The sequence below is a fragment of the Ostrinia nubilalis genome, chromosome 30 (genome assembly GCF_963855985.1).
Source record: "Ostrinia nubilalis chromosome 30, ilOstNubi1.1, whole genome shotgun sequence".
Classification (NCBI taxonomy): Eukaryota; Metazoa; Arthropoda; class Insecta; order Lepidoptera; family Crambidae; genus Ostrinia; species Ostrinia nubilalis.
In genome coordinates, this window is record NC_087117.1 from 5423787 (window position 1) to 5649157 (window position 225371).

Here is a 225371-nt window from a genome sequence, read left to right on the forward strand (position 1 = left end):
TTTGTTTGTTTTTTACTTGGAAAACGGAATTAATGTTGTTTTTTATAACAAAATGGCCGTCACGTCCGTCCGTGAGTTAGTCGCGCTCAGACTGGTTCGGATTACGAGATGTAAATAGAAACTGGACGAATGCTTTTGGTCGGCTTATTGGGGGTCTTTGGATGACTCACTATAGGGGTGAATGAGACAATAGGGGTATTAGTCATCGTTAGGGGGAAACCTTAGGAAAAGTTAGTAATTTTAGACAGTTTGCGAACTTTACGAAAGTATTGTAGTCAAAATATTGACTGCGAAAATTAACTTTATGAATAGAACATGCGACACCTCATAGTAATGTTTGTGAATACAGGCGTAAGCAATGATATTATATAAAAACAAGGCGTAAGTCATTATTTTGTTTGAACCAAATAATTTTTTTTCTTCTTTCTTATTTCCACCATTACAAATTGTCAGTACGCAATAAATATTTGAATTTAATTATTTATTAGCACAGCAATTCCTAGTGCAATGTGATCGCGTGCATCATAACGCGTAAACATAAATATGAAAGTGATACTTTCCCACTTCAGTACGTCTGTGCAGTCAGCCATCTTTAATTTATGATTCCTGATACTTTATGTAATAAATAATTGTATTTATAATTAAGTAGCGGCCGCCCGCGACTTCGTACGTATGGATCCCGTTTTACCCACTTAGGGGTGGAGTTTCGTTTAAAATATGTTTTCGTTTAAAATATGTTCTTAGTGAGCACCTACGTTCTAAAAGGAACCCCCATGCAAAATTTGAGACTCCTAGCACTTGTAGTTTCTGGGATTTCGTGATGAGTGAGTGAGTCAGTCAGTGACTTTTCGCTTTTATATAGATGGGTAGGTTTACTACATAGATATCAACGGCTGGTAGACCTGGTGGTTCGGGTAGCGGATTCGATTCCCGCACAATACAAATATTTGTGTGCATGACATTTAAATGATAGAGCACACTTTAAAAAATACAGTTTAATTGGATTAAATCGATTAGCGTGCGCTTAATCGAGTTATCTACATAAAATCGATTTGTCATGGCGTTGATTTAAATTGAATGGTTGATTAATGAGATTATATCACTAACTCTACACATTAACATGTTTTGAATGGTCATTTATTATGGAGATTTTTAAACGTTACATAATAGTTATCATTTCCGATTAATTTGGATACGCAATGAATGGTAACTTTCCCCCGGGACAATCTTGGCCTTCGCTGGTTGGGTTTTTATTGGCGGTCAAGCTGTAGATCCTGGCTTCACAGGAGTTGCAGCGGTGGGAATAGTCCCGTGCTTATAATTTTTAATATCATTGAAAGAAAAGTTGCTGAAATATCCGTAGCGTCCGTATCTTGTACTTTCGTAACTAATATTTTAAATGCCAAAGTACTCTGTCTGTCTGTTAATTTAATTTTTCACGCTTACACCACTTCTTCTTCTTATCGTGTCGACATCAAACCTACACAATGTCAGCCCAAAACTGCGCTACAAGAGTGGCGTTGTCAGCAGCATTAATTAAATCCTCCTGCGTGCAGTTGCTCGGGCACTCAGGGCACGACATGTCATATTGTGCTTAGGTATAAATGAAATTTGTTATAGAGATAAGTAGTTAGTTTGAGGGGAAAACATCTAAGAATAGTTTTTTATCCCGGTTTTCAATGACAGACCGTTATAATGGGTGTATCTAAGTACGCGGGTGCAGCCGCGGGCAAAAGTTAGTAAATTAAACATAATTAATTATCAATACGGTACTACGTTGTAATATAAAAACAGAGGTGTCTAAAAAGATAATTAATTATCAATTAAATACCATTTCTAATAAATAGACAAGTTCTAAAAACCATGGCAATCCTTACTTTATGCTGATAACACTATAGATAAGATATCAACTTTTCGATAAAACATCGACAAATACTTATAAACGCTTTAGTGTCGGTCAACTGCTGTGCTAATTTGTTAAAAATAACTTTAGTTTAATAAAAAAATCGTATAATGTCTGGTATAAATATTGTTGACGGCGGTGGTGGTGTGCACGTAAGTATTTTACTTGATTTATTTATTAAAAGTAGGTAATTCGGCCTAGAATTAATTAGGCTTTACTTAATTATGGCGCAGGTGCACAATGCCGCAATGCGCGAAAATCCGTATTTCCATAATATCATCATCATCATTTCAGCCATAGGACGTCCACTGCTGAACATAGGCCTCCCCTAACGATTTCCACAATAGCCGGTTGGTGGCGGCCTGCATCCAGCGCCTTCCTGTTACCTTTATAAGGTCGGTCCACCTTGTGGTCTTAGCGCTTCGTCTCGGTCAAATTCCACCTTGCTTTTGCCTCCCCAACCTTCTGGCCAGCGTGGGGAGAGTATGCCAACTCTTCGATTTGCCTCTGATTACCAGTAGGACCACGCAGTGGAGCACGGACCACAGATGAGACAGGCACGGACCAAAAATGAAATTAGCGAGGGTCGTTGCATGACGTCCACTAGTGGACAAAGGCTTCCCCCAAGGATTTCTAAAACGACCGGTCCTGCGCTGCCCGCATCCAGGCACCTCCTCGTCTGTCCACCTAGTGGGAGGCCTGCTCACATAAGTACGTCTTCCGGCCCGTAATCGCCACTCGAGAACTTCTGCCCCAACGGCCATCAGCTATAAGAGCTATGTGCCCCCGCCCCCGTACCACTTGATTTTATCAATTCTGCAGGCTGTGTCAGTCACTTTGGTTCTCCTGCGGATCTCATTTCTGATTCGATCACGCAGGGAAACTCCGAGCATAGCCCGCTCCATCACCTTTTGAGTGACCTTGAGCCTTCTTATGAGACCCATAGTAAGCGACCACGTCTCAGATCCATACCTATTACCATCACTGGCAACAACTGGTCAAGACTTTTGTCTTGAGACACTGCGGTATTTCGGACGTGAGAATATCGCGAAGCTTCCCGAACGCTGCCCAGTCGAGTTGGATTCGACGATTGACCTCTTTCTTTCTGATGTACCTCTATTATTTTACAGGTAGTCGAAGGAGATGGTTTCGGAGGAGGAGTTAACGTGGTCGGTGGAGACTACGGCGGCGGCGTGAATGTGGTTGACGGGGGCTCTGGTGGCGTACAAGTGGTGGACGGGGACTCTGGTGGCGTAAATGTGGTCGACGGGGACTCTGGTGGCGTACACGTGGTTGACGGGGATGGCAGTGGCGTTAATGTTGTAGAATAAATAAATAAGAAATCTCATTGGCAGTTGTTTTTATGACACCTTTTGTTTGATCTCCTTAAACGTTTACAGTTTACCTCCAGGAACAAACTTCAGTGTTGTTCTTGGTACTGAATAAGTAATAATTTTGCCTTTCTTTCTTTAAAATTTCTATATTTTTTTGAAAAAGAGGCTGACAATACAATAGTAGCTAACTGCGTTTCTTCTCAGCACTATTATCACATCAGCACATTTATTGTCCTGAAGCAGTGATAAGGTTAATACTGGGACGTGTAAAAGTGTTTTTTAAAAGCCTGCTTGCATAAATAAATTAGTTTTATTAGATTTTTTTAAGCGTCTCTCAAACTCAAAATCGACGAAACATATTTACAAGCAAATTACAAATTTAAAAATAATAAATATTTACCTAAGTACTTATTACGTCATAATTACACAACAAGTCATTAATTTTCTGCTACTTAATTGGCTATTAAAAACGCTTTTTCAGTAGGTTAAATTTATTTGTAGGTGTCAGTGAAGTAAAGGACTGCAGTTTATCAATCATTAAATGTTTAATTAATTACTCTATACCTGTTAATTGGAAACAATGTGTCATACAGTAATATTGGTAGGTATATATTTATGTCAATATCTTTGGAATCAGATTACTTCCTTTTAGATTACGGATACAAAAAATAACACGCAATTAGTGCAGAAGCTTAGTCTCTGATTATAAATGTTTTTAGAACTGATAACTCACTAATTTTACCTAGACTAGATACCTACTAATTTATTTCTATCGTCTTTAGCCGACTAGGTAGATAAAAAGAATACTTAAACAGATAATTTTCTGTGATCCAAAATACAAAACTACGATGAATTTGTTTTAATGTCACTTAAATTAATAATCAATAGGCATTCTCTGCCAGTAAACCTTTGATCCTGGCTACTTTACGAGGTCGAATCAGAAATGAGGAAATCCATAAACGAACTAAAGTCGCTGACATAGCCCGACGGATTAGCAAGCTGAAGTGGCAATGGGAACTGACGGCCGATGGGGCAGCAAGGTTCTGGAGTGGAGGCTGCGTACCAGAAAACGCAGCGTGGGACGTCCACCCACAAGGTGGACCGACGATATCATAAAGGTAGCAGGAGCAAGGAAAGCTTTGGGGGAGGCTAAGTTCAGCAGTGGACGTCCTATAGCTGAGATGATGATGATGATGATGAGGCATTCTCTACCAGTAAACCTTTGATATTTGCTACTTTAAGAGCCTGTATACACAGGGCGAAAAAGAAAGTGTATCAAGATGGGGTACCTACAGAATATGAAGAAAGAAAGGATAAATATTCATGTGACAACTAATACGAGTTGTAAAACAATGGAGAGAAAATAAAAAAAATGTTGTCAAAGGGGTCACCCACTCAGTATCATCTTGACAGTTACATGTTACTGCCAAGTGCCAAGACACTGGTTTTCAGTGGGTACCTTATACGCAGGGGCAAAAAAAAATCTATGAGGGATTTTTTTTAAATAGGCGATACCACATGCATTACTGTGTTGATCCCTTTCCGAGTTGATAAGTCTGCTTTGACCTTTCGGCCTAACTGTAGATTGTTTCATCCACGAAGACGCGCCTCACCTATTTTTGGTCGAGGGAAGCGCGGGGTGCGGGGAGTTTGATCCGAGCAATCCGAACGTCATAATTGTAGTGTGCGTGTGCATTCATAGATAATTTTAGCGTGTACCGATAACACTCAAACATTAGCAGAAGAATGGTGGGGCGCGTCTTCGTGGATGAAACGATCTAGATACTTATCTAATAAAATAAAAGCACTTACCAGTATCCAAAGAACTCTGACAGATCCATGCAGTCGACGTCCTTCTTCTCCGTGGGGTCCTCCGCTATGCCGGAGTCCAAATCCTCCTCAGAACTCGAGTCTGTGTCTGTATCAGATCTCAACTCACTCATAATATGGTAGAGGTTTTATTTGTTGATTTTTTTATCTGTATTTTTAACAGTACCTATAGAAAATGCGATGTCTTTTTTTATTTTCCTTTTTTATCTGTACAAAAATTAAGAAGTTTTTCGTTTTTTTCTCTGTGGATAAGTGAAGGAATTTAAAAAAGTTCGTGTGTGAATAAAGCAGAGATTTTTCAAAAGTTCGATATTAAGAATTAGGAACAGAAAATTACTGGCTTAATAATTTCAATTCAATTTATAAAAAGTTTAAAACAATGTTGCCACTTTAGGGTGAAGTTTTCCTATTTATTTGAACCTTTAAATATAATTATTAAAAATTAAGATTAAAGAATATTAAGAAGTTTTTTTTATGGAACAGGAGGCAAACGAGTAGACGTATCGTCTGATAGGTTTTTTTTTAATTTTTAAAAACTATTCCCTATGACTTTTATGCCCAAAATAAGGACCTACTTCAGCCATCTCAGTCCCCGTTACGTCATGCCCTGGGTTCACGGCCCAGGTTTCTTCCACACAAACAATTGGGCAACTTGCGCGTGAGTGGAGCGCGTGACATTTGCGCGCGCGCCAGACTCGCGCTTATTTTTATTGACCCACATGGGCTGGGCTTCCGGATTGGAATCCTATTACTTGAATCGAAATTTGTAGCTCAATTGACTCGCTTGATCGCTTATTTAGTTCATGATTTTAAATAAGTACTTACTAACATATCGAAAATTAGGCAGGAACGTGAGCCACGTCTAGGCCTAAATAAAAATGGTCGCGGGTTCGATTCTCGCACAAAACAAATATTGCATTTTGTGCAATAAAATATGATGAGTATTGGAATGGATGTTATTTATGTAAAGAAGGGTTCCTTGTCAGTACTACGGAACCCTAAAAAGAAGTTAAGCCGCCCCGAGTGCCAACCCATGCTACGCCGCCACTGGTCCACTGCTAGACAATGGCCTCCCCCAAGGATTTCCACAAAGACCGGTCCTGCGCGGTTCGCATCCAGACATCTCCCGCGACCTTCACCAGATCGTCGGTCCACCTAGTGGGAGGCCTGCCCACGCTTCGGCTTCCGGCTCGTGGTCGCCACTCAAGAACTTTCCTGCCCCAGCGGCCTGCCCAGGCTCCTTATTAGGTTATAGACAGACGACAGCTCACAAAAAGTAAGTACCTATCGCAATTGACTAAAATGGTGTCTTGACCATCGGTTCATGATACGAGTGTCAATAGTGTCATACCTAAATAAACATAAACCTCCTCGCCAGCTGTGCGCAGCTCACAGCTGACTAATCCTAATTGTAATATTAAATGCTATAAATTATTTAGACAATGCGCTTGCGACACACCGGGCACGATGCGCTGTGACGTCACGAGCACGTCAGAATGGCGCCGGTTATGAAAAGGGATGGCGATTGAATCGTACCCTATTGTACCCCTGTACATCTAAATCCTACTAAGATGTGTTGACACCACCAATCAATTGACATACTTTTTAAAACTGAGAAAACGAGACTCTCTCATAGATTTTGTATGGCAATACAAACAAGTGTGACGTCACTATTTTGTCAACTCAATTAAACTACTTTTTTGGAAAACCACTGGTTACTTTACGTCAATAGATTATTATTGACGTGAATTTCCCAAAACCATTGTTATGTTAAAAGCATTTTGTGTTCCGGCAGTTAGGGGTAAGATAGCTAGTTCCTCCGTGGTTGAGGATTCCGGGTGAAGCTCGCTTCCACCTTCGGCCTGATCATCACTTAACATCAGGTGAGATACAAAGTATTATACAAAACAAATACATACACATCTACTAAGTACTCTACTTTTTTAACCACAACGGGGAAACTCTTGACCTGCATCTTACCTGATTGAATGTGATGATCAAGCCGAAGGTGGAAGCGAGCTTCACCCGGAATCCTCAACCACAGAGGAACTGGCTATCTTACCTCTAACTCCCGGAACACAACAATGCTGCTAACATTGTTGTTATGGCGACAGACTTTGTTAAGATGGCGGTAGCTAGCCTAAATTCTAAAAACTTACTAACTATGATAAAAAATATTATTGGCAGGTAGGTAGCTAATAGCTCATTTGATAGGTCCCCTTAATTGATATTTATTGTCCGTAATGCATATCTTTTCTTAAAGATTACTTAAGTAAACCTATGTTTTGTCACCTGTCATCCGCTTTGCAATGGAGGGAAGTCGAACCTTATCTTCGAACTCCTCCTATGTTCTTCTGAATTTCGTTGCGGGTCCAATGACAGTTTTTAACTTTCCCCGGGAAAAACTTAACCTTCACTGGCTGGGTTTTTATTGGCGGTCAAGCTGTAGATCCTGGCTACACAGGAGTTGCAGCGGTGGGAACTAGAGGTGGGAATAGTCCCGTTACTACGACAAGTCTCTATCAGCGTTATTTTTATAAGGATTGGATGCTAATCACATTCTTTAAGAAGCCATAATAAAATAACTAAGTAACTAGGTACGTCATGTTCGTTTTAATTTATAGATTCAATACCGCCCAAATTGATCATTAATGGTTCTTGAATTAATATTAATTAGTGATTGTTGAGTTTATTATTATCTTGCAAGTACCTACATCTTTAGAAATGTCATTAATAAGTACAGTAAATACAAATAAATCTGTAAGATTTTTTAAAAGAAATTCTGTTGTAAAAATAAATAATATATAAAAGAAAATGTATTATTTTATTCGATGCAAGTGCAAAATAAAATAACTACTAAAACTATTTTAATGTTGATTGTAGATGACGTTTGTGTACATCATGAGAAAGTACATTTAATCTTTTCCTATGATTTTTATGACAAGGGGGTAATTTTTTTTAGGGAAGTTTACCTTAGCTGTTAGTTTATTAAAGTTAGTTAATTAGTTAAATTTCAAAATTCCTGAATACCAACTTTAAGTACCTACTGCCTACTATGATACCTAGGACATTTATAAATAAGACTTACAGGTAAGAAGTCATCCTGAAAGAGAAAGTATTTCCAAATGCAAGTGGAGTTTCAATAAAGTGGCAACATTGTTATTATTTTTAAACATAGAACGCATTTCACTGCAACCAAAGTGCGTTACCCACACACGTGCACTGTAAGTAGATAGATGGAAATTCAAATTTAGAACTGGTGTCACTTCTTTTGATTGATTTTTAAATTTCAAACAAAACCGGCCAGTGTTTTTCACTTTTTTATTTTGCGTTTCGTTCACTTGTTTATTATCACTGCACTAATTGTTTTATTATTTTTATTGGATTTTTTATTAGTTTTTTAAATAGCGCGGGGCGTTGGTTTTGTTTGCTGGCGATCACAAACTGGATGCGTTTTGTTCGCTCTACTTTGACTAGGAGTAACAGAGGGTGAATAGAGTCGTAGTAGACGTAAATAATTTCTAATGTTACTTAAACTTATCATCGAGCAAGACTACTAGACCATAAATTTAACTTTATGAACAATTAATTAGTGCAGTAGGTACAGTCTAGTTGTAGTCTACCCACATAATTCCTACCCGATGTTTTTTAAAGTCATCTTGACTACAGTCCAAACAGAGAGTAGTTTCGATTGAAACTTTGGCACGCGGCTTTGCCTCATAACCTCCTGTTACCGAAAAAAATTATAGAGCACGTGTCCCCCGGTTTAAAAAAAACCTAATAAAAGCTGTATCTAATAGGTAGAGCTATCAGATGCAGATCTCGGAGGCAAACTGTAAATGTAACATAGCGGCGATCACAATAGATCGTGGTGATACCATTGGGTGATACTAGGACTCCATTTAATAATTTTTGTTCACTAAAGTTCTAACTCCCCCTATGATCTTCTGATTAATTTCTTTGAGGGTCCAATAACAGTTTAAAACTTCCCGGTACAAACTTGACCTTCACTGGTTGAGTTATGGCGGTCAAGCTGTAGATCCTGGCTACACACGAGTTGCAGTGGGAAAGAGAGGTGGGAATAGTCCCGTTGTAAAGATATGGATTTGTAAAAGTCCTCTTGAAAACAAGAAGGGCGTCTCCACATCTTTTTTGTCCTTAGTGCAGCCAAGTGCGCGCTCAGTCTATAATTACAACGCCCGCGTTCAACTGATTTGGTTAACTTTTATTGCATCGTATCATAGGTACGGTTACTCGGTTAGTTTAGTAAAGACCGTTCGATTTAACCATTATGTTGACCACTGCTGGACAAAAGGTCTATTCCAATTTGATCATCTGGATTTGATCACCCGGGTGATCAAAGTGGACTCTAAGCCAATGTGCACCCCATAGATATTTCGTCAGCCCATAATTAAGTCGGGCAGTTGATCAGTATGGACATGTATTGGAAGTGCGCACATTACACCGATTTGATTTGGCCGATTCTTCATAAAAAATTAAAATAGGCCAATTTATCAGCCAACTAAAAATCGGTGGTCTGCGCCTAGTCTAAGCGACACTTTAGTGTCCTTTGATCACTCATGGATGAGAAGTCCACTTTGTTCACGTAGATGATCTTATCCATGTGTGATCAAAGGACACTAAAGTGTCGTCCACTTGGATCTCCTGGGTGACCAGTGGAAGGCCTCAATTTTTTCCACATTTCCACAACGTTCTGTCCTACGCTGCATACAGGCGTCGATCTTCGACCGACGTCGTACTGAGTTTGAGACTTGCCTACACTTCGTTTTCCGGTCATGCTTTTGGTAAGAAGTAAAGTAAACGACTTATCTTTCTAGGGCAGACCAAAATAGTGGCTGAATTTCTTCCGCCACTTCTCACCACCAGCCCATAATGTTGTCCCGAAGTAGTCCCTGATAGGGCAAGTTATAATATTTAGGACGTGTACCTAATAGCGCTTTTTAAAAGCTTAATTACTTGCAAAAAATAAATGAGTTTTAATGAGTATTTTATTAGTTATTTATTTACGCAGGCTACTAAAAGTAATAAAGTTCAAATAGGTGATTACCAAGAGGAAATAAAGTAGGGAATTAAATCGAAATTACATTTTAATTATCTGTTGTTCACCTGTAGCTTAACACTGCTGCAAATAAAATGCCAACTGAAAATAGGTTTTAGGGCACGTAAAATCAGTAAAATGAGGTTTATTGTACTAAAAAGTCATAAAACTCGTTTTTTTTCTATAAGTAGTCTTTCAAAAAGCGCTTTTACACGTCCCTTCCACTGCTTCGGAATTAATGGGCCAGTGCTGAGAAGTAGCAGCGCAAGAAACTCAGTCACTATAATTTTGCGCTCGTCACTTTGCCAATCTAGCAAATATCATAATAAAATTAGCAAGACTATACCTTTCTTTCCTACTACTTACTGCAACTCCTGTTCAGCCAGGATGTACAATGTGGACAACAAACCTACACAGTATCAGCCCAAAACTCTGCAAAAAGAGTGGCGTTGTCAGCAGCATTAATTAAATCTTCCTGCGTGCAGTTGTTTGGGCACGCAGGGCACGACATCATGTGCTTCATCGACTGGGGAACACAACCACACTTGCACTCCAAGTTTGAACCATCTGAGAATCCCCACCTGAAAAGATTGTCCTTGCTACAGCTGACCTGCGTCTGTTCAATAATATTGAGTAGAGTTTAGTTAGCAGTTGCCAATCCTACTATAAATAAATACCTGTGACAATTGACAGTCCGATGACAAGATGTTGGCTGGTGAAAGATCTTGGCTTTGAAAAGGCGATAAACTTCTTTTCACACCACCTGGCTAGTTCATCTTTACCCAGTTATTCCACGGGCCGGAAGACGTATTGTGGGCAGGCCCCGCTCTAGGTGGACCGACGATCTATGTAGTAAAGTTCGAGGGATGTGCCAGGATGCGGGCGGCGCAGAACCGGTCTTTTTGGAATTCCTTGGAGGCTTTTTTTCAGCAGTGGACGTCATTTGGCTGAAACGAGTTATTTAGACTAGCAATCAGAAACGCAATCTAGGTTAGGTTTACGAGTTGAATTAGGTTAGGTTAGGTTTTGTAGTTAGGTTAGATTTTGTATTTAGTTAGGTTAGGTTAGGTTTTAAAGTTAGGTTAGGTTTTCGAAATAGGTTAGGTTTTCAAGTTAGGTTAGGTTTTCGAGTTAGGTTTGGTTTTAAAGTTTGGTTAGGTTTTCGAATTACTTTAGGTTTTGTTTATGTTCATTAATGTAATAACTGTTTCTACTTGTCAAAACTCCCAAGAGAATATACGGAAAAAAAAGCGTCTCACTACGCCGCCACGCTGTTTTCCTGCGTCGTTTATTATTCTTGTTGACAAAAATAGCTGAGTAGGTATTTTCTAAATATAGACGATAAACTTTGCCAAAGCTGGCCAAAGACCTGTCTTTATTCTTAAATCAATCGTGAATTTCGAGCCAAATATGGGTACAGTCGTGTGCAGGAATATATTTTCTATTGTTTTAACCGACTTTAACAAAAGGAGGAGGTTCTCAATCCGGTTGGCATAAATTTTCACACATTATTGAAGCAAACGCACTTACCAACAAGTTTGCTAAGTTTGACAATAGATGGCGCTGTATGTATGCTAGGTAACGCCATCTTTTGATTTTTTTCGGAAACTATTAGCGGGGGTTTTGCGTAAGTTCTAGAAGCGACCCAACTTGTTAATACTTTTCCTTTGGACAACTTATTACAGAATTTGAATAAAAAATACGTAATTAATTTCATGCCTCAGTACTAATAAATAAAGTTAAAACGATTTCACAAATTCGCTCCATTTTTTCTAACGTCTTCAATATTCTAGCGGCAACAAAACTTCTATCTTTAACGTTGCTTGAAGAAGTGTTAAGAACATGAGTTATTATTATGTACTTAAAGGAAGGAAGACTCACGCATTTTCCAACGTGCTTTTATTAGTACTAAATACATCGGTCAGACACATGCGCTTATTTGTAGACACAAATAGTAAATAACAATAAAGGACATTATGTTCAAACAAGTGCCAAATCAGTCATAAATAATACGTACAACAGCTTATATTATGTACCTACCTACAGTACAGTTTACCTAAAGGTAATTTATTCTGGTCGCCATCGCTGCACGCTGGCTGATCACGACCCTCTGGACACGTGGTCCGACTGCTTTGTCCGACTAATCGAACCACGTGAACTTTTTTTTCCTGTTGGTTCGATTATGGAGTCGGACTATCAAGACTTTCCGTTCTTAAGGTTACATGGTCCGACATTTAACCGCCCAACCTATTTGAAAGAAAGAAAGATACATTTATTATTTCACTAACTCAACACTTTTTAATTGCATTTTCTTAATTGAAAAACTATAACAGATCTATTCCTTTTAGTTCAAATCAAAGTTTATCTGAGTTGAACTTTCAGGAAAAAAAACCATAGTTTTCATAATTTTTCTAGAAATTTGAAATAAACGGAATATATTTTCCTAAAAATTCAACTACTTATAATAAATTTATTGAATATTTTTGATTGATATTTTAGGCTAGTTTCCTAAAAAAAATTTTTTAGTCCGTCAATTTTAATATAAAAAAATATTGGACCCGTATATTTTTAATTGTCAATCAAACAAATAATTACAAAGTTATAGTGCGTTGAAGTTCCGCGCGACGTCACAAAGTGCATCACTTTTACGCACTCACTGACGTCACGGGCCTTTTCTTTAGAACTTTGGCACGCTTTATCTCTTTACATTTTCATTAGTTTTAAAAAGTGAAAAATAGGTGTCGAGTATTTTTTGATAAGCTAACTGACGGACTAATTAAAACTCTTGCTTTTTACCCAGGAAACATCCCTATTGAAAATGTGGAAAGCAAATGAATACCTACATAACCTATCTATAATAATATAAATATTTAGGAAATGTTTATAAAAAAAAATCCGTTTATTTCAACTTCCTTGAAAGATTTTTTTCCTGTGGGTCTAGTCAAAACGCACTTTAAAATCGCAAACCCATCGCAAACCAGTCGCAAACAAATAAACAAATCGCAAAAGAGGTCGATAACAAAAAAGGCTTAGTCAAACGGCAAAAAATCGAATCGCAAAGCCCTACCTATCGATAATCGAAAGACTGGATTGAAATTTCCCATACAAAGGCTTAGCCAACATGCATTTAAGACTCAATCAAAATCGAATCGAATCGCAACACCCGCCATTTTCATTGCGATTACTAAAACCCCGGTGATAAGCTTGGATTCGATCGAAAACCAATAGGGTGAGTTGCACCACCTAACTTTAAACGTAACTATGACGTTAACCGGTGTTTTTTGTATGGAGTTTGACAGATTTTAGACGTTTGTCAAAGTTAAACTAAGATGGATGGTGCAACCCACCCTAAGGCTGTTTTGACAAATCCGTATCGCGATGTCGTTTTGACAGCTAGTTTGACAGCGAAGCATAGACGTAAACAGAGGGCAGAAAGAAGGAAGAAACTAATTTAAAAAAAAAAAAGCTAGAAAAAGTAAAAACAATCGCAAAGTCATAGACATTTTTTAACTTTTATTCGATTTTGAATGAACTTTTATATCGCCGCGTCGTTGGTGGTTCAATGTGCATTTTGGCTGCCATTTTCCGATCGAATCGAATCACTGGTGACGCGGCGACTGACATTAGTGAAAACTTCCCATTGGTTTGCGATGGCATTTTGACTAGACCCACTGAAAGTTCAATTCAGTTGAACTTTGAATTGAACTAAAAGGAGGTCGTTTTACATTGAATGAAACAATCTTTAATTAAAATTATTTATACCTTTACATATTTGTATTAATTTATTAAAATCAATATTATTTTTTTATTATTATAAATTTATTTAATAGTGAACCTTTCCATGCCAAGCGTTCACGAGGAAGCTCTTGTTATTATTATGACCAAAGAGCATCGCATTGGTAGTGTGTAATTGGTAGTAATATGAAATTGTCACGAGAAATAGTTTCCATGGATCGATTTTGTTGCATACCACCCTTAATTTATTTCAAGTCCGATTAGTCGGACGAAGTGGCATTGCGATTCCTTGTAGTCCGATTAATCGAACCAACAGGAAAAAAAAGTTCACGTGGTCCGATTAGTCGGACAAAGCAGTCGGACCACGTGTCCAGAGGGGATCACGACGGGACGCGTGCCTCTTCTCTTTTAAACTACAAAAACTACTCAACGAATTTTAATTTGGTTTTCAGCAATAGATAATAGTGATTCAAGAAGAAAGTTTTTAACTAGGTATAATACCTACATTGTACTATCGGCAACAGTGTTAACTGCCCATTGCCTGTCATGTCATCTCGTTCTATCGCAAAGAATCACCATTTGATGAGAGCGAGAGCAAAAACGGAAATGGATAGTTAACACTGTGGCCGTGTGTACCTGTGCGAAGCAATGGCAGGTCGCTAGTTAACACAAATAAAACACAACAACGAAACGCGAAATCAAAATTTATTTAATGTTTTCAACATCTTTAGCCGCTGTTGCACATTCTTCAACCTATCTGAGTTGTTCATAGGTTTCTTTTTCTTAGACTCGTACGTCAACTGTTCTCTCATGGGGTTCCTTCGTTTCCTCCATCGGATCCTCACAATCCTCAATTGAAAGCAGTATTTCTCACATCGCTCACACTGTAACCGTTCACCCAACCTAAAATAGTCTTTTATATGCTTATATTTCAAATTCACTTTATCCTTAAACCAGCCGAAGCAAAAATCACACACTTTCACTGTTTTTATCGACCAATTAAACTCGTGATCGCCTTTAACATGTTCTAACTTATGACTATCCAAATCACTTTGACACGTGAACACGTCCCGGCAAAATTTGCAAGCGAATTCGTTGTGGTAGTTCTGCCTGTGTCTCATATTGCTGATGTAACGGAGACCACATTCGAAGCACTTGGTGAATTCCTTGTGAGTTTTCAATTCTTTGTCGGGGTGCTTCCGTCTTTTGTGGTACTGTAGGGCTGCTAAGTTGTTCCCTACTGCCCAATCGCAGATTCGGCACATGAAGGGCACACGGCGTTTGAATCTGATATGGTCTGTCTCGTGGATGATGGCGTCGAATCTGGAATGAAAATTAATTAAATTAAAAATAGTTTACAACAATATTTATAAAGCCTGGTCTCCGAGCAAGTAGAATTTTGTCCAATGACCCCAAGCTACCCATCCTTATCGCTCGCGCGTAATTATATGTTACGGTTAATGTGATAAATTGAAAATTATTAATAATAACCGGTTATTATGAATAATTAGCGACAGTCGCGGTAAAAGTGATAAATTAATCACATTTAACAGTGATTATTTTGTAATTCAACCTTAGTACTAACAAATTTCATAAAAGAGAACATCTTGTGTACATGCTCGTGTACAGCCAAAATTTTGAACGTTTTGATATCATATATTAATATAATTTGGCATAATGAGTTTGGAATGTTTCTTGCATAATATTACTTTTCCATGATGCCTATAACATAATGTTTTGATTTAAAGTGAAAAATAGGTTAAGTTGCGGCGGGGGTGGCCCTTGGGTCATTTATACACACATAAAGGACCTCATATTAATCACATTTACCAAATCATGTGGTTATTATTCATAATAACCGGCGATTATTCATAATTTTCACATTTATCACTTTGACCGTAACATATAGGTACACTGCGGGCGCCCGTCGCACAGTCGCTCGATTCTTTCATTCACGAAGACTAGGGTTGTATTAGTAAGTAGTAACCAAAATACTAACTTGCTAGGGAAAACCATGGTGCATTTTTTGCAACGATACACTCCTGGTCTGATCAGCTCATCGTAATGCACACTATGGAATTCCTCTTCATGCACACTTTCATCCCCATTACATTTCACGTTCGGCTTGTTCCCTAATATTATTGTGTTTCTTTTACAGTTATTTAAAGCTTCTTTTTCATTAACAAATAGATTAGGATCATGAAATACTTCATCATCATCATCTTCGAACAACAATCTGTCTTTAATCTTCTTTTCAGTATCAATGTTGATGTATTCAAACTCTATCTTGCTTTTAATTTCAATTATTTCATCATCGCTATTCAATACTTCGTTTTCATCACCATCATCACTGTCCGATGGCATATCTCTATCTGAATCCGAGTAAGCTTCATCTTTGTGGAGATTGCTGTTCAGAAAGCTTTCGTTGTTCAACAACATGATCGGTTCTCTCTTCACTAAACTTTCTAGAATATTCTCAGTTCTTGACGGTGGATCAGGCAGTTTTGTGAGCATTGTCACGGGCTCTTTCTTCACGAAACTTTCTAATAAATCAGGTACATTACTTGTGATATCAGGACTTTCACCGTTTGCTCTGTGTAAACTTATATCTATTAGAGGTTCTTTAGTCAACATTGTGACTGGTTCCCTTTTGACGAAGCTCTGCAGTATTTTGGGCAAATAATCCTTATTGCTAGAGATGTAAGAGTGACTATTGATCGAGTGCCATTCGAGAGATTCTACGGTGTTGAACAAGCGCTTGCATTGGGTGCATTCGTAGAGCTTCTGGTTTATTAAGGGTATTATTATGTGCTTCGCGTTGTGGACTAGCATGTTGTATCTAGAAATAATAAAGAAAGGTGCGTTAATAACAGTAAATAATTTAATTTCAATCAGTTGCAGCCTACTACCTAGCCTACAGAACAGTAGGCAAATTCTATTTTTTCTTTCCTTCTTTCTTTCAAATTCCGAAAACTTCAGAGTTTTTTGTATACCATTTTTCGCTCCGTAAATCTCGGAATAATGCTGTTAACATTGTTGTTATGGCGACAGACTTTAGGTAAGATGGTGGTAGCTAGCCAGGCGGACTTAGAACAAGCCCTACCACCAAACAAACCAAACAGAAAAATCTGCCACCTCTGGGAATCGATCCCGGGACCTCTGCGTCTGAAGCAGGTAGTCTTACCACTAAACCACAAAAGCGGTTAACTTGCGTGCTTTGATTTGAAGATTGCCTGCAGGTCAATTGTCGTTCGTGTTGACGTTCATCAATACGTTGTCTCAATTTGTAAATCTGTTTACGACATTAACATGTTTATTACACAAATCACAATTTCATTTAGTAATTGGTTCATTAAAAGCATCATTAAAAATATTTTGTAAATAGCTGAAGTTGATTCTTTTACTATTGGTACACAATTCACAGAGTAATTTCCTCTGTGAATTGTGTACCATAAATGATAATAGAAATTGAACAAATCAGATTTTTAAATACAGAATTTAAATAGGAAAGGACAGGTATGTTTCTTTTTCATAATCTGTACTAATATTATAAATGCAAAAGTAACTCTGTCTGTCTGTCTGTCTCGCTTTCACGCCTAAACCACTGAACCGATTTTGATGAAATTTGGCATAGAGATAGTTTGAGTCCCGGGAAAGGACATAGGATAGTTTTTATTCCGGTTTTTTAAACAGGGACGCGCGCGATAAAGTTTTTCTGTTACAGACAAAATTCCATGCGGGCGAAGCCGCGGTCGGAAAGCTAGTATTTAAATAAAACTTACTTGTTATAGAAGATCATATCACAAAAGTCGCATTTCTCCACAGAGTACGTATACAGGCTGCTCTTGGATCGACTCTGGAAGTCCACCAGCGGAACGTCGCTTTCGGAGTCCGAGTCATTGTGATGATACTTCTTCTTACTTTTATGCTTCATTTCTGGAAACGGTACAGTAGAAATAGCTCAAAAACAGTTCCATAGGTATTTAATTTCATTATAATAAATTATATGGAATAAACAAAATAAACTTTAAAGCATTGCCCTCCTATAATCCTTTTACCCTCTGCTCAAAACATCTTACAGAAGTTTATTTCATCAAAAGTCCCGTCAAAACAGTAGAATCAAGTTTGCACAATATAACCCAGGTGTTTAATGCCCGTTTTCACCATCAATCCCTAATTTTTAAGTGACCCCTATGTAAACAAAATTCCTGTTATTTATTACCATAGGGTAGGTCGGGTTTGATACCATAGGTAGGTAGGGTAGGGTATTAGTCTATTATTTTTATGAATTCTGTGGACACAAGTGCCTATTCTTGTATAATCAGGTTTTAAGCGTCTATCAGGCTGTGTGAGTTAAGTAAAAAATGACATTAAATGTATGACGGATTGTTCAGCACACCTAGTGGTAACTTTCAATAATTAAAATTTTCATACATTTTTTAAATACGCTCAGATGTAAACTCACACTAAGCCCTCAGGTTCCAAAGCTAGTTCACAGTACAACTGCTTGAATATTTTCATGAATTTATCACTTCACTACACTTTGGAACAGATTTGTAAAAGTCTAATGCATTAAAACAGATCGAACATGCTTTCTGTTTATTTATCCCCCAAGTTTTCCCAGAGAGTAAGTAGTAATAACATAAACAAGTCTTGCTATTGTATTCTCTTTGAGACAATCCAGGTTCTTTATGAAGTTAGGACTTTAATATTGAAGCAATTTACTTTTCCAATGGGGTATTATTTTTTCCTCTACTATTCTTTGGGGCTTTAATATTGGTCTCACAACATGGAATGACACAAAATTTGGGTAGAATTATAGTAGTAAAGCCAGTTTAATAATGTGAAATCTGTCCAGTACATTGATAGCACTGAAGTCCTAAGTGACTCACATTTAACTTAACAAAAAAGTGCAAACAAAATTATGGCAAAAACTGGTGTTGAGAAATAGGAAATTATTTTCAAATTAATTTTAAAAATACAGAAGATAATATTAAGCTTACTTACCTGGACTTTATTCATTAACATTTAGCCTTTTTAGATCCACTACGTCAGATGTCAGAGATTCACGAGTTCATTAAAATAGGAATAAATAATGGAATTCACTAACATGCAATGTATAAAATAACCTAACTAGAATTGAAGCTACTTATCTAATTACTTGAAATATCAGTATCACAAGAAATAGTATTGCATTTTTGTAATTAATTTAATTAAATGTTTTTCGTTTTTTTAAAACCATCCATTTCCTTCCCAACCAAATCGAAATTGGAAAAATGACGTTTTCTTTTTTTCTTGTTTTTTTTTATAATAACTGCGTGCTCTGTGATAACTGCCTTGCAACTTCACTAATCCAGTATGCAGGAGTCGAAGAATATGGCAGGAATATAGTGCATACAAGCAAAGTTTACGATTTTTTAGCCTGTTTATTGATTTTATGTAATGAAAAAATAATTTTTAGTTACAAACTGTATAGCTGTGTGGAACCAACAAAAAATAATTTAACTTCGAGGTGAATTGAAATTAGAGGAAAAACTAACTTTTTAGATGCGAAGGTTTTAAATATTAATTTTAAATATTAAGTTTTTAAACTTATTTTTATAAAAAGCGTACACGTGGTCAAATGCCAAATCTTGAATACAATAAAAAAATTAAAACACATCTTGTACACATTAGTTTAAGAGAAATACAAGAGATGGCGCTGTTTCAGGAGATGAGTTTGTTAATGTCAAGATCAGCTGTTTACGTCGTCTGTCAGTTGTCAGTTTCGTATGTCAACACGTCAGCTGTACAGAATTTGTGTGTTATTTTCATTTTTCCAATTTATTATAACTAATAATTAAACCATTTCCCGTTCGTATTTCTTGCGTATAAACTAACAACAAGTATTCGCCGCTATGGTAAGTTTAGAAGTCAGAAATAATACTTTATCTTCCAGCCTAAGTACTTATCCAATAAGAAATTCGCTTTTTATTTACGAATTTTTCTTGTTTTAGGACTTAAAAACGTTCGGCGAAGATGATTTTGACCCCAAAAAATGGATCAACAAGGCCTGGAGTTCTAGCGGCAACCAAGAAAAAGATGTAAGTGCTAATTTATCATTTAAATACAGAACTATGTTTTAATTTGTGTTTTTGGTTACATACATTTTGGCTAGGGTTGCCAGGTGTCCGGCTTTAGCCGGACATGTTTGGCTTTTTACCGTCTTGTCCGGCCTGTCCCTTTTTATGTGGCTGCCGCGCCAGGCGAAAATCGAGGTACAGAATAATATCAAGCGCACGCATCAGGATGTTGAGCAATCGATGATGATAGAACTCACTCGTGAGCTATGACACTAATTGCACCCCCCGCCCCCGTGACATGTCCGACTTTTAGAGTTAAATGTCCGGCCAAATGAAGCACAGAGTCCGGCTTTTGTGTTTTTGGACCTGGCAACCCTAATTTTGGCTAATCATGGGTAGGCCTAGAGGAGCGATTATTCGAGGCACACGAGATGACAAAAAAGCCGAAAAACTCATGTACAATCAATTTCTGTATGTTTTCATTGTAACCTCTAACTAAGCATCGTAACTAAATAAATAGAAACTTGAATTTTATTCATTTCAGATATTCGTCAACAACACAGTAACCAGACTACAGCTGTACATGAAGCAGCTTACAAATTCACTGGACGAGACAACTACTCAAGTAAGTTTGTTGTACAATCCCCAGGATCATCATCATCATTTCAGCCATAGGACGTCCACTGCTGAACATAGGCCTCCCCCAATGCTTTCCACATTGATCGATTGGTAGCGGCATGCGTCCAGCGCTTCCCTGCTACTTTTACGATGTCGTCGGTCCACTTTGTAGGTGGACGTCTCACGCTGCATTTTCCGGTACGCGGCCTCCATTCCAGAACCTTGCTGCCCCATCGGCCGCAGTTAAAAATCAAAAACTATTATTCCAGTATTGATAGTAGCTCCCTCATGACAATGTCATAGCTGGGACAGTACATCGTTGGACATCTTTAACTAAAGCCCAGTCTGTGAGCACGTAGAATTTTGTCCAATGACCCCAAGCTACCCATCTTTTATATTCCATAGCCCGCAGTGAGTGTGCGAGCGCGACAGCAAACATAATTACGCGCGAGCGATAAGGATGGGTAGCTTGGGGTCATTGGACAAAATTCGACGTGCTCGCAGACCAGACTATAGCAATCTGTACACATTTTTATTACCCTCTTCCAGATAGTGACCTCAATCCCTCGGGTGCTTCAAGACGCGTCTTCCCTCCAGTTAGAAGGCGCGCTGCTACAGCAGAGACTCCTGTCTCTGGAGCAGATGGTGCGAGACGTGCAGGAACAGACGGGGCACTCCATCGAGAGCCTGCAAAGGACCGACCAGCTCAAGAGCCGGCTGGAGGTCACTAATTTACAATATTAGCACTTACAGCGCTTTCACATTTAGGCGACTTAGCAGCGCGACAGACGCGCTGCCGATAATTTCATACAATATGACAGCGGATGTCTGCCTTCACATTATATTATAAAAACGCCGCTGCCGCGATGCAGTAGCGCTACTAACGCCGTAATGTGAAAGCGCTTTTACGACGCAAGCAAGTGTTATAATAGTCGTAAAAGGGCTTTTAGAAGCACCAAAAGTTTCAAATTACTATAGGACTAGTAAATAAGTGAGTCAGTGCCTGGGTTATGGGAGCGGCACGGGACGGTGACAGCGTGAAAATCTACTAAAGTCTGGTCCGTGAGCACGTAGAATTTTGTCCAATGACCCCAAGCTACCCATCCTTATCGCTCGCGCGTAATTATATTGCTGTCGCGACTGTGCGACGGGCGCCCGCAGTGAGTGTGCGAGCGCGACAGCAACATAATTACGCGCGAGCGATAAGGATGGGTAGCTTTGGGTCATTGGACAAAATTCTACGTGCTCACGGACCAGGCTTTAGTTCTTAAAAATCCTTAAAATCTTTCTTTCTTCACTAGTTCTTAAAAATCGAGGAAGCTCTTGGTGTGGTGATGATCAGTCTGAAGGTGGAAGCGAACTTCACTCGGAATGCTCAATCACAAAGGAACTGGCTATCTTAGGTCCCTTTCTCACGTCAATCCTGTTTTGCAGGATTCAGTAATGCAGAATTCCGTAAAACGACTGTAGTGTGAACACACAAGTTTGTGTTTTTTTAACGGACTTTTTGCTGATATTAAAACACGAAAGCTATTAAACGGGATCCTGCAAAAAGCGGGATATGCCCTATGAGTCCTCTAACCCCTCGCGTGCTCCAAGACGCCTTTCACTTAATAACATCTTGTAGTGACGTATTTCGTTTATGGTCCTTCGAGCCGGATTGGCTTAGCCGTAACTTCAATTTACGATACGATTTTTTTATTCCCCTATGGAATACCGCCCATACAACTATATTGTATTTTCCCAGAACGCAGCGTCGACTCTCCGTGAAGCCGACAAGTGGGCGGCGCTAGCGGCGTGGCTTGAAGACGTTTTGGAAGCAGGAGTGCCGACTGGAAGTAATGAGCTACAGGAGTTAGCTGGGAGAGTGGCAGCCATGACGGCTAGCTTGGAGGTGAGTCTTTTTCACATTTGCGTCCATTGCGTACGATACCGACAAGTGGACGCTTAGCTTTAGGCTGCCTTTTTAAAATCCCATTCCGTTCTGCTTCAGTGGATAGTGTTGCGAGCTAGTTTCATACAATACCGAGAAGCGGAGCGAAGAATTTAAGCGGAGTGGAGATCCAGACTGTAACTCCACGTGCTGATCCGCTAAAACACACCTTTTCTGTTTCCTTAATAAAGAAAAAAATAAAAATAAAAAAAACTCAAGAGAAACTTAACTCAGAACGATAAATTGTGGATTCGTCCCACTTAGAGTAGTCGACTTTTTATGATTTCACACAAAATTAAATGTTTGTGTAATTTTTTTTTTTTTTTTTTTGCGCTCATCTGCAATCAGCAGGATACTCCTCATTCACCATCTGTCACCAAGTATATCGTGGCGCTTCAGTCGTTTAATGTAGCTGATGGTTGCCAACGCAGTAGCCAACTGATTTGGGTGATTTTCCAGTCGCGTTTTATATTTATTCCCTGTCAGCTTTAGCTCCTCCCTAACAGTTCTCATGCTCAGAGCTTCGTGGATTTCAGTGTTGGTAATGAACCATGGTGCATTTGAGATGGTTCTTAGGATGCCATTCTGCAGTCTCTGCACTATGTTTATGTTAGAGTCACTAGCACTTCCCCACAGCTGTGCGCCGTACATCCATATTGGTTTCAGGATCACTTTGTATATCAACAGTTTGTTGTCGATCAACAGTTTGGAGTTACGTGCCATCAGCCAGTAGATATTCCTAAACCGCATATTCAGCTCGTCTCTTTTTGTTTTGATGTGTTTTTTCCAGGTCAGCCTTTTGTCCAGATGCATACCGAGGTATCGAACAGATTCACTCTGTGGCAATACATTGCCTCCCATTTTCACTGGAGCGCAGCTTCCCCTCCTTAATGTGAACGTGACATGCACGGATTTAGTTGTGCTGGCTTTTATTCTCCATTTCTGGATCCATTCGTCGACTTTGTCAAGGCTATTTTGCAAGACGGCGGATGCTGCAATTGGATCCTTGCTGCTTGCTAGGATTGCAGTGTCATCAGCAAATGTAGCCGTTGTTACATCTTGTGTTTCTGGGAGGTCAGCAGTGTAGATAGTATATAATACGGGGCCAAGCACAGATACTTGTGGAACTCCCGCCATTATATCTTTTATAACAGACAGTTCTCCGTCCTCTCTCACCTGGAAAATTCTGTTTGTGAGGTATGACTCCATCAATAGGTAAAAACTATGCGGTAGGTATGTTTTTATTTTGTAGAGGAGGCCTCTATGCCACACTTTATCAAAGGCTGCCTGGATATCCAAGAATACAGCGGAGCAGTATTCCTTTTTTTCGAAGGACTGTCTTATTCTATCACACACCCGATGCACCTGTTCTACCGTAGAGTGCTGCTGTCTAAAACCAAACTGGTGTTGAGGTATTGTTAGGTTTTCATTGAGTATGGGTGATATTCTGCTCAGGAGGATCCTCTCAAACACTTTAGACAGCACAGGCAAGAGGCTTATGGGTCTGTACGACGAGGGGTCCTCCGGGGGCTTTCCCGGTTTGTGTATCATTGTTAATGTTTGTGTAATAAAAAATAAATCTTATTTACAAAATTCGCAGTCTCTGTAGCCCTTGACTTACTTTACTTATGGTCCTATGTCCCCTAGATGGGGCAGAGGGCGTCCACAACAGTCCTCCATCGCGTTCGGTCTTGAGCTTCTCGCTTGATCTCGCTCCAGGTCTTGCCGATCTTCTTCGCCTCGTCCGCTACAGTGCGCCGCCAAGTTTGCCTGGGTCGACCACGTTTGCGTTTTCTTTGGGGATTCCAATCCAGAGCCTGCTTAGGGATGTGATCGGGGTCCCTTCGGAGAGTGTGGCCAATCCAGTTCCACTTGCGGCGCTTGATCTGCTGGTCGATCGGAATTTCGTTCCAATAGCTCGACGTTGGAGATTTTCTCGGGCCAGTATATGTCGAGAATTCGTCGAAGGCAGCGGTTGCCCTTAAATGAGACAAAAAGTATGGCAGCGGCACGGGAGGGGTGATTTTGACATAATATTATGACGTAACAGAGCATACAAATCTGAAGTCTTGCTGACATTTGACGTAACCTGATTCAGTTTAGCTCAGCATTATAGCATTAAAGATATCTCAATTTATTACATTTTATTTCTCCCCAGGTGCTAAGCGAAGCCCCGGATTATGAGAGCAAACGTCTGCAGCTGGAAACATTATACAACAGGCTGGAGGCAGCTATAACCCCGCCTTTTATTGAAGCACTCACACAGATGGACGCTGGTAAGTCTCATAAGAGATATAAAAGCGCTTTTAGAAGCACTAAAAGTCATATAAGAGCTGTTTAGAAGCCCCAGACTACGAAAGCAAGCGACTTACAGCTAGAGACTATACAACAGGCTGGAGGCAGCCATAACCACAGAATAAGTAATAGTACAGGTACAGAAGGATTACTCCGCAAGACGATTTAAATAAATGCGAGTCTTGCTACGACGCGATACAGTGGAATTCAGCTCGCACAGCACTACGTACCTACAATTTTATTCACCTACAAGTTTTGTCTCTTTCTATCGCGTGCCTCTGCTTCTTCTTACGCTGCTAGGGTTGCTATGCTGTCTAGTGAAAAAATAGAATTAATCTACTTAGGTATTTGTAATGAGGTACGTATGTAGGTAAGTATTAGTGTTATTTTACCTTTGTAAAAATAACATTTTAAATATACCTACTTAGGATAATAAAGTACTTATTTTAATACAATGTCTTCATTCATACCTATTTTAACATAAGACAAATAAATTAAACATACCTACTATCACAGAAGAAAGAATGACAAATCATACCTACCTACTTACTACGCAAACACGAAACGGCTACATCCTAGAACGAGAGGCATCACCCGAAAATCATATTTGTATTTGGCTTTGCACAAACTTAATCTAATGTTACTCGCTGTACTTTGGCAACAATTTATTTTTTACTGAATATTGTTGGGGTACCTATGCATTATGGTAAAAGAACTAGCTTGTCGTAATTTGGTGTATCGATGTTACTCTTCAGTTTCATTTACCTACACGGAAAGGTAATAGTTAATATTTTAACGATAAAATTCTTAAAACATCATAAATTGTATTCAAAAGAAATTATTTATTAAAGGCAAAACATCAAGTCCCGACGGGCGCGCGCGTGACACTCGACTGATATAATACCCGCCGGCGGGGCGCTTCGCTGTAGGTAATTATCCGATGTACCGCGCGGAGTGAGCTAGGCCTGCCATAACCCCGCCTTTCATAGAGGCACTCACACAAATGGACGCTGGTAAGTCTTATAAAAGTCATAAAAGGGTTTTAGATGCCCCAGAAGTTATACATATAAGAGTTTTTAAAAGAGCCAGACTACGAGAGCAAGCGACTACAACTAGAGACACTATACAATAGGCTGGAAGCAGCAATAACCCCGCCTTTCATAGAGGCACTTACACAAATGGATGCCGGTAAAGTCTTATAACAGTCAGGGTTTTTAGAAGCACCAGAAATCGTAATAGGGTTTTTAGAAGTACCAGATTACGAAAGCAAGAGTCTGCAGCTTTGAAAGCTGAGCTTTCTTTCAACTGTTAGAAACTCAGGCTGAGTTGCACGACCTTATTTAAACCGTTACAATAACAATAACCGGTGCTTTTTGTATGGAGTTTGAAAGATTTTTGACGTTTGTCAAAGTTAAAGTTAGATGGTGCAACTCGGCCTAAGAACTGTTAATAAAATACTATTTTCTTTACGGCCGTGTAAGTGCGCTCCGACGCACTGCGACGCGCGCCGACAATGGGCATCGTACCTTATAACAGTCATATATTTTACCTGACTATGAACATGTTGTGTAAACGTAGACATTTTTAACCTGGCTATCGAGGGGATAAGTCATTTCTGATGAGTGGCTATCATGGCTAAGAAGTGGCTATGTTAATTCTGTTGAGTAGCTTTCATAACTGGCTAGTGGCTATCATTACCGACGAGTGTCTATTGAGTGGCTATAACATTTCTGACGAGTGGCTATCATTGCTGACTAGTGGCTATGGTTACTAGAGAGTGTGTAATTACAGAAAATTAAAAAAAACATCGATCTACTCACGGACCGCACCGCCGTCTGCGTGTCCCTTCTAACCTGGCTATCTAGTGGCTATGTTATTTGTGAAAAATAAAAATATCGGAAAATGCATCCAACAAATCACTATTATTGCTGAATAGTGGCTGTGATAAAAAATATGTACTACTCTACTATTTACAGAAAATGCCTCACACTAGGTGGATCGACGATCTGGTGAAGGTCGCGGGAGGTGCCTGGATGCGACCGGTCTTTGTGGAAATCCTTGTGGGAGGCCTTTGTCCAGTAGTGGACCGACTTCTGTCCCTGGCCACACGAATCCAGTTCACTCCAGCCTGCTGCAGAACATTGATGGACTTTTTATAGATTTTTTTGGCTTAGTCATCAAAATGACAACTTCTCAAAATGACAACCGGGACGCAAAATGTCCACAAATAATCAAAATATCCGAAATAGACAATATTATTATAAGAAGTTGTCTTTTAGTGAAGTTGACATTTTAAGAAGTTGTAATTTCGAGAAGTGTACATTTTGCATCCCGGTTGTCATTTTGAGAAGTTGTCATTTTGATGACTAAGCCAAAAAAATCTATAAAAAGTCCATCAATGTTCTGCAGCAGGCTGGAGTGAACTGGATGCGTGTGGCCAGGGACAGAAGTCGGTGTAGGGTTGAAGAGGAGGCCTATGTTCGAAGGCGAACCCAAAAGCTGCTATAAATAGATAAGATAGAATGACTAAGCCATTTTTTTCTCCGTCTACCCGCAGACCGCACCTCCGTCTACGTGTCCCTTCTAACTGGCATGTCCCGCGGCGCCCCGGCTCGGCGCTGCTGGCGGAGAGCGGCGGCGGCGCGGCTGGTGGCGGGCTGGCGGCGGCTCGAGGCACACAGCTCACCGGCGCTCACACATTTGCTGGCCGCAGACGCTAACAAGCAGGCGAGTGTAGTCTGGTCGCCGAGCACGTAGAATTTTGTCCATTGACCCCAAGCTACCCATCCTTATCCCTCGCGCGTAATTATATTGCTGTCGCGACTGTGCGACGGGCGCCCGCAGTGAGTGTGCGAGCGCAACAGCAACATAATTACGCGCGAGCGCTATGGATGGGTAGCTTGGGGTCATTGGACAAAATTCTACGTGCTTGGAGACCGGGCTTTAGCCCTATAGAGTAGGTTAATAGTAGTAGTAAGAAACTCGTTTCTCTTTATCTCTCTTTGTCTCTTTCTCTAGTAGATACCACAGACAGGCGAGTGGTCACAGAGTGGCCACACCTTATAGACAGTGTCTTAGGTACTCTTATAGACACATAAGTAGTAAGACACTCATCTCTATCTCTCTCTCTCTTTCGTTCTCTCTTTCTCTCTCTCTCTCTTTCTCTCCCTCTCTCTCACCACAGGCAGGCGGGTGGCCTTATAGAGTACTTTAGAGACACTTCTATTAGTTGAATGCACACAGCTCGCTGGCGCTGACACATTTGCTGGCCGTGGACGCTAACAAGCAGGCGAGTAACTATTGTCATTGCTGTGGAGTGGCTGTCATGCCCCAGCCATGAAAGCCACTCTACAGCAAGTGTGCAAATAAGAGGCTACAAATAAGCGCTGGTAAGGCAAATTGATTATGAGATATTAAGGCTCCATAAGAGCAAAAGTAAAGTTTTTTAATGGGTCTTTTTTAATATTTAACTATTTGTTTGTTGACTAGTCCATGCATGTAGAATAGTCCATGCAAATTAATGAATTTTGTCTTTGACTTTGACACACCTGACAAGTGACAGTAACATTGATGGCGAGTGGCTGTGTCTAGCTGACGGGTGGCTACTGACGAGTGGCAATCTTTGCTGAGGAGTGGCTATGTCGTTGCTGACCTGTGACTTAAGGTTACTGACGAACATTTTAACATTTCACTGCTGACAAGTAATACCTACCGATAAAATTAGTAAAAACTAAAGATTTCCTTAACTTCAGTAATTTTTTTAGTATTTAATTATGTGAGTGATTTAATAGGCTATTTAAAAAAAAAAACTTAGTCCATCAAACAAAATAAAAATATTAGACACGTATTTTTTTATTAATCATTCAAACAAGTTATGATGCGTTGAAGTTCCGCGTGACGTCACAAAGTGCTTCACTAGCATTCTTTGACGTCACAGGTCTTTTCTTTTGCCCTTTCAATCTTCATTGGTTTGAAAAAGTGAAAATACTAACTATCGAGTATTTTTTGATAAGTTACCTGACGGACTAATTCAAACTCTTGCTTTTTTACCCAGGAAACATCCCTAAACCCACTGCATCTCTTCAATATCACTAAAGCCCGGTCCGTGAGCACGTAGAATTTTGTCCAATGACCCCTAGCTACCCATCCTTATCGCTCGCGCGTAATTATATTGCTGTATATTGCTGTCGCGACTGTGCGACTGGCACCCGCAGTGAGTGTGCGAGCGCGATAGCAACATAATTACGCGCGAGCGATAAGGATGTGTAGCTTGGGGTCATTGGACAAAATTCTACGTGCTCACGGACCAGACTATACATAGTATAAAACAAAGTCGCTTTCCGCCTATGTATGCTTAGATATTTAAAACTACGCAACGTTTTTGATACGGTTTTTTTAAATAGATAGAGTAAGTATAAAATGTCTGTTACATTTCCGAGGAAGATTTTTTACACTTAATTCTATTCTTATTCCCACTGTATAAGGTATAATTTCCTATGTATTCTACAGGTGGAATGGCTAACCAACGTACTGAAAGCTGACACGCCTTTGGGGGAACTAATACGCTTGTACACTGACCTGCTGCTGTCACTCGAACCACCTCCGACTAAAGTGAGTAATTTGAAAGTTATTCCCTTGGGGTAAAGTCGAAATTCAAAATAGCTTTTTCAAAGTTATGTTTACCTTGCCACCATATTTTGAACATCAGTTCCTTGTGATAAGGTCGAGATTAAAACTATAAATGTATTACATTTTTTTTAACTAAACTGTGTTTTATGAAGAACAAAACATTTTCTTTCTTCTTAATCTGCTGTTGTTTCTAGAACCGCCTTTCACTTTCACTAAAGTACGTTATGTTAAAATGTTTGCCACCAATTTGTACCTTATTCCCTAAGCTTAAGGTCGAAAATCAATTAATACCGGCTCCTGGTTTAAAACCGGAAAAAATCGATACTTCTTAATTTGAATTCTTTAGAAAAAAATCTGCCACAGTTGGGTGATGTTTACTTTGCCACCATAATTCAAACTTTAAACCATAAACATAAGGTCGAAAATCAATTAATCTTTTTAACACAATCATGAAAAGTCTGTATGACGTGGACATTTATTTATATACCTTCAGGTGGCCTCAGCGAGCTTCAAACTGTGCTCGACCCCGGAAGAAGGAATCAATCTGCTGACCGACTTGAGGAGGGACATAGATGAGTTCATCACCTTCATCAGGAATGTCATTGACGCGCCGAGGCCGAATAAAGGTGAATCATCATCATCCCGAACACTAAAGGTTTCGGCAGACCAAACGCGGGGCAGTAGCAGCGCAGTTTGAATGCGGGCCCGCGCAAGTTGTAATACAAGAAACTCTTTGAAGTGTGTCACACCAGAAGCGGCGCGAGCGTTGACCCGCGCTGTTGTATTAGGGGGCGTCCATTCAATGGCTATTTTTCAACCTCCCCGCCCCCCTTGGTGAGATTTCATGAGATTTTGCTCAACCCCCTCCCCGTCCCCCTAATCTCACGTGATATTTCTCAAAATGCGTAATTGAAATGTAAATGAGTTAATCTATGTTTTGATTAGTTAGTATTTAGTATATTACATTTCTACATGTAAAAAACTTTTCGTAACGAATCATAATGAGCTCGCAATGAGGGCTATCGTTTTTATACTTAACAGTTGGCACCCCTGGCGATTGACAGGACCTTACTCTACAGTGGCGCCATCTTGATGAGTGCAAATGCGATAGTCCTCCTACCACTTTAGCGCTCACCAGTTGGAGCCACTGTCTTCGCTACTAGCAAGTGACAGGACCTTACTCTACAGTGGCGCTAACTGGTGAGCGCTAAAACGATAGCCCTCATTGAGTGTTAAATCTTTTCAGTTTTGTTGTAATGTAAAACTTTTATATTTCTATTTTAATATTACACTGATTCTTGCTCAAAAATTTTTACGTGATATTTGTCGAGACCCCCCCTCTCCCCCACGTGAGATTTAGTGAGATTTTTTTAAACGTCTCACGTAATTAATGGACGCCCCCTTACTATGAAGCGGGTTTCGAATATTGAATTTTTTGGCTGTAAAGTTTCAACAAAATCCGTTCAGTACTTTTTGCGTGAAAGAGTAACAAACATCCAGACATCCAAACTTTCGCGTTTGTAATATTAGTAGGACTAAATAAAGATCTTCTTTCTTTATTCTTCTAGAAATACTCCTACCAGCGACTCTCAGGGAATTCGGACGCGCTGCGTACGCGCCTTTGAGGGAATTGCTACCTTCTTACACAGAGCTACAAGGGCGAATGTTGCTTGAGAAACTGTCTGACCCTCAGCTGCAGCAGGTAAGGGAAATTGGACCTTATGTATAGCTGTGTAAGGTTCAGAATAGGTTGTTCTGTATACCAGATTTAGGATGTTACTGGTAAGCGATTTTCACCTTTATGAAAAGTTGTTTTAAGGCACAGATTAGGTTATGAAATAGGTTATAGGAACTAAAGGAACTACTGCCTTCTGTATGAGCTACAAGGGCGAAATTTGTTAGAGAAACAGTCAGACCGTTCAGTTGCAGCAGTTAAGCAGACTTCAACCTTATGTCTCTCATGTTAAGATTGATTATAGTTTGTTCAGTATAGACTTAGCATATTACTGTTACGCGATTATCACCCTTATTTCAGCCACAGGACGTCCACTGCTGAACATAGGCGTCCCCCAATGATTTCCACATCGCCCGGTTGGTAGCGGCCTGCCAACTGTGAGACGTAGGACAAGGTGGACCGACGACCTCATACAGGTAGCGGGAAGGCGCTGGATGCAAGAACTACTCTATCTAAACCCCAATCATTCTATTCCAGGAGGACCTTCTAGAACAGTCCAGAGCGTTGCTGTCAATCGCTGAACGCTGCGACGACTGGCTGGCCACAGCGTATAGCAAGGCGAAGAAGATCGCTGGCATCGCTGTATACCCTTACTACTTGCCTGCTGTTGATGTGAGTTGGAATAAATAACAATTTTTCAGCATTTTTTTTATCTTATGTCAAAAAAGTCAGCTGTCGTGACAAGTCAAAAAAGTCAGCTGTCGTGACAAGTCAATCTGCCAGCGGTCGTGACAAGTCAATCGTCAGCGGCCGTTACAAGTCAATCTGTTAGTGACCGTGACGAATCAATCGTCATCCGCCGTGACAATTCAATCGTCAGCCGCCGTGACAAGTCAATCTGTCAACGGCCGTGACAAGTGAATCTGTTAGTGACCGTGACAAGTCAATCTGTCAGCGGCCGTGACAAGTCAATCGTCAGCGGCCGTGACAAGTCAATCTGTCAGCGGCCGTGACAATTCAATCGTCAGAGGCCTTGACAAGTGAATCTGTTAGTGACCGTGACAATTCAATCATCAGCCGCCGTGACAATTCAATCGTCAGCCGCCGTGACAAGTCAATCTGTCAAAGGCCGTGACAAGTAAATCTGTTAGTGACCGTGACAAGTCAATCGTCAGCCGCCGTGACAAGTCAATCTGCCAGCGGCCGTGAGACTTCAGGTGTGCTTTAGATTTGTAAAGCCCAGTCTGTGAGCACGTAGAATTTCGTCCAATGACCCCAAGCTACCCATCCTTATCGCTCGCGCGTAATTATATTGCTGTCGCGACTGTGCGACGGGCGGCCGCAGTGAGTGTGCGAGCATTAAACAAAATTCTACGTGCTCATAGACCTGACTATAGTCTAATGCCCGTTTTCACCATCAATCCCTATTTTTTAAGTGACCCCTATGAAAACAAAATACCTGTTATTTGTTACCATAGGGGTCACTTAAAAATTAGGGATGCGTTTCCACCAGATACCGTTATCTGGCCTCGGTAAATGAATCGATTCTATTGGTTTCTTACAAACTGTGCACGACGGACGGCCTCCGAATAGAAAACGTAGAATAGCTGTAAATAATTGTTTCGTTTTGTTTCATAGTTGTTTCATTTTTATTTCGTTTTATAAAGTTTGTATAGTTTAAATGTCGATAACTTCGTAATACAGTCCACTTTCTCTTTGTTGGTTCAATTAGTAATGTGTCGAGTCCTTAATTACTGATTAATAGGCGTATGTGGGACGTTGGAGATGTATAAATCATAGTTTATTTTAGAAAACCATAGAAATGTATAATTTGATAGCCCTTTGTTTTATGTATATCGATTAAACCTGTAATTTCGCATAGTTATGTATGTCGAGTCGTATTTATAGTATGTATATTAGATAGATAATTATGTGTAGATCTTTATAGTTATTTACTTTTAATTGGTGATAATCTTAATTAGCCATAAAGGCAATTAATGTAAAATCGTGTGGCCAAATGAGCCCTATTTCGTGTACAAATTCTTAATTTGTAATTAACCCTGTACCTGTGTACCTTTATTTACCTGTCTAATGATAAGGGATAGTTTACCTGAAAATAAATAACATAGATTCCAAAGAATAGTGGAAGAGCTAATTATAATCCGATAAGAATTAGGTCAAGGTCATAGTTAAAAAATAGGTCACCGAATAGATAAAAAACAGGCTCTCTATACGGTATTGCCGCCCAGGGGGGGTCTAAATTAGAAAGAGAGGGCAATAAATTTGCTGTTTCATTAGAGCGAGAGGCAACGAGGTTTTCTCACTCTAATGAAAGTAAATAAATATCGGGGTGCCATCCGGACCCAGTCAGTTCCGCGTTTTCTCCTCAACAAGCTACAACACCAAGCTCTCGCCACTGCTCCGAGGAACCGGTCACAGTCTCAACCACAACCGAGTTATTATTTCTGCGCTCCCCGCCCCCTTCGTCTCGCTCTCCCGCTCGCGCTGCACCCCGCATCGCGCCGTGTCGGCGTACGGTATCCAGGGTCCGCACAGGGTTGCTACCCCATACCGTCCGGCACACAAACACATCTCTCGCATCCGCAACCGCGCACATCTAATCTCAAACGCAGACTAAACCTCGCTTTAGATATAACTTTTTTAGTGAGTTATGATTTTTTTCTTCCAGAACTTCTTCACAGCTCTCTCCAACCTGATATCTTCACACAGTCGCACCATCGAGACCAGTTTCTTGGAATCGGCGGGCCGAGGGCGGGGATCCGGCGTGCTTTGCGCGGCTTTTCCGGCGGCGTTAGCGTTGGAGGCCGCCGCCGCCGCCGCTTTGAGTGCCGCCGCCGCCGGACACGCTAGAGAGAGTAAGGATGAAGGTAAGTATTGTGGTGACATCTATACTAATATTATAAAGCTGAAGAGTTTGTTTGTTTACTTGAACGCGCTAATCTCCGGTACTACTGGTCTGATTTGAAAAATTCTTTCAGTGTTAGATAGCCCATTTATCGAGGAAGGCTATAGGCTATACAACATCACGCTACGATCAATAGGAGCAGAGCAATAATGAAAAATGTTGCGAAAACGGGTTTTCACGCGTACGAAGTCGCGGGCACAGCTAGTCTATCATATAACTACAAACTAGTGACAGTCAATCACCAACAGATGGCGTTGATCCTACCTTACTATGGCACACGGCTCTGCGCGTACAATCCTGAATCGCGGTATCAAAGTTTTTTTCCCTGCCTAGTATAAATAGAAAAACCTTCCTTTCTTAATGTGGATGATTCTTGAATCACATTGGTGACCCCGATGCTGTGATTGGAACACAACCTACCCACAGTGTTAAAAAGGTAACCCAAGCGACTAACCGCCCGTATCCACAAACATTACTATGAGGTCTCACAGTGTGCGTGGACGTACAGGGTGACATACGAACCAATCGCAAAGCTCTATTCAACGCTGTGCGTTCGATTTGCTGTTTCACTTAAGCAAGCATCGTTTGTGAATACGGGCGTAGCTTACGTCCTAAAGCATCTGATGAACAATCTGCTAGATGGACAGACGACCAGGTTAGGTAACCACGTCCTGAATCTGTCTCTCTCTTTCTCGATGGATAAAACTCCCTAAGTGAATCAAAATAGTTTCCTCTCACCTAAAGACCTACTTGATGGATAGACGACCTAATCACAAACCCGGTAGAGTTAACTGCGCACTGGCAGCCGTGACGTCACATCGAAAGCAGTTTCCTAGAGTCGGCGTGCTATGCGCGGTTTTTCCGGCGGCGTTAGCGTTGGAGGCCGCCGCCGCCGCCGCTTTAAGCGCCGCCGCCGCCGGACACGCTAGAGAGAGTAAGGATGAAGGTAAGTATTGGAACGAACTAGTGACAGTCAATCACCAACAGATGGCGTTGATCCTACCTTACTATGGCACACGCCTCCGCGCGTACAATCCTGCATCGCGGTATCAAAGTTTTTTTCCCTGCCAAGTATAAATAGAAAAACCTTCCTTCCTAAATATGGATGATCCTTAATCCCACATTGGTGACCCCAAAGTAATTAGAACGCAACCTACCTACAGTGTTAAAGGTAACCCAAGCGACGAAGCGAGTCCTAAAGTATCTGGTGAATAATCTGCTTGATGGACAGACGACCAAATTAGGTTACCTTATCTATGTCTCTTTCTCGATGGATAAAACTCCCTAAGTGAATCAAAATAGTTTCCTCTCACCTAAAGACCTGCTTGATGGATGGACGACCTAATCACAAACCCGGTAGAGTTAACTGCGCTCTGGCAGCCGTGACGTCACATCGAGACCAGCCCCCCTAGACAAAACGCACTTTTTGATCGAATCGAAAATCGAATCCGTCAAAACTCCATACAAAAAAGGGGCTTTTCGACCACTTTTCGACTGGTTTGCGATTATAATTTGCACTTTGTCTAGACCCACAGCTTCCTAGAGTCAGCGTGCTATGCGTGGCGTTTCCGGCGGCGCTGGCTTTGGCACTGGCGTTGACACACTAGAGAGAGTAAGGATGAAGGTAAGTACTGTGGCGACATCTATCGACGCGCCACACAAACTAGTGGCAGTCAATCACCAACAGATGGCGTTGATCGTACCTTACTATGTCACAGTCACCGCGCGTACAATCCTGAATCGCGGTATCAAAGTTTTTTGCCCTGCTTAGTATAAATAGAAAAACCTTCTTTCCTTAATGTGGATGATTCTTGAATCCCACATTGGTGACCCCGATGCTGTGATTGGAACACAACCTACCCACAGTGTTAAAAAGGTATCTGGTGAATAATCTGCTTGATGGACAGACGACCAGGTTAGGTAACCACGTCCTGAATCTGTCTCTCTCTTTCTCGATGGATGAAACAGCTAAGTGAATTCAATATGTTATCTCTCACCTAAAATCCTACTTGATGGATGGACGACCTAATCACAAACCCGGTAGAGTTAACTGCGCACTGGTAGCCGGTGACGTCACATCAAGTCCAGCTTTCTAGAGTCGGCGGGCCGAGGGCGTGGATCCGGCGTGCTATGCGCGGCTTTTCCGGCGGCGTTAGCGTTGGAGGCCGCCGCCGCCGCCGCTTTGAGTGCTGCCGCCGCCGGACACGCTAGAGAGAGCAAGGATGAAGGTAAGTCATTCGTCCTTCGAGCAAGTGTTGTTAACGTAGCATAGGCGAAAGAGCGTTTCCGGCGGCGTTGGCCTTGGAGGAACATACTAGGGGAGTACAAGGATGAAGGAGGTTTAGGTCGTCCATTCATCAGGCAGGTTTTGTGAATACTTAATTGCGATTACGATTGGTATTCTATAGTATAGAGATTAGATATTCTAAATTCCCATTTGTAAGGTTTTCTGGGGCGGGCACTAGACTCCCTGTATAGGGTGACAAGGATACTCGACCTACTCCTTGAAGGGGTTTTGAACTTAATTTGTTACTAATGACATCTAGTATAACCTCTTTCAAGCAATAAGTAGGTACCACATTAGAAGATTCTCACATTTCAGTCAAAACCTTCTGTACAATAAATGATACCGCGAAGTTAAACGAAACAGTGCCATCTCTATGCCAAATCCGGAACTAATTCTAGCACCTTCAACTAATTTTAACACCTTCATTTCAGAACCATCGGAGCCCCATATACTCGAAGACCTGCCAGCTCTACTACTAGACAGCGGTCCCCGCGCGAAACTGTCTTCGTTGAGGGCGGAGGCCTATCCCTCCTTGGCCGCGCTCCGCAGGACCAAGGACCAGCTGCGCGCGCTCGCGAGGGCCGTGCTGAGGAGGCCGGTGGAGGCGCAGCTTGGTAAGTAATCCCAGGCTCGAATCCCAATGAGGGCTATCGTTTTTATACTTAACAGTTGGCACCCCTGGCGATTGACAGGACCTTACTCTACAGTGGCGCCATCTTGATGAGTGCAAATGCGATAGTCCTCCTACCACTTTAGCGCTCACCAGTTGGCGCCACTGTCTTCGCTACTAGCAAGTGACAGGACCTTACTCTACAGTGGCGCTAACTGGTGAGCGCTAAAACGATAGCCCTCATTGGAGCAAGATTTGAGAGGACACATACGCCCGTATTCACAAACGATGCTTGCTTAAGTGAAGCTACAAATCGAACGCACAGCGTTGAATGGAGCTCTGTGTACGGTTCGTGTGTCACACTGTGCGTCCACGCGCACTGGGAGATCTCATAGTATTGTTTGTGAATACGGGCGATAGAGTCACAGCTTGGTATGAGAGTGGCGACACCTAACTCGCCACTACAAAGTAGTTACAGGAATCAGTCAACAGATGGCGCTGATGCAAGCTTACTATGGCGCACGCGGCCGCGTACTAACCTGCATCGCGGTGACGGAGTTTTTTGCCCTGACTAATAGAAATAGAAAATCGAGATGGTAATTAATTAATTTATTAAGAAGAAGCAAGCAAGAGGAGGGAAATCTAGACACTAGACTTGATGACACTTGGTAAGTAATCCCAGGTTCGAATCCCAATGAGGGTTTTCGCGAATGAAAAATCCGCCAGATGGCAATACGTAGACGCGTGGTCCAAATGCTGCATGATTGGTTATTTTTGACATGACATTGAAAGATATGTCAAAATCCACCAATCATGCAGCAGTCAGACTCCACATCCACGTCCCGCCATCTAGCGGATCTTTCATTCGCGAAAACCCTCATTGGAGCAAGATTTGAAAGGACACATAGAGTCACAGCTTGGTATTAGAGTGGCGACACCTATCGACCAACTACAAAGTAGTTACAGGAATCAGTCAACAGATGGCGCTGATGCAGGCTTACTATAATTATATTGATGTGATAAATTATTATTAGATGACATTTGCAATTATGTATGTAATCGTTATTGAATTATGCTTGGTGAATCTTTGACATCGACAATTTTTGAATTTTTGACATTGAGTATCTACTATTGACATTTATATTGACATCTTACATTGATAATATTGGAATTTGTTGAAATGTTTAATAATTAATTAATTTAATATTTGCATGTCAGAAATGACTAATTGTGAGACCTAACCATTAACTGTATCCATCTCCTGTACCACATTTATAGCAAATAAATGATGATTCTGATTCTGATTCTGATTCTATGGCGCACGCGGCCGCGCGTACTAACCTGCATCGCGGTGACAGAGATTTTTGCCCTGATTAGTATAAATAGAAAAACTAGATGATAAATACTGAGGTGTGTGAGAGTGCTCGCTACTACAAAGTAGTTACAGGAATCAGTCAACAGATGGCGCTGATGCAAGCTCACTATGGCGCATGCGGCCGCGCGTACTAACCTGCATCGCAGTGACAGAATTTTATGCATTTGGAGTCGTTTATCTTTAGTCAAAAAGTTTTAGTTACATAGTTAAATAAAATTCAAATGTTTCACATTACCAAACCAACATCTTTTGCCACCAACTTTAAATTATTTCCCAATAAAGTTTGACACAATACTTTTTCTATCAACAGACAAAATACCCCAGCTTCCCGTTTGGAATAACAATGACGCGCTGTCCACCGATCTGCCCGACTTCGCCCTTTCTCCCCAGGAATACATTACTGAGGTAAGTGCTGGTTTTTCACTCTCTCTCCCTATATCTTATTACTAGCGGCCGCCCGCGACTTCGTACGCGTAAATCCCGTTTTACCCCCTTAGGGGTGGAGTTTCGTAAAATCCTTTCTTAGCGGATGCCTACGTCATAACATCTACCTGCATGCCAAATTTCAGCCCGATCCGTCCAGTGGTTTGGGCTGTGCGTTGATAGATCACTATGTCAATCAGTCACCTTTGACTTATATAATTTTAGACAGATTGTACAGCGCCCCTAGCGGATACTTTCAAGAACTGAAATCTTCATAGAATTTTTGACGAACTCGCTAGCGATGACATTCAATGCAAACTCGCACAGACGAAAGTTTCACTGGACTAGGTGTAGGTAAATAATAATATTTACTCGAATTTTTCTTATTTTACAGATTGGCCAGTACCTAATGACGTTACCGCAGCATCTAGAAATGCATTTATCGGAGAAACAAGCCCCCTGGCAGTTTTTATCTGAGGTAAGAATATTTATTATTAAGTTTACATAAGTAACCCATCTATCGATCTTAAAGGTTAGTTAAACTTTTGTTTAGTCACCTGTCATCCGCTTTAAGAACGAAGCACACTTAACAACCCGGAAACGGATCGTAACCGTATCAACTCGAGGCGGTCAGTATTCTTTGTATGAAACTCCATATTGCAACGCACACATATCCGCACCGTAATGTAAACGCCTCGCCTCGCAATGAGGGCTATCGTTTTAGCGCTCACCAGTTAGCGCCACTGTAGAGTAAGGTCCTGTCACTTGCTAGTCGCGAAGACAGTGGCACCAACTGGTGAGCGCTAAAGTGGTAGGAGGACTATCGCATTTGCACTCATCAAGATGGCGCCACTGTAGAGTAAGGTCCTGTCAATCGCCAGGGGTGCCAACTGTTAAGTATAAAAACGATAGCCCTCATTGACAGCGCGCGAATGGCTAAACGGTGTTGATGCCTTTCCGGGTTGATAAATTTGCTATGACCTTTACACTAGAAGGATGTCGAACCTTAACTTCGAACTCCTCCTAGAATTTCGTGTCGACAACATACCTACAATGTTTGTTGTTCCTCCTATGTTCTTCTGATTAATTTCGTTGCGGGTCCCATGACAGTTTAACTTTCCCCCGGGACAAACTTGGCCTTCACTGGTTGGGTTATTGGCTGTCAAGCTGTAGATCCTGGCTGCACAGGAGTTGCAGCGGTGGGAAAGAGAGAGAATAGTCCCGTTCGCGCGCTGTCGACCGCGAGACGAGCCGTTTACGTTACGGTGCGGATACGTGTGCGTTGCAGTATGGAGTTTCATACAATGAATACTGACCGCCTCGAGTTGATACGGTTACGATCCCTTTCAGGGTTGAGGTGTCTTACGTCCTTTAGAAATTTTAGAATCCTATATTTTATTTCTTACGAACATAGGTGTTTTAATAATATTTTTTTTACAGGTTTGCACACACACATGTGAAGTGTATGCTGAGAAGATACTGAACATTCGCAACATGGACGCTTTGGGAACCAAGAGGTGTCTCACTGATATTGGTACGTATAAATATACAGGGTGGAATCTTGGAATGCCAGTTGAAGCGAAAGTACTCTTAATACTGTAGATAGAAAATTTTACTCAAAGAAAACATTCCTTTATTTTTGAAAAGAAAGAGAACTGCATTCAAAGATTTTCCGAAAATCCACGACCATACCATAATAATTTAATATTTCATGGCTTTCCTTTCGAGTATAGATATTTCGCGAATAGAATATAAATCATTTCTTTGCGTTAAGGAGATTTCATCCTTATTAACTCTAATGATCCATGCAATAAAAATACAGGGTGTAAAATTCTTAACAGAATTTAGTCGGTTCGATATGGTATTTATTTTTATATGAAGTTTTTATTTTTATTCCAGCTTACCTCTCAAGCGTGGTGGAAGACCTCGGAAGCAGCATCACACCAGCTCTGAAGAATTTGGAGAAATCCCTAAGGGCAGCAGCTCCGAGCCAGGCCGAATAAATAAGAATAATAATAAATTATTAATAAAAAACATACTTATTATTTAAGTGAATAATTATTTTGACTTAATGAAAATTGATAAGTTTAATTAGTAATTTTGCCTGCCAAAAGGTGGAAGATGGAGATACTAATAACTGTTAAAAAAAATAAAACCGACTTCAAATGCGTGAACACAAAAAAAACTGAAAATTAAAAATATTGCGTATAAAAAAGTTCATCCCCAATTTTCCACCCTTGGGGGTGAAATATTTTCTTCAAATTCGCATGAAACCACCCTTTTGATAATACCTATTCAACAAAAAAACAATCGTTCAAATTGATTTATAATCGGCGGAGATATTGCGTATAAAAAAGTTCATCCCCAATTTTCCACCCTTGGGGGTTGTTTTTTTATTATAAAATTTAAATGGGACCACCCTTGAGGTATTACCTATACGCCGAAAAAAGATTTGTTCAAATCGGTTCGTAATTGGCGGAGTTATCGCGTAACAAACATAGAAAAAAAACATACGGGTCGAATTGAGAACCTCCTCCTTTTTTTGAAGTCGGTTGAAAACACTTGTAATACCCATGTTCGCAAATCAAAATTATTTGATTTAAAAAATATCTTTTATTCATAATATGATTAACCTTAATAATAAGACCTTAGGCCATTATTTATCTATGCTTATACATACAGGGTGACTGGAACTGAACCCGCCATAGCTAATAGGCGTATAGAGGAGGTCATTTGCTAATTATTGAACCTTACTTTCTATGGCTAAAGTTTTATAGTTTAGGAGATATGTCAATTTTTATACTTTTTTCAGATTTTTCCGAAATTTGACCTAAAAACTGCTTCAATTTTTTTTCTCGCGTGATTTCAACAGTTTTTTTTATTTGATATTAATATCGAATATGTCTTTATTCAAATAAAATAAATTTCTGATCCAGATAATGATTGAATAGCTAGTTACGAGCCGCCAAAGTTCAACAAAAGTACAAACCACGATAAAAAATTCTACTTCAAATTCGATTGAAACAAAAATTAAGGGTGATAATGGATTTCCAATAATCTTAAAAATATCTCCAGCTTCTCTTCTTTCCAATGATATATCATGTTCATGTATCACGTTGTAATTGGATATTGAAATTTATCAAAAATTCAAAGTTTATGGAAGAAAATGGAGTAATAATACAAAAATTATCCATACAAAGTTGATTTTGAATTTTTTTTTCTTTATAATGTGATTATTATTTTTAAATTCATTTGAAAAAAAACACGAAAATAGTTATGAAAAGGAGTATAGCAGAAAATATGAGTTGTTTGAAGAAACTTTGTATGGATAATTTTCGTAAATTACTCCATTTTCTTCCATAAACTTTGAATTTTTAATAAATTTCAATATCTAATTACTACGTGTGATATGTCATTGGAAAGGCCCAAAAGATAAGGAGACATGTAAAGTGCCCCATAAGGGCTACCTTTTTCTTTTTTTATTATTTTCTATTGACGTTCATAAGTGCCACTTGTGGTCTAAACTGAATAAATATTTTTGATTTTGATTTTGATTTTTTGAAAGAAGAGAAGGTAGAGATATTTTTAAGATCATTGGCAATCCATTATCACCATTAGTTTTTTCTTAAATCGAAATCGAATTTGAATTTTTTATCGTGGTTTGTACTTTTGTTGAACTTTGGCGGCTCGTAACTAGTTATTGAATCATTATCTAGATCTGAAATTTATTTTATTTGACTAAAGGTTTATTCGATATTAGTATCAAATAAAAAAATCGGTTAAAATCATGTGAGAAAAAAAATTTAAGCAGTTTTTAGGTCAAATTTCGGGATAATCTGAAACAAGTATCGGGGATGCAGAGAGATACCTAAACCTAACACGGACAGGCAACAGGAATTCTATAAATATAATATCACAAAATATACGCAGCATTGGCTGTAACTTACCTAATTTCATCACCCTACTGCACAGATCTGAAATAAGATGGGACGTCATAGTCTTATCTGAGTGTTGGTTGCCCAAAACAGGATCAATACCAGAGCTAGAGGGATACAACTATACCACCACATCAGGACACAAAACTCAAAATGAAGGGGTTGTCATTTATTACCAAGGACAATTACATGTAACATATGAGGAACCTCCGTTATCGGACGCCAATTGCTTAGTATTAAAATTAAACGCAGATACATGCATAGTAGGTATTTATCGACCGCCTAGCTACCAAAATACTTCCAATTTCATAAATTCTATAGACTCCTTATTAAATTCATTATCAAGCTTTAAGAATGTAATACTTTGCGGAGACATTAATATTGACATTATCCCAAATACTACCGATAAACGTTCCTATGAATACCTTAATGTATTAGCGAGCCATGGCATCCTACCTGGTCATACTTTTCCAACGCACAACAAAACTTGTCTGGACCACACAATGGTAAAGACCAACCTTAAAACTACTTGTCTGGTGCTAGAAACCTCAATCACAGACCACGATGCTGTTGCGGTGGGTATCCATCATGGAGTTAGACTAGATTACACAAACAATCAAACAACCCGAATAGACTACCAAGGACTAGACGCTACAATTCAAAACATTAATTTTCAACCGATATTAGACTGTGTTGACGTCGATGATGCTGCTAATCTACTAACTGACCTGCTTAGTTTGGCTATTAAGAAAAATACACGACTTTTCAAAACTTCAAAAAGGAAACGCACTTCGAAACCCTGGATAACGACAGGACTACTGAGATGTATGAAAAATAGAGATAACTTACACAAAAAACTTAAAAAAGACCCTAACAACGAAGTACTCAAAACCACATATAGACGCTACAGAAATTTTTGTAACAGTCTCCTCAAAAAAGTCAAACGAAATTACGAAAAGGAGGAAATAAAAGCTGCGGGAGGAAATAGTAAGAAATTATGGGACTCAATCAAAAAGATCACAGGATCGCATAACAAAAAAGATAAATCCCCGCAACTTTTATCGCCACAAAATCCTCAAGAGAGTATAAATAACATAAACGACTTCTTTGCCAATATTGGTAAAACTCTAGCAGAAAAAGCTGCATCAACGCAATCTTGTTTTCCATTAGACTTAAATATTACCAACTCCCCTTCCTTTTCATTTACTCTTTTGCCAACGGATGAAGAGGAGGTGTCTCAGCTCATAAGTGATATCAAGGACAACTGTGCAACTGGCGTTGATGGCATACCAGGAAAAATAATAAAAAGATGCAAACATATGATAATATCTCCTCTGACTCATATCTGTAATCTTGCCATTTCTACCGGCGTATTTCCAAAAGCTTTTAAGGTTGCCCTCCTGAAACCTATCCATAAGGCTGGAGACGGAGACTGTGTAAATAATTACAGACCTATTTTTATACTCCCATCAATGTCAAAAATCCTGGAAAAAATTATAAACAGGCAACTGAAACGTTTTTTAGAGACCAATAACCTCTTATCAGACCAACAATTCGGCTTTCGACATGGCAAATCGACCGATGACGCGGTGCTTGAATTAACAAATTCTGTAATAAAGGAACTAGACAAAAAAGGTAAATGCCTAACAATATTCCTTGACCTTGCGAAGGCCTTTGACACGGTCTCCGTCCCCAACTTACTAAAAAAGATGGAACGGATTGGGGTCAGAGGTTTGCCGCTGAAGCTACTGGAGGACTACCTTAGTGATAGGAAGCAACAGGTTAAAATAAATAACTGGTTGAGCCAAGTAACCAATGTCAACTTCGGCGTACCCCAGGGCAGCGTCCTCTCACCAACTCTCTTCCTGATCTACATCAATGATCTGACAAACCTTCGAATCACTGGTGGCAGGATCTACTCGTTTGCTGATGATACTGCTCTGTTGTTCAGCGGACGTGACTGGAAGGAGGTGTTCGGTCTCGCCCAGGAGGGATTCAATACGGTTAATAATTGGCTGCGTTATAATGCTTTGACACTCAATGTAGACAAAACAAAATACATACCTTTTGCTCTCAAAGCTAACTACCTTCCACCATCAACACTGGATATTATTTCTCATTCCTGCGGGGCGGGCTCGCGCACTTGTTCATGTCCGATGATCCAAGCCACAGATAACATAAAATACCTCGGTATAATTCTCGATCACTCGCTAAGTTTCAAACAACACATCAAAGCTCTCGTGCCTAGATTAAGAAAACTAATATTTATCTTTAAGAAACTGAGACATGTTGCACACCGCCAGGTCATCGGGATGGTTTTCCACGCACTATGCCAATCGCTTGTACAGTATTGTATTGTCTGCTGGGGAGGTGCAGCAAAAACCCATTTAATAGAGGTGGAAAGGGCGCAACGAGCCATTCTGAAAGTTGCCGCTGGCCTACCCTTCCGCTACCCTACTGCAGACCTCTATAAGGACTGGGGTGTTCTGACTGTACGACAGTCTTTCATCCTGCAAACAGTCCTAAAAATGCACTCCACTCTACAATACCAACCTGATTCCCTGAAGGATAAGCGTAGAATCGGAAAGGTTTGCACACCCCTTCGCTGCCACACCAGTCGCTCCCTTCATCTATTTCATTTCCTTGGTCCATACCTATATAATAAACTCAACACCAAATTAAATATATACCCACTATTGAGATTCCACTGCAAGCAATTAGTCACAGCTTTTTTAAAAACCTTAGAATACGAAGATACTGAAGGGTTACTAACTGTTGCAAATATCTAGCATCCAGTGGTCATTCAACATCATTTTAATTTTAATTTGACCGATCGGAATACATACTTCCCATATTTATACCCGTATTTTGTAATAATTATGTTATTCTGGTTATAAGCGGTAACTCTGAATAGATACGTCAGGATCCGTTCAGTGGTTTTTGCGTGAAAGAGTAACAAACATACATCCATCCGGACAGTGGCGGGGCAAGACCTAAATTTGATGTGGGCAAGACAGATTTCGCGAGGCCTTGTTCTGTGGCGAACTGAAGACGGATTTTATAAAAAAAAAAACGGGTCAACGGTCTATTCATTGACAGTTTCTGATTTCTTGATTCAGTGATTATTTTTAAAGGAATACTTATTGCGCCAAAGAATAATGTTCGTCATTTAAAACCGTGTTGTTGCTTAATTTTGTGTCTGGTTATGGCTGAATTTGTTTGGAAAAAAATATATTTTTTTAACTACATTGTTTAGCTATCAAGAATTTATATTTAATAGTCAATGTTTGCATTTATTGTGATACTAGCTTTCCGCCCGCGGCTTCGCCCGCGTGGAATTTTGTCTGTCACAGAAAAACTTTATCGCGCGCGTCCCTGTTTCAAAAACCGGGATAAAAACTATCCTATGTTCTTTCCCGGGACTCAAACTATCTCTATGCCAAATTTCATCAAAATCGGTTGCGAGGTTTAAGCGGGAAAGCGTAACAGACAGACAGACAGACAGACAGACAGACAGAGTTACTTTCGCATTTATAATATTAGTTGGGATTGTCATCTCCACCTTGTATACATTTTTTCAAAATTTTTGATGCGCGAGGCCCCTTGTTCCGCGAGGCCGTAGGCCGTGGCCCACGTCGCCTACGCCTTACGCCGCCACTGCATCCGGACATCCAAACTTTCGCATTTATAATATTAGTAGGATTTATATTTGCTTGTGGACGAAAATTGGTCTCCTCTCTTGACTCATTATTGTTACTGTCCTTTAGCCTAGTCACGTGGGTGTCTCCCTCTTACGCTCTCCCATAAAGGCGCTCTCTCACACTCAACTCACACACACACACGCACACACACACACACACACACACACACACCTAACACATCACTCTCACCCAACAAACACACATACACTTTAGCTTAACTCTGGAAATTGTTTACTTATAGACTAGTATTATAAAATTACCTTCCTACTTTTAGTGTAACAATGATATAAGTAGTATCCACTACAGGCCACAAATGTAATTATGCCGTGTGTGAGTCCCTGGTGACCTGTAATACAGGCTCTTTCAGAACCTACTTCAGGCACCAGTCTTCACAATACGGGTATATGATATGCCAGGCCAAAGCACCGATTAGCACACTACGGGACTATTCCCACCTCTCGTTCCCACCACTGCAACTCCTGTGTAGCCAGGATCTACAGCTTGACCGCCACAAAAACCCAACCAATGAAGGCCAAGTTTGTCCCGGGGGAAAGTTAAACTGTCATTGGACCCGCAACGAAATTAATCAGAAGAACATAGGAGGAGTTCGAAATTAAGGTTCGACTTCCCTCCATTGCAAAGCGGATGACAGGTGACAAACAAAGGTTTAAAACCTTTAAGAAAAGATTATGCACCACGGACAATAAATTAAATTAAGGGGGCCTATCTTATGAGCAATTAGCAACTACCTGCCAATAATATTTTTCACAAAATCGCTTAAAAGCACGGAAATTTTTCCTTGTCGCGACAAGATCGGTGTAATAAATTGCGGAAACAGATGTATGTTGTATTGAATTAAGCATTATATCACGTTCATGTTTCCAAAGATCACACTCCCACAAGATATGATGGGCAGACTGCTCATGACTGACATCATCAGTGGAACACTCGCAAAAAGGAGACGGAACTAGTTTGAATTCGTGAAGTTTATGTTTAAAGTTGCCATGTCCCGTGAGGAACTGCGACGAGCAATGGTCGATTTCTAACCATCGCCTAGTTAGACGTTCGCGTACATTCGGGAAGAATTTATATAAGTGACGTCCTTTGACTGACGTATCCCATCTTTTTTGCCATTCATTAAGTAAATCTTCTTCAAAGACTTCTCGGGAATCAAATAATCGACTTATTTTAGAACGATCGCGGCTATTTAAGAAATCGGAGGTTATATTTTCCCTTGATGCGAAGTACATAGCCGCACGCTTTTGTACCTCTAAGTCGACCGGCAGTACACCAGCCAGGACTGGCAGAGCCTCCGTGCTCACAGTTCTGTAAGCTTTGCAAAGAAAAATCAATGCAAGGCGTTGACTTTGGAGTAGTTTCCGTCGAGCGGCTCCTATAGTAGCTCTGTCAGCCCAAACTGGTGCACCATAGCAAATGGAGCTTAAATAAGTGGCCGAATATATTACTCGGAGGATTTTAAACGTTAGACCCCACGTCGAGGTTGAAATGTGACTTAAGGCATAAAAATTCTTTTTAGCTTTTTCACCGATCTGTTTAATGTGCTCGACAAAACTAAAGTTTTTCTCTAAAATAAGTCCGAGATAGCAAACAGATTCCCGTTTTTTAACAGTTATTTCATTGAATTTAATGCGAGGCAAAACCTTAAGATTAGCACCGATTAAGTAGCACACTAGCAAATAATATATCACAGAATGACAAACTATCGTATCTTTCCTATGTCGTGTGTACCTAATATCTTGTCAAATATTGTCTCAACAACAACAAATTGTAAGCCCATTGTGAAGAAAATAAATATTTTTATTATTATTATTTTTTTATTATTAGTATAAAAATTGTCATATCTCCTAAACTATAAAACTTTAGTCATAGAAAGTAAGGTTCAATAATTAGCAAATGACCTCCTCTATACGCGTATTAGCTATGGCGGGTTCAGTTCCAGTCACCCTGTATAAAATGTTTTTTTTTTTCTCTAAAACCTTTATCCTGCCTTTGATCCTTCTGGATTATCACAATTTTATTTAGTTTTACTAGTTTAAAAGTTACTGCTGCTTTTACACTATGCGGAAATTAGCCGAGTCAAGTAAAAAAAACAGAGGAGTGGGGATGACATTCATTCATAATTCATCCCCACTCCACTGTTTTTTTTACTTGACTTGGCTAATTTCCGCGCAGTGTAAACGCAGCATACCACTTTTAGAAACACCCACAAAAACAAAAAGTTATCACTTAAGCTTTTATGTTCGGATACACAATACAACGCCTCTGTGGTCTAGTGGTAAGACTACCTGCTTCAGACGCAGAGGTCCCGGGTTCGATTCCCAGTGGGTGAAGATTTTTCTGTTCGGTTTGGTTGGTGGTAGGGCTTGTTCTAAGTCCGCCTGGCTAGCTACCACCATCTTACCTAAGCCTGTCGCCATAACAACAATGTTTACAGCATTGTTGTGTTCCGGCAGTTAGAGGTAAGATAGCCAGTTCCTCCGTGGTGAGGATTCCGGATGAAGCTCGCATCCACCTTCGGCCTGATCATCGCTTACCATCAGGTGAGATACAGGCCAAGAGCTTCCTCGTTGTGTATAAAAAAAACAGCATCCACAACAGTCCAGTGTAGTGTAGCAGTGTAGCAGTGAAAATGCATGTAACGAGCGCGTACTGAGACGCGTGAAAATTATCTCAAAAAGTGAAGCTACATTATTACTACTTACTTTACACATAAAAAGTGAATAAAAAAGCTTTTTCTGAGATTATACAGAATAATAAAATACAAAAGGGGGAAATAAACCCTAATCATGTTGGTTACAGGCAGAAGTTTTGGACGTGTATCCAATCTCAATTCTTTGGTGGACTGAAATACGTTCAAAAATTGAACGAGACGAGAACAAAATATCCATGAAGTGATTTCTGAATTTGAAATAACTTAATGAGTAACTAATTGAATAGCAATTTGGTTTTATAAAAAAAGAAATAATTTATAATAATTTAAATTTATACAGGTAAGATTTTTGATAAACTTCAATGTTGTAAAAAAGTAGTAGTTATATACTTAGTTTTGGAACGTACATCCCAGATTTTTGACAGACCGTCAGTTTATGTCAAAAAAACTGTCAAACACGTTTCCTATCTCGTGGAAAATACGTAAACAACCGAATTTTAAAGTGAAATAACTCTATAAAATCAAGAAAATAAATCCTTTTTTCAATATGAGTGTGCCAAGTAAGCGTACAACTGCAAGAACCGGTAATAAATATTGATAATTCGTAAAGAATGTAAAGAGATTTTTGTAGAGAAATCAAAACGAGTATTACATATTTTTCTTTTTATATTTTAGAAAGAATATCACCTAAGAGACCGAAAAAAGAATGTAGCTACAAGGAGAACTGTTTCCGACGGAATCCTACCCATTTTATGGAATACTGTCACCCTCATTGTAAGTTACAATAAATTTTCAAAATCAACAACCTTTTCACTTGTTTTGTTATAAAAAAAACCGCTTTAACTTCAATATTACTGCTTTTTAAAGTTAAAAGTACCTTTAAAACTAATGCTCAGTTATGATTTAATAGTTCTTATTTGAAGATGTGGGTAGTTTATCAAAATTATTCCCTTGCCCAATAAATTGACTTCATTTTCAGTTATAATTTTTTCCATTTAAACCAGATAGTAATCTTAATTTCAACATTTTGTATCGCATTGTATCTCATGCTGATAGCCAATAAATAAATATAATTTAGAATCTATGATATAGGATTCTTATTGGAAAAGTACTATACTCTCTATTTGCTCTATTTTGCGCTCACAAGCTCATATGATTGTGATTTTTATTGTTAACTAGCTGTTCCAGCAAACTTTGTGCTGCCTATATTCATCAGAAATAATGTACAATTCTATTTAATTGTGAAAAATAATGTATGATTCCAATGGTGAAAGAATTATTCAAATCGGTCCAACAGTTTTGGAACTTATTCATAAAAACAAATAATCAAATCCTTTCTGTCTATAATAGTAGTGTACATAGACTATAGTATAGATTAGCACCTATTCCTACATTACTCCTAATGTTAACTATCCAAACAATAGTTTTACTTTATTTTATAGTAGAAGGCATGGGTGTATCCAGCTTCTGGCCTAGAGGGGGGCAAGTCAAGCTGAAAATCAGTTTCAAGACAAGCCCTGGCGGTCTTGATGTGCGCTGAGCAGGTGCCTTTTTGTCAGAGGGGCACAAGCAGTTAATTGTCCACTTGTTTATTTCTCTCTGTTTTAATCTATGTCTTGCCTGCTTGTATACCTTTCTTGCAAATAAAAAGTTTTCTAAATTTTTCTATCTTTTAGGTCAGATAGTTTGACTTGGCTCCTTCAAAACGACTTACAAAGGGGAGGGGCAGCTCTCCCCTGCCCTCCTGTGTACGCCCATGATAGACGGTCAGATCTAAGTAACACGGGACTATTCCCACCTCCCGTTCCCACCGCTGCAACTTCTGTGTAGCCAGGATCTACAGCTTGACCGCCAATAACCCAACAAGTGAAGGCCAAGTTTGTAAGGCGGGTTTTAGAGTGAAACCTAGCAAGGGTGGATGCGGAGGCTATTAAGAGGTATGCCGCTTCGCTTGACTGGCAACCCGTTCTGGTGGCAGCATCGATCGACGCCAAAGTATCACTATTTAACTCGCTCGTTTTGTCCCTCTACGATGTACACGCGCTACTCCGTCCGGTTAAACTTAAACGGCCACCTGCGCCTTGGATCACCGAAGGGGTACGTATGGCTATGACTCGCCGTGACCGTGCCTTTCGAAGATTTAAACAGGTCCGCAGTGACAGCAACTGGAATAGCTTCAAGGCTGCCAGAAACCGGTGCAATCAGATGGTAAGATCAGCCAAACGGAGGTACATACATAACAATATCCATAATTCTTCTTCGGCCGATGTATGGAAGTTCCTCAAAGGACTTGGCATTGGCAAAGCTGACATTAAACTCTCAAACTCTCAATTTTCACCAGATGAATTAAATATTCATTTCTCTTCTGCTTCAACTTTGGACCCTGATGTCAAAAATAAAACTATTGCCGAGGTAACTACCACGATCCCTCTCGTCTCGACAACCTTCTCTTTTTCTGCAGTGTCAGTCGATGTAGTCAAGAAAGTCATACTGTCGATCAAATCACAAGCGGTTGGCTTCGATGGCATAGGCCGGTACATTATATCGATTCTGCTCGACTGCACTCTCCCTTTAATAACCCACATTATTAACTTCTCTTTAAGCTCTGGCACTTTCCCTACTTTATGGGGTAAAGCTTTCGTCATCCCTCTTCCTAAAATATCGAATCCCACCTTGCTCAACAACTTCAGACCTATCTCCATCTTACCCTTCCTTTCCAAAACTTTGGAAGCTGTTGTACACTCCCAATTCTCTAAGTTCATCTTCGACAACAATGTCCTTAGTCAGTTTCAATCCGGCTTCCGCCCTGGCCACAGTACCAGCACTGCACTACTGAAAGTGACTGAGGATATCAGAATAGGCATGGAACACGGTGAAGTGACACTGCTGGTATTGATTGACTTTTCCAACGCCTTTAATACTGTGGACCATGACGTTCTTCTGGCTGTTTTAACCCAACTCAATCTTACACCTACTGCAATTAACTGGTTTGCTTCCTACCTTCGTGGCCGCCAGCAAGCGGTCCGTATCGATAACTCTATTTCCCACTGGCGTGACTTGCTTACTGGCGTTCCGCAGGGTGGCATACTCTCTCCTTTACTGTTTTCTCTCTTTATAAACTCTATCACCTCCGGTATTGGCTCCTCTTGCCATCTATATGCAGACGATCTGCAACTTTACCGTCAATGCCACTTCAAGGACATCAACAGGGCTGTGGAGTATATTAATGCTGATCTTGATTACATTGCTGAGTGGTCTGGTCGATTTGGTGTAGCCGTCAACCCTAACAAGTGCCAAGCCATAATTATTGGAAGTCAGCGTCAAATATGTCACCTCAACGGTGTGCCACCGGTTAACTTCAATGGAGTTGACATTCCTTACTGTGCGAGCGTCAAAAACCTTGGCTTGCACTTGGACACCACGCTCAGCTGGAATGTACAGGTTGCGGAGGTCAGTCGGAAGGTTACAGCCACAATGCGCTCCCTCTGGAGGCTCAAAAACTTCCTCCCAACAAAAACGAAAATTTCCCTCATTCAAGCTCTTGTCCTCCCGATAATCGACTATGCCGACGTCTGTTACCCCGACCTGAATCAAGATCTACTTACAAAGTTGGATCGCCTTGTCAACAATGCCATTCGCTTTATTTTCTGTCTCCGTAAATATGACCATATCTCCGCTTACCGTTCCCAGCTTCAATGGTTGCCTCTCCCACTTCGACGCAAAGTCAGAATTCTCTGTACCCTTTTTTCAATTCTAAATGATCCCAACTCTCCTTCATATCTTAAGTCTCAGTTTAATCTTCTCAGCTCTACGCACTCACGTCAGCTCCGTTCCTCCAACAAGTCCGTTCTTTCCACCCCTCTTCACCGAACTGGTTTTCTCTCCGACTCCTTCCGTCTCCAGGCCATTAGGCTCTGGAACTCTCTGCCTGAAGAGACCAGGCAAGCGTCTAGTAAGTTTTCTTTTAAAAAATCTGTCCATAATCACTTCCTCCAAATGATCTCATCTTCATGAATTGTAATTTCAGTTTAACTCATTCATCTATTTTATGTATGTATTTATTTATTATATATTTTATATATTATTTATGTATGTAGCATATTTGTCTTTGTTTTTCTTTCCTGCACTAGAAGTACCGCCAAACAAATTTCTTTTCTGCTCAACCCAAAGGTAAACTGGTCGAGAATGCTTTAGTGCATTAAGTTCGCCTTATGTTCAAATTTATTTTGGCATAAAAGTTTAAATAAATAAATAAATAGAGTCGCGCTGACCGCACGCTGATCGTCGGCGCTGACAGATCAATATGTAGTAATTGAAGGGAATGTTCCTGAGTGACGCGGATCGCTCGGCGCCGACGTTTCATACATTTCGGCTGTCAGCGCTGACGGTCAGCGTGCGTCAGCGTGACTCTAAAACCAGCCTAAGGGAAAGTCAAACAGATCTATGTAGCAGCTTACTGACATTATTTCTTATTCTTCTCAGCACTTGCCATATGTTTGTCTCGAAGCGCTGGTAGGGCCCAAAAGATAAGGAGACATGTAAAGTGCCCCATAAGGGCTACCTTTTCTTTTCAACCGACTTCAAAAAAAGGAGGAGGTTCTCAATTCGACCCGTATGTTTTTTTTTCTATGTTTGTTACGCGATAACTCCGTCAATTATGAACCGATTTGAACAAATCTTTTTTCGGCGTATAGGTAATACCTCAAGGGTGGTCCCATTTAAATTTAATAATAAAAAAAACAACCCCCAAGGGTGGAAAATTGGGGATGAACTTTTTTATACGCAATATCTCCGCCGATTATAAACCAATTTGAACGATAATTTTTTTGTTGAATAGGTATTATCAAAAGGGTGGTTTCATGCGAATTTGAAGAAAATATTTCACCCCCAAGGGTGGAAAATTGGGGATGAACTTTTTTATACGCAATATCTCCGCCGATTATGAACCAATTTGAACGATTATTTTTTTGTTGAATAGGTATTATCAAAATTTTTTAATTTTTAGTTTTTTTTGTGTTCACGCATTTGAAGTCGGTTATATTTTTTTTTTAAAGTTATTTATATTTGACTTTCATAAGTGCCACTTCCTGTCATTGGGGGAGGCCTATGTTCAGCAGTGGACGTCCTGTGGCTGAAATGATGATGATGATGATGAAGTGCCACTTGTGGTCTAAACTGAATAAAAAATTTTGATTTTGATTTTATTATTGCAGTAGAATCAATATTAGACGAGTACGATGGCTGCGGCAGATTCAACATACCAGACCATTACAGCAACCAGCGTGGAATGATGATGGAACAGCTGCAAATTATGCTGGACAAGAAAACGTATGAGCCTGGGAATAAAGCTGTTAGTAGGTGAATGTTTTTTTATTACACAAGCTTCTGGGTAATTTTATAAAGTTTTTAGCCTATTCTTCATCTTCCTCGGTCAATTAATGATGAGGATCGCGATCTTATATAGTGTTTGTAGTGTTTGTATGTATGTACAAGATACAATACGCTGTCTCACGTACACAAGTGATAGGTAGTCACGTGACGTCGTTACGAGTGGGACGAGTCAGTCGTACGGCAGACGCCGGCGAGTACGGACGTGCCTCAGTAAGACACTTGGTGTGACGGTGAGCCAGTGTGCACATTTACGTACACTATAGTGTTCCTCCATAGAGTGCGGTCATAAGCTGTGTGGACCGCATGATGCAACTTGTGCAAACTGCGTCTGTATCCAATTTGATATCAATGTAAATAATCTTGTTACTATCATAGGGAGGTGATACCAGTTAATGCTTAAATTTTCTTTTCCCTTTTTATATCTGCAATCGACTTAGGTCATAATCAGATGTTTTGTCTTGCTTTTTTGTTAATGCTTAAAATAAAAACAAGACTTTTATGCACAAAACTGTCTTTCTTTCAGCTCCAGCACCATGCTACCATCTCTACCCACACAAACAGCAGGGCCATCTACCTCAAGAGTAGCTTCTCCACAGCCTGGACCAAGTGCACAGCCCGGACCAAGCTCACAGCCCGGTCCAAGCTCACAGCCCGGACCAAGCTCACAACCTGGTCCAAGCAGCTTAAGCAACGGCCACCGTCAACCGATCCCAAGCAGCATGACCCAAAACATGAACCAAGCTGGCCCAATCATGCCGAGCCCTGCAAAATTCGACGCATCACCGTACTATCATCAATACATTGGACCGCAATACAATTATTCGCTCCCAGGCCCCAATAATAATAATAATTCACCCAGCGGCCTTGCTATGCCTGGACCAAGTGCGTATAATAGAGAACCGAGCCATACTAGTCAAATGGTTACAAGTTCTGCTACTACTACGTCGAATGTTAATGTTCAAATGAATGCGAACGCTACAGTGAGACCGGCAAAGAGGTTGACTGATGAAGAGTACGCGATGACTATTGACAGTAAGTTGCACAATTTTATTTATATGCGACATCGACTAGGGGGCGTAGTGTGAGTTTCGTCAAACGCATTCGATATCCGACTAGGGGGCGTAGTGTGAGTTTCGTCAAACGCATTCGATATCGACAGCGTTAAAAATATATGAAGATTTTAGTTCTTGAAAGTTTCCGCTATGGGCGCTGTACAATCGGTCAAACATTTAATGTCACTTTTTTACGCAGTCGATATTGAAAGATTACCGTTTGAAGTAAGTAAACTCACTACGCAAATGCAAACTTTATAGAAAACGGCCTAGAACCATCATCATCAGCGTAGGCCAGTTTTTCTTCTTTTATTTTTGGCAACAACGTTTAGGAAACATGATGGCGCTTACATGCCGCCATCTTGTTGTCGACCGTGTTTCGACAGATGGCGCTTGGGTGCCGCCATCTTGTCGCTCGCCTGCCGCCTCAAGTTGGCTACCAAAGTCTGATCCAAGTGCCCCCAACTTGCTGTTTGACCCAGGTGGGGGGCCAAATCAGATCTTTTTAGGGACCTCCGTTCTTAGACACTTGCAATTAGCCCAATCTGTATCGTGACACCGCCATTTTGCCGCTAGCGTCACACCGCCATCTTGTTGACGACCGTGTTTTGACAGATGGCGTTAGCATGCCGCCATCTTGTTTTTAAGACTGTGTTTGACTACTATCTCTCTATAGATGACCCACGCTGAACTGTCCCGTCAAACTCAATGACAGGGGGGCGCTACCATCGTTCAACTATATGGTTTCCAACATGGCAAAAATCTGAACCAGCGATCCGGCATTGACGGTGGCGCCCCACTGTCAATGTCATCGACAGGACAGTCCAGTATTTTGGAACTATATCTACCAGACTCCACCTACCGCCCCATGGTCGCGCCCGGGCGGTCCGCGGAAGAGTTCCTGAAGGTAGTCCGGCCGCGCGGCAAGATGGCCGACAAACACGCCGCGAGCGCGCCCTACCATGTCTTCTATACCGCCATCTCTTCTTCTTTTCCTCTACCCTTAAAGGCGGCGATAGAGACGGTAGACCGCAAACGTTTCTTGACTTTAGGCTAGCGAGAAAGAGACAGGAGACAGCTGTCTTTATGGTAATATATGTAAAGACGCGCGACAGTAATCAGAGTCGCGTCTCAGGTCGACAAATCGATAGTGAGTCCTCACTTTCTTGACGAGTTCTGTCTCGTAGATTCTGTATCGCGCCGCTAAATGGCGCTAGTGTGCCGCCGCCATCTTGTTGATGACCGTGTTTTGACTAATGGCGATTGCGTGCCGCCATATTGTTGTCTTTAGTATCTGTATCACACCGCCAGCTGGCGCTAGTGTGACTCTGCCATCTTGTAGACTGTGTTTTGACAGATGGCGTTGGCGTGCCGCTATATTGTTGGCTTGATTGATGGCGATTGCGTGCCGCCATCTTGTTGACGACGTGTTTTTACAAATGGCGCTGGTGTGCCACCATCTTCTTTTGACTTCCATCTATCTCTTTATTTACCAGACTCCACCTACCGCCCCATGGTGGCTCCCGCGCGGTCAGCGGATGAGTTTCTGAAGGTAGTCCGGCCGCGCGGCAAGATGGCCGACAAACACGCCGCCAGCGCGCCCTACCATATCTTCTATACTACTATCTCTTCTCCTCTACCATTAAAGGCGGCGGTTCTTGATGTGACAGAGACAAAAGACCGCAACGTAGTTTTGATTTTAGGCGAGCGAGAAAGAGACAAGAGACAGCCGTCGTGTTAAGACGCTCAAATAGTTTATTACAGGGTGTCTTCTCAGTCTCAGGTTGACGCATCGACTTCAAATCGGCGCTTTCTCGCTGAATTCTTCCTCGTAGTTTCTGTATTGTACCGTTAGATGGCGCTAGCAAGCTGCCACCATCTTGTCGACCGTGTTTTGACAGATGGTGCTGGCGTGCAGCCATATTGTTGTCTTGATAGATGGCGATTGCGTGCCGCCATCTTGTTGACGACGTGTTTTTACAAATTGCGTTGACGTGCCTCCCTCCCTCCACTATAGGTGGTGGAGGAGGCTTATAGTCCAGCAGTGGACTGTAAAGGGTTGTTGATGATAATGTTAACGTGCCGCCATTTTGTTTAAGACCGTGTTTTGACTTCCATCTGCGACATAATTATGTATTTATTTAAAACAGATTCCACCTACCGCCCCATGGTCGCGCCCGGGCGGTCCGCGGACGAGTTCCTGAAGGTAGTCCTGCCGCGCGGCAATATGGCCGACAAACACGCCGCGAGCGCGCCCTACCATATCTTCTATACCGCCATAACGGACTCGAAAGAGACGCACGATCAGCCTTACTCTATCACTTTCTTGGGTAAGTCAAATTATGTTTTATTTATAAAGATAAATAGGTTTTAACCAAGTTGACAGTAAAACAACCCAGGACCGAGCCGCCTGGAGACGCAAGACGCGGAGGGCCGACCCCAAATAAAATGGGAATGGGCCAGGCAAAGTAGTAGTAAAGACTAGCGGCCGCCCGCGACTTCGTACGCGTGGATCCCGTTTTACCCCCTTCATCTATCTTACGCGGTTTAGATTTTTTCATACAAATGTTTTTTCCCGCTAACTCCCGTACCCGTGGGAATTTTGCAATATCCTGTTGTAACTAAGCTTTAAGTTTACTAAGATACCTGCATGCCAAATTTCAGGCGTCTAACTTATGCAGTTTAGATTTTTCATACAAAAGGTTTTTCCCGCTAATTCCCGTTCCCGTGGGAATTCCTAAGTATTCTATAACCTGCCCAGGAGTACGAAGAATAATTTTACCAAATTTCGTTAAAATCCGTTGAGTAGTTTTTGTTTCTAAAAGGAACATACAGACGGACAGACAGACAGACAGACAGACAATAATTTTACTGATTGCATTTTTGGCATCAGTATCGATCACTAATCACCCCCTGATAGTTATTTTGAAAATATATTTCATGTACAGAATTGACCTCTCTACAGATTTATTATAAGTATAGATAAATAGGTTTTGTCTGCGTGAGTTTCGATAAAGCCAATAACGCGAGTGTTCCCGTTTCGAAAATCGGAAAAAAAATCTCATGTCCTTTCCTTGGACTGTAATTATTTCTATGTATATCAAAGTTCATCTAAATTGGTTCAGGGGTTTCCAGGATTCAGCACACTTATCAACCCGGATAGGGATCGTAACCGTATCAACTCGAGGCGGTCAGTATTCTTTGTGTAATAAATAATAAATAAATAATTTTTGCAATTGCGTTTCACCGTGTGTTCTGGGCCTTATCCGCACCGGTAAAGTAAACGCCTCGCAGTTGACAGCGCGAAAAGCGATACGGTGTTGATCCCTTTCCGAGTTTATAAGTCTGCTATGACCTTAGGCAAGCATGCCTTCGCAATACAATATGTTTTGATTTAAATCATGATTTAAATCACGATTTTTATTGCATGATATTTTTTATAAAATCACTGATTTAAATCAATATCCGAAAATGGAATTAATGCAACACTGGGAGTGCATATTAATCAACCAACTATAATGTTCGAAAACAATGTTGATTTAGGTGTTCATGTGTGAAATAGCCGTTTTGTATGAAAAATTGGTAAAAAAATATTTTTCCATAGATTTTCTTTTTGCGAAAAAAAAAAAAATTGATAATTGTATTAAGATATCATGATTTTGTAATGGAAACGGACACCACTTAAGACGAGCTGTTTTTGACGAAAGTTTTTTCTTGTTTCAGTAAAAATATGACATACCATCTTACACAATTTACTTTTTTTGGCTTGTTCCTAGTACTATACCTCAGTTGTACCTAAATAAACATGTTTTCCGCATGAAAAACCAAGGCAATGATTGATCAAATAAATCAATATAAATCAAAAAAATCACGATTTTTTCAAAAAACATCTGATTTTTTTGATTAAAATAAAAAAAAAACATGATTTTTTTCCACCCTGTTTGTAGCTCAAAAAATAAAGATGCATATTTAAAATTTTATGTTTATAACTGTCTTTCTCACAACTATAGCTGAGGTACGGAAGGGTCTTCTTTATTACGTCAAATGTCAGCGTGACTTCAGATTTGTATGCTTTGTCATGCCATAAATGTCAAATCACCCCTCCCGTGCCTCTTCCATACCTCAGACACTATCTCAGAAGAGCTAGACATACAGGGTAACTTTGAAATCCTTGGCATCCTTTTAAAATAAGACTTTTCTGAGACTCTAGTCTGACTCTACTATGAGACAAATTAAATGAGTTAAAGTTTCAATATTTAAAATCTTGTTCAGACGACAGACTTTTAAAATTGTCTGAAATAAAGAATTTTTATTTATTTTTTATTTATTAATACTGTGGCATCTTAATCCGATGTATTAAAAGTGTTATTTTGCTACGTGTTATAAAGGCTAATGTGCTGTTGACTGTACAATAGTTTTAAACTCTATAAGTATAGTACTAATACAAATACATAGTAAAAAAATTACAAAATATCTCATTGGATGCGTCTCATATTTGGGGAATGCACTATGTATCATGAGAAGAGTCTTAGGAATATTAAAATGATGCCAACAATTTCAAAGTCAAAGTCGAAGTATTTATTTGCAAGAATAGGTACAATGGTTTAGGTGTTTTTAGGTAAAGTGCTACTATTCTGCTTAACAATATCAGCATGCAAAATTTCAAAGTCACCCTGTATAAACAAAACATTTTTTCACCATTCCATTCCAGAACTCCTAGACTACAGTCTAGGCGAGCTAAAAGCCTCCCTCCAAATCAACTTCATGGTGGAACCGGGCTGGTTGCTAGCTCAATATTACTTCGCTGGGTTCAGTGCTAAGAGACTGACCATATTGTACGGCGACGAAAGCACTGGCAACGATATTCGCAGTTTGAGGGACAAGAAACCGCATATTGATACCCATTATGTGTCGATGCCGACCCCTTACGGGAAACACCACACGTGAGTAGAGAGATAAACGGTAGACAGTATACAGGTCGACAGATTGACAGTATACAGGTTGACAGATCGACAGTTTGACAGATTATCAGTAACCAGATGACAGTCGACAGATTGACTTCGACACAGAAGTTGACAGACTGACATTAGAAAAGTTGACAGATTGACTGTAGCCAGATCGATCGGCAGTAGACTGGTGGACAATAGACATACAACTATGAAAGACAGTAGCTGAGTGGAAAAGATAGTACCATCTAGGTTCAGCGCCAAGCGACTGACCATATTGTACGGTGACGAAAGCACTGGCAACGATATACGCACTCTGAGGGATAAGAAACCGCATATATATTGATACCCATTATGTGTCGATGCCTACGCCCTATGGGAAGCACCACACGTGAGTAGACAGCTAGACACTTGACAGATTCATAGTAGACTGATTGACAGTTGATAGGTTAACACTAGATAGAATGATAGTGGACAGATTGACAGTTGACCGATTGTCATTTGACAGATTTACAAATGTCAGATTGACAGTTGACAGTTTAACCATAGACATTGACAGTAGATAGATTGACAGTAGACAAGTTGACAGATTAACAGTAGCCAGATTGATGACAGATTGACAGTCGACAGAGACAGTAGATAGGTTTCCAGTTGACAGATTGACCGTTGTCAGATTGTAGTAGATAGAGACAGTAGACAGATTGAAAGTAGCCAGATTGACAGATTGATAGATGACAGATTGACAGCTGACAACTGACAGAGGATAGTTGACAGTGATGACAGTTGACAGTAGCCAGATTTATGACAGATTGACATGACACATCGACAGTAGACAGACAGTAGCCAGATTGGTAGAGAAAGACAGTACACAGACATAATTATAAAAGACAGTAGCTAGGTAGAAAGCAAAAGACAGTACTAGTTCGCGGGGTTCAGTGCCAAGCGACTGGCCATATTGTACGGGGACGAAAGCACTGGCAACGATAACACACTCTGAGGGATAAGAAACCGCACATCGATACCCATTATGTGTCGATGCCGACGCCCTATGGGAAGCACCACACGTAAGTTGAAGATGGCTACTTAGTTGACAGTTAACAGGTTGATATTTGACAGTTGACAGATTGACATTAGATAGATTGACAGGAGACAAGTTGACAGATTGACAGAAGACAGATTGACAGTTGACTTATTGACAGAAGACAGATTGACAGTAGCCAGATTGACAGTTGACCGATTGACATTTGACAGTAGACAGACAGTAGCCAGATTGACAGTTGACCGATTGATATTTGACATAATTGACAGTAGACAGACAGTAGCCAGATTGACAGTAGACTGTTTAACAGTAGACAAACAGTAGATAGATAAACAGTAGACAGACAGTCAATAAATAGATAGACAGTTGCTAGATAGATAGTAGACAAATAGACAGTACATAGAGAGACTGGAGACAAGGTATACATTAGTAAGGTAGAAAGACAATAGATCAGAATAATAGAGAGAGACCAGCCAGACTCATTTTATTAACCCGTTCGTTTCAGTAAGCTAATGCTGCTATGCTATGAGGACGGCTCGATACGGGTCGTGGTTTCCACAGCAAACCTATACATTGATGACTGGGAAAACAGAACGCAAGGGTGAGTAACTTTATCTTTAACTAGCAGTCGCCCGCGACTTCGTACGCGTGGATCCCGTTTTACCCCCTTAGGGGTGGAATTTCGTAAAATCCTTTCTTAGCGGATGCCTACGTCATAACATCTACCTGCATGCCAAATTTCAGCCTGATCCGTCCAGTGGTTTGGGCTGTGCGTTGATAGATCACTATGTCAGTCAGTCAGTCAGTCGTCAGTCCTTCAAGTCAAACCTTTGAGTTATACAGTGTGAGTCACGTTAAAGTGTACATATGAAAATAGATGAAACTAGACCTGTTTTTATCGACAAAAAAGAGGTCAAAAAATTTTTGAGATTTTTTTTTAATTTTTTATAGAATTTTTTTTCTTCCAATTACTTATTGTAAAGAAAACGTAATAACTTTTAAACTAAGCGGTAGATCCTGATAAAATAAAAACAGTAATAATGCTAAATAATAGGCGATACTAAAAAAATACATAAAATACACAAAAAAGGACAACAAATAATAAAAAATGATACTTTTTGAAAAAAATCTGCTTTAAAATTCGTGTTTTTTTGGTTATTTGATAAATTTCTCCAAAAAATGCCCCTATAACCGGTGGTTTTTATTATTTTTTATTGTTCTCAACCGTATTATCTTTGTAAAACCAAAAATCGCATGTCTCTATCCCTATCACAACATTTGCTATGATCGTTTGAACAAAGGCCTGCCACAAAATTATTCTCCGCTACAGGTAGAGACAATTTTAATTTTAACTAAAATGCTTATTTTACTTCGAAATCTTTTGTTTTTATTTGAAATCTAACTTGTCTTTATCAAGGAGGAAGGCGCGCCCGGAGAGGCTTAGTTCAAACGATCATTGCAAACGTTGTGATAGGGATAGAGACATGCGATTTTTGGTTTTACGAAGGTAATACTATAGAAAATAATACAAAGTAATAAAAACCACCGGTTATAGGGGCATTTTTTGGAGAAATTTATCAAATAACCAAAAAAACACGAATTTTAAAGCAGATTTTTTTCAAAAAGTATCATTTTTTATTTATTATGTGTATTTTATGTATTTTTTTAGTATTGCCTGTTATTTAGCATTATTACTGTTTTTATTTTATCAGGATATACCGCTTAGTTTAAAAGTTATTACGTTTTCTTTACAATAAGTAATTGCAAGAAAAAAAATCTATAAAAAATTTAAAAAAAAATCTCAAAAATTTTTTGACCTCTTTTTTGTCGATAAAAATAGGTCTAGTTTTATCCATTTTCATATGTACACTTTAACGTGACTCACACTGTATACTAGGTGGAATTTTGTAATGCCACCCGGAGAGAAAGTACTCTTAATACTGAAGATAGAAAATTTTACTCAAAGAAAACATTCCTTTATTTTTGAAAAGAAGAAGCATTCAAAGATTCCCAAATTTTTTCCAAAATTCACCACCACCATACCATTTAATTTTGGTGACATTACAAAATTCCACCCTGTATATTTAGAAGTTGAGTATAGACTAGGCAGGGGGGCCTCCAAACTACGGCCCGCGGGCCATAACAGGCCCGCCGCAACTGCCATCAATCCGGCCCGCGACAGCTTAAGTCTAAGCCTATGTTTGCATAGGTGGGCAGAAAAAATAAAATTGCTATGGCGCTTGCAACATACCGAAAAAAATATTATGGCCCCAAGGCTTCAAAGTTTGGAGACCGTTTGAAGTTGTTGTTAAAAAGTAACTACTTTCCCTCTGTCTCCTCAGCCTATGGTTCAGCCCGAGCTGCCCCGAACTCCCCAAAGAGGCGATGCCCCACGACGGGGAATCCCCGACGATGTTCAAGAAGGCCCTCCTTCGGTACCTGAACCATTACCACTTGGCAAGCTTAGCGTATTACGTGGACAGGGTGAAGCGATGCGACTTCAGTCATATCAAGTAAGTTTCATCATCATCATCATCAACATCAGGTTATGTAACCGCTTCTGTAGTCTGGTGGTCTTTTCTTTTCTTTTCTATTCTTTTGTTTTGTTTTTTTTTTACTTTATTTTTCTTTTCTTTTCTTTTCTTTTCTTTTCTTTTCTTTTCTTTTCTTTTCTTTTCTTTTCTTTTCTTTTCTTTTCTTTTCTTTTCTTATCTTTTCTTATCTTTACCCTTCTTTATTAGGCAGGCCTCCCACTAGGTGGACCGACGATCTGGTAAAGGTCGCGGGAAGAACCTGGATGCGGGCAGTGCAGGACCGTTCATTACGGAAAGCTTTGGGGGAGGCCTTTGTCCAGCAGTAGACGTAATTTTGCTGAAACGAACGAACGAGTGAACCCTTCTTTTTAATTTTCTTGTCCTTACTTTTCTTTTCTCATCTCATTCCAGCGTGTTCCTAGTCGCATCAGCTCCCGGCTCCCATTTCGACGTAGATTGGGGCATGACCCGCGTGGGGTCACTATTGAGGCAGCACTGTGCGGTGCCCGCCGCTGAGAATAATCAGTGGCCGCTTCTGGCTCAAGCTAGCAGTATAGGCAGCTTCGGGAAGGAGCCCAAGGTAAACTAGTCCTTAGTGTTTACTACATAAGGTCGAAAATTCTCTAGCAATGCCATGGATAATAAGGTCTAAAGTTCCGTAACAAATGACACGCGAAAAGCTAGCAGCTTCGGAAAGGAACCCATGGTATGTTGACCCTTATTCCAAACTGCATAAGGTGTAACATTCTGTAATAATTACACGTCGCCTCGCGTTGTAACTATGTATATGGTGAAGAATTTCGTCCAAAGTCATAGAGGTACTGGTGGCGCGTTCGGGAAAGACTCGCTCACCATCCGAGGGTGCCCAAGATCAAACCCAAGGTCAAAAAATACAAAAATGTTAGAATTTGTTGTAAATTGTGTAAAAGCGCCATCTGTTATTAAAAAACTAAAGATGCGCTTGCATTGAAAATTTAAGGATATATTTCCGCCCCTCTTGCTCAAAGCAAAATGGCGATAAGTGTGACAGAGATAGAGATAAATAGGCAAGGTCCCTCTCTAAATATGGAAGGGAAAAGAATCTTCTAGATTGAGGGGAACATTCTAGAAACTAGAACTACGAAGGGAGAGAAAGCTAACCAAGTTGTATAATGGTGTGACAGAGATATAGTCTGGTCCGGGAGCACGTAGAATTTTGTCCAATGACCCCAAGCTACCCATCCTTATCGCTCGCGCGTAATTATGTTGCTGTCGCACTCGCACACTCACTGCGGGCGCCCGTCCCACAGTCGCGACAGCAATATAATTACGCGCGAGCGATAAGGATGGGTAGCTTGGGTTCATTGGACAAAATTCACTATTGAGGCAGCACTGTGCGGTCCCCGCCGCTGAAAACGACAAGTGGCCACTACTGGCTCAAGCTAGCAGTATAGGCAGCTTCGGGAAGGAACCCAAGGTAAATAGTCTCTATTTGAATTGAGTAAGGTCGAAAATTCTGTAGCAAAATAATATTTCGTTGCGAATGCTAGTAGGCAGTTTTCTGGAAGGTGAGCTGATCTTTATTCAAACTGCATAAGGTCTACATTTCAGTAGCACACTCTTCGTGGCTCACCATGATATATCATAACCATATGATGGGCTTTTTCGAACGAAGCAGTTGAGGTACTAGTGGCGCGTTCGGAAAAAAGTCGCTCACCATCCGAGGGTGCCCAAGATCAAATCCCAAGAAAATTTCCAAATTGTATGAAAGCGCCATCTGTTATTAAAAAACTAAAGGCAGCTTCGGGAAGGAGCCCAAGGTAGAATAGTCTCTATTACTTACGGGATACGGCTTAAAATTCCATATCAAATGTATCAAGAACTTCGGAAGGGATCCTAAGGTAAAATAGTCCTTAATGGTCACGGAATAAGGTCGAAAATTCTGTAGCAATGCCATGGAGAATAACTTCTAAAGTTCTGTGACAAATGACACGCAAAAAACTAGCAATTTGGCGGCTTCAAGAAGGAGCTCAAGGTGTTTATTGTAATGGAATAAGGTCGTTATTTCAAATTCGAAGAGAATTTACAAAAATATGAAAATTAGTGATAGTGAAGAATTTCCTATACGTTTAGCACGTATGGGAGCGACACGTGGCCTCTACTCCAGAACCTTACTGCCCCATCGGCCGTCAGTTCTGCGTACTATGTGCCCTGCCCATTGCCACTTCAGCTTGCTAATCCGTCGGGCTTTGTCAGCGACTTTAGTTCGTTTACGAATCTCCTCATTTCTGATTCGATGATGATGACGTAGGCCGCTACCAATCGATCAACATGGAAAGCATTGGGGGAGGCCTATGATCAGCAGTGGACGTTCTATGGCTGAGATGATGATGATGATGATGTCATTTTATTGTTCACAGTTATGGCTGACTGGAGACTTTCTTCACCAGTTCACGAAAATAAAGAATCAGCCGCAAGCGCTGTCCCCGCAGCCGGAATTGAAGCTTATCTACCCGTCTTTAGGTAGGATTTTGGTTGGCAAATAATATTTGTATTTCAAAGCTAATTTGTAATGTCCCCAATTCATTCGCCTTTCATCTCTAGTCCACACTCCAGTTACGTTCCATTTTCATTCCAGCTGATGTGCAATTTGGTATCGCGGTAAAATTCACGCGCAAACAGACGAAACAACGGATTTAAGCACTTTCCATTAAAAGTCCGAACACCTTATTTATTAAACTAAAATTACTAAAACATAGCAAATGTTCGTGAAGCGTTTGAATTGCGTTTGAAATAAGTAGCATTCTGACAGGTTTTATGTTAAGGCGTAGTTGCGCTCCGCTCCGTTACAGCTTCATTTGAACTAGCTGTCAAAACGACACCGCGATACGGTTTTGTCAAAACAGCTGTTCGTTCGTCGTCCAGTTGCGTGGCAGTTACAGGGCAGATATGTACCATCCTAGACTGCATCTCACTTAACACCAGGTGCGATTGCGGTCAAATACCTGCCTTGTCTAGCATAAAAAAAATAGTTGAAAATTTTTAGCACTATTGGGGCCCTGTTCTGTTCAAAATGAAGTCCGTCAGTGCACTTTCCCGCATTGACCTTATTATATAAAATTGATGCGTCCTTTTGACAGAAAACGTGCGGCAATCGCACGACGACTTACTCGGCGGCGGTTGTCTGCCGTACGCCGCTAGCGCACACCAAAAGCAACTGTGGCTAAATAGTTTCCTATAGTGAGTATACTGCATCAAATTCTAATTCTTTATTACAGGTCTAAAGCCCGGTCTGTAAGCACGTAGAATTTTGTCCAATGACCCCAAGCTACCCATCCTTATCGCTCGCGCGTAATTATATTCCTGTCGCGACTGTGCGACGGGCGCCCGCAGTGAGTGTGCGAGCGCTACAGCAACATAATTACGCGCGAGCGATAAGGATGGGTAGCTTGGGGTCATTGGACAAAATTCTACGTGCTCGCGGGCCAGACTATAGCTGGAGGGGGGAGGTCGAACCTTAACTCCGAACTCCTATGTTCTTCTGATTAATTTCGTTGCGGGTCCAATGACAGTTTAACTTTCCCCCGGGAAAAACTTGGCCTTCGCTGTTTGGGTTTTGGCGGTCAAGCTGTAGATCCTGGCTACACAGGAGTTGCAGCGGTGGGAACGAGAGGTGGAAATAGACCTGTATGTATTGGTCTAGCTCTTCACCTGGGTGATATCAACTGTGTGAATAAAGTTCAATTTTTAATGTCCTCATATCACCTCGGAACCATATCACCCATATTAGATATAAGTCCATGTAGTGTATGTATATCGATATAGTATCAAGTCGAAAGTATTCGACCAATGTGTGTTGCCAGTGATGGTATACGGAGCTGAGACGTGGTCGCTTACTATAGGCCTCATAAGAAGGCTCAAGGTCACCCAAAGGGCGATGGAGCGGGCTGTGCTCGGAGTTTCCCTGCGTGATCGAATCAGACATGAGGAGATCCGCAGGAGAACCAAAGTAACCGACATAGCTCGCAGAATTGCTAAAATCAAGTGGCAGTGGGCGGGGCACATAGCTCGTAGAGACGATGGCCGTTGGGGCAGGAAAGTTCTCGAGTGGCGACCACGGGCTGGAAGACGTAGCGTGGGCAGGCCTCCTACTAGGTGGACCGACGATCTGGTGAAGGTCGCGGGAAGAGCCTGGATGCGGGCAGCGCAGGACCGTTCATTGTGGAAAACCTTGGGGGAGGCCTTTGTCCAGCAGTGGACGTCATTTGGCTGAAAACGAATACATCACAGTCCACAAGATATTTGGTGAATGAAATGAATTTGATTTGACATCCTTATTTCTTCTCCAGCCAATGGAAAGCAACGCACACACACCGTAACAAAGCGATGCCTCACATAAAAAGCTACACACGGACCTCTCCGGACAACAAGCGGGCCGCGTACTACATACTGACGTCTGGAAACGTGAGCAAAGCGGCTTGGGGGTCCATTAACAAAGGAAACGCTGCCTTAAGGGTCATGAGTTATGAAGCTGGAGTGTTATTCTTGCCTAAATTTGTTGTAAGTATTACATTTTTTGAAAATGAATAATAGTGGGCCTAATCCTTGAGGTGCTCCTGTCTGAGGTTATACAGCTCAGGGCCTAATATAGAGCCTTGCGTAACACCTAAAACTACACATGAACCTCTCCGGACAACAAGCGGGCAGCGTACTACATACTGACTTCTGGGAACATGAGCAAAGCCGCTTGCAAAGCAAAGAGCAAAGTTATGAGGCTGGAGTGCTTTTCTTGCTTAAATTTATTGTATTTCAATTTTTGATAGTATAATAGTGGGCCTAAAATAGTTCCTTGGGGTGCTCCTGATTGAAGCTAACCTAAGGATATAAATGGATTTTTCGATAAGGGTACGCTGGGAGTCATGAATTTTGGAGCTGGCGTGCTACGTGCTTTTCGTACTCTTATTCACAAGGTAGATAGAGTACTTCATAAAGGCAGCAGGAAGGCAGGAAGGGAAAGACACAGGCCATTACCAACCGGCTTATCTGGAAATCATTGGAGGAGGCCTATGTTCAGCAGTGGACGTCCTGTGGCTAAAATGATGATGAGAGTGATTTTCATTCCTACATTTGATTTGTTGTAGCGAGCCTAAAATAGCTCCTTGCGTAATACCAAACTTCCATTCGGGATATCAAAGTCCACAAGAGTAGTCCACATGCAGTGCCCGACAGGGTCCATAATTGTATCTTACCTTACCAATAACACCTTTTGTAAACATTATGGAAGCAATAAACTATTGAGTATTGAGTAACTTAATTTTAATGTATAGTTAAAAATAATACCGTGCCCAAAATAACTCCCTGCGATGTCCCTTAAGATTAAGGTTATAAAGTGGAGGGCTTAACATAGAACCTTGCGGAACATCTTAGGATATCAATGACACTAGGAATAAACATATAAACATCATTCCTTCCTAACCCGTCTGGGAGTGTAGACCAAATCCTTTATTTGCCTCTGGTCAATTATTTATAGCCACGATAGCCGAGCGGTGAAGGGGTCGGGCCGACTCGAGATCCGAGGAACGCGGGTTCGAAACCAACCGCCGCTCGACTATTGTGGTGAGCCCACTCGTACCACAAGCTTATTTAGCTTACCACGAGGGGCTAACGGGACTATTAGTAATTTGTGCAATACCAGGCCTGTTCATCTCCGCGAGTTTACATCGAAAACAAAACACGCACGATGGCCCCCTACAGGATACTATTCGACAAGGCCTCACATACGAGCGAACATTGACTCATGCACGCGTATTCTTGTGTATGATGGAAGAAAATAAAAAAAATGGTGTACTAAATACTGTGCAGTATTTAACTGCCTAAATAATAATAAAAACACAGAATGTACTTTTTTAAGTTGCCTCAAGACACTGAGAGGTAAATAAGTAGTTAATATTTATTCATGATAATTCCTGCCAAATCATGTATTTCCTCCGCCATTTTCCGCAGTTTGGCACCTCACGTCACATCATTTTACCGAAGTCAGCCCTATAGCTTCGGCGCAGTGCCGATCACTGACGTTTGTCAACAAAATGGTGCTTAACTCTTGAGACAGGCTAAATTACACCATATTGTTAATGACATTGAGCATACATTTTTTTAAATACCTTCGCGAAGTAAAACTTCTGTACGTAGTAGTTATTCTGTGATAATACTGACTGCCTCGAGTTGATACGGCTACGATCCCTTTCCGGGTTGATAAATGTGCTACGTCCTTAAATAGATGGTGATGATGATTATACCTTTTTTTTTCAGATAAATGAAGACTTCTTCCCCCTAGAGCCTGGTGCAAAAAACCGTCTCATCATCCCATACGACATCCCTCCCACTAAGTACACCAGCGATATGTCCCCATGGGTCTCTGATTACTTACGTTAAATGCTGAATATTGTCAGAGTAAATACAAATGAGTAGGTCATCTTCATAGAAACGCACCGAGCGCGGTTTGTATGTGAGCGCGCCAATACGTATGCGGCGCGCACACACACACTGACAAAATTCGGCGCAACTCCCCGCTCATATTATTATACTTATACATAATATACTGTGCCGCTAATCCCCGCTAAATTATGTCAGTGTGTGCGTGCGCACCGCATACGTATTGGCGCGCTCACATACAAACCGCGCTCGGACTCGCCTTCATAGAAACGCACCGCCGCACTCGGTGCGTTTCTATGAAGATGACCTACTCATTTGTATTTACTCTGATAATGTTGCCAAATGATCGATAGTGTGATTAAAAATCGATAGTGTATTGATTAGAAATCGATACTTCAAATGGGGCCAAAATTAATCGATATTATTGCTTTGAAAGGCCGTTTTAATCGATCATAAAGTTATTTGAGGGTAGGGGCATTAAATTGATAATCGATTTTTCGGCAACACTACGGCTGACGGCACATCAAGCTTGACACGTGCCTCGACACTTGTTCGATGGACCGACGACCTCAAAAAATTATTAACTGAACTGTATAGTTGTAAAATATAATGTTCATAATATGTGACTGTACTATCTTTTATTTTCTTGGTATTTTTTTTTTCTTTTGACTGACTTCAAAAAGGAGGAGGTTCGACTGTGTTTTTAATCTTTGGTTTTTTAACATTTTAATTGATTTTTCTCTTTCCCTTATTATAAGGAAAGTAAATCTCCAGTAGAATACCACGATTTCTCGCTTTTTTCGTCAACCTTTTCAAGTACTTTATTGAGGTCGTCGGTCCGTCGAGCAGGGTCCTACACTACGTTTGACTATTCGAGAATCTGTGACCCGTTTTTTTGTTTTAGGAATTTAAGTTAATTTAGCGCCAGTTTTCCCACAGCTTCCTTTCAAGTCCCTGATAAACTTATCTAGCAGATAAATTAGAACTTGGTTTCACTGGTTAATATTAAACTAATTGTTATTTATAGTAGATAGCTGACTGTAGTCTCTGACAAACTATCAGGGACTTATCTGTCAGATAAATTATATAATTTACTTTCACAAGTGTTATTGATAGAGACCGACAAGGTAATCAATCTAATGCAATCTTTATTTATAAGATAACTGTCTGAATGTTTATCAGGGACTGGGAAACTGGCAGTTAAAGTTATAAGCTACGCTTTATCTTGTAATATGACAGGGTATTAAATGCCGTATGTATTGTAAATAATTATTAATAATGTTATTATTATCGTTAATTTATGTTTGTAATTTTAAGCTTCAATAAAAACTTCAGAAGTTGCATTTATTTATAATTTTTATAAAGCCAAAAAAAAGTTTTTTCACTATAAAAAAATCCAATAATAATGCTTAAAAATTGAAAATCTCAACTTTTTTACTTCTTTTTAGCTCTGACGTAGAATGTGCACTTCGCAAAATGAGCATTTTTCTATACTAATAATTATTATAGAAACAAACTTTTCAGCTTCTTTATAAGTATAGAAATCACAAAGTGCAAATTTTTCGAAGTGCAGTTTGCAAAGTGCACAGTTTGCAAAGCGCTAATTTTGTGACGTGTGCACATTTTGCTAAGGGCAAAGTTTGCGAAGTGCACAGTTTGCAGTGCTCAGTTTACGAAGTGCACAGTTTGCAAAGCGCACAGTTTGCAAAGTGCCCAGTTTGCAAGTGCACAGTTGGCGAAGTGAACATTTTACGAAGTGCCCATTCTGCGTCAGACCCGTTTAGTGGTCAAAGTGGATCGGCAAGAAAAGTCTTAGATTCTATGTCCCATTAGTGTTATTTTCAGGTAAAAAATCATGATTTGTAAAAATCTGATTGTGATGTGATTGTTGTTAAGCATAAAAATAAATGATTTTGTTGCGATTTTTAGTTGTGTTCTTATTTTATTTCGTTGTCCAATGAAAATGAAAAATATTGAAGGTCTTATAGCACAAGTAAAGGAAAAATTCACTGAGGCTAACTACCTCTGTAGTCTAGTGGTAAGTAAGACCACCTATCTCAGACTCAGAGGTCCCGGGTTCGATTCCCAGTGGGGGCAAAATTTCCTGCTTGGTTTGGTAGCAGCTTGCTCTAAACCCGCCTGACTAGCTAGCACCAACATGTTCCTAAGTCTTTCATCATAACAACAATGCTTAACATGCCCAGTTCTGTGGTTTAGGATTCCGGGTAAAGCACGCTTCCACCTTCGGCCTGATCATCACTTTCCATCAGGTCAAATTCTCCGTTTTTGCAAAAAATTAGAAGAATGTTGTCTCGACTCGCGCTTGACCGGTTTCCTCAAGTCAATATCGAAATCAGAATCGGTTATTAATAAAAATACTAGATGAAAACCCGGCTTCGCTCGGGTGCAATTTGACTCATAATACACAATTCTAGGTGCAAAATGTAGATAGATGTTTCTGTAGTCATCGGTTTTCAAAGAATATTAAATATAGATTCATATAGCTTCGTTAGTTGTGTTTAATAAATATGGTAAATAAAAACTGCAAATGTTTTTTTTACACAAATTATTTTTATTTTAAATCAACATTCAAAATAAACTAAGACAAATTAACAAAACAATCAAATTCAATCGTTAATATAGGTTATGTAAATAACTCTTATTAATAGTCAGAAACGGGATCAGATAAGAAAATACTATTTTCATCAATATCTGGCTCCGGAAGTCCGAAATCTGTTAGTCTCTTCTTTTTAGAAATTTTTCCCAAAGAGCATTAGGATCAGTTACTTCACAAAACACGCAAATTAACGCAAACAGCTGTCGTAATTGCCGAGGAAGTTTGAAACCAATTGCTTCATCCAAACATCTTTCCCATTCTTGATCGTCAAAAAGTAGCCCCCTTGCTTGAGCAGCTTCTCGAAATGATGTGTAAATAATATTTTCATATTAATAAGTTCTAACATCTCTGAAGCAAGTCGGCCCGTTGACGTGAAGAAGTAATAGCCGGAGATAATATCGTTCCCGATCAGAAAAGGAATAATTATACATTCTTGCAATTACTTTATCAGCCGCTGACTGAGATATTCGTGGTTGCCACTGTCCATGGATAAATCTGAAATGTGTCGGAATTAATTCAGTGTAAAGATATTGTCGAACACTTTCATCTGTTCTGTTTGGTTCAAAAAATGCTAATAATATTTCTGGAATTGGCTTTAAGACTGTCTGGGTCTATGTATATTGTATACCTTCCCATTATGACAACAATTTTTAAAATGATTTTTAATTTTTTCACCTAAAAAATGAAGTGCTTGACATTGAACACATTCATAAATCATAGAACCAACTGAATGTACTGATACTTGAATGGTGTTATTTGAAAGTGCTAAATATAAATAGTTAGTCCTGGGGGGCTGATATTCTGTACTAAACCTGCTTGAATATTTACGTTTTTTCGGGGGTCTGCCCGCCATTTGATATGTTTTCTTTCTCTTCTTCTTCTAAAGAAATAAAATCACTGCTGACTGACAGCAGCTGTTTTTCCTTGTTGTCCGAAGAAGCATCATCACTGCTGACTGACAGTAGCTGTTTTTTCTTGTTGTCCGAAGAAGCATCATCAATCATCAATGAATCCTCGATTAGCGTCAACTCTTCGTTATCAACCTTAAAAGAGAAATATATTTATGAATACCTAATTTAAAGCTTTAATTTAAAGATTTAATTTAAATTTTTAATGCTATATTGTGTTACTCTTATTAAACAAATTTAATAAGATGTGATGAAAAAATACACCACATGCAGGAATTGAACCTACATCCTCGACTTCTCCGTTGTCGCGCTCCATCTGAGTTAACTGAGTTTAATAAGAGAAATGTATTTTATTTTTAGACAAATATTCAAATAATAATAAGTACCTATTGTGAATGTATGTAGGTGTAGGTATATCCTCCCACCTCTATATTTATTTATACCTCTGTGAAAGATAAATAAAGTTTATTTATTATTATTATTATTTTACTTTACTCAGTGACCTACACTATTAACTTACCTGAAAGTCATCAAATAAATCTTGTGAAGCAGCAGAAGCAGCTTTTTGCTTTTTAGGAAAAAGGTTTGATAGTGCCCGAGCCTTGTTTATTCTTAACTGCTTAATTGTTTCTAAGCCACAACACTCGCAATAATTGAAATTATCTGCAAAAATATATTACACAATTATTTATAATAAGAACCAGCCGAGCTCAAGTGGAACTTGCGCATTAAGGAGTATATTCGGTTATCAGAAAAAACGGTGCAAAAATTGTGTCTGTTTCTGTATTTATGTTGATAACAACTCAACACAGGCTATGCATGTGGTCATTTATTATTATTTTTCGGGTTAAATAAAAAAAAAATATTAAGCCGCTTACCGAGTATAATGTTGTCGCATTCCACACATCGACTGCACATTTGCATTTGTTTGCAGTTTCTTACAAATAATTTACCATTACAAAAATTGCATGTCACTGGAATTTATCACTGTGCGAAACTAAATGACATTGACATTTGAACTTCAACTTATAAGGTTATGGCTAATATTCTTTTTTGTGGTTGAATCGGCCAATACCAGGTTTAAAGAAAAAACACATAACAAAGAGTATATTATCATGAAAATCGCGAAACGCACTGATTTCCATTTATTTATGGATCGATGACAACCCAGCTTTAGGCGTTGATCGCATAGTGAGTGGATGGTGAACTACTAAAGATGGCGACAGCGGTTTGTTTGTCAATGCCATCGGAATTTAACGAAATTCTCCATTATCCGAATTTTGCGGATATATGTTGTCGACTCAAAATCGTTATTTTTTTATGCTTTGTTATTCATATAAGGTTTCGATCCAGTCTACCGTACCCCTTGACGAAATTATTAATATAGATTATAAACTAGCTGACCCGGCGAACTTTTTTCCGCCTTAATGGCAATAAATAAGCAGACTTTTTTTTTTAATTTCGAACGGGATAAAAAGTATCCTATGTCCTTCTCCTGGCTCTAAACTACCTCCCTGACAATTTTCAGCTAAATCGGTTCAGCCGTTCTTGAGTTATAAGTGGAGTAACTAACACGACTTTCTTTTATATATAGATATGATTTATTAATGAATTGAATTGAATTAATACTTTTATTTATGAACATTTAAGCAATTTTCCGTTCCACATCAGAATTGGGACACGTTCTGTCACGTCACATACTTACGCCCGTATTCACAAACATTACTATGAGGTCTCACAGTGCGCGTGGACGCACAGGGTGACACACGAACCAATCACAGAGCTCTATTCAACGCTGTGCGTTCGATTTGTGCAAGCATCGTTTGTGAATACGAGCGTTAGTTACGTATCAATTAAGTTCATCGTTATGAATCAATTAGGTTGATCGACAGACCGATTAGTATTACGAATAAAAACTGGTTGAATTTCTGAAAACTGCTGTAAGTAAATGACTTTAAAAAATCTTGTAGTTTAAAGTGGTTTTGACCGATGCTCATGGGGTTCCCACCTCTTGTTCCCACCGCTGCAACTCCTGTGTAGCCAGGGTCTACAGCTTGACCGCCATAACCCAACTAGTGAAGGTCAAGTTTGTCCCGGGGGATTAAACTGTCATTGGACCCGTAACGAATTTAATCAGAAGAACATGGTTCGATGGTCTTAGTCAAAAGTAACAGTGATAGATCCAGCACTGCAAGTGGTACTAGATCGGACAACACATTCTTAGGAAGCCCGAACACATCCCCAAGCAGGCTCTGGATTGGAACCCTCAAGAAAAACGCAAACGTGGAACCCCCAAGGAAAACTTGGCGGCGCTCTGTAGCAGACGAGGCAAAGATCGGCAAGACTTAGAGCGAGATCAAACGCGAAGCTCAAGACCGAACGCGATGGAGGACGGTTGTGGACGCCCTCTGCCCCATCTAGGGGACATAGGGGACATAGGACCTTAAGTCGGTCTTAGTCACAAACAGTTTTTACTGCAAAAATCTGTCACAAGTGGCTTTAACTAAGGGCAGTATTTAAAACCACTTCTGCCTGATTTTTGCAGTCAAAAATGGTTTTGATAGTTTTTTAGTTTTGACTACCTACTTTTGAAATTTTCCGGTAACACATATCAGTACTATCTGTGTAGTTCCATCAAAACAGAATGGAACCACCCCCACTTCCCATGGATGTCGTAACTAGTCGTAAGCGACTAAGGGACAAACATGCGAACATCGCCTCCCCAACCCGTCTGGCCAGCGTGGGGAGTGTAAGCCAAATCCATTTGCCTCTGGTCAATTAGAGGGTCGTGCTCCTGCAGTGGAGACTAAACGACCTGATGTCAATGTTTTGTTTAATGTTTTTTTTTTAATCTATATATATAAAAGAAAGTCGTGTTAGTTACTCCACTTATAACTCAAGAACGGCTGAACCGATTTAGCTGAAAATTGTCAGGGAGGTAGTTTAGAGCCAGGAGAAGGACATAGGATACTTTTTATCCCGTTCGAAATAAAAAAAAGTCTGCTTATTTATTGCCATTAAGGCGGAACAAAGTTCGCCGGGTCAGCTAGTTTAAAATGTTTGTTGGAGAGGCACCCGCTGAAAACTAGCGTCGGACACGTTGGCACAAAAATATGCGTGTTATAGTTTTAAGTCCCTTTTTTATTTTTTCTTTTTGTGTCAAATAAAGTTTTTCTTATTCTTATTCTTACCTGATGATGAATGTATTCTGCGTGCAAATTCCAATCATCTTGCATCAGCCAATATTTCAAGTGTTTTGTAAAATTACCTAACTCAAACATTGCGATCGCGGCTAATAGTCCAGAAATCCTGTCTTGTTTATGAATGTTAACGTTTAATTATTTAACAAAATGTGCCAATTAATTATGTGCAAGTTTAATTAATTCTTCACTTTGAATAATTTTGCTTTGTAGTTTGCGACTGTTTAGGAAATTTACGATCGCCCGTTTTCGCAAACAGTCTTTGAGATCTCACAGTACTAAGTAGGTACGCGTGGACGCACAGGGTGACACACGAACCAATCACAGAGCTCTATTCAACGCTGTGCGTTCGATTTCGGCATCGTTTGAGAATACGGGTGAATTATTCTCACTCACCAAAACGAAGTAGGTATGGGAATCACATAGATGCGGGCAGCGAAGGAGCGGTCGTTATGGAAATCCTTGGGGGAGGCCTTTGTCCAGCAGTGGATGACATTAGGTTAAAACGGGACTATTCCCACCTCTCGTTCCCACCACTGCAACTCCTGTGTAGCCAGGATCTACAGCTTGACCGCCACAAAAACCCAACCAATGAAGGTCAAGTTTGTCCCGCGGGAAAGTTAAACTGTCATTGGACCCGCAACGAAATTAATCAGAAGAACATAGGAGGAGTTCGAAATTAAGGTTCGACTTCCCTCCATTGCAAAGCGGATGACAGGTGACAAAGATTATGCACCACGGACAATAAATTAAATTAAGGGGGCCTATCTTATGAGCAATTAGCAACTACCTGCCAATAATATTTTAATGCCAATAACATTAGGTTAATAACATTAGTATGTAATTTATGTTGGAAAAGTCCAGTTCTAGACGTAAGAGCACAATCCTTGCAAGCTATTGTCTTAAGGTTGTCGGTCCATCCAGCTGGTCGCCCTCCTCCTCCATTCGACCTGAAGGTCTGAGAGTCCCGGATGCAATTAACTTTTCAGTAGAATACCGCAGGTATTAGCGTTGATGTATAAAGACGTGTATGAATGTAGAGAACAATTCAAATAATTGTTCCACAGTGGGAAGCCTTAGGGGAGGCTTTTGCCCAGCAGTGGGCTTGATTTTTTGATTGCGATCCACCATGACCTAGGTTAATAAATAAAAAAAACATACTAACCGAATTGAGAACCTCTTCCTTTTGTTGAAGTCGGTTAAAAAGTATGACAATTCTTTTTCTGACATACCAAACTACACGCGGTGTAAGCCGATCTAGTCCAGTAGAATTAGCTTTTAAATCGGAAATAATTCCTACAAAAGATTTTATTGTTTTAATGGCTTCATTGGTTGCCCATTAAGGCGATTAGTGTCCTCAATCCGCGCCAAATGGGCATTTTGTAAAGCCTACTCCTCTTTTACTGCTGGACAGAAATAGTTGAAAAAAATATATGTTATACAACAGTTCAAGGACTACATTTGTGACGTTTGAATTTTCGCTACGTCTCTTTGTTTTGGATTAAAAAAATAAATACGGGACATCGATTTTTTACTTAAATTCCCTACTCCTCCAAAACGGCTATGTTAATTTAAAAGATTTTTACACGAATAGATTGGGAATTCTTTAATCTTTAAATGACACGTTGCGTTTTTCAATCGAACATTACTTTCATTCATAAATTTTACTTTTGATAAATTCCGAACGTTTTGCTGTTGAGGGGGCCTTCGCGGGGTGCGGGCGGCAGTCGGCCGCTGGCCTTCAGACGGGGAGGTTGTGTCACTCGCTACAAACTGACATTAGCGATCAAAATGAATTTTTTCTTTGGCTAAGTTGCACCACGTGACGTGACCTAACTTTGACCGTAGCTTTGGCGATAACCGGTGTTTTTTGTATGGAGTTAGACAGACTTTTGACGCTTGTCAAAGTTGAAGTAAGATGGTGCAACCCAGCTTTTGTTCGACAATAGATTTTATGTCAGAATTGTTCATAGAGTACGTGCAGTCAGACAATACAATTGAATTATGACGCGCTCAGACGCTATTTTCTACCTGAATAGAATCTATTAGTGTAAAAAAACTATAATTGACTCCAAAATAAATACAAGTAGAAAAATTATTACGTTATTTATTTACTAGGCCTTTGCAATCAGTATCCAAATTAGGAGCTAGTCAGAATCTGTAACTTAATCGAAGAAAACAATTTATATTTTTCATACTTATTAGAATTAGATTTTAAATATGTTTCTTCGCGAAAATACCACAATTAAAAATAACACCTGTAACGCCCCTGGGTCTGCGGGTGTCTATGGGTGACGGTAATCATTTACCAACAGGTGATCCGTTTGCTCGTTTGCCTCCTGTCACATTAAAAAAAATTAAGATAAAGTGGTATTGAATTGTTCTATAGAGCTTATTAAAAATTTGGATACTGATTACAAAATTAGCCATTTTCGGAGTCGGTGTCGGTGTCCTACCTTTTGGTGATTCGTTTTGGAGTTGGTTTTAATTTTTAGTGAAATTAATCTATTGCATGCCTTTAGTAGACTATAGGTACCCAGTAGACCTTGTTGTTGCCACTGAAGGTGCATAGGTACTCAGTACATTGATACCATATTTTTCATGTTAAGTGCAAATAAACTTCCCTAAATTACCAAACCATGAAACGTACCTATATTATTAAAAAGTTTCGCAGATAAAAACTGAAATCCTCTTATAAGGTGATGAATTTTAGGAGCATGTCATGAAACCAAAATTATTAGCATAGGTACAAGAGCTTGTTTTAAAAAAAATCTTTTTATTTATGATGGGGAATTTACTGCGGCGTAGTAGCAGAGATTTTCCGTTTGTAGATCGTAATAATTTCGAAGAATAGGGATGTTTCGTGGATAAAGCAAGAAAGTAGCAAGAGTTTGAATAAGACCGTCGCACGGTGGATCGAGCCCATACAAGGTGTTGGACATGGTGCTTTAAATGCAACTACTTAAAACAAGATTGATTTGCATATAAATTGAAAGATGAGACTTCATTCTATCAAATATCACTAATATCAAGTCATGATCTACTATCATAGTTATGTGGTGCGACCGTAAAGTGAACAAAGTCAAAATCATGGATTTTCTGACTTCTGTTTGTATTGTCAATTTATCCAATTTCGTTCACTGGTTTTATGTTATTACTTATTAATGTATTAGCTTATACCTTTATCTTAATCTGTGTGTTAAAATGAGTGCCTAAAAAACTTCTAGCTTGGCTATTTTGACGTATTTTTAAAAGGTATTTTTTTAAATGAAAACTGCGTGTTTTAGTTGACATCTTGGGCGATCTTTAACAAACCATGAATGAGAGATGATAGATGACAACGTGGGCGATATTATTACTCAGTTTTTAGACCCTTATTCATCCCTATTTTCGAGAAAATCACAAAAAACTAAATAAAAGCGCCTCATTTTTCCGCATAGCAAAATTAACTTAGGTAAAATTCGTTACACTAAAATAATGTCAGGTAAACCAAAGATGTTTATTTTGGTTTATGAGTTGTTTATCATGTGCAATTCAGTAAAAATACTCATTAAAATGAAAAACCTCAAGTCAAATAGAGATTTGTATGCATTATTAAAAACCACGATGAAAGATCGCGCTAGTTCTTTAGCTAGGATACTAGAGCTGTTTTCGCATACACTCTCTTCAGATAAACACAGGTAAGTACTAACGTAGTTAATAGGTACTTTATGAACATAAAGAAATACTATAAAACAGATATAGTAAAAAAATCATATTGTCATCATCTCAAAAGATTGTCGTTGAATTTAGTACATACCATACATACATTTTGTATGTATTTTTTTCTTAATTTATGATTGTGTTAGGTAGGTATTGAGTTACACATTTTATTTATCAGATAACTATAAAAAAAAAACAATAATTTCATTGACACTGTTTGTCGCAAGAAGAAGTAGTGTCATTATAATGAGAACCAGTTTTTAGCTACAAACGTAGATTGGCTTAGGCAATCTGTTGATTGGAGTCAGTTTTGTAGTCCGCTAAGTCCCTATAAAATTGCATTAGTATGTATCTAACAGCTAACAGAATATAAAATCAAGCTCGACAAAATCGAACAAAGTGATTGTGTGCAATGAAAAATCAGGCGTTTGCAAAAACATTTCTTTCATAATTTTAACACTTAATGAGAATAAATTTAGAGTATTGTTAGATTATGTATCTAACAGTTAACAGAATATGAAATCAAGCTCGACAAAATCGAACAAAGTGATTGTGTGCAATGAAAAATCAGGCGTTTACAAAAATATTTCTTTAATAATTTTAACACTTAATGAGAATAAATTTAGAGTATTGTTAGACTATGTTACTCTTTAAATATGGAAACAGACCAAAATGAGTGAGTATTTGCTTTTAATTGAACAATAAATACAAGATTTTCATCACTATATTTTAAGAATTTTTTTCACTTATATTAATTGCCATCTAATAAGTAAAATCTATCACATTAGAAAGATAAACTTGTCAACCTTACACTGTAAAAATTTGAAGTTACTACGTTGACGCAATCTCATTTTATTTTAAAAACACTGAGTAAGGAAGCGATGTCCAACGCTTTGTATGGGCTCGATCCAGTGTGCGTCGGTGAACTTATAAAAAAAAAAACTCTAAATGTATTTTTCACTTTTTTAAACTTATGAAAATTTAAAGAGATGAAGCGCACCAAAGTTCAGAAGATGAGGCACATGACGTCAAGGCATGCTTAAAAATGTGGCGATTTGTGTCGTCACGCGGAATTTCATCGCATCATTATCTTCGTAATTACTTGTTTAATTGAAAAATAAAAATATCCTGTGTCCAATATTTTTTGATAATGTAAAATTGACGGACCAAAAGTCTTTTAAAGAAACTAGCCTGTTCCTATGGCCACATTCCAGCTCCATCATCAGACCCTGCAGTTTCCCTTAGAGAATTGAAGACTCATGATTTTCAAAGTAGCGTACCTACTTACATAACATTAGGTACTTGCTTATACAGGGTGTCCCAAAAACAATGGATAACCCTTCAACCATCGATAGGCCTCGCCATGGTCTCCCTAACGTCCAATTTTGACCCCAGTAAAAATATCACCGTTTTTAAGATTTTTAAGTTTTTGTGCATTTTTAGAAAATTGTAATGAAATTATTTAGGTATAATAATAAATAAATACAAATCAAACGAGCCTAAACTCGATGGAATCGTTTATTCCCGGAGTTGCTATGGGGCCACTGGCATTCCAGCTCTACCATCAGATCAGCTCCATGTCATCACAATATTGCATTGTCACCCGAATTACATGTATATCCGAAATTTGAACTCAATCAATTGATGAAGGATTTCTAATAAAAAGACAAATACATTTTCAGTTTATTCTTCATAAGTGATAGACAAAAGCAGAAACATTTGCTTTTTTAGGCCATAGACAATACTAGGTACTAATGCGTTCCAATAGGGATGATGACTGGGTAATGAAATCGGAATTCTATTTAGTCCGTCAGACAGATAATTAGAAAATATTAGACTCGCATTTTTTAATTTTTTCCATAATCGAATAATTACAGTATTATATTGAGTTGAAATGTCGCGTGACGTCACATTTGAGTAAAAATTCTACTCAAGCGTGGCGTATCGCGCCATTTCAACTCGATGTAGCACTGTTATTATTTAATTATGAAAGAAAATAAAAAATATGAGTCTAATATTTTCTAATTATCTGTCTGGCGGACAAATAATTGAAATTTTGTCATCTAGCCTAGTTGTCGTCAGGAAGTTGGTCTAACTAATTCAGCTTGCAAGATTCCACCCGAACAAACATTTATGTAATAAACCTACATACATCATAAATTGCAAGCTAAATAAAAGCTTGTAATAAAGTCGGGTTTGTTCAAATTTCGAGAACGACTGAACCGACAAAAGCATTAGAAAATTTACGAAAAATAAAATAAAATTTTATCCCGTACAAAATGTTCATGTTCATTTTTATTAAATACCTTTACGCCTGAGTTAAATGACACCGACATCAAGGTTCATCAATTTAAGTTTAAAATAATAGGCAGTAATGTATGAAGAAAGAACTTCTTTTCTGTATCTACCTATGCCCGTGTATTTTTGATCGGTGTCAAATCGGAGTTTTTGGTGCGGGGTACGCGGGTGTTGCTCGCGGCGTGAAGGTCAAACGCCCAAGGTCATTGAGGACTCTAATCGCCTTAAGACTCTCCTAAGTTTTCGACTTCGACGGAGTTGTGCTTAAGTGGTGGGGGCCCCCGAAAGAGGCATTTTTTCGGTTTTCCGGTTATACCGCGTAAAGGACTTACCCTATCAAAAAGTGGTCTTCATGACGGTTGAAGGGCACTTAATCCTGCATTGAATAAGACCAAATTCATATGTTTTGGACAAACCGTTCTCGCGCTAAAGTTCGGCAAAGTAGAAAATATACGTATAATTAATGACCCTCTCCACGTCCAATGGTTTGTTACCCACAGGCTTCCAAGTCTTGAAAAGGGCCACCTCAACCAGTGTAACCCTATCAAGGCTTACGAGCTTGATGCGCCTATCCTTGTTCGTCCCAGCCGTTCCTTAACTGCGGTTGCTGCACCTCTTCCTGGCACTCACCTGAACGACTCTGTGTTACCTACTGTGGCTGCCCCTCTTCCTTGTATCCTCCTGCATGACTACGTTGCCTAGCCGTATGCCTGGTCTAAGGTTCGACGCCAAAAATCAACAACAACAAGTTCATATTAAAACGCTGAAGAGTTTTTTGTTTGTTTGTTTGAACGCGCTAATCTTAAGAATTACTAGTTTGATTGAAATCATTATTTTTGTGTTGAATAGCTCATACATTGAGGAAGGCTATAGGATATATACAATCACTCTACGACTAATAGAGGCGAAGCAGTAAAGAAAAATGTTGCAAGCACGGGAAATAGTATTTAAACTATTTTCACTCGTACGAAGTTGATTTTGTGGCGTCGAACCTTGGACCAGGCATATGGCTAAGCAATGAAATCGTACAGGAGGGTACAAGGAAGAGGGGCAGCCACATTAGGTAACACAGAGTCGTTCAGGAGAGTGCCAGGAAGAGGTGCAGAAACCGCAGTTAAGGAACGGCTGGGACGAACAAGGATAAGCGAATCAAACTCGTGAGCCTTGTAAGGGTTACACTGGTTAAGGCGACCCTTTACAAGGCTTGGAAGCATGTGTGTAACAACTTAACAAGCCATTGGACGTGGAGAGGGTCATTAATTATACGTATATTTTCTACTTTGCCGAACTTTAGCGCGAGAACGGTTTGTCCAAAACATATGAATTTGGTCTTATTCAATGCAGGATTAAGTGCCCTTTAACCGTCATGAAGACCACTTTTCGATAGGGTAAGTCCTTTACGGGGTATAACCGGAAAACCGAAAAAACGCCCCTTTCGGGGGCCCCCACCACTTAAGCACAACTCCGTCGAAGTCGAAAACTTAGGAGAGTCTTAATGGGCAACCAATGAAGCCATTAAAGCAAAAAAATCTTTTGTAGGAATTATTTCCGATTTAATCAATTTTTGTGTTTAATTCTACTGGCCTAATCTGAAAAGCAAGTTAATTATTGAAACTAATTTAGATATACTTAACCAATTAATTTGTTCAGTATCCAAAAACATGACGCCTTTTGATTTAACTGACTCTTTAACTGAACCGCTGACCTCTATAGAGCACACTAGTTACCGCTTCATTGCTCCTTACCCAACTGCATATAAGGAGGTGCATGTTTCATAACTAGTCTCACTGTAGGACTGCTTGTTGGAGGTACAGGTGTTCTGGACAATTCATAATGCGGGTAAGTACACAATTTTTCGAAGCTTTCAAAATATACAGGGTGTCTCAAAAAGTAATGTCAAGCCGAAGTCCAGAGGTAGAGCATCACTAGGGCTACCCGAATTTCAATTAGGTACTGCGACTTTTGATAGTTTTCGAGTTATGATATTTTTTTACAACACACAGGACTTTTAACTTTTTTTAGTTTACATTCGTATTATGGATGTACTTCTGAATCAGCTAGGCCTAGTATTCACTAATTAAATAATAATAAAAAAAAACAGACATGCAACTTATCTATTCGCGCCACAGTGACCAAAAAAGTGCCAAAGCACAGAAATTTAAAACAATCATAACTCGAAAACTATCAAAAATTGCGGAACATACATGGGGGTGATTCGGATAGCCCTAGTGATGCTCTACCTCTGAGCTTCAGCTTGACACTATTATTTGAAACATCCTGTATAATCTTACCGTCGATTTACATAATCTTAAAATTACTTAAAAACTAAAATTTAAAAACTACTAATGATAAAAACTATTTACGAAATAAAAAATAATCTTTAAAAAAATCTAATTTATTTATTTATCTTTGTTCCAGTTGATTTGTTTCTGGTGTTTCTTGGTGGCGGCGAGCGTGAGGGCGCAGGATGGCTACTATGCCCCTCAGACCTTCAATCAAAATAATGTAAGTTCTATTTTATTTTATGGTAAACCCTACCACTGATTCGGGGCAATGATGAGGGCCAAAGCTGAGAAGAAGCAGTAATTTTACAAGATGTTGGTGGTACCTTAATTAAACTTATAATTAATTAGCTTTCCGCCTGCGGCTTCGCCCGCGTAGAATTTTGTGTGTCACAGAAAAACTATATCGCGCGCGTCCCTGTTTCAAAAACCGGGATAAAAACTATTACGTAGGCGTGAAAGCAAGATAGACAGACAGACTTTCGCATTTTTATAATATTAGTATAGAATAGAGTAATAGATTTATTAAAAATCAAAGCACGTCTGCGAGGCAAGAAGGTGCGGATGCTGGCTGCATTTCCTCCCTTCTTTCATTTTGCACTAAGTTCGATCTGAATCCATGAAAATGCGATACTATTTTATTAGCTACTAGCTTTCCGCCCGCGACTTCGCCCGCGTGGAATTTTGTCTATCACAGAAAAACTTTATCGCGCGCGTCCCTGTTTCAAAAACCGTAATAAAAACTATCCTATGGCCTTTCCCAGGACTCAAACTATCTCCCTGCCAAATTTCATCAAAACCGGTTCAGTGGTTAAGGCGTGAAAGTGAGACAGACAGACAGAGTTACTTTCGCATTTATAAATTAGTATAGATTATGCATTCTAGATTCGAATTTATAGGATTTCTTCAGGATTTCATCCTCTTAGAAAGCTAAAAATCCTGAAATTCTGGAATTTCGATTAACTTAGACGAAACAGTCCAATAGATTTATTAACTTTTACTCGTCATGACATGAAGGGTACAGGGGCAAAACAAGAAATGTTACAAAAACAAAAAGTTATGTAATGAACATTTAAATTTTTTATAGTTTAAAATATTCTTGTGTCACTTAAAATTATAAACTACTAAGTAATATAAATACATATGACTATTCCTTGTTTTTACGCTTTTTGTATAATTTCAAATAAAAATACGCGGGATATCGAAAATATTGCCATCAAAAATATACTTTTGAATTTTAGGGACATTCCTTGTTTTGCCCCTATACCCTTCAGTCATGTACTAATAATAATCTTCAGAATTCAGCAAAAATCAAAATCAAAAACATTTTATTCAATTTAGACCACTAGTGGCACTTATGAACGTCAAAATTACAAAAAAAAAGAGGTAGCTCTTAAGGGGCTTACATATCTCCTTATCTTTTGGGCCCTACCAGCGCTTCGAGACAAACATGGCAAGTGCTGAGAAGAAACGCCGGAACAAACTCAGTCACCACTAGTTGCCAAGCCTCTTCTTTTTAAGGAAAGAGAGCATAGGTACATAATATTTTCTGAAATTTTGATTAACTTAAGTAGGTATTTAAGTATGTTTACCTATATCCGTTGTCTAGTACCTATAGTACAAGCTTTGCTTAGTATGGGACTAGAAGCGCAGTGTAAAATGTCCAAGGAAGGATATTTATTTATTAACCGACTTCAAAAAAGGAGGAGGTTATATGTTCGACTGTATGTATTTTTTTTTTCTATGTATGTTCACCGATTACTCCGTCAATTGTGGACCGATTTTCAAAATTCTTTTTTTGTTCGATAGGGTACACTTCTGAGGTGGTCCCATTGTCACCAAGTCCGGATCTGATGATGGGATCCTAGGGAAATCGAGGGCAACCCTCAAATTTTATAGGCACGTATATCGTTTTTCAAACTTTTTCTTAAGTTATTCAAGTATTTGCTCCTGGAAATCATCATCTCATATTGATGAGCTGATGATAGAAGGTAAAACTCCTTAATGCTTAGGAGTTGGACGATAATTCTTTAAATATTATAAGTACAAATAGACCAACAGTTGTATTCTTTCATGTTTTTAAGGTGGGCTGACTGTTTAGGTCTTTTTAGGTTTCCTATATGGTAACCTGTTTTTTGTAGGGAATATTATTTTACACTAGACATGAAGAATATGGTCTCAATGTACTGCCTACCTTCAGTGGTGGTAACATCAAGGTAATAATTAGTTAACTAAAAAGCAAGAAATAAGTAAAATTTTATAAAAAAAAAAAAAACCGACTCCAAAAAACCTACACTAAAAAGTAGAAAAATAATTACTAATTATTTATTAGGACGAATTATTAATCTTTATGTAGGTATACCATGATTGATACTTTTGGAGTCGGTGCAGGCAAACTTTACATGTTTCATAATCTTGGCACCGACTCCAGAAGTATCAATCATGGTATACCTACATAAAGATTAATTCGTCCTAATAAATAATTAGTAATTATTTTTCTACTTTTTAGTGTAGGTTTTTTGGAGTCGGTTTTATTTTTATTTATGTGGAATCGTGTGAAACAGTATTTAAAACATTTACTCATGTTATGTCCACGTGATGCAATGTGAAATTATTTCCATGCCTTTCTTGTCGGGCGGTCAACTAGGGCATTGCTTAACTGTGCTGATTCATCAGTAATTGCTGATGGTCAGGCAGCGAACTGAAGCTGAACGGGGTATGAATTATGGCTATGAAGACATCCTTTGATGTTGTTTGTCGCATTAACCAATAATATTTATAAACTTCTCTAATTAAGGCCTCACACGAAGAGGCCTTACGCTCGTATTGACAAAGATTACTATGAGGTCACACAGTGCGCGTGGCGTGGACGCACAAGGTGACATATAACCAATCACAGAGCTCTATTCAACGCTGTGCGTTCGATTTGCTGCTTCACTTAGCCTAGGCGCAGACCACCGATTTTTAGTAGGTCGGGCTGTTAATCAGTATGGAGATGTATGAAAGTGCGCACATTAAGTACACCGATATGGTTCTAGGTATTAGCCGACTTTTCATACAAATTATAATCGGGTTCAACGATCAGCCAACTACTTAAACGTCGATGGTTTGCGTCTAGGCTTAAGCAAACATCGTTTGTGAATACGGGCGTCACTCTTCTCTCTCAAGAAGTGAGAGAATTTGAAGTTATATTAGCACCGTTTTGTTTCAAACCTATAGTTGTGTCATTTGGTTAATATGACATTTAAGAAAATAAACCAAAGCTTCTGAACGTGATAACTGTGATGAAAGTGAACTTTCCCTCCAAGAAGATTAGGTTGATATCATATAGTAAGTGCAATTCCCTAGTACTAAATGGAAATAAGTCCAAATATATGGTGCTGGGTTCTAGGGATCAGATAAGAAAAACCATAAACAGGGGAATTAGTGTGTTGATCGAGGGGGAGCCAATAGAGAGGGTAACAGAAGCTAAAAACTTAGGACTTCTAATGGACGAGGAAATGCGCTTTGAAAAACACATCAATAATATAGTAGGAAACTGTTTTTATAGACTGAAAGTATTATATCAAATACGTAAATATCTTTCTACTGATAATCGCATTAAATTATGCGACTCTCTGGTTCTATCTAAGTTCAACTATATGGACGTGGTCTATGGCCCCCGACTGCTGGCGCGTACCAAGAAAACTATCCAACGTGTGCAAAATGCATGCGCCCGTTTTTGTTTTTCAATCCCGCCGAGAACACACGTTACGCCTTATATAACTAATGCTAAAATATTAAAAATGAACTCACGCAGGGCGTTGCACTTCGCGGCACTGCTTTTTGGTATGATGAAAAACAACACTCCGACTTATCTACTAGATAAATTAGTTTGGACAAGGGAATTCCACTCGCACAAGACCCGTCGCTCCAGCAGCACTCTCGTTCTTCCGCCGCACCGAACCGTTGCCTTCCGGGGTAGCTTCAGGTTTGCCGCCTCCAAGTGCTGGAATGACTTGCCACCGCCATTACGTCGTCTGCAAACATTGTACACTTTTAAAAAGAAATACCGGGAACACATTTTTAACGAACAAATACTGGAGTAGGTTACTTGTATGCTTACCTAAAGGTTTCAGACGATCAAGCACGGAAGTGGGCAAGACGATCGAGACTGCTGTAGCCTGACATCACTAAGGTAAGTGCCCCCTACTTCGGTATATTAAGGCTCTTACGACTTTAACAATTTATTTAAAAATAACCAAGGATGATATCAGTATGAAAGCTTTTGTATGCTAAAGTTTGGTCTTTTGACAGTAACTTAATACATAAATTATAGTTATATTGTTTAAACTTTTTTTAATATTAATTGTTCTGCGGACCTCTTGTTTGGATCCTGTTTCGTGATAAAATTTTGCTCTGTTTCTAAGTTCGTGAACTCATGTCCCCTATTTCGGGATAAAGTTTTACGCATCGAGTTAGGATATTTTAATAATGATTAAGGGTTTAATAATTTTAAAAACGATAGTATAAATTTAGAATAAAATAATTTTGTGAAATTGACGATATTACTTACCTGAAACATTCATGAGAAATAATGTGAGTCTGTCTAGCTAGGTTAGGTAGGTACGTACCTTCGTATAAAGTTTTGATTTATTATTCTAACAATATGTGAAAATATTTATGTAACCATCAGAAATGTAGGGGGGCCTTACCCCCCCCCCCCCCCCTTCGTACCCATAAAATTTAGATTTTTTATTTCTAACGATATGTGAAAATATTCATACAAGTCTAAATTTAAAAATGTGGGGGGAGGGACTAACCCCCCACCTCTGGAGCTGCTTCAAGTGAGGGTAGTCCCCCCCCCCCCCTGAAAATAACCCCATATACGCCAATGACTCATAATAAAAATTAATTAATTTATTACTTAGGTAGGTAAGTATTAAAAACTAAAAAATATGTCGATTTCTTTGATGTTACGTGTCATACAAGTACCTAACACTATACATTTATATGTATATCACGAACTTGGGAAAAAGTAACAATAATTACGGTTCCTTGTTTCGTGATACTGATTATTCCAAATTCCCCAAGTAAAATTCATGGATTATTGTCAAATTGTGTCAATTAACTATTATCTATCCCATATAAAATACCAATAAACCAAGATAAATAAAACGAATCGAATTAAAACCAAAATTACGCTGGTAGTACTTATGCTAATTTATCTTAAAATTGGTCATTTATGTGAACTTCAAACTCGTGTCATATAAATTCTAGTGAACGAAACATATACCGAATTTAGATCATGAGAAACTTAAATAAATGTATTATTTGTTTCATAACTTACATTTCAATTATCATAAATAATTATTTAAAAACCAAGCATCAAAATATTATCCATAATATCCTTGATTCGGTAGTATCACGAAACAGGGGACACCCGAAAAATTATATGTACGCTATTTCGTGAGTCAATTAATCGCAATTTTAAAGGAATTCTACGTTTTCATATAACTTTTTTCTAAGCCAAATCAATTGTCAAGGAACACATGAAACCACTATTACAAGTTTTATGCAAATGGACGTTTCTTCGCCTTTTTATAAGCTTAAGAAGTTGGAGCGCTAACCTTACGGTGAGAGCATCATTTTCACGCCGCACGGCTGTTTTTGGCTCTCTGAGAGTTTGAAGCTTCGTATTGCTCTCATTTTTGGCGCCACAATGTTGGTACTTGGTTTTTTAGATAGCTTAAATAATAGAGTTTTTGTAGTAATAAAGAATTTTTATAAATAATATTCCATTTGCTTATTATTTGAGCTAGAAAAAAAACTTACGAACTTACGTACTATCCAAGTGCTGGAATGACTTGCCACCGCCATTACGTCGTCTGCAAACATTGTACACTTTTAAAAAGAAATACCGGGAACACATTTTTAACGAACAAATACTGGAGTAGGTTACTTGTATGCTTACCTAAAGGTTTCAGACGATCAAGCACGGAAGTGGGCAAGACGATCGAGACTGCTGTAGCCTGACATCACTACTTGAAAATTGAATTTTTTTCTCTCCGGACATACTATTTGTAACACCATTATAACACCATATTAAATACTTGTTTCATGATTATTATTTTATTTCTAATGACATCATAACTATATATTTGACACTAATTGAAATTGAATTATATGTTTAGACGACCAATACTGCTGGAATTAATTTACTTTTTATTTTTTTTATTTTTTGGTTGTAGGTGCGCGTGTAACGCTCGGAACAATATGGGATGAACTAAATTGTCGAATCGCGCGCAATCAATCATTCGATTGCACAAACCGGTTTTGCGGGCGTCGAGACACTCAACAACGCGTAACCGTAACAATGTCACTCTTTACGAATATTACACATTAACACAATTACTACACACACACCTATACAAACAGTTTTATCTTTTTATTAGTATTCTTTTCATTAGTATTCTTAATAAACGTAGTCATAATCATCCTTACCGATTTCCCGCCTTTTGTATTTATCTGTGCACTAATATTACTATTTATGTATGTTTATCTAGACAATTTTATGCAGCTTTTTTATTTTTTTATTTTACCAATGGTCCGTGACCCTCACTCGGCATGGGGCACACTGAAAACCAGCGCCGTGGCCTTCGTCACCGTGGGCCACGGCATATGCTGAGTGGGGTCCCGTTGCAGTGGGCATCTTGTTGGTGAATGGGTGGCACTGCTCAGTTTACTCTTGTTTTTATTTTTTCTTCTTTTATTATTATGTGCCACTGTCATGTCTATGTAATTGCCTGTATTTGTGTGATGTCCACTGTAATAAATGTATCTTTCTTTCTTTCTTTCTTTCTATATATCTTATTTCGTACTTAGGTGGGAAATGCCGGTTTCTTCCAACCAGCGCACAGGTCCTGGGAGCCCAGTGTGTCCGACACCAGATGGACTAAGTTATGTATTATGTGATGTCAGATATTCTATATACCTACTACATTGGTGTTTGGCAAAAGCACTTACTTACATACTTTGGTTCCATTTCTGTAGAATACATTTGTGTGCATGAACATAGGTTTTGTAGTGGTCTGGGTGTTTTCTATAATGTGTAGTTAGTAGGAACTAAATACTTTTATTCACATACCTATGAGTATAAATCCGTTGTTTGTACACCCGTAGTAGATAAAACTTTTGCTTAGTTTGGGCACAGATATGTACAGTGTTTGGGAGTACCTTACATGGTGAAAAATTACCAAGTACTTACTTATATTTATTTATTTGCATGAGTTATTTCAAGGATCTTCATGCATGAGAATAGAACACTTTTAACACACCGGTAGAGTAGAATAGAAGCCCCACTCTTCTTGTAGATGTCATAAACTAAGGAAAAAACACGTGAACATCAGGCCTCCCCAACCCGTCTGGCCAGCGTGGGGAATGTAACAAATCCTCCATTTGCCTCTGGTCAATTAGAGAAGGTCGTGCTCCTGCAGTGGAGACTAAATGACTTGACGATCAAATGGTTATTAAACCTTTGTTTTGTCACCTGTCATCCGCTTTGCACTGACTGGAGGAAAAATATTATTGGCAGTTAGAGTTGCTAATTGCTCATAAGATAGGCCCCCTTAATTGATATTTATTGTCCGTGGTGCATAATCTTTTCTTAAAGGTTTTAAACCTTTGTTTGTCACCTGTCATCCGCTTTGCAATGGAGGGAAGTCGAACCTTAATTTCGAACTCCTCCTATGTTCTTCTGATTAAAATCGTTGCGAGTCCAATAACGGTATAACATTCCCCCGGGACAAACTTGATCTTCACTGATTGGGTTATTGGCGGTCAAGTTGTAGATCCTGGCTACACAGGAGTTGCAGCGGTGGGAACGTGAATAGTCCCGTATGATGATAATGAAGCAACCAATCCGTTAATTGTATTTTGACAGTAAATTTTTATCTTTACAGGTGGACAAGGGTCTCTTCACCCCATCCCGTAACGACGTGTCTCCTCAGAGCACCATAGCAGAGCCATGGAGGCCGAAACCTGTGCAGGAAAACTGGAATGGTAGGTATCAGTATACATATACCGGTGAAGTAGTCAAATAAATACTTATCATCATCAAGCTTTTGCTTGACTTTTAGAAATTATTAGTCCTATGCGGAACATGATCTATGTATAAAACCTTATTTAAATACTACAGCCTTTATTTAATACTTACTATGTAGAGTCTATTTGCTTCGGACATGTTTAATTTGAGGGAAGAGCCTGGATGCGGGCGGCGCAGGACCGGTCGTTATGGAACCTTGGGGGAGGCCTTTGTCTAGCAGTGGACGTCATTCGGCTGAAACGAACAAGCGAACCAACGATGTTTAACTTGACAGCTCTGTTGCGTCTCATATCGTTACTCCAGCGCCTCTCCACTACTTACCTCAGGAAACTACTTTTACTTTGATTCGCATAGTCACCCCAAATCAGTCAAGGCAAATCCTCCATTTGCCTCTAGTAAGTACGAGTATGTACCTACTTAAATTAGAGAGGGTCGTGCTCCTGCAGTGGAGAGTGTGACAAGTTTAAATAATCTATTTAATCATGATCCCCAGCCGGCCCCTCCTACAGCGCCCCAGCTCCAGTAGAACCCTGGAGACCACCTTTCCAGCTCACGAAGGAGCAGCAGGCCGCCATAATCCACCACAAGCAGGCCCTGACTTCAGGTTAGTAGTGATAAAGCCCGGTCTGTGAGCACGTAGAATTTTGTCCAATGACCCCAAGCTACCCATCCTTATCGCTCGCACGTAATTATATTGCTGTCGCGACGGGCGCCTGTAGTGAGTGTGCGAGCGCGACAGCAGCAGCTTCTCCCGGAATCCTCAACCACAGAGGAACTGGCTATCTTACCTCGGACGGAACACAACAATGCTGTTAACATTGTTGTTATGGCGACAGACTTAGGTAAGATGGTGGTAGCTAGCCAGGCGGACTTAGAACAAGCCCTACCACCGACCAAACCGAACAGAAAAATCTGCCACCACTGGGAATCGAACCCGGGACCTCTGCGTCTGAAGCAAGTGGTCTTACCACTAGACCACAGAGGCGGTCTGGTGAACCCAGGATGTTGGGCTACTAATTTGAAGACGATAGTAGGGGGAGTCCGGGAGAGTTTACCCGCCTTCCACTAAAATGCTCATAAATATTTCTATACTTACAAATCGCTATTTTTTATTAATTGTATGTTAAGCTACATTATTTAGCTATATTTTCTTCTAAGAAAGTTTAATACATCATTATTAGTTTAAGAGTAATTAACAATTTTAACCAAAGTGATATTTGGCTAATATCTCCCGCCTGGGTGGGAGACTTGACCCCCCAAGTAGGGAGCCTTTACCCGGGTTTAAAAATAAGCAAAATAATCACTAAAAATTATAATACTATAAAGAAATTTAATCTTCTTGAATGAAAATGTGTAACAATTTAATTCTTTTGAGGTTTTGAAAAAAATCAGCAACGTTTTTTCTATTAAAACTGGTTGATCTCGATAAACTGGTTTCTACTGGGGCAACGCCTCTAATTTTCCTTTATCAATGTAACATACCCATAGCATTTCTTATTACTGATAGATCTAAATTGCTCCTATTTCTAGATGTTCCTTTTTATATTGGAAAGGCATTTTGGATGATTATCTGCAATAAAAGTACCAGATTACCCTGGGTAAAGTCTCCTCCCGATGCCAGGGTAATGTCTCCCACCCCAGGCCAAGCTGTCCATTATTACATTTTTATAAAAAACTATAACACTTAAGTAAAAACTGTCTACCGTAAATGGAACTAGGATAATTACATTTCCGGTGTATATAAATGACATGCTGGAATCTATTCATAGTAAACAACTGAAATCAAATATCTAAAATTGAAAAAGGTTACTTTTTGGGCTCGAAAATGTGTTATCACTTGTCACTCCTAAACCGAACTAAGTACCAATCGCAACGGCAATGCGTGAGCGAGGTGGGACGCACCTAAGGAGTCTAAGAAGTGTGGCTACGTCGCAATATTTAGTTCCATAAAAATTCTATGAGCAGTGGCTATTGTCTCCCACCTGCTAAACTGTCCCGGACTCCCCCTACTACTAACTCATGAGTTTATCGCACGATAGTTTTTATCCCAGTTTTGAAATAGATCCGTGCGATGAAGTCTCAAAATTCACGTAAGCGAAGACGCGAGCAAAACCTAGCTAAATAAGTTACATTATCTGCTATCTGTATCCTATAGTAGCTTCTAAAGTTACTTCTTTATTAACCGAACCCAAAAAAGGTGAAAAATATCAGTGGTCGTGATATGCGCCCTCTGCCGTCATGGCTTATACTGAGCAGATGCCATAATTGGTGCTTGTACCCGTTCTATTGTCAGTTTTAGTTATTTTATTTTGTTCTTGCATCAAATAAATACTTTTTCATTCAAATTATTTGTAACTAAACTCAACTCTTCCAGAGGGCAGCTTCCAATTCGAGTACGCATCAGACAACGGGCTGGCTGCTGGTGAAACCATCCAGCCCGATGGCTCCAGGATCGGCGGTTACCAGTACAAGGATCCAAGTGGGCAGATCGTCAAACTGAAGTACAAGGCTGGCAAGGAAGGGTTCCAGGTATGTCCATCTTCAGGGCCCCAATATTATTAACTGCTACGCGACTGGACCACGAACGAACATCAGCTGTTTTGACCCGTATCGCGGTATCGTTTTGACAGTTAGTTCAAACAAAGTTGGAACGTAAACGGAGCGCAACTGCACCTACGTACCTATAAGCTGAAAGAAAGTTACTTTTTCTCACACGCAATTCAAACGCTTCACGAACATGCATGCGCGTGCATGGTGTCAAATACCTAATTGTTTGACTTTTACCTATTAGTTTGCATTTTGTTAATATTTAATCATTGTTACTTTAACTACGAATCAAAAAACTGTTCAAAGAAAGCCAAAAGATGCTAATAACTATTTTAAAGCTGTCATATCAAGAATTTTTTTTTTTTTCTTGGCTTTCGCTCAAGAATTTTATTTTATTTAAATAATTTGATTTTTATTCTTTTCAGATTCTTGAAGGAAGCCACATACCAAAGAGTCCTGAACCAGTTCCACCTCTAAACCAGGGTAATTATCTTTCATTTTTTTTTAACTTAAATTCCTCCTTCTATAACGACCGGTCCAGATCCTTCCCGCGACCTTCACCAGATCGTCGATCCACCTAGTGGGAGGCTTGCTTTCACCGCGTCTTTCGATCCGTGAGTCCGTGAGTGATCCGTTTCGACTCGAGAACTTTTCTGCCCCAATCAGCCCAACAGCCATCTCGCACCCTTAATAATGAATGGGCACAACTCCAAAATTCCGTTTTTTGAGAAACGGCGGATCGCGGTTTTTTACATAATTGGCTCTAAAATCTTTATTTTATCAGCTACAACTTTCAAATTAAGCATACTTCATCACTGGTATCTGTTATATAATTTGACATAAGACATTTTTGAAAATATTGATTAAGAGTATTAAAAAAAATTGTTTAAAAAAATATTTCAAAGTTAGGCCTTTATTTTACTATTTCTGTTGTTGTGATTTTGGGTATTACTTGTACTTGTGCCCATTTAATCCTTAGGCTGAATTGTTTTATATAGCATATTACCTAATATTGCTCTTTAATATTTAAAAATAAGTGATTTATTCGATTTCTATATTGATTTACGCCCAATAACATTGAGGACAGTCATTGTGCGGTATAGTAGCTTAAAGCCAATTCAGTATAAGAGTAGGGTGCTGAATACTAGAAAATTATTAGATGTGTCAAATTAGATTAAAATAAAGACTATTAGCTATTTCTCTGAGAAAACAGAAATGAAAATACCAATTTTATGCATTCAAAATATTTTTACTTAGATAGATAGGGACTCTTACCCTATAAAAATATGATTTTCATCAAATATAGAAAAAATCTACAAAAAAACTTTTTCTGTAAGGTTTTCTGTTATGGATTTGTTCAGGGTAGTCACTTATTAAAGTCCAACAGCCAGTACCTTGGTATCTTTTTTCCTCTATCCTGCTATCCTGGTGGAAGGAACCGTTCTCCTTGTCACTTACTATAATCACCCACATTATGTGGAAATGAGTTCAAATGGCTTTTGTAAAAAATACAATTTAATGCTCAAATTGGCGTGTGTAATTTTTGAAGGATTTTAGCAACCAATTTTGAACACCAGAATATCCATTCAGGTATTCTAACATTCCCCAAAAAATGTTTTACTACTAAAACAACTTAGCCATGCTTCAGATTCAATTTGTGTTATATGGTTTACAAATACAGTCTTTTATATATGAGCACGGATTTGCAATCCATCGAAGATAACTGCTTTTAATTTTTCCGTACTCATCATCATTTCGCTTTTGATAATTTTAGTGATTAGAAAGCTCAATTCATATCTTTGGCCCTCCATATTGAAGCCCTTTACGTCCTGCTTGACTTCAGTATCGCAAAGAATCTAGGTACACAAGGTTTACGACGATTGGGCACCCAATATTTATTAATTTGTACAATTTTTATCCCAAAGTATGCTTGGTTTGTTATCATAAACTCCGTGATCTTTTTTCTTTGCTTTTGTGTACAATATTTGCCACATATTAATAAAAACTGTTAGTGGTGTTAACACAAGATTTCATTACGAACTAATTTTTTTTAAGACAAAAAGCACTTTATAACTTAAATTTAGACAAACTGAAAATTTCAAGGTGTAATAGCTGATCAGTAAAATTGTAGTAACTAAATACGTTAAAAGATAATTTTAAAATAAATTCGATGCATCCTCAGTCAGAATCTGAGTGATTAATCAGCATCAATTTATGTGACCGTAATAAATTAATGAATAATATAATTAAACATTATAACACTATCATATTAAAGTAATTTACCTTTTGGCTGACTAGTGCGTTTATTCATAGAATAAACAAAGAAAAAAGCCAACCCGAGCCCCGAGCGAACGTTAATAGCCTAAACACGTAGGTATGTCTCTTATTTTATTACTCATTGGTTTATTTATCAGGAAGTATTTCATAACCACCGCTTTATTTCTTAGCATCGCGATAAAACATTCTATATATGCTCCTAATCAACCAATAGGTATGAAAATTAATACCAATAGGCAAATTACTTTTATAGGAGAGTTATAAATTTAACTACAAACACCCATCCATGGTACGCCTAACTAAAGTTAAAGTTTTATTTTATAATTTTCTATGATTTACGGGACTTTATCAATGTAATAAAAATAAATATGTAACATATTATTAGAAATATATGGAATTAATTAGTCTTAGCTCACTAACACTTACTTAAAAGTTTGTCACACAAAGGCACAACTCCAAATTGGACCACAGTCGCGCGGGCCGGATTCGACAAATATCGGCATGTCACTGATTCAGCCCTTCTAGCGGGAAGATAGACGAAAGTATGGAAGGGGCACAAAATGTAGAACTCTTTTATCTGATCATTGTTTTCAATTTCTGTGAAAGCCATCTTGTAGAACTGACGAAAATGTGCCTCTCTAGTACAAAAAGTAAAAAACCAAAAATTTTGAGTTGTGCCCATATATTATTAAGGGTGCGATCTGTTCTGGGAGGTATGCGCCCCGCACATCATCCACCCACAGGACATCCACTGCTGAACATAGGCCTCCCCCAATGACTTTCACATCGCACGGTTGGTAACGGCATGCATCCAGCGCCTTCCTGCTAACTTTATCAGGTCGTCGGTCCACCTTGTGGGTGGACGTTTCATGCTGCGTTTTCCGGTTTGCCTCCACTCCACACACTACAACTTATATTTGGCGATTCTGCGGAGTACTTATGCCGGTCACTTCCCTCCACAATTTTTCAGTAAGAAAAAATCGAAAACAGCCTAAGTTCAAGTTCGAAGCTTTTGTATATTCCTTATTTTTGACTTATTATTTCCAGAGGCCCACCACCAGCAGGCTTATGAGCAGCAGAGACAGGCGTATGAGCTCCAACAGCAGTATAACCAGCAGAGGCCGGAACCTAACAGATGGAACAACCCACAGGTATCGATACAATAGATAAATATTTAGTTCACGAGACTATCTCTACCATCTTTTGTGAGTCCACCTCTGGCACAGTAGCTTATAAGCTGTAAATGGTCCCCCTTTTATGTGAATGTCTTAAGGGGGCGTCCATTATTTACGTGAGACGTTTAGGGGGTCAAGAAAAACCTCACTAAATCTCACGTAGGGGAGAGGGGGGGTCTCGACAAATATCACGTAATTTTTTTCAGCAAGAAAAAGGGTCAAATTGCGAGAAAACTGGGTTATCTTAAATTAAAAAAAAATATATAATATTTTAAAAGATGATAATGATAAATATTTTATTCATTTTTTTATTCTAAACCGTCTAAACAATAAATAAATTAGAAGAAATAAGTTTTTTTTATATTAAATCCTAATCGAAGCATAGATATTACCCATTTACATTGCAAATATGTATTTTAAGAAATCTCACGTGAGATTGTGGGGAGGGGGAGGGGGTCTGGAACAATATCACTAAATCTCACCAAGAGGGGCGGGGGGGTTGACAAATTGCCAAAATTGTCTCACGTAATTAATGGACGCCCCCTAAGGCCCGGTTTTTTGATTCTTAGTTAATATAACCAATGGTCAAATTTGACAGATGTCAAATGACAAGTGGTTAAATATCAGAAAAAAATGTTTTTCGAACAGTGGTTAGCTTGACTTTTGTAACTATTAGATAACATTTTGTTAATATTTAATTACAGTACATTTTTTAACTATTAGATAACATTTTGTTAATATTTAACCATTAGTAGCAAAATTTAACAATTTCTTATTTTAACTATGAATCAAAAAACTGGGCCTAAGTGGGTCTATGCTAGACAAGCCGGGCTTGAGCTGTGCGCAAACCGTCCTGCACTCCCGCGATATACTTAAGTGTGGAAGTACAACGAGCCTACAATAAATCACTTTCCTCGAACCTCAGATCATAGTTCTATGATCTGAGCCTCGAACATAGTAACTTACAGCGCGATTCGTCGGCCGTTTGGTGTAGTGGTTCAGAGAGTTCAGAACGGACTACTATGCCGAGAGGTCCCGGGTTCGATTCCCGGCCGGGCAGAAATTAAAATGATGAATTTTAATTTCTGTGACGGGTCTGGGTGTTACTATGTATAAATGTATGTATTAAAAAAAAGTATATAAGTAGTATATCCGTTAAGCTAGCACCCATAACACAAGCATATTATTTGCTTACTTTGGGGCTAGATGGCGCTGTGTGAGATTGTCCAAAGATATTTATTATTATTTATTCAAATCCCTTTCTGTTCGTTAAAAAAGAGATAATAGGCGGATTATGTCCAGCAAACTCGAAGCGTTCGTGGCTGGAAAGTCTCATCTAGCGTAGACCACTATACATATATTTTAGTAAAATATTTTATAATTTGTATTAATTTATCAGCAGTACCAAGAGGGCCCTCGCCCGGCGGCGCCCAGCAACCAGTATTACGCGCCGAGCTGGCAACGAGGCAACGAAGACGATGGACAGGTAAGAAGACTTATTAAAAGTGACTTATCCATCTCTCTTTCCCACCGCTGTATCTCCTGAATAGTACAGCCCAATCGAGGAACTGCTCACCTCGCTGGAATGCGACTCTTCTTCCCACTTACCAGCCCCCTAGACAAGTTGCAAAATGTGACAGTTAAAAGATGATCGAAAAGCCTTTTTTTGTAAGGAGTTACAACGGATTCCATTTTCGATTCGATCAGAAAGTGCCACTTGTCTAGACCCACTGCACAGTGCACACCTCCCCGAGTTCGTTCCATCGTCCGTACAGCGTCGATGAGACGTCACGGCTGCCAGGTGCGCAGTTAACTCAACTGTGTTGTAATAGAACTGCTATAAAATAATGGTGATCATACTCGATGGTGTGTCTATAGTTGATGCGGAGATATAAACTTCGTGGAATGGCGCCAGCGGGAGTGTGAATCATCTGATAACTTTTATATGATTGTAAAATATTTTTCATCCTCCAACAGTAAGGGTTGAGTATTCCTGAAGTTAGCCGACTGTCTTAGAACCAACTGCCTTGCCAATGAAGCCCTTTCAGGGTTCTATAGCTTATGCTGGGTTGCACCATCTTACTTTAACTTTAACAAATGTCAAAGGTCTATCAAACTGCATACAAAAACACCGGTAAAGATTATAGTCACGGTTAAAATAAGATGGCGCAACTCAGCTTTAATAAGCAACCTAAAACCATTCAACAATTAAATTATTCTAAATCACGTAGGCGAGAGCAACACGAAAATCGATTGCGCCGCGCTCTCTCTGAAGTTCAAAATGCCCAAATTAAAAAAAGAAAAGTCTTAAAATAGCTTTCTTTTTTCAGTATCGTGAGAACGGAGTGGAAGACAGAGGACCCCACAACTTCGGTGAAGGATACTCCTTCGCCTTCAAAGGCTAAAATTATGATGAACAAACTATAATAGATGACCGACAAATACTGTAAATATTATAACCAAATATTCCAACCAGTGATTTTATAAAAGCTTTTTTATGTTTCAATAATCAGTAGTTGACACCAGCAATATTGAACATTATATTACGATGTTCTTAAAACTGGATGTAATTATAAAATGGTGTCAACTATCTATTTAAACTTATAATTTCTGGAACCTGACAACAAAAATGACGGCTGAAATGTAAACTGAACAAAGCTTAATATTAACCAATTTCAAGTATTACCTTAAAAAGTCAAAAATTATTCTAGGTAGGTACCTTTGTTAAAATAGTAATTATAAATGCTATTCTTTGCTAGTTAATTAACATAAACGATACAATCAAAATCTTAAACATTTTATTACTTGAGTTTGTACCAAGACTTCTTCAGTACCTATTTAACTAAAACTTTAACATTTTTAATAATTAAAAGTATAATTATTATGTTTGTTATACAGATTTGGCCAAGTATCATTCTTAGAAAATATTTATAATACCTAGTGAATATGTCGTAGAATATTATTGTATTTAGATGTGTTTACAGCTAAGTTTAATTTGGGTAAATTAATACGTAGTTGTATAATATAGTTACTTATGTGCGTGATATAATATAATATATAAAATGTCTATGCCTTATATTGAGTTTTTACTATGAAAAATGTTGTGATGTACTGATGTATTTTTGTATATCTAATAAAGAGACTATGAGACTTTGATAAGCTTTTTAATCTTAAAATAATGGTAGTTTGGTATTTCTACTATGGTTCGTATGAATTCATGTTTCCCTTATCTAAGTTAAATGCGCTAAAATTAGTCGATTTCCGAAAACTTTAGTTTAGTAGTAGTTTATTTTATTTAGACTTTGTATTTAGTAGACAATGACAGGACTTTTTCTAATATTTTACGCGTGCTATGTCGTTGGTAGTTATTTTATAGAAAGGAAACGCTTATTTAGTTCATATACCCACATTTTATTAAAACAACACTCCGAAAATTTTCGTAATAAGTTACACATATTCATAAACTTGTATATCTACCAAACGACATACATTACAATACATAGTTCCATTAATGTATATTTATTCAAACACATGATTAACAGGGCAGGACTAGATGTTGAATATAAAACTTATACAAATATTCAACAATACAACAAAATATAATATAACAGCAAAGTTATTGTTAAAAATATGTTTTTAACTTATTAAACATACCTTTAAAATTATTAGTCATTCAAGATTAAATATATAAAATATCAAAATATGTAAAAAAATACCAATCGAATATTTAAATTATGTCAAACCTCATGTAAATACATCAACAAAGTTAAATAATTGTAAACAACAATCATATTAATAAATGTTTACCTAATTCATTTATTTAATTTCTACTCTTACATTAAAAGCATCAAAATATCACTAATAACTATCACAATGAATATTTATTATAATATTATTATTTAAATACTAAATATTGATATTTGCAATGAGAAAAACTTTTTTACCTAAAAATATATGCCTTTATATACCAAGAGAGGGATAGAATAAGTATAAATTTATATATTACAAAGATTCTCGTTTATTACTACAATACACTTTCAGCTCTTGGCTTTTGTTCTTACTTTACTATTTAAACTAACATTTAGTAATCATAATAATGCATTTAATAATGTACATATTCTGAAAATCTGAATGAGTCTGTTAAAATGTTAACGTATTTTTTCTTAATAGTCAAATAATGATTTATAATTAAATATTATTACATATTTTTTATGTATTTATATAAATCATACAAAAGGAAATAAAGAATTTGTTGGAAATAATAATAGAAAGCTCACTGATGTCAGTAGGTACTTATAAACTAAGATTATTCTGTATTATTTTTGTCAATATCAGGGAAATATAACAAAATTTGTTAAAGAGATAATTATTATGTATTCCAACTGTAATCATTATTATTCTAGATAGATAGATCTCTTAAACGCTGACAATCTAAGATCAGAGTTATAAAATTACTTATCATTCAGACACTCAAAATAATATTTTAATATAAAAATATACGAGAGACTAAAAGGACCCGAACCCAGCTATGGCGTATCATTAGACATTACACTTAAAATAATAATCATCACCAAATATAAACGAATGATCTAACACAAGTGCTTGTTATTATAACTAACTTATCAATATTATTTCATAGTTTTTACTACACATAAAAAGCATTTTTGACTTGCCACTATTTCTACATGAATAAAACTGCGTAAGTATGATACCAATTTAAATAATATAACTTGATTGAGATGAATAATGGATCTAGAATGTTGATTATCATTATTATAAATAATATTGTGATGTTTAATAATGACAATAATGAGTAGTGTTATCGTAGTTGTCTACTCAAATGTTTATTTTCTTCATCTAACACTGGAAGATTATGTGATTATATATTTGATACTCTTATTTATACAATATTATATTAAAATAATGAATGTGTAAACATTTAAGAAAATAATTTTAGCAGTAAATAGAAAACAACATAAGATTACATACTTAAAACTGAATTAGAATCATAAGATTATATTAAAATAAATATCTTGTCACGTAAATAAAATAAAATATCACTAACTAATAATAAAATGGACGCAATTTCGTCATGTTGAATAAAAACCATTTACGCAGCCATACGTAAATATATTCCTCAATACTTCTTACAAGAGTGAAAAATAATGCAAGTAGTTTGTAATATTTTTTGCCATATTAATTTACCAATTACTAAGGTTGAGCCTAGAGATGACAGAATTAATTCTATTTCAGAATGTCTATTTTTTATTATAGTTTGAGATATGTAAATTATTAGCTGTGATTAAGTACTTTTACGTCTTTTAAATGTTTATTTTGTAAGAAATACACATGAGAAACTGCTTCCATCTTATTAATCGAGATAAAGAATGAATACTTACTCATTTTCTTAAGAATATACACACAATATTCACTAGAGTCAAGTATAATAAATGTATAAGCATATTTGAAATTCTACACACACATTTCATACTACTTCCTTAGTAGGTACTTTTTGGGGTAAATCATGGAATATTAGATTAGATACATTATTATATTATTATTATACTATCAAGCACAAAAACCTTAGGTGTATACTCCTACTAAGTATACCTTATTAGGTATATGTATATTCCAGAAATTTTGCTTGTGAATACTGACAACTCGAAAATTTGTTATGTTTTGTTAGGCATTTAAACAAAAACCCTATATTTTTATTTTCCTTTCGTATTTTTTGTTGAAATTTTTAATGTACTTAGAGCTGATTTTAAGACTATTCTAAACTAATTCTACTTCAAAACAATATAAATGCTTAGATAAAATTACACTCGATCATTTATTTATATTTGGTGACACACGATGAATTTCACTCTAAGATTATAAATAAAAATATTTTTTCACAAAATTATTATTACACATTATAATAAAACCTGAAATAGTCAAGATAAAGAAACTTCTCAATATACCTAATTTATAAACGAGTACAATAAAATATTCTTGCACACACTATACGCTAATTATATACAAGATAAATGAGTTATACATGTATAATAATATAAGCTCTATCATGCCATAATCATTGTCAAAAAAATATTGTTATAGATTGCGTTGGTCCTTTACCCAGAAATTGTAAAAAATCGAAAAGTGCTACAATAACACGTGGTCTAGAAATAATTTTATTGTCATTATATTATTATTTCATTTTAGCTATATAAGTCCGAAACGTCAAACAATTTGGCATTAAAAAGGTAGCCACACAAATGCATTATTGTCTACAATAAATATGGGTTTTTTATTGTATAATCACAATATATTATTAATGTATAATAGGTATATAATTATATATTAAAATATATCAAACAATATTGTCAAAGTCACGTATGCAAAATGATTCGAGTATAAATTATTCATATTAATCGTAAATAAATATAATAAAATTTACGACAGAGTACGACACGTTTTAAGATTTTTACTAGATTTTAACTGCCATTTCTGTAGATATTATTATAATCGTATATCAACAGGTAGTAAATTCCAGTCCCTAGATGTTCGCATTACCTTCACATGTCTACTACTTCGTAGCTCAAAACTATATTAATTTTGAAGCAAAGAATGTGACTTTGCGCTGGTTGAATTTTAATATTTAGACCAATCACAAGACAAAACCTATGATTGGCTGAATCGATCATTGTGTTGTATTATTAACATAATGTACAATGTGTTTTTCCATAATATATGCATTTTCAAATGTCGACTGGGTACTAAGTTTGTGGAAACAGAGAATATTTTGCAAGTTATTCTTACAAGAAAAGGAAGATATTGAATAACATTATACGTATAATATGTGGGTAAATATAGATATGTTCTGTATTATTTCATTCCTACGATACACCCTGACTAAGTGGCGATATATGTAATTTTATTGGAATCACAATATTAGTTTCTAAAAGGTTTACGTAGTGTTATGAAGATATGCAAGTAGGTATATTTGCAAATTTGCAATAGTAAAGAGATAAAAGTACTACATTAACTGTGATTCCTAATTACACAATTGTGATATTAATAAATATACTTCATGGTAGAGATGATACACACCGTGCTCGTCTCATTGCTGTTGCTGAAAGAGAGTCCGGATATTGGCTGAACATTGTTCCTTCAGCCAATATCGGGACTGTCCTAGACAACACTTCACTTTCCGTGCTAATTTCTTTGCGTCTTGGAATTAGTTACACCCATCCCCACCTCTGTCGTTGCGGGATCTCAGTGGATAGCTTTGGTCATCATGGCCTCTCCTGCGTCAAAAGTGCAGGTCGCATTCCTCGCCATGCAAGTCTTAATGACATCATACGTCGGGCCTTTACATCAATTCGTATCCCGGCAGTACTTGAACCCTTAGGTATCTGTCGAGATGATGGTAAAAGGCCCGACGGTATGACATTAATTCCCTGGTCTAAGGGTCGGGCATTGGTCTGGGATGCGACTTGCTGCGACACTCTTGCCCCCTCCCATGTGCCTTCCACGTCGAGGGCTGCAGGCGCTGCGGCTGCTTCAGCGGAATCTTTGAAAAAAAGCAAATATTCCGCTTTAGACAGCTGCTACCGTTTTGTACCTTTCGGCGTGGAAACGCTGGGACCTTGGGGCCCGGAGGCCAAAAAGCTTTTCACTGAGCTTTCCTCCCGCATCATCGAGGTCACCGGTGACCAGAAGGCCGGGTTCTACCTTGGCCAGCGTTTAAGCCTAGCGATCCAACGCGGAAACGCTGCCAGCCTTTTGGGCACCGCTAACCTCACCGACAGATCTGGGGTTAGGGATACTTTTTTAATTTAACTTTTATTTTCCTTTTTTGTAAATATTGTATTTTTTTTTTGTATATAGTATAGTTTTTAAGTTTGTAAATTACCTGTACAAATTTAGTTTGTTATTGTTTAAAAAATAATAATTTCGATGATTCCTTAATGCGATTAATTTGTATTTGTTATATTTTAATTTAGATTAGCAAATATATGAATATTTGGGCAATATCTACAGTATAATGTATTGTAAATATATAATATTAATATTATATTATAATATGTGTATAATATAATATGCTTTCCTCACTAGTTACAAGCTTCTTAAACTTATATTCTATATTGCCATAATCAATAAATATATTATAATATCGTTGAATATATTTTGGCAACACTACAGCAGGTTGTACACTCCTTAGACGTCGCTATTTATTATTATATTTGCTAAGCAAACCTCATATTTTTGTACAGCAACACCACTCCAAAGACAATAAAAAAGAAAATGACATTACGGCGGTATCCAAGATGGCGGCGGTTTTGGCGGGCTTTATTCTTCTTCCTCGTTTTGGTAGCTGACGTAGCGTACCGATGACTTGTCGCTGATGATCAAGCTCTGAAAATCATAGAATATTAATGATAAGGTGGTAGGTATTTGATCTCATTTTTAGCTGTGTGGTTTCGTCAGAGTAGAATAGGTCCACCAACACTCTTTTAGTGGATGTCGTAAGCGACTAAGAGACAAATATGTGAACATCAGGCCTCCCCAACCCGTCTGACCAGCGTGGGGAGTGTAGGCCGAATCGTCCATTGTCTCTAGTAAATTAGAGAGGGTCGTGCTCTTGCAGTGGAGACTTGATGATGAACGTACCTGTTTCTCATCCCTCGCTGGCGGTGATCTCAGCAGAAGAAGGAACGGAGCATACGCAAAGTTCAGGATTGCAATGATGACTAGCATCCATTCGAAGCCGATGCTGTTGACCAGAGCTCCAGAGAATGCAGGTCCTTAGGAAAAAAAATATTAATTTAGTAACCCTAAAAGTCTAATTTTTACACAGTATTCTGTATCTCCCTGATAGACCAAAGAAATGGCTTGATTTGATTTGAAAAATAATGCCGAGAGTTTCACCAAGAATCCTCAATCACAGAAGAACTATCTTGTCTCATAGTCGTAACACAACAATGCTGGTAACATTATTTTTATGGCGACAAACTTAAGTAAGATGTAGCCTAGCCACATGGCTTTAGGTCAAGCCTTACCAGCAATGAAACCGAACCAAAAGTTTTATTCCACTGGGAATTGAACCCAAAACCTCTGAACCAGCTCTGTTGCCGTCACACCATGGAAGATCTTAGTAGACGGGAATCGAACTAACGTCGCTTGAATCTCGAATTGGTAGTCATGCCTTTGGGCTATGGTCGACTTGTAACTCACCAACAGCATATCCCAAGCAGAACGCAGTATCACCAATGGCGTACACGGAACCGTAGACCGCTGCGTGGCGGATGTCCACGAGGAAACCTAGCTCCGGCATCATGGAGGAATCTACCATGCCGATGGCGAAGCCCAGCCCAGCGTTGGGAATGATGAGGTGCTCCAGTTTACGGGCCATGGGGATCTAGGAAGGTAAATAATATTTTATAATATAATAATAATAATAAAAGTTTATTTAACAACTTTAACATTTTACATTGCATTGTTGTACCTACATACTTTTCCTTAAAGACCCGTTTAATGCTAAGGTTGTACTGACATACGCTTCAGTTCATAAAGTAACTGAGATTTCTACGCTAGGCTAAGCCTGTCATGTAATTGTAGACAATCTAATAAAAATATAATAAAGGACGTAGCAAATAATCAACCCGGAAAGGGAACTTATCCGTATCAACTTGAGGCGGTCAGTATTCTTTGTATGAAACTTCATACTGCAACGCATAATTACCTTAGCGCTCCTGCACACGACGCCGCCACCGCGCCGCCGCCGCGCCGTCGCCTCGGCCCTACACTGTTTATACGAGCTGCGTGAAGCCCGCTGCCGCGCCGCCGCCGCGACGCCAGCGAAATTATGCTTTGATGGCGCGGTGGCGGCGCGGCGGCGGGTTTTACGCGGCTCGTATGAACAGTGTAGGGGCGCAGCGTCGGCGCGGCGGCGACGCGGTGGCGGCGTCGTGTGTAGGAGCGCTAAGGCCCTCGCCCACGTTGACTGACTTTAGTCGCATTTGCAACGCACTACAGAATTGATACAGTAGCGCGCCTGCATCGCTACAAAAAGTCGCCGTGGGCGAGGGCCCTTATCCGCAACGTAACGTAAACGCCTCGCCTCGCGATTGACAGCGCGCGAAAGGCGATGACAGCTTGCGAAAGGCGATACGGTGTTGATCCCTTTCCGAGTTGACAATAGTCTGCTATAGATGAAATACACTGAACTGTCCCACCCGTGACATTGACAGGGAGGCGCCACCGTCAATACCACAGAATAATAATAAGTACTACGTACAGAATTTTTACTTCGCGAAGGTATTTAAATAAATGTATGCTCAATGTCATTAACATATGGTGTAATTTAGCTTGTCTCAAGAGTCAAGCACCATTTTTGTATAGGGCTGACTTCGGTAAAATGATGTGACGTGAGGTGCCAAACTGCGGAAAATGGCGGAGGAAATACATGATTTAGCATGAATTATCATGAATAATATTAACTACTTATTTACCTCTCAGTGCCTTGAGGCAACTTAAAAAAATACATTCTGTGTTTTTATTATTATTTAGGCAGTAAAATACTGTACAGTATTTAGTACACCATTTTCTTTATTTTCTTCTATCATACACAAGAATACGCGTGCGTGAGTCAATATTCGCTCGTATGTGAGGCCTTGTCGAATAGTATCCTGTACCTCTAGTAGGAAAAACTTTCGAGTTCGTTTCGTTGCGTATTCAAAGTGTCATCGAAAAATTTTGTATGAAAAATTAAACAGCGCCCCCTAGGGCGGCTATAATATAGGGGGCGCTGTTTAATTTTTCATACAAAATTTTTCGATGACACTTTGAATACGCAACGAAACGAACTCGAAAGTTTTTCCTACTAGAGGTACTGTAGGTGGGCCATCGTGCGTGTTTTGTTTTCGATGTAAACTCGCGGAGATGAACAGGCCTGTCAATACCAGATCCCTGATTCCAATATTTTCCACGTTGGAAACTATAAACTTGAACGGTGGTGGCGCCCCCATGTCAATGTGTTTGGTGGGACAGTTCAGTGTAGTTTATTTATATGAGCTTTAAACAACATTCTAGTGGTTTTGACATACCAATATGAGGCAGATTCCAATGATGAGCAGTCCAGAGCAGGCGGCCAGCCAGCGGCCCATCTTGTGGCCGAGAGGTCCGAAGAGGTTGGTTCCTGGATAAATAGAATAATATTTATTTATTTGCCTTATAACAGGAGATAATTGGATTATAATAAATCATAATTATAAGTTTTTATTTCCTTGCAGTACTCTTTTGTTATTGAACAAGTACATGCTGTACATCATCATCATCTCACTCGGTCATAGGACGTCCACTGCTGAACATAGGCCTCCCCCAATGCTTTCCATGTTGCCCGGTTGGGAGCGGCCTGCGTCCAGTGCCTTCCTGCTACCTTTATGATGTCGTCGGTCCACCATGCTGTACATAATTATACATAATTTTAATTCCTCCTTTTCCCTCTGAAAATTGTCATAAAGGCGAAAAAGTCACAAACATGCGAACATCAGCCCTCCCCTACCCGTCTGGCCAACGTCGAGAGTGTAAGCCAAATCTTGCATTTGCCTGTGGCTTAAGAGAGGGTCCTGCTACTGCAATGAAGGCTAAATGACCTGATGATGACATGCCAACAGGTTGGCAGGTGAGACTGTTACTCACTTCTGACATCGACGGGCCTCCACTGTCGGCTATCCAGTTGCTTTTTTCTGGCTTAGAGAGGGTCCTGCTCCTGCAGTTGAGACTAAATAACCTGACAATAGCTTACCAATCAGATAGCAGATGCTAGCGGGCAGGAAAGCCACTCCTTGCTGCCAGCGACGAGCCTCCATGGTGTCAGCCATCCAGATGGGGAGACTGGGCTCCAGCATTGCAATGCCGACGTTGGCGAACGTGATCGCTCCTGAGGAGAAGAGGGTGAAAGTAATTAATGCAAATACTTAGGCTTTTAAAATGATCTACTACACGTTACTGTATCATCAAGGAAAGAAGAAAGTGAAAAATATTTAAACTACAATAACAACACAGCTATCAAAATAAAAAAAAATAAAAAAATGTCTCCTTATCTTTTGGGCCCTACCAGCGCTTCGAGACAAACATATGGCAAGCGCTGAGAAGAAACGCCGGAACAAACTCAGTCACAGCTAATTGCCAGGAAATATCTAACGGTAAGAAGAATAACCAAATTCAACTACATCAAATATGTGCAGACTGAACAACTGAACTATGGTTCCAGAACAGTAGAATAGGATCACCCCTACTTTTCTCGTGGATCCGGATGTCGTAAGCGACTGAGGGATAAAAATGCGAACATCAGGCCTCCCCAAGCAGTTTGGCCAGGTATAATGAGGAGTGTACACCAAATCCACTATTTGCTTTTGCTTAATGCCCACCTCTGTAGTGAAGTAGTAAGACTACTTGACTCAGACCCAGAGGTCCCGGGCTCGATTCCCAGCCTGTTCATCATTTTCCATCAGGTAAGAATGCAGAATAAAAGCTTCCTCTATAAAAATTATGAAAAACTCAAGTCTTACCAGCAGCGACGAGGATGTAAGGGTCGCAGACCAGCTCCTTCAGAGACGGCGGGTCCGACTCTTGGCGGACCACACCCGGCTGCAAGATCATCAGTTGAAGCACTGGGGAGAAGACAAACATCATTAAGTTATAAGCTGAATACCTAATATTTATTTTCGTGTCAAATTTTTGTCCCTTGTGCATAGGCAGGGGTGATTCATAGACTACGATAGGCTATAGTCTGGTCTGTGAGCACACTCACTGCGGGCGCCCGTCGCACAGTCGCGACAGCAATATAATTACGCGCGAGCGATAAGGATGGGTAGCTTGGGGTCATTGGACAAAATTCTACGTGCTCACAGACAGGGCTTTAGTCAAAGAAGAAGTAGTTAGAGAGAAATATTTGGAACACAATTTTTGACTTCGTATCTTTGTTTGGACTAGTTAAGACTAGGTAAAAATATCAAAATTCCCTGTTCGTAGCCCTTGAGCCAGCGTGGAAAGGAGAGTTTTTCAAAATAATAAACCTTGATGGTTGGTTGCTTGTAGCTTAATCAGCTTTTTTTTTTGCTAATAGTGGTCATGTCTTTAGAACGGATAGTTTCCGAGATTGAAGCGAAAAACCTATTAAAGGGACGTTGAAATCCCTTTTTAAATTCATCATCATTAACATTATCATTTCAGCCATAGGACGTCCACTGCTGAACATAGGCCTCCCCCATTTCCATGTTGATCGATTGGTAGCGGCCTGCGTCCAGCGCTTCCCTGCTACCTTTATGATGTCATCGGTCCACCTTCTGGGTGGACGTCCCACGCTGCGTTTTCCGGTACGCGGCCTCCACTCCAGAACCTTGCTGCCCCATCAACCGTCAGTTCTGCGTACTATGTGCCCTGCCCATAGCCACTTCAGCTTGTTAATCCGTCGGGCTATGTCAGCGACTTTAGTTCGTTTACGGATCTCCTCATTTCTGATTCGATCTCGAAAAGAAACACCGAGCATAGCTTTTTAAATTACTTACATCCATCTCCCAAAGCTAGAGCCGACAGCATCAAAAACGGTGCAGTTTTGCCAACGAACTCGTACATCAGGCCTCCGAATGGGGGGCCGATGAGCACCCCCAACGCCAGACCTCCGAGAGCTATCCCCATCGCGTTGCCACGCTCCTGTGGATGCAAGAGTTTATAGTTAGGTCACGTCATGGATTTCGTTTTAAACCTTGAGAAAAATAATTCCTTAAGTTAGAATTGAATTCATGTTCAAGTACCAAAAAGTATCTTGAGAAGTAGGCGAAACTAAACCACTGTCAAGATTAACTAAATGTATATCTTAAGAACATTGTCCCAGACTACTTCAGTACGATAAAAACTTAACCACCGCGAGTTAAAAAAAAAGTAAAACGCCATCTAGCGGTAAGCAGTTTGTATCTGTGCGCGTATGTCATACTGGCGTATAGAACCAATACAATGAACTGTCCCACACGTGACATTGACAGGGGGGCGCCACCGTCAATACCGGATCGCTGGTTCCGATTTTTGCCATGTTGGAAGCTATAAAGTTAAACGATGGTGGCGCCCCCCTGTCAATGAGTTTGGTGAGGACAGTTCAGTGTATCATCTATAGGATAGTTCGGCGTATAGGATTTGGGGGTGAATTATACATAGGTGCACCATCATAGTTTTAACAGTCGCCTTGCAAACTAAAGGTCAAGATTCTAGTCCCCTCTGATAGATTTTCACAATGAAAAATTACCGAGGCAATAAATATTTTCCAACTACTTAAAAATCCTGTTTGTGAAGGACAATCCTGGACTCACCTTATCATCAGGGTATCTTTCAGCCAGCATTCCCATGCCAGACACGGAGGAGCAGGAGGAACCAATGCCTTGGAGAGCTCTGGCCACGAATAGAACACCATAGGAACGGCCAAAGGCGAAGACTGTGGAAAAACAGCTGATTTTAGTAAAAACTTCAAATTCTTAGCGACCAGACACTTGAGACACTATCAACGGGACTATTCCCATCTCTTGTTCCCACCGCTGCAACTCCTGTGTAGCCAGGATCTACAGCTTGACCGCCAATAAAACCCAACCAGTGAAGGTCAAGTTTGTCCCGGGGGAAAATTTAACTCACAGACCCGCAACAACGGCGAAATTCTTTAGTGGTCCAGACAAAAGACATCAATGTTCTGGCAATGATATTCCAAATCCCAAAAAAAATTTCACCCTCAATATAATAGAAATAACTAGCTAGTTTCTGGAGTGCAGGCCAGGTTGCAGGAAGCCACTGAATGCAGGTCGCTGCTAACCGGTCAATTTGAAAGTCATTGGGGGAGGCCTATGCCTATATCCAGTCGTGGACGTCCTGTGGCTGAAATAATTAATAACTAATAATCTTGTGTGATGTCGGCAGACTTACTCAAGGTAGACAGGAACATCAGGATGAAACCGGTGAACATGGGGATGCTGTAGCCGATTCTGAAAAGAACGGATGGTTTTAACTTACAAATACTTAAATATGGTCAAGAGGTACAACGAGCTGAAAGTACCATGCTAAAGAGGTACGACGAGTTAGAGCAACCAATGGTTAAGAGGTACAACGAGTTTTGTTAGTTAGTCGGGAATTAAGTTATAAATTCAGATACAGATGTTGCAACCACATTTGAGACATTCTTCTCAAACATTGCGTCCGAAACAACTAAAGCATTGAATTCATCGCCAATTCTTGCAGAGTCTCTCTTAAAATCTAATGTCACCGAGTGCCAGTCTCTACTCCAGTTCAGGCATATAGATTGTAATACAGTAATTAAAACCTTCAGAGAATTGAATATGAAAAAAACCGAGGACCTTTGGGGAATCTCTGTCAGTATTATTGGGACAATTATTGACACCATAGCTCCTCACCTTGCATTCATTTTTAACACATGCATTGATCAAGGTTGCTTTCCTAGTTTAATGAAATTAGGTAAAATAATCCCATTGTTTAAGGCTGGTGATAAATGTGACCCCTCTAATTTTCGGCCGATTTCTATTTTACCAGTACTTAGCAAAATTTTTGAGAAAATTATATTTCATCAAATTCTTTCTCATTTTATTTTCAACAAATTACTTCACAATAAACAATTTGGTTTTACCAAAGGTAGAAGTACTACTGACGCTGGAGTAGCACTACTGAAACACGTCTTTGATGCTTGGGAGAGTAAAAAAGACGCTGTTGGTATTTTTTGTGACCTTTCAAAAGCGTTTGATTGTGTAGACCACCAAACCTTACTAAAAAAATTGCGACATTATGGTGTTTCGGATGAGGCACTTGATCTGTTGAACTCGTATCTCACAGGCAGAAAGCAAAAAGTTTGTATTAATGGAACTGAGTCTTCTGGAGCACCTCTTACCATGGGTGTGCCACAGGGATCGATATTGGGACCTTTGCTATTTCTTATTTATATTAATGACCTTCCCTACTTTGTAAAAGATCTATGTGATATTGTGTTATTTGCTGATGACACATCTCACATTTTCAAAGTTGATAGAGGTAAAGTAAACCTTGATGATATAAATGACACACTCTCACAGGTTTTGCATTGGTTTACTGTTAACAACTTATTGTTAAATGCAAACAAAACTAAGTGCATTAAATTTACCTTACCTAATGTGAGGCAGGTTCCCACACAATTGATGGTGAAGAATGAACCATTAAATAGCATAAGTTCCACAACATTCTTGGGAATCACTTTAGACTCTAAACTTCAGTGGGGTCCTCATATTGAAACCTTGTCAGCAAGGCTCAGTTCAGCTGCTTTTGCAGTGAGAAAGATAAGGCAATTAACTGACATTGAAACGGCAAGGCTAGTTTATTTTAGCTATTTTCATAGTATAATGTCATACGGCATATTGTTGTGGGGCTCAGCTGCGGACATTGAAACTGTTTTCGTTCTGCAGAAGAGAGCAGTGCGGGCCATTTATAACCTTGGACCCCGATTTTCCTTGAGAGAATTCTTTAAGGAGATTAATATACTGACAGTAGCTTCACAGTTCATTTATGAAAGCCTTTTATATGTTCGCAAAAATATAGAGCAATTTACTAGAAAGAGTGATTTACACAAGTTCAATACAAGAAACAAAAATAAACTTGCCGTTCCAAATTTCAGACTGCACAAGATTGGTAATTCATTTATGGGGAAATGTATTAAACTTTTCAATAAATTACCACAAACTGTTGTAGAATTGCCCATTCATAAATTTAAAGCACATATCAAAAGCACCTTAATGAAAAAGGGCTACTATAAAGTTGATGATTATATAAAGGATAAAAATGTTTGGAATGTTTAACTACCTAGCTCGCATTAATACTTATGACTATAATTTGTATATTTTAAAGACTGTAAAACCTTGAAAAGGAGGCTGACAATAGTGACTGAGTTTCTTGCGCTGCTTCTTCTCAGCACTGGCCCATTTATTGTCCCGAAGCAGTGGTAGGGTTAATATTGGAACGTGTAAAAGCGCTTTTTTAAAGCCTATTTGCAAAAATAAATGAATTTTATGAATTTATTTTAATTTTACTTAAATATAAAAAAAAATAAAAAAAAAAATCAAAAATCAAAAAATATTTATTACCCTTCACAATTTAGGTACACAAAACAAAGAAACTAAGCCAAGGATTTCTAACCTAAAATGCGAGGGACTGGTGCCTGAAATAGGTTTTAAAAGAGAAACCTGTGCTACGGGTCACCAGGCCTCACCCCCGGAACGAATGGCGTTATATAAGGTAATAACATAGACGTGCATGCATTAAACTTACATATTAATAGCTTAACAGAGAAGACTGAAGTGTGAATGTGTGTGTCGTGTGTATGATGAGTGTGAGCGTATAGGTTGTGTGTGTACAGAAGAAGGTGAGTGTGCGAATGAATGCGAAGGTGTTTATCTATCTATCTATCTACAGGGTGTTGATTTCAATACTCGCCATATTTATTTAGGTGATATATTATGACTTACATAAACGCATTATCCACCAAAAAATAAATTACAAACGAAAGTGGAATTTTTAGCGAATATTTTCCGTGCAACATCAACTGTACTATGGCTCGCAATAATGCAATACGTTTACTGTGGCACGGGCACCCATCGAGCTACGCGGATCGCTCGCTTATCATGTTGGATAGTCTACTGAAGGATACGTAAAGTTAGTAGTGTAAATAGGTATTTTTCTTTGACTAACTAAAGTTAAAGTTCGTTTTAAATTAGTTTGCTGTTTCCTATGTGTGTGTGAGTGTATTGGAGCGCTTTCCGCCACTACCTACCGCGACGGCGGGAGTATTTTCTACACAAAATTACCAGATTATTCACTTCCTACATTAAAAAGGAATGTCCTTTAAGTTTAGAGCTAGGTACTTACCGATGCGACTTCAGATGCGTTTCCACGTGCCCTCCCGTAACAGTAAACCATGTTTACGTATCTACTCACGAGCACTGTACGTATGGTTAGGCATATTCCTAACACTCACTCACTATTACCACACTCACTATCACACGTTCACACACTAACTACTCAAAACCGCACGAGAAAACAATCAAAAATCGCAAATTTGCAATTAGAAAAGCACATTCGATGACCGAAGATCTTTGTTAACTAAAGATCCGTCCTATTATAATTAATGCTCTTATAGCAAGCTTCCAAAATACTCAAATGTAAATGATTTGTAGTAGCTCAATCGTTATTATTAAAACGATAAGAATATCAATACATTTTGATAGTTATTTCGTGTAAGTAATGAAATTAAGTTAATTAAGTTCATTTAAAATAATCACGAACATGATGATGAATTATTTTATGTAAGTTATGAAGAATGGAAGTTTAACCTGAACCTAACTAACAGCCTAACAGTCGTTCAGGGAATTTAAATTAAACGCCGATAGAAATTAAATTACGTTATTATTTTAAAATATTTTTTTACAGAGATAGAACACGGTAACGGTAGTAAGAAGTTTATGTACTTGAAAACATTTATCAAGCAGAGAGGAAGAGAAAAGTTGATGTTACAAGGCAAGAAATAAAGAAATAGCGATAGAGTACTAGGAATTCTAAATACGAGCTAGATTTCGCGGAGCGTGCGCGCAGCCTCTCGACGTGGGAAGCAAAATCGGACTGATGAAAGATGAATGGAGAAAATCGATGATCCACGATTGAGCGCCGATGACGCCCGAAACACGAAGATGAGCGAAGTGCGAGCCCGATATCCGTGCGGCGGTCGGTATTATTGTATTTAAATGAAAGAAGTGCTAAATGATAGAAATTTTGTTTAGATACTGAAATCAATCGAGTTTAAAAACAAAATCTTGTCTTGTTCTTGTAAGTTAAGTTTTATTTTAATAATTACTATCGTAAAGACGTAAAAGTTATTAAGGTAGAGAGCTAGAAATGTAAGGAATAACGAACCTGTATGAAAGCACAGAATAAGTAATAGTAATGAAAGAGCATTATTGTCATCTGTTTACAGTACTTTTGAATGATAAGTAGGTACAAGCTTATCACACACATAAAAGCATGGTTTAATAGAAAAAAATTTAGGTTCTGTAAAAATTTTTATTTTGCGGAAGGAAGCAAATTCGTGTAAAAGGTTTTTTTATTAAAGACCTACTTAATTAATTAGTTTTTAGAACAAAAAATAAACTCGTAACGTGATAAGGTGTAAGTAACTAATTTACTCATTACATTTTTAGGGTAGATTTGGATTAAGCTCCGTCCAGTAGTCGTCGTTGAACTCACAGCTGATTGTGGCTGATAGTTGACTGACTCATGGGCGAGCGCGGGTAGTGGGGCGTGGGACGGGGGGCGCAGCGCTTGCCCGGGTCACCGGGTGAGCGCCGCGCGCCGTTTGCGTTGGGGGACTATTCTGCACTGTAGTGGTCGATTATGGAAATCGTAGATATTTAAAATATAATTTAAAAAAAAATTGAAGTCAGTTTTTTTGCTGATTCGTGATCAGAATAAGCTACTTAATCAACTCCCTAAATATGGCGGGTATTGAAATCAACACCCTGTATACAGGGTGTTAGGTAAATGGGTATATGAGCCGACACTAGCCCATGTTAACATGGTCATATAAATGGTATGGTGAAGTCAGAAAATTGATATCTTCATTTTAATTATTTTAATTTTCATACAAATCGGATTTTATAAAATTTATTTTGTATGAAAATTAAAAAAATATTAAATGATGATATCAAATTTCTGACTTCACCATACCATTTATATGACCATGTTAACATGGGCTAGTGTCGGCTCATATACCCATTTACCTAACACCCTGTATAAATAAAAATGAATTGATGTTCGTTAGTCTGATTAAAACTCGAGAACGGCTAGGCCGATTGAGCTGATTTTGGTTTTAAAAAGTTTGTCGTAGTCCAGGGTAGGTCTAAACGGTGAGCAAATAAGGAAAAATTGCGATGGCTTAAGGTAAGTGCCCCCTACTTCGGTATATTAAGGCTCTTACGACTTTAACATTTTATTTAAAAATAACCAAGCATGATATCAGTATGAAAGCTTTTTTATGCTAAACTTTGGTCTTTTGACAGTAAGTTAATACATAATTTATAGTTATATAGTTTGAACTTTTTTTTATATTAATTGTTCTGCGGACCTCTTGTTTGGATCCTGTTTCGTGACAAAATTTTGCTCTGTTTCTAAGTTCGTGAACTCATGTCCCCTATTTCGGGATAAGGTTTTATGCATACAGTTAAGATATTTTAATAATGATTAAGGGTTTAATAAATTTAAAAACGATAATAAAAATTTAGAATAAAATAATTATGTGAAATTGGCGATATTACTTACCTGAAATATTCATAAGAAATAATGTGTCTAGTATAACATTTTGATTTGTTAATTCTAACAATATGTGAAAATATTTATATAACCATTAGAAATGTAGAGGGGGGGACTTAACCCCCCCCCCCCCTCGTATCCATTCTAGCGATATGTGAAAATATTTATATTAACCATTATAAATGTGGGGGGGAATTACCAACGGGAATTACCCTTCGTACCCATAAAATTTTGATTTGTAACCCCCCCCCCCTTCTCCCCATAATCCCACCCCTGGAGCTGTTTCAAGTGAGGGTAGCCCCCCCCCCTGAAAATAATCCCAGATACGCCAATGACTCATAATAAAAAGTAAGTAATTAATTAATTTCTTAGGTAGGTAAGTATTAAAAACTAAAAAATATGTCGATTTCTTTGATGGTGTGTGTCATAAAAGTACCTAACACCATACATTTATATATCACGAACTTGGAAAAAAGTAACAATAATACGGTTCCTTGTTTCGTGATACTGATTATTCCAAATTCCCCAAGTAAAATTCATGGATTATTGTCAAAATGTGTCAATTAACTATTATCTATCCCATATACAATACAAATAAACAAAGATAAATAAAACAAATCGAAATAAAACCAAAATTATGCTGGTACTACTTATGCTAATTTATCTTAAAATTGGTCATATATGTGAACTTCAAACTCGTGTCATATAAATTCTAGTGAACGAAACATATACCGAATTTAGGTCATGAGAAACTTAAATAAATGCATTATTTGTTTCATAACTTACATTTAAATTATTATAAATAATTATTTAAAAACCAAGCATCAAAATGTTATCCATAATATCCTTGAATCGGTAGTGTCACGAAATAGGGGACACCCGAAAAATAATATGTACGCTATTTCGTGAGTCAATTAATCGCAATTTCAAAGGAATTCTACGTTTTCATATAACTTTTTTCTAAGTCAAATCAATTGTCAAGGAACACATGAAACCACTTTTACAAGTTTTATTTAAATGGACGTTCCTTCGCCTTTTTATAAGCTTAAGAAGTTGGAGCGCTAACCTTACGGTGAGAGCAACCTTTGCAAGCCGCACGGCTGTTTTTGGCTCTCTGAGAGTTTGAAGCTTCGTATTGCTCTCATTTTTGGCGCCACAATGTTGGTACTTGGTTTTTTAGATAGCTTAAATAATAGAGTTTTTGTAGTAATGAAGAATTTTTATAAATAATATTCCATTTGCTTATTATTTGAGCTAGAAAAAAAACTTACGAACTTACGTACTATCACGAACTAGTAGCCGTTTACCTTATTTATTGCCTTTAAGGCGGAACAGAGTTCGCGCAAAAAAAGGTGAGTGTGTGAATGAATGCGAAGGTGTTTATTAACAATAAGATCCCAGTGAACGTTGTCAAATAAGCTATGAAACGTTTATTTTTGCTTAATTTAATTTCAGTGGACTAATTTCTTTATTTAGAGTATTTTTTTATTTTGTTTTGGATGTTGGCAGCTTAATACTGTATATTGCATGAAATGTAATATCAGAATAATGTTTTGTTACTGGTAAAAGTGGACATAATTTTTTTCTAAATTTTCATGCTAAATAATTACATATTTTAATTTAGCGGTTGTTTGTAGATTCAAAGTTCCAAAGAATATTTTTGATTAAAATCATTTTTACTTTTTTATTTAAACCCTGAAGAATATATTTTATAAATGTGGGAGCTGTTTTTTTATTATTTAGTGCGACTTGTCCACTTTTAAGTTATATGAAAAAAAATTTATGACTTTTTCTTTATGGGTCATTCCACAAAAATATGTCAACTCTTAGTCAGCGCCACATTTCACATGGAATATTTGTTAATATTTTATTCCAAAATTGTTAAATAACAGCTCGCAATGTGTTTTATTCATCACCCATTTATATTTTCTAAAACTGTTTTTAAAAAATCTTAAATTCCTTTTAAATGACCCAAAACGTCATTCCCTAGGCAGGTCCGTACTCCAAAAGTTTGTATTTTGGAACCCATATTTATAGAAACATCAACTTGATCCTTTGTTTTAAGTAACGAATAATTTATTTAAACGTACATTACACCAAATTCTATTAATATTTTGCGGTTTCAATAAACAATAATTTTATTTTCTTAAGTTGAAAAAGTGTCTACAGCTTTTAGCGTCATTCCCTCGCCACGCACTGATTTTATAATTTTGCGCTTTAATATGTATTTAGAGTGAATGACATTTAGTTGAGTTTAAAGTACGATACGAAGTTATCCTCAGACCATACTGGCTTTGCGGCAGCCAGTTTTTGAATAAGTGCAAACGTGCCAGTTGTTGTGGAAACATGTGTTGATCCAGTCACTTCGTCAGTCCCTAGTTGAGTAGCTTTATTGAGTGCAATAGGAAATTGTACATAATTTAATAGTATTTACGTGTGGATTTTCGGCTATTTTCGGCACATTGTATTAAGCATCTTATAATATAAAGTTAATCTGCATTTGTGTTAAGTTTTACTCCAAATCGTCAGTTCCTAGACCGTCAGGCCCTAGCTTTAAATGGCACAAGGGACTAAGTTAGTAGTTAGGGAATGACGTTTTTTATACAGCGATAATAACAAAATTAAAAAAGTTTAGGACAAAATGACGTCGAAATTATACAGATTTTTATGGAATGACCCGTTTAACGTTTATAAGGGCCATTCCATAAAAATCTGTATAATTTCGACGTCATTTTGTCCTAAACTTTTTTAAGATGCTTTTGAATACTTTATTAGTGTAAATTATAGTTTATTTATTAATTATGTTATGTCTAAAAGGGCCAGTCACTTTATGCGTTATTTTAGGAGAAATTATAATTTTTCAATTTTTTCATATTACACTACTCTTATAATGACTTTTAATAAAGTATAAAACTTTAACCTTAACATTTATGATAAGTTAATATACTTAATGTAGTTGTTTTGTTATTATCGCTGTATAAAAAACGTCATTCCCTAACTACTAACTTAGTCCCTTGTGCCATTTAAAGCTAGGGCCTGACGGTCTAGGAACTGACGATTTGGAGTAAAACTTAACACAAATGCAGATTAACTTTATATTATAAGATGCTTAACACAATGTGCTGAAAATAGCCGAAAATCCACACGTAAATACTATTAAATTATAATTCAATTTCCTATTGCACTCAATAAAGCTACTCAACTAGGGACTGACGAAGTGACTGGATCAACACATGTTTCCACAACAACTGGCACGTTTGCACTTATTCAAAGAACGGCTGCCGCAAAGCCAGTATAGTCTGAGGATAACTTCGTATCGTACTTTAAACTCAACTAAATGTCAATCACTCTAAATACATATTAAAGCGAAAAATTATAAAATCAGTGCGTAGCGAGGGAATGACGCTAAAAGCTGTAGACACTTTTTCAACTTAAGAAAATCAAATTATTGTTTATTGAAACCGCAAAATATTAATAGAATTTGGTGTAATGTACGTTTAAATAGATTATTCGTTAATTAAAACAAAGGATCAAGTTGATGTTTCTATAAATATAGGTTCCAAAATACAAACTTTTGGAGTACGGACCTGCCTAGGGAATGACGTTTTGGGTCATTTAAAAGGAATTTAAGATTTTTTTAAAATAGTTTTAGAAAATATAAATGGGTGATGAATAAAACACATTGCGAGCTGTTATTTAACAATTTTGGAATAAAATATTAACAAATATTCCATGTGAAATGTGGCGCTGACTAAGAGTTGACATATTTTTGTGGAATGACCCAAACATAGTTTTACCTCAACGATCACACAAAATTGTATGGTAATAGTTAATTTCTTACTATTTTGTGCACCAAAAAGCATTTGATAATATAAATTTTACTTTTTATATGAATAATTGTTTTAAATTAATGCCGCTACCCTAAATTGGCAATGTTCACCCCAATGAACAGTTAAAATTCTCCATGTATTTGGTAGTGTTCATCGGGATGAACATTGTTTTTTTTCTATTTGGTGAAGTTCCGATTTTTTATATATTTTTTTCTGACCTATAAATAACCCTAAGAACATAAATCCGACGATGTATTTTTATTTTTTGATAAATAATGAGTCTGCCAAATTAAGGGTTAAAGGGACAATTAGGCATATAAACGAATACACATAGTACGGGATGTTTGGGAATCATCTTAGGGGGCGAATTAGTTGTTCTGTGGCTATAAATATACTCGTTTTACCTGTTTCTCAGAGGTATGAGTGACGAGCTAAGTTACCTATGGTTAACCCACTTGTTGCTATCGTACTTTTAAAAGGACACCGCATAAATAAAATTATTATAAACAATGAGGGTACATAGAAATAAAATTTTTATGTTCATTCGATACGTGTTGAGTGTACAAAGCGCACACTTAGTTCATCGTTCGTGTAATTCGTTATGTAATATAATATTTCTTTATTTATAAATAACTGTTTACTATGGAGAAATTCAGGTATGTTTATTTAATTATACAAGCATGCTTTATTCGTTTATTTCGTTTAAAACTAAGTAGAAAAACAATATGATTTTCAAATGAAATTATTATTTTACTTAAATTATTGTAAAATACTCGCATTTTGTGCAGTTTTAATTGCCGTTCTTTTAAACGACCAATAGCAAATTGTACTACTATCGTACGTATTATTTTTGATCGAGAGATAAGGCAAGAAATCGGCCTTTATCATTGAATGAAATAGTTTTAGAGCTGGAAGAGGACGACGAAGAGGAAGTGCCTGATTCTATCATTGTTTTGCCACCTGAAAATTGCAACGCTGATGTTACTGACGAGGATTCAGGTGATCAAAACCAAGTAACTTTGCACAATTTACCTGGGTCACAGCTGCGGGCACAGGCGGAAATCTGTTTTCATATAAAAGAGAGTAGTAACGTGAAGATGAAGAAGATGATATGCCGCTCTCTTCGTTATCAAAACGCAGGCGTGTTTTATCAACAGAATCGACACACAGTTCTGTTGCAAGTTTATCGAATTTGACTTCAGAATCGGATGTAACTGTTTCAAAAAACAAACGATACAGTTGGCTGGCGCGAGATATAAATCCATCCTTCGAGCTATGGCTTGATATGCAGACTGCTGCTTCGCAGTGGAATCCGCTACAGTACTTTGAATCAGTGTTTGGTGAAGATGAAGGAAAAAATGGCCTACTTCTCATTGATTTGCCACCGATTAGACATGGCTTTACATAACTCTGATTGACATGACAACATATGATTTTCTTCAATTTCGCAGAAGTGTTGCAACAGCTCTACTGGAAAGCTATAAAAAAAACTAACCGAAAAGCAACACGAATATCTCAAAATTTCCGTGAAAATTCACGCTTTGACGGAAAGGACCATATAATAAGGTATAGATATAATTTCAACTGCGCTGTTTTTTATGCCATAAAAAAGCTAACTTTTACTGTCCTAAATGTAATGTTACATTGATCCCAAATCTTTCTTTGAAAACTTCCATATAACTACTTCTCAATAAATCTATGTTAAGCTGTAAGTATTGGTTCATTTTTCTAGTCATTGTAATAGCAGTACATTTTGCTAGCGTCCTTTTAAAAGAACGCCATTTTCCGAAATTTCCAAGCAATGGATTTTTTTTTAAATATTTTTTTCGTCCAAGTAGTCGCATTTTGAAAACAATATGTGAAATTCATTCAGATCTGAGGTAAAAAGATGTTTCAGGAACAACTGGGTTAAGAGGTAAGATAAGTTAAAGCCGCCTATGGTTAAGAGGTATGACAAGTTAAAGCTTCCTATGGTTAAGAGGTACAACGAGTTAAAGCTAGCTATGGTTAAGAGGTACGACGAGCTGTAGTTACCTATAGTAAAAAGGTATGTCAAGTTAAAGTAACCTACGATTAAGAGGTAGGTACAACGAGTTTACCTGTGGGTAAATTAAATTAAATCGCCGGCGCTGGCGATCTGCACGCGTTGGTGTGGTTAAAGCTTAAGAGTTTACCTGTGAGTTAGAGGTCCGACGAAGGGATTGGCCAGCAGTTGCACGAGGGCCTTGCTGGCGAACATGACGCCCACTGCTACCGTTTCGTGGATCAGCTCTTGGTGTCTGGCCTCTTTCTCGGCTGTGATGTTGACTGGAAGAAGAAAAAGTCGTTAGTTTTATGGAAACAGCCTTTTCAAAATCAGTTATAAGGTGCTATTCCGAAGCGGGATGCAAAAAACAGCTGCACATGAAAATCGATCGTTGGTTTCAGCCAAATGACATCCACTGCTGGACAAAGCCCTCCCCCAAGGATTTCCATAATGGCTGGTCCTGCGCTGCCCGCATCCAGGTTCTTCCCGTGACCTTCACCAGATCGTCGGTCTACCTAATGGGAGGCCTGACCACTCTACGTCTTCCGGCCCGTGCACATAAAAATCACAATATCTTATTGTAGCATATTATTCTGATGTATTTTGTAGTTTCATAAAATCCATTCAGTTGTTTCTACGTGCAAGAGATACATCTTCACAAACTTTGGCATTTAAAATTTTAATAATATTAGTAGGATAAAATCATGCATTGTAGATATCGTAAAACGCAACCAAGGAAGAAATAATGTGAACATCAGGCCTTCCCAAATGCTTAATTGCCTCTGGAATATTAGTATCTTCCTCCAGTAGTGGAGACTCTGAATGACTTTATAATTCTCTATTACACCTGAGCCCATCGCAATAGCATTCGGGCGACAGCTGAGTGAAGTCTTGCGAATATGCAAACTTTAAGGGTTCCGTTTTTTGCCATTTGGCTACGGAACCATAAAAAGCACCGAAGTGTACGCGAATACTTGGACACACATAACGATAGCGCGAATGTTCGGGTTACTGCGGTGTATGTGGCCCAGGAGTTACCTTGAGTGACATTTTCCAGTGGCGGGTAGGTGACGTTTCTCTCACAGGGGCAGAACGGTGTAGGCGGCGGTGGGGGGGTGGTGATCTCGTCCAGTGACATAGAGAGGGGCGCGTCGGGGTGGCGGATGTCGTAGAGGAACTCCGGGATGATGGGCACTGTGGACAAAATACTTTATCAAAATTTGTTCATCCGTTTAGCGCATAATAATCCTTGCTAACGTACACCAACCGATAGCATCAATTTTTTTCCATCGTCTTGAGCTAGTAATCCGGCTCGAAGGACCAATAAAAAGAGTACGAAAGAGAAAGAGTAAGTAACCTTATTTCTACCTTTCTACGTAAAATACGCTTAGGCGATATTGAGTATTCTTGTGTGAGTTAAAAACATTTCAGTTTTTTTGTAGTTCTTGGAACGGATGCGCGACGAACGAAACCGCGGGCAAAGGCTAGTGGCTACATAGACAGTTATAGATCGTCCACGAAGACGCGCCCCACCCTTATTCCGCTAATGTTTGAATGTTATCGGTACACGCTAAATGATCCATGAGTGCACACGCACACTACAATAATGACGGTCGGATCCCTCGGATAAAACTCCCCGCACCCCGCGCGACCGTGACCAAACATTGGTGGGGCGCGTCTTCGTGGATGAAACGATCTATTAGGTGTCGACGTTTTTTTATTTCTTCATCATCATCATCATCATCATCATCATCATCATCATCATCATCATCATCATCATCTCAGCCATAGGACGTCCACTGTTGAACATAGGCTTCCCCTAATGCTTTCCATGTTGCCCAGTTGGTAGCGGCCTGCGTCCAGCGCCTTCCTGCTACCTTTATGATGTCGTCGGTCCACCTTGTTTTTTACTTTATTTGTTAGAAAAATGGCCTATTCTACTGGTACGGACTAATACCTATCTTTCACAATAAACCACATAGTAAGAAGGTAAGTAGCCATACAATTTTACGACAGCATCCCGACTAAGATTGTAAAAATTGGATAAGTGCGAGCGAAACGCCTGTATAGGGTTCCGTATTATTTTTCTAAGCTCTTATCGCCCGTATTCACAAATATTACTATGAGGTCTCACAATGCGCGTGGACTCACAGGGTGATACACGAACCAATCACAGAGCTCTATTCAACGCTGTGCGTTCGATTTGCTGCTTCACGAAGCTAGCATCGTTTGTGAATACGGGCGTATGACATCTTAATTTTATTTTAATTGTGCAGTTATTTTTAAACAGACTGTCAATAAGTTATTCAATAAAGAATTTATTTATTTATTTATTTTATCATGTGAAGACTGAAAGCCAGGTCGTCCGTCCTATTATTACGTGTTAGATTAAATCAATGGACGTCATATTTAAAAATAAATACGAAAGTTTGTTTTTGAGAAAATTTAAGTTTTCAAAAAGTTCGGTTTTCAGAAAGTTATGTTTAAATTAACTAACTTAGGTTTTAAAAATGTGGGTGTTCAAAATTTTGCGTTTCAAAAGTCAGGTTTTCAGAAAGAAGGTTTGCATAAAGTTTGGTTTCTTAAAGTTAGGTTAAAATTTTTGGTCACTTTACTAAAGCTTTTTGAAAGTTAGTTTTTAAACACATGTCATGTAGTTTATTCATGAAATTCGTGTGACGTATCCACTAATAACGTCTTTCAAAGAACCCTAAACATAAAGTATAAAAGTTGACACAATGTATTAGAACATCTTTGAACGTGGTAAGTAGTAGTAAACGAGGTTATAAACTAAGCTACTTCCAATATAATTTCTTGTATTTTGGTGTTTTAACGGCAATAGGATTTAATACAAGACTATTCCCACTTCTCGTTCTCACCGCTGCAAGGATTTAGCTTTATCACTGACAAAAATCGGTGCAGTCCTGTTGTCCCCCCTGCTTGGCCCCCCTAGGGGAGCCAACAGGATTTCGAAATCCTGTTGTCCCCCCTGGCTAGGGGAGACAACAGGACTAGATTTATAATCAATGATTTGAGGACTGTTGTCCCCCCTGGCAAAAATTATTTAAAAGCCATAAAATTTTATAACATTTAAGAAGGACTGGAGTACCTGAATGAATGCCAAATTGCCAAACTGAATACCTAAACGTATGTCAAATAATATAATTAACATTTGGATAACGAAAAAAATATAAGTTCTTGGTACCGATACCGGTACTATTTCAGACTATTTCAAAATCTGCTTTACTTGCTTTTGACAGAATCGTTATGAATTATCCCTACTAAATAATATTATAAATGCGAAAGTAACTATCTTTTTTTTATAAATAAATATAAACATATAGCGGACAAAGCCGTAGGCAAAAGCTAAGTACCTCTATTATGCTATTCTCATGTATAAAAAATATTATCTAGGTACTGTAAAGTTTATCAAGTGTAAGTAAAAATCCGTTTAGTAGTTTTTACGTGAAAGAGTATCAAACATCCATACTCACAAAGTTCCGCATTTACTTACAATATTAGTAGGTAGGATGCTAAAACTGAATAATTTTAAATCTATACTTAATATTATAAAGCTGAAGAGTTTGTTTGTTTACTTGAACGCGCTAATCTCAGGAACTATCGGTACGATTTGAAAAATTCTTTCAGTGTTAGATAGCCCATTTATTGAGGAAGGCTATAGGCTATATACTATCACGCTACGAGTAATAGGTGCAGAGCAAAAATGAAAAATGTTGCGAAAACGGGTTTTCATGCATACGAAGTCGCGGGCACAGCTAGTTAATCATAATATTCAACAAATTACTTGCTCAGTGACAGTGATTCAACTAGCAGCCGCCCGCGATTTCGTCATATTATTTTCAATCCTTTAATAAATAGGTAAATTCCGTTCTTAGTGGATGTCTACACCCTATAAGGAAACCTACCTGCCAAATTTCAAGTTTGTAAGTGTTAGTTAATACCGGCCGGCACCAATACCTATCAAAATTGTAATTATTACCTTGACAAACGTTTAGGTATTCAGTTTGGCAATTTGGCATTCAGTCAAATACTTCAGTTTTTCATAAATTATGCTATAAAAATTTATGGCTTTTAAATAATTTTTGCCAGGGGGGACAACAGTCCTCAAATCATTGATTAAAAATCTAGTCCTGTTGTCTCCCCTAGCCAGGGGGGACAACAGGATTTCGAAATCCTGTTGGCTCCCCTAGGGGGGCCAAGCAGGGGGGACAACAGGACTGCACCAAAAAAATCAGCCAATGAAGGCCGAGTTTCCCGATCGCGTGGCAGGCCATCTTCGGACTGCGCTGGACTGATCAAGTGAAGTCCACAGTGGGAAACTGCGTATCTATCAGCACCAACGGGACTATTCCCACCTCTCGTTCCCTCCCACCGCTGCAACTCCTGTGTGGCCGGATCTACAGCTTGACCGCCTTAAAAACCCAATCAATGAAGGTCAAGTTTGTACCGGGGAAAGTTAAACTGTCATTGGACCCGCAACGAAATTAATCAGAAGAACATAGGAAGAGTTCGAAATTAATGTTCGACTTAATATAGCGAGTAGGTAGCGACCGCCCACGACTTCATAAAATTGGACCCCGTTTTACATCTTTATGGATGGGGTTCCGTAAAATCCGTTCTTAGCGGATGTCTACACCCTATAAGGAACCTACCAGCCAAATTTCAAATTTGTAGGTGTTATGGTTTCTGTGATTTCGTGATTAATCAGTGAGTGGTATTTCGCATTTATGAAGATTCGATTTGAGTTTCTAATGAGGTGACAATCATTATATTGAATTAAGAACCCTTTTATTGTTATAGGTTAAAAAAAGGTTACATTATCGTCCCGCATCTCCAAACCTATCATATTATAGGTATTTCAAAGCATTATATCCCTTATCTTCACGAGTCGTTGCCCATGCGGGTCGGCAGTTACGAACATAGGAGGTCTTACCCTACAGTAATTAGTGGGACAATAATTAAGCGTGGTCATTATGGAATCAGAGCGGGAAGGACGTCATTTTAGTTATAAATACTGTAGTTTATTATTCTACATATTATTATTAAAACAATAAAATTTGTATTGGCTCGTTGATGTATTCGAGAAATTCGAGAGAATCGAGTGACATTTTAGATGAAAAATATTGACATAAGAAAAACGAAGAAAAAGAAATATTCTTGCTGGCCAGTGCGCGCAGCCAAGGAGGCGGCCGTTGCGGCCGCAACATGCCCCCCGCGTTGAAGGGAAGGCTAGGTACGTTGCCGAGTCTTCAAATGGAGTTCAGGAAAGATGATGCCTCTTGTGATGTTATTCGTCGTCTGGTAGAGGACATATCTTGCAAGCAGCTCGTCGAACGATTCCTTCGGCAGTTCTGACGTCGGCCACTCGACTGATCCCATCGGGTCCTGGGTAGAGTTTCGTGATGCGACCCAGTTTCCATTTGAGTGGCGGGAGATTTTCTTCCTTCAGAAGAACGAGTTTATTTAGGTCCAACGTTGTTTTGTTCGTGGTCCATTTGTGGCGTAGTTGTAGATCTCGCAGGTATTCGTGGTGCCAACGCCGCCAGAAGTGTTGACGGAGGGCCTCAATACGTGCGTAACGGGTCAGTCGGTCCAAATTGTCCTGATGATACGTGTGAGATGGAATCGTTGTGAATGATCGGCCTATGAGGAAATGACCGTGTGTAAGAGGTTGGAGATCTTTAGGGTCGGATGACAATGGTGACAATGGTCTCGAGTTTAATATCGCTTCGATTTGCGATAGCAAAGTACTTAGCTCTTCGAATGTCAGATGTGAACGGAACACAATTCGATTCAAGTGATGTTTCGCGGATTTGACAACGGCTTCGTACAGACCACCGAAGTGGGGCGCGTATGCTGGGGCAAAATGGAACGCGATACCCTCAGTTGTCATAGCGTCAGAGACACTGTCAGTAGTATGTTGCTGCTTAAGGAGTCGTTTTAGCTCCTACGAAGCTAAGACTATTAGATGATTTTACCCCGGCGCGACATAAAACGTCTTAAGGCCATGAGGAATGACTCCGTGGTAAGATCGGCGACTGCTTCTAAGTGGATAGATATATTCAATTGATCTTGCTAAGTTTTTGCCACGGATTGGTCAATAACACGTACGTATTGAAGCTAATAAATGCTGTGGTCGTGTGATGTTCGTGTTGAAATAAAAGCTTTGTAAACGGGTGAGTGGACTGTATAATTAATTATCGGATGTTTTTCGCTATATTCGAGTTAAGAGTTTTCGAGTATACCGTCGACAAGTAAAATTCGGTTGTCATCGAGAAACGGTAATAATTTTTAATGAAAGCTTTTTATTCTTTAACATAGTATCGAGTATACGAGAGACAATTAAACTTGACTTATTCGAACTAATGAATGTAATGATTGTTCATGTTTGATTACTGGCAAAGACCTTGTGAGTTTTGATACGAGTGTTTTTACGATTATAAATATGGAACTGTACACATACGCGATTGTTCGATTCAGTTTCGTGTATTCGATTCGAGTCGTCGTTCGAGTTGTTTAAAATTATTTAGAGCCGTGTCGCACGAGTCCTCGCGCAGAGGAATATTAACAGCACACCTGCCTATATTATCATGAGATGATTGAGTCATATGCTTGAGTTCTGTAAATGATGGTGTGGTAGTCAGAAAAGTGCACGTAAAGTTGTTCGTTTTAATATTCGAGATAGATCCGGATACCAGCCAGCCTAATTTTGTCTCAATTAATTGGAGATTAGAACCGGGGGCGACTGGGATTCTGTTAGATTGGATTAAGCTTGGATCTGCTAGAACTAGGTACTCCCGAAGGCAAGTTTATATCGACCCGTATGGGTTGACTCGGTATTGAACCCACGATACGGGGAATGACAAGACACGATAATGTGGAACTAAAATCTGTTACTAGTGATTGAACTGTGACTGCACATTGTCGATTAATAACTTGCGCGTTACCGCTGATGCCTTGTATCGTGTTTAAGACTTGACGTGGTTGAATGCCTAACTTCTCGCACAAGCTTTCCGTGATAAGCGAGCACTGACTTCCTGAGTCCAAGAGCGCCTTAACGAGTACGCTTTTATTGTTATGCATTATTATACGTACTGAGGCTGTTGACAATAAAACTTGGTCTAGGGTCGTGTTTTCGATTTTCATTACAGCCTGAGAATTGATCGTAGTTTCTGGTTCCACGAACAATATGGTTTTACCAAGGGTCGTTCCACCACCGATGCCGGGGTTGCACTACTTAAACATATCTTCGAGGCTTGGGAGAATTCTCAAAATGCACTAGGGGTCTTCTGTGATCTCTCAAAAGCTTTTGACTGCGTAGAACATCAAACGCTAATTCGCAAACTGCACTATTATGGGGTGAAGGACTCGGCTTTGGATTTAATACAATCCTATTTAAACTTTAGAGTTCAAAAAGTTGACATAAATGGTGTTTTGTCTTCTGGGTCACCTGTGAAAATGGGAGTTCCGCAGGGGTCCATTCTGGGTCCATTCTTGTTTCTTATATACATTAATGATCTACCATATTTTGTTAAGGACTCTTGCGAAATCGTGTTATTTGCTGATGACACATCTTTGATTTTTAATATTGATAGAAGTAAAAATAACTTTGACGATGTAAATAATGCACTAACAAGAGTTTTAAGTTGGTTCACTACAAATAATTTACAACTCAATGCAAAGAAAACAAAATGTATAAAATTCTCTTTGCCTAACGTAAAAACAGTTAGTACCCAAATAGAACTTAATAATAATGCAATCGATCTGGTAGACTCTACTGTATTTCTGGGAATTACCCTGGATTCAAAACTCCAGTGGGGCCCCCATATAGAAACTCTGGCGGGAAAGCTCAGCTCAGCGGCTTTTGCAATAAAAAGGATACGGTCATTAACCGATGTTTCAACAGCTCGCTTAGTCTACTTTAGCTACTTTCATAGCCTAATGTCATATGGAATCATGCTATGGGGCAAAGCTGCAGATTTTGAAACAATATTTATTTTGCAAAAACGTGCGATAAGATACTTGTATAAAATGAAAGCAAGAGCGTCCCTTAGAGAATTGTTTAAAGAAATTGGCATTCTCACGGCCGCTTCACAATACATCTTAAACTGTATTCTATTTATTCAACAAAATATTAACGAATTCAAAAAGAAAAGTGATATTCACCAAATTAACACTAGAAATAAAAATAAATTGGCTATACCCGCTTTTAGACTTAATAAAGTGTTTGCCACTTTTATGGGACAAGGTATCCATTTTTATAACAAAGTCCCTGATAAATATAAAGAGCTACCGTATAATAAATTTAAAGGTATAGTTAAAGATCACATGCTTAAAAAAGCCTATTATACAACTCGAGATTTTCTTAATGATAAGTCATCCTGGGAGTAGGATTATGGTCCTCTCATGCTTGCACTAAAAAGAATTAAAATGAAAAGTAATATTGTATAAACTAATAATAATTTCTCAAATGTTATAGTGTCATGCTTCTCAATCTGGACTGTTACTTAGCTTTATTATTAGTTTTTTTTTAAGAGATAACTTGGCATTGTCATTCTCACTAAAATGTCTCTGGGGTGGTGGCGTAGTGAGGCGGGTCGTTACATTCCCTCTAATATGGTCGAGTGAAGCGATGGCTGGTTCACTCGTCATGTCTGTGAACAGGCGCTGCTTTCGGGGACTGGTCAATCCAAGTTATTCAAATTTATGTATGCGAGTCATTTCTACTAGTACCTTAATATGTAAGTCTAGATATTAGCACGTCACTACCTTGTTTAATATACCACGCAATCTTGTATACCTACCCATTCTTATGAAACACCATACAAGAATGCATGGTAAATTCAGTGAACTGCTCCTGAATCGAATGTACCTACTACTACTATTTCTATTTATTTATATTAACCGGCAGACAGTGGTGACTGAGTTTGTTGCGGCGCTTCTTCTCAGCACTTGCCAAATGTTGGTCTCGAAGCGCTGGTAGGGTAAAAAGATTATGAGACATGTAGAGGCTCCTTAAGAGCATATTTTATGACGATTTGTAAGAACTATTTATTAGTCTAAACAAATAAAGAAATTTTGACTTTTGACTTTGACTTTGACACGTGAAGATGCGAATTATGTTTTTCGTTACAATATTTGCAGCCTCGTGAGCGACACGTGGAAACAGTATGTCCTGGCCTGAGGCAATTTTTGCAAAGACTCAATTTCTCTACAAACTTGACGCGTTCATGAACCGATGAATCTAAAAACGTTTTGCAAAAATATATCGGGTGTGCATCTTGACAGACAGGGCATTTGAAGTGAGGACGATTGAAAGTGGGTGAATATCCCAAGCACGTTTTTTACGCGGCGGAGCTGAGAATCGATGGGAGAAATGTAACTAGAGCAATGATTTTTTTTCTGTATATAGTTTAAACAGCGTTTTACACGATAGCAAAGTCTTCAGGACAATAGGTAGTTATTTTATGTACTAAAAAAAATTTCAAAGACCCATAATCTAATAGCGGTGGCGTGTCCTGACTCTATTTCTACTCATAAATTGTGTTATTCCTTCTTTCTCGGGGATTCTAGTAATTTAAGAATAGTATAGCCATAAAATACATTAAATAAGACTTCCAAATGATATGAAAGAAATGTGATATTTCATAATTTAAGTGTTTTAAATAGCCTTTCAAAACTGTCCCACGAAAAAAAGCAATTACAGTGGCTCAATTTCGACACTCTCTTACATCTCCAAAGTAGCTTTGAGAGACGTAGAGTTCTTCTTCCCTGCACCACACAGCTGTGTCCTCCTGATCGGGCTATAAAGACTTGCGACTTGTGGTATTGTTTTTCCAGCAGACCCGTAAATATTTGTATCAGCGGCACAGGAATACAAAATTTTTCAATTTCGCTGACAAGTGTATGAGTGAAAGCTACTTACTTAGATGCTAAACGATTCTTTAACATGATTAAAGTTTGGTGTTTTGTTGTATCTGCATACAGAAATTATTGATCAGAATTATAGTTTTCTTTATAATTTGAATTTTGTAACAGTTTTTTAATTCCGGTGGCGCAATTTCGGTGGCTCCGGTGGCGAATCTATTGCCAGGATTGGTCTTATTGGCTCTGGAGCATTGTACCTAGGTCTACTAAGGTCTCAGTCATAACTACAATATCGTCAGTTAATCGAATTTGTGTGATGTACTCGCCGTATCTTAATACTGAGCTCGGTCTAGCTCAGTAGCTTGAAAACCTCTAAGTGGGAGGTAGTGAAGACTTTAAGAGACTATGGTATCTCCAACTCTAAACCCTCGCAGCAAACAGATAAAGGACATCATCCATGTTTCATATATTTTTGGTCCAAAATCAAAAGTGCCGGCCAACAAAAAAAAGTGCTGTATTCTGACAGAATACGTCTGCCTTAGCATTTGTTACTATGGCACCAAAGCCGTAGCTCCACTGTGCGACGAGTATTTGAGATCTAAAAGTCATCGACTATTCATACATTTTTTGTTCAAAATCAAAAGTGTCGGCCAATAAAAAAAAAAGTGCTGTATTCTGACAGAATACGTCCGCCTTAGCATTTGTTACTATGGCACCAAAGCTGTAGCACCACTGTGCGACGAGTATTTGAGATCTAAAAGTCATCGACTATTCATACATTTTTTGTTCAAAATCAAAAGTGTCGGCCAATAAAAAAAAAAGTGCTGTATTCTGACAGAATACGTCCGCCTTAGCATTTGTTACTATGACACCAAAGCTGTAGCACCACTGTGCGTCGTAGTATTTGAGATCAAAGTCAGTCGTTTCATATATTTTTAGAACTCAAATATTACGATGCACAGTGGTGCTACAGCTTTGGTGCCATAGTAATAAATGCTAAGACGGACGTATTCTATCAGAATACAGCACTTTTATTTTTTGGCCGGCACTTTTGATTTTGGACCAAAATGGATGATGTCCTTTCGAGTTGTGATCTTGGAGGAGGGCTGATATGATGAAGTTTTCATACAAATACTTCAGAAGTTGCATGTTCGTTCGTTCGTTTCAGCCAAATGACGTCCACTGCTCGACAAAGGCCTCCCCCAAGGTTTTCCATAATGAACGATCCTGCGCTGTCCGCATCCAGGCTCTTCCCGCGACCTTTACCAGATCGTCGGTCCACCTAGTAGGAGGCCTGCCCACGCTACGTCTTCCAGCCCGTGGTCGCCACTCGAGAACTTTCCTGCCCTAACGGCCATCGTCTCTACGAGATTCGATCACGCAGGGAAACTCCGAGCATAGCCCGCTCCATCGCCCTTTAAGTGACTGTGAGCCTTCTTATAAGGCCCAAAGTAAGCGACCACTGATTTTCATAAGCTCAGTTGTGATTTCATTATCTCCTGGTTCATACCTTGTTTTTAATAGGGCATTCTAATCTCGCTCAAGCTAAAGTCTAGGATATCTTCGCTAAAGTGTCGGGATAATCTCGATCTTCAGCCTAATTACTAGTAGTGCTTCTTAATCTCTCCTAGCAGCTTAGGCATTTACCAAAATGGTTCTGCTATCCTCGTTATTCATGTTGGTATATTCAATTTGGTCCTCGCAAATACATACTTTCGATTTATTACAAAAAATCGTCTCTATAATACACTTTGTATCGATACTAAGCAGAATCTTAAAAACAGATGAGAATAGTTCTGAAACAGCTAAAATTTCCCTAGTCTCGTAGGTTACAATCTATTCTGCCACTCGAGCTGAAAATTCGTGGGATTTTGGAGCTGGATTGGCACTGGTCGTGGCTTAGACTTCATCAGTCGACATCTTTTGAGCATCTTTTATTTGGCATTCTTCTATTTCGGTGATCACTTCTTCTTCTTCCTCGGTCCCTCACTGATGAGGATCGCGACCGCAGATAGTGTTCCTCCATAGACTGCGGTCATAAGCTGTGTGGTGAGGTCTTTCTGATGAGTCTAGAATAACGGGGCTGTTGGCGGCTAGAGCCAGAAAGTTTTGGATTTGTTTGGAGGGAATGGAGGGATTTTGCCGTTATCACCATGCTTAGCAGGCTGGTTGGTAGTTCCAGTATGGTAGTATAATACCTGGAAAGATGCTGCAGCCCACCCTCCAGTATTTTGATTGCTTAGTCGGCTCTTACGACTCACATGGGAAGATCTGATGCTTTTTTAGGGTCACAACATAGGCCTGAATATTGTTTTTAATTATAAACATCTTTACTGGATAATAATACTTAATTGATTACAAATAAATAAGTAATTTGAGACAATCATCCATAACATTCCGAATTCCGCTGTATAAATAAATTTCGGTGGATTGGGTCTTAATTCAGGTGGCTTAAATACAATTTCGGTGGCTCTTGAGAATTTCAAATTAACACCTTTGCTGCGGCAGTAACTTTCTAATACTTTCCATTCCTTCGGTACAAGGTCTATAAACCTGGTATTAAAACTTACATTGTGGCGGCACAAGGCTTAAAGACCTTGTAATATTTAAGATATATTAATTTTATTTTTGGCTTCATGTTAATAGATATTGTGTTTTTTTCTTTGAATATTAATAATAATGCATTTATTGACATACACCTGAAGGCGTTCGTAAATAACTTGTTTAGTATAAAAATTATAGCTATATTCAAAATACAAGGCTTATGCACCCTGTGCCGCACTGAAGTAGGAAAGTCTGGTGGGTATTCTAGGGATGTGAAATACAAATATCGATAGTTTTAATTAAGTTTTAATAAAAATTTAAAAAATTAACAAACCAAGATGTTTTAATAATTTAGTCTAAATATTTTACAAATAAGACATACGTGCATAAATACTTAAATAAGCTATATTTAAAGAAAACATATTATTTAATAACATTTAGTTACAACTTCAAATGTTTGTCACGAAAAACTATTTAAATTAGCAATCAATCGTGTAGCAAATTAAATTATAATCAATTTGCCGTTTTGATTTTGTTTGTTTCTCTTGACGCCATGTCGACATGTGCGTTTCTTACGAATGCGAGGCAACACTGGCTGCACGAAGCTAGCGTGGGGTGCGGTACCAGGTGCGCAGGGTACAAGGTGCTTCGACCTGGTTTCGCATTGTGAAGATATTTTATTACTTCCGTGCGGTACCAGGTCTAAAAACCTGGTATTAAGGTAGGTATATCATTGGATTCTATTTTAAGAATACATCATAGATATATATTCATCACTTTCCTACACCGGACCCAATTTAAGTTATGCCTTTCGCACGACAAGGAAGACTATAATTTTCTTAGCCGCACGGTAAGCGAGACGTACACAAGGTCTATAGACCTGGTTTCGCACTCAACGTGTTAACATATCTCGAGAAGTATTAATAATATTTTGATATCTACCATATCATTGAATAATACAAGTTATTTACTATTATTTCTGCCACAAAAAAGTTTTGGAAAGAGGAAATTAAAATTCGCCACCGGAATTAGACAAAAATCGAGTTTGTTGATATTCACCCAAGTATCATATTTGGTTGTCGTTACCGAAAGCACTTGCTTAGGCTGAAAATTGCGAATAGGTTTTAACGATTGCGATTGTTTAGAGGACATAGTTTCGAGTAAGTCAGCTCTATCACGCAAGAAATTGGTAAATTGTTCGAGAGTAGGAACTGTGTTACTAGACCGATGCTCTTCCCACTGACGCGATGTGGTAGAGTCAAGTTTCGATGACACTAGATAAATTATCACTGTATCCCAACTATCAACTGGTTCGCCTAACGATTTTAACGCTGCGAGATTTTTCGTCATACAATCGAGTAATTGTCTGATACTACAATACGATTCATTTGCAATATTATCAATTGAGAAAAGGGACTTCACGTGATTATGTATTAGTAATCTTTTATTATGGTATCGATCGTTCAAGAGCTGCCAAGCTACAGCATAGTTTTGAGCCGAAAACTCAAGACTTTGCAGCAAAATGGCAGCGCTGCCTTGCAATGAGTTTCGCAAATAATGGTACTTCGTGATCAATGGTAAATTGTGGTTGTCATGCACCAACGAGGCAAAAGTATCTCGGTATTCTATCCACTTATCATAGCTACCGTCAAAACACGGCAACGATATTGTTGGCAGCTTAAGACCCTGTATGTGAACACCATTATGACCGTTATTAGACTGCGCCTCCTCGAACGTGCTATCAGCAAACAAACGCTTACCAATTGACAGTGCCTCTGCGTACGTACCCTCGAAGGCGTCGCGCTCGTCCAAATGTTTCTCCAACTGATCTACGTCTGTGAATTCGATTTGACATTGAATTTCATTGAAAGATTCATAAAGGTCTTTTAGAGAATCGAATTGAAATTGAATTGTTTTCACATCTGACTCGACGATGCAAGATTCGTCCTTTACTTTGTTATAGAATCGTGTGAGTTTGGCTTTAATTACGCCGCGCTTACTCACGAGTTCGCTTAATTTCGCGGGCATGATGAAATTATAAAAAAATACGAGAAAAATAACACGATTATGTATGAAAAATGAGTGATAGTCGGTACGTTACGTGTACGAGGCCCGTCCGTCGCGTTTCGTTGCTGCGAAGGCCGGGTTTCTGAAGACACGACGAGAAGTCTTCAGAAATTACGTGTATCGAGGTCGCTGGGTATCGCTTCTTCTCCAGTTCGAAAGTATTGGCATCCGTGTCCAATTATGTGTTCCCGAACAGGCGAAAGATATCCGGCTCGAAGGACCAAAAAACATGTAGTTTATTATTCTACATATTATTATTAAAACAATAAAATTTGTATTGGCTCGTTGATGTATTCGAGAAATTCGAGAGAATCGAGTGACATTTTAGATGAAAAATATTGACATAAGAAAAACGAAGAAAAAGAAATATTCTTGCTGGCCAGTGCGCGCAGCCAAGGAGGCCGCCGTTGCGGCCGCAACAAATACACTTACAGTAAAGTTATACAATAATAAATCGAAAGGTCACTCACTCACTTACTCATCATCATCATAATCATTTCAGCCACTGCTGAACATAGGCCTCCCCCAATGATTTCCACAATGGCCGGTTGGTGGCGGCCTGCATCCAGCGCCTTCCCGCTACCTTTATGAGGTCGTCGGTCCATCTTGTGGGTGGACGTCCTACGCTGCGCTTTCCGGTACGTTTATGTACTCACCTACTCATCACGAAATCTCAGAAACTACAAGTGCTAGGAGTCTCAAATTTTGCATGGGGGTTCCTTTTAGAACGTAGGTGCTCACTAAGATGGGATTTTGCAAAATTCAACCCCCCAAGTAAAGCTAGTCTCTTATTAGGACGATCACTCGTTCGTTACACCCTGCATATTTGTACTGTTAATATTTTTCAATTAATTCTTATTTATAATAAATTATTATAAATATTTATTTATAATATAATATAATTTAATCTATACTTCTATACTAATATTATAATGCGAAAGTAACTCTGTCTGTCTGTCTTGCTTTCACGATGAAATTTGGCATGGAGATAGTTTGAGTCCCGGGAAAGGACATAGGAGGTTTTTATCCCGGTTTTTGAAACAGGGACGCGGGCGATAAAGTTTTTCTGTGACAGACAAAATTTCAAGTGGGCGAAGCCGCGGGCGGAAAGCTAGTAATTTATAACTTCACCTCCCTTTAACCACTGTAAATCTATATTTAGCCAATATGCGTATCCAATAATTTTCCTAGCAATAAATCAATTTGCTTCGTCCACTTCGCGCCATCGCGGAATGAGCTGTCAAACGCAGACACACTCGAGCGGCCATGTTTGCGCGGGAACGCCATATTGGATTGGTTGGGCCACAGATTAATAATGTACAGAAGTTTTTATTTTAGACTTTTGGACTGGAAAATGTAGCGACATTTTTGGAACTTAAAGTTTAAAGGATAGAGAAGCTATCGTAAGCAAAATTCTTGCTCTATGTTGGAAAGAATTAATACTAAAGTTCGCTGAACAGAGCGTCACAACTTTACTAAAATCATCAAAAATCATCTATTATCTCTACAGATTTTTGATCTATTATTCTTGGTTAAGCAGATATACGCATAATTTTATTTTTATTTAAATTCCCAAATAGTTTTGTGTGCAGGTTGAAAAAGTGTTTGGTTTCCTTGACACTTCTCCGTCGAACATAAACGCATCGCTTCGCAATCTTGCGAGTGGAAAAACGCATTCTTATCGCCCGCAAATCGCATTATCTTCTAATCATAACGCACAACGCATTTCCGCAAAACGCATTCGCATCCAACTCCGAATTGCCCGTGACCTGAACCCCCTGCAGGGGAAGTGAAACTCTTCGATCCGTCTTCGTTCCGGAGTGTCCCGGTGACAGCGGTGGTCGAGCTGGCTGAAGGGAGATCCGGCTCGAAGGACCACAAACTATGGTATGGCGTGTAAATAGCCACAACAGGCATTTCCCGACGTAAAAAAAAGTTAACTGCTGTCAAGAAGTTAAAATAAAAATGGCGGCAGAGAAATTAAAGAAGCAGAATAAACAATTTGTCCCAGCTTGTCCCGAGTACCAACTTTCATCATATTAAACCTAATAATTGTTTTAGAAAGTTGGCGCTTGGCTAAATTGGATCATAGCGGAGTCGCGCGCAGGCTGAATCTGATTTGAGACTAGTGTTGGGACAAGGACGAAGGATGTATCGATAAATTGGGCCATTTTGACGGAACTCGCGACTGAAATTGCAGGTACCTAGGATGTATCGATAAACTGGGTGGTTTTGCTCAAGCCCGCCAACCGAAATTAGGGATTTTGCTTTTCTGTTACTTTTCTGTGGTCACCAGAATAATCCTAATGATTGCCATTATTCGTTATTAACAACAAAGAAAAAAAGGTCAACTAAAAGCGAGAAATATGGCCAAAATTAAAGCCAAACAATAATTTAAAAGTAGAAAAATGATTGTGTGTTGTGGTTTCTTGGACAAATTATGATTTTTGGAGTTGGTGCCAGCAAAATAATGTACCTTCGTTGACCTTGGCAGGGTGACACTGACTACAAAAATATATATTTCATGATATTGTTTAAATTATAATGCGTTTTAGCGCCCATCAGTTGGCCCCACTGAAGAGTAAGGTCCTGTCCAGTATTGTCAACTGTAAAGTTCATAAAGATTTGTCTACTCGGAAAGGGATCTACACCGCATCGCCTTTCGGGACCTGTCAATCGCGTGCAGATAAGTATGCGTTGCAGTATGGAGTTTCATACAAAGAACACTGACCGCCTCGAGTTGATACGGTTACGATCCCTTTCCGGGTTGATAAAATGTTAATGTGTTACGTAGTTTAGGTATAAAAACGAGAGCCCTCATTATTTTTTATTTTCCAGTGCACTTTTTTTTTTGTAATTTTAATTTTTATCGACAACAAACCCTTTCCCATCCCTAACCAGCGGCGTCTTTGATGAACAAGCTAAGTGAATTTCGCTTTGATCTCGCCGGGAAATTGCCCGGCTTCCGACCGGGCCGAGTGCACCCGGGTCGACCCGGATTTTTTAAAATTCTAATTCCCATTGTTATATGGGTTAAGAAACGCATAGTTTTACATACGTGGGAAAGACATGGAAATAGAATGTTAATTTTATCAATCTACTTATATCTATAAAAGCGAAAGGTCACTGACTGACTGATTTACTCACTCATCACGAAATCTCACAAACTACAAGCTACAAGGATTTTGCAAAATTCTACCCCTAAGGGGTAAAATAGGATCCAGCGTACGAAGTCGCGGGCGGCCGCTAGTTTATTAACCTTTAACTACTGACGTGGGGGCCTCTCAGGCCCTGAAAAAGTCAAATTGTTGAATTTCTCCTCTACCACGTGCACGACACACGCGAATCTTTTAGTACCTTCGAGTTTCATTGCGCCGAGGCTGTCAACAACTGTGCACGTGATTGCACGCGCAATTTCAGTAGGTAAATTAATTTTAAAGTTTCTTGTGGGCCTCTCAGGCCCCCACCTCAGTATTGGCGTAACTTTTTTTGTCTATAGTTTTCATTTAGTTGTCGTCTTTTCTTGAAATAATTTGAAAAAATCTATAATATGGAGCCCACAGTATGTCGTCCGAGAGAAAGCGGTATCTCGGAAGTAAAAATAACCAGCATTTAACGAAAAATAGAAGAACAGTAGTTTTTGGCACGTATGTTAGGAAATGATATGCCTGCCTGTACCTATCTATCAAGATTTAAACGATGAAACCAAGTCCCATACATGTCTTTTGAAGATTCAAATGAAATCTACATTTTAAAAACGTGTATGGCTTCCTTCACTGAGCAAAGCAAGTTTGTCCAGACTGTGTTTAATTCGCACTATTTGGTGTGTGTAATTCTTTTCCCTCTTTTTCATATTAGGATTACTGATATATCATTAGCTAAAAAGACTATTGAAAATTAAGATTCTAAGTTGATTTGTTAAATTTATGAATATTTTTCATGACAACTTTGTGAATCATGATTTCATGAGATTTTTGCCAAAAAATGCTACATGTTTTCTAAATATTGAAATAATACGTACTTATTAACAAATAATTTACATAAAATTCGTTTTATTGTATTTAAATATAACCACTATTAATAATTATTAAACATAAAACCCTAAAAAGATTATATATTTTTAAATATAAGCACACATATGTACGGGCCTCTCAGTCCCCCACGTCAGTGTTTACGTGAAATTAAATCCACCTCAGTAGCTAAAGGTTAATACAGCTGAAGAATTTGATGTTTGTTTGCTTCAACGCGCTATTCTCAGGAACTACTGGTCCGTTTTGAAAATTTTTTTGTTGGACAGCCCATTTATCGAAGAAGGTTTTCATCACCCTACACCTACAGTCAATAGGGGCCGAGCAGTAAAGAAAAATGTTGCAAAAACGGGAAAAATTATCCAAACTATTTTCACGCGTACAAAGTCGCGGGCACAGCTGGTATCTATACTCTAAGTATTACCTACTAATATTATAAATGCGAAAGTAACTCTGTCTGTCTTGCTTTCACGCCTAAACCACTGAACCGATTTTGATGAAATTTGGCATATAGATAGTTTGAGTCCCGGGAAAGGAGATAGGATACTTTTTATCCCGGTTTTTGAAACAGGGACGCGCGCGATAAAGTTTTATGTGACAGACAAAATTCCACGCGGGCGAAGTCGCGGGCACAGCTAGCTAATGTTATAATTTATTGTCTTGTTATTTAGTCGGTTAAAAAGACATTCTCTTGCAAATTCTCAGTACAAAAGCTCTTGTTTGCTAGTAGCTTTCAAAGAGTATTTCAGGACTTCATAACATTGTGGCTTCGTAAATATTTGCGGTTACCAAAAGGTTTTGTAAGAATTATTAAGCTGAAACTTGGTGAAATAACTCTTTTATTTACCTCTTTACTTTGACTTTGCCCGTGGGTTTTATATTTTACTAGCGGCCACCCGCGACTTCGTACGCGTGGATCCCGTTTTACCGCCTTATGGGTGGAGTTTCGTAAAATCCTTTCTTAGCGGATGCCTACGTCATAATGTCTACCTGCATGCCTTTCAGCCCGATCCGTCCAGTGGTTTGGGCTGTGCGCTGATAGATCACTATGTCAGTCAGTCAGTCAGTCACTTTTGAGTTATTTATATTTAGATGTGCCGTTTTTGAGAAAAGTGCTAAAATATCTGTCACTGTCATCCGATTAAACCAAACTTCAAAACAGATAATAGGTGAATACCGCGGAGGCAACGATTGAATACGCACAATAAAAACGAAATTGCAACAAAACCAGGCGATTAACACATGAATACGAAAACGGGACTATTCCCACCTCTCGTTCCCACCGCTGCAACTCCTGTGTAACCAGGATCTACAACTTGACCGCCATAAAAACCTAACCAATGAAGGTCAAGTTTGTCCCGGGGGAAAGTTAAACTGTCATTGGACCCGCAACGAAATTAATCAGAAGAACATAGGAGTTCGAAATTAAGGTTCGACTTCCCTCCATTAAAGTGACTCCAGCGATCAAATTGATTGCAAGTCGTTGAAGTTTTGTTACGTGAATAAGGCCACTGATACCGCGTCCGAACGCATGAAGCTGTGGCCCCATAGCAGGGATGTTATGGATATCCGTAACCGTAACCGAAACTTTCGGATATCCGAAATAAAAAAATATCCGTAACCCTAATCGAAATCGGTATAATATTATAGTGTCCGACCGAATGTTCGGTTTCGGTTTCGTTGTCGGTTGAGTTTCGGTAAAAACACGAGTTTCGGTTTAGTTTCGTTTTCGGCGGCAAACTTGCCGAAACTACGACCGAAACCGAATGTGCATTCGGGAGTTTCCTCGCTGTTATCGGTCATGTTCGGCGCGTTGAATGAGTGAATGAATCCGATCAGAGCCAATGTCGTGATTCGCTCGCTTGTTTGTTTGCTGTTAGTTTTGTTTTGTTGTGGTGGCGAGTTTTCGAGTGATTTATTTTGAATTTGGTAAGTTTTATCTCGTTTTATGTCGTTATAACATAAGAGCGGGTGTAAACATAAAAAAAAAATTCAATATGACTGATAAAAGTTTAATCTAACCTATAAATTTTTTTTTGGTTCGCAAATGCTATACGTAAACAAACATTAGTTAAGTAGTTAGTAATGACTATAGTGCATTTCATGGTGATAATATTATGGATTCAGAGTTTCAAAGTTCATTTTAGTATTTATCACCAAGGTATCCAAGTGGCAAGTACAGTAGATACTAACTTACGTACCACCAATTTTGTTTTGAGAAATTATTAAGGTAAAAGACCCGATCATGGGACGGGATATGTAGATGTCCTGAATATTGCGAGTAATTAAAAAAAGTCTAGACTATAAATCCTTCTTTTTCTTTTTTAATACATAATTTGATACCTTTTAGAGTAAAAAGGCACTTTATAAGTTCAATTTTAATGCAATTTAAAGAGAAAACAATAAAGACTGACTGATAATAATAACGTTTTCTTTATTTTTCCCTCAAAATATGAGCCTTGTAAGGAAGTTTCGGTTTCGGTTTCGGTTTCGGCCGAAATAGACACCGTTGCCGAAATTCGTTTTCGGTTTCGGTTTCGGTCGTAAAACTAGTTTCGGTCGGACACTATAATATTATTCCTATATCCGTAAGCGTATCCATAACCGAAACTACATATCCATAACATCCCTACCCCATAGCAGCATGTCGATCGATGACAGAATCCTTCCAACACTTCACCTGCCCCTGGAACCGAATGTCAATGAGCACTTAACTGATTGTACCGCCATCTTGGAATACAGGGTGGTACTTGGAGACAGGAATAGAAGCCTCTTGTGCTCATTATATTTTATGCAGATGAGGGCTTGTCAAATCTTAAATAATAAATGGAATGAATTCAAATTCGGAAATCCAAATTCAAATTCGGCTGAAACGAACGAACGAACGAATCCAAAAAGTCAGTTAGAACTTATTTTATCAATAAAATAAGAGAATTCGAAAAACAGTTTTTTTTGTTCAACGTGCAAAATGCTGGTGAATTTCTGACATCGAAATGTCAAATCGCGTACTTATTCTCAGGAATTAAGTACTGGTCTAATTTTAAAAAATATTTCTGTGTTGGATACTGTCCTTATTTTAACGAGGAAAGCTATAGGCTTCTTTTTTCGTTCGTTCGTTCGTTTCAGCCGAAAGACGCCCACTGCTGGACAAAGGCCTCCCCCAAGGATTCCCACAAAGACCGGTCCTGCGCCGCTCGCATCCAGGCACCTCCCGCGACCTTCACCAGATCGTCGGTCCACCTAGTGGGAGGCCTGCTCACGCCACGTCTTCCGGTTAGTGGTCGCCACTCAAGAACTTTCCTGCCCCAGCGGCCATCAGCTCTACGAGCTATGTGATTTAATTTATTAAGAAAGGCTCAGGCTAATAATGACGCAGCATCAATGATTTTTTTTTTTCAAAAACGTGAAAGATTTTCAAACGATTTTTAAGCACAATATCTATTAAGAATATTCTATCAAAGCACACAATTTTAGCTAAAATCTTTTAAGACAAAGCAAAGATAGATTCCCCCGTGAAATATAGCCGACCGTAATGAATTACAATGAAGCACTCTTCTGATTGCCACCTCCGATATACAGGGTGTTTCGTGAGCGGTTTATAGATAAAGACGGAGAGGTTGATTAATTTAAGGCTGTTCTTGCGACTTGATAAGGGTTATACTTAGTTTAGTAGACGATATTATAATAGTCTTATGCCCGTTTTCACCATCAATCCCTAATTTTTAAGTGACCCCTATGGTAACACATAACAAGAATTTTGTTTTCAAAGGGGCCACCTCAAAATTATGTTTTTTCTATCTATATGTTTTTTCAAATCTACGCTGAAGGCTGGATCCTACAAAACTGGACTGTCGTGTGAACACACATTAATAAAATTTGTGTTTTATTCAAATTACAAATTCGAATAGATCAGTTTCTTCGACGGACCCTCCGTGGGAACAAGCCATGAGTCTGGATTCCGTGTGGTAGAATGAATCTGCGTTCCAATGAGGGCTATCGTTTTAGCGCTCACCAGTTAGCGCCACTGTAGAGTAAGGTCCTGTCACTTGCTAGTAGCGAAGACAGTGGCGCCAACTTGTGAGCGCCAAAGTGGTAGGAGGACTATCGCATTTGCACTCATCAAGATGGCGCCACTGTAGAGTAAGGTCCTGTCAATCGCCAGGGGTGCCAACTGTTAAGTATAAAAACAATAGCCCTCATTAATTAGAATTAAGAATTACAGTTGGGGAAACCCCAAGGCTCTATTTTAGGTCCGCAACTATATCATGTTGATAAAAATGATCTATTGACCAGTTTTGGTGGCGTGCAGGAGACAGTGGAAACTAAATGACCTGATGGTTTACTCACCGACGGTGGTGAGTAGCATATTGTCTAACAGCAGCGCGATGGCCACGATGACAAGCACGAGCTTATGATGCTAAGAAGAATGTTTTCTTAAGGGAACAGAGAGTCAGAGTGAGATCGTCAGTAGTTCTAGCAGGCTAATTAGTGGTAAGCTTACAACATATTGGGTGAGAAGAATATTATAATTAGGTGTTCTGCAAGGATCTATTTTAAGCCCGCTCCTATATCTCGTTGGTAAAAATGATGCTATCGCAGGTTTGAAATCTACCATTATTTATTTCTTTCTTTACTCACCGACGGTGGTGAGCATATTGGTTGAGAAGAATATTATGATAACTTAGGTGTTCTGCAAGGATCTATTTTAAGCACGCACCTATATCTCATTGGTAAAAACGATGCTATCGGCTATCGCAGGTTTGAAATCTACCATTATTTATTTCTTTCTTTCTTTACTCACCGACGGTGGTGAGCATATTGGTTGAGAAGAATATTATGATAACTTAGGTGTTCCGCAAGGATCTATTTTAAGCCCGCACCTATATCTCGTTGGTAAAAATGATGCTATCGCAGGTTTGAAATCTACCATTATTTCTTTATTTCTTTCTTTACTCACCGACGGTGCAGTGGTGAGCATATTGGTTGAGAAGAATATCATGATAACTTAGGTGTTCTGCAAGGATCTATTTTAAGCCCGCACCTATATCTCATTGGTAAAAATGATGCTCTCGCAGGTTTGAAATCTACCATTATTTATTTCTTTCTTTCTTTACTCACCGACGGTGGTGAGCATATTGGTTGAGAAGAATATTATGATAACTTAGGTGTTCTGCAAGGATCTATTTTAAGCCCGCACCTATATCTCGTTGGTAAAAATGATGCTGTTATTCCTTTATTTCTTTCTTTACTCACCGACGGTGGTGAGCAGCATATTGTCCAGTAGAAGCGCGATGGCAACGATGACAAGCACCAGTTTCCGCGACTCACGCATGGCGCCGATGCGCGCGCGCCATCCGTAGCCGTCCGATGCTACGCCCATGGTGCCTGTTGTTGGGGCCTGGGGAAGAATAAGGCTTTATAAATAAATCTACACTTAAATTACTAATATTAGTTTTGTTTGTTTGCTTGAACTTATAAACTACTGGCCCGATTTGAGAAAATATGTTAGTGTTGTATACTCTATTTTTTCAGGAATGATTTAGGCTATACAGGGTGTTGATTTCAATCCTCGCCATATTTATTTAGGTGATCTATTATGACTTATATAACCATTATCCACCTAAAAATAAACGAAAGTGGATTTTTTAGCGAATATTTTCCCTGCGACATCAACTGTCCTGTGGCTCGCAATATGCAATTTACGTTTACATTGTGGCACCAACCAGCTACGCGGATCACTCGCTTATCATGTCGGATCAAGCCACGTAAAGTAGGTAGTGTAAAAGGTATTTTTCTTTGACTAACTAAAGTTAAAGTTCGTTTTAAATTTTTTTTACTGAATGTTGAAGTCAACTTTTTTACTGATTCGTGACCAGATTAAGCTACTTAACTAACTCCCCAAATATGGCGAGGATTGAAATCAACATCCTGTATATCATCACCCTACAGCCAATAGGGGCGGAGCAGTAAAGAAAAATGTTGTAAAAACGGGAAATATTATTCAAACTATTTTCAAGCATACGAACTCGCGGGCACAGCTAGTTGAATAATAAATTAAAATACACGTTTCTTTACTCAAAGCCACTTCACGCATCATTGCTCGTTAAAGCAATCCAGTTTTTCCTTCGGGCTCGCTACGGATCTTAATAGTTCCTGGAGCAATAAAGGTAGAGTTTCGTTTGCCTTGGTTTAATAGAGGCAAAGGATATTAATAACAGGTTTTTAAGACATAATAATATGAAAAACACACCGTATAATTAATAAAACAGTTTATTATTTTTTTTGCTTTTAAAGCACTGTCAATTTAATGTTTCTTTTTTGGTTTAGCCGGAAGGTTAACTGGCAAAACATGCTTGTTTGCATTAGTTTGCCTTATTTTCCAATTTATATGGTAATAAGGAAAATGAATAATTTAATCATATTATTATCATCCGAATGTAGGTAACTCTTTTGTCTAAAAATTGTTTTTTATGATACCAATGTAGTTTCATTTTTTTTTTCAAAAAAAATATTTACCCGCGTCTCTTCTTGTTATGACGCATACAATAAATAAATACCTGCCTTGTTATGCATTAAAAGGTAGGTAATGGCAAGTTGCATCTCAAATATCATCTTCATGACACTTAAACAATGATCTCGACGTAAATTGATAATGACCGTCATTGAGACACCTTCGAATGACCTTTTTCGTCATTTGACATCACTATGATCATACCATTTACGCCCGTATTCACAAACATTACTATGAGGTCTCACAGTGCGCGTGGACAAGTCACTTAATCTGTCACATGACACTTCACTTTCAAATAGAATGCAATTAAAAAGTATAAATAACCAAAATACAAGCACTGATACTGACAGCATTTCTTGCAGAAAAGAACTCTTCTTCAAAAGTAATAAAAACAATAATTGGCCCAATTTAAAATTCGAACGCACAACAATGGCGGGCAAAAATCAAAATGGCGGGCGGAAATGAGCGCGAGCGCTAATGACGCGCTTCCGGAAATATGGCGGTGGTTCCTGTGTTCTGGTTAAATAATTTTGGCTTTAATGCTGTTGCTGAAAGGGTTTCTTTTTGTTTATTTGACGCTTAATACTACCCTTAATACTAGCGCCTGCGACTTCGTACGCGTGGATCCCGTTTTGCATCCTTTGGGGTTAAAATTTTAAAAAAATGTTAACAGCATTGTTGTGTTCCGGCAGTTAGAGGTAAGATAGCCAGTTCCTCCGTGGTTGAGGATTCCGGGTGAAGCTCGCTTCCACCTTCGGCCTGATCGTCACTTACCATTAGGTGAGGTACCGGCCAAGAGCTTCCTCGTTGTGAATAAAAAAATTCCGTCTTAGTGAGCACCTACGTTCTATAAGGAACCCCCATGCAAAATTTGAGACTCCTAACACTTGTAGTTTTTGAGATTTCGTGATGAGTGAGTCAGTCAGTCAGTGCAGCAGTGACCTTTCGCTTTTATAGATATTATGTCATCACTCTTCATCATTATCATCATTTCAGCCATAGGACGTCCACTGCTGAACAAAGGCCTCCCCCAATGCTTACCACGTTGATCGATTGGTAGTGGCCTGCGTCCAGCGCTTCCCTGCTACCTTTACGATGTCGTCGGTCCACCGATATTATGATATTAGATATTATGTAGATTAAGAATACTTTTCATTCAGGTGGCATTACAAAATGTCACCCTTTAGATATGGAGGGTAGTTATTTTTAAACCTTCTAACGTCCGAAATGCCCTTTTAACTTTGTAAGTTTTAGAACTATCGATTGGAAACCAATTATTTGATCGCACGATGAATGAACATTAGTAAACTTTTGAATTAAGTAGTTTTTAATGGGAGATATTTTGGGAAATTATTTCTATTGAATGGTTAAGGAACAAAAAAAAGTGAATTAAAGTAGGTTAATTTTGTAGCAGAATAAAAATATAGGTAGTATATTTTAGAAAATAAATGGCCAGTGAGCTTAAAGCCATAAATATTCATTAGGCAACATTTGTTGATAAACACTGTTTATAAACTGTTCATATACAATGTTTCATAATCTCTGTAAACAGTTTATAAACAGTCCATAAACATAGGTGATGAAACATTGTTTATGGTACATGTTGCCGTGCTCCCCGCTATGAGTGGAGAGCAAGTGTGGACGGCCAAGTTTCAGAAACCTGTGTATGGTAAACTTGTAGTCATAAACAGTTTATCAACAAATGTTGCCTAATGATACATGGCTTTACAGCTTACACGTATGTGTGGTGGCTCGCTACTGTTCATTTTTCAAAAGATTCGATAGACATTATCATTATGTGCAAGTACGTACCTATACTACTCATACACAAGTAAAGCTCACTCGCCTTCGTGAGTTGCAAGAACTACGAGTATAACCAGAAAATTTTTCACCTAACTTTAACGGTAACTCTTACGATAACCGGTGCATTTTGTACGGAGTTTGACAGATTTTTGACGTTTGTTACAGTCAAAGTAAGATGGTGCAACCCAGCCTAAGAATTTATTAATTAACCATTCAGTCATCGCAGAAAGAATCTCAGATAATTACTCTTTTCAATATCTGAGATTATAAGGACTGAGCCACACAGCACCTGAAACCTGCTACAGATTTACAGAGAAGTTCAAATTCTTTCCAACCCTTTTTAGATTGCTCCTACATACAGGGTGTCCCAGAATGGGTGAATCAAACTGCTAGGGGATGTAGTTCTACTAATGTACTATCCCTAAAAAATATGAAAAGAACATTTTGAGTTCGGAATTGTTTTTTTAAATAGTGTTCAAAACTCGAAATCTAGTCATTATTTTCAATAGTTTGTTTACAGATAAACGAAGCGATCATGTATAATTAATATTAGTAAGAAAAAAGTACAAATAAACTCCAAACGCAGCAATTATAGCCAGATACTTAGGCAAAGCTGATTTATTTTCACTTTTTCAAAATATTTTTTTTTTTCGTGTCCTTATGCGCTTTATTTTTTTTACATATTTTTTAGGCATAGTACATTAGTAGAACTACCTCCCCTAGCAGTTTGATTCACCCATTCTGGGACACCCTGTATAACACACCCAAACAGGGTAACTGAAACATCATTACATAAAACAACGTCGCTTTTTCCGCTCTGTCCCTATGTATGCTGAGATCTTTAAAACTGCTCAACGGATTTTGATGCGTTTTGTTTAAATAGATAGAGTGACTCAAGAGAAGGGTTTTTAAGTATAACATAGTACCTGTGCGAAGCAGGGGCGGGTCACTAGTTAACGTATTAATTTTTAGAAAAAAAAAAACTATTTTACAGTTAAAAGTTGGTTGCTTACATTATAATATTATGCATGCTGTGGTTATTGTTTGTGTGGGAGCAGTTAGTTAGAGACCTTTGGCTTAATTTTTTAACTGTGTTTAATACTGTATCTCATGTTGATAGCCCAATAAAATAAATAAATAAAAAGTTTATTTATATTCTTGGCACGGTGTGGCTCAGCCTTAAGCATTTTAAATCGACATTGTAAGCTTAGCGTATTTCCCTGGGGGCTCCATTGAAGTAAGATGGCAGATGGTAAGTGGTAGCGATTATAGAGGGGTGATATTTTATTGTCACTTTAGAAATTAAAGATAAAAAAGATTTAGGTTTTGCTGCGGCTTTAGTGGCGTGGATTTTGGTTTGATTTTTAACGACTTCAAAAAAGGAGGAATTTTTTATCTGATCTTTAGAATCTTATTCTTTAGAATCATACCAACATAACAACAATGTTAACAACATTGCTGTGTTCCGGCAGTTAAAGGTAAGATAGCCAGTTCCTCCGTGGTTGAGGATTCCGGGTGAAGCTCGCTTCCACCTTCGGCCTGATCATCACTTACCATCAGGTGAGATACAGGCCAAGAGCTTCCTCGTTGTGGATAAAAAAAATCAAATAAAATCGTTTAATGCAAGTAAGCTTCAAAAGAGCACTTTTTGTGAAATGAAACTGTCTAGCTATTTAATCTTATACAATTTTGAAAAGGGGGCTGACAAAGTGACTGATGCCTGTTTTCACCATCAATCCCTAATTTTTAAGTGACCCCTATGGTAACACATAACAGGAAATTTGTTTTCATAGGGGTCACTTAATATATAGGGATTGATGGTGAAAACGGGCATGAGTTTCTTGCGCTCAGCATTGGAATTTTGGGTTATTGGAAATTGGGTTTCAGTTCATTACTATTATTATTTCAAAAAGTTATTTGAAGCTGCGATACAAACGTTAGCTTTGTCCAGAAGCCGCTAAAAATGTTTGTTGTCTTTACAACTTCTTGGAAATAATTATTATTAGTATACTTTTCAATAAAATCATGATTTTTCAGACCTCTTTAACAATCATCATGATAATACTCGTAGTTTATTATTATTTCAACTGATTTGTTATTGGATCCCGTTTAGTAATAACACAGATAATATAATACTAGTACATTTAATTTATCTTCACATGAACATACCGTTTGCAGTGTCCCGAAAAAAACCGATCCGCTCGAATCTATAAAACTCAAAGGTGACTGACTGACTGTCATAGTGATCTATCAACGCACAGCACAAACCACTGGACGGATCGGGTTGAAATATGGCATGCAGGTAGATGTTATGACGTAGGCATCCGTTAAGAAAGGATTTTACGAAACTCCACCCCTAAGGGGGTAAAACGGGATCCACGCGTACGAAGTCGCGGGCGGCCGCTAGTTTGTAATAAAATTCTAACACACACTTGTGTTCACACGACAGGCCAGTTTTTACAGAATCATGCATTACTGGCTCCCGCAAAACTGGATCCTAATAAGGAGGTGAACTTCCCCCCCTTTCCTGATTGAAAACCTCTTTTAATGGTGTTTTCAGTCGTAAAATTGTCGTAAACTGAATGTTCTATTACCAGCGTTCAGGAGTGTAAACGCTTCAAGTACGATGCGAGTACAAGTTCATTTAAATACTAGCTCACCCAGCGAATTTCGTACCGGCTATGTTCAGCAGAAAGAATGTAGGATTCTATTGGTGAAAGAATTTTTCATATCGGTCCAGCAGTTTCGGAGCTTGTTCAATACAAAGAAACAAATCTTAGAAGAACTTTATTTAATTATGGCAGTAGTCACTAATGAGAAAATTATAGCAAACTAGATTTCGCTTCCCTTTTGTGAAATTTTGTCTGTCACGGAAAAACTATAGCGCGCGTTCCTGTTTCAAAAACCGGGATAAAACTATCCTATATCCTTTCCCGGGACTATATATCGTGTCTGAAAGTACCCTCACTCGGCATGGGGCCCACTGAAAACCAGCGCCGTGGCCTTCGTCACCGTGGGCCACGGCATATGCTGAGTGGGGTCCCGTTGCAGTGGGCATCTTGTTGGTGAATGGGTGGCACTGCTCAGTTTACTCTTGTTTTTATTTAATTTTTTTTCTTCTTCCATTATTATGTGCCACTGTCATGTCTATGTAATTGCCTGTATTTGTGCGATGTCCATTGTAATAAATGTATCTTTCTTTCTTTCTAATTAAGTGATTTTTTTTGCAGGTCACTGCATACGTATGTTCGTGTGAATGATTAGTATTATATGTAACGTCCCGTTAGTATACGGGATCATACAAAAAACGGAATGTCTCCGTGAAAAAGAGCCCTTTTTAGGGGCTCAAAATATAAGACACCATGATAAACTTAGTACATGATAAAATTAAATTATTATATCGTTTAATAGTTAATTTATTGTTAAAAACTAACTAGTTAGCTGTGACGTAGATACGCTTGAAAAACCCTTATCACCTAGGGGTGTGGAAAATCTATCGTCTTATTCTCAGACCTACTGAAAATAAACACAAAATTTCAGAATCAATCAAGTCATTTCGGAGGAGTTTTGTTACAAACATGACAATTTATATTAGAAAAGAAAAGAAATTTAAGTGCCTCAATTAAATCCAAAAGGACCTTATTTTTAACTTGAAATAATTTAAAAAAAATACTCACTTCTAAATAATATTCTTCAGCGACACCCCATCCATTTCTCACGGAAAATAAAAAAAAACTTCAACAAAATACTTTTTCATAAAATACCCGGGCGAGTGTCTTCGGCCGCGACCGGGTGCCGACTGGTCGAGAGAATCCTGTGCCTCAGTCCCTATTTGAAATCGCGTTCCAACGGCACCAATACCAGTTGAGCCCTGAAATGTAGGTGGTACTCCCTTTATATGCTCTGGAAAGCATTATGACGCGGGGGGGCGGGCGGCTCTTGGTTTATTGGTCGTCTGTTATCAAGCCTTGATTGGTAATTTAAAGGAAACGCGACTCTGTAGTTTAAAAATAGGGTGTATTTTCGGTTACAGTTCAAAGAAAATCTCGTTGAGTAGATTTTGCAGAAGGAAAATGTAACGTAAAAGGAATGGAATAAAGTGAATATTGGGTTGTTAAAGAATAAATGCCACAGGTTTTCGATAAGTTTTCAGCTGAAAGTGCTTGAATCGAATTCACGGAGAAAGTCGTAAGTTACTCGCGTATTGTTAAAATGAGTTTTTAATATTCTGGCGACAGATGAGGATAAAAATATAAAAGTTAATGATTTAAAATTGGAACGAGTTTGAAATTTTGATCGTTATACAGTTTTGTTTTTATTTTTTACTTTTAACAATGTTATTATGGTGTAACAATAGGACTGAAGTTCCCGTTTTAACCAACCAAAAAAGGAGGAAATTCTATATTTTCCACCGAATATATTTTTAATGTTTAATTTATTATTACTTTTTGAACTTCGAATCTACAAAATTTTTGTCTCAGTTTAGTTATTTGTAGTAAGGTAAAAAAAGCTGTTTTTATTACTTATTAATAATAATATACTTATACGTAGATATACATATTGTACACCACACAAAACAAGAAAAGATATGAATGAAATACAAAAGTCAAAAATCCCCGTCTGATAAGGCAGTCTTATCGTTATGAAGCGATTTCTTCCAGACAACCTAGACAGAAATAGTTTAAAATAAGTAAAATTCCGGTGATCTTAATAAAATATTTTTTGTGTTAAAACCACAGGCAAAAAGATAGTGCCAAATTATAAGCCACTGGCCACACAATTGAAAAAGCGGACAAAAAAAGATCCAAAAATAAAACCTTTTTCATGATCATAAATAAAGTATTACGCCAGTTACCACTTTATGCGCCCAAAGCGTGGGAGTCCTTAATTTCTCTATCCGTCCCTTTCTGGCGCGTGGTAAATTGTAACTTGCTGTCTCTATCACCACTTTTAGTACAATCATTTGGTGGCAAGTAGGTTCTGGTCCATTTGGGGTCACGTGTTAAATGAATAAGTGAAAATACGTCTGTAGAAATATATCAATGTGTGATTTGATGATCTCTTGACTTAAAAACTCTTCTTTTTTAGGATAAATAACAGCAATTATTACGTGTCATGTAAGTTTTAAGTTACTGTATTTGATTGAAAAAGAGGCTGACAAAGGTGACTGTGTTTCAAAGGTGACTGAGTTTGTTCCGCCACTTCTCAGCACCAGCCCATATGTTGTCCCGAAGTGGTGGTAGGGCAAGCTATATTTGGGACGTGTATAAGTGCCCTGGAAAGGGCCTATGTACTGAAACTATTTTATTGTTAAAATTGATCATTATCAATAGACTAGCTATTTTCCCGCGATAATGTCGTCACATGTCACAGAATATCTTTAAATCCATCCATATTCTGTATTATGTTCATCAGGGATAACGTAGACTTCTAATGGTAAAATAATTTTTCAAATCGGTCCAGTAGTTATGGAGCCTATTCAAACAAATGCAATCGAATATTTTCTCTTTATTTTAGTGTAGATTAGTCATAATATCTAATTTTCTGCTAATTAAAAATCGGTTCAGAAAAAAAAACAATAATAATAAATATTATTTATTATTATGCTCGTTTTCACCATCAATCCCTAGTTTTTAAGGTACCCCTATGAAAACAAAGTTCCTGTTATGTGTTACTATAGGGGTCACTTATAAATTAGGGATTGATGGTGAAAACGGGCATTAAAGTCTTAAAAATTTAATTTCCTGAGGCGGGAATCGAACCCAAGAAATGTGACTCAACGTTATTTTTTTTTTATTATTATTATAATATAATACAGTCAGCTTCAAATAGTTCGTGACACCCAAACTGGCCAAAAAGAACACAACACAACCTTATTCTTGGAACAAAGACGTGTTGCGAACTTTTTGACTACTTTGGGTGTCACGAAATATTTGTCGCTGAATGTATAACAAATATGCAAATAAAAATACTCAATTACAATAGAGATAAAAACAAAATAAAAAAAAAGAAAATCAATTAATCTCGTAGCTCGTAGCAACCCCGTAGTAGTCGTGCTACGGCATCCTGCTACGGCCACCTACTACGGCATCCTGCTACGGCATCCTACTACGCCGCTACAGCCCTACGAGCTTTCATACGCCTACAGGCGAGCTACGGAAGTCTTGTACAGTGACAACCGTATTCACAAACGATTCTTGTTTAAGTGCAGCAGCAAATCGAACGCACAGCGTTGAATAGAGCTCTGTGATTGGTTCGTCACCCTGTGCGTCCACGCGCACTGTGAGACCTCATAGTAATGTTTGTGAATACGAGCCTGAAACGCTACAGCCCTACGACCTACGAGCTTTCGTAGACGCTACGGGCGAGCTACGGAAGTCTTGTAGAGTGAGAATACGATAGAAAAATAACTTTTAAAGTCTTGCAAGTATGCAAAATTCCCTATTTACCCCCATGCAAAATTTTAGACTCCTAGCACTTGTAGTTTCTGAGATTTCGTGATGAGTGAGTGAGTCAGTCAGTCAGTGACCTTTCGCTTTTATAAATATAGATATACAGGGTGTTTGGCGATAATTTTTTTAATCGAAATTATAAGTTGAATTTTTTATCGTGGTTTGTACTTTTGTTAAACTTTGGCGGCTCGTAACTAGCTATCCAATCATTATCTGGATCTGAAATTTATTTTATTTGACTAAAGACATATTCTATAATAATATCAAATAGAAAAGTCGGTTGAAAACACGCGAGAAGGAAAAATTAAGCAGTTTTCAGGTCAAATTTCGGAAAAAATGAAATAAAAACAAAAATATTAATTTAAAAAAAAGTAGCTCACTTAGGGTCAAATCGGCGAACTTGTATTCTTAAAATGACCTTACCTATACACCCACAAAGTTTGTCTAACCTTCCGCCAAACACCCTGTATAGATTGTAATTTATTGTCACTTCGGCCACACATAATTTTATGACATTTACATTATTGTTACTACTCGTATTTTGCAAAGAAATAGGTAGTTAGTTGTTTCTTAGTTTAATTTAGGTAATTAAAAATATTGCAAGTTTTAAAGCTAAAAATTTGTTCATACTTTTTGTGCATATCTTTATGTTACCTTATTTCTGTGAGTATTTTAAAAATGCAATGAAAAGATGCCATAAACTAACTATTGTTATAATTTTTACCATTTTACAGCATCTCAGTTAACTATACATATTTTCTTGCACATCTTTTTTCACCTTCATTCAGAAATCTTGACCTAGTTCCAATAATATACGTATATCTAGACATTATTCATTCATTATCATCCGTAACGTTATATGCCGTATCAAATTCTTCTATTTTGCGCCAATTCCGTCTAGGATGTTTTCCGTCTCGCTCGCACTCGTGGTTGACCGACTGCGATCTCTCTCTAACACTTAGCCGACCCTTAGGAGTGTTGAGGGACAGAAATGGCGTGGAGTCGATGACTAGTTATTTTTATTACTATAGTTTTGCGTTAAGAAAATAGTGATTTTCTACGTTAAGCCTTTTCACCAATTAGGTAGTGTTGTAAGAAACTTGAGTCTTGAAGTCTTAAATACAATAGTAAACCTTGAGCTATTTTTGAATCGCTCAAGGTTCGAGTTTTATGAATAAAACTTAGAGCTCAAGTCCTTACTTTTTTTGTCAAAATACTTGAGTCCTGTGAAAAAGAACTCAAAGACTGAGTTTTTTTTAAAAGAAGTAATGACTGAGTCCTCTAAACACCTAGCTGTAGTTTGAGCTTGAGCCTTCTTATGAGGCCCATAGTAAGCTACCACGTTTCAGATCCATATACCATTACTGGCAACACACACTGGTCAAGGACTTTTGACTTTAGACACTGCGTTATTTCGGACGTGTGTAGATATATTGCGAAGCATCTTGAACGCTGCCCATTCGAGTTGGATTCGACGATTGACCTCTTTCTCGAAGTTGGACCTACCTACCTCAATTGGATGATTTAATAAGAACTAATTAAATTAGTCTATACAAACAAAGATAATTTTGATTTTGATTTTAGTATGTCTGAAATAAATATTTTGATTTGATTTATTTGTCCTCTCCACTCATTCCTCTGTCCCGCTGAGTGCTACAGAGGTCCGCACTCCGCTCTAATCGCCGTCACTCCGCCTCGCTTCTAGTTCTGATCCTGAGAATAGAAATAATTCATTAAGCTCTATTAATTACAGATTTTCTTCTGCCACAGTCTTTATTTAATCGAAGATTAAAACACCGAGAAGAAATAAAAGAGAAAAGAACGAAATCGCTCTTGAGTGGCAGTTTGTTGAGTGCCCACTTACTTCGAACTTAACCTTAATTTCGAACTCCTCCTATGTTCTTCTGATTAATTTCGTTGCGGGTCCAATGACAGTTTAACTTTCCCCCGGGACAAACTTGACCTTCATTGGTTGGGTTTTTGTGGCGGCCAAGCTGTAGATCCTGGCTACACAGGAGTTGCAGTGGTGGGAACGAGAGGTGGGAATAGTCCCGAGTGCCCACTTTATTCTTTTTCTTCACACTGCCCAGTGTGCATGTGCATTTAACAATGTAATAGATCGTTTCATCCACGACGACGCGCCCCACTAATTTTTGGTCGAAGGAAGCGCGAGGTGCTGGCAGTTTGATCCGAGCAATCCGAGCGTCATTATTGTAGTGTGCGTGTATTTAGCGTGTACCGATAACACTCAAACATTAGCGGAAGAATGGTGGGGCGCGTCTTAGTGGATTAGACGATTTATAGTTAATTTTTATTTTAGTTGTCAATTATACAGTACCTACTTACAATATTCGGGAGTCATAATGTAAACAGCTTACATTGCTTGCCTATTTAAATCAAATATGTAACGGCTAAATATGTAAGTAGCGGCCGCCCGCGACTTCGTACGCGTGGATCCCATTTTACCCCCTTAGGTGTGAAGTTTCGTAAAATCCTTTCTTAGCGGATGCCTACGTCATAACATCTACCTGCATGCCAAATTTCAGCCTGATCCGTCCAGTGGTTTGGGCTGTGCGTTGATAGGTCACTATATCAGTCAGTCAGTCAGTCAGTCACCTTTAAGTTTATTCGAAGTAACTACTAAAGATTATTCGAACGTTGAGTACCGATACCGCAGTGGATAATGAGCACATATTTTGATTACTTTGTGTGTGTGAATTTCTAATGCGACACTGAGTTTCGAACTCAGCGCATTAGTTGGCATCTCTCTATATCTCTATGGAGAGAGCCTTACCTGTAAAACTTCTTGAGATGCTCAGTAAATGAGCTACAGTCTGTAACCGCTCCGTTTGCAAGTACTTAACTTATACCTTGCATAAACTAGTGAAGTAAGTATTTCAAGTTATAACAAGGTGAAATAGTGTTGGGCTGTGTCATTTTGAATATCCGTGAAAGGTATATCCCATCAAAAACAATACTTGTCAAAAAAACCAAGTCTCGCAACTCAGTTGTTCTACGGTAAAAAGTTGTGAGATCCATGTAATACCAAGTCCAGGCCAGGAAATCTTTAACGTTTTACATAAATATATTGACTTGGCCATCGCACTAAATAATTTAATTTACACGTGTTTTCATGCGATGGCCAAGTCAATATATTTATGTAAAACGTTAAAGATTTCCTGGCCTGGACTTGGTATTACATGGATCTCACAACTTTTTACCGTAGAACAACTGAGTTGCGAGACTTGGTTTTTTTGACAAGTATTGTTTTTGATGGGATCTCATTTCTTTTTGTATTTTGTAGACAGCAGTTATGTATCTAGAAAACTGGACCGAAATTGAAAAAATTTACTCGACTTGGCGGTTGCACTACCGTGCCCCCAAATCTCATTTCTTTTTGTATTTTGTAGACAGCAGTTATGTATCTAGAAAACTGGACCGAAATTGAAAAATTTTACTCGACTTGGCGGTTGCACTACCGTGCCCCCAAATATTTTAGTTTTTCCTTGATTCATACACCAAACACTACTTATATTCCAAATTTGAAGCTTCTAGGTCTGCTAGAAGTGCCTTAGAATTTTGATGATCGGTGAGTCAGTCAGTGAGTCAGTGAGTGACAAAATTAAGTAACTTTGACCCGTTATAATTCTTAAACTACTGGTTCAAATTGAATGAAATTTTAAATATACCGTGTCTTTACAATGCCTGCATAGCTAATGAAAATTCAGCCTTCTAGATTTATCCACAACGAAGTTACAGGCGGTCGAAAATGGCCTGAATTGCTTCGAGAAAAGGATGGTACGGCCGTGCCGCTTTTTTGCTCGACTTGGTGGGGGCACTGCCGTGCCCCCAGATTCTTTCAAAAATAATGTAATAATTCTTTGCGATAGAACGAGACGACCATGACAGACAATGGATAGTTAACACTTTTGCCGATGGTACCTTACTGTAAAAAGGTTGCAGGAAGGCGCTGGATGGTCGATTCCCGGTCATTTTGGAAATCATTGGGCGCCTATGTTCAGCCGTGGACGTCCTGAATTGCATGATTCCTGTACTGATCTTGACAAGAGAAAAATTGCAGGGGTTGTAGGTGTGGGAATGAGAGTTTAAGGTACATCACCATTATGTCACTGCAGGAATGCGATATTTTATACTTTACCAGCGACAGGTTTGGCCTACACTCTTATTCTGACCAGACCTGGTGAGTCCTGATGTCTTCTGCTGATTGACCTACATCCTCATATCGTTTGTGTGGGAGCAGTTAGCTAGAGACCTTTGGCTTAATTGTTTATTTTTTAATTGTGTATAACACTGTATCTCATGTTGATAGCCCAATAAAATAAATAAATAAATATGATTTTCAGATTGGAAGCGGCCCGCATCCAGAGCCTTTTTTGTAAATAACAAACTAATAGTGGTGTTGGTTAACCCCTGGTGGTACGCTAATATGCTTGTGTTTCGAGTAGGTTCACCACAATAGTCCAGCAATGTCAAGTCGGCCAGTCCGATACCGACACCATAGGAGACTAATTATCGCTTCCAAAACTCATTTGTCCGCCTATATTTTATCGGATATCTTTCGGATACGGCCAAAAGTAATCCCATCTCTACAAAAATAGAGTGTCATAGACAAGATTAGTCCAATAGGGTCTCGGGCACGCCCTGTTGCTAGGCAACCGCACCGTCCGATGCGTATATACGTATATACTCGATTATACAGGAGAGCTTTGTATGAAGAAATGCAGACAACTCTACAAAGAATTTTTAAAAACACTTTTGGCTTAGCTGTCTGTCTGTGTATTACCTTTTTAACTTAAAATAATTCATTAAGTAATTACTAGCTTTTCGCCCACGGCTTTGTGCGCGTGGAATTCTGTCTGTCACAGAAAAACTTTATCGCGCGCGTCCCTGTTTCAAAAACCGGGATAAAAACTATCCAATGTCCTTTCCCAGGACTCAAACTATCTTTACGCCAAATATAATCAAAATCGCTTTAGTGGTTTAGGCGTGAAAGCGAGACAGACAGACAGAGTTACTTTCGCAATTATAATATTAGTATAGATTTATTTAGAACTCACATGCACATACCACTGTACATAAAGTGGACTTAATGCCAGTCGGCATTCTCCTCCAGTCAACCTTAGGGCCAAACTAAGAATATCGTAGGCGGTACAAAATTATAGAATTAAGATACTGGTCCGATTTGAAAAATTATTTTTGTGTTGGATAGCCCATTTATCGAGGAAGGCTTGCTGTATAACATCACCCTACAGCCAATAGGGGCGGAGCAGTAAAGAAAAATGTTGCAAAAACGGGAAATGTTATTTCAAACTACTTTCACGCAACCTAAGTGGCGGTCAAAAGCTATTTGAATAAAAACTTACATTCTAGTGAAACTCATGAAACTCATTTATTTTTGCAAGTAGGCTTTTAAAAAGCACTTTTACACGTCCCAGTATTAACCCTACTGCACTGGGACAATAAATGGGCCAGTGGCCATTTAGTACCAAATAAATATTCTTCTTTCTTTCTTTCTTTCTTTCAGTGCTGAGAAGAAGCAGCGTAATAAAACAAGTATTTTGCGTCTAGTTACTTAGACTATAACTTAATTGTTCAATACTCTTTTGACAGAACTTAAAAGCTTCTATTGTGGAATAGAGAGCTTAAAAATAGAAATGCCTTCAAAGAAAGTCGAACCAGTAACCCAGGAACATTGAAGAGAAGCAAACAGAAGTCCCACAATTTCACGCGGACGATGCCACAGAAAAATACTAGTTAATAATATTCCAGATTTTTTAAATAAAGTTCCATATGACAAGAGATGGCGGTGTATGTACCCTGCATTGCGGTGGAGTTTAATACTCAATAGTTTATTTATTTATTTTCCTCCGATCTTATAAAGGATCGATGATTGGTTCGTAAAAGTGTCAAGAGATGGCGTTGTGTGTATATTGACTCGCGGTATCACCTAATCTTCACCCTCAAGATATAAGTTAAAAATTGTACCTACACTAAAGCTGGGTTGCACCATCTTATTTTGACTTTAACAAACGTCAAAAATCTGTCAAACTCCGTACAAAATACTGTTATCGTTATAGTCGAGGCGAAGAAAATCGGCAAGACCTGGAGCGAGATCAAACGCGAAGCTCAAGACCGACCGCGATGGAAGACTGTTGTGGACGCCCTCTGCCTTAAGTCAAGTAAGTTAGTTAATCGTTATAGTCACGGTTAAAGTTAGGTGATGTGTATTCATTCGAATTTGATTACAATACGACTATACTGATTATATCTTCAGATCAGTTGATTTTCATGCGATACAATAATTACCGAACCATCCGTTTATATTTTTCTTATGTATTTATTCTATAATTCATTTACATTCCATTACTGAAGTCTCTTTTACTATTGTGGGCGCCGTTCAGCAAATAAATACAATAATGAACGTTATTTCGAAAACAATAAGATGCAAATTCAATTGTCGAGAGCACGCTATAGAATGCACGAGGAATTCCAGATATGAGCGGGGGATTCTCGATCTTATTTACCGAATAATAGGGTGTGGAATTGTGGTGAGGGAATTTTAATTTACTGAAGATGCAGGGTGAGTATGAGTTTGGTACGTCCTGGGAGAGTTTTTTTAATACTATTAGAGGCCGGTAGATCTATTCTCATAAATAAAACACTGAATATGTACTCTACTTTCACATTATATTGCCTCATTTTAAATACAATTTACCTATCACTTAGAATTTGCACAAAAATTCAGAAATTTGTATTCAGAGGAAAATTATGGAGAAATAATCATTGAATTATTAACCATCAAGTATTTGTAAGCATGCATAGCGTACTAAAATGAAACAAAATATTGCAACATCAAAAAAACAATTAGATTAGATAGAACGTATTAGTATCTTGGCACACTTAAGGCTGATTTACACGTATTATGTAGGTAACTAAATTTTTTACTTAATTTTTTTGTCACTTGACACGTTTTGACAAGCAGTTTCATAGTAACAAGAGATTAAGTTAAAAAGTTACCTACATAATACGTGTAAATCAGCCTTTAGGCTGAGTTGCACCACCTAACTTTGACAGTAACTAGGTATAGTTCCAAAATACTGAACTGTCCTATGCATGACATTGACAGTGGGGCGCCACCGTCAATACCGGATCGCTAGTTCCGATTTTTGCCATGTTGGAAACCATATAGTTGAACGATGGTAGCGCCCCCCTGTCATTGAGTTTGGCGGGACAGTTCAGCGTGGGTCATCTATATGACAATAATCGATGTTTTTTGTATGGAGTTTGACAGATTTTTGACGTTTGTCAAAGTTAAAGTAAGATGGTGCAACCCAGCCTTATTAAAGTGTGTGCACTCCTCCTCTATTACCCTTTTCCAGGAAACATTAAATTCTTTTATGGCTCCTGGATACGTGTAGCGCTGGACGGTCGTTGTGGAAATTTTGAGGGAAGCCTTTGTCCAGCAGTGGACGTCATTTGGCTGGCATACAATGAAAAGCAAGATAAAAAAAATTGTTTCTTGTTTTTTCCTAATAATTCCATCAAACATGGTCACCCTACACTGTCGTGGAGGCGCGCGTGCGACGTCGGTATTTAATAAGCGCTACCACACATCTCAATAGGGTGCCCTTGTTTTGACGATACTAGCTAAAGCAGCCGGGTTTGCTTGATAATACTTAATAATTTGAGAGGTCAACTGGAAAAAATCAAAATCTTAAATATTTTATTCAATTTTGACCAGTATTTTGGCATCCATGAACGCCAAAGATAATAAAAAGGTAGCCCTTGAGGTAGCACTTTACATGTCTCCTAATCTTTTGGGCCCTACCAGCGCTTCGAGACAAAAATGTGGCAAATGCTGAGAAGAAACGCCGAAACAAACTCAGTCTCCATAGTCATAAGTGCCACTAGTGGTCTAAATTGAATAAAATATTTTTGATTTTGAGTCACTATCGGAACTGTATCGAGACACTTGCGCGAAAGACACTAGCGCGAAAAGACATGAGCGCAAAAGACACTAGCGCGAAAGACATTTGCGCGCATGGACTCTTGCTCGAAAAGACATGAGCGCGAATGGACGTTTGCGCGAAAGACACTAGCGCGGAGGACGTTTGCGCGTATGCATTTTGTTGCAAACAATGCTTGCTTAAGTGAAGCAGAGTGTTGAATAGAACTTTATGATTGGTTCATGTGTCACCCTATGCGTCCACGCGCACTGTGAGACCTCACAGTAATGTTTGTGTATACGGGCGTGAATCTTTTCCAGAAAACTGTTGCATCAATTTTTTACATTTTCAACTGAATAGCAGTGCGAGCGTTCGCTACAGAGTTTACTGAATTGGAAAACTATTTGCTATCTGGAATATTTACTTATTCTTGAATATTTGCTATTTGGAATACATGGAAAGCATTGGGGGAGGCCTATGTTCAGCAATGGACGTCCTATGGATGAGATGATGATAATGATGATGAATAGTTTCACTTGTAAAGTACAGAAATTTTATATTCATGGCATTTTGACCTTTACGCCCGTATTCACAAACATTACTATGAGGTCTCACAGTGTCACACACGAACCAATCACAGAGCTCTAAGTATTCAACGCTGTGCGTTCGATTTGGTACTTGTGAATAAAATATTTACGGGTTCATTTTTTTATGCAGAACAAGGCAGGTATTTCCATCCGACGACTTGGACCGTGGGTCAAGCTGAAAATGGACCAATTCATTCATATTTCATACTGAAAAATCATAGTCAAAGTCAGAGTTTTTTATTCAGTACTTAGACCCTTTCCAAGGCACTTAATTATACGTCCCAAATATAGTTTGCCCTACCACCACTTCGGGACAACATGGCTGGTGCTGAGAAGAGGCGGAACAATCCCATCAATCTGTAATTTTTAAGTGACCCCTATGAAAACAAAGTTCATATTATTAATTGTTATCATAGGGATCACTTAAAAATTACAGATTGATGGTGAAATCGGGCATCAGTCACCTTTGTCAGCCTCTTTTTCAATGAGATACAGCAAAATAATACTTATACATACATTAAGCATAATAAATTTTAGTGCGAGCTAAGCGGGTAAAATCCACGCACTCTTGTCATATAAATAATCATTTACTTTAAGTTTATCCTTTTTTTCATAGGGAGTTTCTTAATAAAACTCCTCCTTATTACTAAGTTCTAAAAATATCTAGATTCTAGACACCATTCAGATCGAAACCATTTCTTGGTGAAGACGTGAAGATGATCACAATAATGGATCTACTATGAATAAAATTGTTATCCCCCTCTTAATGGGGGTGGCTGCTTCTATTGAGATGTCGAGGGCGGTGGGACAAAGATTAAATAACACTACACATGAAGAATTATGCCTAAATAATTCTGTCTCGGAAACGTGGCCCCTCACTATAGGCCTTATACAGAAGCTCAAAGTTGCACAGCGTGCTATGGAGAGGGCTATGCTCGGTGTCTCTTTACGAGATCGAATCAGAAATGAGGAGATCCGTAAACGAACTAAAGTCGCTGACATAGCCCGACGGATCAGCAAGCTGAAGTGGCAGTGGGCAGGGCACATAGTACGCAGAACTAACGGCCGATGGGGCAGCAAGGTTCTGGAGTGGAGGCCACGTACCGGAAAACGCAGCGTGGGACGTCCACCCACAAGGTGGACCGACGACCTGATAAAGGTAGCAGGAAGGCGCTGGATGCAGGCCGCTACCAACCGTGCGATGTGGAAGTCATTGGGGGAGGCCTATGTTCAGGCAGTGGACGTCCTGTGGCTGAAATGATGATGATGATGAATTCTGTCTCTGGGCGACGGGGCATCTTTTTACACCGCCCACTCAATATTTTCTGTTTGGCTGAAAGGTCAACTGGTAGAGAATGCCATACGTCAATTTCTTTGGTGCAATAAAGTATTTTTTTATAGTTAAGTATTTTATATTTCTTAAAGTTGTGAATGCTTATACTAAAACGTTTATTTTATTTGTATAGAGAACAATAGTGTCTGGATTTCTCAAGAGGATTTAAGACCCTATTTAAATCAAAGATGTAACGGCTAAATAATGTAATAAATAAATAAATAAATGTGGGTCTCCTGCAATCACTGAGTCATAGACCTTTTTATCTCTTATGATTTTTTGTATCTGTGAAAAACTGTAAATGAAACCTGTTTTGAGACAAATAAATACTTTCTATTCTATTCTATTCTAAATTTTTATATCTTTGGACAGCGCTATTTAACCCCAAAGTAAGCAACTAATATGCTTGTGTTTTAAATAAAAATTGAGGTTTTGGCCGCTTTAATCGAGATCCGAAGAACGCGAATTCATTGGTCTTAACTGAGAGAGCACAACCCATTTCTTATAGCTCTTTAAATTAGGTACTTTCAACTTGAATTGAAAATTAAATAAAGATGTTTTTAGGATCAATCACGTGCTTTGTTTTTTCAAAATCCAGGCCATATTGCATCGTGAATTCATAGTTTAGGTAGAACCCTACCAAATAGTCGCATCTGTTCACTGACTAATCTTTGCCGAGAGGGCAGGAGGTCACGAAGTAAGGATAATACTCCGCACGTTTCCACGCTGGGATTACATGGCGGCATTCTTCTACATAAATCATATAATAATTCATTTATTTCAACCAAAAGACGTCCATCATCAACATCATATTCGGCCAAAGAACGTCCACTGCTGAACATAGTGCCACATAGTGCCGTGTGGGGACTGCCTAAAATAATACCATTTGCCTGCGCCAACAGGCGTGTCCTAAGAGGTGACTAAATCCAGTAGCACGAGATAGGCAGCAGCGTCTGCTATGATGTCGTCGGTCCACCTTGTGGGTGGACGTCCCGCGCTGCGTTTTCCGGTTTAGTACGCGGCCTCCATTCCAGGACCTTGCTGCCCCATCGGCCGTCAGTTCTGCGTACTATGTGCCCGCCCTGCAGAAAAGTAAGAAACTTACTTATTGTACAGGTCTGTCTAATGACGGCCTAGGAAAAAATGGTAGAGGTCGCAAATGTGTGACCGAACTCCTTGGCCGCGCGCCTGGCCGGCGAGAAACTTCTTTTTACTTTTTATGTTTCTTATCGATTGTCACTTTTTTCTCTTCTCTTGACTTTTTCTACTTCGAACTAAACATGTAACTTGATATTTTATTTACAATATAATTTTATTTTACACCACAAAGCCTTTCAATCAAATAATCTCTCGTAGTGTCGGTGACGTATTTCGTTCACAATATTATTAATTCTTACATCCATGTAAACCAAGGCTATACAGTTCAACAGGCTGTCTTCTGCTGGTAGACGCGAAATTGAAATTTATCAATTTTTTTCACGATTACTTATTTAGGTAGGTACCTAATACATTATTATGCTTCTGATGAAAAATACTCTTTGGAGAACTCATAGACTTATTAAATAAAATCAAAGGTTAAATTCTGTGCAATTCCTTAAAATAGTAGGTTTTTTTTATACACAACGAGGAAGCTCTTGGCCTGTATCTCACCTGATGGTAAGTGATGATCAGGCCGAAGGTGGAAGCGAGCTTCACCCGGAATCCTCAACCACGGAGGACCTGGCTATCTTACCTCTAACTGCCGGGACACAATAATGCTGTTAACATTGTTGTTATGGCGACAGAGAGGTAAGATGGTGGTAGCTAGCCAGGCGGACTTAGAACAAGCCCTACCACCAACCAAACCGAACAGAAAAATCTGCCCCCACTGGGAATCGAACCCGGGACCTGTACGTCTGAAGCAGGTGGTCTTACCACTAGACCACAGAGACTCTGCCATAAGACGTCCATTGCTGAACATAGGCCTCCCCCAATGATTTCCATAAAGATCGATTGGTAGCGGCCTGCATCCAGCGCCGACCTGCTACCTTTATGAGGTCGGTCCACCTTGTGGGTGGACGTCCTACGCTGCGCTTTTTGGTACGTGGCCTCCACTCCTGAACCTTGCTACCCTATGGATAGATCAATAGATTTTTAGTTGCTTACGCATAAATTAATAACTCTGTAAGGTGTGCTAAGACATTTATAATTTAGGCAGAGAAGAATTCAATCAAAAAACTCTTTGAGCCACTGCCTTTTATAGTGAACTGACTCATAGAAATAATACATTTTTGTCGAACTTATCTATTGCTATCTCAACCACAATGAAGAAAACAAAAGTAGCTTCGAGTTCCTTATAAAATTAATGGATAAATAAGCGAGCATCAGGCCTCCCCAACCCGTCTGCCCAGCGTGGGGAGTGTAGGACAAATCCTCCATTTGCCTCTGGTAAATTAAAGTGGTCTGTAAACTACGAAGCACTTCTCAAAAAACGCACATTCAGAATTGATACACCAAAAACAAACACCTCTTTCGCACAGCGACATAGTGTATTCCTATTCCCCTACGTTTATAATAAAGTTGTGAATAAATGTGACATCAAAACCCTTAGCGCAAATTTGGCCAAATTGAAAGTGAAAAAGTGGCTTCTGAAAATTAATTATGCGGAAACTGAATCACTAGTGAGTACAGTTATCTGATACTGGCATAGGATACATACAAAACACACTCACGCACACACACACACACACACACACACACACACACACACACACACACACACACACACACACACACACACACACCACCACCACCACCACCATTATGCGCCATTGTTGTTATGTATTTTTTCCTTACTTTTACTGTAACATAACCTGTTATCATAATATTAAAATAAGTCAAATCTTAAACTCAAGTCCCCAAGATACAGGATTACCTAGTTTGGGGAATACTAGTAAGCTGTATATTGTAATCTTTGGTAATAAAGGTTTTATTAATATTATTATTTATTATAATTAGAGAGCCGTGTGGTGAAGGCAGAGTAGAATACATTTGTCACCAACCCCTACTCTTCCCACGGGTGTGTCGTAAGAGGCGACTTAGGGACTACACATCAAACAGAGAACGGGCAGCAGCGCTCTCTGAAAAACATCAATCTTTTAAACTGCGATCTCCAACCCGCCTGCCAAGCGTGGAGATTATGGCAAAACCCTCCACTATAGTGGAGGAGGCTCATAGTCCAGCAGTGGACTATAAAGGGCTGTTGATGATTGATGATGAAATTAGAGAGGGTCGTGATCCTGCAGTGGAGACTGAATGACCTGATGATGATTTTATACATTGTAGTAGACCTACTGAACATTATCTATTCTTTATGTATACGAATTTATCACTACAATCAATAATAATCAATCCTTATCAACCGGGCATGCGATATGGGGTTTAGTTATAAAAATACTTTCAATAAGTACGTAGACTTTCGGTTTTCACTATGTTGTGAAAGAATATGGACTATTGTATTGTATTTTGGATTGAATAATCGTGATGACATTTGACCTGTGTGATGTGAAATAATTTATTGGTGTAGTGTTTAAGAAACTTGAGTTTTGTGTCTACAAAACTGAAATGTATGTATTAACTAGCGCATTGAAATTAGGTCTACTTTTCTGAGATTTACTTAAGGCAAATAATTAACCGGTAAACACCATACATATTTAAAACTAGCGGCCGCCCGCGACTTCGTAATCGTGCCTCCCGTTTTACCCCCTTAGGGGTAGAGTTTCGTAAAATCCTTTCTTAGCGAATGCCTACGTCATAACATCTACCTGCATGCCAAATTTCAGCCCGATCCGTCCAGTGGTTTAGGCTGTGCGTTGATAGATCTCTATGTCAGTCAGTCAATCAGTGACCTTTCACTTTTACTTAAAATAGATACTTAGCTAAAATTTTCTGCTCGGTTTGGATGATAGGGCTTGTTCCAAGTCACCTGGTTAGATGCTTGGTTGTAAAATAGCCAGCTCCTCGGTGGTTGAGGATTCCGGGTGAAGCTGGCTTCTACCTTCGGCCTGATCATCACTTGCCATCAGGTGAGGATGTAGACCAAGAATTCTCTTACTTTCAAATGCCTAAACAACATTCCTAGCCAGGAATTTAACGTGGAGGCTAGTTTCCTAAAAAAGATTTTTATTTGTCAATCTAACAAATAATTACATAGTTATGGTGCGTGAAGTTCCGCGCGACGTCACAAAGTGCGGCACTTTTATGCAGTCATTGACGTCACGGGCCTCTTCTTATGAACTTTGGCGCGCTTTATCTCTTTAAATTTTCATTAGTTTGAAAAATACGTGTAGAGTATTCTTTGATAAGTTAACTGACGGACTAATTAAAACTCTTGCTTTTTGACCCAGGAAACATCCCTATTATAGGTATTCCTTAGTTAATGTTTTTAACTCCCAAACCATTTAAATTGTGTCCTCAAGAAAAATAAACTTCTAGATAGTACCTACCTAAATTTTTTTTTACACCCATTAAAATATAATGATTCAACGTTCACAAAAAAGAAATAAATAAAATGAAATAAAAAATATACGGTAACCACGAGCCGGGAGACTTAAGCTCGATTCACACATATCAGTGAAGCCACAGTACCAGCACAGTGCGAAATTTTCTTTCATACAGTTTCTATCGTCACTGACACTGACACTTGTCAGATGTAGGGGATGCGTGCCGGTACTGTGCCGGTACTGTGACGGAACTGTAGCTTCACTGATAAGTGTGAATCGAGCTTTAGTGTGGGCAGGCCCCCCACTAGGTGGACCGACGATCTAGTGAAGAAGGTGCCTGGATGCGGGCGGCGCAGGACCGATCGTTGTGAAAATCCAAGGGGGAAGCCTTTGTCCAGCAGTGGACGTCATTTGGCAGAAAGGAAGGAACGTAAAAAATATGATCGAACCTTACACAAAATGATTAAACTATAATTACAATTTTACAAGTCTTATTATGTAAACCGCTTATCTTTCGATATCAGTAAGATTACAGGCTAATAAATTATTCCAACGATAGACATGTCACTACATTCATTAAAAGGAAATATAGCATCTGTCAAACAACATGGCGTGATATGATGTAGGAAAAAAACTGACAGTTGTTCCCTCATCATCAGGACATTCAGTCTCCACTGCAGGAGCCCCTCTAATTTACCAGAGGCAAATGGAGGATTGGCCTACACTCCTAGATTGGGGAGATCATAGTTCTTATAGCAGACTTATCAACTCGGAAAGGGATCAACACAGTATCGCCTTTCGCGCGCTGTCATCCGCGAGTCTACGGTGCGGATAAGTAGGCGCGCACACCGTTGATTTTTAGTTGGCCGATAGTTGTGCCCGATTGTAAATTGTATGAAGAATCGGCCAAATCGAATCGGCGTAGTGTGCGCACTCCCATACATGCCCATACTGATCAACTGCCCGACTAAACTATCGGCCGACGAAAAATCAACGGTGTGCGCCTACTCTTAGTGTGCGTTGCAGTATGGAGTTTCTTACAAAGAATAATGACCGCCTCGAGTTGATACGGTTACGATCCCTTTCCGGGTTGATAAGTGTGCTACCTTAATCTGGGGGCACGGCAGTGCCCCCACCAAGTCGAGCAAAAAAGCGGCACGGCCGTACCATCCTTTTCTCGAAGCAATTCAGGCCATTTTCGACCGCCTGTACCTACTTACAAGACACAACTTCTTCAAAAAAGGACTTTACTAGTCCTGAAAATTGAGTTAATTTTCAACTAACTGTAAAATAATATCTTAAACCTTTCACGCTTTGCAATGGAAGGAAGTCGAACCTTACCTTCGAACTCCGCCTATGTTCTTCTGATTAATTTCGTTGCGGGTCCAATGACAGTTTAACTTTCCCCCGGGACAAACTTGACCTTCACTGGTTGGGTTATTGGCGGTCAAGCTGTAGATCCTGGCTACACAGGAGTTGCAGTGGCGGGAACGAGAGGTGGGATTAATCCCGTATAATAAAATATTTTGTATAAAAAAACATGAATATTTTAGCGATCGCGTTATCAATAAAGTAATGATGTCAGAACCTTATCTAAATGATAAACAAGCTATTAATTCGTCGGACACCGTCGCGCATAGCAGGCTATTGAAGTATTTGCTCCCGTAAGTATTTTATTTTGTATTTTTGTTTTATTTTAAAAACTAGTATTTAACGCCATCTCTTGGTGGGGTCTGTCAACTCTCACATTTACTGTATTTTGAAGAACTGTATTTTGAATTCTTATCTTTCAACTTTTACTTCTAAATTAAGCCATATAATTTTGATTGCTCGATTATAATAAGTAATATTTTGAATTAGTATGCACATTTAACTAATTTTTCCCATTTTGATGCACCTTTGTTCAAGCAGTTCACTGCGTTCCTAAAAGATGGCGCTGCCAGTTTTTAAAAAGCGTTTTTTACTAATTACGTACACTGCAGAATAGGAAAGATTAAATACTGAATTTGTTGAATATTAATAAAATTGCCATCTGAAAAAGCATGACAAGAGGTTTCTTCTCAATAGCAGACTAAATTGTTGTGCATTGATGCACTTCTTCCAATACCAGTTGATATCTTACCGATAATATTGATAAATTGATAAGGAAGGATAAACATTACAAGACTGATGGCACAATGTTTTGTTTGTATTAAGCTTAGGTATTAAGGTTATGTTATAAGGGACAGTAATAAAAAACATGATGTACCTAAACTCATAAAATTTATTTTGTCTTTTTCCTCTTATAAGATGTTTTTTTCTTCGTTGTTTTATTTTTTTGTAGGTACTATATTTTAGCATTTTCCCATTTTCTCCAATTTTTTCTGATTTTTTTCTTTGTGACTTGCCTAAGCGCTGCCACTGTTGCCAGTATCAATATTTTTTATTTCTTTTGTTTTTTTTTTCTTTACTGCCAGTAAGTTTGAATTTTATTCATTTCTAGTCTGTGCATGTGTATTAACAATGTCAAAACAATTTCAGACCACCAATGGCGGACATAAAGTACAAATTCGAGTACACCGCGCCAGAAAATGTGGAATCAGAAGTGCCATCCGAGCAAAAACTCCGCGATTCCTCTGCCATTGAAAAACCAACCATATGGGATGAAAATAACATCGATGATCGCGAAGACTACGTTTTAGCTCCAGTTGTGACAGTAACTAAAAATGAAGCGACTTTCACTAAAGGAGATATGAAGCTTCAAAAAGTGACAGTCACAGAGAACGTTTCGGTAAGTTTCCAGCATTTGTTCAAAAAACAGACGTTACCTGGCAAAACTGTGATAACCCAAGTCCAGAAATTTGAGTACAAGTATTAATAAAAGTTTGTGAACTGCTCATTTTGTTTTTATTTAATCCCTAATAAGAATAATAATAATAAATCGTCACGACCTTTTTTAGGCTTTATAAGTTTCATCAATTTCTCGTGATACGTTACGAGAAATAGGTAATAGGTACTGGGGGCCTAGTGTGAGTTTACGCCAAACGCATTCGATGTCTACCGCGTAAAAAAGTGATATTAAATGTAGATATGACGGATTGTACAGCGCCCCTAGCGGAAACTTTCAAGAACTTAAATTTTCATAAAATATTTTTATAACGCGCTCACTAGTGAATCCGTTTGACGTAAACTCACACTCAGCCCTTTACTAACTATCTATATATATATAAAAGAAAGTCGTGTTAGTTACTCCACTTATAACTCAAGAACGGCTGAACCGATTTAGCTGAAAATTGTCAGGGAGGTAGTTTAGAGCCAGGAGAAGGACATAGGATACTTTTTATCCCGTTCGAAATTAAAAAAAAAAGTTTGCTTATTTATTGCCATTAAGGCGGAACAAAGTTCGCCGGGTCAGCTAGTTCTGAATAAAAATTGACTCAGCATGGGCATTCATGCATGCATGGATGTACGTTAAAATTAAAGTTACAGAAGTTGAACTCAAAAAACTATGATTATTAAACTGTCGTTATCGACTACATGCTATAGAATAGAATAGAACCGACCTCAATTTCGCGTGAATCTACATAGTTAGAGGCGACTAAGGGACAAATATGCGAACATCAGGCCTCCCTAACCCGTCTGGGCAGCGTGGGGAGTGTAGGACAAATCCTTCATTTGCTTTTTGTAAATTAGGCGATTATCATACTGCACCGCGTTCCGCCGCGATCCGCGTGGTGACATATTATTATAACGAATCCCGTGCGCAAACGCGTTGTCAGTGTGTTGTGCCGCGCGTGTTTTCTAAACTGAGGTACTTGCATGCATATACCTACCTAATGATTAAATCTGTCGTCCCGCGTACTGCGGCGGAGCGCGGTGCAGTGTGATAATCGCCTTAGAGAGTCGTGCTCCTGCTGGAGACTAAAGGACGAATCAAACTTATCAAACTGGAAACAGATCGTAACCAAATCAACTCGAGGCCGTCAGTATTCTTCGTATGAATCTCCGTACTCCCACCCTTATCCACACCGTAAACGCCTCGCCGCGCGGTTGACAGAGCGCGGAAGGCGATACGGTATACTGTGTTGATCCCTTTCCGGGTTGATAAGTGTGCTATGACCTTTAATGACCTGATGATGACGAAAAAATCCAAATGCTTCTAACATTACCTTTTGCCATCTTTCCAGGAGATACGCAATGGCGTATTCCACACTATAAAAGCACCATCCTACCCTCCTATCTACTCTGACGTTATCCCTGACTCACCAATCAGAAAGATGGAGCCAGAAGAAAGAAAAACCAGGATTCCAACTAGATTCAAGAATGCTGTCAACAGAGTGAGGAGGGAGAGGTCTATGCCAGCTAAAAAGGCGGAGGTAAGAAGTTCTAATAATCATTTCAGCCACAGGACGTCCACTGCTGAACATAGGCCTCCCCCAATGATCCAGATTGATTGGTAGGAGCTTGCATCCAGTGCCTAACTGCTATTTTTATGGGTCGTATTTTCACCTTGTAGGTGGACGTCCCAGTAAGAAGTTACCACTATGAGAACTTGTAAAAGATATATTTATCGTTGGAGCTGTATCTACCCGACGAAAAAGAGGATAATGGTCGATTCACACATAAAGTGAAGCCACAGTTCCGTCAACGTGTTCGCTAAGTTCAGTCACGGACGTAAAGCTGAAGCTTCGTGAACAGAGTTCTGACCTGTGTGTATTACGTCCACTGCTGGACAAAGGCCTCCCCCAAGGATTTCTTTAACGACCAGTCGTGCGCTGCCCGGATCCAGGCACTTTCTGCGACCTTCACCAGAACTTCGGTCCATCTAGTGGGGGCCTTACCTGGTAATTAGATAGGTACATTTCGTTCGTTCGTTCGTTTCAGACGAAAGACGTCCACAACTGGACAAAGACCTCCCCCAAGGTTTTCCACAATGAACGGTCCTGCACTGCCCGCATCCAGGCTCTTTCCGCGACCTTCACCAGATCGTTGGTCCACCTAGTAGGAGGCTTGCCCACGCTACGTCTTTCAGCCCGTGGTCGTCACTCGAGAACTTTTCTGCCCCAACGGCCATCGTCTCTACGAGCTATGTGCCCCGCCCTCTGCCACTTGATTTTAGCAATTCTGCGAGCTATGTCGGTCACTATGGTTCTCGGACGGCGGATTTCCTCTCCTCTTAGTAATGGAGTAATTAGATAGGTACACACTAATAACAAAATTACGTATCATTCCAGGCCCAGCCAAACCTTCTTCGTCGCTCTTCAATCCCCAGACTGAAGCCCAAAGCTCCCTCCCCTAAGCCTGAAGACGAATTCGAAAGACTTTACGGAGAAATAGCTGACAGCCCTACCGATATAGACATTAGCTTACTAAACAACAAAGTGGATGACCCTGAGAAAGTCGAAGATTGTTTTGAGGAAATAATACATGCGTACGATGAGAAGAAAGCAGAGTTAATTGATGTAGATAAGCTACAAAACAACAATGATAATAACGTTACTGTTGAAAAGAAAAAACAGTCGAAAATTCCGATGCTCAAACGCAAGAGTGAAGCGGAAATTGAAGTCCCCAAAAGTGAACAAATGGACAGCAAAAGTATTCCTTCTGGTGATAAGAATAAAGTCCGAGATTCAGTGGCAAAAGTAAAAGAAGCTAGCGATATAAAACCTTCAAGAATAGCTGTGACTAAGAAAAATTTTGATAATGATAACTTGAAATTAAAAACTACATACCAAAGAGTCAAAAGCGTGACTAGGGATGGACCAAAACATGAATTGCAAATAGAAAATATCGTTCAAGTATCAATGGAACAAGATATCAGTCCAGATAACTTTATAAACATTGACAACGTAAGTGCTAGCGAACCAATAGAATCGAGTGTTGAAATAGTCGAAATGTCACCAGTTTTGGAAACAATTAGTCCAAATAGCGAAAATTCACTACCGTACATTGTAGAAGTAATCGAATCGCCAACAATAGTCGAACTACAAAGCAGTGCCATAGAAATTGAGGAGGCGACCGAATATGAACCAAAAGTAGATGTAAATAAGGCAGATAATGTAACTGAAAACAAAACACCAGTCGATCCTATCAAAGTTATATCTATGGACCGGTTTCAGAATTTAATTCAAGAAAAAACAAAAGAAAACGATAAATTTAAACCTGTCATAGAAAAATATAGAAATGGATCTACACATCACAATAATAACGAAGTTATTAGTGCACCTAAAGACATACTTAGAATAGAAAAAGATGTTTTAGGGACTACTTCAGACGTAGAAAATAAAAAAGAGTTTACTAAGCCAGTTTTACGAAAAACCGTTAAACCAGAACCAAAGAAAGAATCAAATGATGAAGAAGACAACGGTGTTAAATATAAATCGGTGTTGTCTAAAATTGCTATGTTTGAGGTAAGAATTAATTACTTTACTGATATTAGTTAGTTGAACTTGGTTGATAAATTAGAAAGGTCAACTCTCAAATGTTATAAGCTATTTATGAAATACGAATAGACAGTCCTATAAGTACTTTGATTACTGTTACTTCTGAAAACTGCACTAATATTATAACTGATTTCATCTATAGTCTGGTCCGGGAGCACGTAGATTTTTGTCCAATGACCCCAAGCTATCCATCCTTATCGCTCGCGCGTAATTATGTTGCTGTCGCGCTCGCACACTCACTGCGGCCGCCCGTCGCACAGTCGCGACTGCAATATAATTACGCGCAAGCGATAAGGATGGGTTGCTTGGGGTCATTGGACAAAATTCTACGTGCTCCCGAACCAGACTATAGTGGAAAAAACTATTTTAACTATTTTTATTATCTTTTTTTACAGCAGCAACGTCCAGATGATAAATCTCAAGCTGGTATCAGACCAAAACCAGCAGTGCGGTGTGCATACAGACGCAGACTAGCCGAAGAACAAGAAGATCTTGAAACAAGTGCCTCTAAAACCACTCAAGGTGTTGATGATGACTTACATAAAAAACCAGCTCCTCCAACGAGTAAAGTCCCACATTTTGAGCCTAGTGAAGATCATATTAGTTCCAAACCAATCATAGTCAGCGAAATCATCAAAACTGTAGATAAACCAGCCAAAAATGAACCTTATTACGAAGTTAATAACAACACATTCAATACAGATAACTTGAGAATATCTAGAATGGAAATCAAGACAGAAGAAGTTGCAGTGTCAATTGCAGTAGAAGAAAATATACCGGAAAATGAAACCGTGCAGATTGAATTGATAAGTGAAGTGAAAGATGTGTCTCCTTTAATTTTGTCAAGAGATGAGAGAGTAAAAAAGCATTTACCAAACAGATACTACTCTTTTGAAGTAGACTATTCTCCAGATAGCTCTTTAACATACGAAAAACCTAACGAAATTGAAATAAAATCTTTAACATCCACCGAAATTGAGTACGCTGCGCCTTTGAATGATGTGCTTGAACCTAAAGTAAATCTAGCAAAAGAAACCAACAAACCTAAGTATCAAAATATAAGAAGAGACCCAAAGGAATCGCCATTCGATTTTACTCCCAAATCTCATAAAAATAACAACAATAATCGAAAGATAGACACAGTGATGAGCACGGAAGATGTAATAAATGCTTACAAAGCGAGATCACAGGACAATTTGAAGAAAGCAAAATCTACAGCTGATTTAGACTTAGGCGATGCGGTGAAGGGTAAAGTGCAAGATTTGATTGTAAGGATGAAGTCTGTGGACAGAAGTGTGGAGAAGAAGGATGTGATCAACCCAAAGGAAAGACCGAGGAAGAAGTCAGTATCGGAGAAGATAGCACTTTTTGAGGTAAGAATGTTTCGACAGTTTTTTTGTGCCTAAAAGTCATAGCAGACTTATCAACTCGGAAAGGGATCAACACTGTATCGCGTTTCACGAGCTGTCATCAGCTTTCGCGCGCTGTCAAATTCAAATTCAAATTATTTATTGCATGTCACATGGGTAAGGGTTGACAAGAACATAATATTGAGCATGTGAACCTGTCAACCGCGAGGCGAGGCGTTTACGATACGGTGCGGATAAGTGTGCGTTGCAGTATGGAGTTTCATACAAAGAATACTGACCGCCTCGAGTTGATACGGTTACGATCCCTTCCCGGTTTGATTAAAATGCGAAATGCGATTCTTGTTCTCTTAATCTCGTTCAAAACTAAAGATTTTTAACTATACAGGGTGTTAGGTAAAAGGGTATATGAGCCGAAACTAGCCCATGTTAACATGGTCATATAAATGGTATGGTGAAGTCAGAAATTTGATATCATAATTATTTTTTTTTAAATTTTCATACAAAATAAATTTTATTAAATCCGACTTGTATGAAAATTAAAATAATTAAAATGAAGATATCAATTTTCTGACTTCACCATACCATTTATATGACCATGTTAACATGGGCTAGTGTCGGCTCATATACCCATTTACCTAACACCCTGTATACCTACACAAGTTGTTAAATCTAGACAAAGTGGGTATGCTAGTTAAATTGACAATAGGTGCTGGTAAACAAAAAGGTCAATGCCCTTATATTGTGTACCAAATTAAATATCAATTACTTAATTGCTATCATTAACGTGCCTGCACACTTGATGCCTATGTCCATCAGAAATAATGTACCTACCTAATAGATATTCTAAATTTCAATGATGAAAAAGTATTTTTTTCATATCGGTCCAATATTTTCGGATCCTATTCAACAATACCAACAAAAGAATCAATCTTTCCTCTTAAAAATTTTTGTAAAATATCGTCGTCGTGACGTCCACTGCTGGACAAAGGCCTTCCCCAAAGCTTTCCATAACTACCGGTCCTACGCTGCCCCCATCCAGGCTCTTCCCGCGACCTTCACCAGATCGTCAGTCCACCTAGTGGGGGGCTTGCCCACACTACGTGGTCGCCACTCGAGAACTTTTCTGCCTCAACGGTCATCGTCTCTACGAGCTATGTGTCCCGCCCACTGCAACTTTATTTTAGACTAGCTTTCCGCCCGCGGCTTCGCACGCGTGAAATTTCGTTTGTCACAGATCGTCATAAATTATAGCCTATATGTTATTCTGGATTATGAACAATAATACTGTAAAGTTTCATCAAAATCCGTTTAGTGGTTTTTGAGCCTATTCATTACAAACATACAAACATACAAAAATAGGTACAAATCTTTCCTCTTCATAATATTAGTATAGATTTAGCAATTCTGCGGGATATGTCGGTTACTTTGGTTTTCCTGCAGATCTCATTTCTGATGTATACTAATGTGTATGCATCTTAATTTGTGTCTATTAGTTTGGTCATTAGTTGCGTAATTCGTGATAAAACATATCATTGTATAGTAATTAGGCGACTGCATCCAATTGAGAAAGATTCGGCAGACTTTCTAAAAAAGGTAGAAACAAAAAAACTATTGACACTATACAAAATTCTTATTATCTAATTTTAACAATTGCATAAAATAATTACTAAATTAAATACTATTTATTAGGACTCATAAACAATAAAGAAAAAACAAATATACAGTAGAACGCCGATTATCCGAACTCCGATTATCCGAATCGCCAATTATCCGAATCGGTCCTAAGCTGTCCTAAGCTTAATATAAAAAAATAAAACCAAGTATTTTTTTTTATTTGTTTTGTTGTAACAAGTTGGAACTCGCTGGATTCATATATTTCAACTGAGCGTTATTGTAGAACTGTTTTTGTTAATTTAATCAGTTTAATATATTTGTGTCAGTTCCTTTTTATTTATTACCAGTCTATGTCCGATATTAATTTTATTAGCTACAATAGAACTTAGTCACTGTTCGTACAAACCGACCCTACTACGAGTATTTCTTATTAGTATATTCTGCTCACGAAATGCGATAATTTGGTCATATAATAGCTATTCAAAAATCATTAAATTTTTAGTCTTCCGTGTTCGACACTAGTGAATAAATGTAACAGTAAATAATATAATTTAATAACATAACAAGTAAATATTATGTAGTGAGAAGATATGTAAGTATGTAGTTGTAGATTTAACACCTGTGTATTTAAGGTAAATAAATAGTTTACCTTCCCACCAGTAAATATTTTTTCTTTCATTAATATTGACCGCCTCTGTGGTCTAGTGGTAAGACCACCTGCTTCAGACGCAGAGGTCCCGTGTTCGATTCCCAGTGGGGGCAGATTTTTCTGTTCGGTTTGGTTGGTTAGGACTTGTTCTAAGTCCGCCTGGCTAGCTACCACTATCTTACCTAAGTCTGTCGCCATAACAACAATGTTGTGTTCCGGCAGTTAGAGGTAAGATAGCCAGTTCCTCCGTGGTTGAGGATTCCGGGTGAAGCTCGCTTCCACCTTCGGCCTGATCGTCACTTACCATCAGGTGAGATACAGGCCAAAAGCTTCCTCGTTGTGGATAAAAAAATGAATTTCCCAAGTAAAGAAAATATAAAATCTTCATACGGTTAAATACCTATAAAACCTACAATGACAAACATAAGTATTGTGTAGGTTTGTTGTCGACACGACAAGAAGAAACGGTTTGCACAGAAGTAGTAGGTCAGCCAAAACCTTTATAGTGTCAAGCAACTTCATAAAATATAATTTGAGTAAATTCATTTCATTGAAATAAATAAATACAAGTCAAATTATGTAAAATACAAACAAAAGCTTAAAACCTCGAGTAGACTTCTCAAAAGATTTCGAAATTCACTAAATTGAATTAAATAAAGTTATTCATTTTTTATGACAAAAGCAGTTATATTTTACATGCTCTCGGCCTGATTTGATTTCCTTTGTCACTGCACAAAAAAAAAGTTTAAAAAAATGTATAAATAATGGGGGTAGGTACAATTTTCTTTACCAAATCGGTTACCATTAAACTTTCAGTTCATTTTGTGCGCGATCCAACACGGTCCTATCCTTGAATTGGTCCTTCCTATCCTCTCCTGGAATCCCGTCTCTCCCGCTCCTATTTTCAAACCATACCGAATAATTATTTGTGTATTTTGACGAAACGACGCGAAAAAGTATCATAATTTAATCGAAAATCAATCGTCAAGATGCTGAAATATTTAATTACAAGTACATCGTGGGTAATTTTCATTTATACAACGTTTAATTATTTGCACAGTTATTTAACTCACATGGAACAAATTCTGTTTATAACAGCGGGTATGGTACGTATAGTTTTATATTAATTAACTAGCTTTGGTCGCCCGCTACGCGGGCTACATTATATTAATTAATATTTTTAACAGAACAGAGTCTGAAGCCATCTTGAACTTACTAGGGGCCCTAGTAGGGCTTCCAATCCCGCAATACCGAGATCTCGGTATTCCGGGATCCCGCATCATTTTTTAGTCCCGCGTGCTGCGGGATTACGGGTGCGGGATCCCGCGGGATTTGCGGGACTGAAAAGAGACATGCGTACGACCATTCGCGTCACCATCTCGAGCAAACAGTCTCGAATCGATCATAAAAAAATAAATTAAGACTCTTTATGAGTCCGGAGGGTCAATGGGGAAATATCTCACATTTACAACCTATAATTCTTTAAAAGGAATACCACCGACTAGTGTGGAAGCCGAAAGAGCCTTCTCTGTTGCTGGCTATATTGCCTCTAAAATACGCTGCAGTTTGGCAGACGACACTTTAGACATGCTGTTTTCTTCGCAAACATTTCCAATTCAAGTGAAATTACGTTGATTTAATTTTATTAATGTATTGTTTTATTTGCCTCGCATAATATTTTTCATAATTATATGCGGGATCCCGCCAATACCGGGATCCCGCGGGATTTGAATTCCAACTCCCGCCAATACCGGGATCGAGCATGGGGTGCGGGATTGGAAGCCCTAGGCCCTAGGCACTTATTAACGCCCGTACCCAAACATTACCATGAGGTCTCAGGTGCGTGGACGCCCAGGGTGACATACGAACCAATCAAAAAGATCTATTCAACGCTGTGCGTCCGATTTGCTGCTTCACTTGAGCAAGCATCGTTTGTGAATACGGGCGTAAGTGTGTAAGCATTGGGTAGGCCTAATGTGCGCATATTCTATGAATATTCACAAATGTGGGATTGTGGGTAGCCGATAAACAAATTGAGGGTAGTTGTAAAATAATTAATATCCAGTTACCCATTTCATTTCGCGTACCATCTTGTCAGTGACAGTTAAAGGAGTTTTTATTTTAATTCTTCGAAAATCTCATGAATTAACAGTGAAATTAAGTGAACAAATAATTAAATAGAAAAACAAATATGTCGTGGTATTTAAAGTATATTTCTTTTGTGGTCATAATAATTAGTTATGTGAGTACTATTTTTTTTTCTTTAATTGGAGCACGACCAATTTACCAGAGGCAAACGGAGGATTTGGCCACAATTTGGCCTACACTCCCCACGCTGGCCAGACGGGTTGGGGAGTTCATTTAAACCACTATTTCAACTGTCATTTTTATGTCAAAATTCTACTTTAGGCAACCTCATTGTAACGCATTTTATTTAAATATTTTTTAATTTTCTTGCCAAAACAGTGTTTTGTCTTTTTTTAACATGAAAAAGATTGTGACTGGTTGTAATTTTATCATGAAAACACAAAATAAACGCAGTTTATTGTCAACTCTTAAAGTTAACAATATGGTAAGTGAAATTTTAAACATCTTGTAGGTACTTTGTTGTACCTACGATTGACGCAATAAATATTTTGAATTTGAATTTGTTGAATATTGTGTGTATTGTATGGGGATTACAATAAACATACGAACGAATTGAGAACCTCCTTTTTTTGAAGTCGGTAAACAATTTTGTAATGATGGTATCAAACTATAGTCATTCAACTCATCATAAAATATACTGGTCAAAATTGAATTATGATGAGTTTAATACCATCATGTGAATCAACTAATCATAAATGCCACTATACTGGTCAATATTCAAAAAGTAGGTATTAAATTGATTTGATTTGAAGTAAGCATTTCAGCACTCTTCTAACACCTTAAGAATAATAATATGTTTTCACTTCAGTAAAATTTTAAATTTTCAGTTTGCGATTCGTGCGCAATTTTGATACGCCGGTAACTAGTATTTTATAAAAGTACCCTCATTAATTATTAAATTAAAAGTTGGAACGGGTCCTGGATGCAGCGTAGGACCTTTATGGAAATCCTCAGGGAAGGCCTTTGTCCAGCTGTGGACATCATTTGACTGAGACAAACTAACGAACTAACGGCTTTTTTTTAATTTGTTTAGAAAAAAAACAACTGAACAATCCATATTTTTTCTTAAGATAGTTCAATAAATATAAAGAATAAGTAATTGGACAGTCAACACCGTTATCCTAGTTTAATAAAATGAACATGCAATGTAGGCTTCATTTTAAAAATGATTTTTTCCTGCTATTTTTTATCCCATAAAGAAAAATTCGAACTGCTATTTTCTCTTATAAATAGTTAAACTTTATCACCGCAAGAATTTCGTTTCTATTCATTGTTAAGAAAATTAACGACAGAGAAAGTTTTAGGTCTTTCAGTTAGTTTTTATAGTAATTCCATATCAGTTCGATTAAATTCACATTTGGCGTTCTATTTACCCGACTGCGCCTGAGGAGGGTTATGTTTTTTTCAAAAAGATGTCAGAATATAAGGTAATTTAATTTTATATGCGTAACTATTTGTTTGGAGTTTCGGACATTTAATCAATTCGCCCTAGTAACTCGCTGAGCAACTTGAACTGGTGAACCAAACTTTAACTGGTCCGTTAGAACCAAAGTACTGGTACCGTTAAGATCGCCGAAATCTTCCATTCAAACTAGTACTCATAGCACAATTGGCTGTCCCAATTTTTAACAACTTTCATTAACTATAATGCTATGAGAGCGACAAGGAACGCGATAGGCCCTATGCTTTCTTATCTCTTTTTGACATGGCATAGTTATAGTAATATGTCGGTAAAGACATCGATAGACTGGTGACGTGACGAGACGTGCATTTTCTTTTATATTTGTATTTTTAACAATACATTTTTTGGCACTTCAGGGTAACTTTAGTAATAGAAATTAACATTTTTGGTTGTAGGTATTTGATACATTTTGATTGAAAATAAAAATATTGAGTTGACAAAACATACATACCACCACATCTCTTTATGATATTAATACAAACAGGTATTTTTATAGTTATTACAGCCAATAATTAATATTCAAACTGTGCCAGATCTTTATGTGTTGTTATTGTACTATTTTCATTGATGTGCTTATAATATGACCGTTTGTTGTCCAAAATCAAATAAAAGACTATTGGTACAAAAACCCTGACTGATTCAAATCTGGGGCACATTTTTTATAGGGCCAAAACAGAAAACCAACAATTCTTACTAATTGACTTTAAATACTGTGACAATTGTTTTCTTAACACTTTTACAAAAAGAAACCGATCTCTTATCTGGATTGCCGTGGGAACGAGCCCAAACACATTATTTTTTATTAAAATCATCGACAAAACTATCGATAGATAATCCCACACATCCCTACGGCCCTAATCGCTGACCATTCCACAGGGCTTCCTCACGATCGGCACTATGACTCACGTCACTCGTGAGGAGCAGAAGCGTATAGAGACTGCTCGTCAAGCTGCCGATTTAGCTGAAGAACAGGCTCGCGAACAGGCTCGCGAACGTGCTCGCGCCGAACGCGCGCGCGCCGAGCACGAGCGAGCTGAAGAAGAATATAATACGAAACTTAAAGAGTTACAAGAGGGGAAAGAAACTTATGGGAGAAGAGAAATTATGCCAACGATGGAATTGAGTGATGGATCCAAAATGCCGATCTTGGCTGTTGGGACTGCACTGGTGAGTTTGCATTTTTGTCATTTTGTTTTTTTTTTTTTTTCAAATTACGCTTTGAAAAAGGCAAAAGCATTTTTACAAGGTAGGTACACTAAAGCTTAGTTGCACCATCTAACTTTAACGGTAGGTAACTATAACAATAACCGGTGCTTTTTGTACGGAGTTTGACAGATTTCTGACGTTTGTCAAAGTTAAAGTAAGATGGTGCAACTCAGCCTAATACTTTTAATTAAACGTCATAATATTATTTGATTGAAACGGATTGAAACGAACGAATCAAGGAACTTATTTTAAAAAGCGCTTTTATGTGGTATCTACCTAAGTACTTAATTCTTATTTAAAAAAGCTCTTAGTCGGTATTGTGTAAATCAGTGTAGATTATAATCCGGGCCTTTTCAAGGCAAGAGTGAATAGGCACTTACAGGCAGATATGTACCATCCTAAACTGCATCCCACTTAACACCAGGTGCGATTGTGGTCAAATACCTCCCTTGGTATGCATAAAAAATAGAATTTAAACAGCGCAAGAACCACAGTATTTTCTGTATGCCTCTTTTTCTTGGGTTTATGAAAGTCTATTTACATTGTCGACCATTTGGTGTAGTAGTTAACGGACTACTATGCCAGAAGTTGCGGGTTCGATTCCCGTACAGTAAAAACATTGTGTGCATGACATATTTTTTGTAAAGTTGTAAAATAAAAAAAAAGAATAATGAATATCGAGAAACAAATCAATTTTCTACAACCCATTTAACCCAAACTGACTTGCCCACTGCCCACAGCTGGACCCACGTCTGGCGCCCAACATCATAGCCACGGCCATCGACCTAGGATACCGGGCCATAGACACGGCTTTCATCTATGGCAATGAAGCGGCTGTGGGACAAGGAATTAAGATGAAGATCGATGACGGAACTATACAGAGGTTGGTACAATTTTCTGTTACTAGATGGCGTTGTTCAACATTTGTATTTTTGCAGACCGCGGTGTGCAGATTTTTGTACATAATAAATTTAAATCATAGATCTGTTTTTAAACGATAAATAGTAAAAAAAAAACAGTTATTTTGTCGTTTTTTAGTTAGCCGTGAGTGTAGTTGCGACAGAGATAGGACCACTCACACTCTTACCGTGGATATCATACTTTCGTAGTACAAGTTAAGGTCATAGCACACTTATCAACCCGGAAAGGGATCAGCACCGTATCACCTTTCGCCGCGAGGCGAAACGACGCGCTTACGGATAAGCGTGCGTTGCAGTACGGAGTTTCATACAAAGAATACTGACCACCTCAAGTTGATACGGTTACCATCCGTTTCCAGGTTGATAGGTGTGCTTCGTCCTTGAGTGGTGACTAAATCAAGCCTCCCCAACCCGTCTGGCTAGTGTAAGGAATAAAGCCTAAAACCTCCATTTGCCTCTAGTGAAATTAAAGATAGATAAATAGTTATGCTTTTCAGTGAATAATGATCTTCTTCTACCAGGTCAGACCTGTTAAAGTCGTGTGATCTGCAGAGTGTAGGCCAAGTCCTCCATTTGCCTTTGGTAAATTAGAGAGGGTCTTGCTCCTGCAATGGAGACTCAATAAACAAATGAAAAAAGCTGTATTTTTCCAGGTCCGACCTGTTCGTGATCTCCAAGCTCTGGAGCACCTTCCACCGCACCGACCTGGTGGAGACGGCCTGCCGGCGGTCGCTGGAGGCCCTCGGGCTGGACTACATTGACTTGTACCTGATACACAACCCTATGTCTTTTAAGGTACTCTATTTCTTCAGTTCTATTACAGGAAGTACTGGTTTGCGAGGGAAAATCGAACCTTAACTTCGAACTCCTCCTATGTTCTTTTGATTCATTTCGTTGCTGGACCAATGACAGTTAACTTTTAATTAAAAAAAATTAAAGAGATAAAGCGCGCCAAAGTTCACATGAAGAGGGGCCGTGATGTCAATGAGTGCTTAAAAGTACCTACCTACAGCACATTGTGACATCGCGCCCGCGCGGAACTACAACGCACCATCACTTTGTTTGATTGACAATAATAATTAAAATATACACGTCGTGTCCTAATATTTTTTTATGTTAAAATTGACGGACATATTAAAAAAATTTTTTTTAGGAAACTAGCCTAAACATTTTCTACTGGGTTTGGTTTGATGAAAGTATGGTTTATTTTTCTTGCAGGAAGGTGCGGATCCGATCCCAACTGTAGCAAAAGTAGTCCAGTACTCAGACCACGACTTCCTGGACGCCTGGTACGGGATGGAAGACCTGGTCTCCAAGGTAAATGTCTGAAGAAGGTAAACCTTATTTTTAAAGCTTTTTCCAGAACCTTAACTTCGAACTCCTCCTGTGTTCTTCTGATTAATTTCGTTGCGGGTCCAATGACAGTAACTTTCCCCCGGGACGAACTTGACCTTCACTAGTTGAGTTTTTATTGGCGGTCAAGCTGTAGATCCTGGCTACACAGGAGTTGCAGCGGTGGGAACGAAAGGTGGGAAAAATCGCAGAGCTTTCGCCAGCGACTTTGCCCGTGTGTTTCTATTTGCCACAGGAAAACGAAGAAGCAAAACGATTAAGACGTGATCACACTAGATTACTTCTAAAGTATACAAGATTCGAAAAACAGTTACTGGTCCTAAAACTGCTTCACGAGCTTTATCAAACGGCATCAATAATAGGTTACAAAATAAACTGAATGTAACCGAAAATTCTAATTGAAATAAAATTACTATTATGACTTTTAGGGGCTGGTCAAAAGCATCGGGGTCAGCAACTTCAACTCTTCACAACTTCAGAAGATCCTGGACAAGGCCCGGATTAAGCCCGTGGTGAACCAGGTAAGCAAAACTAAGGCCTCAGCCTCGAACTTAGCGGGCAGCGGGGCGGGAGCGGCGGCGGCGCTGGAGCGGGGCGGGCAACGCAGACCCGTTCTCGAAACAAGCGGGCAGCTCGCGGGGCGCTTTAGCGGCGAAGTGTTGTGTTCGGGGTTGTGTTGTCGAGATATTTGTTTTTATTCGCAAACGAAATGTCTGAACAACGGCGACAATTTTATTTCGATTCAAATTTATTCCTAACGCTCGATTTATTGTGGGCAAAAGAAGGAGTGCGCTCTGCCCGCTCGTTGCCCGCTCCCTCGCCGCTGCCCGCTCGTTGCCCGCTCCGGCGCCGCTGCCGCGCCGCTGTTTTCGAGAACCGGTCTATTTGATTTTACGCATAAGATCCTGCCGCTCCCGCGCCGCCGCCGCCGCCGCCCCGCTGCCCGCTAAGTTCGAGGCTGAGGCCTAACAACCCGATGGAATTAACTGCGCACCTGGCAGCCGTGACGTCACATCAACGCTCTAGTACTGACGGGGCGAACGCGGGGAAGGTGTACAAAAAATCACGTCACTTGTTAAAACATATTTACTACTAAACGGGATATCTCCGTAGGAAGTCCTTATTACTTTTAAGGTACTTGTAAAACTAAAAAAAAAACTCATTTAATTTTTGCAAGTAGGCTTTCAAAGAGCACTTTATACGTCCCACCCAGTATTGACCACCACCTACCACTGCTTCGGGACTAAATGGGCCAGTGCCCAGTTTCTCCGTGGGAAAAAGCCCATAATAAAGAAAGAGAGAAACGTTTATTACGTTACGATGAACATCACTTAGTTAATGACAAAGAAGGTATACGGAAAAAAGACAGAAATAGCACATAAATATTACAAGGTAATAAAAAGTGAACTGAGCAGTGCCATTGTTGCAGCAGCGATGCCCATCGCAATGGGACTCAGCATATACCGTGGCCCACGGCGAGGAAGGCCATGAAGCTGGTTTTCAGTGTGCCCCATGCTTGGTTTTAACCCTAAAAAAACATACACATTTTTTTTTTTTTTTGTTTAATGGCAACCAAACCTCTCTGGGAGGTTTATTTCTGCCAATATCGAGTGAAAATTGACATAGTTATCAATAGAACGTGGGTGTTTCAGTTCTATTGATGTTTCATGGATTCCGTGGAGTTAAGTATGCCCGAAAGCAGGTTTCAAGACGCCACCGGGTCCAAAGCGGGTTGTTCATGCGACAACCCACTCGACACTCGATGCGCGCTCAAATTCGAAGTATTTCAATGTTTTTTATAATTTATCACTTCACTGCACTTTAAGAACACAAAATAACACCAAATTTGTACACTAAAGTCCATTAAATAATAAATTGAAACCATTAAAACAGATCGACCATGCTTCCCGTTCAACTACCCTCCACGGAATCCACATTTTTTTATTATTCTGTGCAGGTCGAATGCCACCCCTACCTGTCCCAGCAGCGCCTATACAACTTCTGCGACGAGCGTAACATCAAGCTGTCCTGCTTCGGCGTCCTGGGCTCCAAGGGAACCCCTGCTGAGTACAAGAACACCACCGCTTCTGCTATAGATGACGCGCTGGTGAAGGTGACTGCTGCTGGCATGGACGGGGATGTCAGCCCAGCTCAAGTGCTGATCAGGTAATTATCTATGTATTTATTTATTTATTTAAAGGCACAACCATATAAAGGCTTTCATAAAAGCGAAAGGTCACTGATTGACTCACTCACTCATCACTAGGAGTCTCAAATTTTGAACGAACGCGTTTGATTGAACGTGCTAGTCTCAAGAACTACCGGTCTGATATTTTTTAAAGCTTATTATATTTTGTGCAATACAAATTACTAATAGTCCCGTTAGCCTCTCGTGTTAAGCTAAATATCCTTGTGTCACGATCACGAGTGAGCTCACCACATTAATAGTCGAGCGGCGGTGGGGACCAAACCCGCGTTCCCCAGATCACGAGTCGGCCAGTCCGACCCCTTCACCGTTCGGCTAGCGTGGTTTTTTCGCGATTTGAATAATTATTTTTGTGTTGGCTACCCCATTTATTGAGGAAGCTTTTAGGCTTATCCTCCTAAAGCCAATAGAGGAGGAGTAGTACCCAGAGGAAAAATATTGCAAAAACGAAAAAATTCAAACTGTTTTCGCGCGTACGAAGTCACGGGCACAGCTTGTTTTTATTACCACCTCATCAATGCCTAAGTAGCTCAGATTATGAGAACAGTCGGCAAGCCTTTCGATTCCCCCAAGGCAAATCTATTTTTTCAAGTGATGATGATGATCCATCCGACCGATTTCGGACATTTTTAACACGCTTTTAAACGGTCTTCGTGTATCTAATTAGTGGAATCAGAATCTGAATTACATGCACTTCGAATTCTTTTATCATCATGAAACTTGTCAATTATGACAATACAATATTATGGTATCATCTGTCTGATGATGGGGCTGGAAGGTGGCCATAGGAACTCCTAAACGAAACCGGATTGACGGCCTTTGGAATTTTTTATTTCAAGTAAAACTGATTTTAATGGCATATGTATTTCAGATACCAGATACAGTCTGACCACGCGGTGGTAGTGAAGGCTTCCACCGCGAAGCACATGTGGGACAACCTGAAGGCTCTGGACATCCAGCTGACTGAGAGCCACATGGACGCGCTGCGGTCGCTGAACCGGAACAAGCGCACCTTCGCTTTTAAGGGGTAAATATCTTTTTCCCACAATAAGGAAGCTCTTGAAAATTACAATTATTAGGCTGAAGGTGGAAGCGAGCTCATGAGGAACTGTCTATCTTACAATCCAGTAGAGTTAACTGCGCATCTGGCAACTGTAAAGTTACATCGGAGGTGTGCGGGTGAGTGCGAGGGAGTCGCATTCCAGCGAGGTTTACTGTTGAAAGAAATTGATGATCGGGTCGAAGGTGGTGGAAGCGAGTTTCATCCAGAATCCCCAACCACAGAGGAACTGACTATTTTACCTTTAACTGCCGGAACACAAAATACTGTTAACAGTGTTGTTATGACGATGGGATTAGGTAAGTAGTGGACTAGTGGTAGCTAGCCAGGCAGACCCTTTTCAGAAAAACGAATTTATTCACTTATAGACGGACTTAGAACAGCTTGCACCAACCAAACCGAGCAGGAAAATGTTGCCCCCACTGGGAATCGAACCCGGGATCTCCTAGATCCAGTCTAACCATTCTGATCCACCGTGGAGCACTTGTGGGACAACCTGAAGGCTCTGGACATCCAACTGACTGAGAGCCACATGGACGCGCTGCGGTCTCTGAATCGGAACAAGCGCACCTTCGCTTTTAAGGGGTAAATATTCTTCTGTCTCTTTCCCACAATAAGGAAGCTCTTGAAAATGACAATTAGGCTGAAGGTGGAAGCGAGCTTCGCCCGGAATCCTCAACCACAGTGTAAGATTTTGACGCCGAAGAACAGGTCAATGATTCAACTCATGGGACCCTAAGTGGCGTTTTGGGGAATTCAAACAGTGACTAGCGCGTAAGTTTAATCAATCAATAAGAGTAATGAACAGCGTTATCTCTATCTCGCTCACAGCTTAGCCTATCTTACTCTGACACAGCACACATAGTAAGTTTTTAGCGTCAAGAAAACGTTTTGACTTGCATACCCTAGACACTTACGACTTAGAAAAACCAAACCCAGCTGAAAATGTTGCCCCCACTGGGAATCGAACCCAGGATCTCCTAGATCCAACTTGACCATTCTGATCCACCGTGGAGCACATGTGGGACAACCTGAAGGCTCTGGACATCCAGCTGACTGAGAGCGCGTCCATACGCGCTGCGGTCTCTGAACCGTAACAAGCGCACGTTTGCTTTTAAGGGGTAAATATTCTTGTGTCTCTTTCCCACAATGACGAAGCTCTTGAAAATGACAATTAGGCTGAATGTGGAAGCGACCTTCACCCGGATAACCGAAAGCAGCGCACCTTTGCTTTTAAGGGGTAAGTATTCTTCTGTCTTTTTCCCACAATGAGGAAGCTCTTAGCCTGTGTCTCACTTGGTGGTGGTCAGATGAGCTCTAGTCTTGGTCTTACTTGGACAGTGATGATCAGGCCGAAGGAGGAAGCGAGCAACAAACGCACGTTTGCTTTTAAAGGGTAAATATTCACTTCTTATGGAGCGTACTATGCTAGGAGTTTCCCTGCGTGATCGAATCAGAAATGAGGAGATCTGCAGGAAGACCAAAGTGACCGACATAGCCCGCAGAATTGCTAAAATCAAGTGGCTGGCGGGGCACATTGCTCGCAGAGTTCAAAAGTTCTCGAGTGGCGACCACGGCCGGAAGACGTAGTGTGGGTAGGCCCCCACTAGGTGAACCCACCCCAAAGGTGGTAATACACTCAATATCAAAACAGGATTCTGGATGAAGACCCGGAATCATCAACCACAGAGGAACTGGCTATCTAACTGCCGCAAGGATTTATTATTCGCCTTATTGCCAAACGGGAGCACAATGAGAGACACTCGTAGAGCTGATGGCCGTTGGGGCAGAATTATTATTAAATACGAGCAATATTTTAAATTATCCTAACACAATTTTTTTTTTGTTTCAGGATGGGCGACACCCACAAAAACTACCCGTTCCACGCAGCATTTTAAGAGGCTCCATTTTATTTATTTTTTACATTTTGACATCTTTTGTTTGGTCATTTTTTAATCATATTTTGTATTCTTAGATGTAAGCTTCTAAATTATCAAATTTTGACATTAATAATTATAATAATAAATCATCAATTAATTTTTGTGTTACTTTTAAGCTTTTATGGTTGTATGTATTTTTACATTGTGTTTGCATTTGTATACGTTCAAATTCCTGCTTTATGGACTTCAATTTAAAAAATATTATCAATATTTTTTAGTTTTTAACAATTATTTCTGGTAACTGACGTATGATTTTTATAAATTGACATTTATTAATTGTAATTTTTCTTGTTTTTTTCAACGCCTAGATCATGTTAAGAAGGTAAATAATATAAATTTGATTATTTTAGATGCAATCTTTAATTGTAAAACTTCGGAAACGGAGTAATCTTCTATTAATTGTCTCCCATACAAATTCCATCCACAAATTATGTAATAAAAATATTTGACATGGAACCCCCAAGCGGTTACATACGGACACCGGGTTAAGAAACCCCTAGATAAATTATTTTTACTATCTGAGTACTGCAACTTGTATTTTTAGGTAGGTATGTATTAAGTATGGTTATTAAGACGTAGATTAACAATTTTAAGTAATCTTTTTCATAAATAAATAATTTTGAATGTGGTGGTGGTATTTTTTGAATAAATTTTCGTATTTTCATAATAAGTTTTTCATTTACTCACAAATAGTTATTTATTTATTTTTCTATTAAAAAGCGTCAAAGAGTCTTAGTAAGTGTAGAATACAGGACGCAGGGTTCCTTTTGACGTCGAAAAGCAGGTAAATGATTTGATAATCTTTGATAATAAGTACCAAATCTTCGGAAGACAATTCAATGCCAATACGTTCGAGAAGAATTTCATACAGAAATTCGGTAACATTTAAAAAGTAAATTTTAAAACCATTGACAAATGCGGACATATTGTGATACCAGTGGGTCTAGACAAAGTGCAAATTATAATCGCAAACCAGTCGAAAAGTGGTCGAAAAGCCCCTTTTTTGTATGGAGTTTTGACGGATTCGATTTTCGATTCGATCAAAAAGTGCGTTTTGTCTAGGGGGGCAGCATTATGTGACAAATGCAGACATATTGTATGTTAAAGATTATAGACAAATCCTTCAAATTGACAGAATTCGAAAAAAGAGAACAAAAAATAACGAAAACAACAATCAATACAACAACAAATAAAAAAAACAAAACAACAAGTAACAAAAAATCAAAACAACAACACAACAACAAGTAACAAAAACAAACAACCCAATAACAAGTAATGTACAGAAAATATAGCAACACGTCTAAACGCTACCACACTCAGCTGTACATTGAGTCAGACTGGACTGATGCAAGAGCGCGCGCGGGTGCGAGTCGTAATGAGTCGTTAAAGATAAAGCCCGGCCGTAGAATTTTGTCCAATGACCCCTAGCTACCCATCCTTATCGCTCGCGCGTAATTATATTGCTGTCGCGACTGTGCGACTGGCACCTGCAGTGAGTGTGCGAGCGCGATAGCAACATAATTACGCGCGAACGATAACGATGGGTAGCTTGGGGTCATTGGACAAAATTCTACGTGCTCACAGACAAGACTATAGACGGATTTATGCACTTTTCATTAAAATTCCAAACATCTTATTTTTTAAACTAAAGTCACTAAAACATAGCAAATGTGATGCGTTTGACTTGCGTGTGAGAAAAAGTAGCTTTCTGTCTTTTACTCAGAGGCGCAGTTGCGTTCCGCTTACGTTACAACTTCGTTTGAACTAGCTGTCAAAACGACACCGCGATACGCGGCGGGGGGTCGGGGGCGTGGCAGGGCGCGTGGTGTTTTCGGTGCGCATGCTATTTTTCATGCGCGTGCTATTTTCTGCCACCTGCTTTCTGCCGGCGTACTGCAGGTTTCTGGTACACGCTGTTGCTGCGTGCATCATCCCTCCTTCTAACGGGATCTCAGGAACTATAGCCTCCAGGTCGCTATATCGATTGGAACTGGAAGACTGTACGTTGAATTTGCGATGCCCGAATCTGTAGCTGGATGTGACAGATTTTTCGTTCTGGGCGCCGATAGTAAAATAAAATTCTCGCTGGTGTCGTTCCTCTTCTATACGTCGTTCTTCCTCATCATCATCAACAGCCCTTTGCAGTCCACTGCTGGACTATGAGCCTCCTCCACTATAGTGGAGGGTTTTGCCATAATCCCCACGCTTAGCAGGCGGGTTGAAGATCGCAGTTTAAAAGATTGATGTTCTTCAGAGAGCGCTGCTGCCCGTTGTACTGTTTGATGTGTAGTCCCTAAGTCGCCTCTTACGACACCCGAGGGAAGATTAGTGGTTGGTGACAAATGTATTCTACTCTGCCGTCACCACATGGCATTCCATTCTTCCTCACATGACGGCAATCTTTGTTGAGGGCGCGTAGTCTCCCCGTAGTACACTAATCGGGCCCGAAATAAATGTTTCTTAATTTGCTGCGAGTCGAGTATGACGACATCTTCGACGATCCGGCTCGAAAGACCACTTTGTAGAAAACAGGACGCAGGGTTAATGTTGACGCTGAAGAGCAGGTCAGCAAATGAAACATCTCGATCCAAACATGACAGTGACAGGTTTATTTCTTGACTTTCGCCACCTTAAATGCTCTCATTTTCGTGTTTAAACGGTGACTAAACATGAACCCATTTAAATAAAACAAATACTTAAATGACAGCCGTAATTAATCACAAACCATTAGTAAAAACATCACAAGCGGGACAAATAAACATTAGTAAGTACCTACTTAGATAAATTATGTACTACAAAATTACCACTAATGTTAATAAAACTATTATAAAATCGTGGTAGTTTTGTTAGACAGAGAAAAAATACCAGTAAACAGTGTACGTTAGAGCGAGACATCAATAAAGGGCCTCGTTACCCTTTGTAAAGACGCCAAAACGATTTGTCAGTTTGACAGTCAACTGCAGGCAGTGTACTTTGTGGATTCATTTGGTGCGCACGCGTTTCACAAAATGTAAGTAAAACCAGTTCTATATCCTAGTTTATGTCATTGTTGACTTTATGTATGATTTTTTCAGTAGTTTTAGACATACTTAGGTGTTTTTGAGTGAAAATATTAACTGTTGCGTTAGGACGTACCACAAAAGATTGATTCGGAGTGTTGAATATTGAGTTATAGTTTTTTTTTGTGAGTGTCTCCAAAAAGAACAGTTAAATAAAATCATTTTTAATAAGTAATAGTTTTTATAATTTAAGGATTACCTACATGGAAAAAAAGCATCCTATTATTTCATGTTAAGTTGTTATTTTGTTGTTCTAGTTGCAGAATAACTCTATGAGTTGCAGTGATTAGAATATTTGTATAGATTATTAAATTAATATATTTATAAGTAATAATATTATTTAATAAGTATTTGTTGTTTATTATTGCTGTACCTACCCAACCGGGTGTGCATTTGTATGTTAGTAGTAACCTAACAATAGATGAAAAATACAGACCAACGTTTGACAGTTCCAATAGAAATATTATTATCTTTAACACAGATTATTAAAGTAATTAGTAAATTAGTATGTACCTACTAAAAATGTGGTCTTTTCTTACAAATAAACCTCGTATTTTACAGCCAAAACAATGTGGGAGATAATTTACGAACGAATGTCCGCTACAGAATTATGGAATTTGATCTTCATCGCCAATTTCATAATTTTCATCCGGATGCTGATTGATTTAAGATACCCTATGCTTTCGACCATAAACCAGGAGAAATGTCTCACAGCCTTAGACGAGTGGCTTTACGGAAAACTCATGGCTATATGCCCTGATAGCTGGAACCAACGTAAGTACATCATCATTTTTCAGCCATGTTTCAGCCACAGAACGTCCACAGAACATAGGCCTCTCCAACTTAAAGGATGCACACTTATCAACCCGGAAACGGATCGTAACCGTATCAACTCGAGGCGGTCAGGGCCCCGATTGCGCTAATTTGTAATGTCTCCAATTCATTCGCGTCCCATCTCTAGTTCACACCAGTCACACTCCAATTTCATTCCAGCTGAAGTGCATTCGGTATCGCGGTAAAGTTCACGCGCAAACAAAGACGAAACAACGGATTTAAGCACTTCCATTAAAAGTTCGAACACCTTATTTTTCACTAAAACACGGCTATGTTCGTGAAGCGTTTGAATTGGGTGCGTGACAGTTTATATAAGTTTATATGATATAAATTCATTTCAATAACGTTCATATTGTATAATAAACGTATGTTATAATAACACTTGATATAATTTTTGAACATATAATGTTTACTTCATATAATAAATCATTTCAAATAATGTCATTTCAGATACCAATCACAACGCATAAAGACATTTGATATAAACCTTACTTAATCTAAGACTCATTTGATGTAATTTTGTTTAATATAAATAATATTTCACATAACCATTACTTGTAATAAATATTATTTGTTATAACGACTATTTGGTATACTCTTTAATTGATATAATTTCTGATAGATATAACTTTTAGTATGTTCTTCTTTAGCTTGACTTATAAATGACTTTAGTGACAAAAACGAATCGCCGTAAAACCGACTCCACGTAGTCTTGTCTGCCCTACCCCTAGAGTGTAATTTAGAAGCGCGTAGGCACGGAGGGGCGAGGCGGCCCGCGGGCTGAGGAGCAGGTGGCTGGAAGCGAGGCGCCGCGGCTGAGGCTGGCCGGCGAAGCCGGCCAGCAAGCCGAAGACGCGGTGTCGAGCGAAAGCCATCTGCGACGATCTAGCCTGCTAGCTTGCTTGCCTGCTTGCTTGAATGCATGCTAGCTTGCTTGCTAGCTTGCTTGCTCGCTTGCTTGCTCGTTTGCTAGCTGCTTGTTTGCTTGCTTGCTGCATGCAATGCTTATTATAATAAACCAACTTTATATACAATTATTATTGTTATATGATTTAAGTTTTATAGGAAAAGAATTTTATCTCATTTGATTGTTCGACATTTTATTTTTATATGATTTGAATGTTATTTGTTTTAAATAGTATACATTGTAAGTTTTATAGAAAATATTCATTATATCAAACCATTTTATATCAGTTAAAAGTTATTTGTCTTAAAATTATTCGTTTTAAAATTATATTATTCGTTTATTATAGTAAATAATTATTATATTAAATGATTTTATATAATTTGATGTTATATCCTCTAAGTATTATATGATATGAAGGTATATCATACATTACACACCCGTTTGAATTACGTTTGAAAAAAGTAGTTTTCTGCTGTCAGCTTTTACACAAAGTCGCAGTTTGCATTCCGTTTACATTACAGCCTCGTTTGAACTAGCTGTCAACAAAGCGACACCGCGATACGCATTTATGCAAACAGCCCCCCTAGACAAAACGCACTTTTTGATCGAATCGAAAATCGAATTGTCAAAACTCCATACAAAAAAGGGGCTTTTCGACCACTTTTCGACTGGTTTGCGATTAAAATTTTCACTTTGTCTAGACCCACAGTTCAATTTCGTTCGTCGTCCAGTTGCGTTGCAGTTGAAAATATCTAGCGCAATAGGGGCGCAGTGTGCCGCGGTACACCGTTTGCAGAACATTGCTGTAATGATGATGATTGTATACTTTAATAACTTGTATTCTTACAACAAATAATATTCTTTTTCCAGCCTGGACACCTCCTTCTGCCGGATACATGAAGTTGCAGAAATGTTTCTACTTCTTAGTGAACTTAAATCTGCATTCACTTATAATTTTAGTCTTAATAGTTATTTCAAAATTATTTGATCAAATTTTCTTCATGTTTTCTATAATTATGACTTGTTTTATTTTGTATTTTGTGTATGAGTGTTATAAATTAAGAACACTTAGGATAATACGCCCTAGATTCAGGTTGGGGCCAATTGAACAGGCTATTCATGATATAAATGAGTTTAACGCGAGAAACAGTAGGAATAGATATTGTCGGGGATAGTCAATTGATAAAAACTGATTATTTAAGTAAATATTCAAACTAACTAAGTTATATTATCCACTAGCGGCCGCCCGCGACTTCGTGCGCGTGGATCTCGTTTAACCCCCCCTTCATCTATCTTACGCGGTTCAGATTTTTTCATACAAATGTTTTTTCCCGCTAACTCCCGTTCCCGTGAGAATTTTGCAATATCCTGTTGTAACTAAGCTTTAAATTTACTAAGGTACCTGCATTCCAAATTTCAAGAGTCTATCTTACGCGGTTTAGATTTTTTCATACAAATGTTTTTTCCCGCTAACTCCCGTTCCCATGGGCATTTTGCAATATCCTGTTGTAACTAAGCTTCATGTTTACTAAGGTACCTGCATGCCAAATTTCAAGCGTCTAACTTAAGCGGTTTAGATTTTTCGTACAAAAGGATTTTCCCGCTAATTCCCGTTCCCGTGGGAATTCCTAAGTATCCTATAACCTGCCCAGGAGTATGAAGAATAATTGTACCAAGTTTCGTTAAAATCCGTCAAGTGGTTTTTGTTTCTATAAGGAACATACAGACAGACAGACAGACAGACAGACAGACAGACAAAAATTTTACTGATTGCATTTTTGGCATCAGTATCGATCACTAATCACCCCCCGATAGTTATTTTGAAAATATATTTCATGTACAGAATTGACCTCTCTACAGATTTATTATAAGTATAGATTATGGCGCTAGTGATAATGTTTAATTGTAATAAATTATTATTTTCGACTTGTGTGTTTTATTTTAGAGGACTTTAAATGTATGACGGATTGTACTGTAGGGGAACCTGTTGTACTTAGGCCAGTTTTTCGAATTTTGATTTTTTGAAAAATAATGGTGATAGTTAAACTTGTCTAGTGCAGTTATATTTAAAGATCATTTAATACATAATTCATTCATAAAATTGTGTATAATTTTAAAAATTTGGGCATACTAGCTGCTAGAAAAAAAAAGGGAAAACTGTCCTAGGTACAACAAACCAGATGTACCTTGGACCGTGTACGTTGTACCTATTTAAATTTAAATAAATGCTTATATTCGCTTCAATTTGTTGATTTTCTGTTAAATTATTATTTGAAATACCAATTATTACAGTTATTAGCAACAATATCTAAGTAAAAGTATTTTTTAAAAAAGATCCTCATCCATATTTTTTGTATAGCCTGACCAGGAACATAAAAACCCTCGCCATGTTGCGGAAAACTAATGGTACTAATTTCTTTTAATGGCAACAGTAACTGAAAACTTCATTGACATGTCACCTTGCATGTCAGTCTATTGCTGTCAAAGTGTAAACAAACTTTATTTTAAATGTGCGCAATTGATTTTGTGAATTAAATTGCTAAAATCTTTTTATAGTCGTGAAAGAAAAGTGGTTCACAATGTGTTAAAGTATTTGTCGAAGAGAAATAATAAGGGTTCGGACAATATTTTCATTGAATAATGTTTCCAACAAAGGTTGTCAAATTGACTGACATGTTTATCACATAGTACAGTCCACTATGAAAATTAGCTGTGGTTTGTTTCAACTACCTATTTTAAAATTTTTTGTCACTTTCTAAGTGTTGAATTTTATGGAATTGGGAAAGAAGTACCGAGTTTGAAGCGTTCATGAGCAAACATTGCAGTTGAATATTCAAGTTCTAAGTTTGATTATTGATGAATAATAAAATAAATCCTACTAGTTCGATTGATGGTTTCATTTAATTTATTTAAACCAGGTTACCTATAATAATATTTTTTCGTTAATTTATGAAAATATCAAATTAGCCCGTAATCCTGAATCCTGATACATAAAGTTAGCCTATTAATTTAACACAGGTACGACTGTACTCAGTGTTGCACTATCAAATGCAATTGACGCGCCTCTGTGCCAGGGTTTTAATGTTCCTGGTCAGGCTATACTATTTATTTTTCACAATTTTTTGGCAACAAATCACTTAAGTTTAAGCCGGCTCTCCAGTCCATGTTTAGCCTTACACAATCAACAAAAATATGACAATATTCAACATTTTTTCTAGAAAATTTTGTTGAATGTTGATATGTTATGTCGTGTAGGACAAAATACGCGCTGGAGTGGCTTTGACTTTCAATCTAGATTTTTTTATTTCTTATCATTTAACTTAAATTCTAGCAAAATATCCATTAAAACCGCTTTATCAACAAAAATAATCTTGAAAAAGTCATATGAAGATACATTAAACGTAAATTTAAAAAAACATTAGAAATTAAAAAAATATATATCAAAAACAGACTATTTTGAGGTCTTCGGGGCATTGTTTCTATAACAGTATAATATGTTTTTTTTATTACAATAAAATTCTCATTAAAACGTAATGAAAATCAGTGACCAAGGTACATCGCTAATTGGGTGGTCAAGGTACAACATCACGACTACTTCACTTAATAAGCATAATAAACCCACTTCCATTTGAGCTTAGGATCTGAAACTCATATCGTCCAGTAGCTAGATATACAGTGTGTCCGGGCTTGTAGTGATCAAACTTTAAGGGCAAAATCTAGGGACAATTTTATCGATAAAAATACTTCAAATTTGGGGCCTGACCCATTTCTCGAAAAATTACATCGATTTAAGTTTTTAATTTTTAGTTTACACCTCTTCTTTAAAAAACAAGTGAAAGCGTGGGTAGCTTAACATTAATATGCAAATATTTTATATCATGCGATAGCCAATAAAATTATCTATTAGTAGAAGAAAACAGACACAAATTTCATACATTTTATGGGAGTAAGAATGGATTGAATTAGAAAAATACATTACTTTTTTCACTTCTTTTTCAGTTATTTTCCAACACAAGAAAAACCAGGTCGTTAAGGTATGTTTTATTTGCATTGTATTTTTAGTATTTGAGTTATTCTACAAAACGAATGTAAATTTATTAGTCTACGTCTATTAGTTTCAACGTAATTGTTGAACAAAGATACCCCTTCCCAGCGGTTTCCATAGTAATCGGAATAGGTTGTGTGATTATTTCAGGCAGTGCATTTTCGCATGTCGCGTGCGCTATGGAAACCGCTGGGAAGGGGTATCTTTGTTCAACAATTACGTCGAAACTAATAGACGTAGACTAATAAATTTACATTCGTTTTGTAGAATAGCTCAAATACTAATAATACAATGCAAATAAAACATACCTTAACGACCTGGTTTTTCTTGTGTTGGAAAATAACTGAAAAAGAAGTGAAAAAAGTAATGTATTTTTCTAATTCAATCCATTCTTACTCCCATAAAATGTATGAAATTTGTGTCTGTTTTCTTATTCTACTAATAGATAATTTTATTGGCTATCGCATGATATAAAATATTTGCCTATTAATGTTAAGCTACCCACGCTTTGACTTGTTTTTTAAAGAAGAGGTGTAAACTAAAAATTAAAAACTTAAATCGATGTAATTTTTCGAGAAATAGGTCAAGCCCCAAATTTGAAGTATTTTCATCGATAAAATTGTTCATAGATTAGGGGAGAGGGGGGCAGCTTAGAACAAATGAATTTAAAAATCACTGGTTTAGGCTACAATGGTATAAATCATAATTTATATTGCCAGCACTGATGCGCATAGCCGTCACATCTCATTTTTAATATTTAACTGTAGGTTAACCGGTAAAAGTGTTTTTTTGTTTTTGACTGCCAATTTCGCACTTTTTTATTTTGGTTCTAAGGATTTTGTGGACGTAGTTTTATAAAATAGTGAGTGGTTTGTTTACTATATGGAAGTTTAAATAGTTTCAATGAAGATTTGATAAGAAATTGCAATATAAAAGTATGTTCCGTTATTAAATTTATGTTTTTTTCTGGAAATATACCCATGGGGCAGCTTTGAACGAAATGGTTGGGGCACCTTTGAAGTTTATCAATTTTCTTTTTGTAGTGGTATTATGAAACCTTAAGTTTTCTATTACTTCGTAGAAGGTTCTTACATAGAAAATAAGCAGATTGCTTTACTGTGACAGATAAAATTTCAAGCTGGGTGAAGTCCGGGCAAAAGCTAGTTTTAGTAGTTGATTGATACTTTTTAAATTATGCAGTTTTGTCTTTGATGTGTCATTAAACAGAAGGTTTATTAGTATTTAGTTAATTGATACATCTTATATTTACTTTTTTTTAAATAATATCCCTAAGTTTTGTGTTACTTTGTACAGAGTGATGTAAAATAAAATAAACATGTTAAATTGATCCCAAATGACACTGATCATTTAAAATTTTGTTTATTAATTATTTTAAAAATACACATTTATAAATATTCAGTTTTATTTCATTGAAAAAAATACTAATTCAAAACTGCCCCAGGCGTGTTCAAGGCTGCCCCGACTACGGGGCAGTTTTGAACGTTTACAGGTCTGTGCAAAAATCTAAATATCTTAATAAGCGTTCATGAATGATTAAGAAGAACATCATTATTTTGTTGTGTGATAACCATGACCTCTATCTAGGAAGAAAAAAATAATGAAATCGTTCAAATTTAGAAGATATTTAATAAAGTATGAAAATTGTTCAAAGCTGCCCCCCTCTCCCCTACGCCTTTAAAGTTTGATCACTACATGCCCGGACACACTGTATAAAGATTATGTTCTAACTATAACCGTTTTGTCAAACATGCAACATTTTTCATAAATTGACATGAAGTAAACCTCCAAAATCTCACTGCGTCAGTGTAAAATATTAAATTACCATTTTTTCTTGTACTTGCACGGCGTCGGCGAATCTTAGCTAACTTCACGTTAATGTTGACAAATAACGTATGTAATACCCTAGACAACTTTTCATAAAACCTCATAATTTAAAAAATATATACAATTGTTTTAGGTACAACTCTGTCCAAGGTTCAACGGGTTCCCCTACAGCGGAAACTTTCAAGAAAAAAAATTTCATATAATTATTTAACGCACTAATTAGTGGGACGTTTGATGTAAACTCACACTAAGCCCTCTGATTGGTAAAATTTTAAATAAGGCGAAAGCACTTGACTACCATCCTTGGTCAAAACCACTTTTGACTGGAAAAATCAGTCATAAGTAGTTTTGGCCGATTATGAGTTTTGACTGTAACAGTTATTATAAATAAAAGAAGTTTCGTGTAAAACATAAGTGTTTATTTATTATTCAATAATATGTGTACTCTATACTCTATAGTACTGTGTAAAGCCCGGTCTGTGAGCACGTAGAATTTTGTCCAATGACCCCGCAGTGAGTGTCCGAGCGCGACAGCAACATAATTATTACGCGCGAGCGATAAGGATGGGTAGCTTGGGGTCATTGGACAAAATTCTACGTGCTCGCAGACCAGACTATAGTATACTTATTCGTATAATATTCGATAGTAAGGCATCGTATGGTGTTTAAAATTCGTCGTTCTCGAACGGATGGTCCTTGTGGCCGATGGAGCTGAAAAATAATAAGAAAATATGTTTTATTTATTAAATACCATGTTACAAGAAGTCCTTCTGCCCAGCAGTGGACTAAAGAACACAGGGTTATATTCAGCAGTGGGCAAAGACATGAAACAGGAAATCTATATGGATTGTGAAACTTTCGTCTTTCAGTGGACTAAAGTCCGGTCTCCGAGCACGTAGAATTTCGTCCAATGACCCCAAGCTACCCATCCTTATCACTCGCGCGTAATTATATTGCTGTCGCGACTGTGCGACGGGCGCCCACAGTGAGTGTGCGAGCAATATAATGAGGATCAGTACTGTTGTAGAAAATTCAATAAAACTAGTATCTACGTTAATCTTTAAGACATAAGAAAGATATATCTTTTTGAATTATCCAAATCGGACCATTACTTACGAAGATATTAAGTAATAAACATAGGCCGTTTTTGCCGCTAAAAGTCAACGTACGCAGGGCCGCGTGACGTCATTATATCCGAATCGAGCGCAGCCGGCGTACTATTGGGATGGAAAATATTTTTTTCATAACCAGTTTCTATGGGCTGGGGAGAGGGGCTAGCCTTACCCAGTTTCTGGCCTGGGGGGGCGAGTATGTAATACCCAGATTCTGGCCTGGGGGAGGGGGGGGGGGTCAAGTCATAACCAGTTTCTATGGGCTGGGGGGGGGTATGTAATACCCAGCTTCTGGCCGAGGGGGAACCCAGCTTATGCTTATGGGCTGGGGGAGGGGCTAGCCTTACCCAGCTTCTGGCCTGGGGGGAGGGGGGGGGGTGTCATACCCAGCTTCTGGCCGAAGGGGAGTCATATCCAGCTTATGCTTATGGCCTGGGGGGAGGGGCAAGCCTTACCCAGCTTCTGGCCTGGGGGGAGAGGGAGGGGTCAAGTCATACCCAGTTTCGGGCCTGAGGGGGGGGTAAATCATACCCAACTTCTGGCCGAGGGGGAAGTCATGCCCAGCTTATGACCTGGGGAGAGGAGGGGGGCGGGGGAGTCATACCCAGCTTCTAGGCTAAGATTAAATAGGAGGGAGCAGCTGTCCTTTCCTGCAGCAGCTGGTCCGCCCATGGGAACGGCGAAAAGATAGGTAGGTACGTAGGTTTAACTCGGAAAAACTAAATAACAGATAGGTATTGCGTGTACATCGAAATGATCTGCATAGATGTGTCTTGTAGCCTAGGCAGAGTGTATCTGCCTCGGCTATACCTTATTGTTAGAAGTAAATAAATTAATACTTATACATTTTTATATTTTACTTGGAAGAAGATATGACTCTAACAACACTTATGAACACTTTATTTGAATAAATCGCCAAATATACCACCGCGGAGACCCCAATCGCGTCTCTGCGTTCCATTGAATCGTATGAGCGTATGGATTTTTTGCGTTATTTTTCACAATTTCTATTTTTAAAATTACCTATCGATAGCTTACTTTATTCTGATGAATATATGTCATTACAAGTTTTTCTCTCAAACTGATAGTTTGGCTAGAAAAAAATATTTTCTATCCACGCAGTACGCCGGCAGCGTTCGGATCGGATACAATGACGTCAACGGTCCCGCGCCGGGCGGTCAGTGAACTTTTTTAGTAATTTGGCCATAACTTCGTCAATTTTTTTCGTAGAACAAAAATTTTTGGACTGTGTATTAAGGATTTCTTAGCCCTATAAATCTGCATTCACAGCTAAAAATCGAAATGATCCTCAAGCTTGGGCTCATTGGACGAAATTCTAGGTGTTCGGCGACTGGACTTTACAAAAAAAAATTTCGTCTTTCAGTGAACTAGGTATTTTAAGTACTTAATAGATCAATGTCCAGCAGTGAAGCAGTGGGATTTAGGGGGAGGTATGTGTCCAGTATTGGACCAAATGAGAAAGGAAAGTGTCCAACTAATTTGGATCAGTGTGGGATATAGCGAGGGTCTATTTATATCATCCATGGGGCGTTAGTCCCATGTGTTAGTAATAACTCCAGCGGTGGGCAACCTATGTCCGGTACTGGGCAACCTATGTCCAGCACCAAGCAATCCTAGTCCAGCATTGGGCAATCTTAGTCCAACAGTGGGCTTCTTAACTCTAGCAGTGGGCAACCTATGTCTAGCAGTGGGCTACCAAAGCCCAAAAAGAGTTACCAAGTCCAGCAGTGGGCAACCCAAGTCTAGCAGTGGGCACCCAAGGTCCAGCAGTGGCCTACTCACACGGTCATCGGCACCATTACAGTCAAAGCTGTCAATCAGCTGGACATCCTTTTGCGACGGCTTGAAGTGGGCTATGTAAGTCCAGCAGTGGGCTACCAAGTCTAGTAGTGAGCAACCTATGTCCAGCAGTGGGCTACCTATGTCCAGCACTGTGCTTCTTAGCTCTAGCAATGGGCTTCTTAACTCTGGTAGGCTACACAAGCCCAACAGTGGGCAGCCTAATCCCACCAGTGGGTTACTCACGCGGTCATCGGCACGAGCCGTCCATTACAGTCGAAGCTGTCGATCAGTTGTACATCCTCTTGCGACAGCTTGAAGTCGAAAACGTCGAAATTGCTCGCGATGCGTGACTTCGTCACCGATTTCGGGATGACAATGTTGCCGCGGTCGATTTGGTACCTGGAAAGAATAACAGAAATAGATTTTATGAGTTACTAAAGTCTGGTCCATGAGCACGTAGAATTTTGTCCAATGACCCCAAGCTACCCATCCTTATCGCTCGCGCGTAACTATGTTGCTGTCGCGCTCGCACACTCACTGCGGGCGCCCGTCGCACAGTCGCGACAGCAATATAATTACGCGCGAGCGATAAGGATGGGTAGCTTGGGGTCATTGGACAAAATTCTACGTGCTCACGGACCAGACAGATTTTCTGCGTAAAAAAGTGACATTAAATGTATGAAGGATTGTACAGCGCCCCTGGCGGAAACTGAAGAACTAAAATCTTCATAATTATATTTTTTTAACGCAGTCGATATTGAATGCGTTTGACGTAAACTGACACTACCGCCCTCAGAATAGAAATACCTACTTTTCTTCTGCTTTTCTTATAGCTTTTTCTCGATAAAATCAAAAATGAGGAGATCCGTAAACGAACTAAAGTCGCTGACATAGCCCGACGGATTAGCAAGCTGAAGTGGCATGGACAGGACACTAGTACGCGGAACGATGCTTCGCTCCTTTAGGAGGTGAATTTATTTGGTACACAACTTTCAACTGGACAGGCCTACTAGGTGGACGGACGATCTGGTAAAGGTCGCGGGAGGACCCTGGATGCGGGCAGCGCAAGACCATTCATTGTGGAAAACCTTGGGGAGGCCTTTGTCCAGCAGTAGACGTCATTTGGCTGAAACGAACGAGGGCTTGTTCTAAGTTCGCCTGGCTAGCTACCACCATCTTACCTAAGTCTGTCGACATAACAACAATGTTAACAGCATTGTTGTGTTCCGGCAGTTAGAGGTAAGATAGCCAGTTCCTCCGTGGTTGAGGATTCCGGGTGAAGCTCGCCGAAGCCTGATCATCACTTACCATCAGGTGAGATACAGGTCAAGAGCTTCCTCGTTGTGAATATAAAAATATTAGAAAGGGTTGATTCTTACCTCCACCTACAAGGTGGACCGACGACATCGTAAAGGTAGCAGGGAAGCGCTGGACGCAGGCCGCTACCAATCGATCAACATGGAAAGCATTGGGGGAGGCCTATGTTCAGCAGTGGACGTCCTATGGCTGAAATGATGATGATGATGATTCTTACCTGATCAGTACTTGTGCAGCGGTCTTCCCAAGTCTATCAGCTATGGCCTTGATCTTCGGGTCTTCCAATAGCTGAGGATCTCCCGGCTTGGCCCAGGGCCGGTCCGGCGACCCGAGCGGCGAGTAGGCTGTCAAGGCGATGCCCTGGGACTCGCAGTAGGCCTTCAGACGGCTCTGATTGAGATACGGGTGACATTCCACCTGGGATAGAATGTAATGAAGTACTTTAAAAAACTGTGAAGTACTAATAGGTCTAGCTTAGGGATGTTATGGATATGTTATTTCGGTTACGGATACGGTTACGGATATAAGAATAATATTATGCCAGTTTCGGTTACGGTTACGGATATTTTTTTATTTCGGATATCCGAAAGTTTCGGTTAATAGTGATTTAGAATGCAATTTGCAAATGTAGTTGTCCAACACGGTTCATTCATGGCCGTACATGGTGACGAGACTTAAATGCATTGATCTTCATCGCTGCACGCCGGCTGATCGCGTGTGGTCGCGTTGGTTTGGTTGACAGTGCGCGAAAAGCGGTGACAGCTCGCGAAAGGTGACACGGTGGACAAGGTGAAACGGTATCCCTTTCTGAATTGATAAGGCCCAGAACACACGGTGAAAAGCAACTGCAACGATACTGCAACTTCTAGTTACCTATTTTTGAATTGCATCTAAGTTTCTGCCATAGATTCCGTTGAGAGACCACACATGACGCGACCAGTTTGACCAGTTCAAATCGGTTTTAAACTTAAAAAAAAACTCAAAAGTAACTATAAGTTGCAGTTTCGTTACAGTTGCGATTCACCGTGTGTTCTGGGCCTTAGTCTGCTGCTGTCCGAGTATTTGACTGACACCATTCCCCAATAATTCGAAATGACAACTTCATTCTGGTCTAAAAACTTAATTAACTTTAAATTGCCTATAAATTAAGATTTTTGGTTGCATTGTAATTGAAAAAAGTAATTTAATGAGGGTTTCGCGTATGAAAAATCCGCCAGATGGCAATACGTAGACGCGAGGTCCAAATGCTGCATGATTGGTTATTTTTGACATGACATTGACAGATCTGTCAAAATCCACCAATCACGCAGCAGTCAGACCCCACATCCACGTCCCGCCATCTAGCGGATCTTTCATACGCGAAAATCCTCATTGAGATGACAAAATAGTGACGTCACTTGCTTGTATTGCCATACAAAATCTATGAGAGAGTCTCGTTTTGACAGTTTTAAAAAGTACGTCAATAAGCTAGATAACAAAATTTCAATTCAGACAGATAATTAGAAAATATTAGACTCATATTTTTTATTTTCTTTCATAATTAAATAAAACAGTGCTACATCGAGTTGAAATGGCGCGTTACGTCACGCTTGAGTAGATTTTTTACTCAAAAGTGACGTGACGCGACATTTCAACTCAATAAATACTGTAATTATTCGATAAGATAAGATAAGCATTTATTGTTAATCGATTATGAAAAAAATTTAAAAATATAGTGTCCAAATTTTTTTTATTATCTGTCTGACGGACTAAACAGAATTTCGATTTCATTACCCAGTCATCAGCCCTATTGATTGGTGGTGTCATCAGAAAGAAAGAAGAAAGAAAGAAAATATTTTATTTGGCCCAACATATTAAATTATTACAGTTTACAATACTTGCACATTTGTGGACCAAAATGGCATCCGCTCAGCATTGTGTCCTGCTCTGAGGTAGACCCAGAACAGGACGCTGTTATTCTGCGGAGGCCACTTTTTTAAAAGAGCGTCACATTGGACGCCATAAACATTGGCATTTTTATTTTAAAATTATATAAACTTATACAAAACTTCAACGATTACATAAATTTGTAGGTGTGTGTGCTAGCTGTGTGTGTTAGGTGTGTGTGTTAGGTGTATGTGTTAGGTGTGTGTGTTGGGTGTATGTGGCTTGTGTGTGTGTGTCAACAGCAAGTGCTAGATGTGTCAAAAAGTTATGTTTGTGTAATAAAGGGAAGAGATGCAGAACAACTACTCAGGCAATAGAGCCTTTTACTGACCTGGTTGACAACAGGCTTGATGGTGGCCGATTCCAGCAGCCGTGTGATCTGTTTCTTATTGAAGTTGGAGATGCCGAGGCTCTTCACCAGACCCTCGCCCACGAAGGGCTCCAAAGCCTTCCAAGTGTCCACGAAGTCCACTGAGGAAAACTGGATCTTGCCTTCTGAGTCTACGGGGAAGAGGGTGTCTTCTTCCTGGAGACAGATGTATAAATAAACACAGATAGATCGTTTCATTAACGAAGACGCGCCCCACCATTCTTCCGCTAATGTTTGATCGGTACACGCTAAATTGTCCATGAGTGCACACCACAGATCACAGAAACTAATGGGCGATGTGACAAAGGGGCGTGGCTAGTGTCGCAGCAATATGCCCAAAAAAGGAACACATTGCTTGCGACAGCAATGATGACAGCAGCGACGAATAACGAGCACATTCAAACTAACATAATACATTCAATCGTACGTCACTGCGTATGTAGTGTGCTGTAATATCAGATGAGAAGCAGGCCAAGAGCTTCTTTTTTGTGGATTAAAAAAATATTTTAATTAAATTAGCTGTTTAATCTTAACTGTTTTTTTTATGCATAACAAGGCAGGTATTTGACCACAGTTATCTATATTTTTATGTAAAGCAGGGGACTTATTTGAGAGCGCCCACTATCGACCATACAAAAAATTCCGCGCCCCCCCTCCTCCAGTCCAGATTATTTATTGGTCATATCGAGCAGTCTGGAATGCATTCATCATCATCACTATTTCAGCCACAGGACGTCCACTGCTGAACATAGGCCTCCCCCAATGACTTCCACATCGCACGGTTGGTAGCGGCCTGCATCCAGCGCCTTCCTGGTCGTCGGTCCACCTTATGGGTGGACGTCCCACGCTGCGTTTTCCGGTACGCGGTCTCCATTCCAGAACCTTGCTGCCCCATCGGCCGTCAGTTCTGCGTACTATGTGCCCTGCCCACTGCCACTTCAGCTTGCTAATCCGTCGGGCTATGTCAGCGACTTTAGTTCGTTTACTGATCTCCTCATTTCTGATTCGATCTTGTAAAGAAACACCGAGCATAGCCCTCTCCATAGCACGCTGTGCAACTTTGAACTTCTGTATAAGTTCTGTATAAGGAATGCATTCACTCAGCGGTAACAGGTTTTTTATACATATGCGATAGGCGATACGGTGTTGACCCCTTTCCGGGTGACCGTTAGTGACCTGATGATGAAGATGATGGTTACCTTGTACGCCTGAGGCCAGTGGATGAGGTACAGATCCAGATAGGTCAGGTTGAGGTTCTGCAGAGTCTCAGTCAGCGCTCCTCGCACCAGGTCTGGGCGGTGGAAGGTGTTCCAGAGCTTGGAGGTGATGAAGAGGTCCTCCCTGTGGAATAAAGCATGCATCATCACCATCATCATCATTTCAGCCATAGGACGGGCACTGCTGAACACAAGATTCCCCCAATGACTTCCATGTTGACCAGTTGGTAGCGGCCTGCGTCCAGCGCCGTCCTTTATGATGCTACCTTTATGATATTGTCGGTCCACCTTGTAGGTGAACGTCACACCAGAGTAAATACAAATGAGAAGGTCATCTTCATAGAAACGCACCGAGCGCGGTTTGTATGTGAGCGCGCCAATACGTATGAGGCGCGCCTCACTGACGCACACACTGACAAAATTAGGTGCTGGTGTTGCGCCGAATTTCGTCAGTGTGTGCGTGCGCGCCGCATACGTATATTGGCGCGATCACATACAAACCGCGCGCTCGGTGCGTTTCTATGAAGATGACCTACTCATTTGTATTTACTCTGGTCACACGTTGCATCATTAACTAGAAATTAAGGCATATAAATACCAGCCGAGTTAGGATGCACGACATGATACCATCTTGTCGATGATTTTAGACGACAAATGATCGGGCTTTTCGTGCAAAATCTATAAAAAGACCAGCGTTATTTTCTGGGTTCAAAATTAGCAATTTAGCTTGTATATCAACTCATTAAATATTTTACTAAATCTTGTAAACCAAAAACATAAATCGTTTCATCCACAAAGACGCGTCCCACCATTCTTCCGCTAACGTTTGAGTGTTATCAGTACACGCTAAATTATCCATGAGTGCACACGCACACTACAATAATGCCTTGCGGATTGCTCGGACCACACTCCCCGCACCCCGCGCGACCGAGACCAAACATTGGTGGGGCGAATCTTCGTGGATGAAACGATCTATACCTGAAATATTTCTATCCTTTTATTTCTATGCATACCTACTATCTTTTTGCCCGCTTCTCCTACGTGAATTTTGGTCTGGCTACACCCAGACCCTGGCTAACACTCACCTTTTGACGACTCCCTCCTGGATCTTCGCAGTGATGGCAGCACCGACCTCCTTTTCATTCCCATAGACGTACGCGCAGTCGAAGTGACGGTAGCCGATGTCGATCGCGTCTTTCACCGCTTGCGTCACTTCGCCCGGCTTGGACTGTAGAAGAAAGATTGGAATTAAAGGTCATAAGAGACTTGTCACCAACCTCTACTCTTCCCACGGGTCTCGTAAGAGGCGACTTAGGGACTACACATCAAACAGAACGGGCAGCAGCGCTCTTTGGAAAACATCAATCTTTAAACTGCGATCTCCAACCCGCCTGCCAAGCGTGGGGATTATGGCAAAACCCTCCAGTATAGTGGAGGAGGCTCATAGTCCAGCAGTGGACTGTAAATGGCTGTTGATGAGGATGAAGAGATTTGTCATCTCGGAAAGGAATCGCATTTCACGCGCTGTCAAACTCGAAGCGAGGCGTTTACGTTACGGTGCGGATAAGTGTGCGTTACAGTACCTATGGAGTTTCATAAGAATACAGTCAGTATTCTTTGTATGAAGCGTCGAATTGATACGATTAAGTTCTCTTTCTGGGTTGATAAGTGTGCTATGTCCTTCAATGTTAATTTTTACTCCATCATCATCATTTCAGTCATAGGAGGTCCACTGTTGAACATAGGCTTTCCACATTAATTTCCAGATTGGCCGGTTGGTGACCTGCATCCAGGATCTAAGGCCTTTCTGGAACCTTTATAAGGTCATTTTTCCACCTTGTGGACGACTCACAATTACTAATTTTCACTTGGAAAAGGGAGGGGCCGCCCTAAGATTTATTAGTATTACGCCTCGCGGTTGACAGCGCGGCGAGTGCTTCGTCCTTTAATCTAAATTCACTAAGCAAGGCACCAGCGCCGCCAAGACAGGAGTCGAAGCGGTCGCCATGGCCGAAATTGGTCGAATGAATCAATTTATATTGATTCATTCAATCACAAATTGCTTACATGACCAGGACCACACTGGAACTGTCCTAATATTATAAAGTTGAAGAGTTTGTTTGTTTGGTTGACCTAATCTCAGGAACTACTGGTCCGATTTGAAAAAATATTTTTGTGTTGGATAGCCCATTTATCGAGGAAGGCTTTGGGCTATGTAACATCACCCTACAGCCAATAGGGGCGGAGCAATAAAGAAAAATGTTGTCAAAACGGAAAATATTATTCAAACTATTTTCACGCGTACGAAGTCGCGGGCACAGCTAGTTGGACTATATTTTAGTTGTATATTAGTTGCAAAATCGCACTTTTTGCAACTACATAAGTGCTACGTTGATAAGCAGCACTTATCTGAAGCCTTGACATACAATCGGGTCAACTGCTTGTAAATTATAATTACATAATTGACGATCGATAATTTTTATGTAAACATACATAATTGAGTAGTAGACTACGTAGAGACGTTCAATCGATTGACATAATGTACTGTAATATACTTCTGAGCAGTTGCCTTCAAACATTAGCGAAAGAATGGTGGGGTGCGTCTTCGTGGATGAAACGATCTAAAGTTTAAACGGGGGTTTGGGAACCAATATGGTTCCCAAAGTCAAGCGCTGAGAGAATGCATTCCAGACTGCTCGATATGACCAATAAATAATCTTGACTGGAGGAGGGCCGGAGGGCGCGGACTTTTTTGTATGGTCGAAAGGGGCGCGTCTCAAATAAGTTTGGGAACCAAGGGTTTAAACGATACCATTCCGTCCTGATACATCACGATACCACACAGACAGACATGACATTAATCCATCTTTGTATTGCAACCAGCTATTCAACTGATTTTTATAGCTACCACTAAATTTTTTACCGACCTATAAAAATACTGCATTGTAATCTTCCAAGCACTCAACAACAAAGCCTATAGCATGATAACTGGAATTATTGATCTTATCGTTAGTCAAGGTCGTTTGTAGCATGATTGAAGTATCGTTAGCGCCAGTAGAGTCTAGCAAATTTGGTACTAAAACTCATAAACAACTCATAAAACTTATTTATTTATGCAAGTAGGCTTTAAAAAAGCACTTTTACACGTCCCAGTATTAACCCTACCACTGCTTCAGAACAATAAATAGCCAGTGCTGAGAAGCAGCGCAAGAAACTATTGTCATCCTCTTTATCAAAGGTTTACAGACTTTTTAAATTGTTTAGTTAGATTGTTTGACTTATGCCCGTTTTCATCATCAATCCCTAATTTTTAAGTGTTACCATAGGGGTCACTTAAAAATTAGGGATTGATGGCGAAAACGGGCATTAGCTCCTTCAAAGTGATTTCCATGGGGGCAGCTGCCCTCTCTGCCTAAGACAGGAATCGAAAGCACGACCTTACTGCCTTCCCACTTCCCGATCGCTTCTCGCCTTAGGCAGTACGATTTTTTCGAAAATAACAATATTTTCGAGCTTCTTTATGAGGCCTATAGTGAGAGGCCACGTTTCGGAGCCGTATGTCATCACTGGTAACACACACTGATTTATAGACTTTCGTCTTGAGGCATTTTGGTCGATAAGATGCTAAGCTCAAAGTTGCACAGCGTGCTATGGAAAGGGCTATGCTCGATGTTTCTTTACGAGATCGAATCAGAAATGAGGAGATCCGTAAAGGAACCAAAGTCGCTGACATAGCCCGACGGATTAGCAAGCTGAAGTGGCAATGGGCAGGGCACATAGTACGCAGAAGCGTCTTTCCGTTCTATACATGGCCAGAACGCACCCATAGGAAACTGCTCGTGTATATTTCGGAATGTCCCTTTGTAAATCGGTCACAACAAACTATACACGAATTTTGCGTACTGATCGTGTATAGTTTGTATCGTGGATGGATTCCGTCTTCGCTCCAAACTATACTACACCACTTACTTACAGTTGACTAGAGTGTGTTTAGTTGATTTGATTTAGTAAAATACGGAATTATTACTTTTATTAAATATTATGCTCGTGCTTTGTCCTCGAGATTAGAAATAAGAACTACCTATGTAGTATCACGTACGGTAATGCCATTTTTAAATTAATTAATTATTACATAAAATATTATTATTTTACTGAATCTACATATAATAAATCTAGATTTATAACACTAATGTAAGTGGTTTCTGAAATAAAATTGATTAGGTAGATTTCAAATTAAATAACAATTTTTTATTAGTGTAATCATAAATTCATTTAAAATGAGAGAGAGTGAATGAAGAAAGTTAAACGTGCATTATTAACTAAAATTGTCGACCGTTTGGTGTAGTGGTTCGAAACGGATAACTGTTCCGGAGGTAGCGGGTTCGATTCCCGCACAGTACAAACATTAATTTGTGTGCATGAACATATTTGTTTGTATTGGACTGGGTGTCTTCTATGTATAATAAGTATGTATTATCTAGTACCCATAGTACAAGCTTTGCTTAGTTTGGGACTAGAAGCGCAGTGTAAAATGTCCAGGGATATTTATTTTTATTTATAAGCTTTTATCTCAAGAACAAAATCATTTTGGACATACATAATTCTTAATTTTAGAGTTATTGGAGAATTGATAAAATATCAGCCCCAAAACAAATATACAGGGTGGCCAAAACAGTGAGGTCTAAAAGAAAAATTTAGATTCCTTACATCAAGGTGTACCTAAATCACCCCCATGTATACAGGGTGTCCCGTAATGTAACGTCAAGCCGGAACTGGGTGTTGAGGCAAGTTGTGCTGGTTATCAGAAAAAAATAAAAAAAAATCTATGTGGCATATTTTAAAAATAATAAGCATTTAAAAAAAATCAAAAAATTCTACTCCAGGTGACGGTCCTTTTACTCGTGTTGCCACAAATCTTCACTTTTTCCAAATTTTTTTTTTTAGTATGTAACCCTGAATAATGCTTCTCTAAATTGTTATCAAAATTACAAAACCAGCTGCTCCAACTTGGATGAAAAAAATACATTATTCCCAAAAAAAAATAAAAATAAAAATTTTGCCTAGTTTAAACTGACTGTACTGAAAAAAAATTGTACTACGCGAGTGTGGCAAGTGACGTCATAATTTGGCGCATTTAGTAAGGATTCCAAAATGGTATAACACTTTGTAAAATCTTGCTGTAATTGTCGACAATTTTTGTTTATTGGAAATAATCCCGTTTTTAACTTTATCTACCTTGGTTAAAAATATTATTCTAATGTGCCCAAAATTTAAGTTTCTGGCTTAAGTGAGGTGGAGAAGCCATTTTAAAAGGTATGAGCGGGACGGAGAGGGCCATCTTACCAAGCAGGGATGTTATGGATATCCGTAACCGTAACCGAAACTATCGGATATCCGAAATAAAAAAATGTCCATAACCGTAACCGAAACTGATTCAAAAGTTACGGATAGTTTCAGATAAAGGCCAAACTGCAAAACTCTATGAAATTTGCAGTATACACGCCGCAGCTGCAATGCCGCGCTGCCGATTTCATAGTTTTGCAGTTTGCGGTTGCAGTTTGCGGTCTGCGGCCCGTCTTGGAATCGTACCTTAAATCTTAATATTTGTTACCAACTTGTCTGGCATTCGCTGGCACCATCTAATATGCCAGCCTGTTTTACCTTTATCATACATAGGTGTCGTCTTAGTTGGTACATAAAGTAGCTATGTGGGTCACGCTCACGCAGCATCTTGCTATTTGTATTATACCTACATTTTTGAAATTCTAATAATTCCGTAACCGAAATTATCCGAGACTTTCGGATAATCTGAAATGATTTCATATCCGTGACCGTAACCGAAACCGGTATAATATTATTCTAATATCCGTAACCGTATCCATAACCGAAACTTCATAATATCCTTATTATCCCTGTTACCAAGTACAAGTGCAGGCAGGGCAGGTAGTAAAGGCGCGCGCGCACGGGTGACTTTTGTCACAGTATGTCAACTACTAATTACTGTCATGGTGACAAAAGTTTCTGTGACTGATTGTACGGTAGTCAGTCACAGAAACTTGAATTTTGGTTTCATTAGAATAATAATTTTTAACCAAGGTAGATAAAGTTAAAAATGGGATTATTTCCAAAAAACCAAAAATTGTCGACAATTACAGCAAGAATTTACCAAGTGTTATACCATTTTGGAATCCTTACTAAATGCGCCAAATTATGACGTCACTTGCCATACTCGCGTAGAACAATTTTTTTTCAGTACAGTCAGTTTAAACTAGGCAAAATTTTTATTTTGAAATTTTTTTTTGGAATAATGTATTTTTTTCGTCCAAGCTGGAGCAGCTGGTTTTGTAATTTTGATAACAATTTAGAGAAGCATTATTCAGGGTTACATAACAAAAAAAAAATTTGGAAAAAGTGAAGATTTGTGGCAACACGAGCAAAAGGACCGTCACCTGGAGTAGAATTTTTTGATTTTTTTTAAATGCCTATTATTTTTAAAATATGCCACATAGATTATTTTTTATATTTTTCTGATAACCAGCACAACTTGCCTCAACACCCAGTTCCGGCTTGACGTTACATTACGGGACACCCTGTATAGTACGATTGTGCTTAGTTTAGGAGATTGAGTTAATTTTGTGATATTTAAAAATTTTATGACCTAGTAGGCTTTAAACATTTTTATCTTTTTTTTGGGTTGACTTTTTTCAGATTTATTTTTTTCGACAGATTTGTTATTAATTGCAGATGTTTGAAAAAAATAATCACCTTCCTATCTTTGATTCAAGATACAAAAGTTTTGCTAGAAACATCAAAATTATGCTTTTATCAGAACACTATCAAATTTTCAACTTAAAAGTTTAAGTAAAAAAACGAACTTCCATAGGTCCAAATCCATTTTAAAAACTGCGCCGTTTCCAGAACATTCATAATAATACAAAAAAACATGTACTTAATGGGCCACTATTTCCTGTAATCGGTCCACTAAAGTGGTAAGTCGGAGTTTCCGTTACATGTTTTTGACTTTCTTAGAGTGAATTAATATTGGGAATCCTCTAAGTTTACATTACGTAGAACAGAGCAGTAACTGGGCAGAACATGTTTTTATTCTCAACGAGGAAGTTCTTGCCCTTCATCACACCTGGCGGAAACTGATGATTAGGCTGAAGGTGGAAGGGAACTTCCACTACTAAGGAACTATGGCTTCCTACCTCCAAATTCCGGAACACATTGTTATTTTAAGTAAGTTTTAATGAACATAAACCAAATATCCCTCCTTCTTCTTCTCACTGTAGTAGGTATTTCAAGGGTAATAGTAAAATGTAACAACTGCCTCTGTCTTCAAGTGGTAAGAGGTAAGCTTCAGAGGTCCAGGGTTTGATTCCCAGTGGAGGTGAAATTTTCTGCTCGGTTTGGTTTGTGGTAGAGTTTGATCTAAGTCTGCCTGGCTAGCAACTCTATTTTCCTAAGTCTGTCACTATAAAAATAATGTTAATAGCATTACTGTATTCCGGCACTTGGAGGTAAAATAACAATGTATTCCGGAATTTGGAGGTAGGAAGCCATAGTTCCTTAGTAGTTGAAGTTCCCTTCCACCTTCAGCCTAATCATCAGTTTCCGCCATGTGTGATGAAGGGCAAGAGCTTCCTCGTTGAGAATAAAAACATGTTCTGCCCAGTTACAGCTCTAAATCTGTTCTACGTAATGTAAATTTAGAGGATTCCCAATATTAATTCACTCTAAGAAAGTCAAAAACATGTAACGGAAACTCCGACTTACCACTTTAGTGGACCGATTACAGGAAATAGTGGCCCATTAAGTACATGTTTTTTTGTATTATTATGAATGTTTAGGAAACGGCGCAGTTTTTAAAATGGTTTTGGACCTATGGAAGTTCGTTTTTTTACTTAAACTTTTAAGTTGAAAAATTGATAGTGTTCTGATAAAAGCATAATTTTAATGTTTCTAGCAAAACTTTTGTATCTTGAATCAAAGATAGGAAGGTGAATATTTTTTTCAAACATCTACAATTAATAACAAATCTGTCGAAAAAAAGAAATCTGAAAAAAGTCAACCCAAAAAAAAGATAAAAATGTTTAAAGCCTACTAGGTCATAAAATTTTAAAATATCACAAAATTAACTCTATCTCCTAAACTAAGCACAATCGTATTACATACATGGGGGTGATTTAGGTACAACTTGATGTAAGGAATCTAAATTTTTCCTTTAGACCTCACTGTTTTGGCCACCCTGTATGTTCTATGGCAGAATACAAACACCAAAAAACTCAGTTATAAATTAATAGAAAGAGAGGTAAATAAGTCAAAATGACGAGCATGCAACTAAGTACTCGCGTATATACCTATTGTAATCGCGAACTTATTACAATACATACATGATTAGTCCGTATGCGTACTGACGATGTATATTTTGGAGGAAGATAATTGACCTAAGTCACTACAAAGTATACGCGAGCAGTACGCAGCGTATGCGTACTGGTCGTGTATAGTTTGGAGGAGCTTAGTAAAAAAAGTCATATCCAAACTATACTCGATTAGTTTCACACCCTTGCGTTCTGGCTATGTATAGAATGGAAAGACGCTACGCAGAACGTACGGCCGATAGGGCCGCAAGGTTCTGGAGTGGAGGCCACGTACCGTAAAACGCAGCGTGGGACGTCCACCCACGAGGTGGACCGACGAACTGATAAAGGTAGCAGGAAGGCGCTAGATGCAGGCCGCTAAAGCCTGTCTATTGCTGTCGCGACTGTGCGACGGGCGCCCGCAGTGAGTGTGCGAGTGCGACAGCAACATAATTACGCGCGAGCGATAAGGATGGGTAGCTTGGGGTCATTGGACAAAATTCTACGTGCTCACGGACCAGGCTTTACCAACCGTGCGATGTGGAAGTCATTGGGGGAGGCCTATGTTCAGCAGTGGACGTCCTGTGGCTGAAATGATGATGATGAATAATATTTTCAAAATTGCCTGTTTCTATCGGCGCTATAATCACTTTGGCACAGTTAAGTGCAAATGATATGATGGACATTTATCTCAGTGTTTAACAATAATCCATTGTGATAGACATCTACCAGATAATATAAAATGATTGTACTGATGGTAAACTATACTATTCATTCTGATAGTAGATAAAGGTGTATTGTAGCATTCGTTTTTATCATCATCATCATTTCAGCTGCAGGCCTGTGTTACTAATAATAAGTATTTTGATGATGTTTTATTTTGAAAATTATAAATAACTTGAAACAATCGAACTGCATAAGGCAGGAATTGTACCCACGACCTTCCGCTTGTCGGGCGACTGCTCTTCCAACTGAGCTACTTAGACACTGGATGAACCCGTCGAAATTTTCAAGTGCAATACGCTGTTCATCATCATCATTTCAGCCATAAGACGTCCACTGCTGAACATAGACCTCCCCCAATGCTTTCCATGTTGATCGATTGGTAGCGGCCTGCGTCCAGTGCCTTCCTGCTACCTTTAAGATGTTGTTGGTCCACAAATACGCTGTTACGGCCAGCATTTGTTTCATCAATGTTGGGTATACCTACCCTTATACGTCTAACAGAAATATTATTGCAAATACCTGTCAGTTAATATAAATAAGATGGGTTTTATTTGCTGAACGTCTTCACTTGACTATTTCTAAGAATTTCTGGAGTGGGCAATAGACCATTCTGGAGTGTGGGGGATACATCTCACTTGATGGAAGGTGACGAACAGGGTTTATGTGAAAGAGGTGACGGAAAAGATTTTTAAGCCAGTTCTAATCTATGAAAAACTGGTGGTTTGAATGATTTTTTTATTCAAATAACTACCCAATATTAGTGGTAGATAAGCACAGGGTTCAGAAGATATGTAAAACTCATATTATGCAATAAATAAGGAATTAAAATTTAAAGGCACCACAAAAGTATTTCTAATTGGAATAAAAATAAAATACAATAAAAACTTGTGGAAATCCTTGGGGCCTTTGGACAGCAGTGGACGTCATAAATGGCTGAAACGAACTTATAAACGAAATATGGCTAAATATCCACGTCAGTCAATTGAAACTGGAAGATGGGACAATCTCGAGTTTAAAAATTGCCAAAATACAGACAAGTTTGTGCCCTAAATTATTTATACTATATCCTTAATGTAATAACAAGTAATTGAAGCGATAATTAGCTGATAATTTTTGTTCTAAAGTTAGTACCTAATTTAGCTGAAATTCAATTAAATTGACATTCTTACCTTCCAAGTCCCCAAACCAAGAATTGGACATTCCAGCCCATTGCAGAATTTCACTTTAGGAACTTTAGACGCCATATCGATTTATTAAACAAGTTTCTTTCTAAAATACTCATTGTACGTATTTCTTCTCGTAGTTTTTAGTAAATAATTATTGGAATGGAAAAAGCCGGCTGTTTTCAAGGCCTCAGAATGACAGAAACAGAAATTTTCATTCAATCAAATGTCAAAAACATAGTCATATGATAGTGCCGATTTCGTTCAGAAATAGTTAATAGTTTATTTAGGCAGTTTATTTTTCAAGAAAAATTGCAAAATCTTACCTTCCAAGTGCCTAATCCCATAACGGGAATAGTTTGTCCATTGTTTAACATTTTGACAGGAACTTTTGGCGCCATTTTTCACACACGACACGACCACCGCCTTCGAAAACAACTACGCAAGTGTAAAATCATCTTCAGTTTTATCGATCGAGTTATCAAGTCGTAAATAATAAAATAACTACTATTAAGTAGATAGCGGTGGATAACAAGCAGTAAGTTATCATGAGTCTTTTAACCTCTCGAGCATTCTTCGCTCTGAAAAATCGGAAATAGATTTTTAAAGTTGGGTTCGGGCTGTTAATCAGTATGGGCCATAGAAGTTTTTTCTCCTTTAGGTATTTAGGATCTGTGACCTGCAGGACCTAAATTGAAAATCCATGCTGATATTTTAAAGGCGTAACTACGAAAGTTCAAGCCTTCCTTTTGTTGAAATCGGTTAAAAAGGAGACATTATACCTTAGACAAGACTCTTATCTCCAAATTTATTATTAATATTTAAGTTATGTGATATCATGAAATTGTGCTAATTCACGGTCTCCAAGTAAATAATTCCATCCTCCTTAGGTCACTCATTATACATAGATAAGAGAAGACACGTGATAGTCTCATAGTATGGCTAGACGATATAATAAAAAAACATTCAATTTCTTAAATAAGCCGGGACTTGGGA

At 38.8% G+C, this 225371-nt stretch overlaps 9 protein-coding genes and 2 long non-coding RNA genes across 18 annotated transcripts; 7 read left to right on the top strand and 4 right to left on the bottom strand.

The window, feature by feature from the left end:
* The first annotated feature begins 1933 nt into the window (after positions 1 to 1933).
* LOC135086203 (ctenidin-3-like) lies at positions 1934 to 3251 on the top strand. Its single transcript, XM_063981002.1, has 2 exons — positions 1934 to 2055; positions 3034 to 3251. The coding sequence occupies exons 1-2, from the start codon at positions 2014 to 2016 to the stop codon at positions 3232 to 3234; spliced, it is 243 nt and encodes an 80-aa protein (XP_063837072.1). The 5' UTR covers positions 1934 to 2013; the 3' UTR covers positions 3235 to 3251.
* Positions 3252 to 14549: 11298 nt separating this feature from the next.
* Positions 14550 to 19117, bottom strand: LOC135086095 (zinc finger and SCAN domain-containing protein 32-like). Its single transcript, XM_063980863.1, has 4 exons — positions 18869 to 19117; positions 17644 to 17797; positions 15861 to 16700; positions 14550 to 15184 (listed from the first exon to the last, which is right to left on the bottom strand). Exons 2-4 carry the CDS (start codon positions 17793 to 17795, stop codon positions 14560 to 14562), a joined length of 1617 nt encoding a protein of 538 aa, XP_063836933.1. The 5' UTR covers positions 17796 to 17797; positions 18869 to 19117; the 3' UTR covers positions 14550 to 14559.
* Positions 19118 to 19667: 550 nt separating this feature from the next.
* LOC135085939 (conserved oligomeric Golgi complex subunit 7-like) lies at positions 19668 to 34246 on the top strand. Its single transcript, XM_063980723.1, has 12 exons — positions 19668 to 19761; positions 19858 to 19944; positions 20468 to 20548; positions 21091 to 21264; positions 22289 to 22435; positions 24633 to 24750; positions 27327 to 27510; positions 29254 to 29380; positions 29892 to 30024; positions 30967 to 31100; positions 31611 to 31745; positions 33763 to 34246. Exons 1-12 carry the CDS (start codon positions 19759 to 19761, stop codon positions 34057 to 34059), a joined length of 1620 nt encoding a protein of 539 aa, XP_063836793.1. The 5' UTR covers positions 19668 to 19758; the 3' UTR covers positions 34060 to 34246.
* Positions 34247 to 34752: 506 nt separating this feature from the next.
* On the top strand, positions 34753 to 40802 carry LOC135085941 (conserved oligomeric Golgi complex subunit 7). The gene is made up of 6 exons (XM_063980724.1): positions 34753 to 34945; positions 36718 to 36900; positions 38582 to 38676; positions 39089 to 39172; positions 40135 to 40228; positions 40594 to 40802. Exons 1-6 carry the CDS (start codon positions 34753 to 34755, stop codon positions 40695 to 40697), a joined length of 753 nt encoding a protein of 250 aa, XP_063836794.1. The 3' UTR covers positions 40698 to 40802.
* Positions 40803 to 49473: 8671 nt separating this feature from the next.
* Positions 49474 to 70584, top strand: LOC135085851 (probable tyrosyl-DNA phosphodiesterase). The gene is made up of 13 exons (XM_063980635.1): positions 49474 to 49585; positions 49677 to 49775; positions 54215 to 54359; positions 54916 to 55424; positions 57595 to 57774; positions 60156 to 60387; positions 61935 to 62030; positions 63772 to 63942; positions 64375 to 64543; positions 66363 to 66465; positions 67083 to 67182; positions 68292 to 68502; positions 70252 to 70584. Exons 1-13 carry the CDS (start codon positions 49549 to 49551, stop codon positions 70372 to 70374), a joined length of 2175 nt encoding a protein of 724 aa, XP_063836705.1. The 5' UTR covers positions 49474 to 49548; the 3' UTR covers positions 70375 to 70584.
* A 2347-nt stretch (positions 70585 to 72931) lies between these two features.
* LOC135085847 (uncharacterized) lies at positions 72932 to 75288 on the bottom strand. The gene is made up of 4 exons (XR_010260232.1): positions 74778 to 75288; positions 74420 to 74562; positions 73820 to 74034; positions 72932 to 73486 (listed from the first exon to the last, which is right to left on the bottom strand). It is a non-coding gene; the product is annotated as an uncharacterized LOC135085847 (long non-coding RNA).
* Positions 75289 to 84872: 9584 nt separating this feature from the next.
* LOC135086099 (uncharacterized) lies at positions 84873 to 102617 on the top strand. 3 transcript variants are annotated; one of them, XM_063980869.1, is made up of 10 exons: positions 84873 to 84938; positions 85518 to 85604; positions 92246 to 92318; positions 93320 to 93421; positions 93958 to 94068; positions 95839 to 95993; positions 96437 to 96494; positions 99336 to 99439; positions 100863 to 100949; positions 101794 to 102617. In XM_063980869.1, the coding sequence occupies exons 1-10, from the start codon at positions 84933 to 84935 to the stop codon at positions 101866 to 101868; spliced, it is 858 nt and encodes a 285-aa protein (XP_063836939.1). In that variant the 5' UTR covers positions 84873 to 84932; the 3' UTR covers positions 101869 to 102617. The 3 variants fall into 3 exon arrangements, with proteins under 3 accessions (XP_063836939.1, XP_063836940.1, XP_063836941.1); XM_063980870.1 differs by having other exon boundaries at positions 100866 to 100949; XM_063980871.1 differs by lacking the exon at positions 92246 to 92318 and having other exon boundaries at positions 93322 to 93421.
* Positions 102618 to 107586: 4969 nt separating this feature from the next.
* LOC135086097 (synaptic vesicular amine transporter) lies at positions 107587 to 156358 on the bottom strand. Its single transcript, XM_063980864.1, has 13 exons — positions 156199 to 156358; positions 149461 to 149605; positions 126719 to 126874; positions 125829 to 125961; positions 114416 to 114474; positions 113815 to 113936; positions 113020 to 113164; positions 112021 to 112122; positions 111255 to 111389; positions 110554 to 110645; positions 108683 to 108866; positions 108119 to 108252; positions 107587 to 107863 (listed from the first exon to the last, which is right to left on the bottom strand). The coding sequence occupies exons 2-13, from the start codon at positions 149585 to 149587 to the stop codon at positions 107798 to 107800; spliced, it is 1455 nt and encodes a 484-aa protein (XP_063836934.1). The 5' UTR covers positions 149588 to 149605; positions 156199 to 156358; the 3' UTR covers positions 107587 to 107797.
* A 15932-nt stretch (positions 156359 to 172290) lies between these two features.
* On the top strand, positions 172291 to 195652 carry LOC135086093 (uncharacterized). 5 transcript variants are annotated; one of them, XM_063980857.1, is made up of 14 exons: positions 172291 to 172421; positions 174895 to 175005; positions 175862 to 176111; positions 177508 to 177696; positions 178555 to 179730; positions 180162 to 181136; positions 187883 to 188173; positions 188953 to 189095; positions 189786 to 189927; positions 190351 to 190449; positions 190914 to 191006; positions 192443 to 192651; positions 193563 to 193718; positions 195604 to 195652. In XM_063980857.1, the coding sequence occupies exons 2-14, from the start codon at positions 174917 to 174919 to the stop codon at positions 195647 to 195649; spliced, it is 3858 nt and encodes a 1285-aa protein (XP_063836927.1). In that variant the 5' UTR covers positions 172291 to 172421; positions 174895 to 174916; the 3' UTR covers positions 195650 to 195652. The 5 variants fall into 5 exon arrangements, with proteins under 5 accessions (XP_063836927.1, XP_063836929.1, XP_063836928.1 ...); XM_063980855.1 differs by having other exon boundaries at positions 172292 to 172421; positions 180159 to 181136; XM_063980856.1 differs by lacking the exon at positions 172291 to 172421 and adding an exon at positions 172451 to 172465 and having other exon boundaries at positions 180159 to 181136.
* Positions 195653 to 198614: 2962 nt separating this feature from the next.
* LOC135086197 (uncharacterized) lies at positions 198615 to 201689 on the top strand. The gene is made up of 3 exons (XR_010260321.1): positions 198615 to 198701; positions 199312 to 199524; positions 201362 to 201689. It is a non-coding gene; the product is annotated as an uncharacterized LOC135086197 (long non-coding RNA).
* Positions 201690 to 206785: 5096 nt separating this feature from the next.
* On the bottom strand, positions 206786 to 224832 carry LOC135086146 (aldo-keto reductase family 1 member B1-like). 2 transcript variants are annotated; one of them, XM_063980948.1, is made up of 7 exons: positions 224702 to 224832; positions 215212 to 215354; positions 214109 to 214250; positions 212871 to 213065; positions 210831 to 211030; positions 209540 to 209695; positions 206786 to 207092 (listed from the first exon to the last, which is right to left on the bottom strand). In XM_063980948.1, the coding sequence occupies exons 1-7, from the start codon at positions 224774 to 224776 to the stop codon at positions 207047 to 207049; spliced, it is 957 nt and encodes a 318-aa protein (XP_063837018.1). In that variant the 5' UTR covers positions 224777 to 224832; the 3' UTR covers positions 206786 to 207046. The 2 variants fall into 2 exon arrangements, with proteins under 2 accessions (XP_063837018.1, XP_063837019.1); XM_063980949.1 differs by lacking the exon at positions 224702 to 224832 and adding an exon at positions 224382 to 224562.
* Between the last annotated feature and the right edge of the window lie 539 nt (positions 224833 to 225371).

Coding starts and splice junctions, on each gene's coding strand:
- LOC135086203 (XM_063981002.1), top strand. CDS start 2,014: ATGTCTGGTATAAATATTGTTGACGGCGGTGGTGGTGTGCAC. Junction 2,056..3,033: donor ACGGCGGTGGTGGTGTGCAC/GTAAGTATTTTA, acceptor ATTATTTTACAG/GTAGTCGAAGGAGATGGTTT.
- LOC135086095 (XM_063980863.1), bottom strand. CDS start 17,795: ATGAAGCATAAAAGTAAGAAGAAGTATCATCACAATGACTCGGACTCC. Junction 16,701..17,643: donor GATATGATCTTCTATAACAA/GTAAGTTTTATT, acceptor TATTATTTCTAG/ATACAACATGCTAGTCCACA. Junction 15,185..15,860: donor ACCATGGTTTTCCCTAGCAA/GTTAGTATTTTG, acceptor TTTTCATTCCAG/ATTCGACGCCATCATCCACG.
- LOC135085939 (XM_063980723.1), top strand. Junction 20,549..21,090: donor TGGACGAGACAACTACTCAA/GTAAGTTTGTTG, acceptor ACCCTCTTCCAG/ATAGTGACCTCAATCCCTCG. Junction 31,746..33,762: donor ACTACTTGCCTGCTGTTGAT/GTGAGTTGGAAT, acceptor TTTTTCTTCCAG/AACTTCTTCACAGCTCTCTC.
- LOC135085941 (XM_063980724.1), top strand. CDS start 34,753: ATGGATAGACGACCTAATCACAAACCCGGTAGAGTTAACTGCGCACTG. Junction 36,901..38,581: donor GCCGGTGGAGGCGCAGCTTG/GTAAGTAATCCC, acceptor TTCTATCAACAG/ACAAAATACCCCAGCTTCCC. Junction 38,677..39,088: donor CCCAGGAATACATTACTGAG/GTAAGTGCTGGT, acceptor CTTATTTTACAG/ATTGGCCAGTACCTAATGAC.
- LOC135085851 (XM_063980635.1), top strand. CDS start 49,549: ATGAGTGTGCCAAGTAAGCGTACAACTGCAAGAACCG. Junction 49,586..49,676: donor GCGTACAACTGCAAGAACCG/GTAATAAATATT, acceptor TTTATATTTTAG/AAAGAATATCACCTAAGAGA. Junction 55,425..57,594: donor GTACGCGATGACTATTGACA/GTAAGTTGCACA, acceptor TATTTAAAACAG/ATTCCACCTACCGCCCCATG.
- LOC135086099 (XM_063980869.1), top strand. Junction 85,605..92,245: donor AGACCTTCAATCAAAATAAT/GTAAGTTCTATT, acceptor TTTCGTACTTAG/GTGGGAAATGCCGGTTTCTT. Junction 100,950..101,793: donor GCAACGAAGACGATGGACAG/GTAAGAAGACTT, acceptor TTCTTTTTTCAG/TATCGTGAGAACGGAGTGGA.
- LOC135086097 (XM_063980864.1), bottom strand. CDS start 149,587: ATGGGCGTAGCATCGGACGGCTACGGATGGCGCGCGCGCATCGGCGCC. Junction 113,937..114,415: donor GATGTTCCTGTCTACCTTGA/GTAAGTCTGCCG, acceptor GTTTTTCCACAG/TCTTCGCCTTTGGCCGTTCC. Junction 113,165..113,814: donor AAAGATACCCTGATGATAAG/GTGAGTCCAGGA, acceptor TTGCATCCACAG/GAGCGTGGCAACGCGATGGG.
- LOC135086093 (XM_063980855.1), top strand. CDS start 174,917: ATGATGTCAGAACCTTATCTAAATGATAAACAAGCTATTAATTCGTCG. Junction 177,697..178,554: donor TGCCAGCTAAAAAGGCGGAG/GTAAGAAGTTCT, acceptor GTATCATTCCAG/GCCCAGCCAAACCTTCTTCG. Junction 181,137..187,882: donor AGAAGATAGCACTTTTTGAG/GTAAGAATGTTT, acceptor ACCATTCCACAG/GGCTTCCTCACGATCGGCAC.
- LOC135086146 (XM_063980948.1), bottom strand. CDS start 224,776: ATGGCGCCAAAAGTTCCTGTCAAAATGTTAAACAATGGACAAACTATT. Junction 213,066..214,108: donor ACTGGCCTCAGGCGTACAAG/GTAACCATCATC, acceptor ATCTGTCTCCAG/GAAGAAGACACCCTCTTCCC. Junction 211,031..212,870: donor TCAAGCCTGTTGTCAACCAG/GTCAGTAAAAGG, acceptor ATTCTATCCCAG/GTGGAATGTCACCCGTATCT.